This window comes from Harpia harpyja, chromosome 12 (assembly GCF_026419915.1).
Source record: "Harpia harpyja isolate bHarHar1 chromosome 12, bHarHar1 primary haplotype, whole genome shotgun sequence".
NCBI classification, from domain to species: domain Eukaryota; kingdom Metazoa; phylum Chordata; class Aves; order Accipitriformes; family Accipitridae; genus Harpia; species Harpia harpyja.
In genome coordinates this window covers 10,110,809-10,399,166 of record NC_068951.1, presented here as the reverse complement: position 1 = coordinate 10,399,166, position 288,358 = coordinate 10,110,809, and the positions used below count along the sequence as shown (strand labels likewise).

Below are 288,358 nucleotides of genomic sequence, written 5' to 3'. Positions count from 1 at the left end.
TTTTATCAATGCACAGCATTGTAGTGAGACACATCCCGACATGAAAAAGTAATTTGCATCTTTACTGATGCATTGTGGATATTTGTTCAAAGCCTTTAACATAAACTGTTAGTTATACAGCATTGATTCATTTAAGTTCTGATGATTTCTCAAAGTTTTAATTAGTTCTGAGAAAATGTTTTATGTAGAAGTCACCATGAAGTACACCTTCCCCTCCCTTCTTCCTGTGATTCAAAACCCCATGGGAAAAGTCCTGCATATGAGCCTTGGGCAGAGAATGATAACACTCCTTAAACAGAAAGCTGCAGCACTTCCCTGGCTGCCACACAGCACCCTGCATTTTTTAGTACCCAAAGTACATTACAAATACAGCACATTTATCCACATTTTACAGATGAACCCAAGCTGCAGAGAAATAAAGTCACTTACTATGGACCGATAGCCATGGTAGCATCAAGAAAAAAAAAAAACAAACGATTGGCAGCAAAAGTTTTCTGGATGTCAGAGCAGCATGGCTGTGGCAATACAGAGTTTGGCAAGGTGAGCAGGTGGGCTTGCAAGGCCCCTGCTCAAGCCTGCACCCTACGCTTCCATCAGAGCACAATTCCTCCCAGGCAGAAGCAAAGCAGCTCACATTCATCCACACATTGGTACTAACACCTCTAGCACAGCTGGTTTGCTGCCTGCCTCCATCTCTTTGTGCCTCCTGCTCAGAACACTGCATACTAATTCTGTGTTCAGTCCTGTGGGATGACTAAGAAAACCCCAGTCTATTAGAAGTGGACAATTTCTCTGAAGTGCTACAGTACAGAATCACAGCTTTAACTTCCTTTTTTTTTTTTTTTTTTGCCATCTCACTGCCTTCATTCCAGTGAAGTTCTATGGATTATGTTGAAAGCTGGCTTTGGCGTATGTGATTTGCTGAGAAGATGGACTTTCTGCAAGCTTCAGTGTGTTAGTTGTTTTCTTATTCTCTTATTTTACAAAATAAAGTAATGGGAGTGCATTCTTGTGGCAATTCAAGAATGACTTTTCTGAAAACTGCACGTACCAGATGAATTAAGTAGAGCATATCACTCTCAAATGTTTAAAAGCCTAATAAGTGCACTTCGTACATATGCTTTTATAATATCTCTGACATTTGACTAACATCTAATTCTTGTTTCTCCATTTGCTATTTTATTTCCAGTTTCCACTTCCAGACTGTGTCTAGGACTATAGCAGCAGAAGGGAGAAAAATAGCTCATGTCTTCTTGTCTGTAGGGTGGGGAGAGGGTGTGATGGGTTAACCCTGGCTGGATGCCAGGTGCCCACCAGAGCTGTTCTATCACTCCCCCTCCTTCTCAACTGGACAGGGGAGAGAAAAATATAACAAAGAGCTTGTGGGTCGAGATAAGGATAGGAGAGATCACTCACCAATTACCGTCACGGGCAAAACAGACTCAGTTTGGGGAAAAATTAACTTGATTTATTACAAATCAACCGGAGTAGGGTAATAAGAAATAAAACCAAATCTCAGAACACCTTCCCTCCACCCCTCCCTTCTTCCCGGGCACAACTTCACTCCCGGATTCTCTACCACCCCCCCCCCAGCGGCACAGGGGGACGGGGATGGGGTTTACGGTCAGTTCATCACACGTTATTTTCTGCCGCTTCATCCCCCTCAGGGGGAGGACTCATCACACTCTTCCCCTGCTCCAGCGTGGGGTCCCACCCATGGGAGACAGTCCTCCACGAACTTCTCCAATGTGGGTCCTTCCCACGGGCTGCAGTTCTTCACGAACTGCTCCAGCATGGGTCCTTTCCACGGTGTGCAGTCCTTCAGGCACAGACTGCTCCAGCGTGAGCCCCCCACGGGGTCACAAGTCCTGCCAGAAAACCTGCTCCGTGGGCTCCTCTCTCCACAGATCCACAGGTCCTGCCAGGAGCCTGCTCCAGCGCGGGGTTCCCACGGGGTCACAGCCTCCTTCGGGAACCCACCTGCTCCGGCGTGGGGTCCTCCACGGGCTGCAGGTGGATATCTGCTCCACCGTGGACCTCCATGGACTGCAGGGGGACAGCCTGCCTCACCATGGTCTTCACCACGGGCTGCAGGGGAATCTCTGCTCCGGCGCCTGGAGCATCTCCTCCCCCTCCTTCTTCACTGACCTTGGTGTCTGCAGGGTTGTTTCTCTTACATGTTCTCACTCCTCTCTCCGGCTGCCGAATACCGCCGTCCCAACTTTTTTTCCTTCTTAAAAATGTTATCACAGAGGCGTTACCACTATCGCTGATTGGCTCGGCCTTGGCCGGCGGCGGGTCTGTCTTAGAGCCGGCTGGTATGGGCTCTGTCGAACACAGGGGAAGCTTCCAGCAGCTTCTTACAGAAGCCACCCCTGTAACCCCACCCGCTACCAAAACCTTGCCACACAAAACCAAACACAGGATCATCTGGCAAAATGTTGCAATTCTGCAGTAATTCAATTTCTGCATCAAAACAACTAAAATACTGTAAATCTGAATAAGCAAGCACCCTCATTTTCAGATGCTTATCGAAGCTGAACTAAACCTCTGTGTTCTACCATTACTGTTAAAGATGACTATTCTAATAATTCATATATTTTCACAACTTGGATACTTAATGATGCTAGAAAGCTCTGAACAGAGGAAATAACAGACAAAGTGAATTAAAGGTTTCTTTAGTGTCTTTAAAACTTTTTTTTGTCTTAAAATGTGCATCTTATGTCAGTCACAGTAACAATTATTTACAAAGAATTTGCACACTAGGTACATCACTAAATGTATTAGCGACCTCAGTACACAGGATCAAGACAGAACTCCTCCTTCACCCTCTCTTTTCCCACCCCAATGAAAAGTTTCTTCAGTTTTTCTTGGATCTGTCCTGACATGTCTTATTGCCTGCTACTGTAAGATAGTTATTACCAATACAATTCTGGTTTTATTTAAACCACCTGCCCTGTAGCTTAATAGGTCATTCTTAGATGTTGCATTTCCAATCAAATACATATTAGACCAGGCATTTTTCTGGTCCCATTTATTGTTATTAACATATAATATACAATTTTCTTTATTTACCAATTCTTACACACCATAACGGTGGCGTACTTCTTTCACACAGTGATTTCAAGTATGCCATTTAAATGGTAAGTCTTTTTTTCCCCAGTAAGTGACATAAACTTAATTCAAATTGCAATGTGTAGAAAAGTCACAGTGTGAGCATAGGGTTTAGTCTATCACAACAGTTCAGTCTTTGTTTGTCACATTACCATTTAGGAACCTGGCATCCCTCTGTCTGCCTAGAACAAGACACTGAAGTGTTCATAGCCTGTTACATCCAAGCTATAAATCAGCATGACTACACAGACATCTTTTAGTAGGCATCAGCTATCGGTTCAAAAGTCTTCTGTGGGTTTTTACCTTAAACCAAATTCTCTTCTCACATTTCCATCAGCATGAAATCATTGCTATAACTTCCAGTATGGAATCACATAAAATATCTATACATTGGCAATAATAATAAAAGTACTACTATTACATTCCCTAAAGATGATGTTAAGCATTACTGGTTTATCCTTTAGGTCTATTCATATGATTGCCAACAGACTAATTATTGTACCTGTTATTCCTAGGGCTCCAGCAACCACAATGAACTCCAACTTTGAGGGATGTTTCAGCTTATATTTCTGAAACTTTTCCGATTTCCACAGAGATTCCACAGTCAATGTATGAACGTGGCAGAGCAGGCCCTCTACATGCTGGTACAGTGACACTTGTAAAATCATGCTCAGCAAATATTGTTTGACCTGCAGAACTTGCAATAGAATATATCTTTTTAATCTTTATTTAAGATCACTATTATAATCTGGACTCAATAATTCTTTACAGTCCTGCTACTTTTTGGCTGAATCTATGCAAACAGCCTGCCCTTGTGGTTGTGTTCACTAATTTGCATGTGCACTCTCAGTGCCATCCTATCTATCTGCTTTCAATAAGCCAAGCAACCAAAATAGCGAAAGTCCTAAATCAAAGTGAAAGAAAGCAAAGGTATGATAGCCCTCACCAGTTTGAAAGAAAACCAGAGAAAACTCCATGTGATGATTCTTTGTTACCATAAAACACCCAAAATTTCACACGGCTACTTTGTAACTGAGGAAAACCTACCTGAAGGAAGCATCTTTTGTCCAAGCCCTGAACTCATTAAGACTGATAACAAACACACTCTTAATAGCAAGGTTATTTGATGACCTGATAAACCAAGAAGCTAAGCATTCAACACTCATCCTCTTGGCAGCCTTTCCCCCAGCCATCAAAGGAAACCCAACTGGACAAAACCATTTGATGGCATACTTAACTGACTGTTACAGTGCTACTATGTCTCAATCAGAGAATAAACTTCATTCTGCAACAGTTAAACTATAGCCTTCTTAACAATACCCTGGGTACTACTTGATTCTTAACAGTCAACTTTGGTTGAGATTTTAAACAAGCACTGACTGCTCACAGATAAACCCCTAAAGACAGTTAAAGGAATTCAGTAGGGATACAAAAAGCTTAGCTGGGAAATTCAAGTTACCACTGAGATACCCAAGTACAGTATACGGGGAGATTGCAATATCCTTAATTATCTACATTCCTCTATCATTGCTCTGTACTTAAGAATGACAAAAAAAAAAAAAAATCTGTGAAAAAGCCACGTGTGTAACTGAGCCTCATCTGCCTGTATATATCAAGTAAAAACAATTATTTAGGACCTTTCTCTGCTTGTGCAGCTTTTCACATTGGTCTGCTAAAAGCAATATGCTGGCAATTACTGAGTGCCATCGCAGGGCTCACAAACCACTAAAGAAAATACTATCTACTACAATATAATGACACATGATGGTAGTTAAACCATTCACATTTACCAACTAGGAGCACACAGATGGTCAGTTGTTGAAGTTTGGCTGATGAGTTGCTTGCTAAGCCACTGTAACATAGTCACTCAGGATCTTAGGAATAAATGCTAAGAGCTCCCACTGAAAAAAATCCGGAAGGCTTGTGTTCCCAATTGCTTTGGATGCTTTTGATTACCAAGCATCACTAGGAACTGTGCTGTTCTGCGATGCTTCAAAGAAAAGGTACCATATATTTTCCTAATGCTTCTACACACACTCTTTGACATCATGTGTTGCTTCCCATTGCCATACCATGACCATTTTCTCATGGTTATTTGCTTCTGTGGTATTCAACATGTGATTTGGACACAATACACTGAGGTTTGTAGAGGTTAAAGGAAGAGTACCAAACTGTTTTACAGGACACTTTGCCTTTCCATATACTGGAGCTAATTGTATGTGTAAACCACAGTAGTACAGAGCACTCAAAAGGTTAAGACTATCCCAAATTCCCCCTAAGAACTGATGCTGCAGCATGAGCCATTCTTCACTGTGGGTCTCGCTCTGTGAAGCGGGAAGCCGTTTTCTTTCCACATCACTGCAAGTCATGGCCAGGAGTCCCAAGTGACACAGCACTGCAGGGCTAACATTGCTGATGTATCTAGCTAGAACGAAAGCTCAGTAATAGCCACGTCAAAAAATTTTGTTTACTACAGTGGGGAAAATTTTTGTGAAACCACAGCACCATCATCTGGTGAAATGCCTGCACTGCTTTTTACCCTTATCGCCAGATTTTTGAGCATAAACATTTTAATACCCATCTCAGCATCTCACAGGGTTTTACATTATAATATAACATATTTCATGTAATTATGTTTAGAATGAAAAAAAGTAATTTGCTCAGTATTCTTTTTACCATTTTACCACCGTTTTCCTCATCTTTCTAGTGCCAGTTCCATTAATTCTTCCTTTTCCCTAAGTCTCACAGGAGGGGATTTTCAAAAGCAATAGATCTTCAAGTGAGTTCTGGAAAAATCCCTCATCCAGAAAAACACAAATGAATGCCTAACCAGCTTTGCTAGTACAGTGAGAAAGATAAGCATAAATCCAACTATGGCTCAAATTCAGTCTTTTTACAACCTAAAATGTCTATTGGAAAGGCAGAGTTGCGGTTGCTTTACTGCATGTTACCCTGTACTATTATTTTTAAATATTTCTTAACAGTTAAATTAGAGAGACATTCCTGCCCAGTGAAGGTTTAACTCTGCTTCCTTTGCAATCAAGTAGGATGTGATGAGTCTGATCTACTAGCTCATTCTCTGAGGCACCCTATAAACCTGCTACAGAAGAACAGCAGAACAGAGCTCTTGCCAAAGAGGGAGTGAGCTGAAAGCAGACGTTGTTAGCTAGAAGCTGGGAAATCAGATGATAAAACCTGAGCATCCTGAGACAGGCAATGGCACTCTACTTCAAACTTCTACTGCGTGATCTTCCACCCCAGCTCCTCAGCCCTCCCTCCCCTTTTTCCCATTCAAACACACACTGTTCACATCCATATCATGGGACAGAGAAGCAATCAGGCAATTTTCTCATCCTGCACTAATAGAACTCAGAGGAACTACTACAACCCATCCTCCTGTCCTCAGCTTCAGCATACCACGTATGCACAACACCATGTTCACTGTACTCCTATGCTGGCATTGAAGCGCTAACCTAGACCAGCAGCTCATTGCACCAGGCATAGTGCACACAGTTACTGACAATCAGTCACTCCCCTTTACGGTTTAGAACCCAAATAGGCAAAACAGGGAAAGAGAGACACCCATGCAGCCAGCATGTCCCAGGTCTTCCACATGCAAAGGCTTCCTCCTGCTTCCATTCATAACACCTACCAGGTTGCTGAACTCTGGTCGTCTGAACCAGCTTCTTCCAGCACCAAAGCACATGATGTGCTAGATGGATTTAGTAGTCCAGGTCACCTCTAGCTTAACAACCTCCTTACAATGCTGTATTCAGTATACACTTACCCTGCAGGACCCTTACAATTCATGTATAGCACTAGGGCCCAAAACAAGCACATGTGAAATGGGACTACCAACAGCACAAAGTCCCCTCCACTGCCATCAAAGACAACCATTTAACACAACCCCTTGAAACTATGCAAACAAACTGAAACGCAGGGTTTTTAAAGTCATCCAAAGGACTTAGACATAAGTATCATTTAAGTTAAACTTACTAGCTACTAAACAGGTATTACTTTTAACAAGGCAAAATAAAATTTCAGTGGTGAACAATAGCTGGATTCAGACTTTAGAACATCCTTGTAAACACATTTTAAAAAAAACCAAACTATTCACATTTTCAAGAGTTTGGCAATAGTCTTCATTTTAAAATGCAAGTCCACCTGGATGCCTCCATTCTCTAAATAAACCACATGAACTAAACTATATGTCTTCTGTACTCATGACTTCTGTTGCCCCCCCCTCACCACTCACCCTAAAAAAAAGTTAGGTTAGCCAATACCTGAGCTTTGCATGCTACTGCTTGAAAGAGGGGGATACACAGAGCCAGCACTGTACAGAGCTGGAGACAACATGAAGGGAAGTAATTTTTATACACATGAGACAGGTCAGAAGTAGCCAGGCCATAAGCAATTGAAAGCAACACAACAAATCCAAACCATGCAGCAGGCTTTTGGTATCTGTCTGGGACACATTTGAAATATCATATCATCCTAGTTCATGTCTGCTTCTAAAGGCCTGATGAGGACTTTAAGCTGTTCAAACTTCCTTTGCTTTCCTTACTTGACATGCTACCAGAACTCCTGCAAAGTAGGGGACACAGCACAGTGCAGTATACCTTGCAGTACTGAATCACTGGAGAACTCAGCCCAGGCATCAGAGTTTGATGAACCTTAATCACAGAACACTTGGACCAATGAGCAGGGAAAGCATAGCTTTGAGTGGCTAATGAAGTTGCACTGGGGCTTTTACCAAGTGATTTTTAAACCAAACATCACTGATTTCCTTGCTGTGAAATGTAGCACCTAAATGACAAATTCAGAAGTGGCTCAGCTACGTAGTCCCTGGGGAGCAGGAAGGTGCCGAGGACAGTAACCTTGTCAGTCACTGCAAGCACTGTGGTCTCTGTTGTCCATTCAGCTGTTGCCTCCAGCTGGATTTAAGGACCATTTCCATGAAGCAAAGCAAGGACTTCAGGATGTCCATCTTCCATCCTGGGTGAGTGCTCCGACAACCAGGCTTTTGAAGTGTTACAGGGGTGCATCTCTCTCACATTCAGAAGATTCATACCAGGAACTCTCCTTAAAAGTTTTAACAAAGCCAATATGCTTCAAGAAAACATTTTTCTCATTTTGAGAAGCCAGCATTTTCTAATGTAAAAAAGAGTCACTGAAAAGTTCACAACCAGCTCGAATTATTATCCTAAATTATTATCCTATTCCTCCAGGCACCTCGGGGGAAAGTAATTTCACCGTGTTTCACAAACATGTTCAAACAAACTTGCTCTACCCTTTCCTTTACTTGGCTGCTCTGCTTTTGTGCAGTCACCTCAGTCGGCAGCTGCTCAGTTCTTCCATGGCAAAGGAATGAGAGAACTAGCTGTATTTGCTAACTGTGGGAGGTAACACACACTCCCCTGCCTTGGGAGACTGGGCTGCTCTTGGAAGCTGAAGACAGTTTGCAATTCCCCAGCCAGGGTAAGTTTTTGCAGCCATTTACAATCTCACTCCCTTTTCCCAAAGGAAATTAGCTACAGAACTGTTTTTCCCCACAACCACCGCATGGTTCTCATTCTCTTTTGAACCCTTGCACAAGCGGGCCACAAAGGCCAGTCTATGCAGCAGTTTTTCAGTATGGATTTCCATTATTTATTTCTGGGTCTCACCTGAAATTATGTCAAACTAGTCTCAACTGAATTATGTGAAACAGTCACAAATGGGGCTGATGGAAACAAACAATAGCCACATGGAAATCACACCCAAACCAGACCCAGATCACAGGCTAAGGTTACAAGAGACGAATTGCTGCAGACCATTAGCTTAAAAACTAGAAGTCGTAAAATAACAAAGTCAGTAAAGCCCATTGAGAGTAAACCCACTGATGGAGAAGACCACAAAAATACAATGCCAAAATATAACAGCTGCATGCGCAGGTATTTCAATAGATGAACAATCTCTAGTATCTCAAAGATTTGTTACTGCTAGTCAGTAACCAAAACACATTCAGTAATTGAACACAGTAATGCAGTTAGGAGCACACAAGCCAACTATGCTGGCACTGCACAGCTCATTGTTTTAGGTCACTATTGACAAGACTTCACTGATGCCGATTAAATGCAGCTGCAAGACCCAAATGGACAAGATGGACAAAGTGCTGCAGAAAAGAAACAGAAGAATGTGAAATTCAGCAGTCATATGTTATTCATGAAAGGCTATTTAGTGAACATTTCAACATGCGTCTTTGGTTATTAAAGGAAAAACAGAACATACATCTAAGATTTAAATAAAAATTCATGAAAAATAAAGTTGTGCAAAAGAGCTACTTATCTGCACTAATGGTTACTAAGAGATTGTCCATATCAAGCACTTGTATTAAGTCAGGATACTTCGACAATAAACGAAGGATCACTGAAAACTTAGAGTTGCAGTGCTTCTCCTCGACAGATTTTGGAGTCTGCAGGCATTTATCTCAACTCACTAAAGCAAGTACAACTGTCTTTTGCTATATCAAAAACTGAAAAGCTGCCAGCAATACTTATGCATACTACAGAAAACATTCTGCATGACTTCCATCTGGTATTCATCAATCTAACTGGATGTAAGGATGGCATATGTTAGTGTTCTCCCACAGCCTAGAGAAAGTAATCATCTTGCCCTCCTTGATGCAAACACCACACTTTTTTCATCAAACTGATATTTTTATTTAGTAGTTTTTAACATGCTACAAACACTTCTATCTAGGAGAAGGCCTTCTGGGCATTCCCAACAGAAGTACCAGACCACTGGATGGTGTTATGTCTAGTTTTTCCAAAGCAGAAGTCTATCTACAAGCAAATCAAAGAATCAGGCTACAGAGAAAGCACCATGTGGTTTGTACCACTGAAAGACATGTGGGGCTGTCACTTTGCCCACAGAGTAGAAGTCACCCTTTATCTGAACGAAAACCAAAATTCAAACACACTTTGTTTTCCGTCGTTAGTGATGTTACATTTGCTGCAAGTCTTAAAAGCACATGGACAAGCTAAATTTTTCCAAGATTAAGGCAATAAAATCCCAAGCAGATTTTTATTTCTCTTTATTAACCAATACTTTCTACCACTACTGATAGTGTAGACCTTCCAGCCAGCTTTGTTACAGAAGGAAAATAGCTGTGTCTATGTGAATTTAACTGCAGAGATGTATTTGCTCAAATAAGGACTGAAGGTTTAAAGAATTAATACAGTTGCATTTCTAAGTGCAAAGCAAATGGATGAACTCAAAAAAAAAAAAACAAAAAAAACCAAACACACCAACAAAAAAACCCCACCCAAACACCCACACCCACCCCCACCCCCCCCCCCCCGCAAAATCCCACAAGGGTTCAGATTTCTGACTGATAAACCACTGCTACAGAGACAGTGTGAAGTAAAGCCCAGTGAACTCATGGCAAGATTCTCTTCCACATAAATGGACACCAGATCAGGTTCCACGCTCAGAGTATGAACACAGAGCCAGCTCAAGTTTCAGTCAGCAGATGTGTAGCAGAGCTCTCTCTGCCAAGGACACACAAGCTTGGGGTTTTGGCTTTGTTTTTTCTCATTTTGTATTGATTTTGAAACTATGGCTATTAAATAAATTAAACAACAAGAAACCCCAGACAATGTTGGGGGAATAGGCAAAGGAATTCATCAACTATTAAAAACCAAAACCAGCAAAAAACTTCTCAGTATTTTAGATTCTATTGAACACAGTCTTTTTTTCCACTCACAACTATTTTCTTTGAATCTAATGTCCCAATCCTGCTCTCTGCATTCCATGGTATTAAACTCCTTGAAAATGAACGAGAAACACACAAACCCATATAGCAAGCTGGCAGCAAAATTGTACCAACTACAGGGAAACATAATAAAGCTTTCAACATCACCAGCCAAGAACAATCCAGTAAGGATTATTTCTAGTGCTTTGCATTTCACAAGGAAGAATAATTTTTTGCCAGCATGGCCAGAAAACGTGGTGTGGAGGGGGCAGCAGTGTGGAAAACCTGATCCAGATAGTCTTTGCTAGCCTTTCCTGCTTTCCCAGCGTTAGCGGTATATTTATCACTGTAAGATATGCTTCAGACATTTAAACCCAAATATTTGTTTTTGAGAAATATGGACTCTGCTGAGAGACTAGACTGGCAAGACAGAAAACAATTTATCTAAGAGTATGCTTGCAGAGCGCAAGGAAGTGCCATACAGCAGACACCTGAGCTAGCTCATTCTGTCTCCTGTTACAAGCTCTTCATTCCCCATATCACTCCTGTAGACCTTTTCCCCCCATCCCAGTGTGACCTCATCTTTCTTGAATGGCAGCTTATAGTTTTCAGACTACATTTTAGTTAAGGTCCTACCAACACAGGGGAAAATAGCTTTATTACGACTGATCTTTGTCCAAGTTCTAAATAACATAGGGGAAAAAAGTTAAGTATCAGTCTTTTCAATGGACAATACAATTGTTTAACAGAAAGTTCTCATAAAAACAAGAGGCAAGTTGCAGTCACTGCACTACCTCATTTGGACACAAGCCTGCTACTGGCTACACCACCTCCCAGGAAGAAAAAGCAGAGAAAATTACCTTCAGGATCCCACCCTCCAATCTACTCCTTGCTGAAAGCATTACTGTAACAGGAAAAAAAAAAAAAAAAGTAGATAGTCAGATTTTAAGGACATGAGAGAACATAAAGTCTTATCATTTAAAGTGTGACACACAGCTTCAGCAGTGTATTCCTGCAACAGGAGCATAACTTCTGGTTGAGCATGACTATTTCTTTCAGAAATAAAGTAACTTAAACTCATCAGCGAGGGTTGCCCCTTGTCTAGAGGGATGTCATTCTAAGGGTTAAGTACTTTCAGTGATAAAATTTTATATCAAATTCATAGTTTCAATACAGCAAGTTTCAGATTCCATGTCACTGAAAAACACAGGCCAATTATAACAAGATAACAGTGAAAGCCATTTTAGGAGCAGAACCATGGCCATATTAATTACTGGCACCCATATTTCCCTAGGAGGTTTTTTTTGTTTTTTCTTTTGTAGTAGTGTTTGTTGTTTTTTAAAACAGCAAAATCTTCAACCATGACAAGCATTTTCAAAAAGCAGTTATCAAACCACTGGTACAGCTCAAAGCAATGCCTCTGAGGGAAGAGCACAACCATCTGCAGAGAGGTGGGGTTGCACTGCTTGAGTACACCCATTCACCAGAACCCAGGTGATGCAGATCTTGCTCACCACCTCTCTCAGGTCCCCAAGAAGTCATCCTACACATTCTCCTTTTCTGCATTTTTAAAGGCTTACATGCATATGAACTTGAAAGAAGGGGTCAAAAGGTAATTTTAATACAAAGGTGGGAGTCTTTCATACATAGACATCTTCTATAACTGACTACTTCTCTCATGATTCTGAGTGGAAATCTATACTACCTATGTTTAGTTTTACCATATTAATGCTTTGGAACAGAAGAAACAATAGCTATTGATTTCAGTTATAACTGTCCATTATTCTGTATTCAGTAAAATGAATAGAAATAAAAGCAATGTTTTATAACAGTATCATATTAATGATTCGGAGACTAATCACATATTATCGGGCTGTGAGCACATCAGCAGGCCAAAAACATAAAAATGGAAGATATGTCCTCAAGCTGCAGATTTAGTCATTCTATTTAACATGTACTTTATTTTTACATCACAGTACTGTACATGTTCAGTTGTGTACTCTCTAGAAGCAATTAAGTCTTAATAACTTGACACCTCGCCATGACTCTCTCCTATTTTGCAATCTACATTTTACATCAAGCAAGTAGTATAAAAGTGAATAAAAATCTGTGAAGGTCCTTTTAACCTTGACAGTCTGTCGTATTGTGAAAATCAGAGTAGATCAAGAATTGCTCTTATTTTCCAATATTGCCTCTCATCCAAACACACGTATTTAAACATTTACATGCCTATTCATAATTTATTGGAGCATTTGCAGCTCATATCATAAATACAGGTCTAGCCTGCAGGAAAAACAATGACTAATAGTTGAAAGAAAGCATTCCAATTAGTCATCATGAAGTACACCCATGCTCACTGCTTGGTCCTCAGGTGCCAGTGAAGTCCAATAGGGAAGTCTGACATCAAATATGTCATCCAGAAAAAATATATCACTTTCAATTACAATAGCAGTTAGATCAGAGACTGTGATTTTCTCTCCTGGTACATAGCAGTAGGAAGACTTATCTTTAAAGAAGTTCCCAAAGATTTGAACCCCTTAAGGAGGCTGATGGGGAAAAGCTGTGCTCCGAGTTGTATTCCCACTGCTGGGACATGCTGCATTCTGCTTCAGAGGATCTGTGCCAGACTGTATTTTCTCTTTCCAATTTCAGTGTTAAGCATGGAGACAAACACCAAAGCCAGGAAATGCTGCCTTTCAGAGAAAAGCTGTTGCTTATCTACCGCCTCTTGCTTGTGTAAGATGGGGATCCCACTCTGGCCATGTTTGCAACTCAACAGGACATTGTAAAGAGAAGACCCTATTTCTCTCAGCTATTTCTCCTGTCACAACATGGCAGCCTTGCCAAATGCCATTCAAAATTTGCTTGGGTGCCATCTTTGGAATCCCTGCCACAGACTGTTGATCCTTAGATTAATGAGCTAGAAATCACAAGCATCTCCTCACTCAATGAGGAAGCATTTGCATGTCTCCAAATCAGGCTTACTGCAAAAGCCTTTTGCTCCAAGATTGTGTTCATCTCCATGGTCCTCCTTCCAAGACACTGTGTACCTCAAGCCTAAATCCAGACTTTGGAGATAAATAAAAGACTACACTTTGCTTATGCTCAGTAGACTTACAGCAACATAAAGCATTTTGCCAATAAAAAAATTCAAAGACAAATGAAAGTAGATGTAGATTTACCTGAGGGCTAAGGGAGCCATGACGTCTTTTCTTTCCATTTCCTCCCCCTTATTATTAATAGCTGGCTTAGTGTGTGCTACACCACATGCCACAGCCATGGTCGGAGGCTGTGTGATCATGCTGTTCAGATGAGGACTGTGCCTGCTTCAGTTTCCAGCTGCATATGGTCACGATTAACAGCTTGCTTTGGAAAGGCACAGGGACCCTGGAAACAGTGTGTCTGGAAGGGGTTCCTCATATTAAACCATCTTTATATTGCATTGAATGAGTTTCACGTTAAGAGTTTTCAGTGTACTCTAGTAGTCCAGATGACATTTTCCTAGGATTTTGGTACAGAATTTTTTTACCCTCTTTTGGAGGATCAGGAATTTATGGAATCTGTGATATGGCCTAGTCAGTTTTTAAGTCAAGTCCCTTCTGTCTGGGCAAGTGGCTAGGAACAAAGTAAGAGCAAACAGGTTTGACGAATACCAACAGCCACTGCCATTCAAATAAAAAACATGTTGTCTTCCTGAATACATTATGCTAAATCTGCATGTAAATGAGAAATGTATAAATAGAATTGGGCATTAACTGACATAAGATTTTTTTTTTTAATGGGGAGGAGGCGGGGGATGTTGTTATTAAAGGAGTTAAATTCTAACATCTGTTTTTAATTCTACCAGCTTATTTGTCTGTTTATACCTACAGGCTTTCAAGACATCATTCAACACCGCTAATTAAAGATGACAAGTTTTGTTCACTGCAATGCTTTCTCGTATCCCTGCAAGCCACTTACTCATGTCAGTGCTGTCATTGCAGGTGACACTGCTTCTTGATGGAGAGATGACAAGGGGCCAGAGTGCCCCCACAGGGATGAGAAGAGGTTCACCTTGTCCGCTGTCAGACAGGGGAAGGAAGAAGTGATGGATAGCAGTGACCATTGCTCTGTCCGCAAGCCTTTGTCTCATCTCCAGGCTGGGTCAGAATCCTCCAATTTTCTACCATGGCTGACTTAAAACACAAATCCACGGCAATATTCTCTAGCATATTTCTAAAATGCCACAGAAATGGGACTCCAATTTAATAATATGACACCAATTATATTTGGAGAAGACATGCCACGTTATAGACGCACACAAACACATATTCTGGTTTTCCTTAGTAGTAAGAACCCCATCTGCAGTCATGCCCTAAGGAGACTTGCTATTTGTGCTTCAGTAAAAACAGCACAATGCTGATTCAAGAGAGTAGCAGTGCATATGCAAGTAGTCCATGAAAGCATTTGCAGAAGCGGCTGATTTGCCTTAGATAAAATGATGCACCTTATGGAAGAAGCTACAAGGACAAACGCCAACAAGTTTATTCACTGCTTCATACTCTGGACTTCAGACTTCATAGATCCAAACATAGATATTATTAGTTAGCCATTTACATACATTATTCTTTAGAACAAACAAACAAACCCCATGCCACCCAGAGAATACTGGTGGAAGGTCAAGCAAGCAGGCTGGGGCAGCCCATTATAAAATCTCAGCCTCCGAACTCTTTGCATCATATATACTTTTGATTGTCCTAAGCACACTATCACTACCGCAACAGGCATATGGGTGATTGCTGTGATCCACATTGGGCTGAACAGACTGCGAGACATGCAAGGAGAAAATCCAGAGAGGTAGTGAGTCAATCAGAAGCTGTGCACATTGTGATTCATTCACTTTTTGCCACACAGAGATTTTTTCTTATTTTTCCCCACACAGGAGTTTCACAATCAGAATAGACCTTTTTTTTTTTCTTTTTGGAATGACCAATGTGCTTTCAAGTGTATTTTTAAAGCTGTTTCAGTCTGGAAGAGGCCTTTTGTTACATAGACATAGTGCTTAGTACCTGGGGGCCTGGCTCCCTGGGTGAGGTGTCTAGACATCTCTGCAGTGGAAATAACTGCACAGCCTAGCACTGTATTGAATTGTAGTTTTAGCATCAGGAGTAATTTCATGCCCCAGGTTGCCATAATCAAACACATCTGTTGCATGAAAATTATCCACTGCCAACTTGAGTGCAAAGCACAATATGCCCAAATTATCTGTGTTCTCAAGATCAACCTTACCTCCTAAAAGACTATATTAAATACCACACATCATATCACCACCAACACTGCTTCAGTCACTCAAAACTTACACGAAATTCAAACAGATCTAAAAATCCACTTTGAGAAGAGGTGGACTTAAATCAAGAACAGTAGCTTTGACAAGTAATATTCCAACAACTACTGCACTACATGCTAGGAATATAAAAATTACATATTCCAATGACTTTCACAAAAACAGATTAAAGCACTTCTCTCAATCCTCTAAGAAGCAAAAAACAGTCATAAAGAAAACAACTGTTAATTTAAGCCAGTTTTTAGCTTCATTTGTCTACAGCTACACTTTCATAGTTCAATACACAAAAACATTATGACAGATATGCAAATCTGATATTTTCAGGCAGGAAAGGTGAAATCCCTATATATGAAAGGTTGAAGTCTGATCTTTAAAGGAAGCCTGCAGCTGGTTTCTGTCATCTTTCTTTCTCTCCTTGATTCAATAAGCAGACCCACAGCTTAAGGAAAATGATGATTTTGTCCACACAAGGAAAAGAACAACAGAACTCCCCAGACTGAGCCACGAATTCACCTTTTCTTTGGGGGAAAACACCCTGGCACTTCTCAACGACAAAAAGGAGAGGGCAGAAGTAAAAATCAGACTCTTCAGGTTTTTAGATACAAAATTTTGCACATAAATAAGGAAAACAAAAAATAAAAAAATAAAAAAATAAAAAGAGTAATCACATACAAATATTTCCAGCTAATACAAACATTTCAACTTGTTTCCTGCTTTCTTTCCTCATCTAGTCTAGTATTGGTACTGCTTTCCCACAGTTACTGAAGTGGAAGATATTTTGACTACTGCCACTGTTGCTCTGCAGAATAAAAGTAAATATTCTTTCTTCTCACTTTCCCTCCTCACACTTACGATTGTTGTATGGTTTTCTCAGGCATCAGGTCTAAGAGATACCATCTACCTATTAATGCTACATTCCTCAGGTCCAACAGGCTAAAAGCACATGAATCTTCTTTTTAAAAAAACAAACAAACAAAAAAACCCAAACAACATATATATATTTTACTCTATTGATTTGCGATGCTGAGAGCCTCTGAATTACTCTTTCAAAGATAAAACTTTTGACATCACAGGGTGTCACACCCTTCATTTGTAGAGTTGTTAATCATCAGCACGTTTCTCTCACTGTGGCTCTGCTCTGTCACGTTCCCTCCTCCCAGCCAGTGCAGCTGGAGGGCTCTGACAAAATAACCTCTCCAAGCAACACTAACCAGCAGATCACCATCAGCAAGCAAAAGCATGGACAAGTGCATCCACTAGCTAAAATTAAGCTCTCCAGCCACCTTGGAAACTCAAGTTATGAGGCTTGCACCACAACAAACCCAAATGAACATGGCCCAGACAACGAAGTCCATAACACAAAACCTCAGGAGCATTGAGAGCTTGCACCTGTGAAGGTATACATCACAATCACACACAAACCTCAGAGCAGGTTGCTATGAGTATATCCATTAAAAAGAACTAACAGTTGCAGTAAAACTTCCTTAAAGAGATCTCCTTGCACATTTAAAATACATCAAAGTAAACGGTAACTAGAATTTTATCAAAAAATCCTCACAAACAAAACATTCAGTCTAGAGGAGGCAATCGTAAACCAGCAAAGTACTTCTTCATTTTAGCAATGCTTTGGGGATGTGAATGCTCTGCATTTTCTTTTTAAATGTTGAGTTGCCTAATTGAAATGCAGCTCATATAGCACCCAGGCTTACTTCTGGATCACTAAGAAATTGGTCCGATTTGAAAATGTCAGGATCTGGTTAGCAATTCAAATGACCACAGTGGTAATTACGGCTTTTCATGTTCCAGCATGTTGCACTGCATCAAAACTGACACAAATGCCCGGTTTTATAATATCACAGCATGGAAATAAATGTCCAAAACGATATGAAAATGTACTAGTAAGAGATTAATAACTGTTCTTCTAGGAAGAAAGATGACTCTTTTCTACCAGTATATTTAAAAAAAACCTTCTCTGATAGCGTCTCTCCTTGAGGGAAACTGAATTATATTATCACTCATAAGCTATAATCATTTCTGTCAGCACCAGTCAGAATATTTGAAGGAAAAGAGGAGGAGAAACAGGGAAGGGGTTGGGGGGAAAATAGTGCAATCTTATAAATAAGTCCAGAGAGATACTACTTAAAGGTTTCCCTCCAGCATTTTGTTCTCTCTCCCACCCAGCAGACTAGAATATATTTCAAGTGTTTTATTTTGATCATAAAGTGGAGGAACTATGTGGATAGGGAGCAATGCATCATGAGCGATGTGCTCAGCTCTACAATCTTTGGTACCAATGTGTCATTTTGAAATATGGGCCTACAGCAATATGCGTAAGGGAAACTTTTTCTTATTCAGGGAAGAAGGAGGAAGAAAGGTCTTTTGAAGTCTAACGTGCCCCCAGAAGTCTGTTTATGAAATAAAATAAATAAAGCAAGCAATGGCTTTAGTAGTTCTCTTGTGCAGCAGCCAAACCACATACCAGAGTCACTCAACTGCCTTCTAGCTATAGAATGGTTTAAACAGAGATTAATGGTTTAAACACTTGGTACTTCTGCCTTTTACAGAAAGTATATGGGGTGGAGATACCAGTCAGCATATCCCACGAGCAGCTTCAGTCCTATTTTGTCATCTGATAGATCACACAACACACTCTCTAATCACATGCATAACTGAGAGCACAACGAATAGACTGGTGCAATGTCCTCACAGGTCGACTTCAGCCTCAGAGGAAGGCCCATGTTTTCTCTACAGTCTCGTATTTTCTTTCCACCTGGCTAAGAGGTTGGGTGTCCATGTGTTTATCCATTAAATTAAGATGGAGAGATGTGTTGGACAACACCCTTCTCCTCCTCCCCCCCCAACAATGTTGCTGTTTCGTGGGGTTGGTCAGTTTGTTCTTAGCAGTATCTACAACATTCCCTTTAATTCAGCAAATAACTGAGAGTGCTGCTAGAGTTGCAGGTCCCTCAGCATGTTACCCCATTGTAACCTGCTCCTGATGCCAAAAGGAACAGTTTTACATTATCCATGCCTCTGGTGCCTCTGCCTCTCCACCCTCTTACACCAAGATAGATGTTCTTGAAATCACCTTGGGAAGCGGATCAGAGAGCTGACAGAGTTGAACCACCCTGATCAGATGAACCAAGAGGGGAGAGCAGACGAGACTGCTGGTTTGATCCACTTTATCCTGTGACTCACAGGGGCATAACATAGCTGGTGCAGGGAAAAGACGAAGTAGTCAGAAGCAGAATGTTTCCTCTGGTAACAGTGCTAGCTTAGGCCAGAGTAAAATGTAACAAAAGTGAAGCAGACAAACCAACAGTCAGTTACTAGTCTCAGGAGGTATCATGGCCACTTAGAAAAAACAGCCTCAAACACAGAAGTTCCTGCCTTGCAGAGGGAAGAAACACTCTGCCAGAGATAGTCACAAGCTCAATACCATATGAGACACAGAATCATACACTGATGTGCTAGCAGCCACAATAAGCATAGAAAAAATCCTTAAGGAAAGTGGGAATCTCTAGGTTCCCACCTTATCATATGAGGCCCTTTAAGTATTGGATTCAGCATCAGAGAGATGTCCTCATCTCTGCCAATGTCTTTTCCACACCCTGCCTCAATTTCGCCAATTCGAAAACAACTGTATGCATATTTTTCTGCCTTAATGAGGTACTCTAAGAGAAACAAGTGCCAAGTCTTCTCTTACAACAGAAGACTAAAGTATTTTCTCTGTTGATCATTTGTGAAGTATAGCTGCCACTGAGACAAAGAGTAGTAATAAAATTTAGTGAGGTTTCCCAATACACAGAAAAATCACAGCTAGAGAAGCCCATGACATGTCACTTCTACTGAGCAAACATGCCAAGAACTTGAATCCTTAGGTGAGGAGACGGTAGATGTGATTTTAAGACACTAAGTGAACAACACATAGCAATCTACCAGCCAGCCTATGCTAGGCTACTGAGTTAATCCTACAACAGTTCATTTCCCTGTCTCAAGTACAAGTGAAAGTCTTCAAGGAATGCAAATTCCACTAAGGAGTTCAAAACTGTATCCTTACAGAAATACAGCTTTTACTATTGGAGGTGCGATAATTATATACCCGTTCCTTAAGTAAAACAACGCAGCTTAAGAAAGATTTTGCAGAAACTAGCACTTCATCTAGCTCATTATCTGGTGAAATTTATTAGGCACATCTTCACTTTTAAACACGTGCATATTTTATCCGAATTTTCTGTAAAATTTCACTTGCACATGAGGTACAAACAATACGCTGATGCACACCAATGACCTGATCAAAACTTCCAAACCATCACTATGTGGTTTGACTGGACTATTGATTGGACTTCAAAGAGGTCTAAAGACATTAGGAAATGAAAGGTATTTGGATGGCAGGGGGAGACAGCAGCACATTGTAAGCAAGCCCAGATGCCAAAGACTTCCCTGAGCTTCAAGGCCTCTGTCACTCGACACTACATAAACTCAGCTGGCATCTTTTTTCCTCAAGCTTATTTACTGCAAATGCCACATCTTACAGTATTTTGAATCAACTTCTATGTCATTTTTAAAAATAACCAAATTCAAACCTCTCATTTACATTTAATGAGAACATTACAAGAAATAAGAAACAACACATACTGAAAGCATTCAAGACTAAGCGCCATACAAAGCATGAATCAATTCAGAGCAGCAGGAGAAATTGGCTGCCTACCTTAGTTCTACCCATCTAAAGAGGTGTTAATACTTACTAGCACCCCAATAATGTTTTCCAACATTTTCAGAAGGGAGGTAAATTTTGCAGAAAACTGTTAACTTTACAGCTCCTTCCAGACTTGGGAAGAAGATAACTACAGCCAAGACTGCAAACTAAAGATCCAGCCTAGCAAGGTACAGCGTTATTGCTACACTCAACCAGTCCTTCCATACCATCTCAGCAAGAAAATAACGTCTTACTATGTTACTACACAGACTGCCATGAAAACTTAACCTTCTCTGTTGCTCAAAAAAATTCATTAAAAATGTACTAACCAGTGACTACACAGGGGAATTAATGAACTACTATTCCACCAAAATAAAGATTAACCAGCCCCCCCCAAGATTTTCATCTAGGTAAAAATCACATCTTACACACTCTGTAAATATATTTCTTACTCTGCAAACAGGCTGCTTCTATCCAAAAATCAAGGCCTTATTCTACAGCTGGGATATCATAACATACTGGTTGAAGACAAAAACAAGGAACTCCGGTGAACCAATGGGACTACGCAGGAGGAGACATGCTCATGTGGCACAAGATTATTTAGAGCATTTCTTGTCTTTAGAGCATGGGAAGTAATAAAAAAATTGCAGAGTGATTTGGAATCCATTTCTGTTAGGAACATTTTGGTGAAGAAAGGAGCTCAAATTCATACTCGGACAACGAACCAGTGCACAGAAACGTAAAATAGATTATGAGATACCTACATGCTCTCTAATTATTCTTCTTCCACCATTATTTTTAGATGTTGAAGTAAAAATATTTAATCTAATTTTTAAAAAATTATTCTCAAAGCATTAAAAAGTAGAGATTCTCCACCAGGTTCACTTTTTTTCTAAATTTCCACAGTAATTTTCATGTATTTGTTTCTGTTATAGTTCACTCAATATGAGCAAACAGTGTGCTGCTGCAGCAAAGAAAGCCAACATGATGCTGGGTTGCATCAACAAGGGCATCACCAACGGAGGTAAAGAAATCATTATCCCACTCTACTCAGCACTTGTCAGTCCACGCCTGGAATACTGTGTTCAGTTTTGGTCCCCGCTATGCCAAAAAAGATGTGGACAGGCTGGAGATGGTCCAGAGAAAGGCCATGAAGATGATGAAAAGACTTGTAAACCTGCCATATGAGGAAAGGCTGAGAGAACTGGGTTTGTTCAGCCTTGAGAAAAGAAGGCTTAGGGGAGACTCATCACCATGTTCCAGTATTTAAAGGGTGGCTAAAAAGAAGATTGAGACTCCCTTTTTACAAGGAGTCACATGGAAAAGACAAGGTGTAATGGGTACAAGTTACTCCTGGGGAGATTCTGATTGGACACAAGAAGAAAATTGTTCACAATGAGAACAATCAGCCATTGGAATAATCTCCCCAGGGAGCTGGGGAATTCCCCAACATTGGACACTTTTAGGATTCAGCTGGACAGGGTGCTGGGCCATCTTGTCTAGACCGTGTTTTTTCCAAGAAAGGTTGGAACAGATCATCCTTGAGGTCCCTTCAACCTGCTATACTATGATTCCATGATTTAAACTGTCGCAGTCAGAATAATCAAATTATTCCTCCCAATTTCAGTTCTAGAAAAGAGTAAGCAGAATATATTGTTCAGTTACCTGGGAAGGCTGGTCACAGTTCAATGCCTGATGTCTTGGCAGTTTCTAAGACTTCTGCTTGGGAAAGGAGACTGAACAGGATAGAGGCAGAAAAACCTAAGCAACAGAAACTACCTCTGAGAACACAATATTAAAAGGGATGTCTTTGCATCAGTATTGTGATACAAATGCCTCGAAGATGTTCAAGCAGCCATGAGAGAAACAGGAGCATGAATTTATAAAAGGGAGGTGACCTGGTCACAAAGAGTCTTGTTCTGATCCCTCTTCCTCCTATTTTAAGCCCATCTAGGTGCACTAAACTCAGTGAACCGCTAAAGCTTTAAATAAAGGCCACTACTTCTATACAGACAAAATTCTCTTCAGTCCTTCCCTATTAAAAAAAAGCCTTGTCCCAGCCTAATAGTGACTTAAAAAATAACTACGGAGTTAGCAATGGATCCTTTCAGCTTTGTACGAACTTGAACATACACAATACTACATAGTATCATCACTTAGACCAACAAATATGATATTACACATTTAAGTACGGAAAAAGAAACACATTGCTTATGCGAGACATTCTCTTTCTATTGCAAAGTGCCAAAATCTGAGCTCCTTCATTCAAGCAAAATGCCATACTCAAGACAAGATTTCAAAGCTGACAGCTGTGTGCAGCAGATGACCCTAGTACTTCCATTCTAATTTGGAAGAATATACTCAGATGGCTATCACCATTATTTTGTCACCAGAACAGAAAAATAAAAACTGTAATTGGAAATAAAATATCTCCTTTAAAGAAGTTAGTCTTGCGTAAGACAAAACCAAGTGAGAAATTCTGAGGCTTAAACTATAAACCGTTGGAGCAGAGGCTTTTTCCTTAGAGGTCTCAGCATAAAAAGGGCCCACCACATGTCATAAGCTCCTAGGTGTGAGTTACAAACAATAATAGTAGAAGTAATTAAAAAAAAAAAAAAATCACCAGCAAATAGACAGATTGGATTCCCAGTAGATGAACGCACTCTAATAATTTACAATGAACACGTGTTTGAAGTCAACTTCCAGTAATATGCTAACAAGAATTATGTGCATCTGTTTCATGCTCCCTGAGAATAATGCCATCCAAACTGAATTCAAATGTTTCAAAGCTACAGAGAGCCTGAATGTGTCTTTGACTAATTAAAATTAACCACGTTACTGAGGTTACAAGCTTACCCCTTTGGACATTAGCAAATTCTGGCTAAGGTCACTTCATCAAGCAAAATAATGAATGTCTGTGTTCAAAAGACATGAACAATACATTTTTTTTAATTAACATATTACTGCATTGAGGGAGATTCATGGAGTTATTTGAATTTTGGAAGACTCACAATAACACTCTTCAGTCATAATACTACGGAGACATAACAATATGCAATAAAATTTAAAAAACAGGTCAACACTAGAACCTTAGTGAATTATTAATAAGGCTAAAATAGTGTTTGATACTTTTTAGTAAAAATACATTGGTTTTGTTTCAATTAGCTTTCATTTTCTTTAAAATTCAAATAAACAGAAAAAAATGTAGATTTAACTCTGGTTTGAATACATATTACTGAGGCTGTTGCATCTTCCAAGTTCCTTATGTAAATTATATATATTCTTTTCCTAGGTCTAATGTAAAAGGGGAGCAGAGAATCAGAACTGGTCTCTAAACAGAAAGTTTGAGATACTGCAACAAGTTACAAGTTTTTTCCAGTCTTCATTTTCTATAGTATAATATAAAATGGGAAAATTAAGATCATGATATAGAAAATAAAGATTAGGATTCTCAGACTGCACTATGCAAAAAACCAGATTAGCATAGTGATAATGGATTAGAATTCTGAATCTACCAGTAACGCTGCTGTAACAGACAGGAGGTGCTGGGAAAGCTTAGCCAAGGTGTGCAATTATCACCAATTGTCCCTGCACCAGCAGCTCCACTTCTCAGTCCAATCAGTTCCCTATTGGGAGGGGCCTCTGGGTATCACTGCAATATAAATAAATGTTTAGGTGAGAAACTGACAGTTTTAAAGACCATTATTTCCTTTGCAAAGCATGAAAATCCATGCTAAAGCATTCCCTGTGGGATCCGTTCCTGTCTGAACAGAGATTTACTCACTCTGTTCCAACTGTCCCACATGACTATAGGCAATTTTTTTTTTTTTTTTAGCATATTGGCAGTAACAAACTCTGAAACCTACCAAATGAAAATAATCTTCTTATGTCACAAAATTAAAAAAAACTCTGTTTACCAGACACTGATCTGATTATTGTATGAATAAAGGTAATCAGTGTAATTACACAGTTTAAAAGTGCATGTTGTGGAGCCACAGATCATCACAGACAATACTTCTCTAGGTGCCAGCTGTGTTTCAGATTTGCTAAACTAGGGTTTTCTGTAAAGTTGTCTTAAAAAAAAAAAATACATTGGTTTCAAATTATTCTTTCAAATTCAATTATATAAAAAGAATTAGAAGACGTTTCCTACCCTTTTCTTTCCAATCAGAACATTTCATCAAAAGCTTATAATTTTGAAGATGAAGCACAATAATTTCACACATTGTGGTGCTACATCAGCAAAGGGCTGGATTTAGAAACCCAAGTCCCATGCAATTGCCAGTCAGCAGTTTACTAGACTACTACAACATGGACATTATGTCTACCATGTAATATTTTAGCCTTAATATGTAAGGCTGACAAAAAATTCTAGCCACAGAAGTATTGTTCAGGTTTAGAAGAAACAAAAAGTAACCCATGAGGTACCCAGCAGCTTTATTTAATTAACCGGAAACAGATTCAGGATGTACTACTGTCACTTCTATAGAGCATTTTAAGAGAGAAAAATACAAGGGTCAGTGTGATAGCCTTTTCCCTTTTATGCCCTGTGGCAGGAAAAAAATTGACCTAAGACTTTCCAGGAGTTTATTGTCTATGATCTGGGAATTCCAGCTTTACCTTTACCCAGTTAACCCAGCTCTGAGCTGAAGTATCAATGACATTCTCTTGCACAGGTTCAGAAGCTCTGGGTTGAAAACCACTCTGACATTTCTAGCTTGGTATCCTGCCCTCAACAAATGCTTTTGATGCTCATGTATAGCCTCTTGGCTGCTTGCTTCCACAGCCATCTGTCAAGATGGCATAGTGCCTGCTTACTAGGTGGTGCGCCAGTTTTACTAGGGCAGAGATGCCAAGAATAGGTGGTTTTAGATGCACAGCCAGCACATTAATTCACTGCCATCTTGTCTTAATGCCCTTCCTCCACCATCTCCATGAAGGCAAGAGCAGCCATACAAGAAGAGGCCAGAAGTCCATCCAGAGTCCTCTCTGATTCCTGACACAGGTCATTAACACATGCCTTAAAATGAAACAAGAGCATCAAGAACTGAACAATTACAAAATATTCTGCTCATCAAAAGCCTGGAAACATTTCAGCTGAAAACATGCATATGGGCTTCTCTGTAGAAAGTGCTATAAACCCTGGAGCGAACCCTCTCATTTAAAAATGAAAATTCCACAACGCTGTTTAACATGTAAAGCAAATTAAAGCCAGTCCAGCTCTGACACAGTGCCTGTATAGAAAGGTTTAACACATTTAATTTAATACACAGTTGAAATTAATTTGAAATTACTTTTCTATGTTGTTCTCTGTGTCTTCTTACCTCCACAATGGAGACAAGCTTTAAACTGAACTATTTTATTGCCTGAATAGATTAATAGGGATAGAAATACAGCTAGTTCTTCTGTAGCTTCATTCCTGTGAAGGTTAAAATCCTGAAGAACGAACACCAGTGCTTAATTTTCATGCCTGTCCCTGTAAGTCTTTACATGTCTCCCTCATCCTAATACAAAACACTGAACAGAGAAACCATCTACAAGACTGAAGACTTCAGTGTATGTCATAGGTAGGGAACCTTTTGAATGGGGAGGTCACGCAGCCCATCGTGAGGCTAGTACATACTCCCACAACTCCCCCAGCCCATGACAGAAGCCAGTTCCATTTGGTAACAAGGTAGGTGAACTTTCATGGGATCAGAAAGGACTGTAAATCACTTCCCACTGATATTTAAGGAATCAGTGAGGAAAAGAGCAGTGAAGACGAGGTTGCAGACTGTAGGAATTGTAGTGAGAGGACTTGCCCTTGGGCAAAGTTTCATGCTACTGCTGTAGCTGAAGCAGTGAGCAACCAGGTAGAGCGTGTTATCCATTGTGCACCTGCCCAGCCTCAAAGCCATCTGACAGACAGGCTCTATATTGCTGGCACAGGCAGAGCACGTATTAAAAATTAGCCTCAAGGCTAACGGCAACAACACAGGACAGATCAAATCACACAACATTAAAAAGCAAAGCTGATGGAGTTCCAATACACACACGGGGTTCCTCTGAGGAGGTGAGATCCAGCCAGCGCATATAAATACAACTGACCCCTTTTGGCAGAGAAGATATTTTTGCAAATACGTTTGATTTCCCCAGTTATATGGCACACAAAAGTGCCAATACTGAAGCACATTTGAACACCATGTACAAAACAAATGCTTTCCAGCCCTGAATTAGGGGTTCTATCCTCTTTGGAAAAAAACCAAAAACAACTAAAAACCCCAAATACCTCATCCTTATTCTGCTCAGACACCAAAAGTGACTTACCTTCTCTCCACTTTTCTTTATGACTTCATCTTTGTTTCTCTCTCTCCAGATCTTTCCTCCACTCTTTCCACCCAAACTCCTGTCCAACTCTCAGATAATCTAAGGCCAGAATTCCAAAATAGTCACCTACATTTGTCAAGTCAGCTACAGCAAGCTCCCACACAGACCTCTGTCTGCTGCACCAGAAAGAAATGCTGATTTGAGCCCACAAAGTCAGAAACACCAGCTAGCGTAAGTTCACTGAACTCCATGAAACTCTAAGAGGATTTACCACAAGAAGAGAATAATGCTGGTTTCCACCAGCTGAGACCATCTGACAAGAGGGGCTGGCACTTCAACTCAGAGGATTCAGTGTTAAATAATATCAGACTACTTAGTGTTTGCATTATTAGGTACGTTAGCAAACTATATGCACAAGGCAGCTCTTGTTTGTTCCATGCAGTAGTTGCCATTATTTATGGATGCGTTTCAGCTCCTTGCTACATATAACTGAGCATTATTAACTAACACCATGCAAATGTTTCAATATAAATTGTGATAGGAAGTGCCATTCTTTGTGAAAGATACAAGACCTGTGAAGAATGCCTTTATATTTGTAGTTCTAGTCATGAAAAAAACATTAAAGTCTTGCCACAATTGTTTATGCTTTTGGCAGCAGGCCAAGTACACTAACTTACACCAGCCATTTTTAACACCCTCACACTTCCATAACATCACCTAGACTCTCCCCTTCACGCAGCCAGATGCAGGCCCTCCACAAGATCCCTTGGAAGTGGCAGAAAAGGGATGTACACGTGCCCTTCCTGCGCAACGATGTTCTGTAAGAGAGCAGGGGAAGGAAAGGTCCCCACAAGGCACAGCAGTAGCTCTCCACCTGCTTCTGACTAGTGCATTAGAGCAGATGGGAGAGGAAAGTCTCTGGGACGTTCCCAGACAGTTCAATAGCTAACCAGGGCCGTTAGTGGGTAGCTTAAAATCAGTGAAGCTCATTTAATGTGCAGCCAGTACTAAACTGTGCTCTTGAGGAAAAGGAAAGCAAAGCATGGCTTTCTCCCCAAGGCCTTCCTCTCAGCTCTGCTCTCGGTTCTTTAATGGGACAGAGTTGACCTCGACCCACCTCTGACAAGAAGTTAGTCGTGGGATCTTCACTCACCTCATAAAAAGGCCGCAAAACCCCGATGCATTCCTTCCAGTGCTGCCTGCTCAGGAAGAGGTCAGCATACACTCCAGGCCAGGATATGTTTTTCATTCAGTGTATGCGTTGCTCAATTTGTGCATAGTTTCCTGCAATATCTGTATTTATCTCCCATTTGAAAGCTCGCTGCACATTAAGCTAAATTCCTTCCATTCTTGCTATTTCTACACCATAATTACATTACAGATTTCATAAGCTAAAGCTGTGAAAAGCAACAATCGGCTCTATTTGAATGGGAGCAGATTACACTTGCTCAAAATTCTATAGAATTTGTTTATGTTTGCATGATTTGCAAACCGTTGTGGGGAAAGAGGATTACTGTAACCACCATGTTTGTTTGGTTTTTCAAGTGCTTGTTTTTCCATCATGTAGCAGATAACATCTGTAGTCATCATGCCTTAGTACACTGAGCCTCCAAGACAGATAATTATAGCAGAGACAGACAAGATAAGGCTTAGTTGGAATATCTCAGCTGATGCATTCCCCTACAAGCACAAGAGTCTCCAGTACTACTGCTTATTGGTACCCTGCTCAACTTAGTTTCTCAAGTCCCCAAAAGATGACCTCCCACCATTTTCATTTGAGAGCTTTTAAGTTTTCAGACAACTCCTCTCTCCACCCCTAACCCCCCACCCCCTCCCAAAAATAATTCAATGACATCTTCCTTCTTTTATGCCCTTATGAGAAGGAAGCATCCCTGTTCTGGGAAGCAATGGCAGAGTTCCAGGTCAGGCAGGGACTGAGCTATGTGTGCTCCCAAGTCAGAATTCCACTTTCCTGCTTGCTAAGGACTCCACAGTCTTCCTTCCACATAAAGGGAGATGCCTTTCCCCATCACCTGGGGCACACTGATCTTTAGGTGACCCTCTTACTTTTAAACAAAATCTTCAGAAACCCTGTCTAGCATTCTCCCTTCATGTAGCCATGCCCTGCTGCAGAGCTTGGCAAGACTGCAGCTTCAAGGCTCCCTCTGAAAAGGAAATTACATTCACGTACTTAGGATGGAAAGACATCTTAATTCACAGTAGCATAACCCCTGGCAAAGCACCTGTAATCACATTACCCAAACTAGAGATTTAAATGAATATCAACAAAAAAACCCACTGAGAACAAATTCCAGAATACTGGATCATTTCTAGACACCCATTTTCTTGTATGAAAATCAGACTCATTCTGTCAAGTGATGTCCTTCAAAAGGATTAGTATTGCGCACACAAAAAAAGCAAGCACATTTGACAAGCAATTACCAGAACAAAGTCATGTTGGTGCTACAAAGTACGCAGAGCTAAGTTACACAGAGCTCCGTATCTTAGCTTGATATAATAGCAATCAAAGTTACAGAGCGCAGAAGATGCTACCACACTATACAAAATCAGACATTAATCCAGGGTATCTATTAACCCTGAGGGGAAGAAAGTCAATCCAAAGGATATATAAAGTGTCTCTCTTCAAAAGCTTTAATAAAGCAATTATCAGAAGTATGAACTAAACCTACCAAGTATTAAGAAGGCAAGCCAGCCACTTTTAATTGAACACAAGCAATTTTTAAGAGCTCTGCAACACAGGTGCAGTGTGTAAGAAACTTATTATTGTATCTAGATAGCTCCCAATGTGACACCCAGCTAAACAATGGAACAATGGATTCCTGGTAGAGGCCGAAATGTGTGTTTTCTATCCCTCAAAAAAAAAAAAAAAAATAAAATCAGAGAAAAACTGTAAAAGTGAACAGCTCTGTTGCTGTTCAGAGCTGTTTGCAACGGTGTTGCAAGTAGGACTGTCAACGGGCAGCATTACGTAAGGCATTTTGCTGCAGATCTGTATTTTGAAGGACCAGAAAGGACCTCAAATGACTGCACTGTGGTGGCACATCGTAACACAGAGAGGGCAGTAGTTTCAGTATTACCCCCTGGAACACCTATAGGTCCATGACTGCAGCAGACTCATGCTAACAACAATATCTTTTCAGTCAGGTATGGGATTTCTCTCCTCTATGCTTTTAACCACCTTTGTTCTTTACTTGCATTCCTTTGAAATTAGAAACAATGATTTGCACCTTCCTGGATACAACTGACAACATAAAATATAATAAAAATACAATAAAATCTAAAATTTCCGCCTAGCGTTAATGGAAGCAACCAGGAGAAAGCTCCATTACTTAGCATGGTAACCTGCCACAGCTCCTACCTTTTATTCTGTTCATGTCTTATTACAACGATTTGGATTTTGCAGTCTTTCCTCCAAGGAAATTCTTAATATGAAGGGTGGAAAGCTAGTGAAAATAAAGATTAATGTATAACACACAGAGAAAATGTTCCTTCTAAGTAATATCTCCAAGGACTACATTTTCACTTAGACACCTCATTCTTTCCTGTAGAGAACCTGAAAACTTTGACTAAATATATCCAACCCCACTGGATACATTTGGGCTTGGAAATACCATTTCAGTAATCATAAAAGCATTAATATATGATAAGAACAGGTATTACTACAGTAATACCGTGCTGCCAGAAGTAATTGCACATTAGTTAGCATATAGCCTCTGTAAGAAATGTCCACATTACTAGACAAATTACCTTTTTAAAAATAAAAATTAAGCTTTTATTATTCCTTCTAATAGCAACAGTACAGGTCCTTGGTGCATTTAAACCAGTTTAAAAATCAACTCAAATTTCCCAGAGTTTTAAATGACTTCAAGCTTGACCCAGCAGCTGAGCAAGAAAGTTGAAATTTAGCAGCTATAATTACAAGCAACTTTGTTAAAACAAATGCATGTGCCTGGAACAATCTCATATCCATTTTAAGAAACATCAGCTTCAAGGAGGCATTAGTCCAGCTATCCCCAACACCTAGCAATGGTCAAAAATACCAGAATTGAGAGCAATTTATTGTCCTAAAGTATCTCCTAAAAATGAAATCCCAAACTCATTTTACATATAAAAACAGCAGCTGGGGGGGGAGGAACAAAACACACCACAACAAAACCATGAATGTACAGAATGCACAGGATGAAAACTAGCTTGTTTTCTAAAGAGAAATTAAAGAAGGTAGATGACCATTAGGATTGAAGGTAGAGTGAAAGTGTAACAATTATAACCACCTCTGAAAATTACCAAAGGCAGCATATTTTCAATTCATAGCTAAAGTTTAAGCTATTTTGTGGGCAAAACCAAATGATAAAGTACATATCTAGAACACATTTACTCCCAGACTGAGTGCTGCTACATTCAAGATAGTTGACTTCTGTCCAGCAGCAGCTATGAAAGTATTTTAATTTTTATCACTTCCATGTTCTCAACTCACTTCAAAACCACTTTTCTAAAACACCCAAATGTCAATCAGCACAAAAATAACAAGTCCTTCAGTCAACTCTGACAGACAGCCAGTTCTGCCATAAAAATCAGAACTTTTTCTTCTTTCTGTAGCAGTCACTATTTTCAAAATTAAAATCCTGTGAGAAGGTAATGACATCTCTGGTTAACAGAACAAACTAAGGGGACATAAGGTGGAAAAATCATTAACAAAACAGTGCAAGGTGAGATGGGAGGGAAAGAAAGCTGGCTGTGGGGTTGTTAGCACTGTTTTCTTGGTAAAACAAAATGCCAAAAAAAGCACCGCAATGTTAAGGTGAAAAAATAAATTTCAGGTGCTAGCTTACATTTTAAAACATATCTAATCTAAATCAGGGTGACATTCAAGATAGGAGAAAGTTTCAATTCTTTCATTCTTTCAGCTGAAACAATCCACGGAAGTTGGCACAAATTTTTCCAGACTTTGGTCTAAATTTATACTATTTTGGAAAATAAATCATCTTTGTTCTGCCACTGCTACACTTTCATAACTGCATAAATATCCCTCCTAATATTACCTCCATTTAAAATACATGCCTCTAACTGGCTTTGTTCCCCAAATGATGACCAAAAACTCATCAAGAATTCTGAATTAGTGTGACAGTGATTAACACCTACATATGATGAAAATTAATTTGTTTATTCTGAGAGACAGGGCACCAATTTGTTGCACATGATGACTTTCTATATTTAAAGGAAGTGTTCTAATTTATGTGACAGAAGTAGAAAAACCTATCCAAGCAGAAATTACGAGCTGAGTATCTTAAATAAACAAAATCCCTTACTGTTTCTGCCATGGCCTCTCTCCAAATGCCCACCTGATTAGTTTCTTCTTTTAACCAGTCCAGTCAGTTGGTTTTGGGTTGGTTTTTGGGTTGGGTGTTTGTTGCCCCCCCTCCATGTTTACCATAAGTAAACTTAATATATGCTACCATTAAATGACAGCAGCCTCCTCAAATGACAGTCTCATTTATCATTAGAACTCAGGGATCCTTGAATCAATCTAAACAGAATAAATCATTAACCTTTCCTATGCTAAAGAAGCTAAACAAAGCCATTCTCCGCTCAGGAGACACCATGAGGCATACTGTGGATATTCAGGATGTTGGCAGGAATGGCCCCAAAAGTTAGATCTACAGGTCTGCAGGGGCCACATCACTGGTTGTTCTGGGGAATGAAAGTCTGTGTCTCATCACAGGAAATGCTCAGTGAATCATCAGGCACTGGTCCCACACAGCCATAACCTTTTCTGCACACACAGCTCCATTCTTTATCTTCCTCATTTCTGCATCTCAGATTCTCTTCCTTCAAGGATGTTAAGCTCCTCCAAGCAGAACACGGTTTAGCTCTTTTAAAGCAGAGTGAGTATTTCATACCTATGTACCTGAACAGATTCCTTAATAATTCTGTACAGATGAAAGAAAGTAAAAATGCCAGAAGATATTCAGCATTTGCAGCAAACATTCTCAAGCTACATTCAGCCTAACCCATACTAGGGTACAGGCCAGCACATAAGTGGCTTTAATGTCTTTCAGTTATAAATCAAAGACTACAGCTATTGCAACTACCTTCTACCAAGTTTTCAGGGCTTCTGTGCTCAGGCTGCAAAAGTTGCAAAGGGGCAGATGATGTAAAACAATAAAGGCTTTTAATCCAGCTGAACAAACACCAAACCCCACAATCCCCATGGACTCTTCATACCTAGCATTTCACATTAAAATAGAAATTTAAATATAGAACAAGAACTTTCAACATTACAAAGGTGAGAAAAGTCATTCTTCAAGGAATAAAAAAAAACCCCACTAACTATAAGCAATTAGGGAAAGAAATGTACTTTATAGCTTATATTGTAAGGATAGCTGCACACTCTCACGTGAGCAGGCCCCAAATTTGCTCTGGCCATGCTCCAAAACTAGCTGGAAAGCACGTAACCATATCAAGCCTAGCACTGAGCAAAATCTAATAGTCCTTGTCTTTGAGCAAGGATTATCAGCTCAGTTTCAATGTGAGCTAACTCAGTAAGACAGTTTCCATCTCGCGAGATCATCCACCTATGGTTGGCCCAATCTCATCTGCCCCTAGACAGAGCTCTGATCCAGGTGAAGGGTAGGAATTCCCGGACAGAATCCTTTGACAGGATCCAAACTTGCTGCCGATGTACATATTGGTGATGGACAAAAAACATCTCACCATCTGTGTGTGCCCTGTGCCTACTGCTTGGATGCTGTCAGAATGTAGAAATACTGCACAAATGCATTGTAACAAGGGATACTCCTGAATGGCAACTCTCTCCTCAGCCTCTCCAGTAAAACTATGCCTGAAACATGTAGTCAGAGTAAAAGGCATTAGGAACTGGCCACAGGTCTAATTCTATGCTCATTCCTGTTCTCCTTTAAATCTGAACCCTCTATCTCAACTCATGCAACAAGATAAAATCATGAGCTCCAGGAAAGCACAGTTCCAGACTACTGGCTGCAGTACCAGGAAAGGTCATTCTGCACTTCAGAGTAAGGCCTTGGAGCATTTTGGTAGAGTCTCCCGCATCCTGCAGGGTGAATAGAAATGAAAGCTGCTCTCTTTTAGCAGTTATTTTTTTACTCTATTAGGATACCTTCTTAGCACCTTTTTTCTTTTCACATACAGTTTTCTTTTCAGGAAGAAACAAGTACCTGAAAGACCCACAAAGGCTGCTAAGTTTAAGATATCATTATTTTGTAACCACATTGCCACTAAGGCAAGCAGTTTCCTGTACCTTAAACTTCACACTATCAGGAAAGCAGTACCACCATAGATGTCAGTGCAAGGGAAGGCCAGCTGGTCTTCAAAGCCTGGATACAACGCAATACACTACCAGTTCAATAGTGTATCATAACTGTAGTTTAAAAGGCAGGCTCCCACACTGTGATTAAAAATCCTAGATAGCCAACCAACAGATTTAGAAAAAGAACATCGGATGGAACAACCCAAAAGGTTGAACTCTTCTTGCCATGGGTAGTGTAGGGCTTCCGTACAACAGCTGAGGATGGGAAAATATTACCTCTACAGACAGCAACTACTGAAGTTATTAACGCTCTATGGCGAGGAGGGCAGGGGGAAGCATTGTGCACTGCACAAGACTTCAAGAGAACAACATGGCAACGGAGACACCACCACGTCAGATTCAAAGATATGTCAAAGTGCCCTGCAGAAAACCTGGCAGTGCCTAAAAGACCCCAGCAGGAAACCTGCTGGGAGGCTGTACACTTAACTCCTTCCACAATGCAGATTTTGCAGCCCTAAGAAAAAACAGCAGGGCTTGCAAACTTAGTCCATTCATATAACTGACAGCAGTCATTTTTGGCATAACATCATTACTCAAACAACTGAAAGCACAAGCGTGCTAGATATTTCTTTCCTGAGCTATATGGAAACACGAGTCAAAACTTCTTTCTCCTAACTGCAGTCAGCTGTTATCTATGCTTAGTTATTTGTTTGCTCATTGGAATAAAAGCCATTTCTCAACCCTAGTTTCTAACAGTTACACTCCCTGTAAGCAATGGTTCCTATCTTCTTAACATCAGGATCAGATCTGAGATAGCCCTAGTCCACATACACAAATACAGGCAGACTATAAAGAAGCCACACTTACCACTAGCACATGGCAGAGCATGGAAATAATAAATGACACATCAAAGACAGTTTCCCAGCTGTAAAAGATTCTCCTTTTTAATTCATCAGCTCATTCAACTGCCACATTACTTCATTACAGTTCATATTCAATACAAAGTAATCACAAGTGTTTTACTGGACTAAATACAGAATAATTTTTAGCAATTTGGTCCAGAAGACAACAATAAAGGCCTTCATATCGCCTTTTCTGTTATTAGAAAGCACTTTTATGATAAAAACAAAGTTTCTTGACTTTCAGTAATTTACCATTTGGTCCTAATGTACTTAAATGGAAAAAATCCTTAGAGGTTTCAAAAAGCCTAAAATAGAGAAACATCTGCTAAAATTTAGGTGCAGCTGTTCAGTGAAGAGGTCCAACACTAGAAAAGCTAGTATTTAAAGCTCCCTCTGCTATCAATAAAAATTCTATTAAAAATATCATGGAACAGGGTGAAGTATTTGCCCGGGTTCAAAGTGATATTTTTTGTTTTGTTTTGTTTTAAAGCACTGACATCTTTTGGTCATCAAAACTTGGGAGGGTTTCTTTAATTTAGTGTCACACAGGTGTTTCAGCTGAAGTCCAACCAGGCCGAATTCCAACCAGGCCATAGCTTGCTGCTTTCCCAAAGCAGTCAGAGTTGTTTTAGTTATAAGAATAAAGATCCCCAAAAGCAGTTTAATTTTTGGTACAGGAGGCCTGCTGTGTTTCCTGCTTAGTAACTGCACTTCAGTGGTGAACAAAGTGACTCTACACTAAGCCTATTACCAGCTTCAGGCTCTTTTTAACAACTCTATACAGATTTGTGTGCAAAGCATCTTACATGGCATCACTACATTGTTTTCCTATTGAGGGAAAAACCTGAATGATATTTATGTAAAAAACTAACCCATATGACACTAGCATAATTCTGGGCCAGGGGAGTGTGAATGTAGACTATTACAATCCTTAGCCACGGCGATGGGGGTTGGTGTCCCTCCGAGTTGTTGATTTACTTTTTTAATTGAAATGAAAGGGACAGACAAATTCCAGTTTTTCGGCAATAGCATCAATCACTAAACCTGTACCAGGCAGGTAACATTCCTGTTGAAAAGGACATGGACTGTTAAAATGAGAAAGTTCTATTTGTTACTGTACCCCAGAGCAAACTGAGCATACCAAAAAAACAGCGAAAAGAAAATAGAAGACTCAAACATGAAGCTTACATCTGCCTGCCTAATGTTATCTAGCGCCTGTGAATACAACGCATACGATAAACTACCTTATATAAATTGGAGAATGGAGTTAAAGGGTTGATTTAACAAAGAAAAAGAAGAATAAGAGATATTAGACTCTTTGCCAGTTACCCAAATCAACAACTAAAGCAAAGTTATAGAGACTGTCATGTTTCAGACACTATAACCTCAATATTTCTTGTACAGTTTGTGCAGCTCCAAGCACTTCATCACCATAAATTAAATAATGACAACAGTGCAGTAGTTTTGTTTTTTAAGAACATAATAAAACTTGAATAGCCCTTTATGCTTCTGCTGGAAGAGAGAACAGGAAGGATTAGAAGTGTAGCTCACAACCATAATGTTGGTACTCAGAACCACAAGCTACCCAAAAGATTTAGGTGGTTCTTGATTCACGGTAACACTTGGGTTTGATATCGTGGTTGATTGCATCACATCACATCACCCCCCCCCCCCCCAAAAAAAAAAAAAACAAAACCAAAAAACAACCCACAACAAAAAAACCCAAAACCTGTGCTTTCATCCTTCTCGGTTAACAAACTACATTTGGGCACAAAAAGACTACTAAGAGTCTATAGCAGCAAGTAAAATAATGCATATCAAAACAAACTGTAAGCTAGCTATACAGAAACTGTTTCTGAGCTGACAGTGATTGCATGTTTTCTATCAGTCCCTAACAGAGCCACAGACACAGCCATGTCTTCCATCTTCTTTGGATATTGGTTAGAAGCACTTCATAATATTTAGAAATATTTATGTTGCCTTCCTGTATTTTAGGAAAATGTTGACCTAAAGTGTTAAGTGCATTTTGGGAACAGGGATATACTTTTTATTGATCCTTCGTAAAATATTTGTGCTTACTATCAGATCATCAAAGAAGCTGTTCAAGCATTGAAGAGAAAGAGCTAACTCAACTTTGAAACATGTTCCCTCCCACACAGAAGACCCAAACCCAAGAACAAATCCCACGCTCTGAGCTTTTATGGAACTTATTAGTGTCTTCGTCAGATCACAAGCAGTTCCTTCAATCAAAATACAATTTTTCAGAAGCTAAAGTGTTTCTCAGAGATGTATAGATATCAATATGTTTTGCTTTACATAATCATTTGAAATATAGACCTTTCTGGTTAATGCTGGGTATGGGGAAGACCAAGAGTTTTCTCATTTCAAGAGCTACATTTTCACGCCAGGGATGTTACAAAACTTAACTCCAGACAGCTCTCCCCCAAAACACCCATTTTCCTTTTACCACAAAAGCTTCATGAGCAGGTAGCTTAGATACATGTACAGAACAACTTCTGTATGAGGAACAACTTAAGTAGATGAGGACTTCCCTAGTGGGAAAGGAGACAGCAGGGGAGGGGGGCAGATTTGAAATCACATGAAGCGTAAAGGGAAAGGTCAGCTCCTGTGAATTGCACAGTGTAAAAACTAGGGAGCATCAAGTGAAACTTCAGGGGAAGCACTAAAGACCACACAGAAATGGTAATTCACTATGCAGGTGTAATTCACCTCTGGAACTTCTTGCTGCAAGGCCCTGTGGGTGATCGTAGCTTACATAAGTTCAAAAACCAAGTAGATAAATTCACGTGGCTCAGGAAGGCTCCGAGTCACAGACAGCTGATACAGATGACTGAAGAATGTCAGTATGTGCTTGCCCTGTTCCTATATTCACTCCAGGTATCTATCACTTGCCTGTGCTGGAGACAGAGCACAAGCTCAAGGGACCTTTCATCTCTTCTAGTACAGTCCCATGTTGACGGTTCTCCTTCAGGGAAAACCAGTGGAAAATGCAGAGAGCTAAAGGTATTCAAGATAAAATATGTATTTCTTTGCTGACTTTTCAGATTAACAGCAACGGACTGAGGCAACAATTTTTTTTTTTTTTTTAATTAGTTGGGTCAAAAGAAAATGGCTTGTCACAGTTAACCTTAACTGCTGCACAATGCATGTCTGAGCACAAACACTACCCAGAATATCCAAGTGACTTTTAAAAGACTTTTATGGATATTCCACTCTCAGAGGATGCTGGATGAGATCAATGGACGCCAACCGAGATCATTATGTATGACTTACCTTGCCCATTTCCTTCCCTTCCTGCCTTTGAGGCTCTTTTAGTGTACTGAATGTCTTTCTGGGGAATTTCATTTAATATCTTGGCAGCGTACTCAATTCCTCCTGTCAGATCCTTGAGGCAGTCCTATAAATAAAGGGCAGAATGCTTTATTACTAGACTCAGCAAAAGAATTGTGCACAATGATGTCCTTACTCATACCACAACGTTATTAAAATGTGCATACTCTTTCTGTGGTTCAGAGGCAAAGGGAGTCAAGCAATTGTAACTTAATAGCTTGAGTTCTCTCTTCCCCTAGATATATGCGCAAGACTTTGTATTTTGAATTCTGCTCCACATGAGCTACCATCTCTGCGTCCTCTACTTCTGTTCACTCACACAGACCCACACCTCGCTGCTCTTGCATGAACACATACTTCATTTGTGTTTGATACTGATACTGTAACTAGTAACAACTGCAAACTGTGCACTTCAAGTTTTAGCAAATGGCAGCCTGCTAGGACACACAGGGCTATGTTAAGGTTAGATCTCAGGACTCCTAATCAAGCTTTGTATTTCCAGCTGCCCCTAGCATGCAAGACACCTGGAGAGAAGTCACATAGGGTCCCCATTCTACATCCACTGAAACTTCTACAGCCTGTTGCTGCAGAACAGTGACCAAAAAACTTTGATCCAAAGTAAAATAGGAAGCAGGTCATTGCTAGACGTACTAATTTAAAACTAGCCTACTTCAAAAAGACTTCAAAGTACTTGGTAGTGTTACAGAACAATCCATTCAGGGATGAGTTACAAACACACATTGCAGCCAGACTCGTGATTTTATCATGATGCTCATCATATTTGTGTGCACTATACCCAGGGGCTTACATGATAAGGAAGAATTTTAGTATTTACTTTTTTAAAAAAAGAAGATATTTCCAACATGAGAAAGTACTAAAATAGGACCAAAACCTACCATTTCACCATTTGGGAATTGTAGTCCTACAAATACTAACATCAAAAACTTAACCAGTTTTGAAGTGAGCAAAGTTGCTTAATGCCAGCGTCATTCTCCCTGAGCATTAAAAGTACTTTCATTTTCCTATTTTAAGTGATCAAATAGCGTTTATTAAAAACTTAAAACTTGATGTCGTCTGGTAACAGATCTGCAAGAAAACAAAGTCCAAAAAGCATCAGCAGCATCTTACAGAGGTGCAGCAGTTTTAAGGTAAACACATTTACCCTATGAGCAGCTATTCACCTTTCTAAATAGACAGTATATATTCATCTACCTAAGGGGAAAAAAAAGCTGGAAACAAGAGTATCCTCCACACTTTTTTGGAGAGACATTACATTAAGAATTTAATTTCAAAATAGTTTGTATTTGTTTAAGCCTTATAAAACTTTACCGAAATATTATGTCCTGACAGTGATACCATGGAGCAAATGCTCCATATCAATCATTTAGCAGCCTCTTCTGGGACAGGGAGAAGGAAAGGAGACATGCTGCACTTGAATGAGATTTTTGCGAAGTTAATCCTTGTTACAGAGGAATGCACCAATCATCAAATTTGGTTCATTTTATGACAGAGCTACATACATTTCACCCAAAGTGCAACCTTCTAGAATGGGCAGAAATTCCACTAGGCCACATCCTTATGGAAAATACCCACAAAGGAATGAACTGTCACTATATACACAAAGACAGCCTGCACGCACCTCTCCTTTTCTCTCCCATTCCAGTTTCTGTTGCAAGTAAGCTGCACAGGGTTAAAAGAATTACTCTTACCCTTACTCCTGTCCTCTTGACCGTACCTCCTCACCAAAATTGTTAAACTACAGAATTTTATGGGAGAAAAACAAGATTCAACTGGCAATAAGTCCCACATCACTAACTAGAATATCTGTATTTCTGAATGTGGACTTAGAGAAGAACCATTTAATTAACTGCTGGGCTCATTTCTTGGCATGTGAGGGGGGCTGGATATCAATGCTTGCAACTGGTGTTCTGCAGTCACTACCTGTTCAGTTTCTGTTCACAGTGACTCTTAACCATGAAGCAGTGGGGAGATGTTATAAATGTTATTGCTAAGATGCCTGCTGGCACAGGGGGTGGGAGGGAATAAAAAATTAAAAAAAAAACCAAAAAAACAACACACCCCAACATGTTGCAAAAGATGGACCTTCCAAAAGTCCTACAAAACATGGTTTTTTAGAGCTACCCTGCATTACTGTAGCAGGCCTTCTACTCAAAAGGAAAATGAATAACCTATCCTCCATTTACACCTGGTATCCTTCTAGATTTTAGTATAGTTGCACTTATGCTGAGATGACTCAGTTCCACATACCCTGCACACAACGAGGCCATGAAAGACAGAACATTAGTATGACATTTACTTTGGTCCACTTCCAACAATACAGTTGCCAGTCATCTCTTATTGCAAATCTAACAAATAAAACTTATTTCTCAAATCCAATATTAATGTGGACTTCCTCTCTTATTAAAATGCCTACATAAGGGAGAACAAAGGTGTCAAATAGTAAAAATATTGCTGGTCTAGGGTCTTAGCTGATGCAGATCAGTATGACTACACTAGGCCTTATTCACTGTTTACTCAATAAAACTCATTCTGTTCAGATCAGTCATTGACTTTCTCAGTACACACCACAACATTCAAATCCTGAATTTTTAATAGGAGGTTTCCATGAGGACTTCAGTTTTAACAGAGTTTCATTAAAGAGTAGTAATAGAGTTCAAGTAGACTTCACTTACGCACATGGGCAGTTTTTGTCACACAGAGCCATGGGGAACAGTAACAGTAGTAAGCACTATGACCAGTAATATGATTTCATCCATACTAATGCCAGAATCAGAAGAATGTGTGATTATTTCAGTAATACAAATAGCAGCTGCCATCCATTAACACTAATCAAAATGTGGGAAAATAAAAAGCACCATTACACATGGTTTCTAATTATTACAAGCCACACAGTAAACCTGTGTAAAGTGACATCATTATTTGAACCGCATCCATATTAGTTTCATGTCTCTTATGTAGCTCTGTGGCAAAAAAGGAGTGAACTGTATACTTCAGAGCAAAAAGAAAGATCTTTTCACTGGACATCTATTGATGGCACATGGAAACTCTGTTTTCTGTTTATCTTGACAACAGCTACAGAAGAGTGTCTAAGGTATCAAGAAAAAAAAGTTTGTAAAATGACTTCTTTAATTTGTCTGAAAAGCCAAAAAATAACACAGAAGCATCAAAATAAATAATGCATCAGAAACAATTCAAAGATTCATTTAGCAAATGACAAATGCAAATATTAAACATGAAAAAGTAGGATGTTTGCACAGTTCTAATATATATTTTCCCTTATATGCACACACAATTCATATATATATATATGTTTTCATAGTCAAGAATTAAAACAGCAATGTGGGGTGGGCTGCCTTTCATACACATTAAGTAAAAAAGAAAACCCTTTAAAATCATAAGCATGTATTTTTAAACACAAGCATGCAATAATAAGCCTTTGGAACAGGTAGCAATGTCAAACTCGGGGCTGGAATGTCATTACTGCTGGCAGGGCACTACTGTGAGGACACTCATGTATGCAGCGGTCCCACTGACACCATCAGGTGTTGTTTATGCATGATCCAAGCCTAGATGTCAAGGCAAAACAGAAGGAGCCAGCAGGGAATATACCACCGAAGAAAGTGGCAAGAAGAGAAGGATTAGCTACATAGATACCAATAAAAATGAAACCATTTTTTCCCTTCTCTTCCAAAGAAGTTAAACACAAAACTAGATTCTACTGTAAACGGGAATGATCCTTCTATGAAAGAGTTGACATTTAGGCCTTAAACACACTTAAGAGAAACTTGGAATTAGACACACTTTCCTACAATATTCATATCTACAATCACAAAAAAAAAAAAATCTTAACTCCCATGTTTAAAACGAATTTTGCTATGCTCTGCTAAAACATGGGCCCTTTTTGCAAGAGAAAGCCAACAGAAAAAAATATACATTTAAATACTTCTCATTTTTTAAAATTAGCTTACCTGCACATTACTTTTACTTTCAAAATCTGTATCCACTTTTGATTTGAACCACAGAACAGTTTTAAGGAGAAAAGTAACTCATTAAAAAAAGACTAGATATCTCTGAAACCGTTCTCAGAAAGCATTTGAGCACTTTCCCAGAGGCTTATTCTTTCACTGCACAAAGCAGCTAAACCTGCGGTGCCGAAACACTCTCTGCTTTTTGGACTAGATGTATCAATGTGCAAAGTAGTTCCACTGCAGGGGAATCAGACCGCATTTTAGGAAATCTGACAAATGTATTTCTTTGCTTCCCCTCTGTACCTGCTGATTTGGATTTCAAGGTGTGCAGATTTTAAAACTACATTTGTGCAGCACTTTAGGATACCACTGATACATGCTAATAACAAAGTGTATTAAAAGCCCTACCAGTTAAAAGAAGACTGTGTTAGACACACATCTGGTTTTACACCTCTAACAGTATCAGCACTGTTTAGATGCAGATGCAAAACCAGGGAGCTTGGGCTAGTGAAAAATAGGATACTACAGCTACAGCAACAGACCATACTACAGACACAGCTTTCCTCTCCTGTGAATTTGTAGGATATGGAACAAGAAAGCAGAGTGCAAGACCTTTACGAAAAGCTTACAAAAGTGTTTAATCATAAGTTGTTCTACTAGATTACCCCAAACAATAAATATACATTCACTGATTTTGTGGAGTACACCTCATCAAACTTCCATGAAGAGTCAAGTCACAAGGTTGCTGTAAACATCCTTCACTCTTAGGTAAAACACCGCAACACATTAACTTGGCTAATTTCCCCTTACCAAGACCACATTAACCTTCCATAATTATGAGATATACATTGACAAACATAAGAGACGAAACTAGCTTCAGTGCAGCGCACACGTTCATTGGAATCAAACTAGATAAAGTACTATCAGCTGTTAAACCTGGCCGGAGAACAACTGGTTGAATTATTTGTGAAAAACCAGTGCCATCTTGGGACACTTTCAGTTCCCTCTTTGTTAAAATTCACAAGAGTCCTCATTAAAGAGATGAAGGTGCATTAAATGAAGGCAGAAATTAGAGCTAATTTTAAATATGCACCAGTTTAACAGAACCTTGTAATCTGCTCAGGTGCATTACACTTGTGATTTTCTTAATGTTTCTTTAATGATTTTGGAAGGTAATTCTCTGTTGCATTGCAAACCAGTTTTGTTCAGACACATTCAAGTTTTCCCACAGTGGAGTAAGCAAGTTATCAAGAGAACTAATTAGCTTGACCTTCTGCTTGCCCAGTAATGAGAAATGCATCAAACAGGTCTCTCTTTTCATGTCTGAGTCTGTCAATTAAAGCTCAGGCTTTCTATTCATTGCATTGTCCTCAGGAATATTTACCACAAGCACAGCCAATATAAGCAATGCCCTATCCACTCACCTCTTCACACTACCAGGTAATAGCTTTGAATTTTCTTCAGTGGAGGAAAACAACAGCCATAAATGAAACTTCCTTTGCAGAAGCCAGATAAAATCCTTCTGAATTCAGAGTTCCTTAGGCAAATTAAAAGCTACGGACTCAGACAATAATGGACCCTACAAGCAAGAACCACTCTCAAAAGACTAACCATATCCTGATTTATTAGGAAATTCAGGAATTGCTACATTTGAGTAAACTATAGATCCTGATTTCTCTAGCACTCGAATAGCACATTTTTGCAAATATAAGTCCTTAGCACATACATTCAACCTCCTTTTACAAATAAAGCAAGTCAGAGATAAACCATCAAACCTTCAAAAATCAAAGGCAAAGACCTGAGGACTAGCAGGAGCAGGGACTCTGATGTAAATTATCCCTCATGTTACTCAGACAAGCTCGTAACAGTCAAGGTTACAGGGGAATGACAGGGGAATGAATTGAGGAAGGTTATTTTGGAGAGCAAATAAGGTGTCATCTGCCTTTTTTCTACTTTAAGATAACCCAGAAGTCACATATGTGAAATTCCAGCAATTTTTGCAAGACCCCTATATGATCACAGAAAATGGATTTTCAGACCTAATATAAGGCCTAAGCTTTCCATTCCACAGCCTCAGATGTATACATTCATGACATCTTCCAGACATACTTTTACAAACAAACCCAACAACAGACCTCAACAGTTCCTCTGCTTAAGGCAACTTCTAGGTCTGCTGGATTCAAAATTCTCTACCCATTTCATACTGGCTATGCAAAACATTCCAGTTTTGCAGCCCTGATTACTCGTTTCATAAGTGCGCAACTGAACTTGCAGGGAAGCCAAGGACCAGCTCTCCAAAGAGACTTGTTTCTTACAATGAAGAGCACCAGATACCTAACCCATTTTGACCAGTGCCATCCATCACCGTGAATGAGGATCCTAAGCTAACCAAGTGCTCCATGGAGAAAGTCAGCACATCCAAGCGGTGTTCACAGCAACCCGCACACTGAGCTAAATGGAATCTAAATCACCTTTTTCAGATGGAGGTGTATCTTGTTCTCCTGCAGGAGTCCATCTTCCTCTTTTAGAGTTCACACACCTGATAACATCTTTGTGAGTTGTCCACTTGAAGATCTTTCTACTGAAAACCAGTCAGCTATCATTCTTCCCTCTGAAACATGGCCGACAGGGGATGTAGTGACATTCCTCTTTCACCCAATGCCCTAGTGATCAGAGCATGGGGCCAAGATGTAGGAAGTCCAATTTCAGTTTCCTCCTCTGCTTGGGGGAGTTTCAAACTTGCACCTTTCACTGCCCTACCAGCCAGGAAACCTCAGAGCCTTGGAACTCCCAGTCAGTCCTGGGCAGAAGACTATGTGGATTTAAGCTGGAGGCAGGCAGGTGGGGGAAATGAATTTTGAGTTTTCCATATGCGGGAGACTGCCCTAAATGCTAAACCACACATAAAAACATCACCATCTTTTCACCCCTCATTTTCTTCAGTTTTGAACTGACTTTTGATTGATCTTGTAGTATGCATTAATATGTTTAAAACATATCCCACAAGATGTCCCTTGGAAATAGAAAGGCTGCAAGCATCTTAGTAGAGGACTCATGAGGCAGAGACAAAAGGCACTGTGCTATTCCCTAGGCAGTCCAGAGGACATGCCCACGTGGGGCCTTGTGGCAACTCCCTGATGACAGCAGATGCCTGCAGGCTAACAGAGTGGGTTTATAAAGACTGTGCTTCCAGGCTTAGATACCTGAATTCTGCCTACATCCTAGTGTCAGCACCTTAAAGCTTTTGGGGACTGCTTCTCAAGCAATTCCTAACAGATATAAGAGGCCAAAACCCAGTGTTCTGAGTCCCAACCTCAATCCTATTCTACTTGTCAAGAACTAGCCCACTTCTGTAAATCTACACCTCTATTACTTCCTGAAAGAAAAAAGGTTTATCATAAATCACTTCAGTTTCCAGCAGCTTTTGGCAGCAGTCTTAGCTGATCAGATATTATTTGCTGTGCAGTAAGAATACACCAAAGTCTGGACAATAATATCAGGCATCAGAATTCAACTGCTGTTCAACCAGCTGAATTAGGACCGATGCCTTGTGGGTAAAGCACTGCCTGCAAACTGATTTTCTTTCCCAATTCTTCCTTAGAACATGCTTTTAAACCTCAGGGAGGCCATCAGTTCCTCTTTCTCAGACCATTTCTACAGCTGGTAAACGGAGATAAATATAATCTCTGTTACAGCGTGCTTTGAGAACTACATAATAGTAAGATTATGTCAGTACTAAGGGGTAATCAGCACCTCATAGTAGATGACGCTCCTTCAAAGCATTGGCAAAGAACCACTGCACTTCAATTTTAAAACAAAACCAAACCAGGTAATTCGCAAAGAGAGTAGCTGCCAGCCAAGCATCTTGTTTTCTCAGTCACAGTTTTATGTAACCATCATGAAATCTGTTGGTCCAAATTCCCTGTTCTCTTAATTTTCAATCAGTTTGCTCTCTTGGGCATCATGCCACCAAAGAGCTGATGCTGACTACTCAGGATCCACAGCAGAACATACTACAAAGTCAGAAGCAACCCTGAGCCCTTAAACTTTTTTTTTTTTTTTTTTTGCTCATGTCAAAATATGAAAACCAAAAGTCCTTTACCTTACAAAAGAAAAAACTCACTAGATGGGGAAAACACAACACAGAAGAATGTTCTTGGTTTATAATTAGAAGGTAGTATCTTAGAGAAACATGTTACAGGGGCACCTGTCAACATAATGCAGCCTTCTCCCTCATGGACATTATCCACATCATCTAATGAGAACAGACAACCAGGACAGCTAGGTCAGCATGCTGGTAGCCAACGTGTTTGATAGGCAACTGCTTTCACATGGCATTGTGCAAGTTAACATGAGGAGACTAAGGGGAAGTTTTCCTTTCACAGTTCTCACCCATTTTGAACTAGAAACTACTTGGCAGTATTTATATGATGTGGGAAGGAAACAAAATAGAAACTGGAAACAACTTTAAGATTATAGTTCCCATAACGTTAGCTGCATAATCGAATGGCAAAACTAACTCATTTATTACATCAGTATTTCTTTCTTAGTACCATAAATTAAGCATATTTTTTGGCAGTTCTCCCTCGCCAGGAACAATTCTTTTATTCATGAACCCACTCATTTTAAGGGCTGAGTCTTTAGAGCCCATTAGAAAAACATCATCAACACATTTTGGTTTTTTAATGCAAGGAAAGAAACATTAAGCAAGCTGCCATTCCCATTTTTCAAAATAAATCTGTTCTTTTCTCCCACAGTTATATACTAGTACATAAAACATTGATTTCAGCAGAGTTACTTCTGATTTGCATAGCTGTGGAAGCAGAGTCACAAACCCATAGCATACGTAAAGATATTTCTGTAGTGTCTCCTTTTGTTGCTGAGTCGGCATGCATCTAACCTAGGACAGCCAAGGAATTTAAAGTGCTATTATGCTGCAAAGGGAAAACGTGCCTTCTTTCCTAGGCTAAGGATTATTATTCATATTGCCACAGTGCCCTCAGAGCAAGACCCTATGTGCTAGTCACTGTACATATCTCAAGACAGAACACTTTCTGAATATTTACCACCTAAACAGATAACAGCAAAACTAAAGCAAGGAAGCTGAGACAGAAACCTCCATGAGGGCTTCCTCAAGGTCTCCCAGAGCACCTGTGACAGGTGTAAGTGCAGCTCAGGGCCACAGCACCGTATTTCCTCCCCACTTGAACTCCCTCTGAACAGGACAGTCCTTTCTGGTACAACTTGGTATTGTTCTTCTGAACTACAACACAGATACAGCCTTAATTTTTTAGCATGATACATTAAAACATCTCATACTTTAATCTCTTAACATATTTGTGGGGAAATGGCCTTAATGGAAAAAAAAAACCCAGTAATTCTTTACGTCGCAAGTGCATAGATATCAATACTTGCTGGTATTGTAGCGCTCTCCTTTTAATGACAAATGGGGAAGGGTGGTGGAAATCAAAAGACACACAACCTGTCATTCAAAGGTCTAGGTCAAAACAAACAAACAAACAAACAAAAAAGGCGGGTTTCTCCATGGTGATTTCACAATCTTTGTATATGTAGGCAGCTTTCCTGTAGACAGGAAGTATTCTTCCGCAAGTCCTTGGGTCAAACAGAATCAATGAGCCATTACAATTTATCAAGTACCTTTAAAAAGCAATTTTCTAGGTATTCATAGAGCTCCTGCCTAAAAACACAGACACTCCAGCTGGTTAGGCACATTATTAAAACATCTAGCTCCAGTACTTCAGTCAGTTATTGACTTTACACCAACCAAAATTTATCATCACTATTTGTTCATGACTTGCATGTTTTTACCAAAAAAAAAATACAAGTATGAATAATTCAGTTCTCATTTCATGCTAACAGTACATTAATTTATTCATCAATTAGTCACAGACGAAAAGCAGAAGAAAAATATTCCTTAGCACTCCCAGGGCCAGATTTCAACCTGAAATAAAACAGTTCTCAGACATCTCAGAGGCTACATATTTTAACAGATGCCATTATTTTTGCCAGCAGCCTTAGCTTCAAAGGTGGCACTTGCATTCATACTATCCTCCAACGTACCAGCACAAACCAAATTCCGTACTTGCAGCTCCAATAGTATGATAAAGATATATACTCCCACCTCCTCCTCTTTCCCTCTTTATCGTGCAGGCAGTCTGGTTCGTCTTGCATAAAGCTGGGAGCAAAGTGAGTGTGGAAATGCCAGCTGGCTTAGTACTTGCACCAAGAACACAGGTTGTTCAAAACCAGACCTTCCCTTCAAGTCTAGCAAATATGTAGCATCAGGACACTGGCAACCTATCTTCTATTGCATTCTTTTTGTATGACAGATTTTTCATGGATCAATGGCTGTATTAAACAAATATTTTAATTAGGAGGTAATGCACTCCACTCCATGAGATGTTAGACTTGGAGGTCTGTGTTCAGCTGGACATCTGACCAGCTGTAGGCTCCAGTCCTTTGCTTATCTTGGACATTGGACTGCAGTTCTTTAATGGCAGAGAGGTTTCCCTGGATATATTCTGTGCAGTGCCCAGAGTAACGAATATCCAAGTTCCACTGGAATCTCAAAGTATCAGTGTCACACAAATAACAAACTAGAGTTTAAACTGGAAAGAGTCTAATAAACCATGAATTTTACATAGCAGTTTGTAGCTTAGAGACTGCCTTTCCTAATAAAGTTAGCTGACACAAAATAATTTAGCTTTGTGTTCTACAACTTTTATTCTTTAAAAAAAAAAAAAAAAGTCAAACATGAAGAGTTTGCAGCCAGTTCACTGATATTCCCCTACCACAAAGCAGGTATGTCATATGAACTTAGTTAAACCGAACTGACACACAGTTCTCAAAGCTGGATGACTGCAACCTCTCCTTCCACGTGTGTAGTAGTGACATAGCTAGTATCACCACTGCATTTTTCCCCTCTAAAAGGGAAGGGTAACCAAAATGAAATTTCTGCTAGAACTGACCCTTACAAGCACTACCTGAACAGACACAGGAGAGAGGAGAGTCTAATTCGCATCTCTGTCTACCTCCTGATTCAGGTCACAGGAGGCAGGTCTGACTTTTTCCACGTCTGATGGAAGAAGCTCAACAGACAAATGTGCCATAGCTCCCAAGGAGGAGACACCTAGCAAAGTTAGTGCAAAAGTTCAGCAAAGTCATCGCTGCCTAGTTCTTTTTTCTGTTTTGCTGCCCAACTTGGACAAAGAATATTTTTTCATTATCTCCTGCCTGATTTATGTTTACATATATGTACAACAGAAACCCATGTTACCCTTTTGTAATTAGGCACTGTGCAGCCACCTGCCAGACTGTCTGTGCTCCAACAACTCAGCATGTGTTTGTATAACCGAGGTACAGAAATCACTGGAATGCTGCATGGGGTGACAAACTGCAGTAAATATCTTATAGGGAGGCAGTCTGTTTACTTACATCTTGGATATAAAACTCTACATGAAAATCAAAAAACAATACCTAGTGGCAGACAAAAGGAGATGAACAGGCAGGTAATGTTCTTCTTCCCTGGTATTTTCTAGACTTGTTTTCTACCTTATTTTACCTAGGATATAACAGTTTGTTTTAGGGTGGTTTCAAGGATTTCCAAGAAGGTAAACACACATACACTGACTATAAGGGAAAAAGTAAGTGTTTTATTAACTATAGTCATGTATTATACTAAGGGTATCTTACAAAGCAAAAAAACCCAATTAATATATCGACCTAAGGACTGTGAAGAAGATGAATCATCCGTATATTCCGTATATTCTTGTGTTGTCTTGCGCTGCAAGTCCAGGTGTCAGCTTTACATGGGTGTCCCCACAGAGGTAACGGTGACTTTGCTGCATACTAGTCTACTGTTCTTTGGAAAACCCTAGTATTTTATACATTTGTGGAGGAACGGGTGTCGACACTTGTGGTCAATGAGTGTCGAAACATGCCTCAATTGTAACATAGAGAGCCTATGGCACATGCGCCCGCTGGCCAGGCACGCTGCACATGCCATAGCCATCCCTTCTATTTGTTCATGGGTTCTGTGTACATGGTAAATTACTATAATTCATCAGTCATGTCTAATATGCTCTAACCAATAGTAGGACTTCTGCAAGGTAAGTAAAATTGTGTGGTGTCTTGTATTCCTCCATTATTGTACATACTATCTCCCTTAACATTGCTCTTCCTTCTTATCCCCATGGTCAGCATTTCAAACAATAGACAATAAACTATCTGTTTTCTGTGCTGTGTTTTTTAGTTATCTATTTCTTACTCAGTATTCATCCACAGACCAAAATTCCATCTTTTAACCCTTCTGTACACATGCTACCGTATGGTCTGTGGTTGGAACACAATGGTATTCTATCATTCGTACGCCATGTTGTTGTAGCAAAATATCAATCATTTGTCATATCAATTGGATAATACAGGGGGCAAAATACATAATGCATAAGAACACAAGACATACTAAAATCAAACTTAAAATAAGTTGTTGTAGTCATGGCCACTCCCATGTCCACCCTGCAAAGGGGTTCTAACCTGTTTGTTTGACAAGTTGGTGATTCAGTCTTTGTAGCTCCTGTATTTGTGCGTGAATAGATGTGGAGTGGTCACTCAGGTTCATGTAAGAGAGTCTATCAGTCTTGGTAGTCATGTCCATGAGCAAGTAATAAGAAGTTAATTGCAGCTCTATTTTGTAATGTGGCATGTCTAACATTATTTACATCTAATAGTAAATCCGATAACGTTAAACTAGTGGAGTTACTATATTTGGCTAGCAAACATACCAGTTTCTTTAGCTGAGATAGGGTTGCAGCACTTGTTACCCCAGGTGTAAACACAGATTCTGTGATAGTCCATGGGGCATTCCAAAACTCCATATTATCCTTATAGTTGGGATCAAATGTATGTATTTCCTGTGTTTTTCGAGTATGATTTCTCTGTTTCCAGATAGCAAGAGTGACATTCGGGGTTAACAAGGTGAGTCAGCCCAGGGTATATGGCCCACCTTTGATTGCTCATGGTACTTCTAGCCAGGCTCAGTTACTATATATCAAAAACAGCCCCGGTGGTAAAGACATATGTGTGGAAAAACTCTTCGTAACACCCTTGGAGACGGTGTTACGCCAGAGTGACATGTTGGAATATCTTGGAAAAGTGGCATTAACCTACCATGATACACTCTATTGGTGTAATTAAAATGGGTACACCAGTCTGTATTCAGGGACTCCAGAGTCTGCAGTTCCTGGGGTGGCAATGAAAGTGGATGTCCAATTTGTGGAAACCAAGCATTCCAGTTCATTGGATTTATAACTGGTCATATGGTAGCTGTTGACAGATCTTCAAACTCCATTGATGACAGTAGAATCCCTATTAGACATGTGAGAAAGGCATTATTTGATGATGTTGTACTGAGACACAAGGAATTTTGTCTGGTTACATTAGCCAGGATCACCCAGACGTTTTCCTTGGGTTGCGGCAGTATCCATGACTGCGTCCATCTGTGAACACAAGAGGGGAGGGGAAACATAGTCCATATCCTACTCCCGCCACGTTAAGTATTGTGTTGGCACACGCCGCCACAGATTCTCCCTGCACCACGATAGTTACAGTTTGTGAGTCATCAGCCGCTGTAACTTCAGCTGTGACTGGTTGTCCTAACGGGGGCTGATACCATACCCACGCCCCAGCGAACCACCACATGGTCTCTGTAGTCGGTGGTGTTTTTAGAAGATCATATACCAATACCCATGGGGGAGCAGCTAGAATTACTGTCCACGAGGAAGTATTTTTAATTTCAAGTATGAGTGGGTTTTTTTCCAGATTCCTGAGTCAGATTCAGTAACACTAGGCCCCGGGCTAAGAGCTCTGGGGTCGAGCACAATAAACATAGATAGTTGCCAGAGGCTGGACACAGCGCGACATCAGTACGGAACTACTGTGTCTCTTGGCCAGCCATGGTTATATCTGTAGTACTTTGCACAGCGTATTTACTGTCCGGGGGTGTAGCCATGAAGGTCGTCCCTTGTAGAACGGATATTCCTGGATTTGCAACCTTTGTGGTTCTGATCTGCCCTTGCTTCATGTGTAGGATGGGGATTGAGCTCTGGTTAATGATATGGTTATTTAAGATGCGTATTGCTTCAGTTAGATGGTCTACTCACCCAGTGAACGTATCACCTTCCAAGTGTTTCAGCTGCTCTTTCAATAATCCATTAGTGTGCTCTATTAATCCTGCCCCCTGGGGGTGGTAAGGAAGATGCCATGTCGATGCAATTCCTTGGTCACTGGTCCACTCTGTTACTCTGGTGCTTTTGAAATGCATCCCATTGTCAGATTGGATCTCTACAGGGGTACCATAATAGAGCTCTATCAGCTCTAAGCATTTAATCGTGGTAGGTGTATTGTTATAGCAGTTAGGAACTGCTATTACTAGTCTCAAATATATGTCTACAGCTACACAGATATAGCATTGTCGCTTGTGTTCTCGCAAAGGTCCAACATAGTTAATCTGCCATACTTCACCCCCAGATGTGCTTCGCTGTATGCGTCCCACTGGCTGGTCTAAATAAGGATGTCTTTTTAGCAGTTGGCAGGTTTCACACTGAGTAATATGTTTGGATATCTTTTACTGAAAGTTGTACTCCCTGGGTCTTGGCCCATGGTATGGTGGCGTCCCTTCCCCCATGACCGGTCTTTTCATGGGTCCACTGTGCCAATGTGGCGTTACTCTGCTCCTCTGGTTTTACGGACTGGATCTTTGTGAGAGCACCAGCTTGTGCATTTCCTAAATGTGTTTCAGATTGTTCTTTTGTGGGTGCGTCCACATGAAATACGCGGACATCCCTGTCCTGGAGGAGAGCCTAAATACGCTCTCAGCAACTTTTTTTTTTTTTTCCCTTCTTAAATATGTTATCACAGAGGCACTACCACTATCGTTGATTGGCTCAGCCTTGGCCAGCAGCAGGCCTGTCTTAGAGTTGGTTGGTATTGGCTCTGTTGGAAACAGGGGGAGCTTCTAGCAGCTTCTCACAGAAGCCTTTCTGTAACTGCCTCCCCCCCCAAAAAAAAACCTTGCTACACAAAACCAATACATGGTTTTAAAAAAAAAAAAAGTGTATTTTTCAGTCTGTGGACACTGTGAACATATCATGACTCTGTGAGGGTGTTTACATCCATATTTTATAAATAATAAACAGTGAAACCAAATACAATTTTCCAAACTGATCCTTGATATGGAAGTGCTCAACTTGAGGAGCATTAGAGAGGTCTTATTTTCAGCATACTCAGGGAAGGGAGGAGGAACCAGGCCCTCTCATAAGCATGTTCAATAAGCCCCAGAAATCGCTGTCTGTCCTGAAAGCGGGCTTGCATATTATGTCCACTCAGACATTACTGAAACATCAGAGAGACCACTTGTGTGCTTAACTAGGCATTTTCTGATCTGGAGCAAAAGCCAGAACTGCTGAAACGACTTTAATCGCACTGAAATCAGTGAATCCCTAAGAAATCAAGAGGATTTGAGCACCTGAACAACATTAAAGCTTTGGCCTCAATTCCACAATTTTGCACAGAGGTAAGGTGACAGCCTGTGCAAGTGTTTCATAATCAGATTACCCTTATAACCAATTTTTTTAAAAAACCATATTGGGTATTTTCATCATATATGCAAGCACATATCCATTTTCTATTTGGGGACAGCAAACAGGAGCTGAACTCACAGATTTCCAGTCTCCAACATGACACTTATATTTTCCCAGCATGTTGCATATTTGTTCCTACTAACTCCCTAGGCTAAACGCACAGCAATTTCATTGGAAATCGGATCAGACCCTTAATACCAAAAGCCGCCTTCAGTGAAGGGTGCATATTGCTACTGGTTGGCAACATCTGGTCCTAAACAGCATCATTTACAAAAAATTAGAGAGATTAATTCTGTAAGAAAGGACATTTGATTTCACTCTGCATCAGAACAAAAGCTAAAAACACACGAAAAAGCAGAATAGAAGCCTGAATTCTCCTGGATAAAACACTGACCTGGAACATGGGAAATCCAATTTCACTTGCTGCTTTCACCCACCTGAAGTAGGGTTTTGAACCAGCTTTCCCCAGCATTTCAGCAAGAACACTGGCCTAGCAGCTATTGCTCTAGGTTGGACAATTTTTTTCAACAGGGGGGAAAAAAAAAAGAAACAAAAACAACAAAAAAACCAACCAAACAAAAAAAACCCACAAAAAGCAAAAACCCAAGCCACACCACTCTAAAGCTTAACACACACACACCCATCCCCCAAATCTCTCATCAGACTGGAGACCATTTAGCTTTAAAATTACCACCATGTTCAAGTAACAGTTACACCCCATATGCAAACATATCCACTACACCCCTCCAAGTACTGCACTTCCACATGAGGGATTTTATCAGCCCTGTAGCAAAAAGTGCATTGTCCTTTGTCACTTCCATTTTCATTATGCATCTGTCTATCGATCTATTCAAAGACTGAGTTCCTTTATAGATGAAAATAGCCTCTCTTTTCTGGCTGAAGAGCAAATAGCCTATCTAGGACACTAACAAAAAAAACTTCAAATCATCTATTATATGCAAGTGGTTTGTCTTCATAAAACAGTCCTAGTGCAATAGATTGCCCCAACATTCATTTTCTCTATACTGCTTCTAACTAGTCAAGTCAGAGAGTGCAAAGCATATCTGAATGTGGCAAGTAACAACAAACAATGCCCAGAGAGGAGAGGAGGCTAAGATAGATTGCATACTTGTAAGAAAAATAAAGAACAAACAGCTGTTTACAATCTCTCCTGTACAATAACTGCACCTACAGTGCATCTGACTAAAAAAAAAAGGGAACCTGCAACAACTGCCAGTCACATACATATTCCCATAAGTGCTGTTTCCCAAAGCAGCTTCAACAACTTTGAGTATTAGCTTACAAACTCCTAGCATCTGCTTCCCTACTGAATGCAAACCATAACCCAAATAGCACTTCAACTTTTCCATGTGGATCCAATGATCTCCCCTCACCACCAGTATTTCGATATTCTTTAGCACAAAAAAACGTGGATAAATATTGAATTGGAAAAGAAAAGTTTGTTACAGAGAAGTCACAGGCCTGTATATAACCTGGCAAGTGCTTGCATCATGCACGATTTCTAAATGATGTGCCACTCCAAGACAGTCTTTGTAATAAAATACATGCATGACAAAAGCAAGAGCTCTCTCCTGTGACAAGGGTCATGAAGATTCTCACCCACCCCTTTGAAAAAAACAACTAAACAAGCATGGAAGAAGGTGATCAGCACCTCATCCAGCACATGTGAAGACTCTGCTTCAGTTTGCTTACATAAACCCTAAAGGACTGCAAGTACTTGTAGTGTCATCACAGACAACGGAAAGTTCACAGGGTTTTAAAAGACAACCATGCAGGCAGGACATCAGTTACGGGATAGCTAAAACTTGAGTAATAAGCTCCAGGAAGATGACGAGCTCAAAGGTATTAAGATGACAGTTTTAGACACAACCATTATTCAAGTAGCTTTCTCCCACTGAGGGAAATTTATTAGAACTTCCAGTGTGATGGTAGCAATATGTAAATTGGACTGTTCAAATGAGAATATATGGTGACGATGTGTGGTATGAGTCACCAACTAAGAATTGGAAGTAGGGATGAAAATGATGCGATTACTGTGGTCAGGCATTCTGAAGGCCTTGTTTTAACAGACTGAGCAAGATGTAGTACTTAAAAAAACCCTCTAGAATATAGTTGCTCAATAATAATAATAAAGCATCTGTCTTAAATACTGATACAGTATATCAAAACCAGGTTATTATAGAGAGACAGACACACAAAAAGACAGGAAAAATAGATCAGTCTTATGGTCAACAAAATACAGATTCTGCAACCAGTACAATTTAAAAGAACTAACAGATTCATGTTCCTAAATGGTCACTGTTTCATCTGTATTGCTGTTCAGATGTGAAGAGCCATTTAAAAAGAGCAAGTGATTATACATTTGAGAAAAACAGACGGGCAACATTAGCCAGTGCTACACTACCAGACAGATCATTGGGCTCCATTTATTTACTCTTTTAAAACACACTCTTTTTTTTTCTTTTTTTTTAAATCTTCTATGAGGGAAAAGAGGAGAGTTATCTTACAAAGCAAGTCCACTTTCACATTACTAAGAGTTAACATACACAGCATGAGAAAGCATGTTTAACATCCTTCAAATTTTAATGGGGATGAAATATAGGGAAGTCATAACCGTGCGGGGACTATCAGATGCTCTCCTGTTACTTAACAAATCTCTATTGTCATAAAGTGCCAACTATTCTTGACTTCAGAACAGCCTCACAATCACCTCTGATACCTTGTCCCTGTATCAGTATCTGACCTTACACACAAGACCAAGTGCTGATCACCACTGTTGTACCTGTATATGAACAGGAATCACATTGAACACAAGCTGCCACAAAGCTACTGCTGAACTGGACAGATACTTAACTGTATAGATACTTACAGACACCCAACAGCCAGGCAATTGTAACCACAAGGAAAATGCATTGCAAAAATAGGAGTTGCAAAACAGATACTGTACAGATCACAAAACACAGTTTATATCTTGCAGAAACGCTCACTTTACAGGCAAGAACAAATATCTTTAAAAAGTGGAAGAGGCATGCTAGAGTACTATCAAGCCACCTCAGTCCACAAAAGAACCACCGGATTTTAAGTTACAGTGAGAAAATACAGACACATCTCACCAGTTACTCCATGACTATCACCATTTCTGCTGGATGCATCCCTCATCATCTAGGTCACATTTCAGCTGGCCACTTTTGACCCATATGTGTGTGTCAACAACACATGGATCAAGCAAAACAAATCAAGTGGAGTTTTACAGCATCCAAATACACTGTTGTTCAGATCCCTTCATAGCTTTGAACAACAGGGATGCCAACATGGGTTTCTATCCCACCACAGGAGAGTTAATCCTCAAGGCAGATAAGCAATCACACAGAAACTTTCAAGTTCTCAGAGGATGAAAACCAGACACACTTAAGGGCATCTAACCTATCCTTGCCAGGGTCCAACAGACATATCACTTTCCCGTCACCGGCACCAAGATCAAGCCTGCAGGCTGAGAATCAGCATTGATTGGTCTGTGTCCACAACAGACAAGGGTACGTACACCACAAACCTCTCTGGCAAGCTTAGCATCCACCTGGATCCACTACAGGAAGGGAGGAGCTCAAATAATCCACCTGCAGTCCTCCTGCAGTGGCTCACTGAACAGCTATTCACAATAACTGGAAGTGACAATGACAGTTGTGCAGTAAATAACATATCTTTCCTTAAGATGAGAGGGACTAGATATCTTTTGGAGTAAAGCTGGCACTGCACTTACTTAAAAATCTGTATCTAAACACAGAAAGCTATTGAGACTTTTGAATGATTGTGCCATAAAAAAATCCTAGGTAACAGGAAAGTATTCATTTCAGTCTAACATTTTAAGCTGGAAAATAGGGGGGTATAGTTATAGTATCTGTGTATTCTTTGAACTGCAACTAGCAAATTCTGAAATCTGGTATCCAGTTATCTGGTTTCTAGTTCCACCTTCCAGTAAGAGCAGAGGGTTTATTCTGGATATGTACCAGATTCAGTCTTCAATGGCTTTACACTCACAGAAGCATGAAAGAGCAGAAATAATATGGAAGGGCTCCCAAGAAAGATCAGGCAGGATCTAGTATGGCCCAGAAAGAGAAAAACTGCTGCCTTGGAAGAAAAAAAAAAATTATCAACCACAGCATCTGTTGGTATCCCTACAAAAAGATAAAGATTTCAAGATGTAAATAACTACACTTTTGCAAACGGCTTGCAACCCTGTTTTTCCTGCCTTAACAAAAAGAGTCCTTCTAAGGTACCTCACGCAAAGCTCACTAAAATAAACAAAACTTTGCAGTACCTACTACTGAAAACTGAAAGTAGACTATATGCCCTGGTGACTGGCATAAGTCAAAATAAATCAATTACAGTAGTGAACTACCCTCCAGGTCTTCTTCAGACAGACACAAGAGAATTTAACCCAGACTAGGATATTGTGATATAAGAGAGCTATTCCTGGATTTGGTATTTTATAGCGACATTTGCCATAACTAACCTCAGCATGATGCAGGTTGAGAAAGTAACTTGTGCTATGAACAGGTTCCTCTGAGGGCCATATTCACACAGCCTTAATTACACTCAAGTCCCTGTACTTTGTATTTTCTAAAAGTGGACTGTGGATTAATAACATATTTCAGTCCCACGAGTTGTTTTTTTTCAGTGGCTGCTCCATCAGTGGCTCTGTCACTACTGACAAAAGAGAAGGAACTTAGGTGATTTTAATCCATCTCTTAATGAAGTTACATGATGGGACTTGTGGGATCATCTTCTAAACATGACAGGCAATGACTGCTACTGCACTACTGCCTACCCGCCTTTCTACAGCCTTCAACAAATGCCCCTTTTTTTTTTTTTAATTATTTCTCCGAATCCCTGTCATCAAAAAGAAAGATGCATAAATGCATATTCCCTTTAGAACACAATTAAGCAGAGCCTGTACCCTCTCGATGCTGAGATCTCAGCAGTGAATCTCCAGAAATATTACAGCAGAGTTATTTGTTGCATCCTAGGGCTGAATGGGGGAAAAAATAATAATAAGCAGCACCTTCAGCTTCAATCAGCAGCACATTCCAAGATCGCAATTTGCTACTGTGTATGAAGAAGGATCTGAAATGCAAATGATCTAGAGGCCATTAGAGACATTAAAGATTTAGCAGACGTATGTTCATCCTGTTTTTATTGGGGGGGGGGATAGAGACATTAATTCCAAATAGATAATGAAATACAGTTACCATATTCATCCTTTCACAGAATAGTTATGTCTCTCATTAAAAGCATACTTACTGTCCAATCTTTAATGTTCCATGTGGGCAAAAAAATATTAGAAATAAATATTCCCCATTCAGCTCTAACTTTAATGACTGTTATTTACATCAATAATTTTGCTTATAGGATGGAAACCTACCCCAGAGTTGCCTCACTACAGACTAACCTTCAGATGACTTTCCATTCAACTTGGACTGGCCATACACTCTCCTGAGATGGAAAAAGCCTCCAAGATTCTTTTGCTGCCTACGCTAGCATAGGATCAGGACTAAACAGGGTGATCTTGCAATACAGATTTTGCAATTTGAATTCTCCAAAGCAAAAAAGATCTAAACCTATCCCTCTTCAAAGGGCATTCCTGACATTTACCGCTGCAAAGACATAAAAATAATCCTTATTCATAAAGTCATCCAACAAATACCTACACATACGTGCAAACAACTGGAAGAACTTTCTTGGGATTCCTTTAATTTCCACATGTAGTCATCTTTATGATCAGTGTCATAAAGGTTAAAAACCCTACTTTTCAACTAAAATTGGACCTAGAAGCTTCTATATTCAGTCTGCAGACTTTGGGACTGTATTATTGCCACAGTCACTTCATGTTATTTCCACCAAAACAGCTGGAGGTTTCCAGTGTAGGAAGCAATTATTATGAAAAGTGTCAATGTGTCATTCTCCCCAAGTCAAATGTTTAACTTCACGTTATAGCATTTGACAAGCATCCAGCTCTTAGTTTCCACCAAGAAAAAGGAAAAAAGAGAGAGAGCACACATGCGAGTCACAAGAGAAATGAACAGTTTACCCACTGCTATGCAAGCAGATTTTGACATTGCTGAATGATGCCACAGTTGTGGTACATTTCTAGAGTTTAATTGCTTTGGCAGAAGGCAGGGTTAGGTCTGTATGCATGAATGAACACACTGTTTGCCTTCACCCGACAATACATATACAAAAGGTGTCAGTCTAAAACAACATGCTAAATAATTACATGTTCAATAAGTGGTACAAGCATTTTAGGAGGCAATAGTCACAATTCATGGCAGGGACAAGAGAAAATGTCCTGCCTGTCAAATGCACAACAAAGAAACAGTTATTCTGTGATACCTTTCAGGCCTAAAAGGCTCAATTTAATGACAGTGCTAGATACAAAGGACCACACACATGCCTGAAGCTTCCTGGCAGAGTGTCTTCCCAGGGTACATCCACATAGAGAAACAAAGGTGTGGTTGTAACCTCAAGCAGGTATATCTATTAGCATGTGGTATATCTATTAGCATGTGGTATATCTACTAGCTTAACCCATGTAGTCTGAACAGTGACATTAGAAAACAATAAAGCACAAAACTAGACAATAACAAGCCAGCAACCTGGCTATACATTCCCAAGAGCAAGCAGAAGTGCCCTCCTCTACATCCTCCCTACATTGCTGGCTAGTAGCCACATTCAGTTCCCTCCAGCATGCCAGAGCATGCTGCAGTCTGACCCTCCTTCAAAGGCACAGACATAACCTTGATGCCTCTTCCTCCAGAGAAAGTGGGCCAGCCAGTTCTGTGTGACCAGGGAAGCCTTGGCTCATGCCAAAGTCAGTACATCCCAATGAACAGTTCTCTAGTTCACAGTCTCAAACTATTGACTCAGACTGCCTTCACAGGTCCTGGCCCAAAATACAAAGCTCTGTGGATGACCTTCCTTTCAGAAACCTGCACAAGTCAGACTGCATACCAAAGAACGAAGCCCACAGATAGCAAAAACCACTCCAACAGCTTGGAGTGTCAACATCTCATTCTCCCATTACACTTTGGCACCACAAGGACCATGTTATTAATTTTGAAGCTAACAATTTGTGAAAGTATTTGGAGGGGAGGCAAAAAAAAGGGGGGAGGGGGAGACAGGGGACAATGCTTTACCAAAAAGCAGTTCAATACTTTTAAGCTGGAGTCAAGACAAGGAAGTGATACAAAACATATGAGATCCCAAATGCCAATTCTGCTTAGAGGGGGAATTTCCTATTCATACAGTATATTCTCCAGCTATGCATGGTATATTAAATTAATGGAAACTCTGAGCTTTAGCATATGTTTAATAGCTACAGTCTGCTTTTTTGAGCAATGATATGACTTTCTTACCGTATACAAAAAACCCCACATATGGACGCGTTTATATTTGTCAAAAATACCCATGCAGGCTTTGATATTACTCAACAACACATATTGTCCATGGTCAAACAGTGCTTTAAGCTGTACTAAGCAACACAGAAGTAAGCTGGTAAAAACTGTCCCAGTTCCTCAGAGCCTAGCAAAATATTAAAAAAAAAAAAAAAAAAAAAAATCAATCATCAGGAGAAAGATGTTCTTCCACAATCGGCCTGAGTCCAATAAGCCTTTGCTCCTCCCACAGTAGGGCCAAAACATCATCCTATAACCCAGACCTCTCACATACTCACACAGCTGTAAAAGGCTGTGGGACACAGCAGCACAAGGGGCAATTTTTCAGCTGTGTTTCAGTCTACAAACCGAGTCTCACTAACTAGACCAGGCACATTTGGCTAACCCTTGGTGACAAGTTTCAAGGCAAGAAACCCAAGATCTAATCCTCAATATGTGCTACCCAGAAGGATGAGGGTGACATCATTTGCACATTTGGAAGGTGCTACATATTGAAATACATCAAGAATTAAATGTTGTTGCCAGTGCACCAAAATAACTGTGGAAATGTAATTGCTTACTCAGAAAGTTAATCAGACAGATACAGGGAAATCACAGATGCTTTTTAAGTCACGGCATGTTGTCGCACAGACACTGTGTGGATGCCTCAGAAATAGCTATCTCTGTAAACCGTACTAAATTTGTGTTCCCAAAACCCAGTAACATCGGGCAGTTAGACGTCGCACACTCAGCCACAGGAACACCATCCTGTACTCCTCCCACTATACACGCAGCTGAAGCAAAACACCGTAGCAGAACACACGACAACCGCACCAAGATAGTGTCACAGCAGCGTGCCAAGGCCAAAGCAGTTCTGCAGCCAGAACCGGGGATTGCTCGCCCCAGCGCTGTCTCCCGCGATCCAAGAGTGACACCTGCCGGGACTCGGGCTGCTGCGCCCGGGGCCGCCTTCGCTAAAGGAGCGAGGGACTGCACTGACTGCCAACACCAAAGGCTTCGACATGGACACACCTTTGTGCAAACACACACAAACTACCAACACTTCAGAGGGATCCCCACACACTCAGGAGGCTTCTAGACAAACTGTTGGCACACACCATATCAAAACTGTGCCGCTGAAAAGCGGCAATTATCCTTGTGTCAGGAAGAAAGGGTAACTGCGTCCACTTCAGAGTGGTGAAGGAGACAAAAAGCAGGGATGTGAAAGGGCAAAATCATTCACTGTAATCCTTTCCAACTCTGTCCCACAAGACTTACAGGGTCAGTGATACCACTCTAGAAGTAGAACAGAGAACATGGCCACAAGGAAAAAAAAAAAAAAAAAAAAAACACAAACTCAAACCATAATACCTTCAAACATTGCTATCTTAGCAATACAAAGAAAGATGCCTCATATCTGGGCTTTAGACCCAATATTGGATTGCAGCTTGGAAGGAAAACAATAGGCAATGTTATTGCAATCAGATGTATGCCACCTACCTGCCCAAATTTGCCAAGAGGATATGAAATTGTCCCAAGACAAGGGCTTGTACCACAGTGTCTAATGACTGACTGAACAAGTTTCATCCTCTAGTACTTCCTTCCCCTTCTGCATATAATATGCAGATATTTTTAAAGTACTCCCAGATCTACTGCAAATACTATCTTTGAATGAATGAAAGCCTATTTTCTGTGAAATTATAATTTGGAATAGACATTTTACAGTACTGACAAATTCAGGAAGGGAGCCATAACGGAAATATTGAGTCGTTAGCAGAAAAGGCCAACAAAAGGCATCAAGGCCGGAGAGCAACTCCACAAAGACACAGACCTGGCATTCATGCACTAAGACTAAACTTCTGCACAACAGCTGAAAACAATGGTGTTTATGGCCAACATGGTGCCACTCCTGAGCAAAGGCTACAAGAGGTCAATATCCAGATGTGTTCTGAAGAAGATATCTAGAAAGCTCAGCAGAGAAAAACATCCCTTTGTGCAGTAAGTAAGAGACAATTAGATCTACATGGTAGCGTGACTGAGTATTCATTACACTTAGATCTCAGTCTGTGCTATCTTTATGGTGTCCCTCCTGTGCAGCTCTATGGGCCCTGTAGGTATGACAGATATTGCTGTGACAGTAGGGTTGGTGAGTACATTTTAATTAGTCCTCAGAACTCACTCCCAGCCATTTTCCTACAGCACCAACCTCAAATGGATTCAGTTCTCTGTGTTTTTGAGGTAGGCAGCTTCAGACAGAGACTCAGGTCACAGGCATTTCCCATTGTGTCCCACTCCACCCACCCCCAGACCTCAAGAAAAAATAGAAAGAATGAGTGGGGGGCCAAGGGGGAGAGGAAGTAATCTCAAAGGAAAAGAAAAAAAAAAATCTCAGCTTTGCATTCTGCAGCTCTAACTTCATGTCTGTTCAACTGCAGCAGGGTGAATGCAAAATAATAGAGCATTACTGCCACCTTGTGCTACATGAAATCTTTACAATCAAGGGGTTACTTTTTGCCTTTTTTTTTTTTTTTTTTTTTTTTAAACCACAAAACCAGAACCAATACTTGTATTAGCATGCCCAGAACAGAGGGTAAGCAAAACGTTCTTGTCTCACCCAGCAAAGCACCTGCCATTGCCTTTCAGCTGAGTGCCCAGACCAGAGCTGGCTCTACTCTCTCCCAAGGCCTGGGGCACAGCCCCCCCATGGCCTCCCAGCCACAGCAGAGGGGCCCAATGCTCCCAGGGCCTCTTCAGCCAAGCACAGCCACAGACACAACATCTCAAGGTACCAGCTCTCCCCACTCCCCTTTAACCAAAAGGCACCAATGATTTGGCACCTTTATCATCACTATTCTGTGGTGTAAATAGCCCATGCCTTCTATTTATGAAATGAAGCTCATCACAAATACTTAAAATGTGTTGTGGCTTTCATTGTCCTGCCCGATGGGAGGCAAACAGCCTGTATAATCGCTTTTCATTGACAGTAATCAGAGGTTTTGATTCCAGCTGAAACTAAACTGAATAGACACCAGAGCTTACTTTACAAGGACTGCTGGTCTGGCAAGGTTTGTGTTTGTTTCCATGCTCAAGCACAATTTGAATAAAGTCATATTCTTATAGAGGGATTTTTGCTATACTGATTTCCCAGAAAGCTGTTTAAAGGGGACTGCATGATACTCCAGATCTTTGGCAGTCACATATAGATCCTTTACTGAGCAGACCCATACAATTTATTACAGATGAAATTGAATAGTTTCTTCATAAACAACATATAAAAGCCTACAATATGATAATAGAAAATAATAGATATTCTACAGCATGTTTGAACAATCCCTGAAAGCTTAATAAAGGAAGATCAGAAAATTCTAAAGGAGAGAACAGTTTTTCACAAGAACACACTCCTGAAGAAAGGATATGTGAACACAACATTAATGCATTTTAACTGAACCATTTGTCTCATTGATATTTTTGACACGTTTTTTTAAATCGCTTTAAACACTTGTTATCTACTTTTATCCCTTGTTTAAGATTAATTTCAACTAAAAACTAATTTAAAAATACATAATTGTGATTGTTCTCCTACAGCAACTTAGCATTAACACAAAAAATTATACCCTCATCCAAAAATGCCAAAATGTTTTCACATATTTTAAATCTTAAACAAACGCTATCACAGAGATAGCAAGAAAGGCAACTGGTGAACCAGAAAATAAAGGAAACTTTCTCAGAGAGAGATGGGCCTTCATTTCTGAACCACCCTAGAGGCCTGCCACAGAAGGGTCTACAGGTTTTCTTGACTCCAAGCAGGTATTGGAAAGCACCATCAAAAGCTAGCTTTATGGCTATCCTCTATGGTTCTTGCATCAGAAAATCTTCTACTATCAGAGGAGAAACCCTGAAGGCTCCTCTGCCCATTGCCATAGGAAGCTTCACAGAATTGGCAATCTCCTCATGTAAAATACTGTTTGTCTTATCTGACCAAAGAATTGGCTCTAGCCAGATTTGTTCCGTATCCAAAACAGATCCTGGGCTGCTCTGCCACTTCTTGTTTCATTACACTATGGAAAAACCCCTAAACCTAGAAACAGCTACAGAATTAATTGTTTGATGTTTTCCTTCCCTCTATTCCCCTTCCTTGTTCTGTGCTAGACACTGACATTCAGCAAGACTTCATGTATATAACAAAAATGTGTACAAAACAGAAGTTTTATTTCAGTTTTGTTACTTCTTTTTACCTGTTCTGCTAATTCACCATTATTTTTTCTATCCTTATCCCTTCTCCCCCCCCCCCAAATCAACATCGTTTTTTCTCTTTTCCTCCCCCATATGCCAACTCTATACTTCAGAAAAAACAGCATTTAGGCATGTGAAGTTGGGCAAAATGAATTGGGGTGTACTGACCAGTGAGATTCTCATTCTAGTCCCTGCTCAGCCTCATTTGACATGATGCAGGATAAAAAAACTCCAGTCTGAATCAGTGAGAACAGAAACTAAACATGAAGCATCGCACACCCCAGTCAGTCATGCCATGGCTACAAACTACAACCAAAGGGACACACATGTGCATGCCTCTCCCCAGTGCAAATACATTTTCACAAATACATTCTTCGAAGCAGCATGAAAAACGTGAAGCTTCCTTCTGCTCCAGCAAGACTTTGTCTCAAATTACCAAGGTGCCCAAAGGCTGTTAAAATGTTTCCAGTCATAGAAAACCTTTAATACTTTGTTAACAAATATAATTTTTTTTTTATTCCTAATTGAGACTACCAATAGGATAAGGTTAGAGTTCAGGCAAGCAAGTTATGGAAGGTAAGTGCATAGCTGTCATGCCTTTCTTTTCTCTGTACAATGCCACAGCTCTGCTGTAGAGACAGGCAGCCATTTTGCATTCACTTCAATTAAAGGCAGTCACCAGCATGACTCTTCCACAGCATGCTCGCTGACAAAGATCCCATGATTGTTTCCAATCCAGAAGAAGTAATTCTGACAGAGCCTACAGACAGCCTTTGTGTATGGAGAAAAACACAGCATTACTGTTCATGTCCATCCTCTAGTGAACACGCAAAGCATATGTGTTTTGACAGCCACCCACGACAGGAGCTTGGCTCTTTAGCTGAAGCTGTTGGCACTCATTGTTTTAGCTCTGGAGTCCTCCAGTTCAGTCCTGGAGCGTGAGCCAAAACTGTGGCTGCAACACAGACATTGTGGAAATACCAGCAGACAGTCAATGGTCTGAAAAACTAATGCCTAACTCAGACATATCCAGGGAAGACACAGTGGTTGGACCTCTCCAACATACACCACATTGCATTTTAAAAAAAGGAATTACAATTTTATCCTTGCCAGCTGCAGAGGAGCAACTCTCTGACAAAGTGGTGACACCTCTGACACAGCTGCTTCCTATCTGACACATAAATTTGCTGTATTACAAGCTCCAACTAATCTTTCTCATTATGGACTTCAATTTAATAATATAACTACATAAGTCCTATTCAGAAAGGTCATTCTCAGCTTAAGTAAAACATTTGTCTCCTAAAACAGGATAGGAGTAATGAATATTATTTTAGTTATGGATTAAGTGTGTTAATAGAATACTTCACCCTAATCCTGTTTTCTGAGCAGCATGGCTACTTACAATCTCAAAATGAAATGTGTAATGACAGCAATTTCATACAGTGTCAGGCTCCTACGGGTTTTATGCCAACGTCCCAGATGTTGCAGTTAACATCCACAACTGATGATCTGATTAAACCTGCGCTGAATGGTACTGGAACATACTATGAATTAATTACCATCAAAAGGGTGAAGGGTTGAAGGTGGTTAGAATTTAAATTTGTCATGTTTATACAAATAAATCAGAGATAAACAAATACACTGAAATACTTTAGTGTTTAAAAATTTATTTTTTGCTGCAGAAAGGAAATCAAATTCTGGATATAAAACAGTAAGCTCTAAAATACATGACACAGATTTTCATTGCAAGAAAGACAACTTACACTTTCCAGTTTCAGTTATTGCCATAAATTCATGAGCAACTACTTGAATACAATCCTTAACTCCTACTCAGTGGTACGATGGGATACAGGAGCACACACTGTACCAGTTGGTGTTACTAGGTTCAACTGGGGAAAGGTGCTCAAGTCTGCACAGCCTTCCTTTATATGAATTGCCCCCAAATGACACGGGTCATACTGGGATCCTTGTAACTGTAATGTACCACTTCAACCATTTCTGTCACATAGAAATAGTGAAAAATTGTCCATCCCAAAGCATGCAGAGAGAGATAGGAATAAACTGTAACTACTTGAGTGATACCAGTTGACATAGAGATTACAGGGTAGTCACATTTGCTCCTGTCAAGCTGGATTCCCTTGAGTTTTAGCCAGTAACATAGAGTTAAAGCCACCTTCACGTACTGAAGGTGGGCAGGCAGTTTAGTCTGAGGACTTGTCTTAGCCCCAGGCACTGGAAACCCTCCTATGAGGAACCAAGTCCAGATTTTCTAACAGAAGTGCCTTGAACTAAGAGGCCACCATGCTTTTCTAGCAAATCTACTTCCTCCCATCAAACTTGGAAGTGAAAATACCATGAAGAAACTATGGTTTTCTGGACCATGGTCTTGCACATTGTAGTTTGGGCAGAGGGTCCACCAAGATCCCAATAACTTATACCTGCCAGGCTGCCACTCTCTACACAGAATAAAACGTATGAATGAAACTGGTCAGGGCACCTGAGGTGGCTACACTTCTAACATTATTTCATCAGCTGCTATAAAATCTGATGGTCTTCTGGTATGGTCCATCCTCAGCAGAGGAGGAAACTGCTAAACTCTGGGATATAGGAGAACCCCAAAGGCATATTCAAACATAAACCATTTTTAAAGCTCCGATTCCTGGCAGTCTAGGATTGGCTTAGCTCAGCTTTGTTGTTTAAAGGTGCTGAGGTTAGCCTACATTATGCACTGCAATGCTGCCTGGAAACCCTAGAGCTAGAACAGGTACTCAGGTCAGGGCAGTCCCACTCAGATACCAGCTCTGCTAAAGCCATTACAATGTGATGCAGCACACACACTAAGGAGCTCTGCTTCCTGCCCTGGGACCAGTGTAGATACCACCAAGGAATAGCTCTGCACTGGCTAGGCACAGTGTGGTTGTTGAGAATAATGCAATCATGCAAGAGCTTTTTAGGCAAATTTTTTTAAGGCACTGCTCGACACCAGCCTTCCATCATCTGTGCTGTACTTCACTGCAAGTCCCCTGCCATTTAATTTAGAGCAAAGAGAACCAGCTGCAGACAGATAACAACAAGGAATGATTTACTGTTCACATTTTATATTTGGCCTAAGTTAACAGCAAATACACAAACGCAGCAGGATCATGCACTCAGGTGCCATTCTTCCATGGGCAACCTCTTCATTTCATAACTAGATTAATGTCCCACTGACCTCATCTAAACACGCAGAAACAGCCAGCAAGAGAGCTACAGTTTCAATGCAGTCTCCTACTCCTACGCTGAGGCTATCAAACAATCTGCTAGAAGAGGATAGAACCTGCAGAAAAATAAACTACATTCCAAAAGGAGAAAAACAAATACAACACACTCTGGAGCTGCTCCTTGTAGCACCAGCATATATTTGCTTCAGCCAGAGCTTAAAAGCCTCACCTCAAAAGCAATTTTCATCTTTCAGAAAATACATTTAAAAAAACCAAAACAACACTAATAAAGCCTACATAGCATTGCCCAGCCCTTCATTCCACAACCCAACAACTCTACTCATAGGCTTAAACCCCTGCTCCCAATACCACACACTGTCCCACAGCCTGTTTTCCTTTAAGCCCCACACTCATGGTACTCGCCAGGCAGCTTTCTGTCAGCACTTCCACTGGGGTGATAACCCTAGGAAGAGCCAAGCTTACTAAAGCTGTTCCTAAACACAAGCTGCAAACCACTATTGAAGTACCAGGACACTAAGGGGCTGTCTGCCTGTCACCATATAAGTTCCTCCCAGTTTTGACTCCTGCAACAAGCACAGCTGCTCCACATGAAAACCCCCGTCCCTGCCCAACCTGCATCACTTGTGGTCACACAGGTGGCATCCACAAACAAAAGCTCAAAAACTTTCATTTCTGACCTACCCTAAAGTCAGACATATACAGCAAGAGAATTTCACTTAAAGTTTTCCTCCAGCTGCAGCTATCTGAAGAGCAAAGTAGAACATTGATCTAGCAAGTCCAGACCTGCTTTCAAACACATTTTCCTTCACACTTCAGTCCTTACAGCCTTGGCTAATAACACTCCTACACCAGCAATTTTCATCCTGCGGTTCACACTCCTCTGGGGGGCAGGGAGGGGGACGACAAACTATTCAGGAGAGATCCACAAAAGGCATCTAAGAAAATCAGGTTTGTGCACACCATACAGCAACCTGCATATGGACCCATAAAAAATTTCACACAAGTCCCTTGAAATTTGGAGGGGAGGCTCCAAGAGCCAAGACTGAAAATTACTGTCCACCATGACATTCTGATGTCATTAGAGAAATCACTGATTTAAGACTCAAAAAATCCAAGTTATTTTACCAGCTCTGTGCCTCCAGCATAGTGATAGACAGGACTTGTCACTGTTCTGTGCCTCAGTTTCTCCACCTGTAAAATAAGGGGGAAGTTACTGCACCTGTTTTTTAAGATCTAAGACCTACCTGGGAATAAATGTTATTTAAATGTCTGTGTTGCTACTGTTCTGCCTCTTAAGTTCACCTCCATAAACCTCTGCTGAGTACATCAGGTAGTCACCTTGAATTCCTGAGTCTCCTGTAACTAAACTCGGGGATTCAGCACTGGATGCTACAGATCTATAAACCACCCTGTTTGACTACATATAAATAATGGTTGTTAAGTTGCTTTGGTGTTTACACATGGGGGGAACACCACAATGTACTGTAAATATTAATGTAGCTGGTGACAAGTTACACATTTGGAGTCATATGTTTGCAAACAATTGACACACAAATCCCAGCAAACAGGGTCACATAAAAACAGAGCAGGAACAGAATGCAAAAGCATTGGTCAAAGAAGCAGGATAAGCCATGCTACCATTATAACACCATTAAGACAAAAATCTCCTAGCAGAACTACCCAGTAAACATAGGGACAGAAAGGGAAGATTTCACATAACCCACATGTTAACAGAAGGATTTCTCTTGCTCCCAGCTATTAGGCAGAGCTTGGTAATGATTTAAACCCTGCACATCTTCAAGGATGCCCAGTTAGTTCAAACCTTGAAGGATGTTGTTTCTTCAAGTAAATTTGCTAATTTGTTATTAATCATGCATAAGATCTTGTGTAAGGACCAACAAGCCTTTGTGCTAGCTATTGTTCGAACACAAATTTGTTAACATGACCCCTGTTTGAGCAAGTATAAAACCACTGGTTTAATAATTATACATGGGTTTGAGATCTCATATGCAATTCTCCCAGGTTACGTGACCTGGCCTTCACATGGCTTTGTTTTAAAAGCTTCACCTGTATTCCTACTACTTCCTGGAGGAATCCCATGGAAAAGCTTTTGTATATGCTTATCACTTTTAAAAATGCATGTCATCAGAAACATCTCAGTTCTGCTCTGTAGAAGCATGACCCAAAATCAGTTAAAAATCAGTGGGAGCTTCCCATTAGGTAGCCCGGGCCTTGAAAAGCCCTTGTACCTCCCTGATGAGTCATCTAACCTTCATTATGCACTAATTTGTACAGCAAATGAATCCCTCTGCCACTCTCCATCCCTTGTATTATGTTTCTTCATGTTCTACCTTCCTGGAAGCTTCTGTTGCTTTTAAAATAAAAATGTAAAAATCTGCTTTGACCTCATTCTCCCTTACTAACATCACAGAAATCAAGGAAACTGGATAGGCTATCAGCACCGATCAGGACTATGTCCTTCCTCTACCCATTGCCTCAGCTGCTACTTCCCACAGTGCAAGCAGTTCATTCCCAGGCTTTCTCAAACGTGTGTGGTTTCAACATAGAAAGCTCTAGCTGAGCCTCTCAGAGGAAACAGGACACAGATCACAAGTTGCCTCAGCTACGAAGAACCCAACTCACAGGTATCACTCACTCTGCAGAGACTGTCTGCCCAAGTTTGCTGGGTGTATCTCTACACAGAGACAAACCCAGGAGGATTCTTTCAGACAGAAATATGCATCCTTAGCAAAACACTGAACAATGGAGGAGAAAGAGGAAGTGTACCAGGAAAAAAAACTTTTAGAACAGTGAGACTACAACTCTCATCCTAAACATCTAGATTATTTTTGGCATAACGAGCTGCTAAGCAAGGTCTACAGTGGTACAGTGTCCTAGCTTTAGAAATAAGACAACACAGCTGTGCCACACCTCACAGCTGTGAACCAGGCTGCGGAGGTGCTTATGCTCTTCTAACTAGTCTCTAAGGGAAACAAATAGGAAAAGTTTTACTATTTGAAAAACAGCAGGCCTGTTATACTGTTCTCAGGGAATGTTTGCACTTAAGTCTCACATTTGTTTTCATCCTGCATCAAAATGAGTACTTAAAGTTTCAAACACTTCATTCAGCACAGAAATTAGAAGCCAACTTCTTTCAAATGCATAATAGTCTTCACCGGGCCACAGCATTGCTAAACCTACCACATTATGCGAAACCCACTAGCTTTAGGCAAAACAGGTTAGTGCCTGGGCAGCATGCTGTTACCGCTGAACATCATTTCCCCCACAAGTGATGTAGGTAGGTTTTCAGAGTCAGCATATGTGAAACAGAAGGCATTAACATCACACTAGGAAAACACCATTCTGATCATGGTGTCCCCTCTGCCTGAACCAGACCCTTGGAAAGCTATATTGATTAAAGTCAGGAGTTGACCTGCACATCTCCCTTCTCCTCAGAATACCACCTTTCTAGGAATTCTGTATGTATACTTTACCAACAAATACAAACACCAAGCTAAGCTATGGCTCTGTCAACCAGATAGGCGGTCTTGCTGTTAATGAGAATTGCTTTCACATACAAATGCCTTGAGGATGAAATCCTAATGGTAACTTGTGGGTGAAGTAACTACTATAGACTGCTTAGAACCATATGTAAAACTTCAATTTAAAAAACAAATTACTGAAGTGCACAATGTTATCTTTTTGCCTCTGGACAAAGGAAAGAGAAGCAAGAAAGAAGGCGGCAAAATTGCTCCATACTTGCATTTTACTCATTTTGATCATTTGCACTTCATGGTAAATCAATCTGTGCTGCTCCCGTGAGAGTTTAGGAGTTCACATTTCCTTTAATTTAGCAACCAAATTCTTATCTAATTGTCCTGTACTGCCATCTCTCTGAAGCAGTGTTCCTCCAGGACAGCTTCAGGATTCTCAGACTGTAACTATCTAGCACAAGAGGTTTGGTTTTGGTTGTGGTTTTTTTGGTTTTTTTTTTAATGTCTCTGCAGGATTAAAGCAGAATGTTTCATACACACCACCAATATGAATTCTATCTTTAAAATAACCCCAAGGAGTTAAACTTGGGCAGCCAAACATTCAGCAAGCTTTCCCCATGGGTTGGTAGGATGCCAGAAACAGGGAATGGATATCTGTGTTAGTAGCAAAACAACTGACCTCGCTAAATCAACATGAGTTCTACACAGCAATTAGCAGGATCAGCAACACCACAGTGCTACTAACATTTACAAAACTGCCAACAGAAAACTTGAGATGGATTAAAAAAATACAGAAACTGAAAAGTGCTTTTAAATATGACATTGTCCTAACTTAATACCAAAAAATGCAAGAAAGTGATACTGCTTTGATTTTGAATTACATCACAAAGGTCACAAAATAAATATTATGGTAACCTAAGGCTAATGAGGTACTGCCCATACACAGTGCTCCTACCACACTGATCTTACAAAATATTGCTTGATTCCATACATTTGCTGATTTTGCTAGTGGAAGAGGTTGGGGTTTTTTTATTAGAGGTGTCTCTATTGCTCCCTATTCACTTGCTGTATAGCGTATGCTATTCCATTTATAGATACAAGAACATACTGCTTCATTAATGCAGAAAAATCCTTGATCAGGGAAAAGACTTGTGAAGAAAAAAAATAAATTCCAAGCAGGAAAGCCTAATAAAGCACTGGAAATCTGTCAGATTGGCAGAGAAATAAAGGTGAGCTTGGCCTTAAAAGGAACATAACATGCTACAAAATTCAGCACTACTAACTCATGCTGTGTGGCAAAGAAATAGCTGTATTTGGGATTTATTTTCCAAACCTTTTTTTTTTTTTTAAGTCCCACTCTCCTGCCAAAGATGATTTTTTTTTTCCAATGTGTATTTTAAACATCCACTCTCATTTACCTCAGGTTGAAACCTTTCTTACTTTGATTGGTACAACAGATCGCAAGGAAATTTCTTAAAACACAGCAAGAAGTCAGTAAAGAGGGTCCCACAGAGAGACTCCAGAACCAAATTCTCTGAAGAGGCAGCTGGCAACATCCCTTAGGTAAAACGGGCCCCAAGCCCCAACCCTCACTACCTACCTTCTCACAGCCTGAGTAGAGCACCAACGCTGGTACGCATCTGGAGGCATTGGCACTTCTGACACAGTTGTAAGCACACTGGACTGACCAAAAGGTTTTCTGACTTAAGAAACAGCAACAAGTATAACATAATGGAGCTGAAAGCACTCAGGCCCCCACTGCACAACACCCTAGAGACTTGTCTCCTTTACCAGCCATTCCAGCAATGGCATCTAGCACCGCCCTTGCCACAGGAGTGACCTGTAACTCCCAGTACTCAGGCCTTTATGAGGTAATTTAATAAGAACTCACTGCAAACCCATCTTCCTGGTGTCACTTTAAGTATCTCAGTCAGGCAGGTGGGAACTACAAGCCATTCCTGGTGACACCACCCTGCTTAGGGTGCAGAAAGGGTGAGGAGGAAAAACAAAATGGTGTGTTGGGGTAGGGCCATCAGCCTCATTCCCTGAGGGGAAAGGGAGGGGGGAGAGGAATGGCCTCAGCTGAGGGATCTGCCCCTTCCTCTCCCTGCTAATTAAAGCACCAAATCCTTAAAATGAGTGTTTCTGTCACTATGTCCCTTAAAGAAGTGGGTTGTATTAGTCGTCTTGTGTCTTGCCAATAGAGGCATAGCAGTAGATGTTGGAATGGCAGGCTTAGCCTGCTTCAGCAGGTGAGTCAGCTTTTAGTACCAACACAGAAATGCGAATCCCTAGTTAGGAAATCATTGTTAGCCCAACATGATGCTAGTTATATAGATAAGTGTGTTGGTTTGGGGTTTTTTTTAACGCTGTGGGTGGCTTTGTCTTAATAAACTCTTAAGTAATCCTGCCTCAATAACCCTAATAAAACAAAATGGCTGTCAGGGGAGGGAAAAAGTATAAGGCTGCCATTGTTAGGCAGGAGTTTGCAAACATTCAGAGATTAAAGCCTCACTCCAGTAAGAAGCCTAAGGCAAACAAATTCCCTTGGCTTTACTCTGCCTGTACATAGGCCTGGCTTGTAGGAGTGGGGCCCTGGGAGCTGTAGATAGTAGCGGATGCTGAGCTCGCTGGTTGTGATCAGAAATGTTCTGTCCCCAAATCAAAGGGTTCATGGATAAAGCTAATTTGTGATTGTTTCAGGCCAAATTCATCTAGCCCAAGGGACTTTTAATTTTCTTTTAGTAATCTTATTCAATGAAATAGCACAGGCAGTTTCTAAAATAAACAGCTCAGTTGCTTGATACTGCTTAGATGCAAATAAGGAAGAAATGAACTGGGGCTGATACTATTACTGGTTTTTTCCTCTCTAATTTTGTTTACTTGAAATCCAATTATGTGTAAAATTCTCAGATTGGGGATTTTTAAAAAAAAATCCAGTATTACAGGCAGTGTATGAAACCAATCAGCACTGCTGTTTTTAGTGCAACCAATTTTTTTCGTGTGTTACTGCTTCTAGCCCTGATACAACTCAGAAGCTGTACAGTGAGCACTAGTCTGAGGCCTACAGCTTGCAGAGAAATCCTTCAGCACCAATGACTGGTTTTCCTGAGGCTAGAAGCTGAAGGTCAGCTGTTCCTTTCACGATGGCCAGTAGTGGAAGTATTCTAAATAGTGATGGTATTTTCCTGGCATTTTTTCATGGTAAGTACTAGGGAGAAGCAAAACTGAGCACAGCACCCAAAATTACTCCACACCTCTGGTGTGATTTCTTTAAGTGTATTTTTTTTTGATCTTCCTGTGCTGCTGTCTCCTGTGCCAATCACCTGATCTGATTCTATAGAGAAAATTACCTATCATCTGTTTCTATAACCTTTATTGCCATTTGCACAGCCCTTGAAGGGATTTTTTCATTGGTCCTTAGCTATTGTCATATCACCAGACATTAAACTTATTTTTCTGTTATAAAATGCAAAATTAAAGTTAAAATAAATGGCCGGTTTACACTAGTAGACACCACCAAAAAATTGTTTGTTTAGTATTTCAGTTATTTTAAGACCACTTACGTAATAGGGAAGGAGGTGCTGTGAAAATTACTTATTTCTCCAGTTGAGAATTCTGCTCCCACAAAATCTCTCTAATGTGCTGATTTTTTCCATGCCTAACATGACTCCTACAGTCTCTAGGCAGAAAATACTGAACTGTGAATGACTTTCCGCCCCTTTAGGGATTCTGGCAAGTCTGAGTAATGATCACTTCCATTCTGAAAACAGCTGCAGCAAGGAATGTATTGGATTGCTAAAGCTTTTCCTGACTAATAATCCCTCTGCATTTCTTCTGTCTATGGCAGAGGGATGTTGTCATTTGTATAGTATAAAATGTTCTAGAGCTTGATAGCCCAGCGAAGATATAAAACAGGGTAGATTTTTATTGTCTGCATATGAAACACCTGTATTTAACTTACAGTATTTAAAAGATAGTCTTGGGATTTCATACCAGCTATTAAAATAATAACTTTCAGTGGGGAAGCAACGTAAATCAATGCTGCTTGCATTGGTTGGCAACTTGCTAATTTGTTCTAAACCAAGCACTAATATTTCACTCTACTTGTGAAGCTCCATGAAAATATCTTTTTAGAGCTGGGAGAAGACACTTTATCAGGAGTAGGCCAATTCCCAGTGTGCTTGCCTCCGTAATTAACTGTCTGTAAACCAGTTAAGCTGTGCAGCTGTTTCATGAGGGTGTTGGGAAAGGCTTGTGCATTACTTGCTCAACCTAGGAGCAGGGTGTTTAACTCCATTTTCAGGCATGCTTTAGAAAGAAGTTTCATAGTACTTCTTATTAATATGACACACACTTCAACACACAGCATGAGAACAATTTTCTCATCAAGAAAAATGGTAAAAATTCTTTAGTTTAGAATTAAACCTAGAAAAATGTAATGCATAAGGAAATCTTCTTGTTGTTCTTCTATATCAGTTGAGAACATTGTTCATCTCGTCCAATAAATTCCGCCAAATAAAACTGTCAGCATAATTCACCTACTTGAGAATAATTCATCTTTCTCTCATGGATGTAGTATGAACTACTGAGCTAAGATTTTATGAGCTAAGACATTATATAGCTCTGATGCTACCTAGGTAATCTTCATGTGCCTAAGAGCAGCTAACATGTTTTAAATTGTTAGACTGAAACTCCCATCCCTAAAGCCAGACAACTGAATATGGCAAATTTTTTTGCTGGCCTAGTACAAAGTGTTGGTCACTTTAGCATAATACACCTTTAAAATATTTCTGAATGTCTGCTTGATGTCATTTCCAGGGAACATTAATTCATTTCACTGATTTGATGCTTGCTTTTTCCTTCATCAGTTAGCAAGGCATTCTAGGTCCTTGCCTCCATAGACATAGCAGGGCCAGTCAAGAAGCTTTAAACTTGCTCTCCTTTATTAAAAGGATTTTGCATTGTATTATTTTGTTTTTCAGAGTGCAAGTGATACTTGTATAAAGTTGCCAGGAGTCATGTTTTGTGATCCTTAGACAGGCTAGGGTGATACTCTTCTCCAGGAACAGTCCTGGTGGTGTTGCTAACATAAGTGAAATGCTGATTATCTTGATTATCAGTAATCTGAACTTTTGTGAGTTCAGTGTTCTACTTCATCCATGTTGAGTAGTAAAACTTTAGCCCTCCTTTCCATGCATTATGTAGCTTTTGAAAATTAGAAGTAGCATATATCGAGCCATACAAAGGCTAGGAAAGAGCTTGCAGGGTCATCTGATCTGTCATCATCTTCCAGAGAAGAATCATTGCTATTCCAGAGAAGAATCATTGCTATTCTAATCGCAAAACATGGAACATGATCCAGGGTCTGCAAATATCTTCTACAGTCTGAAGAAGGGTATCTGAGACAATTCTCTGAGATGCTTGTGGTATTTCTAGTTATGAATTCTCTGCCTGTTTTGCCCCAGTTTACTGTCACATATACTGTGGCAATCACTTTGTGTTTCTTAAGATAAAGCTATCCCTGCTATTCTGAGGCGAAGCCGTGAATCCTCTGGCAAGCAGTTACCCACTGACTCAGTGAACTAGAAGTAAGGAGACTGCTTACTAGTATGAGTAGAGGGTTTGCAGTCTGGACATTTTACAAGTTGCACTGTTTGACCTTCAGTTTGGGTGGTCTGACCAATCTGCCTGACTCCTATTTAGTGTGTGGGAGTTGTGCGGTGCAGGATTGTGCATATGTTTATCCCTGAAACTGAGGGAGTACATTAGTGAAACTGCATGCACAGCATTGGCTAATAATGCCACTTCTGCTGGTGATGGAGTCAATGACTCGGAAGGGATTATGTTTGTTGACAGAGACCACATCTGGCTGCCATACAGCCATGCACTCCTGAGGTCTAATTCTGTCCTGATTTACTCCCCATCCGGTTCACGGCTGTAATTCTTCCAGATGTGCCACATGTTGATAAACATAATTCTTTTATCAGTGACTAAATCCAGACAGAACTTGGTCTTCTGCTTGTGCCTGTAGATTTTAATTTAATTTTAGTGATACATTTGGATTTAGTAGGCTGAATGTAAGCGCTTGCTGTATGCATAGATCTGTAATGTCAGTGCTTCTTGACCATACTACATAACTATTGGAATAAAGTTCTCCAAGTCCCTTGCTTTATTTAAAGGAGTGTTTTTCTCTTTAAAAAGTTTGATTTCTATGATAGAACAGTTGCACTGTAAAAATATATATATATGTACGTGTGTGCACATAGGTGTAAGTCTATATAAAGCATTATAGTAATGATAACCTTTTGGCCACCCAAAAACTTCATGCTTTTCCCCAGTGTCAAATGTCAGGATTGCTCAGTGTTGCAGCAAGAACAGAACCAGAGTCTGGAAGTTTCTCTCTTTTGTAGATAGGGCTTTTTGAAAGGTTTTCCAGTATCTGTACTTGTTCTAAGAAGTGATGCTACCCATTTGAGACTTGCTTATGCATATGATAGAGGGCAGCAGCATAAACTGTACTTTTAAAAAAAAAAAAAAGTCACAGGGTGAGAGCTCTTATAAACATGCATAAAATCCCTTTTTCCACCCTCAGATGGCTCACATAAGTATGGGCAGTTCTTGTACTAAATTTCTAATTAAATATATAATTAATCTGTGTCATCATTTGTTCTAGTTTTATTTTTTACAATTACTTATATTATTTCTTCTTTTTATGGGTGCTTGTCCAAGATAAAGAAGGAAATGTATCTAGCACATATTAAAGGAGCTACAATTAAAGTTGCATATCTACTTATAACCATATTATGACTGATTTCTCTGTGCTTTCTTAATCAATTTAGCATATTTATTCTCAAGAAAGTTTTTGTTATGTTTTGTTCTTCATGTATGAATTCACAGCTTCTATCCCACCACTGTTAGGCCAGGAAGTCAGGTGAAAATCTGATGCACTTCTTCCAGGACAGTGAGAGTGCTTTCAGCTAGGTGCAGAAAATCTAGTGGCTTTTGAATTTAGGAAAAATATTTTGGTAAATGTATTCTACTTATATGTTTTCTATGGCAGCGTTACTTTTGCACCCCTTTTTGGCCCTCTGGTGAAGTAGAGAAGTGTAGCTGTCCTTTTTACAGATGGGGAAGGTATTTTTAACAAACTGGTGAATTTAGTTAATTGAGTTTCAGGCTTTCATGCTCATTGATGTACTTTTAATCTTTCATATTGTATTTTGATAGAATTCCTATTCACTTTAGTAACCATAGGATGCTTTCACAGAGTTAAGTATCTTGCATGCTCACTGCCCTTCTGTGTGTGTGTGATGAATGTAGAATAAATTTAATGGAACTGATCTAGTAAGCATGATCCAAAGGAATGAGAATGAAACTTGGAGTCATATACTTCTGAGTTTATATTTAGGTGATGACAATGATTAACTTTCTTACTCCTTTCCCGTCTAAAACAAGGATGGTTATGTTTATACCTTTCTAACAAAAGCTTTGAGTCACTTAATTACTACATTGAACATGACAGCTGCTAATATGGCTGTTGCATCATTAATTCTCTAATTGCAGCTGTCTTTAAAATTTCATAGGGATCCCAAATTTGATAAATCACCTTTTTATTTCTCATGGGGAATATTCCAGTGAGCCTGCAATGTTTGCTTTCTGTTTCTTTTTTTGTTTGTTGGGTTGGTTTTTTTTTAAATGTCAGCAATTACAAGTATGTTGTAACTAATTTCTCCACTGTAATTTCCTTATGCTGAACAGACTCATTCTTCAAATACCAGGCTCAGCAAGCTCATGTAGTTTGAAATACATAGTTTGCTACTTTGAATGAAACACAGTTTCCTGGTATCTTAAGAGAAGTAATAAGGACACATTGGAAGACTTGGAGCTTGTTCTCTTACCTACTCACTTTTTCCAGTGGCACTTTGCTGCCCTTTGTTGGTTTTCTCTCTTTAACCATCTTGTCATGCACACTTCCTACTTTCTGAAGTTGTGTAGGGAGGAAAATGATGTTGACACATGCTATATCAACTTTGACCAACCAAGGAGCCTGCAAACCAAGTTCTGTGCAGAAAATGCAAGGACATTCATTGACAGTACTTTAGATCATCCGCTTTTTGCTCAGCCACACAGGCAAACTCTCTGTTTAAAGAAAGCATAGCATAAAGATCTTGATTCAAATGAGAACCTAATGCCTTCAAAGATCTTTCTCATCAGTTCAGTAAGTTGTAAAGGTATGAGCTATAGATGAGTGCTCAGATGGCCGTTCAAAATTACAAATTTCCTTTCCACTACTCAGAGTTCAGTTGTTCTAACTCCCCTGACCTTACTGGAGGTAACTGTCTGTGAAGTACTGTAATGCAGTAGAGAATCCGGTCTACACAAATTCTGCAGAGGTCTAAGTGATGCTTAATTAAATGATAGCTGTGGGCTTCCCCAATAAGTGTATTGGATATAGAGTAATACCACTCATTTTAATGCAGGTAATTAGAAATCTAACCAACCTTGTTTATTTGCAGAGTCATAATTCTGGTCATAATAACTGAAACTCTTTCCATGCACACTGTGCTGAGCTTCCTTCAGCTGCCACCATTTCAAGTTCTGCCTTTGCTTCTCCACATACTTAACCAATACTTTGCTCCCTATCCAATTCTTAGACATCCACTTCACTCAAAATTTTTTTAACAATCTGTCCTCTGACATAAGCCATGATGCATTTTACAAGAGTAGATATACTCAGGGTTACCAGAAAGGATGTATCCTCTTTTAGCTTTGAGATTAATATCTCCTTAAGAAATAGGGCTGTTTCCTACAGCTACCTGTTGTGATAGGCCACAGCTGTATCTCATCAAGGACAGAGGAGACTAAAGAGGTTCCTTTCCTATTCTGCTCTGACCTGCTTGTTTCCTGCTAGTGGTTAATACTTTTTTAATTCTGAGAACTCCTTTAGAGAATCAAAGTGAAACAGGCAAATAGTTTAAATACTTGATTTCTAATGTCTTGGTTCATTTTAATCAAAAGTGCAGCCCAACCCAATACTTACTTGCTAATACATATTGTATGCTTTTTTGCAAAATGGCAGTTAAATATACATATGATTATCTCTGTATTTGTATTACTTATTGTATTGTCCTGAAATAACATAGACAAATACACCTAATAAAAATTGATTTGTAAAAATTTGGTTGATGGCACTCATACTGTTCAAACAAATGATTGTTTGGGCTTCTCTGTGTTTACAATGAGGATGAGCTAGCTTTCATGGATGCTGTTTTGATGTGATCATTTTAATCTTTGTAAGCAGCAGTGAACTGTGCTACTTTAGTTTGTGCAGGCCAAACTTGCAGCCAAATTCTGGTTGCTGGATACTTTTTATCATTTTCAATAGACAAAAAGACCATTCTACTTAGGGTAAGTGCATGCTCCCTGTAATGCATCTTTTGCCTGGGAATAATATGTTTTCACGTGTCTTGTGTAATGAAAGTGACAGGTTGCTTTCAAGTAAGGCAGTTGGTAGGTGCTCATCAGCTCAGGGCAGTGCAGAAGGTGGTGTATTTTCTGCACAGATAACTAGAAGGGAAAATTGGCTGGGTGCACTGCAGTATGGATCTTTGCTTCCCTGCATAGAGCAAAGATAAGTCTCCTGGCCTCTGCTGTGCCCAAATAAGCTGACAAACCTGATGAATGGAAAAGCCTCGTATCTCAGAGTCACGAAAAGCACAGAGGTGAACCCGGCAAATGTTCTGTACTGAATGCACTTCAATTATCAGCTGTAGCCTAACAGCAGCTGAGCAAATGGCTCACCCTTCAGAATGCAGCCTTCTGAATCAAAGGCAATGATGTAGCTGTGGATCTGTCAGTCAGATGGGTTATCTTGCCTTAGAAAAGGGATGTCAGTGGCAGGATGTATTTGTGATACTTTGGGTTTGCATCTGTTTTTTAAGGAGGAGTGTAGCAAATGTCTGGCTCTAGCCCTGTTCTTATGTAAAGAATTAAACAGCACTGATTCTCCTCAAAGTAACTATACACTCCAGAAAAGCAACCTTGCTGAGTGTCAGTGTTCCTGCCAGCATTCATGTTCTTGGGAGCACCTCTGGCTACTGCTCATGCAGAAGGAGTAGTTTGGTGAGCAGATATTAATGGAAGAAGAACTTAGATTTGCAAATGCATCCCCCCACCTGCTCCACAGGATACTCCAACAAGAAGCAGGAGAGAGAAGCTTGTGATGAGGAGTCAGAGTTACAGAGCTGATCATCAGAGATACAAATAAGGCCTCAAGATTAAATACCTTTGTGTGTGCAGTGTTACAGGTCATATCCATGACTCTTTTTGAGAAAGAGTAGGGGAAGGAACTATAAAAGTAATTCCTCAGCTTTGCTGTATGTTTGGGGTTGTAACATGGTGTAACTCTGGAATTTTTTCAACGTGAAAACTAAAGAGGATGGAGGGGGTTGGCTGATTTAATAATACCATTAAGGATAAGAAATTAATAGCTGAGCTAAAGACCTTCATAACTTTTATTTTGGGGTCTGTGTGTGGTAAAGTAGACCAAGGCCTTTCATGAAGACCTGAAAGAAGGAGCCTTATGTGAGTTTTGCAAAGGCTGCAGAAGAGAGGAGAGACTGTGCACATTCAGCTCTGAGGCTCACTGCACTGTTACTTCAGAGGAATTGTATCCATGAAAACAGGGTATTTTTCTTATCCAGGTCATCGGTATGTTGCATAGAATCTCTTGCCTGCCTGGGTCTGTCCGTAAGTCTTATCTTCTGAACATATGTGAGTTACCCTTAAAAATATTTTGAGTCACATTAGCGTTCCCTTTGTGGCCTTCTCATCCCTTTTTTCTGTCTTGAGTTTGGTGTATCCTGCTTAAACACTTCCCTGTTCACATCTCACTGAAGTGTATGCTGCACTGTTCCATGTTTCACTTACTTCGCACAACCTTCTGCCTGTTGCCCCTGCATTGGTCCTTGTTACTCCTTGCAGTGATGATAGTGTGAGTTATTACTCCAAGTGTGGAAGTAGGAGGATAAAACTGGGAGCTAGAGTTCTGCTTTGTATTTCTGCCTATGCTGCTAGCTGATGGGCAGACTTCAATGTAATCATTTAACTCATAAGAATACTGGAGCAGAGGGGTAACTTCTTAAGAGGCTTCACCTCTCTGCTTCATTGTTGCAGTCTTTTAAAGGGAGGTGATTATTTTGTAGTTGTTCAGCCTTGTTCAAACAAACTGGAGAATACTGGAGGTCAGTTCATTTGGACTAATTAAAACTTACAGGTGGGAGAGGTCAAGCTGTTCTCTGAGAGGGAGAGACAGAGATATGCTTTTTTTGACCTTGATTTCAGCTGCATTTGGCGAGAGAAGCTGGCTGATAATACAGGTGTCCAAGAGCATGTGTCTCAAAACGAGGATCTTCCTCTTGGTGAGATTGTCTTCATTTACTAAAAACCTACCATCCACAACCTAGGGCATGGGAGGAGATGGCCTCTTCTGTTAATGATTTTGTTGCTTACAAGAACTTGTATTTAATTGCAATGTGCATGACTGGTATGTTCCAGGCAAACAGTGTGTCATCAGAGAAATTGGGGAAAGTGAGTCGTTTGTTCTGCCAATAGGTCAGGCATTTTTTCCTCATTCCTCCCTGTGATCTGTTTTGTGTGTTCTATATATGCATGCACATTAAGCAATGTAGATAGTCTTTAATTATAGGCAAATGGTACTTACTGCTTCCCAAATCAATGTGTCTTTTGAAGTAGGTGCCTGCATACAAGAAAACTTCTATAAGCAAAATTGAAAAGCTCTGCTTTGCACTTGAAGTCATCTAAACTACCTGGCAAAGTCTCGCCTGATTTTTCAAGCAAGTAGCCTTCAAAGGAAAGAAAAAATATTTTCCTAACTCTGTAAAACACAGAACTGATTTACAGTCATATGCTTTTTTTTTTTTTTTTGGTTGGAGGAGACAAGAACCAAACATATCTGTGAAGTGTCTTTCAGAGGAGTGTGTTCAATACATGTGTTCAGTGAATGCAATTAACTGTATTGCACTTTGGCCAAATTCCTTTGGCACTGCATGTATGTCTGTACAGAGGATCTGTAAGTGGAGGCTTGCAAAATGGGGGTTCATGACTCTTAGTTTCACTGGTGTGCTTTTGGCTGCCCTGCAGCAGCTGAGTGTGGTCATCTAATAGTGTTAGTCTGGTGCAGTTCTCCCAGTTCTAGACAAAGCTTGCTGTGCTGGGGGGTATGGAAGTTAAAGTTGTATGTGCATGCATCCTGTGTGTTTTAAATGGAAAATTACACCCTAATCACCCTGAAGGAATTAACTTGTTTGGGCTGTAACAATGTCAGCAAGCAACGTGTAGATAATGTGTGTTAAGTAATATACAGCCTGCTATTTACAAATAGAAAGGAGTGGGGGGGGTGTTACTCATGATGTTATGGACACTCTTTCTAAGTTCTTATTCCCTGGAAATCCTTTCCCATGAGATGATAACTATTTTAAAATTCAGAGACGGCTTTCAGTGGTTGAGATGTTTACTTTAGGTGAATGTTTCCTGCATAAACTGAAGGAGTATAAGCCTTAACAAATGAAATGCTCATTCTGAAAGCACAAATGCTTTTCAGTCTAGGTTTCCCACAGTGCTGTGTACAGGATGCTCTGCAATATCAAGATAAACACAATAATTTTGAATATACATCAAAATGCATCTAAGCTTGCCTAATATTTTTCTCTTAAAAACTGGCATAGTTCAGTATGGAAGTTTTTGGCAAAGAAGTGGAAGGAAAAATGTCTTATCAGCATGTCTGGTTTTAAAAATTCTGAAACATGAAAAAGAAATGAAACCAGCTTATTTAAACTCTGTATTCTTTATTTTGTATGTTAGATGATTTTTAAAACATGACTTCTGAATAAAACCCAGCTAGGTATAAAAAACAAAAAAAAAAGGGGGGGAGAAGGGTGGCAGCAAATAAAACCACTATCTGTTTTAGCTTTAAATTTCTCATTCTGCTTTCAACGATATCCAAAAATCACTGAATTGAAACCTAGTTGGTGTCCCATGTTTAGGGTCTGTGCAGCATACGGATGGTTTGTACTTAAAATCCGTAGTCCAGTTTTCTGTTCCTTTGCATTTTGGGCACTAACTTTTACCTAAAAAATCATAGGTAAGATCTTGCCTTACCAGGTCAATAGTGTCAGATCCCTTTATTGTGTTTCCCCTTGCACTGGGGAACTGAATATAGGCAAAGGTAAAGGGGTTTGTTTGTCTTTTGGTGATACCCAATAGTATGGCTGTATTATCTTCATTGTGCATGGTTCTACAGTGTTTTCTTGTCCTATATGAGCTTCTCCAAAACAACTCCAGTTTCAAAGTATAATGTGATATTGCCTAGATTAATGAGGGGCACAGTGCGTGGACATAAATGCATAACCCCTTTCCAAAAATTAATTTATCTCTGTATTTTTCCTGACCAGCACTTGTTAGAGCATAGAGTGGCATTTGCATGTGAGGCTTTGTCTCCTCCAAGATACTCAGGGCAGTTGCAAATAGTTAAATTACATTATAAAATACATACTTAATTGTGTGTGTGTATGTGTGCATATATATGCATGCATATAAACAAAATGAAGGCATGGAAAAAAAGGAAGAAAGTGCTGATGGTTTTTGACCAAGACATGAGGAAGGTATTAACTGTTCTCAGTTGTCCTTGCTGGCTGTAACATCCTCCCACTTTGCACTGCGCACATATTACACGTGGTGAAGGGGTATCAGATATAGGTCTACACCTTCTTCCCTGTTTATCATGTCTGAATCTAGCCCTGAGACTTCACTCAACAATTCTCTTCCTCCAGAGTTAAAGCTACTAAAATGGTTTACCTGGCAAAGCATATAGCTATAGTGCTGCCATCAAAATGATGGTAAGCAAGCAGTTAAGGTAACTTGCAGTGATGTTTTGCTACACCGACAGCTGATATGACAATCTGATGCATTATAAATGCACATTTTAGAAGTGTACTTAATCCTAGCATAGAAGTATGTAGGAGCAGCTCAGCTCAAACATTACAAATGAGTACATGTTGTCGATTGTAGTAGTGATGTGATTTAAGGCTAGTGGTATGATTTTAAGGTGAGTAGTAAGACCTTATAGACAGACTTAATGTATGCAAGGAATTTGGCAAGAGGGCAAAAGGTAGAGAAGTGATTAAGTTCTCCTCACTAATTAAGCTGACCCCACTAATTGGATCCCAGATACGGATTGACACAGCTAGCTGTAAACATTAGAGATTTCAGGAAAATCTTTGTCAGGTATAAATGAGAGTTGAGCATTTCTCCAAGTCAGTTGTTAAATCATTTGATGCACAACCCAGGGAGTTTGAGTCAGACCTTTGAAATATGTGACCCTATTCTGGACTGACCTACCAGACAACATTTTAGGCACCAAAACTGCAGGACTTGTCACTGAATAGACCTTTGTCTAGGTGCTGAACTTCCTCTTGCTGCTCTAGAACACTGTAGAGGGATTGGGATCTCTGGTCAAGCAGTTGTTTGCAACCATTTGTTCCTGTTACATTGTGTTTTAGCTCACTAGTAGTTCATGATTCATATTACTGTGAAATACATGCCTGCTAATGTAAGTCAACTAACTTCTACCAAACCTGGGGTCAATACAATGACCATTATCACTAATGCTATGAGGGGAAATGTTGTTAATGTGAATAATCTTACAATGAATAGTCTTTTTAATAGCCTCTGGTTCTGTATCTCATCCAAAAGGCAAGTACATATTCTGATAAATTAAAGGACTACTTAGCTCTTGTGAAGGACATATCACAGAAGCTTGTAAATTGCATACCCAACATTAAGCAAGCTTCCTTAAAAAATTTAGGGTAGTAACCTTTGCTTTTGCATCCTCTGGCCCTTATCTGACTGCACAGGGCATTCTTTCCTGCTGCACCACTCATCTGTGATGCAGTGGTCATGATCTTTGTCACGGAAAGATCTGTAGAATTAAGAGCAAGAACCTTTATAGTTTAAAATGAAATAACGTGTTCCCTAGCTGGAAGCTAACATGCATTCACATCATCTGTGAATCAAGCACAGAGGGAAGAAGTAGTGCATATTGAATAGTGGGTTACATCACTGCCCTCTTTTTAAAGCATTGAGAAAGTAGAAATTTAGGCTGAAGAAAGCATTATGTGCCTTATTGCAAATTTTCTAGGTAATGCTGTGTTTGTATTTGATGAATCTGCTTATTAGCTTGCTTACAAAACTCCTATACATTGATTATTCTGAGAAAGTCCCTCCAGATAAACTGAGAATTAATCTGCTACATATAATACTTAGGCCATTGCTGTCTTATGGTAATTTGCATCTAAAAGATACTAAAAATGTTTTTAATGATTCCCATACTAATAAAAATAATTGTCTCCTGGCTGGGGAACAGAAGTGAATTTGAGGTTTGAGGCTGGAATATAGCTATTCTTTGGCATTTGCTGGGATTGGCATGACCTCCTCATTTGAAGGTTGTAGGGAAGAGAAAAAAAGATGATCAATGGCAGGAAGAGACTCATGAGTGAGACTGGCAATTTAAATAGGAGAGCTTCAGGTCCATTTGTCTACCTTTATGAACCAACATTTTGCTTCATTAGTACCACTGGACTTCATCCTCCCCCCTCTACAGAGAGAGTCGACCAGGTTTGGTTCTGGAATTCATGACAAATATCAGTGCATCATCCTCTGGCAGAGAGAAGATCTTCTCCAGGTTCCAGGAAGAAGTGAACAAAAACTTTACAAAACAAATTATTTACAGGAATTGTTCCTCAACAGGAAATTGGGCAAGTTCTGCTCTGAATTTAAGTCTAACTTAATAAACCTTAAAGCAAGCAGCCAGAATGTTGTGGACAGAAGAACACTTACATGGCTTACCAAGAAAAACTTACTGAGAAAAACTAATCAAGAGTTATTCAATATGAGGAACCATTGTTGGTTTAGGAAGTTCCCTCAGCTGCAGGTCCCTGGAGGCTGGAAAGGTACTGGGAAAGTTATGTTTCCCCTCTTCCTATATTTCCCAGGCTAGTCATACAGGTTTTCAGAAGAGGCATGATAGGTAGATGTAAAACCTCTACTCAAAATATTGTCTGACTTATATTGCCTAGCTTTACCTCGACCTATGCAAACTTGTGTCTTTCCCTTGTTGTTACAACATGCCAGTATGTTTTCTGAGTTGGGTAACTTCTTGTCTGGGTGAATATTTTTTTTCAGTTCTTTCAGAATCTGTAAAAGATAGCCAAAGGAAACTTCAGAGCTTGCTGTCTGCCCCAGTAGATCTGTTGTTATGTTAGTTAGAAATGAGACTAATTGAAATCTCTGTCAATTTAATTCTTAATGGGATGCCCTGTGTGACTGATTATTTTTAATAGTTGCTTTAAGATCCTCTGGGGAAATTTAATTTCTTAACTACATTTATAGGAAAAGGTGTTCATGGGAACACCAAGAATTTGTAGGATTTGGGTCTTAGATATGAAAATTAATTTTTTTGAGCTAAAGTAATTTTATTATGATGGTGATCTCATAGTTAATCTTAGTGGCTGTTTTCTGAACCCACAACAGTGTTTTTCTAAGATTCTGAGGTGGGTCTTGCTAAACACTAATGATTACACAGCCTCTTTCCTTTTCGTTAGTGCCAACCAAAACCTAGCTCTAAGCTGTAGAGACTCACAGAATCAGCAGTGCTTGGGCAGAGAGGCAATAGGTTTTTATCTTCTGCTCTGTATATTTCTTAATATCTGTACAAGCTTTGGCAAGCAAATTTGCCATGGGAGTTTTCATCTGAATTTACCTGAGGATCTAACTGAAGTGGAACCGAAGTAGTAGGAACCAGGTGTAGGTGTCCAGGGGAGAAGTGCTAACAAATACACAGCAGCTCAATGCAGCAAACTGCCCCAGTCAACCAATGCTATTAGAAAACAATTTTCCCCTCACCCATGAGATTATGCATGTACCCCATATCAAAATGGTAGCAGAGGCTGCCATAGCAATCTTAATATAAAATCAGATGGGATGTAGAACAATATCCAACTTTTTTCCACTCAGTTAGGAAGGATTATGGACTAGGTTTGAATATTTTTCAGATCCCTTGAACTCTACCTTACTTTGTCAAGAATCTCATTGATTTGAAGGCAAAGAGATTATTCCACTTAATCCCTGCGAAAAATGTTCTTTCACCCAAACAGCACATTTCTAGAGAAAGTTCAAGTTTCAGGCTAGTTTGCATGACACACAGGAAATGCATAGGTGTGTTTAATGAATCACGATTTTTTGCATGTCAGCAGTAAAATAGTGGATAATACACATAATCTTTGCACATCATCAGAACCTCAGTGTCAGGACTCTAGGATGCCAATCCAGGATTTCTTCCTGCCTGCCATGGTAGTATGGCAGTAATTTACACATTCTTGCATAATTGATTTAGAAGCACTTACCTTCTCTATCCACCCATCTCTTCCACACAGCCTTGCAGCTTGAGACAGTGCAAAAACCCTCACTAACACGTGGATGTGGCGTGAGTGCACCGTCTGGTACGCTATGGGTAGTGGCTGTATGCTTTGTAGGGCTCCTCTCTGCACATGCTGTTTTGTAAGATCTATCCTCAATTTCAAGGCTTGATACAGGCTTTAGTGCTTAGAAAAGACATACAAGAAAATACTTGCTTGATTGGCAAATGTGCAAGGATTGGGATCAGCTTCCAATGGAAACTCTGTTATATGAAGAAAACCTATGCCTACCTCTTTTTTTTCATGCAAGTTAGGCAAAAAATATTTGCATCTACAGCAAGTGTCTGTGCATTCAAGACACATAGCTAAGGTAGATTTTTTTTCACTGTTATCATGCATGTGGGTCGATCTTGATCTAGATTCCACTTTACCTCATCAACAGAAAATTCATTTTCTCTACAAAGAAGCATGTTTATATGAAACTATTTTTTGCGCACTCCTATCTTTCTGCAGATATGACTTTTTTATTGTTGTTTTGCCTAATCAGTCATGTCTGAGGTTTTTAAGTAAAAAAAAAAATCTAAATTTGGTGCAAAACTTGAGTGGTCAGCTGTTCAGTAACTGGTCTGTATTTGTAAATTGTGTTGACATAGCATCTATTGATCCATTGTGCTTGGACACATGATGTCTATGTTCCTGATTAAATTAAGAATGTGAATGACTGAAGGATGACTTCAGCTCTTCTACAAGGAAAAAGCCTGATTTTTAGTTTATATTTGTTAGTGCACTGGCATGCCATAAAATCATATACTTTGTGTGACAGATTTCGGGGGGGGGGGGGGGAAGTGGAAAAGAAAATGGGGTGGGGGTGGTGTGGTTTCCTGCAATCCCTTGCTAGCCAGGACCATGAGATCCCTGTGAAGTTTTGTACATCATGTGTCTCGGAAATTTATTTCCCTTCCAGAGTTAGAGCTTAAATGCAGTTGACTTTCTGTGCATGTTGTTTTCTGAGATTTTAAGTGGTCACAGTTTGAATGTGGTCAATGTTGCATGTGCAGATTGTGTTTTTTCAATAACGACCACTGTGGCAACCTTTGTCGCTTTCCAAGTGATGTGTGAGCTCTTTTATGACAAGCATGTTATACAAATTGGAGAAAGGGAAGCACCATCTTGGGGTTGAATATTGTTCAAAGTATTTTTATAGCCTGTCCTTTTCATTAAGTGAAAAGGTATTGAAGGACTGTATTGCCCTTTTTGAAGTGGAAGTTAATCAAATTTCCTGTATGTGTGTGTTCTGGCAGGAGAACAATTTAAATGTGAAAGTTTAGGCAAGTGTACTCTCAACTGATTCTTGATTTGTTGGCCTTGTACAAGCAGGTGGGAAACTGGAGCTTGGCTTGGTTGAGTTGCATCTTTGTATACATCTGTGCTGCTTTTTGCTTTCTGATGCAGCACAAGCAGCAGCTTCCCTATCATCCTATTGCTGTCTGTAAGCACCTGATAAGGAGGAGGAAGCACTAGCAGATAAGAAGATGGAAGCTGCCACGGTTTTCAGCCTTGAGCATTTGAAGGGGCAGCTGAGTCTTACACTGAAAATTGAGTGCTATTTTCTTGTAATACCCTTTTGGAGAGGGAGAGCCTTGGGAACATGATACTTCTCTCTTTACTCTTTAGTACAAAATACTAAAGTTAAAATCTTGAGCCTTATTATATTGTGCTTAGGCCTCTTATGACCCAGTTTATGGACTGAAAACAATATAGTGTCATATAATTTACTAAGATATGAGGTTGTCTGAGTATTTAGCTTGTTAAAATTATTTTTTAGAATAAGAGAGTACTTGGCCAAGTGGAGAGCAAATGGGCAGTTTCCCAGTAAAGTATTGCTGTGTACCATCAGGAAGAGCAGATCTTAGCTATGAAGTCCCAGTGTCTGCTTTGCTGTTAGCATTTCCTGATGACCAGAGGGAGGGTGTTGGGGCAGTCCCTGGTTAAACAAGGTACAGTGCAATGGGACACACACACTATGCTCCTGTGTTTTGAAAGACAAAGGGCAAAGGAGAGTCAATAAGCAATCTGTCCTCTCACTCAATGTTTGGCATGTAACAGGATAAATTAACTGTTTGTTTTCCTTTTTAATTCAGTTTATTAAGGGATATCCAGTTAAACTTGGTGGAGGCTACATGGCCCAAGTTCAGTGTAACAAAATATTAAAATATCAGTGAGGCCTATGACACTTTTCAGAAATGTCTGCTGATGTTGTTATTTGTAAGCTTCGAAAAAAATTGTTAGGTCAGCAGACCTTGGTTAAATAGCCTGGGTTTTTTACTGCCAGCAGTTACTATCAGTCTATCAATATAGATACGATCTACTCAGAGGCGTGAAAACCTGTACTAGCTCAGGGGTAATTATTTTCCACGTGCCTGAGACGGACCACCAAACAGCCTGTTATACTGCATAGCACAAACACAATGATACCGAATATTCTTAGTTCTTCCTTCTGTTTCCTCTGTACTGTCTCCAAACCTCCAGTGGAGAAAGTAGAAGTGCAGGCATTTCTCAGCCTGGGCCAAGCATTGCCAGTGTAAAAGACAAGCATTGCAGATGGCAAAAATAGTCTCAGGCTTCTGGAACTACGCCTGAGTTCTGATAGGGGTGGACAGACAGTGATGTGTCTGGCTGATACTTCTGGGATAGTCCCTGAGCTGAATAAATTTTCATCGATACACTGATTTCTTTACTCATGTCATGAAGAGAACATCTATCTGAGGTTCCACTGCAGCTTGCTTAAAACAGAACAAACGCCCATTCTCTGTTTTTAAATTAAACAAATGGGAAAAAAATTGGGGACAGGCCCATCAGAGGATATGGCTATCCTATTTGTGTCTAGAAGCTGAGATAGTAGTGTTCCATTTCTTTAATACATTTAGGTGTGAGAACAGGACTTCTCCTTTCCCTGATTTCAGAGAGAAAACACAGTTTCTGCCTCTTTAACAATATGTTGACCAGTTTATTGGAGAATGTTGATGAAAACTGTCTCTAAAGTAGTTAACTGCCATGAAGGAGATTTCTTCACCTATTCTGAATCTTTGATATGCGTTTCTATTGCATGTTGGGGAAAAAATCAAAGACAAAAAGTATACATGAGTACCAATTAAGAGGTGCCATGAATCATCTTTGCAGAGTGATGGGAATGCTGTAATCACATTATTTTTAAAAGTAAGTCTGCCATTTTGCTTCATGGCCCTGCTCTATAAGTGCCTTACGCTCTCTGAGTTTACTTGGGGAAGAAGGGGCAACACTAATGTCACAGATAAATAGTTATATCTATTAAAACGTATAGAAAGCAATAAAGGAAAGAAGTTATCACTGTTTTGTCTCCAAAGCCAAGAGTAGTTTGGCAAATTCAAGGTCAGGCATGAGTGCTGGCTAGAAGATGAGTGACTCGGTCGGTTGAGAGAGGATGTTTGCTGCAGTGCCCAAGTTCAGACCTTGTAGTTGGAGTCATCTGTCTTTTGGAGGCCTCCTGAACAACAATAGTGAGGCCAAGGTCACTGAAAACTGCTTGGACAATAGAAGTTTTCTCCATAGTAAACAGCAGGGAATTGCTGAATAGGACAATTAATAGACACTATTTGGGAGCAGGAAGATGAGAGGGAAGGGTCAGGTGAGCTTTTCTCAATAGGAAGTTTAGCAATGTCCTTTCAAAGCAAAGGTACTTTCAATGCTGAATGGTACAAGGCACAAAAAAGGGAAAAAAGTGTTTCCAACTAAATCAGCTGCATCAGATTAGGTGCAAGTCTTCTGTTACGTTGGCTGTGTGTGCCCTATTAACATGCTACATTTTCTTAGCTAGGCAGACTTGGAAACGACAAGTTCCATTGAAGCTGACACATGCTAGATGTATCTGATAAATTTTGAAAATCAAGCCAACGCCTCCAAAAATAATACAACTACTAACTTACCTTCTGTACAATGGGAAACAAACAATTAGGGTAGTTTCTGTGCATACTTGTAATTACTGCTATCTTTAACTTTTAATTTATTCCATTTTTAGAATGTGTTATCTTGAACGTCTGCTATAAAGAAATTTGGGATTTCCAAATAACAGAAACCAATGAGATCAAAGGATGAAAAACTCATTTAAAAAAGAAATGCTCACTACTGCACTATCTTACGAAGTCTAATTTCTAAGGATTACTAATACACTCAAATGAAACTGAGAATCCCAAATTTTCTGGGCATTGTGGAAAATACTATGGTTACTGTTTTGCTGAAGCCTGATTCTTCAGTCCCGATATACATCTGAAGGTTCATGCAATGAAATCTGTGGAAGAGAAAGAGTGTAAAATACATTCTTGCTCTTCCCTAACATTGATTTTTGTGGCCATTTCACAACTGTTCCTTTAAAAAGTAGAGTTACTGAAATAGGCATACTTTTATGCCAGGGAAAACTCTTTGTGGCTTAGCTGCTGCAGAATTAACTGTTCTAGCATAGCTATCCCGTTTTCACTCCCTAATCTAAAATTAAAGTGACTTTTATTTCACAGAAGTATGTCTGGAGCTGCTGTGAATAACTAAATGGCATTGAAAGGAGTGTTGTGAAACAGTTATTCTGTAGTAACTATGTAGCTCAGTTTCCCCTACCTACATAAAGGCCTTAGTGCCTTCAGCATCCAAGCAGCTCTTTAAATAAATCAACATATTTCATTCTTGAAATTCTGCAAAACTGAATTTTAAACTCCAGCTGGGTTATGTATGTAAGACGTATTTTCCATCTTTAAGAAACTTATATTAAATTAGGAAAAAGGCATGTTAAAAAACATTAAAGTAGGGGAAATTATTTATAAGCCCACTTTAAACAAAAATAAAAAGCAAAAACTGTGGTAAACATACAATCTAGAAATATTTTGTACTAGATACCAGAAAATATTCTTTAAGTTCTACAAACTCCTTTGCCATCTTTCCTTCCCAGCATATGCACACTGATTTCTATTGAAATATGATCCCAGTAAATCCTGGGTTTATGGCGCGTTGAGAGTGACCCCAAGCATCCCATTTTTGAGGGTTTTATGTTAAGCCTTCTGGAAGATATTTGTTGTCTTTCATTGCTGCCTTCAAAAATAACTTTTCAATCTATTGAGACTGCAGTTCATCTGACCGCTTTTAAGCACATGCTTCAGTTCATGTGTTCAATAGAGCCTTCAAGCACATGCTAAGTCCCTTTAATAACAGGAAGACTTTAAGAAGGGGTTAATGGTGAGCATATGCCCAAGCACTCTGGTAGATGAGTACAGATGACTGTTACTCTCACAGTTTTGGACATCACCTCTCTTAGTTGTATGTACCACTTCTTGGCCAGATGCTTCTGCTAATCCATTGGAACAGCAAGAGAACCACTTATATGCCAAGTGCTGAGCCATAGCTAGGAACTAAGCAGTTTGTAATACCAGTTCAAGCTAAGATGCTAAGTGGTGATGTGCAGCTGTTCTGGAGCCAGCACAGGGGTAATACCCCTGGCAAAGCTCCAGGGAGGGCAGCAGGGACAGTCACATCTTCCCTGGCCTTGGGCTAAGGGGAAGTGCTCACCTTCCACAGCTCTTTGCACTTCTTGGCTTGTGCCTCCTTTCTATTGCCAGCAAGAGAGCACATGATTAAGTTTGATGCCTGTGGTGTTGGTTTTGCTAGTTTTGGGGAAGCTTATCCTACATGGAAGAAAAGCTATTTGTTTAAAAGGGTCTGTAATGAAAGACGACTGCAATAATTGCAGGCTGTTAAATTTGCACATTTGAAGGTTAATTTATGTACTGCACTCAGACACAGCCAAATATCCAGGACAGATGATTCTGTTTTTAAAAATAGACTGGTTACAAAACAAACAAGTGAATAGAGATGAAACAGCAAAAGTCCACCTGATTCCAGTACTATAAAAATGTCAGTGACATATACAGTAGGGAGCCTCATGCCAATTTAACTATTGCTCTTCTCGTAGAAAGTGACAGAAACAAGTCTGCACAGCATAAGGCTTAGGCACTAACAGCATGCTGACACTCAAACAGGGGTCCAAATAAGCTCCCTATGTCTGAGCCCCCTTTTTTTTCCTGGATATGAAACTTGCGTGTCAAAGCTTGATAAAGTAGAATATGAACAAGTCAAAAAACTACATGCATGTCCAGGATGGTTGTTCCAACAGTACTTCCTCAAGGCTTGCAATCGGAAAACAGAGGGCTGCATGTGCAAAACAACATGTAGCACAGCAGGAGGAGAAAACAAATTTCTTGCAAATGTATACACACGTGTCTATATGCAGAACATATCTGTGAAATGCTGACCTTTTCATTCCCCCTACAAAGTACTGGCAGTACTAGCTTCTTCATTTCCTTTTTCTGCTGTTGGCTGCGTGAACTGCAGCAGTGTGGCCTGGCTGCTACTTCCTAGTTTATGTTCTGAGAGCCAAATATTGGTCCCAGTGAAATTAAGTGAGTTCTGCACTGCAAAGGAGGGGTAACCTCTCTGAGGAAGATTACAACTTTGCCTTGATAGTACCCAGTAGATTTAGCCAGCAACATAAATATAATGCCAGAGCTCTGTATTTCCTTCTAAACGCGGCTCTCATGAGGATTACTTGGTGGGACATAAATTTGGGTTTATGTTTGTTAGATTATGTAATCTTGACAGAGATTGCATTTACAGAGGTCTTGTGTACATCACTTGTAAAGATAGTATTACCCTTTGCAGCCAGCTGAAGTTGAATGCAGAGATAGGGATATGACCGGGCTGGCTGTTCACTGAGCAGAGTATTTTCCTGTGAACATTGGCTGTGGTCAACATTGGTTTTCTGTTGATAGGACTATGTGGGGGGGCATATGCTTTCTGCAGCAAGGAAAAGGAAGGGTATTTGCTCTTCAGCTTTCCAATTAATTGTGTTTCTTTGGGGTTTTTTTGTTTTGGTTTTTTTGGGGGGAGGGGGGTGGTGTGTGTTACCCCCATGGTCTTTTTAACAGTAGAATTCACTCCATTTGTCTTGATCTAGATTATTGCCCTTCAGTGTTTGATGAAAGGAGCCTCAGGCCCCAGGCAAATGAGAGGAGAGGCAAGATTGGAAGCAATGGAATGAGTGATTAGTAAATGGTCTTGGATTTATTGGGCTCCAATCCTGCCTTATCTTTCTGTGGACTGCTTGCAAGTATTCAGCAGCTCCTGCTGGGCTTGGAGAAAACTGCAGTGACCTTCTGCAGGCAAATGCTGTCATCTGTCTTGGAAGAGAGGTGCTTATGCATAACTATTAATACCAAAAAGACACAAAACCTGTGGTTCTTAATCTCACCAAAGTCCTCCAATGTTGCTAACATCTATTAGAACAAGGCTGAGTGTTTGACTTGCGCGGCATCTCTGCTGACCCTTCTATGTTCTACTCACATCTTTTCAAAATGGATCTACTTCATGGAGTGTTATATTTGGACCCACAATAGTGATTTGCATTAGCAGAAAAAAACCTGCACGGTTATGCAGGAAAACACATGCTTTTAATTTTTATCAGTATGTTGTAATGTGAGTTTGTAGCAGTAATCACCACAAAATTGGGTTTTGTTTGGGCTTTTTGTTGTCTTTTGCCCAACAAAATTTTTTAAGGGGAAAAAAAAAAAATCTGACCTGGTCCAATTTGAGTGGCATTAGAAACAGTAATTTCTTTTACTGTGGTTGAAGAAATTAACTAATGCATTTTCCATTGCTTCTTTATAGAAATTATATTGTCTTCAAGACCTGACCCTAAGAAATACTAAACGTATATATATGAGTATATACATGAGTAGGCATGTGACATTTTCTTAATAGTGTATTCCTAATGTGTTTTCTAAGACAAAAGCAGATCGTGGAAGCAAATGTATTCCTGTTGTTGTCTGTGGCCTTAGGTGTCTAATCTGTCCATTTCATGCACTTGTGCATACTTTCTTTTCGCCCCTTATGTTTTTAATGAACAGTAACACAGCAGAATACAACATGTAGCCCCTTGTCCGCTCTGAGGTATGGAGCTGAAAAGAATCTTGTTTGCAAGGTATGCTAGCTGTGGAAAAGAGGAGAAAGATGTCTCTTCAGAGATGAATGAAGGTTATAAACACAAGGTATGAAAGGTACCCTTGATGATACCTTTTATGTTAAATACATAGCTGCATCTTTTAAATATGTTCAACTCATTGTCATCTGACTGTACAAACTTCTGTTCAACAATGAACTGCAGAAGTGACCCTTTGGAACCTATATTAATGTTTATCTGGCAAAGTTCTGGAATTTCATAATCATGTAGTTGTTACTAACATGTTTTTCTTTCCCGTCTACTCATCTATTAATGTCATCTGTACTCTGTGAATATTTTTCAATATTATTTGCTGCTGCATAATAAGAAATGATAAAAGTCAGCAGCCTGTATTGAGAGAGAGAGTTTAAGTCATGTAGAGAGACTTCTATCCACCTGCTTGGAGAAGGAACGTATGTGTGCAGGGGTAAGTAATAAGTCCGACATTTGGGTGCTGGTTGCAGCATTATTTCTTGTGGATTTGAAACTTGCAGGGGTGGGAAGGGAAGAAACTAACTGCAGTGCTAACACTTGGAGGTTGCAATTAGGTCTGGCTTATTCTCTTGTACAAAATTTTACAATTTTACAATTTTCCAAGTCATTGGCATAAGCATGGAAAATAGACAGTATAATGTATTGTTAAATCAGCTTTAGTGGAAACTTCTCATCATGAAAATGTAATTGAAGCTATCGTTTTCATGGAAGCTTAGTGTTATAATGGCAGCATACTCCACTGATGAGTGGAATCTCAAGATTCAGAACATGCTTCCTGCTCACATCCTTGGGAAGAGAACATAACTTCAGATACAGCCATGCTCTAAAGAATGAATTTAACTTGCTCAGCACATATCATCAATACAGATGCAGAACAGGATAATGTAGAATGGGTAAAGCCACTTAATGCACTACTCTTGTCTTCCTTGTTGAAGAGCATGCAAAAGGATATTGGAGTGACAAGTGAAAATAAAGCAACCTACTTTGTTCTGGCCTGATTCATCAAGGGCATGGGGACTGCATTGTTCTGTTGTCATTTTGAGAGGAACACTCTCTGTGCTTCCTTTGAGGTTACCAGAGTGAGTCAAGAAGGAGAAGTACCCAGGTGGCTTTGAGCACATACCAGTCTCTAGCACTCTTCAGCACACTTGCACAGTAATTCCAGGCTTACAGATAGTAAAAGGGTATTCCTTCTTGAGACGTTATTGAAGGAATTAATCAAGAATTTCTTACTGAATTGTCTGTGTTGTAAAATGATAATTCATTAAAATCAAACCTTTTTTCAGGAAAGGGCTTGTTCTGAAACTATCCTATCAAATTTTGTCTTTTAAAATCATTTTTATAGGAAAGGTTTTGACATTGTTGAAACATCTGCTTTGAAGAATTTCTTTTATAAACTGTACTATTTGAAACACATAAATGGAAGCTTAAATTGAAAAAGATAAGACAAAATGAATAGTTGCAATGAAAAAGATGAAGTTGAATTTTTCATTCTAATTTAAATGAGGAAAATATTTTTAAAATATCACATTCATATTGGCTGGAAGAGTGTTTCTCATTCTATTCTAAAAAATAAAGGGATGGGGAAATATGTGGTTGAAAATAAGTAAACAGAGCAAAATAACAGTTAATTTCTGCTCTTTGTAGAAGGACTTTTAACTCCTGTTATCCTTACATTAGTATATGATGTTATAGTTTACCATTCTGAGGACCATGAGAGTCCCTACTACTGTTTGCCTTCACTGTGTTTCTGTTCATGTACAACCTTTAAAAGTGAATTCTGCACACCTCAATCAAAATCCCACGGGAATTCCAACTTTGTAAAGATTGCAGGTTCAGTACTAAGGATTGCTTGCTGCTACTCTGCAATAAATCTGTATTTCTCATCCAATTTCAGATGCAGCTGGTGCACAAAGTGATAGATTGGCATAGCAGGAACCAGCCCCTAGATTAGTTATGATACCATGAGGGCAAACTGGGTTAATAAGCAAGTCATCTGTAAATTGGCAAAACATGGTACGAGAAAGCATGGGATAACAACAGAAAGACATAATTCTTTTTCTTATATCTCTTATGATAGTTTCCACACATCATACTGGTAGTTAGACAACAAGCCTGAAAATCAGAGCTGGTGTAAACTAGTGCTATCCCAGGAAAGTCTGGTGGAGTTGTACTATTTCATACTAGCTTCCAAAGAGGGACTTGCACAAAAATGACCGTAATATGGAAGTAACAACAATGTTATCCTGACTACCTAAATTTGTTCCACCTGCTGCTGGAGCAGATAAATCCAGATGTAATATATGGACTATGCTATGTCTGGGAGGCAGCCTGCATTTTGTTTTTTTCGACACTTTAGCAATGTCATTCTCTCAAGAAAGATTCCCTTTAAAGAAGAAAAGGAAAAAAAAAGGGGGGGGGGTGTTGTACGACAAACTTTTAATAATTTCTTATAATTTACAGCAACGGCACTTGACCAGAAGTTCCTTTTTTCTTTTTTGAGTGACAGAAAGAAAAAATAAAACCACTCTGGTTCTGCAGTAGTGGTCTAAACATGGTGTTTCTCTTCATTATCAAGCCATTTGTGTTCAGAGGATTTGAGTCTCTGGCAAGCCCACATTACTAGCAAGATACCTTTCTGATAAAGAATCTTTGTCTCTGTGTTGGACAACAGATAGGAATATTAATAAAATTAATATAGTAATAGTAATATTCTTCTTGCCCATCAGATGAGGCCTTCTGTGATCAGCTGGTTGATGCATATCTTCTAATTTGTCATGGATATTTCTGTGTTTTCAAGGAAATGTTTAGACTGTAAATTGGGAAGAAACAGACTTAAAAGGCTGTAAATATGTGTCAATGATTCTAAATACAGAGATGACAAGTGTGCCAAAATCTGATTTTGAAGTGTGACTGAATCAAGCCTTACCAGGATTATATTATGCATCTTTCTCCTTACGTTAGTCAAAAAGCTATGGCCAAGCCATAACTTCCTACAAAGCTTGTGAGTATTTAGACTGGATTATCTAAGTAAGTGGGACACTTACATTTGCAGGAAAAAATCTTGTGAAGCAAAAGGAAAAAAATATAAATCAGTGATTGGCATCAAACAGACATTCAACACCTGCATTTTAGGAACATAATCTTTTTATGGTATTTGCGTGATAGATTTGTTATTCCTTTTCTAGATGTACATTTTTATGTCCACAATAGTATTAAGGGTGGGTGTGTACAGATTGCTAATTGAATCATGGCCACCTTGCCGGTCAGATGCAGCCATGTGGATGCTGGAAGTCAATATCCTAATAGCTGTGACATGGGGGCAATTTTTGGTCACAACAGATTTCCATTGACCCATGCTTTGGCAAATAGCCCTTCCCTCTCACCAAGCAGCTCTTGAATTTTCTTGGCCTTTTCTAGTCTTTGAGTTTTACAGCTCAAAAACCTGATGGGCAAACACAGTCTGGGACCAAAGTGTCTCTGCTAACCTTTCTTTTGATAATTGCTTGGGAAAGTTTGATGGTACAGCAGCATGCTTTAACTCTTCTCGACCCTCTGTATATGGCTAAGGGTCATTGTTGCTTTCTCCCTGGGCAGTTCCCTCTGGAGTGGCTTATAGATCAGCAAACCTAAAGTGCAAAGCATTATCACTTGTTGCCACAACAGTGGCTGCATATAGCAAATGAGGGACATAAAAATGTCAGTCGTGTGATACCAATCCACAAATAAATCTTATTTTTGACCAACAAAAGGACTTAAGATGAGATAATGCCATGTTTTTTGAAATGGCTGTGGTTCAGCTTTTAATCCTAACTGCAGAATTGTGACAAGGTGGCTGTGGGGTCACAGCTTGTTTGTGGACTGGTCTTCATTGTTGCTTGGAACCTCAATTAATTTACACTCAACTGTATTCCAGCAAGCAATGTCTGCAAGACCTTGTCTTCATCCTGTTTTCATAGCTTGCGGCTTCCAAAAAAAAAATCAACCAAAAATATTTTTAAATGACGTATTTTATAGCTAGACATATAATATATCCAGAAGGTAATTCTTTCGTTTGTTTTTGTCCAAGTTTGATAGTGACTTGAAGCTAGTTGATGATGCTGCCTTGGAAACAGAATCAGGATGAGTTACAGTTCTCTTTGGACTCAGGACAACTACAGTGAAACATGCATCACCTGCTTTTAGCAGAGACACCACAGAGCAGCACACCAAGCTCCTCAACCCTGAGCACATGCAGCAACAGCCCCCCATACAACTGTTAGCATGGGCAAACGCACACTCAGGTTGAGCTAACTAAGAATCTGCCAAGTGGCTGAGATGTTTTAAAAGCCCTTGGCATATATGGGGCCTGAGGTGTTTGGGAAGGGGGTTAAACAATGCAGTTGCTCACAGTAGCATAGAATGAGATTCAAGAAGCAGAAAAAGCCTGTTTTCCATCTAGGCTAAAAAAAACCCCAACTTCCTGCAGTTAGATTCTTTCAAACAAAATCTTACTGCAGCCACATCATTTAAACAGAGGATCTGGCATTTTTAGGCAGATTTTTAGGACTCTTAAACATCATCAGAAAATGCTCTTCCCCTAGTCAAGGGGCCCAGCTTGCACCTTGTTCCACTGATTTAGTGAAATGGTGCTGGCAACAAGTACGGAAGTGTGCATGCAAGGAGAGTCAGCCTCAGGCTGAAGGGTAGAGAGCAAGGCAGGATTTCTTTCATTTTAAGTCTTATGCTTAATCTTTCTAAATGAAGTGCTATCACACAGAGTTACAAGGTTTTGTTCTTGTTTGTTTAGTTTTCTTTAGCCAAAATAATTATCAAGTCCCTAGTGTGAGTGAAATGATATCATTTGTGTTAAAACTAGAGAGTGGGAACAGAGTGCTGTTTCATGAAAAGTTTAATGCTTTTGTCTTTCTGTTTGTTCTCTTCTTGAAAAAGTAAACCAAAGCGCCTAGGCCTATCTTTTGAAGAAAGATACTGAGACAGGAACCAGCCCCCTTCCGATATGGTAGTAGCCCAGTGGGAAAGGCCAGGTTCAAACACCTCTTCTAAATCTGGCCTTCCACACTGAAGAGGTTGCCCTTTCTGGTTTGTGTTTGTATGTCTGTGCTCATCTGTCCGACCCTGCAGTATATGGACAGTGCAGAAAAAACCCAGAAGGAATGCTGTATCTGCCTGCTCTTGCACTGTGAGCACAAGAACCTCTTCCCAGCTAATATTTCATTGAAACTGACATTTTTCCACAGAAAGCTTTGGTTTCAACAAATCAGCACTTTCCGACAGAGAAGTCTTTCGCCAAAGAAATTCCCCAAATATTTAGTTGTGGTTGTGGTAGCTCCTCAGTAGGGGGAGTTCTGGTATGCTTAGTTATAGGTTCATGTCCAAGAATTTGGAGAACAACATAAAGTGCTTCCATGAGTGTGGCTGGTATATGAGGAAGGAATAAAAGCCTCTAGGACTTCTGCTCTTCCTTAGGCTTCATTATCTCCTGCTCTTCTGTCTTTTCGCATGTTCCTAAGTTAAACAGATACTGTGTACTAGTTTATTTCATTATCATTTCCCCTTGGGACAAATTATTCCAGTGTGGATACCTACTGGAGCAAAAGCAGTGAAATATTCTGGTGAATATATTGCCTTACCTTCAACTCATCTATTTGTTCTGCAAACATGTGGACCCATTTAGTGTTATCTCTGCCTCAGAAGTTCATCCCGTTTCTAGTTCTGCCCAAGAACAAAATCACAAAAGCACTGCCTACTTACTCCACTTAAAGAGTAAGAAATGAATTTGAGTTACATGGGAAGAGAGGTAAGGAAGACTCTAGTTAATGCCAAGAACTGAGAAGGCTTAGTCTTCAGGTAATGAGTAGATTAGGAAGGAGGTAACTGTCTGGAGTCTCTGTTCTTGGTGCAACTTTCTTTTTTTTTCCTTTTCTGCTTTCTGCTAGTCATGAACAGCAATGCAAAAAAACCTAAGAGCAATTTATTGCAGGGTTCTTTCTCTAGGGCTACATTTCCCCCCTTGTGAATACAGGCCACTACAAAAAAATCAGCTGCCAGTTCAGAAAATAGCTTTCACTGTCCATCCACCTGATTGCCCGATCTTGCTCTCCCCTCTCAGCCAGAGCTGTCCTGTTTGTTTGTCAGGCCTCGTGTATAGTAAGAAGCACTGGTTTTCTGTGTGTGGTATTTATTGCATCTCCACTTCTCCCCACCCATCCCCCTCTGCACTCTCTACCCTCCCTCCTTGTTAGACATGATTACATGTTGTTTGGCCTCATTCCATTTAGGTTACTTTGCTGTATCATCCTGAATTTGTGCATAGCATAACATCTCCAAAGATCTCCTAGTCTGAACCAAATGACAGAGTAGGCAGAGTTCATTAAAATAAATAACAGCATAGCATGAAACACAGCCCTAAAGTAATCAAAACTGAAATTTGAAAAAGTGACTCTGAGTGTAAAGAAGTCTGTTACATGCTGTCTGATACAGGCAGAAATGGGGTCTTGAAAACAGCCAGTTTTATATGCTCTATTTAAACCTGTCAGCTCTCCAGACGAAGACATAGGTGGTTATAGCAGGAAGAGAGAAAGCAGTTAGGAGGGGGATATGTGTGACCATATTATAGAACCTCATGCCTGAATGTCTCCCTTGATCCCCAAAGCTGGAACGTTATTCATGTTGTTGTTGCTGTTGTTTTTTATTGGGGCCAGTGGCAGAGGAAAGCCATGATTTAAGCCTAGAAGTGGAAATGTTTTATATAAAGCAAACTTTCTATGCAGTTAAATGCAGTTGACTCTGCCTCCTTCCACTTGCTCCCCTGTGTGTCTTGCTGTCCCATTTCTTTAGTCTGCTTGTTTTCAGTGTTTGTAATGTTCCATTTTAAAATATCTGTGTTTTTTCCCCTGCTGTCTTAAAGACTCTTTGTTCCTCAATTCAGCTTTAGTTCCTCAGGGCACTCAGATCATTACTACTAAAATTTTGCTCTTAAAATAAAGGCTCAAGGTTTACAGAGTGGTTTAGAAGAATGTGAGGTTTTGTACCTGTTAGTAGACAGGGTGCAGCAGAAGAGGCTACAAAAATGTCTTACTCTTGCATTCTGCCATCAGCATTTGCTACTCTCTAGAAACAGGATTCAAGGCAAGATGGTCCAGTTCTGCAGCTCGTTATGTTCATTGCTGAATTTGTTTCAGCAGCTCCTCGCTTGCAACATCTATGAATCTACAAATATGGTGTATAAACCAAGTAAAAAGTATTCCGTGGTCACCATGGTGGAACACACAATCTGAAGATGTGAAAACATACTTCTAGTTCTCTGCAGAGGTACCTCATTGATAGATACGACATTTCCATGATTTTTGCACTTGGAAAATGGAGCCTGAAGCAATTATACGTGACTCCCAAGTGTTATAGAAGCAGGCCTTGTGTAGGCAAATGTGTGTACATTCCCTAATTGTGCAGTTATTTTTATGTCTCTTTAGTGCATCCTTCATTTTGGTTTTTGTCTATCTCTAGTATTAAACTCCATGGAGTGCATGAGAGTAGCTGTGCATGCTGCTGTATCCTGTTTTCAAGGGGTAACAATGGATTAAAACTCTTACTCTGGTGTGAGAGGCAAGACAAGGAGAGTATTTTCAAGTATTTGTTGGAATGTGCTGTCCAGAATCAAAAGGGTTGAGATATTTGAAGGAAGGTCCCATGTTAGAGACTATGGGAACAACTGGGCTTTATCTTCTAAATCACTCCAGGAGGGCTCATTTGAATCAAAGTAATCATGTAAAAAAAGACCCTTCTGAAGAAAATAAACAGGAGGGAATGGATGCTGATAATGTCCTGGAGGAAATGGAGGCTGTTAGAGAGATCAGGCTGCTTCCCTGTTGGAACTCCTGCCAAGAGAGACCTGGACATGCTGGCTCAGGCCCTCCACCTCTTACAAACAAATGACCAACAGGCCCTGCTTTGTCTCAGCAAAGCTGCCTTGCCTAACTGAGATTCCTGCCAGCTTGCTTCAGCTTCTTTTAAAGAGGGCAGGCATTAGAGTGGATTTAAAATATTCACTGTTTCCTCTTTGAATCTCTGACACAGGAGCTCCCTGTCGGTCTTGTAGCCAGACAAAACCTTTGACTAGCACAGCAGATGTGTAGGAATTAGTCCCTTAGGGCAGGTTGCAACTTCTAAAGCCAGCTTCAACAGCAGTAAATGCATTGCCACAGCCAAAACTCCCTAGCGAGGAAAAAGCATGGTGTTCACAGGCCCACAAAGTCAAAAAAGCCCCAGGACTTATCCAGAGGTTATACTGACCGAGAGATTCAAGGGGTCCTCAAGTGGAAATGGCAAAACCATGTGAGCCCAACTTAGCTATACCAGTTACAAGAGAAGCATAGTACGGTCAGAAGTGTACTGCCTTCTGTCCACATAGGGTGCATACTCTATAAATACATGGATAAGGCCTTCTCACCGTTGAGATATATGGGATGTAATTTATTGCGAATGTGAGAGACAATGTGCAGGGTATTTTTCCAAGTGGCATTTCATCCAGAATTAAATCTTGTGAGTACCTGAATCCTGTGGTCCAGCAAAGCATACAGGATTTCGTCCTGTACAATCAGAACCTTCCAGAGTGTAGAAAACTGTTCTGGAAAATGTTAATAGCTTATACATTGACCTGGTCTTTAGGAGTCCCCACATTGCTGTGTAGTTCTACCTAGTCTACCATATGACTAGGCAGGACTATGTGAGAGATGTGTTATATTCTTCAGTTGGAGGTACAACAAAGGACATTCAACAACATACTGATCTATGCTTTCTCATGAAATCTTGTCCCCAGCAACAGGTGCTTTCTTGCAGAAAATGCACTGTCCACTGCCTCTTGCACTGCCAGGTACTGGCCTTGTTGCCGAAATCCGGAATAAAACTCCTTAACAGCAATGAGAAGTTAAGAAGCAGGCACTCCTTTATTGCAGCGCTGGGCACACGGGGGATCGCTCCACCTATCGTGTGCACCTGTCTTGTCTAATGATACAGTTAAATACACACCTGTTATACATATTCATTAAGTTTCTGGGAAATATTATACATAATCATCAACTTTCCAGTAAATCATTAGCATATGTATATGTCTCTTCACGCAGGCGCAGCAAAGGTCTCTGGTGGTCTTCAGAAGCCCTCTGGTGGTCTTTCATAGTCTTCCTCACTTGTCCGCTTCTTGACCTCCTTTAGCTGATTCTGCGCAGTATGATTCTCATCACTATCTATATTAGTTTGCATAAAAATGTATACTATGTTCTCTTTTGAAATCCAACCTTTTCAATGATTGGTCTTTCAGTTTGTTATCAAAAATGGGAAAGGTAGGGAGTTTTCAAGAAGCGAATCTTCTTGGCTTCTTAAAAGAAAATACAAGCCAACGATAATCAGCTAAAAGTACAGTACTGCACATTCTTTAAGTTCTTTATCTACTATGGTTACACCCCACAACTCTATATTCCTAATATTTCAGTTATAATCAGATTTGATTTCTTTTAAAATGTAACAGCCTCTTTAATTGCACTAGGTTTCTATAGAGCAGTGACAGCGTTTGTTCAATTCAGTGCAAAACAGTGAGGTTAAGGGGGAGCTGTGGATAGATTTCACACAAATTTTAATCCTTAATTTGTGGATCATTAACTTTGCACTGTAACCCTTGGGAGACAAGGTCACCTGCTTCATGGGCTGGGAAGGTGCTTTTGCAAATAAGGGTGTTTGTTCAACATTGCTGATCCCTGCTGATGCGTTATGAAAGCCACATTAGTTATTGTATCCCCACGTTATGTACAGTCATGTGATACTTGAGGCCTGAAATACATTTAGCAAGTCAGAAGAGATAAGGCAGGCTGCAATCTGGCTTTCTTCCCTTAGGTTTGCAGAATGTGTTTGCAGATGTGTTGATCTTTAGGAGGCAGGGGGGTGGGAGGGGTATGGTATTTTCTTCAATTGCCTATTTCAGTATCAGAAGTAAATGAGAAGATGAGGTTATCTTTAACACCTCCTAGTAGCTGTGAAGACATCCTTCCCACATCCTGAGCCATGCTGTCTCAGTTTTGCGTCAACAATGTTTTTCAGCCTTCATGACGTGGAGCTGACTTCAGTCATTTCATCTGGTTTTGCGTAGAGCTAATGGGCTGAACTGGGTCTGTTTCAATAATGCTTATTGTAGCAAAGAGGTTTAAGTAGCTCACCTGATCAGTAAACCAGTGTGATCAGCATCTTGGGTAGGAAACTTTCAGCTTCTCTCTCATGTGATGTTTTGGTTCAGCAACATGTGCACTACTTTTCCTTTTTTTGTTAATAATCATTTTACCTCTCAGACTTTGAATGTTTCCAGTAAAGTCATAGGTGCAACTTAATGCATCTAGGTGTTCCTGAGAATGAGGAATTCATAGGAGTGGCTATAGCCATTGAATCTCCAAGGATGTGGACAAGCTTTGCCAGCCACTAGCTATGAGAACAGGAAATTGGAGCAAAATACCAAGACCAAATATTTATGCTTGGATCCTCACAGGCCAAAGTTGAGCAAATTTTGCTTGCCTTAGATGGGGACAGTACTAGCCTGCCACTTTGGGGTGTACTGAGTTTTGGCAAGTTACTTGCAGTTGGTTAGTACTGCAGTTGGTAATTGCTGTGTCCAGCTACACGTGACAGGTACATGCAATTTCATCTCTTCTATCCAGAAGCTATGTAACATTGATTACAAGTGCCAGAGCTTCCTTTCCCCAGCCCAGTACTGGTAGTCCCATTGGTTTCTGTTCTTCTAGAACAGTAGCTGTTAGGTGTCACCAAAGCATAGAACATAGGTGGGGGAACCAAGATGTGAGGTTTTGTCCTTCCTGACCAAGGTATTTAATTGTACAATCTCCATTTGCAAGCTGGCTTGTGAATGTTTAATTGGAGTTCTTTGCTGTCATTCAGGTTAGGGGTAATGTGGCTTGTACACAGAGTAGGAGCTGCCTCTGCACATCCTTTTACTGGTTTGGCCTCCCACAGCTCTCTTGCAGGACTTCTGGGCCTATCTGAGGAGCTGAGGCAACAGCAGAGTCTCATCTGCACCTCTGCTGCCTTGGGAGCATGAAATGTCTGACCTGCTCAGCCCACTTTGTACTTCAACAGTAAATTAAAGGTCTTCATTAGCTTATTTGATAGTTGAATAAAATGCTTTGAAACACTGGCACATTAACTGCAATCAAGTTTTGAAAGGTCTCTGGTTGCTAGAAGGAAATTAGCCTGATAAATCACTTTCTTCAATTAAACAAATGGGTAATTTTTCACAAGCAAGCCCAGAAGCTATCATTTGGGAAGCTTTTTTTTCCTTTTTTTTTTTTTTATATTTTACACATGATTGTTCTTAAAGAACTGATTATTTATTTTTTTTAGGAGAGACTAATTGTCACTGAAGTGTAAGATAGCAGCTTGTAAACCCATCCTGTCTGTCTGCCTCATACAACCTCGTAGAGGTCTCATGATCAAGCAGTGGCCTATGAATTGTACTTCCAGAACGATAATAACTAATAGTGTGACCTTGGTTCATTGCCTGCCTTTCTGTGCCTTTGTTTATGTGTTTGTCTAAAGAAGCATTACTCTCTCTGAGTCAAAAAGGCCTGTTTAACTTAAGCGAAGAGTTCCAGGATAATTATAGTTACTTAGTAACTTTCATCTCAGAGTAAACTGGTTAACACTGTTAAGAAATGTGATGGCTTCCCTTTTGGTCAAAACCAGTGACTGACCTAAAAATACCTCCAGTCCTCAAAACTTTAAACACAGTCTGCATTCAAAAAGTACTCTCTGAGCTTAGAAGCTGGAACAGATTGCTGTATCCCTTATGTACTGAGTCTGAAAGGGACCCCAGAAATGCACACTGACCCTGGTTTCACACCAGAGCTATAGACGTGCTAAGAACTTCATATGCTCCGTCTACTGCAGAAAAGAAAATGCTAGTACAAACAACAGCGACACTGGATTCATCTTGCCTTGGGCATATTTATCCAGGGTATTGCCATTACATCATTCATATTAGGACTTGTATTATCTGCTATTTTAGATCTTGGAAGCTGCTACAAGCCGTAGTCAAAGGTCAAGATGCTGTTGAACTTCAGATGGTTCTGAAAGAGCATAATTCTGCTAAAAGCAGAGCAATGTTAGATTTGCAATATGCAATGTCATACAAATCACGTGAGATAATTTAAACTAAATTATTTTTTTTTTAAATGAGGTTTTATTGCCAAAAATTTAGATACTGCATGTTCAAATCCATCTTAAAAGGCTACCACAGCTTCATCTTTGAGAACTAAATAGGGTAATTTGGGGCTTTTTTATGGTATCAGAAGAGACCACAAATGATTTAAGAACTTCCTTTCACCATCTAAATAAAATAATACTGAAATATCCTGCTGTAGTTTGGAGTAACTGCATAAAACATGATGACTCACGTGATTAGAAATTCTCCTTTATTTTTCCTCTGTGTACTGTGCTGATCTTCATGAACTGTTCGTCACAATGGATAATTACATTCCTTTCACCTAAACTGTTTCTACATTTTTTAAAATTTCTATTTCCTGAAACACTGATTGTTGTTGAGTGTTTGGTTTGGAAGCAATCTGCATGCAGAGACTTGGGTGTTAGACTGCAGCAGTGTGCTTTCTGAGATATCTCGCATTCAGACAAAATTGAAGATTCACAAGAGCTAGAGTCTCCCAAAGGACTGCCAATGACCTGTACCTGGCTGTACCTTGGTTGCTGCCGAGATAAATGTTCAAGGCAAAAATACATACCATCTTCCTGAACTCAAGTTTTTCATAAAATGCTGCATTCCTTCTGAGGACCTCACTTCCAGACAAGCAGTGCCCCAGAGGAAACAGGAGATGGCTTTTGTCCTGCTCACCAGTAAGAAGGTCCTTGTGATCATGAGCAGAAGCTGAGATATCTGAAAAGTTCCCATCAGTCCAAGTACAGTCTTCATTATTCTACCAGGAAAACCCCCCCACCTCTAGAGTCAAGGCTTCAAAACCCAAGTTTTGCTTAGTGTTATGAGGGGTATCTGACCTAGAGCACTTAGAAATCTCATCTACTTATGATGGTTTGTAAGTGCTCTGCTCTCCATCCAGGCAGGAGATGACTCATGGTGCCTAGTCCTCATACTGAGATTTGTTTTGCTGCTATCTCATCTTCCTGTTTTCTTGTCCATTCTCCCCGTTTCTTTGTTCTGTCTGCCCAGTATGTGCTGCGGTAACTGACATTGGAAGCTGTGTGGGCAGGGAATGGGTTTTGGTTTTAATAAAAAAGTGTGGTTACATCATCTTGCACAACAGGTCCCTGCTCTGTGGCTGGGCCAAGTGAGTCCTTTTGAGCTGCAAAAATATGGAGGACTTGGAATTGCAATAATCAAAAGATATTATAGCATGTTATATATAATACCAACATATTCTAGGCTGCTCCCTGCATGGAATCTCCCAGGTATACCTGGCAACAAGGGAGGGAGAGATCTGAATACTAATGACAGCTGGAGGAGGGGGCATTTAATAGTATTTTGGCTAATTGCCAGGTTGCCTGCTCTTGAAAAATTTGCCTGTGCTGAGCTAGGCATATTTTTCATGTGTAGAAAATTAGGTTGGGTGTTGGTAGGGCTTTATATTTTCCTAATACTTCCTACAGTCAATTATGTGAAGGTTCATGTAGCCATGAGGTCTGTGTTTCCAGCTCAAAGAGGCCTTCAGGCCTTCTTTGAAAGACTTGGAAAACCATAGCAGCTGAACAGACCCAGGAAAGAAATTGCAATTTTGGAGAGCACCAGATGTAAACTTACAAAATGAAGAAGTATTTTGTGTTTTGTGGGTTTGGGGGGATTTTTTTTTGCTTGTTTGCTTGATTCTTCTTTTTTTAGTAAATCCAGATGACTAACTCAGGGCTTCTTTTCTCCTTCCCTGCAGGCAGAACAAAGTCTCTGATGATTTGCTTGCTTCAAAAGGTCCCCACTGAGTTTACCTTTGGGTCTGTTCTACCATCTCTCATTGTTTCATGTAAGCGTTTTCTGTGGTAATTAGACTGGTAATAGCATAATCCCTGGTGGCCTTCCTGGAGTATCTGGCCTCTCTGGGTTGAGAAAGCTCTGCTTGGGGGCAGCATATTTTTTCTCTAAGTGGGAAGGGGAAGAGTTGATGTTGTGAATGTTGTCCTGATTATGATGGAAAATCTTTTAAAAGAGGAAAGTTTTGCAGCATTTCATAGAAGTGATTCAGGCTACATTTGTCTGATTTCCTCTAGAAGTTCACAGCAACCTTGACGGTGCGTGTTTTGTCCCTGGCTGCCTCCTCCTGGAGTCTGTGGTCTGCATTGTCCCAGAGGAACACAGATATCTCTGTGATTTGTAGATGCAGGTGCAGGCACTTTTTGTAGCTGGGCACAGGTACATTCAGAGCTTTGAAGACCAAGACCTTGAACTGGCAGTGGAAGCAGATTAAAAATCCTCTTCAGCTTCCTAAAATGCAACGCCTACAGTCATTTCAACTTCTGTGTGAGGCAGTGAAGGAAAACAACTCCTCAGTTTTTAAAGGCTTTTAAAAAATGAAGTAGCGATTTGATATTTTATCTTTGTTGCCTTTCCTCTGAATGATTTTGACTAACTATTGATATGAATGCCTCTAATTTCAAGTTTTTCCTTTTGGGATATAACAAAATTAAGACAGCCTTTCAGAAGTATGGCCACAGGCAGAGGAAGAACAGACATGTCCAGGGGAGAAATACAGCCATCCAGTGGGAACTAACAGAATAGAGTTTGGAAATCCTAGTTTCAGAAGCTTGTCTCCAGAGCTGGATTCAAGGGATTTCTGCCAGAAGAACACAGGCCCTAAAAGCTTAATTTACAACTGCAGAAGCTCTTCCTTCTGTATAGGGAAGAGGAATGGCCTGGAGTGGGGCTTGGCTAACTGAGCTCTGATCTTGCGCTCTTGGACGCATCCTGTGCCTCAGTTTTCCCATGTATAGAGCAGAAGGGCTGCTGCTGGTGGTCTTTATAAAGCCTATTTGAGATCTACTAATGAAAAGTGCTATAGTGATCTAGGTGGTATTACTGTTGTTTTTGTGTTCATGGCAGAATCAGTGTGATCTGAAGTCAGAGGGAGCCCTGCACAGAAGCTAAAATCATGTTTATGGCCCAAGTCCTGTTTTAAGAATACCCCAAGCCTGAATTTAATTCCTGTTTCAGTCTGTGTGGCATCAGTGGGGCTCTGTGCAGAGGACCTGGTGCTCACAAACAGCATGGCTGGGGTCGCTGTTTTGGTGCCAGCCCTGTGGCACTCCGGGGGAGAAGAGCAGCCCCCATTTCTGGGGTGCTGGTTTGAAGGTCCATCCATTCCTACCTTCCTTCAGCCTCCTTGTTGAGGAGTGAGTGGGGTGAGGACTGAGGCAAACAGGCCATTCGCCCTTCCAACATTACCAACTGTCATACACACAAGGTTGTTTTTACGTTCTTAACTGCGATTTTACCTCTATAATACTTTGATGCAAATTGAGCGTTTTTTCCACTTTATTTTTGCTGCACAGGGAAATAGACAAGGACTCCCTATCTGCCACATCAAAGAATAAATAGGGTAAGATTTGAGTATTTCCCTATTGTTACTGAAAACTTCTGAAGTTCTCATTTCTGCTGGGTTTTGGGTTGTGAAAGATTTTCCAGATGCCCTGTGTGCCTCCGCTGCCCGAGTCGCATGATAGGTGCAATGAAAATTAAACAAAACAAGCAAAAAAAGACGGGCCGCTTACAAGTATTTCTAATAAATTTCCTTTTTTTTTTTTTTTTTTTTTTTTTTAAACGACCGGTCAAAATCGCCTGGGAAGGCAGAGGGGGTGCGTTGCGGGGGGGACTGTCCGGGCCCGCTCCCCAAGGCAGGGCAGGGCAGGGCGAGGCGGACCGTCCCGTCCCGTCCCGTCCCGTCCCGTCCCGTCCGGCAGCGGCGGCGGCGGCGCGGACTCCAAGCCCCGGCATGCGGCGGGGCAGCGCGCAGGCGCGCTGGGCCGGGGTTGAGTGGCAAGTTGTTTGTTCCAGCGAGCACCAGCTGCTCGGCACTCCGGGCTCCGCTGCCTCCCTGCCCGGCTCCGCTCCGCGCCCCGCCGGCCTCCCCCGCCGGTCCAACTTTTGCACCCTCTGCTCCCTCATCCCCCACCCCCCCGCCCCCGGAGCCGGGAAGGGGGAGAAGGAGCCGGGGGGAGGGAAAAAAAAAAAAAAAAAAAAGGCACCGACAATAACAGCCCCCCTCCCCCTCCCCATTCAAAAACACAAAATAAACCCCAGGGATAGATGAACTACAAATGAGAAAGAGGAAAAGATGGAACTGCACATCCTAGAGCACAGGCTCAGAGTGGCCAGCATAGCCAAGGAGAGCATCCAGTTGTTTACCTATGGATTAATCAAACTTGCTTTCCTGTCCTCCAAGACGAGGTAGGTGCTGGGGCTGGGGCAGCGCGGGGCTGGGGGCACTTTCCTTGTAAGGGGGGCGGGCGCCCTCCTTGCGAGGGGACCGGGTGTTGGGGGGGCGGGGGGGTCCTCCTTGCGAGGGGGCAGGGTGTTGGGGGGGTATCCCCCTTGCTACAAGGGGGCCGGGGGCTGGGAGGGCACCCTCCTTCCTGCAGAGGGGCAGGGTGCTGGAGTGGGGGGCACCCTCCGTCCCTGCGAAGGGGCTGGGGTGGGGGGTACCTTCCTTGCAAGGGGGCAGGGTAGCCTCCTTCTTGCGAGGCGGTGGGTTGATGGAGTGGGTGCTGCCCTCCTTGAAAAAAAGCAGGGTCCTGCGACGGAGGACACCCCTCCTTGCCAGGGGGTAGAGTCCTGGGGTGAGGGGGACTCTTCTTGCAAGGGGGCAGGGCGTTGGGGTGGGGGGCACCCTCCTTGCAAGGGAGCAGGGTGCCCTCGTTCCTGCAAGGGGGCAGGGTCCTGGAGTGGGGGGGCATACCCTCCTTGTAGAACGGCAGGGTGCTGGGGTGGGTGAGGGCACCCTGCCTGCAAGAAGTCAGGGTGCTGAGGTGAGGGGGGACACCCTCCTCGCCAGAGGGCAGGGGTTTTTGGGGGTGAGGGGGGACACCTGGGTCTTCCCTACACTCCCCCACCCCAAGCCTGGGAGATGATGATGGGGGTCCGCGCTGGAGTTTGGGGTCCCCCCGTAACGTTTCAGGGCAGCCCCCAGTGAGGCTCCTGCCTCCTGCTGCCCTTCCCGGGCCACCTCGCCCGGGAGCCCTGCTCTGCGATGAGCGGATGAATGAAAACAGGTGGGGGCCGGGGGGGCCGGCCGGGGCAGGCTGCAGGCACGGGGCGACCGCCGGACAACAAAGGCAACAACAGCAATGAGAGGAGGAGGAGTGGTTTTTTTTTTGCTCTCGCTCTTTTTTCTTTTTTTTTTTTTTTTCCTGGTTGTTGTTCTTTGCAGCACTTACTGAAAGAGCAAATCGTCCACACGCGTGTTTGTTTTAAAAGGTGCTTTTTCAGTGCTGCCAAATTGGAGGAGGACGATGGGCAATGCCTGCCTTGCTCTTGGTTCTCTTTAAAAATTGTGGTATTGAGTAATATGGATTGTCATAGCTTTCGGGGAAAAAAAAAGAAAAACGTAGTGGAAGGCACTGTGAGAATTTTTATTTATTTTTTTTTTAGGGGGAGAAAAAAAAAATACTCTGGCCGGTTTATTGAATGCATATAAGCTGCCTAGGCCTTTCACAGCAAAACAACTTGAATTGCAAATGCATATTCTTGTGTCTTCTCTTAGCTTGTTGACTTTATTCAGAAAGAGGAATGGGAATGTAAATAACACAACTCAAACTCTTCTTGTTTTTCCAGCCTGATAATTAGTATTTCAGTTTTCTCCCCAGGTTCATCTTGGATAGCATTCTTGTATGAAGGTGGGACATTTTCTTTGGCAGTAGGAAAATAACAAATAGATAATAAATTTGCTTTTTATTTCTTAAATTGTTTTATTCCCAGCTGTAATTCAATCCTCTCTCTGCGATAATGCTTACAGATGAATAGATCTATTTGTGGTGTAATTTGATTACAGTCCCTTATCTTACAGTTAAACTTCATGCATTGAAATTTCACTCTGATTTGGGGCTCATCCCATTTGGCTCACCACTAACATTGTTTGCAGTGTAAAGTATATCAGCACCTTGTTTACTGCTGTCCCTGAATACTCAACAGGGCATTAAAGGCTCTTCAGTCTTAAATTTCTATTTTTAATGTGTTGTTTCATCATAATTGAAAGCGGTTACTGGTTTTTTGGAGGGGTTGTTGTTCCCTTTCCCGTGCTTAAAATGTCACTGTCAATGTGAACAGTAAAACCTTTAAATCTGTCACTCCTAATGCGTAGACTGGGTTTTGGGGGGGGGGGGGGTGATGCCTTATTATTATTTTAAGTTCAGAGATGGTCCTGTCGTCTCTTTGTTTCACGCTGCATTTCAGATCCTCAACATTAGAGAGCTGTGAAAAGGTTAGGACAGTAAGATAAGCGCTTTGGGGTGTGATACCTTGTCCTGCATTTGGGTACAGCACTTGACAGTTTGGTATTGCTTCTGGTTGCTGTGGTGTCTGGCCCCTTCCATGCACAGTGAGCATCAATAATCTTTCCCTAGCTTTCATGGAATCTCACTGGTCAGGAACAAAAAACTGTTTGTGGAAAGGTTTGTTGACATGGGAAACTTCTATTTATTTCCCTTTTGTTTGTTTTTTTGTTTTTTGCAGACAGTAGAGATGCAGGGGAGAGAAGGGGAAGCTTGTTTGTGTCATTCTTAAGACAACTGACAGTACTGAAATACTGCTTTCTCCTGTGTGCTTTTTACATGCCCTGAGGCAAACAAGGTCCCAGCCCCACAGACCTTCTGCTCTGATGAACACTGTATATGAAGAAGGTGAGGGTCTCTGGGAGATGTAACTCCATACATTTATGATCCCACTGTTTCTTTTTCCTTCTCCTTTAAGAAGTGAATGTGCCCAGGAGACAACAACTTTTTGTGTGGGTGCAAGACAAATCTCCCTTCCCAACCACCCCATCTGAAAAGGACCACTTGGGGGATGAAAGGTGAAGGTGGCCTACATCCCTGCTAATCTTTTCTGATAAGATAGCAAAGATGCCAGTTACTTATACCACCTACGTTTCTCCCCGTGGGACTTTAAACAGAGTTTGTACCTGTGCTGCAAGGCTGCCAGTAAGAAATATAATGATTTGTGGGACAGATGTGATCCAAAGAAGTGGCAATGACATCATCAGTATCTTTATGATAGTCATGCAAGAAGCTACAATTTTTACATAGGCTCTTCTGAGAAGTGATCTGGAGGGAGTATTGGAGTCTCTTTCATGTTCTCATACACCAGGGAAAAGGGCTGGAACAATTTTTAAAATCTTATACGTTTTTCTTAATCCTCTTGGGAAGGAAAAGTAACAAATCTCCCTCTTTTTATTTGGCCTTTTGCCACTTTCAGTCTGCCCTTGTTCATGACATGAGTCTTTTAATTTAGCTTCTGTTACAATAGCAGTATTTTTTTGAAGAAAGAACAGCAATTTTGGAACTGTTCCGATGGCCAGAAGCAAGAAAGCAGTTAACGAGGTGAAGAGGTGAGACCAGGAGTGAATAAAATGGTGGGCTGAACTGAGCTGAAAGAAAAACACTATTAATCATAACTTTAAGTTAGGCATCAGGTATTTTATGCAAAGTTGCATTAAGACAGGTAGTCCAGAAATAAATAATAGTGAAACTCCGAAGCAGTTACACTGAGCAATGTGCTCTTGATGCTCTGCTTGTGTAGGTTAAGTGCAGACCTATTGATTTCAGCTGAGCTCTGCCAGGCACCCTAGTGGAGGATCAGATCTGTGTAATTTTCAGTTGCATGCGGAAGATTTGCGTGTGTCTAATGTTTTTGCTGTTGCTGTCATCATCATCCTAGTGTTTTACTGCTTGTGTTGTGTCTGTGTTTGGCTTGAGAGTTCCTTGGTGCCAAGGATCTTCACCTATTCAGAAGGCGTGCTGCATGTTTATATATGTAAATATAACAACTGTGCCTGGTTTTAACATTGTGTCCTTTTTCTTTTGTATGTGCATCTGTAAATGTTAGTTCTCTGGGGCAGAGAACTGTGCTTATCTGTAAACTCCCACCTTCAGCTCCCTGAGTGCTGCAAAAAGAACAGCTTTCCTCCCACCAAAATTAAGTGTCTCTGCTTCCTTGGTCAGAGTTAAACCATCACATGCTATTGGGTGATGTGCCACAAGTAACCTGCTTGAGGACTTGATAGACATACTAATGTGCTGCTACATTCCTGTCTTGGTTTTTTTTTTCCTAATTGCAAAATATTTTTAACTGCATCTCCTTTTACTGCATAGGAATTAAATCTGAATGGAGGGGGGAGGAAGGACAGTCTTGGATAATGCTTGCACTGAGCCACCAGTGCATGCAGTAGGGAGAAGGAAGGTGAGCCTGACCTTGTCTTTTGAGTGTATATAAAAATATGTGGAGAGTTTAAGTCCTGGAGAATAAAGTGGGGTCAGGGTTCTTCCAAGCACTGTATCTGTATAATGTAATTAGCCTGATTTCTGGGTAATGCTTTGGTAGACCCTTGAACATCTGGAGTCAATGAGTTAACAAGTAGCCTTTCCTCTCTCTGTTCTGGTACCTAATATAGAGATTTGGTGGTAAACAGTGAAAAAAAGTAGCTGAGGGAAAAAGGTATTATTTAAATTATAGTGCTATTAAGTTGTAACCAGGATGTAGTTGGGATATTAGTTTGTTCACAGGGCTGGGTGGTTAAAACAATTGTAGGTCGTGTGTCTAGCATCACAAATTTTAAGATCTCCGAGAGTTTTCTGATACTGTTTAGTTTGAGATGTTCCTTCTCTTCACCACACTGAAATAATGACCTACAAGTTCTGCATGTGTAAAGGATGAAACCTTGGTCACAGAAGTTTAAGGGCAGCCATTTCAAAAGCATCTGTCAGTCTGGTTTGTTTTCCAAGATGCTCAGGTCTTTTTCTAGAGGTGCAGTTTGTGTATATTGGTGACTTGAAGCAGAATTACAGGCACTTTGCAAGCTTGCAGATGTGGCACTAAATGCAGAAGGCTGGCCCTGCGTGTGAGATGCTTCCCAGAGAAGCTGGATGGGGTGGAAGAGCCAGGCTGGGCTCTGCCCCATGTTCAACGCTGCTTATCATGCAGCCTCTACCATGGGATGCTCAGAGGCAGGAGGTATTCTTAGATTGGAGAGGTGCTTAAAAATACTCATTCTAACAAAAACGTAGCAAGAAGTAAACAATGATAAACTGTACAAAATAAGCTGGATTTTCTTTGGTCTTTGAACAAAAAATGAAACTAGGTTTGTTATCTTTGCTAAGTTTGTGGTGGTATTTTTGGTAATCTATCCATTTTGCTTAGTAATAATTGACACCTCTACTTATGAACAGTGTGTTGTTGCTATTAATATAAGTGTTTCTCATTCCCTGATCACTTGTTTACTGCCTAGGTGTCCTGAAATTGGAGATACTGTAATAAAAGGTCTATTTTAGATTTCAGAGCATAATAGGAGAAACAAGTGCTTAAAATGTACCTGTGCATCATTTGAGGACATTCAAGAGATCAGTAGTCTGTTTACTTTAGTATGAACTCAGACAAACAAATGTCATTTATGTCCTTGTATGAAATACAGATTGGTCTGCAACATTGGGTGATCATCTGGCAAAGGCAAGTTACTCCTGTTGTTAAAACCTCCCCCGCCCCGAGCTTCTGCCATCCTGTATGTCCTAGGAAGACCACTGAAAAAAGGCTTTTGCAAGTTATAAGACAGTGTTTACTCATGTAAAACAGGTTGCTTGTGTTTTCTTTTGGTGTGGCAAAGACTCCCAAATGTCTTGATTTCTTTTCTTTTTTTTTTTTTTTTTTTTTTTTTTTCCCCTGGGGTTGTATTTGTGTGTGATATCTAAGGTTTGGGGACTTCTTTTTTCGTCTGACTTGGTGACCATCTGTTACAGAAGGACTGAGCCCTGATGTCCAGACACCACAGGAGGCTGGAGTGATGGGAAGCCTCATGGCTAAAGCCGCCTGCCTGCCCTTCCCCAGAGCACTTTGCCGCCTTGTTTGCATCACTGTGTGCATGTATGGTGCTGAACTTGCTGGTGGATATTCAGCATGAGTGAGAGCTAGTGAGAATCAGATAAATGAGAAGGAGAGAGAATAGAAGTTACTTGTTTGGGTAACGAAGAACATAAGCTCTTTAATTGTGAATGTCATCAATTTGTGTTCAGGGCTGCTGCATGTTTCAGCTGACGCTGGGCTGTGAGAACATTCTGCAGTGTTTTAATACATTAAACCTTGGAAAGAGCAGGTTTCCTTCCTGATGGTCTCTTATTGTTTATCTACAAATGTTGTTATTATTTCCCTTTCTTTTCTGCTTCTGGCACATGGGCTGACCAGTGGGGCACTGCCTTATTTTATGTCTTTCTTTGCCTGGCAGTCTTGTCATGCAGTCCTCAACCTACCATGTGGTCCCATCAGGCTAAGGCTGATGCCAAGTCAGAAGCTGACAGGAGTGCTTAGAAAGTAAACGAGATTCAAAAGGTGGAACAGAAGTACTGGATCAAACCCACAGTGTAATGCTGGGGAGCACTATGTGCTGGAGAAATGGTTTACATATTGGATGTTTTAACAGGGCTGTTCATTTTTTAAGATTTTTTTTTTTTTTCTCCTTATCTGAACTTGGACATTTGCCTTTTAAATAAATAAATACCTGGCTGTAGTTTGTAGTGGGCTGGTTGTTTTTCCTTATTTCCCATGCTAAACTGTTTCTATCCATTGGCAGAGCTGTTGCATAGTTGTAATACATCATCTGGGGATAATGTACAATATCAGTGATGTAAAGGAAACAACACTGCTGCCCACTGATGTTGAGCTGAGAAATAAAAAAGAGGAAAAAGTATTTATCTTTTTCCATGTAACTCATTAAAGATCCCTTCAGCTGGATATTTATTACTTTCAGATGTAAGTCAATATTTAAATGAAAAACACGGCTTTTCATAGTTCCTAGATGGCTTCTCCTGCAAGCTGGGTGCTCTTATGCTTCAGCAGTAGAGCAAATGTATCACAGGTCTGCTAAGGAAAAGTATGACTATTGTGCATTCGTCATCAAGAAGTAACAGCTGAGTTGTTCACTAACACAATAGTCTGAGTCCACAGGCTGCTCCTTCCACTGGGTTATAACTTAAATTAGGCTCCGTTTGATGGCTGGAACTATTTGACAACGCCTTGTTTGTGCTCTATAAATATGTAAATCTTTCCACTTAATTCTTCTCTTTTTTTTTTTAATCTGTTGAGCACACTACCTCATTTATCTAATACACAACTCCTTAATCGTCCTGCATGTTTCAATGTTTTAATGTATTTGGACAAGGGCTACAATTTCTTTTTTCAGAGGAAACAGTGCAGATTTGTTCTTTTGTTTACTGCCAACTCCAGAGTAAACTCCAGCTCTGATCTGCTGATAGCTGAAGGCTGGTAAAGGAAGAATTATACAACAGGAATGTGAGGAAATAACTCCATTCATCGCAGTTCAGAATCAACAGAGCAAAGCCTGTAAGTTGCAGTTATCATTTCAAAGTAAAAAAGATCTCTCCTCCCCCCAAGCTCAGCTTGGTTTTGTGTAGCCAACTATAAGATATATTTGTTAAGAGAGAAGACAAGAGACAAAAATGTTTTATTATGGCACAAAAGAAATAAAGATTGATTAAGGCTGTTTCATGACTATACAATCCCTTGTTAGTTTCAGACATACTGCACAAAGTTTTACTGTGCTGACCATGGAAACAGAGAATCTGATCTCATTTTTGTGGTCTGGTGTATAATAAACATTTTGTACTGGTTGATAAAGTTTTATTTTCACATCCAAAGAAAAGCAGTGAATGCCTAAGCTTCCTCACCAGCCAGAACTGACTTCCTTACTTTGGTCTGTTAAATGTGCTTTACTAGAGATTAAAATAAAAAGCCTCCTTCTGAACTGCAACCTGCTTTAGAAGGCTCACAGCAGTAATGCTAAGATATCAGAGTTGCTATTTAGCACAAAGTTGGCACATGGAAAAGAGAAGTGGTGAGTTTGCTTGGTGGCAGCAAACCATTTGTTAATCTTTTGGGGCACTTCTGAGGTACGCTTTTGTGGGGACATCTCAGTAGGCAAAATGATTTTTTTCAGACCTTTGCAGTCCAATTAAGTTTCGTTAATGTGGTGGAGTACATGTTTTTAAGATATTTGTGCTACATATTGGCCAGTAATTGTAGGGAGATGTAGGCTGTTATTGGTGGTAGGCTGTCCTTGACCCAAATTCTTTAAATACAAATTGTTTATAAAGTAGGAACCCAACCCTCTTGTAATTGTGAATGTGTGTTTGATCAAGATGTAACTTTAAAGGAAAAGTTTATTTTCTTTGTCTGCAAAGTTTTAGTGTCCTCATTGCAAAGGATACCAGGGATGTCATAAGGTGTTGCAAGCTATACCACTTGAGTTTAGAGTAAAATACAACCTTTAAGTCTTATATAAAAGTATTCAAATAGGTAAATTAAAAAAATTGTGACACTGGGGGAATCTCTAAAGCTGGGAGGGGAAAATTTACAAGTTTTGACATGGATAGAACAGGTAAAACAGGTATGATTCTCCCTGTCTTTTTCTGTTCACACTTTTTGGAAATGGCGTTTGTCAGAGAATCTGGGTAATGATATGCACTGGTTTTAGTGATACCTGAATATTTATCCTAGTTCTGTGGTTAAAAGATCAGTATTCAACTCTTTATTATGCCACACATGTATCCTGTTTTACAGGGTGAGTTGGTTGTAGTAGACAAGTCAGAGACCTTGATTGAAATGGCCCATGTTAATCTTGTTTAACATTTGTAGCTTTTATTTCTTCTCCTAAAGAAAGATTGACTCTTCTCTTTTGATAACCTCCAAGGCACTCTCTTGCAAATAAATGTAATCTTGGCAAAAAGTAAAAAACGTTGTTCTTAATAATGTGAAGGATATACTCTGTATGCATCTAAGCAACTGTATACATTTACATAGATTTACTTATTCTTTATTTTCATGCTTTTTTGAAAATGATGGATGGCTTATTACATGATTAATCTTTCAGTTGTGATCTTTTTCAAGCTGCTTTTGGGTGGAAATTGGAGTTTGATTGTAACATGGAAAACAAACATTTTCATTTGCTGTTTTTAAACTAATAAGCAATATTAAATGTGCTGAGTATTTAGGAAAAAAAATCCCAGCCTATTTTGTGTTTATAACTAAGCAGTGTAATGTGACCTGTGCTAAACGAAAGTGATGGTGACTTGAGACTATGCTTGTCAAGGCATTAGAGCTAGTAGATCTCAGCCTCCCACACCTACTTCTTGTTTGCATACTGGCAGAAAAAAAACAAGTTTACTTGCTTTTTCAGTTCCTAGTTTGTTTCTCAACCTAGTATGAACTAGTGATTGTTCTGAACTAAACCGAGTAATTTGAAATGAGGAAAATATTCTTCCTTCTTGCAGAAGATGCTGTTGCTGTCAAAATCTGGCTTATTGCGTAAATGGACTGGTTCCAGTTGCTTTGCCACCAATTTCTCCTCAGTTGAGTTATTTAATTTGCTTTGGAGTTTCAGCAGCAAACACACTTCTTTTGATAATTGTTGTTTAAATTATCTTATTTACACCTAAGATGCCATCACTCCAAAAATGATTTCAGGTATCTTTAAATCAGATTAGCTAACGTTAAAATAAAATTATGCTTTTAATTGTTTTCACGTTGGAACTACATGGTTGCAGAAGGGAAATGTTGGAATTAACCTGTGTTTCACCGCTCTGGGGATAAATTTAGGACAGTTTATGATATACTGAGATGATGTGTTTTGAGTCACATGTTATTACCCATTTGGCATTTTCATAAGCCAAGCAGAGCTTTAATGTGCGTGGCTTGTTTGCATCTGCTGAGCTAGCAAGGTGTGAAACCATACGCATGTGGCTCGTTCTCCCCTGAGCTTACCTCAGGTTTTAGACTAGTTAGTGAATGGTTTTCTGCGGTGAGTGGTGGGACTGTGTGTTTTGCAATATTTCCGTTTTATGGACTAAGGAAACACAAATTGGATAGATTATTGTTTTGTTAAGAGGTCTTTTTTTCAGGCAAAACTCAGCAGTGTAGACAGTCTATAGCAATTTCTGTGGAAATGAAATTAATACATTATTCTGAAAATTAAATAGATTTGAGTTACCTGCATTGCAGGCAAGGTAATGGTAGGTACAAATGTACAGAACAACTGGAATCCTAAAGAACAGAGCATCATTTTTGACCCAGAATTGTTTTTTAAATGGTTACTTTCTTTTCAGTATTTCTGGTATACAGGTGTAACAGTATTTTGATGACTGCCAGGAACCACTTTGCTAGACAAGTATAATTTTGGCTAAGCACAGAAGAAGATAGCAAGAATTCAGTTTGACCAAAGCAGGGTTTATGGTTTTCTGGAGTGGAGCGATGGGGGCGGGGGGGGGTGGGGGTGGGGAGAGGATCAGAAAATGGCAAAGCACAGAGTTGGCTTGGTGAATGAGCACGGATGTCTCATAACGACCTGGGAGCATCACACAGGACTTGGACAGTTAATGCCATAGTGGAGCCTTAACCTTTTTGTGTTGTTTTCAGTCTAAGCCTGGTACCGTGCTGTTGTCACAAAATTAGAAAGTAGCAAATTTTCACAGAATGGTTGAGGTTGAGAAGGATCTCTGAAGATCATCTAGCCCAACCCCCCAGCTCAAGGCAGAGTCAACTAGAGCAGGTTGCTCAGGATTTTGTCCAGTTGGATCTTGTACTTAAAGCTGTGCATGCAGGTTTGCTCTCTTCTGTGTTAACATGTTGTTGACCTTGTTGACATTGTAACGCTTTGCTCCATTTGGTGTTACTTTCTGCATAGCATTATAATGTGTGATTTAATATCTCATTTAAACAGGACAAAGTGTTTTTTGAACTTGAGTGAGATTGTACAACCTCTCAGTGTTGGAGAAAACTGTTGGTCTGGAGGAGAAACTGTCTACTGCAGTAATTTTTTGGTCCTTTATGTTTCTTTGTGAGCGTTTCATGTGAAACTGCTTATTGGCTGTAAACTGTGAAAAACTAGCTGAAGTTAGAGCAGCCTCAAGGCTGCTCTCACTTAAACAAACTAGAAGCCAAAAAATTCAATAGCTGGGTAAGAGCAAAGCTTGCCTTGGGAAAGGGCATGTACTCACTTCTGTACCAGTGCAGAGAGCTGAATTACAATTTGTAATGGTCTTAGATGGATGTACAAGGCTAATGAAGCTGCTTCTACCCAAGTCCTCTACACAGGAGTTTTATTTATGTCCCTGACGTAAGTAAGGGAAAGTATTAGAATGGCATGAAGTCCAAATGTTAACTTGGTTTGACTTTAACGTACAGTATTGTGTGGTGGATGCCCTGCGGTAAAAGTTGTGCTTTGGTTATTGTACAGTCTCTGAAATCCTACTGTAACAGTGGTCATGCGATGAAACCACACTATATGAAAGAGTTTTCTCTGTAGTCTTCATATTGGTATCAAGTTACTCCAAGGCCCTGCATTTCTGAGTGGTTCTCATAATTCCTGTATGTACAGTCATTTTGTTGGCTTCATGCCTTGTCACATTACCCATTGCGGCACTGTAATCCGTGGGCTGCTGAGGCCTGACCCCAGGACAAGCGCTCTGTGTTTGTATGTAGGGAAAGCCTTGTCTTGAAGGAAGGATAAAAGTCTCTAAGGGAAGGGTTTGCGCCGAATCACTGAGCTATCCCCTGGTAGCTCTTATGCTGTGACAGGCCAGAAATACTTTTCATTTGCACAGGAGTGTGAAATCAGCCTGGAATGACTAATGTAAAAGGACTTTGTGTGTCCTGTAGCCATTTGAATGGCTTTGTTCATTCAGATGGTAGTTGAATTGTAATCTTAGGCAATGATTTAAATATGAAACAGTCCCAAAACAATATGGTTATCTATTAGCTTTTAATGATGTTGTGAAGCAGTGTATTTTGAATGGATATCTCATTGTAAAGGTGATAATGACCTAATTATTGGTGGAAAAAAAACAGGAAAAAAGTCAGCAATTATAAATAGTATGTGCATGTATGTGTAAAATGCTTCATGTAAGATTTGTGTCCTTTTGAAATGTACATGATCATATGCTTTAAATTCATTTTCTTCTATGTTTATAGTATATCACTGAGGCTTTAAACTGATGCATCCTTGGCTGTTAATCCGTGTTTGATAGCCTTCCATGGCATGTTATTGCTGTTTATCTCCTTTTGAGTTCCCACTGACTGGAACGTAACCATGCATTTTTCTTACGGATTTGTAGATGGCCACAGTACTTAGAGCAGTTAATGGCCCTATCTTTAGGTGCAGTCTCTGTTGGCTGGATAACTGAGGGTGTAGTTGGAGGATCATAGCAAAGCAGTTGATTAAATTCCTGGCCCCCAGACAATAGTTCCTACCTCCAGTGTAAGTTGCTGTTAACTTGCTGAGTGTGATCCAAGTTCAGGGGGGAAAAAAACCCAAACAACAAAACAAAAACAAACAAACAAACAAAACCCCCCAAACCCCACACCTCTGAAGCCAAATCATTTGGGTTATGTTTATGGCACAGGCTCACAGACAGTTGCAGTATTGCAGCTATGGGATGGTTAATTTCAGAGCTGGAGTAGAGATGATTGACTTCTTAACCTTTATTTACTGCCCAGGAGAATGGTCAGATGATTAGATCTTGTTGTAGGGATAGAAATAATTCATTTGTAAAGGTACAAGGTGTGTGAATAGCGATGGTGTTAAGCTTTTTTCAAAACTATAGGGCACACTTATCCTATATGTATTACTAGTATCACGTTTTGAATATTACATTTGCTTATTTTGTGTTTTTAATTCCAACAGAAATGTTTTTTTCCCTTTTACTTGGGTTTGAAAAAAGTCAGTGACAGGAATAGAATAGCTCCTGGATTCAAAGTAGTGGTACTTCTTCCTTGGCTTGTTTAAACATATTACTGATTATATATTCCTCGCAGGATCAGCACAAAGAAAAGGACAATGAAAGAATTTCATGGTGCTCCTTAAATGAGTCTTACATAAAACAAAGTTTAAAATGAATTAGGACCTACCTTTTAAGCACTTGTCAAATGTTCTCAGTGTCAGGTTTTCTTCCCACTTAATGTTCACTTTATATCAAATCTAATGTGAGGTACATGATAATATTTTCAGAATCACCTAAGTCCCATTTTAAAAAAAACGACTTAAGCACTTGGCACCCCAAGGCTCATTGGAAGCCAATGGGGCTTACACGCTGAAATGTCTGTTGCTGTTGGAGTGGAAGACACTTAGGGCTTTTAAAAATTTTGCCTCCGGGACAGACTAGCTGACAACATTCAGGACAAGAGCGTGGTAAAAATGCACCAAAGGGAGAGGAGGCTTAGTGTGACTCTTCATGCAGGCAAGAGTGAAGATACATTTCTGAGAATTATTTTAGGGAATCAAAATGGGGGTCTCTGTTCTTCTCTCTCCACATAACGACGTGGGTTAGGGACTTGCTTTACTCCGTTTCTCCAGCAGTGCAGCATCAGGCCCCTGCACTGTCCCACTGTGCAGCAGTAATCCCTGCAGTCATCTTCCCACCAGAGGAAGAAACTGAGGCACATGGGAGGGCAAGTGGCTTATCCAGCTCACAAAGCAGGTCCGCAGTAGGACCTGACTGTGTTTTTTCCAGGTCCTGCATCTTCTCCACCACTAGAATTGCCTCTTTTTGGTAGGACAGATGAAGGGCATGTTTCCAGTCCATGTTTGTATGAGCCACTTGAAATCCTTGTCATCCAGCTGCTGCCTTTTTTTTTCTTTTGCTTTTTCTGTTTGCAGTTTTTGTAGGTTCGTTCGTGGAGGTGTGCTCTGTCGTCTTTTCTTACACCTTGAGAGAGAAATGTGAGTTGAAAGATGTCCATTTGAGCTTCCAGTAATAACAGCAGCCTTCCTGAGACTCATAAAGAAAACAACCAGGAATGTACTTGTATGTATGTGTGGCTTTTTAATACACATAAATGCACATATGTATATATGTGTATAATATACATGTAGGTATATATGTGTCGTTCCAAAGTTAGAGCACTGTTGAAATGGAAGTTGCCTCTGCTAGAAATGAGAGGTAGCTTGTGCTGACAAACAAAACCACATGTTTTTAGGGGCTCTAATAGCTGTGCTTCAGGACAGACAATGTGTCTCTTCCCAGTATCCTTCAGATGACAGCTGCCACAATGAAGGCTGAGTATGAAGAATACGTTTTCACGCGGCTGTATCCTGGGCACTGGGAAGACTCTAGAGCTCAGAACAATAGCAGAGTTCGGAGCTGCCAGCAGGGAGTCTGAGTGGACAAGTATAATCATGCACCACTCAGCTTTCAAGGAAATTACAGTTAGTGCGCTGACTCGCTCATAATAGTGATGCATTGTTTAGCTTAATAACTTATCAGCTCTCCAGGAACCAGCTAGTGATCACTGTCATCATACACTGCTAATCATTCTGTTCTCAAATTGTCCCAAGATGAACTAAGGACCTGTCACATCACCTATTAAACTGGCAAAATGAGTGCACTGTAATTTTTTTTTTTTTTAAGCTAGAAGGAACAATATTGCCCACCTTCTTTGTTCTCTTGTCATTATCATGTGTACATGTGCATGTAGTTTTTTTAAATGTCAGGTTGAAAGGACATTGTCAAATTGTGTTGGGATTTTTTTTACATTTGTAGAGTTTTTGTTAAATTGCTGCTCTTTGTGATAACTACTAGGGAACTGAATCTGAAACCTGTTTTTTAAGGAACATTTGTTTTTCATAAAGCATTTGGGGCAGAGGGGTGATTTTTTTGTGGTGCTTGTCTGTAGTACCTAGGCTTCTGTCAATCACTAGTAAATGTAGCCTGACAATGGCCCTCTGTAGTAGTGAAGAGTTATTATCCCTCCTATACAAATGTGGAATTTAGGCACAGGAAGATTGAGTGATTTACCCACAGGCATGCAGGGAGCTGTGGAAGAACAAGAAGGAGAAGCAAGCTGGTTTGAGTCCTGATCCTGGTAGGCCGTATATCCTTGCTGAATGCACACTGGCTTCTGGTCAAAGGGTTATTTGTGAACTCTGAGCTGCTAGAACTGAAGGAGCCTTGGAGCATTTCTTCTAAAGGAAAAGTGGCCACTGGTACACAAATAGATTTTACTAGATAATATGTCTGAATCTGTTCTTTAAGAGAACTCTTCTGACTCTTACTGCTGCCACTGCTTGATTTTTCTTACTAGCTGGAGAACCTGGGGACCAGGCATTGGGATCTTATTTTGCACTCTGTAGGTGCCTAATCTTGTGGCTGTGGATGGAAAGCTAAAACTTCTTACCTCAAGACCAATCCACACAGCAGTAACATATCTATAGCTTTAAACTAGGTAGCTTGGATAAATCTGGTGCTGTAACCAGTAAAACACAGAACTTGGCATGGACTAAGTGACCAAGTGTTTACTCTGGGTTTAGATGGATTTTTTTGTAGTTCATGCTGGTCTGTGCTGCTACATACATGAAAGCCCTTTCTTCATGCCCTGACAGCGGCAATGGTCAGATGCCAGATAAAAACCATTATTGTGGAGTGCTGCAAAGCAGCTTTGTTTGCTAACATTTAGATGAAAGATCCTAGAATAGAGCAGAGTACCAAAGCTGTGGGGACACCTTTTCATGGTCAGTAGTGCACAGATATGTGAGTCACAGTGGGGTAGATCTCCAACCTGTTCCATACCTGGGGCTGAAATGATGCATCTATTAAAAGGGGAGGGGGAGACAGATGGATATGCCCAACTGAAACAAGCCTCCTTGCTGTTCTGAATAGTGCAGGCAGCTGCAGGATAGGATCCACTGATCTCAGGAATTGTGCAAACAGTGGGGTGGGCTATTTTTGTTAGACCAGGACAAGTACACCACGTTTTAAATGAAACCCTGAGCATTTCTGTGTTTTTTCAGTTACTTGAGGTGTTTGCTTTGGTTTCACCTCTCCTGTGTCTGTCTTGAGAAAGACAATTGTATCTCTCGATCGGTGACGAGTAGAATTAAAATAGGAAGGAGCCTTCTGCTGCAGGATTTATTGCCTGGCACATCTACGTTGTCTGATGAAGTGTCATCTTTCGTTATGTTTTGAGAAGATGCTGCCTGACTGTGATATCTCTGAACTGCATGAGAATACATTTGGCCGCACCTATTCTTGTCAATTATGGCAGTATTCTTCTAGCTCAAATTATATAGGTCTGTGTATATAGTATTGAAAAATTTAGGTCCAGCCTTTGCTAATAAACAGAAAAGATCAGATTGTTGCGAAATGGTGGTCTCGACAGAGACTTAACTTTGCGTATGCTTCAAATACATCACCTATTTCTGGCAGCAAGTGAGAAAAATGCTGAGTAAGTATGTCTTGTGTCCCCAAGATCAAGTTTCATAATAAGGAAATACCTGAAGCTTACAGGTGTGGCTTTCTCTTTTCTGTGGGATTGTTTCCCACTTCTCCAGGAGTTTACCATCTTCCTTTGAGAACAATTGTTCAGGTAGTTTCCTGCTGCAAATAAGCCCTGTTTTATTGGCTCCAGTTGCTGTAGGGCCAACAAATGGCATTCAGCCCAAACCCCAAGGTTGTACCAGTTCACTGTATTTTGCATTGTACTAAGTTGAAAAGCATTACCAGGTAAAAAAAAAAATAGAATTGAATAGAATTGGAAAGCCTAAAACCTGGTATGAAATAATGCCAATGTGTACTTTAATACAATATAACCACTGCATAATGATTTACCTTACTGTTTGTATTGAAACATAGCTGACTTGGTAGTTATGCTTGACCAGAGCTTTTTCTTGCAAGAAGTATTTCTTTCTTTACCATGCCTACAGATAGAAGAGTGGAAATGTCAATATTCAAGCCAATGATTTTGTTACAAATCTGCCTGGGATGCCCTGATAACCCAGTTCTACGCCTGGCAAAGTCAACAAGTTTTTCTCCATTGATGTCAGCAAGTTGGAGCCCAGGCTGAAAAATTCATGTGAGAAGGAATGTTTCTGCAAAATCCTGTTCATGCAAATTGGAAATCAGTATGCTTGAGGTTTCTGCGAAAATGACCCTTTTTGCTGGATGTAGCATGCATTAGGATCCTTGGATTAATTAATGTTATATTAAAGCCTGCTCTTGATTATCTCTGGATGAATTGTGTAAACGGTGAAGCTTCTGTACGAAGGGGACAAAACATCCCGTCTGAATCTAGATGAGCACACTGAAAGCAGCGTGGCATTTTGTTGTTGATTTTCCAGCTCGGGAAACTCAGCAGGTGACAGGATTGCTGACGGTTCTTTCCCCAACATCCCATTCCAGACTCATTTGTATGATTTCTGCTACTTAAAGTTTTATTTTGCCAAGGCTCTCCCATCCCTTTGTTCTCCTGGATGACTGATGTTTACAGTGCTCCCATCCGGTTGCTCAGCTGCTCCACCGTGGTTTGAAGCCATTGTGTGTTGTGGTGAGTGTGAGGACGCTGATACTATGTGTGATGGTTGCCTAAGCTTTTACCTCTTCCCCTTTTACTGCTGCCTTTTTGGCTGTGAGATTCTGTTCAGTGCTAGTTTGTTGAGGGGAAAAAAACCCATGGTGGCTCTGTGCCATCATTTCGAAGAACGTCTATTTACCAGGCTCTCGATGGAGAGGTTTAAGAAGAAATTATTTTGCTCCTTGGGCATGAAAATGCTGGTGAAGAGTGTAACTGGCGCAGGACTACCTTTGCCTGGGAGTCTGGCCAGATAGAAATTTTTTTATTTCCATTTAAGACATGGGTCTGCACCCTCAGTAGTCTTTTTCATAGATGTTTTGTTTACAGCTGTCAGTGCTGCTCAGAAGCAAGATTTGATGCCTCAGAACATCTCTTAAACTGCTAGGCAATAGTGGGCTGCCATGCTGGGAGAGGGAGTTAAACTTAATCAGGGGTCTAGGAAAATGTGCATGTAAATTTTGGGGTTTTGTGTTGAGCTTTGTTTTTGAAATTGAGGGCAACATCTTCTCTACACATCTGTTGTGTAAGCTTAGGCAGAGAGATTAGTCTGTTGGGTACAGGTCACAGTAGTGCTAACCTCTTTACACCACCTTTGTTTAGAGCAGGAAAGATTGAAGTTTGCTAGTGCTCAAATAATGGCAGTAAAAACATCCATTTTATCTTCGCCAAGTCTTTGTCTTTATAATTTTGGAGCCTCATTTTGTCCTTTTTTCAGGTACCTTGTATGGTTGTGTTACAGCTGGCAGCAATACATGCTCATTTCAATCAGAGCAATACTCTCATTCGAGGAAGAAGTTAGCAGGAGCATAGCTCAACATTGAATGGGTTTTGGTAGACAATGAGCAAGCTAAGCCTGTGTAACGGGAGAAATCTTTACTCAGTCGAAAGTAGTGGCCGTATTGACATTCATGTGGTTGGGACAGACTTTGTCCCTATCTGTTGATAGATTCAAGTGTTTCTTTTTCCAGCACACTTACATTCAGTTCTTTATGTTTCTTTAAGTAGGAGATGCTGCCCACTGCTCACACAGCTCTAGAATGAAGCGTTATGCACCAACTAAAACTCCACAGCAGTTGTAGCTTTGCAGCCTCAGATGAAACTGAAGCTTATTTCACAGAAATCCAGTAAATTACGCTTCAGCTGTTCTTTGGACAGGTCAGCGGTGGCTAACTTGGAAACCTTGCTATGCTGTTGGATTTCTGTTGTGGAGAAAGCTTGTCTGTGATTTAATCCAAAAGATTCCTCCGCCCTCCCCCCCCCCATTTATTCATCTGAGCACAAAATTACTACTTTGACATTGTGTGAGCTGATTTCCATGAAGATAGCTCCCTTCCCTGCAGAGAGAGTGGCCTGGCATGTAGCTTCCCAGGAAATCTATCATAACTGCTTCACCTTGGCCTGTGTACCTTCACTACATGTAACATTGCTATTAAACTAGTAGTAGACTTCAGTACAGGCCACCATACTGACAGATTTGAAGCAACAAGCTCTGTAAAGCCATTTTTAGTTTTTTTACCCATGCATTTGTATGGCCACATGGAGCCTCCTTCTGAAATGTTTGCATCTGTGGAGCAGCCTTCCCATTCTGCAGATGACAGGCTGTGAGCATGTTTCCTTCTTGATGCCATGTAGAAAATCAGTGTCGTATAATGCATCACCAAACTAGTGAATGTCATGGCTGCATCCAGAATTGGGAAGTATTATTGTGGGAGACTGGCTTCAGTGGAATTATCTCTTGTTCTGGTTAGCTGATTCATTGCTGGCTTTCTCAAAACCCCATTATGTCCCCTGGTCGTTTTCTTCCATAATTCACCTGTTTTTCTTGGTCTGGATTGTTGGTCCTTAAATAATGACATCCTTCATGAAAACAGTTTCTTTAGCTTAGAAAAGATGCACAGACTCTTGTTCTCTGTGGGCTCGTATCAGGATTTGTTCTCTTGGATTGTGCTTGTGTCTTAATAAGAGTCCAGAGTGCTTGGGGATTCAGGGATTGTATTTATTCATTTTTCAGAAAAAGATTTTGGTCCCTTCACTGACAGTTTGTCTTCAGCTTGCTGCCTTTTGAAATCGTCTGCAAGTTCTGCACTGACAATCCGTCAATCTGTTGTACAAGACAAAGAATGAGTGACAATACTTGTTTCAACATATCATAACTGTTATGCTTGCTCCCTCAAGCCCTGTAAAGTCTTGTTATGTCAGGGTGTATGGGAGAGGGTTGTATATATTTTCATTGTTGGGGGATCTCCTTTTGAGTCCTTTATCTTTTACATCTCAGGACTTGGAGGTATTTGGTTCTTCCCAAAATGTGCTGTTTCAAAGAAATGCCACTTGTGCTCAGCTGGCTAAAGCCTTTGCTGCTGAAGCAGTGGGATTTGTCTGATGCAGCTAAGCAAGCTTCTTGGGGCAGAGACTGTATGTGCGAGAGGCCTGAATGCAGGCTGGAAGCCGTTGCAATACAGATGGTAGAATAGTGGGCAGGATGAATGCCATACAGAAGACTTGGACAGAAGTTATAGGCTTGACACAGGAATTAGTAAATCATTTTTTTCAGCCTATGTTTTGCAGAAGGTTAAACTATATAATTGCAAAGCCTTTCATCTTCTCTCTGTCTTTCTTTCTCCATCTCTCATACACACACGCGCGCACACACAAAATCATCTCTTCCCTTCTATCTTTTTCATTCTTCTTTCTCTTTAGTCTGCAGAAGGCAAATTCCTGCGGAATTCCTGGCGTAAAGATGGAGACTGATAATACTAGCTTGTAATACTGAAGTAGGAGTTGAAGCTACAGCTATTTCATAGTTTCCCGCACAGGGCTCTTGCAATATAGCTGATGGAAGATTCCCGAGTGAAGCCTCGCAAGGGCAACGTGTCCTCTTGCTACATGAAAGTCCGATTGTGTGCCTGAGTGCCCAGTATGGGAGAAGGCAGTGGTTATTGAGGCTGAGCAGGCAGCACTTGTGTGGTGAGTACAGAACTAGCAACCAGGATTCCCGACTCCTATTCTTAGCTCAGTAACCAATTCATTGCAAAGCCTTTTGCAAATCATTCACGCCTAATCCTGCACTTATAGCAAGCCCAAATAAGGTCCTTTCAGTTTTTCATTGGAGACGTAGGATCAGCTTCTTAACTGCTGTTTTTTCTCTCACACAGTGGGGCTGGGGGAATGAAAATCAACATCTTTATGCATAAAGTGTGATAATTTATTAATGTTTTTGAAACAGTAATGTGGGCATCACTGTGACATGTGCGACCTGGCATCCATAAAGGGGGATTGATGGATTGCTGTTATCAGCTGGATCTTTGGAGCATGGGATTTTTGGACTCTCTCATCAGAATACAATTTTACATGATTATAGAGGATAATGCTGGAAATGCCTCTGCACTGGGCTTGCCACGTGTCCAGATGGCAAGGTCAATGTAGCGTGGACCTTGCTCAATTGCTCTGTATGCCAGGGTAAGTGCTGGTGCTTCTTTCTCTCTTTATGCTACTGACTCAGCTAGAAATTGAGGAGTTCTATGGCTGTCAATAAATTCAGAGAGTTGGAAATTAATACCTACAGTGAACTCTGCTTTAGTTGGCCTTCTATTAATTTCCTACCCTTTTGCAAAGGTGAATGGGAATGCTTGGTTTTGTATGGTGCTTTTGCTTTAAGATAATCTGAACTGCAATCTTAAAATGAAATGGAGTTAAAAACATTCTGGGCTAGGCATTAATTTCTGGAGTATCTTGTAAAATAAAAGGGCACAACAAAAAGGATACTGTAATGTGCAAACCCCTTACCTTTACGTATGGCTGTGCTGTATTTTTTAGCATGTGGAGTTCTGGTATCTGCCAAGTGCAGCATCTTCCTCTCCTGGTTTGTGTGAGGCTTTATTTTCCTGGTGCAGGGACAGAGGTGGATTAATCTACAGAGCTGTTGGCAAAAATCTGTTAGCAGCCTTTTCAGTGGGAGATCAGCTTGAAAAAAACACAGCTTGATTTTTGTGTCAGTTGAGTTTTTGACAAGTATTAGAGAAAGTATGGTCTCTTTGTAAACTTAGTTCTGAAAACACAGAGCCTGGTAGCGTGGGGTGTTGTTTTTTTCTTTTATGAAATGTTTGTGAGTGTAGTGGCACTTCATGCTCTCGCCTTTGAAGGGGCAAGTCTGTCCCAGTGCTTACATATATTTGACTAACAGGGCTTTAAAGTGGGCAGGCCTTGCTGAGTAAATTATTTCGGTAAAGTAAGAGGCAGAGGAGTAGAATTATTACCTCCCGTGCCCCTCAGACTGGGACAGCACTCTCCCTTCCTCTCTCCCCAGTGAATGAAAACATCGTCCTGACTTGTAAAGCAAGCCATTTCTGGGAGCCTGGTGGGGGGGCAATGATGCAAAGAGCACTGATAGCCCATAGTCAGAAGCTTGAAGATGACTTTTAGTTTGTCGGGAGCTACATGCCTGTACCTTTAAATACACATATAAATATATTGGTGTCTCTCCAGCTTTATAGTTTATCTAATTGTGTCTGACTGCATATAAAACAACAGACTGGAGCTGCCACCAGTGCTGGTGACTCCTGGTCCTCATGGTGCATGCCTGAGTGGAGCTCTTGCTACTGCCCGTGTCCCATTTCAGTGCTGGGAAAGCAGTCCATATCCACAGAGAGCCTCTGCGATTGATGTACTAGGGCTGGGTCTGTCCCACCATCATCATCATAATAATAATAATACATGTCATTCTGCTCCTGGCAGTCACCTTGTGTTTGTGCTTTGGAGCCCTTGTGTGTGCAGCAGGCTCCTGTTCTTTAATGAGGTTCCCCTTCCCCTCATTTTGTTCTAATGCTTATCCAAACATATTTTCTCATCCTCAAGGTATAGGAGTCTCCTGCTTTCCTGTCTGCTCTCTCTCCATCAGTTGCTAGATCCCTCCTGCCTTGAAGGGGAAGGCTCTCAGAAGGAGCCTGTTTGCTGCTGTTCTGCCTGAGGGCACCAGTAGCCCTTGCAGGTAAAGCATGGCACATTTTGGGGTAAGTTGGCTGGTTTGCTTGTCTCCAGGACTTGGAAATACATGTGAACTTCCAGTTTTCTTCCCCCCTCCTTTGTAGAGAGGGTGGCAGCCCTGAGTGCTTCTCACCCCAGAAGAGCAGGAGGGCTCGTCCCCAACAAGATGGGCATCAGAAAAAGGGCCAGGAAAAAAAGCCTTTGCTCTGCTTCTCCGAGTGCTGCACTAGACAAGCACCTTAAGTTGCACTTAAGTGTAGCCCAGTGTTGACTAAGTTGTGCACTTGATGCTTTTAGTATTTTAACTAAAGCCTGCCTGAAAACTAACAGAGGCTCTTGGGCTCCTTTGTGCACTGGTAATTTTTTTCCATGATTTTTACTGTGTTTTCAGCCATGAAGCAATTTTTTTTTTTTTTATTTATGTTCATTTCCTTTTGCTGACACTAGAGCGTCATATGATTTAGGGCTTTGTTTGCAAGCTTGATATGAAGGCTAATTACTTCCTTCTTGCATCCTCTCAATAAGAAAACATGGGACTTAATCTTTCACAAAAGAGAAAAGCGAGGAAAAAATTTTAAGTGCATGGAAGTCTTTGGTAAGTCCCTAGATTTGAATTGGTTTTTCATAGTGTAATGAAAACAAAACATCAGGAGCTAAGCTCCAAACTCTATAGCTCTATGTGGACCCAGTTTTCTCTTTGGTTGTTTGTCCTCACTGAGTCTAATTATGCAGTTACAATTCAGCCTGTGGCTGAGTACTTTTTAGTAATAGGGGTATGCTGTGGATATTTATTGTTTATATAGAAGTCAGTATGTATTTGTCCTGTTTCAGCCCTGTGACTTACTTTGATTATCCATAGTCTTCTAGGTAATTAAGCTGTATATTTTGTCCCTGTCTCTTTCTTCATATTTTCTCTTGCCTTAACTTGATAAGAGAGGGAGAAACTACATCAGGAAGCTTGGGAGCATTAGTAAATTGTTTCAGTGGGAAAGTGTGACTGTTTTACAGAGATGCCAACATAAGTACAGCCTGCTGTCTGGGCAGTTTGGGAAGAAAAAAGGTTATTGCTTCCTCATCAAGTGTTACTGTAATACAACCAAAGAAACATCAACTCTTGGGATTGCTCATGTAACACGAGACTGACAAAGCTGAAAGGAATTGTTTTTCACTTCTGATCAAAGTAGTTCTTGTTAAACTTTTATCTAAAATTTCTGTTAATGGGCTAGTCAGTAATGATTGAAGGCATGCATTAGAAAATGCAGTATTCCACAGTACAGCATAAATACCAGATAGTTTGGGGATGTCTCTCTGAGAGCAATGGCTTTTAATAGGAAGGTGTGCTTTTATAAAAACTTGGTTTATATTAGATGGGTTGTTTTTTCTCCAGGGTCAGCATGCATGATTCCCAATATCCCTGGTTCATCAGGCTGCCTTAGGGCATGTCTAACTTCAAGTTCATGAGTCACTCCTTTTAAAATTTATTAGCTAGGTATGTGATTAAGTAACTTGATAGATTGGGAATGCAAGTTTTAAGCAGGGTTTGGGGGACTGTTCCCCAACTCTCTCGTCTGGCCATAACGCCTTCTGTGGTGGTGTAATTACAAGACTTGTTTGCTTCCAAGATTTACTAATGAACTTTTTCAAAGTTTGGCAGAAGAAAAGTTAAGTGATTCTTTTGAAGACAGGCTTGTGGGATTCCAGGGTGATACAACCAGAAAACTTATTTTAAAAGCAACTAAGTTCTGTAGAGTATCCTTAAGAATAACTTTTTGTCCATGGCTGTCTGAACCATTTTAAGCATTTGATACAGAGGGATTACAATTGCTTAAATGCTTTACAGAGATATTAACTGTCTGTAAGTGCTTATGATATTCCTCATGACATTTTCAACAAGATACATAAAGGATATATTCAAAAATAATAAAATCAGTAATACTGTCTGCCTACAAGCTTTGTAGCAAGGGAGTTTTTACAACTTGCTCGTGCCTGTGGCTATTTTCATTGTTGGATTCTAGAGCTTAAAAAAATGCAAGATAGATGGTTTTAAACATTTTTCACTCAGATCAAGTATACATGCGTCGTCAAAACAATGGAATTAGTTTTAAAATCTTGATTTATTTTTTTTAATAAAAATAGAGCTATTCTTATTTATGTTCCAGTCTGAGCCTCTTTAGTTACACATGCATCATGTTTACCTTTCTTTTTCTGTTCAGGTGCCTAAAATACATATCCTTGAGCTTCATATGATTTATTTTTATAAGGTGGAGTTTTAAGAAAAGCTCGTATCATGGAATCAGTAACATTAAAACAGATGCGCAATGCTGAATTCTATTCCAAGTGGAATCCCAAATAGTGTCATATATGCTTGATAGTTGAAAGTTGGAAAGCTAAAGAAAAGATACAGAAATTACTTTTCTTTTGTTAAAGCTTGTTGAGTGTCTAACTGTATCTTCAGCTGAAGAATAGGCTCAGATATGACTTAGTGATTGAGCCTGTTTTGAGCCTGTGTAGGGCTTCTCAGATGACTCTCAGCCAAGGTTTTGGGTTTGGGTTGTACTTCGGAAGAGCAAGTCTGTACACACATTACCGGTAAAGGGCAACTTTGTTCAACATCACCTCCTAGCACTGTTCTTTCTAACAGCTGATACTGACTTCACAAATATAATTGTATAGTGTCAGTTGTGTTGGAGACAACATTTAAATGTAGACTTGTGCTTAGGGATCTGGATGGGAAACTGTTCTGGTTTAACATTTAGCCATCTTTTGCCATCAGGTGAACATTCAGGTTGTAAAAGCCGGTTTGTTCTTTTAAGCAGAAGGGTGGAGTAAGTAGAAAAAACAAGCACAGCACAACGTGGACAAGTGCTGATGGCATCTGTTCAAACAGGCAGAGACTTGCCAGAGGCCAAATGGAAAGAATGTGATGTAGTGGGCTTGTTGGAGTTGATTCTCCAGGTTGCTACGGTAAAGGATCTTTTTTTGATTATTGGTGTGTGAAATATGAGCATAAAAGATGTGCAGAAAGCTAACTCTGCTGGCTGGGCTCTGCTGGCTTCTGCTTGGTCGCTTCTAGCTTGGGTGTGCAAGGTGAGTGCTGCACAGTAGCCAGACAGAATCAGAGAAAACACTGCTTGGAGATGTCTCGTAGCTGGCCAGCTATTTTAGGAGTGGTGTTACCACAAACTCTGAATAGAAATAGCTGTCAAAGGACCAGCAGCATTTCATTAAGAGTGGTTAAGCTGCAGAACACCAGCGTGAGGTAGGTGTGGGCCGGACATTCCATTTTCAGCATCGACATACCCAGATATCCAAAAACCCCAGGAGGTCGGGCCCCAAGTAGGAAGACTGGCTTTAAAAGGTGAGTTTTAAATAAAAGTATTCAATGTGTGTTTCTTTCTCTGATTAGTATCCAGGCTTTCAGTTTAGATTTGTCTGCAAACGAGCCTGAACCTATTTATTTGTCTTTTTTATATTTAGTCTTGCATAATCATGTTATTCTAGGTAGAGATTTGGAGAAAAGATACCTGCTTTTTTAAAAAATGTTGCAATGAATGATGGCCCAGTATTATGCAGGAGGCTAAAAGAGGGAAGTGGTTTGCTCCAAAGCTGCAGTACCTCAGCAGTTCCTGATCTCTCTAGGTTTATGGAGATCATTCATCAGAATGTAATCCCATGCCTTTGCAGAAGACAGTTTTCCTTTGTCTCAAGCTGCATCCTACCGCCTTCCCCATTGCCCAGAAGACCTTGATGTAAACTCTGGGTGTGAATATGTTTTTAAAGAAAATTGACATGGAGGCTTTGGTTGCCAGATGAGGATTGATTAATTGACTTTGAGATAGGAATAATGAACCTGTGGCTCTCACGTGATAGAGGTTTAAACTAAATACTCATGGCTGTATAAATGATAGTGCTCAGAAGACTTATGTGACATCTGAACATGAAGAGCTTTTATTTCTTGTCTCAGGCCAAGTTTTGATAAAGCCTAGAATTTCCTGCATGGGAGACGGCAGGGATGTGGCTTCTTGGTATGGGATCAACATGTCAAGCAATAATTAGATTCAGTAATGAAGGGCATCAGCCAGTGCCAGACCCTTGTTGATGAGCAGAAGGAACTAAAACAATGAAGTAAATGACGGAGAAAGGAGGTTCCTTTTTCTTCTTTTGCCTTTGAAATAGCCATCTTTGCAAGTTTTGAGCCTGTGCAGTTGAAGGATAATAACTGCTCCTGTTGTATTGGCTGGTGCTTGAATGGGTAAATGGCTGTGCACCTTTGGATTATGAAAGATCAACAGTGCTCTCAGCAAGTAACTTCCGTGAAATCGCTGTTTGAAGAGCTCCCAACTGAGCCTTGCAAATAAACTTGTAAGCGCGGTGGACGGGGCTGCCCAGTGCTCAGCTTCTGAAGTGCCATGTGCTGGGTTGGCTCCTCTGCTCTTTTAACCAACACCAGGATCTTGGCCAGCCACTGGGCACATGCATGTGTGATAAATGTGCGGTTTTTTTCAGGGGGCCTTTGGAGCTGCTGGGGGAACCTTCTGCCTTCTGTTACACTTACTTTCTTCTTCCTGACCTTGATCTTCACATTTCTTTCTTCCAGGACATTTCGTACTGCAGTCACAGGAGGCTTGTCCTGCTTCAGCATAGGGAGAGTCATAATTTGCATCTCTTTGTAGCAGAGTGACTGATCTTTTCACCATGTCTTCCTCTGAGCTGTGGTGCTGCTGTGTTACAGCGCTACAACGCTTGTGTTCACTCACTGTTTGCCAGGCGGTGTGTGAGGAAATAGTGAACAGGGGAAAAAATAGAACCGGAGAGCTGCAGGAGTCAGGGTAGTACTGAGATAAAATAAGCCATGTTATCTAACTTAATACTTGGGGGGGGGTGGGGAGAGGGGGAATGTGGGCCATGGTTGTGTGCCCGTAGTGTTTGATCATTCATGAGGCTTTACTTCATGGCCAAGTATTACTTGAACGGACCCCCTGTGGCCGGCTAAAGCACAGAGTGTATCGCAGCATGAAGGCAGCTGATGGATGGCTGCGTGGCCAGGGCAGGCAGGATGGTTGGTTGATGAAGGCATTTTGTTTTGCAGTTGTTTTCCTTGTGACAGGCATTTATTTTAAAGTTACACTCAATCCTTCTGGCAGCTTCTGCGTCACATCACAGACTTGTTGGGTGGCCAGAGCATAGGACTCGAGTCCTCTCCCTTGTACCTCGGGCTTGCTTGGTTCCTGCTACAGGTGGGAAGCTCAAGACCCTGACCCAGTATGAGTATAGGTCCCACGCTTTCCTTGTGAGACACCTAGCAGAAACACAGTTTAGATATCAGAATGGCTCCCTGCCACAATTTCATACCCTGTAGGAGAGATTTAAAATGCATTTGAATTTTTATTATGTTATTTGTGAGCATATAAGCCAAATATTTCTTCTTTCCCACATCCTGCAGTATACAAACTTCTTGTTGGCCTGTCTGAGGCAGCTTTGTGGTGATGCCAGGGACTGAAAGTCCTTGTTTTCTGACATCAGATATTTTAAAAATTCTACATAGGTACAGAGAGCAGCTCCCTTTTCTCAAAAATGGACTGTAGTGTATATGCCCTCTTAGCAGTCAAACCCTACGCAGTGAAGCGGTAGCCCTGTAGCAAAGAACCAGGCTGTTTACCGAATTGTTACAGTGTTTAATCAGCTTTCTATTTTGATGATTATCTCATTGGCTCATAAGATATCTTCTTTCCAGACACTTGCACTTGTGGGTTTTTTTGTTGTACTGCCCTCAAATGTGATAAGGAACTTCACAGACCTGCATTGGGAGAGATGGTCCCAGCCCTAAGACGCTTACACAGATCACAGAGACCTGTCTTACCATGCAATTTTGACAAGGAGATAAATGTAATTTGGAAAGGCAGTTTCCAAGAAAGTCGTATTGCCCAGAAAATGTATTTGGAATACTTTTATGACATGGTGTGCTGGTTTTGACTGGGATAGAGTTAATTTTCTTCATAGTAGCTAGTATGGGGCTATGTTTTGGATTTGTGCTGAAAACAGTGCTGATAGCACAGGGATGTTTTCATTATTGCTGAGCAGCGCTTACACAGAGTCAAGGCCTTTTCTGCTCCTCACCCCACCCCACCAGCGAGGAGGTGGGGGAGGGCACAAGAATTTGGGAGGGGACACAGCTGATACAGCTGACCCCAACTGACCAAAGTGATATTCCAGACGATATGGCATCATGCTCATATGCTTCAAAGCTGGGGGAAGAAGGAGGAGGAAGGGGGGGACGCTTAGAGTGATGGTGTTTGTCTTCCCAAGTCACCATTAGGCATGATGTAGCCCTGCTTTCCTGGAGATGGCTGAACACTTGACTGCCCATGGGAAGTGCTGAATGAATGCCTTGTTTTGCTGTGCTTGCATGCGGCTTTTGCTTTACCTATTAAACTGTCTTTATCTCAAGCCACGAGTTTTCTCACTTTTACTCTTCTTATTCTCTCCCCCATCTCACCCGGGTGGGCAGTGAGTGAGTGGCTGTGTGGGGCTTAGTTGACGGTGGGGGGTTGAACCATGGCACGTGGGCAGATTTTGAGGAAAAATTGTTATTCCTCAAGCTTGTTCTGAGTTTTCACTTGTTAGCTTATGTAAACAGGCCAGTTCGGACAGAGGAATAAAATCATCATTGCCCTTTACCTTGCTGAACTGAGCTACAAAAAGGAGCTTAAAGAGCATTTTCATGTGCAATAATTTTCTTGCTGTTAATGTCTTGGGTACATTAAGCCCTCAGTTCCTGACACAGGCACTTTTGACTTCCTGGGTTTGTTTGAAAGGCTCCGCTTTGGGCCCAGGCACTGCTGTGGGTGCAGGCAGGTACATGCACCCGGTGAGTCAGGGCAGCAGAGCTGCATTCTGCTCTTCGGTGGCTTCCCAGGGGCTGTCTCTGCTCCTTCAGCAGCACAAATTTGCAGTTGGAGGAAAAAAAAAATGCAGATAAACAGCTAGCAGTGGTTAAATCCAGCAAAACTGCAGGAAATACACTGGCAAGTGAGCTTAAACAGAGCCTACCTTCTGTTTTGTTCTTGCCGCAAAAGCTACACAGTTTCCTACCAAAGCACTTCCCAGGGCATGTTGCATATGCAGATGCATCGAGCAAATCCCCTAAGTTTTCTGCATTTTCAGAGTCATGGAAGTCTGTTTTCAGCTTTCAGCAAGCTTTCTTACAGCAGGATAGTGGCTTGGTTGAGGAGTGAGGTTAACACAGGAACGTCCTTCCCCAGCCTGCGGCCCTGTGGTGATCACTCTGTACTTGCAGCATGCTCCTCTGCTGCCTGGCTCCATCCCAAGTTGGGGGTGTTACTCTCATGAGCTTATACTTGGGAACGAGGATGGACTTTACAAGCAGAAGGCCCTGAGAAGTTCCCTCAAGCATCACTGCAGCAGAAGAGGGCTGGGGAAGGGTGGCTGGCCCCCATCCCTGCCTTGAGTGGGTCTGGTCTCTGCTGCCAGGTGATCTGGCCTGAGGCTCTACCGCTGGGTCTGGGAATCTGCCTGTTCAGCCTTTACTGCGATGCCTGTGCTGGTTTTTGGGGGGTGGGGTGGGAAATTTGTCAGTTCTTTTCTTTTTTTCCACATTGTCAAATCAGAAGAGCTTTGACACCTGCAAACCTTTCACAAAAGGATGGTTTTTAATCAATAAACTTAACCATCTCTCCTCTCCAAAATACTTCTTGGCCAAGGAGTTTCCTGCCTACCGTAGTTTCATTGAAAGGGCTTTAAAAGGCCTGATGTCAGTGTGAGCCCTTACTTGTCGAGTCTGCAGTCAGGCAGCCTGTCTTCCCTGTCCTCTGAAACTGGAGAACCAGGCGGGAAACTCTCGATTACCCAGTAGAGCTAATCGATTAATTAGCAGGGGACGAAGTGCACCAAACAATCTGTTATGCCAGATGGATGCTTCACTGTTAATTTATGTTCTCAAAATAACTGGACATAGATGTGCTCGGCACTGTGGCCTAGATCCTGCTTTCATTGCATTCAGCAGTGAAAATGATGTTGGCTTTAGTGATCCAACTGCATAGTTCTTCAGAAAAAATGTATTTTGGTATCAAATGGTAACAGTAAAAATGAAATGAATAAAAGCTGTCCAGAGTAATGGACTTTGCCTTCTTAAACAGGCATATATTAGTGCAAAACCTGAAGTTTTGCTTTTATCTCCTTAGAGCATTCCTATTATCTGAATGCCAAGAAATGAGTAATTGGGGTTTTTTTTCTTTTTTGTTCTTAAAAATAACTTTTGATGTATTTTCCTAAGGAAGTCTGAACTAAAGCATAGTGCTGGAAAAGTTAAGATGTACGTTGCTTTCTCTTTGAAGGCACCATGAAGGAGACTGAAAGAAAAAAGCAATTAAGTTAAAAAAGTCATGGTGGTGGCTATTCTACCACACTTAATTTTAAATGAACGAGGCTTTCTGCAAATTTCCTTCTGTATTTTTCTTCCATTCTCTCTTTGGTTTGTTTGGTTTTTTTTTTTCCTCCAGCTTTTCATAGCCAAAAGTTGGTGTGCCAGACAGAGATCCATTTCTTATGAACTGCCTGTTGGAGAACCACAGAAATCACTGACAATCTGCGGTCAGACTTCAGGGGGAAACTGAAGGCTGTTACTGCTCGCTGGAGGGAAAACGTGGCCTACCACCTCTGTGACACTGGGGGAGGTTGCAAGTTAGAGTTTAGGGGAGCTCTGTGTCATATCAGTAGTTCATCCATGTTTTGTAAAAGGCAGGGGATTTGTTCTTCCATGCTTATGCAAGGAGCCAGGTATCTACTTAGGGTATTATTTGTAAAGCTGGAGAAAAGACAGGCCCTAGAGGATGGAAGAAGTTTGAATTTTTCTGGTTTTGATTTTTTCATTGAAATTCAAAATATTGATGATGTCTTACCAGTTTTTAACACTGCATAAAAAAATCTTTCTATACTGGCCTTTACCTGTGTCCAGATGCTTTTTGATAGTTATTTACAGGATAAACTGTAATGTGTGATTAAAACTGTGTGATTAAAAAGCCGATTCAAATCACTTTTCATTTTGCTCCATTTGTGTGCTTTAAAAATAAAACACTATTTGGTATGCACAGAGTCATCTCACAGACTTCGGTTGTGTTTTCAGTGTTTAACCAAAACATTGAATTACTTTTACCTTTGTGATACTGTTAGGATTATTTTTAATTAAGTGAAGTGTTTTAACATGCTCTAATTTGTTTTTCAGCAAATGTGTCTAACACTTGATAGAGAGGGGCTGGTTCTGGGAACAAGACATGCTCTGTCTTGCCTCATTTACCTGAGAGTTGGGTAAATACTCCTTGAGGACTTAGGAAGGAGAGGTTATTGATGAATTACCTGCTATTATAGCCATGTACAGATCCCAGAATACTTGTGTGTGGACTGCAGGGAGGAGACGACGTGTACAGGTTAAATGCTCTGATACTGAGTTGTGCTGTAGGAGCAGCTTATTCCCTCAATAAACAGTGCAGAAAGCAGAGGCTGAATCTGAGCAAGTCATTAGCTCAACTCATTCTTACTCCCTGATGTACTCTCAGCCTACTTTTAAGGTTATACTCAAACCTGAATATGTATTTCCCTGATAAAACATGCCATAAATAATAAACTATTTCTTCACCAAAACAACATTGCACAAGAAGTTCTGTACTTTTTGAAACAAGGCAACGGATGAACTTGTCAGGGGTCAAACCCACTGCAGAACAACCTGTACCTGGCTCTTTCTGCCACGCTTGTAAGGTCTGGCATGGCGCGGAAGACTAGCATGGGCCATACGGTGACTGAGTACCCTAAATGGGGTGATGTTCCAACGTGAGGATATCGGACCAGAGAAACAGTAGTTGGCCCTTTCATTACCAATCATTTTATGAAGAATGCATGTGACCCCATAGTGCGGTGAGGAGTCATAAGTTTTCTTAGCAAAATGCAGCTTTAGGGAACTTCAAGAGAAGATCCATGGCTCTTTACATGGTCTTGGCCTGAGTCTAGAAGATGGGGTAGAACTGTCTGCAGAGAGGCTTAATCCAAGGAGGTTTGAAGGTGCTGGAAAAAAGAGGCTACGCAGCAATGGGCAAAAGTGTGACAAAATCCAGGAAACTGCAACTGGACAGGTTAACCTAATCTGTGCGGTTGCAATGGGATTTCCTTCCCCTTCACAGTGAGTGTTAAGATTTGCAGAGAGCATGAAGGTCTGGGGCAGAGCTGAGCCATAGCAAGGCACTTTGGTACTGAGACTTTACTCCTTCATTACTCCCCAAAATCAGAGTTGACTTTAGGTTAATCCTACCCCCTCTCTCCTGCTTGCTGCAGGGTTTTCCTTTTCTTCTCTCCTTGTTCCTGTTGGCTTTTAATCTGTCTCCCTGTCTGACAGCAGTAAGGTATAGGGCTGAGATGTGCCTACCATTCTTGCATCCCATGCGTCACTACAGACCAACTGAGAATTGCTAAAATGGAGGCAGTGTGTGATGATGGGGTTTCTAAAATGGATGCCCTCAATTGTCTAGTTGACAACATTTCAGGGTAGGGGGAAAAGGGGTAGGGATCTGTCTGTGAACAAGAATTTGCCATGTTGATCTGCTCCCATTTTGGTTGCAAGTAGGAAGCTTATCCTTATTTACTTAAGCTGCAGGTATGCCTGAATATGACTCCTCTCCCTCCATGTCAGCCAAAGGTATTTAAGCAGAGTACACAACTAGGTGGTATCTTAATTTTATGCTTGATAGCTTCCAAAAACTCAAAAGGGGCTAAAGAAAGTTTGTGTTTGTTGTTTGTTTTGGAGGGCAGGGTGAAGGGTAGGTGAGAGATGTTGACCTTGTAAGTAATATTTAGAGAGGTAGGGTTAGAATTCATGTTTATAGCTACTCAATGCCAACTTGCTCAATAAAAACCCTGTTAGGTTTCCAAGAGTATCAGGAAACCCAAGGTAGTGTTGGGAGAGGGAAGGGAAGCCAGCTGCTTTTTATAGATCAGGTTGCAAGAAAACTTGGGTTACTGTGCAGTTGTATTTATTACCGAGGGGCAGTGGGGTGGTGTTAAGTGTAAGCAGACAGATGCATCGTAGATGATAGCTGGAAGTCTCTTTTAGTATGTGGAATAAATGAATGAGTGGCAGCTAGATCATTTTAAGAAATGATCGCTTCCCTTTGCTATGGTATTATGTTCTCCATCTTCCAGCCCAAGCAGTCTATGGCAGCAGGCGCTTACCTCTAGTAATGCTTAATGCGCAAACCTTCAAAACAGCGCATAGCCATATGATCTGTTACAATGCAAGACCTGCGGGCTGTTCAGGGAGGAAAGCTGTCTGTGTCCAAAGGATCACACAATAGTTCATGGTGTCCCCATCAGGGTATATTAGAGTGCAGCTTTTAGAAGTGCACCAATAAATACAAACACTGTATTTGAGCCATAATCACTGCACTGTAGCAACACTGCTTAAATGTGTAACAACACATCTGTGGGGGGGATTGTAGAATTACACAGTTCATTCACTACACAGGTAGGAAAAATTGCTCTCCTTGTGTGTCTCCTCTATGGCTCAGCTGGGATTTATTGTCATAACTAAATAATTTTGTACCAACAAATAGCCATTTTCTCCCACTGTAACTTTAAATACTGATTTAGAGGTGGAAAGGCAGCCCTGAGATCCCTGCGGCTGTGTCTTGCCTGTGTTTCCTTCCAGCACAGCAGGCAGAGTCCCCAGCATAGTCTGGAGTGCTGCATCCCCTCTGCTCCCAGCAGCAGCCCGGGGGGTGGTGGCAGCCTCCATGGCTGCTCTCCAAGACCTGTCCACCAGCAGAAAGTGAGAAACTTCTAGTTTTCCCTGGGATGGGAACTTTGTCTCCTGCTTTCTCCGTGTTTTCTTCATTTTTCCTTCCACAATAGTAGGTGTCCTTAGTGGAAACAGATCTATCAGGGATTGGAGGTATCTCTGCAGCCTTCCTGGAGGGAGCAGCCTTCTTGGCCCAAGGAGCATGTCAGACCTGAATGGAGACATAGTTGGTGCTGCAGGAGCTGGACTTTGTCCTTGGGCTACAAACAGGGACTTGCAAGTAGTTCTGTAGGCTGTAAAGGGAGGGCTTGGTTAGTCTTTGAGCTGGGGCTTGGGCTGTGCTGTTCAGTTTCGGTACTGCCACTGCAGCTGCTTCACAGGTTTCAAGAGCAACAGCCTGTCTTTGGGCAGCAAAAACCTTCTTGAAGCCAAGTATTGGCAATTCTGGCCTTAATTTCTCTGTCTCCTTTCTGTATCTGCAAAGCAGGATAAATGTCTTTCTGCCTTCACCTTTTCCTGCTGTGTCTGTCTAGATAAGGAGATTGCTAGTGGTACAGTTATAGCTTTGTATAGGGAACATGTGGGACACATCTCCCATTTTGCCAGGTTGTGATCCTCCAGTGCAGCCTTAGGGCATTGACAGCAAGCCAAGAATGTAGCTGACTTCAGGATGGGGTTCTCGCAGTGCTGCTGGTGTTGCCTGGTTGGTTAGATTTGTTTGTGTGTTTTCCCCTTCTTTGTAATTATGCTGATACTTACTACTCAACAGCTGTAGTCTGGGAAGGAAAGTGGTGAGCGACGGCTCTGCAGCTGACAACCGCCTTGTGCCTTGGCTGCTTGTCAGCAAAGGGCCGTTGCCGGCTGGGGTAGAGCTGCATAGCCATTGCCTTCAGTTGGCCAAAAGGTTGTTTGGAGTTACCCACTAGGTAGCCCCCTAAAAGTACTCCTGAAAAAAAAAAAAAAAAAAAAAAAAAATTCCTGGTTTCTGCGGCAGGAACTACTTGGCAAATGACTTGGGAATTTGTGAGAAGGGCTTATCTGAGGAATGGGATCTGCCATAGTGAAAAGCTCCCCCAAAATGAACGCTTGGGCAGTTTTGGGGTAGGTGATAGTATCCTGACTCCTGGTCCTGGATTGCCTGTTGTGTGTCAGTCTTGTGTGTTTCATTGTTTTCCCACATCTGTTTCTGAGGATTTCTGGATGTGCTGGTTTCACAGCACCCTTCCTGCTATGTGCCCAGTCTCGGAGAGCATCAGAAGATGGTCCTGGAAGCTCTTCTTGTCTGGAGTCCTTCATCCTCTGTCCCCTGAAGCCCAGCTCCAGTGTGAATTCACTAAAAGGGGCCTGGGTTGAGTGATGAAATGGTCTTTTGGGCCTTAAACTATAAATTTCAGAGCTTGCTTAATGATTTGCCACTCTTCTGATTCTGCAGTAAAGCCTGTTTTATCTTTTAAAGCAGATTCATGCTCTCATGATTCTGTTTTCAGGGGTCACTGTCCTAATTCAGGAGCTCTTAAACTTGCTTGATAGCTGATTCCGATTTCCATTTCCGGTAGTGGGAGAGCAGAGGCATGACAGGAGCATTAGAGTCTCTGTGGAGCAGATATGGGAGTGGAGGGGTGGGATGTCTGAGCTGAGCTCAGATGTGGCATCTAGATTAATGTTAAACTTGGCTCTGATCTGGGCTCTGGAAGTTGGTTTTACCCCTGCCTCCATGTGTGAAGATGAAAGGGATGAAGTTAATGACAATATACACCTGTTTGCTTCAGGGAGATGTGAAGATCTATTTGTAAAATACGTTTGCAGACGATGCATGTCCTGAATTGCTAAGTATCGGGCAGTAATGTGAAATAGGCTGTTGAAAAGCCTGGTGAGTGATGCTGGATGCTGCATTGCTCCTGGGTGGGTGTTTGAGGTGTCGGCCTTCAGAGCCTCATTTTTCCCTGGCAGCATTAGACACAAATTATTCCCTGCTCTGGTGATTGCAGGCTATTTGCCAGCATAGAGCTTTGTACCGAAATCTTTGGGCCAGCATACAGTAATTGGTTGGTTTTTAATTTCTTCCCTTTCTTTAAACAGGACTTCAAATGCTACAGCTTTGTCACAGTGGTATAATTACATAAGCCATAGAAACGTACTTCAGTCACCAAACAACTTTGGTTTTGTCAGTAGTTTAAGCTTGCCATTTATTAAGCTGTTGAAGGAATATAATTGAAATTCATTGGGGAATTTAATTTTATCAATCCCTCTATAACTGCATGCTTTTGCTGTGTGTGTGTATGCATTTGGGTTGCCTATAAATGGCTTGTTTGCTTTCATAAAGGATTTAGCACAAAAGTGCAGCTGCGTAAGGAGCCAACTGCTGATCCCTGGCCCATGCTGGTTAGGGTGCAAAAGTATTGACATAAACATGTGCAGAAGTGGCCTCTAAGTATTTCAGTTGGTCGAAAAGTTTTATATTTTTATTAATTTTGCTGGAGTCCTTTGCCTTACTCTATTTTTAAGCATAAAAAGACACCACACGTCTAATATAGTCAAGAAGGTTTTAATGGCTACTCTGAGGATGCTCCTGCAGCACTGGCTGCTGCTGGGAGGTGTCTGCTGCCCTGCAGTGCTGTGCTACAGCCGTCAGGCCTTACGGTCAACAAGAAGCTCTCTTGCTTTGTCTCCCTTTAGGGCTTTTGAGCTCTGTGTTGCACAGTTCCCAAATGGGGAGCTTGCCTGCTGGCCATGCAGGTGTCAGCTTGATCTGGGGTCTGCCCACAGCTTGGTGCATGGGGCTCAGCAGAAAAACAGTGCTTTGTGCTGCAGGGAGTCCTCTGGAAACAGTGCTTCGTCCCCTGCTATATCCCACTTTCCTGCACCATCCTGTGTGTTTGTCTGTGTCTGCCACAAGACCCTACGCTGTGTGTCCCCAGTCAGCCCCTGTGTTTTGCTTGTTCTTCCCCCATGTAAGTTGTGAGGTCTGATGATGCTCTCCGGCACTCCAAAATTGGGAGGGAGGAGTTGTGGGACTTGCACTTCTTTAGATGTGGCAGGCCTCCTCCACTGGGATTTCTATAACAAGCAAATCCGGGGAGGAGTTAAGGCATCACTTGTCTGATCTCAAGACATGAAATAGCAGGAACCTTCTTCACTAGCTCCTGCTTTGCGGAAAATACTGCCTCGACATTAAAGCCTGAATGGAAATCTGCCGTCTGTCATTTTGTGGCTGTCCCGGCTTTTAGGTGTTGCGGCTGTTCTGCTGTCCAGGAAATTGGTGTGCTGATCATGCATGCTGCCTTATCTTACCGCTGCTAAATATGTAATCACTGCTATCCCCATGGAAACGCATGAACTTTTTTTTTCTGTGCATGTTAGTGCCTGGTCTGGATTTTGATGCCTTGGCAGTGTTATTCCTTAAACCAGTGACTTTAGCTGTGAAAGGTGAGCATGTGTGCAAGTGCCTTGTTACAGAGATCTGGGCAGTAGCTCTTGCTTTGGATTCTTTCGCTAATGGGGTTCAGGTATTCAGTTTTCACTCTGTTCCCTTGCAAGCGGGGAGGGCAGAAAGATGATTACTGTGGATGGGGTTCAGTTCCGCTCCACAGTCTGAGTCGCAGGCTGGGGGAAGGGCTGCTGTATTGCCATGCTAGGTTTTTGCTTAAGTTGGACTTTTGAGCGATTATAAAGATTTTTCTCTGGTCTGACTGAATTGGTTCTTGCTGCTGTCCTCGTTTGTCTGGCTCTCCTGCAATTCTTCACTTTAAAAAAACAGGCTGACAGGGGCTGTTAACATGGGCTGAGCCCAGCAGTACATATCTGCTTCTCTGTAGTGTGGTTTCCCTGCCTTTTCTTTTAATCAAACTTCAGTGTCTTCTAATTGCTTTCTAATGATTGTGCTCCACTCTGACTCCATCCTTGAAAGGGCTCAGCCTATTCCATTTGCACCAGGGCTTCTGGGCTCTTTGGCAAAGTGTCGTAATGCCAGTCCTTCTCAAACTTTTTTTCTGAGGTAGATGTGAAAGGCAGTTCACAGATCAGAAACTGGCCTAAGATCACACAAGAAACCTAGAATGATAGTGCAGGCAGCTTTGAATTCTCAAATTTGATCCGTAAAACATGGGGGGGGGGGGGAATTGCCTTCCTTCAGTCTTCTAAGTGCATCAAGGACTGTTCAGAAAATAAGATATTAGGGTTCTGATGACCATATAAATACATTGTATTTCAGGCTTGGGGTTGCTACTGTAATACTGACAGACTCCCTGGATTCTTGTCACCTCAAAAGATCCAAATGTTGTGTGTCGACTGTAGCTGCAGTTACAGAGAATAAAATTGGTTTTTATGAATGCATTTTGTTTGAGGATACTGCCGTAAGCACACTAACAAAACTGTCTTCTGAGTCTGTGCAGAGCAGAGAGAAAATTTGGGGGGAATTATGCTATACCTTGAAGTTTTCTGCTTACTTTGTAAGTATAGCTTGATTTCCATATCTGAGATGTTGAAAAAGACTGAATGAAATACTCGGGGGTAATTGGGGGTGGAGGGAAGGGCTTGTTAAGCAGCCTTTTTCTCTGTAAAGTAAGAGCATCAGTTATGGGGCACCTATTGCACTGTTTAGAACAGTGCTACAACTAAATCATGCTTACAATGAGCCTTGGGAGGCCAGGAGCGTGAACACAGTGAAATTGTTAATCTGTTCTGTTCTATGTACAGGGTTATTTGGGAACATTGATAACCAAGGGGATCCCTGGCCACCCATGGTTCATTTTACAATGGCTGGGTGCTGTTGACCTTTACTTACTGGAATGTTTAAAATCAGGAACAAAATTTTCACGTGGAAGTGTTCAAATCGCCACATCTGCACTGAAACACTGAGTAGGTTGTTCCCTACAGACGTGCTGAGCCACTGCAGCTCCAACTGATGGCAACAGGAATTATCAGTAGCTCAGCACTTCGGAAGCTGCTGAAGGACTTGCAAGCAGGTGTAGGTGCCTGCCTCTAGGCAGTGAAGTTGAAAACGCTGGCCTGAGTTTGCGGGCAGAGGAATGTGAATAAATAGCAAGAAATTAAGCAGGGCACAGAGAGGAAGAAGGTCCTGTTAGCTTCCTGATAGACATAAATATTATGGGAAGTTAACTCTTTCTCCATAGCTGTTCTTAGGGTAGCAAGTCAGCAGGTGTGAACTTCAGTGGCATTAAACCAGTAATGGTGATTTGGTGCTTGGGAGTTAAGAGTGTGGCTGGCTCGTAGCTGGGTATTGCATTGATCTTATTTGATAGAATTGTTCTAGCCCAGTGAATCACAAGCTTTTGTTTCCAATTTACCCCCACTTCCACAATGGCCTAATCTTCCTCTCGTTAAAGTTGGTGTCGAAATTCTTGGTTCTCCATGTGCACAATAAAGTTACTAAAAATGTACCCTTTCCTACCATTGTGTTATTCTGTCAGAACTGTTCTGATTGAGTTTGCGATAGAGGACAGGTAGAGACTCCAACTTTTGGTCCCTTGTGTCAGACAGGACTGTCCCTGTTGAATTCACCTGGAGCACAAATCTGCAGGAAAACTGTTGTTAATCAGAAATGGGGCAGTTATGGTCTTGCAGGAGAGTGAACCTTTCTCACTGTTGCATCAAACAAAATGTATGCGTAAAAAGGAGCAAAGCTCCTTATACTGAGACTGCCTTGATATTGCCCTGCTGGAACTGTCATGTGTGCCAGCACAATATCAAATACTAGCAAGATGGGGCTACCAGGAAACTTTGAGTTTTAGAGCGTGCTGTCTGCACGTAGCATGTCTGTCTTATCTGATAGCAGGAGGGAGCTCTGAGAGAGAAAGCGTATAGGTGAGCACTTGATAGTATAATAGGCTTTGTACTGAACCAGCAGTATCCTCGGAAATGCCCTAGTATATGCCTTAATTATTTTTCTCCTCCTTTGTAAGTGAAGAGGTGAACAGTTGGATGTATTGGGAGCTCAAGTCATTGATGCGTAGTGTGGAGGGTAAGTCTGGCATGACACTGAAGTGTGATAGAGCATTATTTTTTCTATGCAAAAATATGCAATAGTGAAATTTTAAAGCCATAACTGAATGTACTTGGAAACCCTTATCCTGTCTATTGCCTCTTTCTCTTCTCCCCTTCTTGTTTGTTTTTTGTCAGTTGCTCTCCTTTATGCACACAAGTGCTTAATTCTCTCTGCAGGCTTTTTTTCAGTAGATGCAGCTGTGTGTCAGTCTGGACATCAAACTTCTCTTACCTAGAGAAATACTTTGTCTCATGTAGATCTGTTGCTTCCATCAACATAGTCTCCCTCTTCAAAGAACTTTAGATCGTTTAAAAGGAAGAGATATCTTCAAGCACTTTTCCAAATCTCCACTGCTAATTGAATGCTCACTCAAGGAATTATTTGGTAAACGATAAAAGCAGCGCTGTGGACATGGCAGTGTTCATGGGTCGTCAGGTGCAGGGAATGGGTTAGTTGTTCTGTGGGGACATGTTAGTGTTTGCTTTCTCCCCTCCTTGCTCTTCGGTGTGAGATGAGAATTAGGGCTGTTCAGCTACAGACTTGATTCTTGTTGGAAGATAAACAAGAAGCAATTTCTGACAGAAGACGAGCATTTCAGGGATACCAATGATTGTTCCTCTGTAGCTGACCTCTAACTCCAGTTTGTAGTTTTGGATGTTCCCTGGATATTGGTCCAGTTACATGCCATTTTATTAAAAAAAAAAAATAAAAAATTGTGGGGGTTTGGGGTGGTTTTTATTTTTTTTTTTTGCTGGCTGATACCTGATTTCTACATGGGAATCTGTGAATTTATGCTAATGTCAACCTGCAGCACTCAAGGTACATCAAATCTCCACATACGCACATAATTTGGCATCCTGTTTTTTAGTTGTGGGTTAATGCTTCAGGAACTTTCTCCGTACCTGTGAAGTCTAGCATAGTTGCTTCATTTAAAAAGGGCTTTGTTTTTAAATGTCATGTGATTACATGAAAACTTCATCTGTTTCTAGATATATCAGCAACAAGCCAGTCATAAGCTTTGACAATCAATATACCATGCAAATTTGGTAGCATGGTGCAACAACAAATTGCTGCAGTTTGGTAAAAGTGTTGTGGGGAGCATTGCTTTCTCTGATACTACCTCATTTTTATGCCAGCATGTCAGCAATTTCTGAGTTGTTGGTACAAGATGGAGACTGTCTGGACACACAGGGACAATAAGGTGCCAGCAGTCTCTGTGATTAACTGGATTTCTTTGTACTTGGTTCTCGTTTAATAATACACCAAGGCTTTGCTTCTCTTGCCTCCATGCTTGTTGAAATTGTCTGATGCCTAAAATATGACCCTTTATGTGTAATCTTGCCTTTGGTTTTGTAACAAAAGGAGTTAACTTGGTGACAGTACTTGGTTCAAACTCTGGGCTTCTGACCTGTGTCTCACCTTTTATTTCTTTTTCTAGCAGCAAAGGCAGCTGATATTATTTAAGTTGGTAATAATATCTGAAGCATGCCTGGAAATATCTGATAAGTTGCTTCATTCTTTTGATAAGGGAGCGAGGCAGAGAAAAACAGAGCTTAGTGTAAAGTTTATTAAATGGCAGAGCACGTTTAATCTTCCCACCCCACACATTCAAGCCAGAATTCAGCATTTGTCATCAACAGTGTCTCCAGCAGCATTACTAAAAACCGATTTGTCTTCGCCACAGCAGGTTGGTTTTTTTCTTTCTCAGATGGACACAATGGGTTGTTTGTTCTTTCTCCTTGGGCAGCTGAATAATATGTGCACAAACCCACCTACCTCTGTGCTTCAAAATCATGAAAATCAGCAAGTTGCACAGCTACCCATTTTGACAGTATGGTAGCATGCTGTCAGCGCTAATATTCATTAATACACATTGGCAACTGCTTGTGTTTTGAAATGAAGTGTTCTACAATTCCCAATAAAATGACAGATGAATGGAAAGAAGTTGCATCTTGAGGGACAGGTATATGAACACTTAGAGCATGTACATAAGTTCGTATATGCCCACTGTTGAATACTTCTCTCCTTATCTCTTCTCCATGTCTTGGCACTTCAGTGCACTTCATTTTAATGAATTTTAAGGATGATTGCAAACTTCATGAGAGCTGAATTAAAGTCCTGAATAGATAGGTTGTCATAAACCACTACCCAAGTTGTAGCAGTAGTAGCAGAAGCCATAATGTGTTACCCCCCAATTGCATACATTTTATATTCTCTGGCTTTTCTCCATTATTTTAGTGTTTTACCACATCTACTCAACTATCACATGAAAAATAAACTAAACTGGCTCCTTTACTGATGCTGGGTGACAAGACTTGCCTATGAGCTATAGTGCTTCACGACAGCTGGTAAGTTCAGAGGATACCTGAGACATTGATGTGCTCTTTTTCTACTCTGATTTTCACTGGAAAAAATACGTGGAAGAGGATTTTCAGCAGCCAGCCCAAAATACTGCAGTGAATTCATGTTGAAGCCATGAGCTGCACCTAAGAGCCCCGAGTCCCAGTGCTGCCACTTCCATTAGATTTCTTCTCTGTTACTTGCAGGTAAAGATCCAGGCTCGTCCTGGCAGTTCTAACAACCATGTGCACTCCCATACACATTTCTACACATGTGGCTGTTTCAGTTTTCATTCTAGCTTTCTTGGACATGTTCTTTTTATCTAGGCAGAAATCGAAGGTAGTAATTTGCCCGCTCCTGCTTGAGAGAAAAAAAGCCTTTTCAATCATAGACATAAAGCCAGGGAAGAATGCAGGAGCGAGCGCTGCATTCTTATTTTGCAGGGACGTTTTCTTAGGGTAGAGGAGCTGGCCTTTTCCCAAGGGAATGGGGCTGCCATTCGGACTCGCCTCTTGAGAACAAGAGCTCTCACACACACTAAAGCATCTTAAAATGGAAAAGTATCTTTTCTGACTTTCTTTTCTTCACTAAAACCACAGGACTTTGTTCCAGAGAACTCAGCACCTGTATGTGCAGTTGTTTTCCCACACTTGATGTTCTGCTTTATATGCCAGTTTTGGACTTGATATCAAAATCTGTGATGTGTGTTAGGACGAAGATGAGTCAAGACAGTGTCTCCTTTTGGCCCTCAAACCCCATCTGTGGAGAGCTGGCATTCGTGAAACTGTGTTGTGAGACTGTTTTTGTCTTTGAGGTACATAGCTTGAAAGATAAAGCCACTCTAAGTGAAACCCAAAATAAATCTGCTTCATTGTATCAGGTAGCAGAAGTAGATGCTGGACTGTGTTGACAAAGCAGATTAGTCTTGTCGCACCTGTGTGATACATGGGGTGAAGCATGTCCCTTACTAAGCGAAAATATTTTCTGTTGTTCCTTTGAGTTTCCTTGTCTCTGGTCAGCACTCCTTTTATTGTGGTGTTTTTCTATAAAAATGGCTTAGAAAGGCGTCTTTGTATGCCATTAGCTGAGTTAGTTCTGTCTTCCCCGAATCCAGTGGAGTGACAAGATAAACTAGCAAGACTGATTTGGCTGATTCCTCATGACCAATTGCACAAGTAATTCCTATAGGCTCGAATTTGCAATACTGCCTGTGAGTGGTTCAGAGGAAAGCGCACTTTCTTGGGAATGGGGTTTTCTGGGTTTTACTAAAGGGCTGATTGGATACAAAGATTGTTAGACTAGTAAAAACACAGGAAGATTATAAATTGTTTCTATATGCATTAGTATGACTGGTATATTTGTGTGTAGTGATGGAGATGTGAATGTATATAGGAGGATGTAAACGGTGTTTATCTAAGATAGAAGTAACTTCTTGTTGTAGGAAGATGGGTGAAATTTCCGTTACCTCTCTTACCTGCTATGGAATGGAATTTCTCATGACGAACATGAGTGCTGAGAGAAAACTAGCAATACTAGATTCAGTCATGTCTTTAAATAAGAGACAAAAATAAAACTGTCATTCAGCTCCATAGCTTATATTTAGCATGTCCATTTAAAGATCTGCAGCTTGAGTATATCTGAAACCAATGCAGAGGAATGAATAAGAAACCATAGGACAAATTAGTGCAGGATGACATTCTGTTCCATGTGTAGCATGAAAGCATTTGGCACCATGAGCTCATTTTGATCTCACTTGTTGTGTCTTCTGCCTCCTACCAGCCTGGAAGAGAGCTGGAGCTGTGCCTTAGCCAGATTAACTCAACATGAATGATCTCTGGTTTACTGAGAGTTTATCTAACTTACTTAACTTTTGTGACAGCAAGGATTGCTTAGATGGGGTTTCCCCCAGCCTACTGCCAGTGCTCAGTGATTCGCTGGGTCTAGAAATGATAAGAGCTCCTAGTGAAGTCCCTTCTCACCTGACTGGGAAAGAGACCCTATGGTACAGCAGCACCTTGGGTGGGAAGCAGAAGTTCCCCACACTTACAGGGTGAGACTAGGCACAGCATGTGCGAAGGGATTTAGTTCATTTTGAGATGTGCTTACTCGTGGCTTTTCAGAGGTATTGAAGTGCCTGACTCCTTTTCCATTTCTCTTGAAGGGGCAGATGCTTTGGAAACCTCACAGTCTGCACTGTTAGCAATCCTGCCTACCGTTGAAAGTCTGGCTGCTGGGTTTTAGTTTGGAGGTTGGCTGGCTGGCAAGTAACTCTGGAAAAGTGCTGCTGTCAGTGAGGCAGAAGCAGCTCTAAGTTGATTTTCCCCTTATATCAATGACTAAACCCTACCTTTCCCCAGTCTAATTTCTGGGAGGTTCACCTCAAAGCCTTGTTTGCTCGGTGGCTTATAGCTAACATGCAATGCTGAAATCTGAAATTAACTCAACCATGTCAGGGTAAACAGATGGCCATTTCCAAGGAGAAGATACTAAGCACTCTGTACAGGTTTTGCAGCGTGGTGAAAATCCAGGTAACGGAAACAGCCAAAAGTAAAGGCTGAATTATATTGGATTCCTGACTCATCAGCTATTGATGCAGAAGATCCTGCTACCTACGCTTTTGTGGTGATGCTGCTAAGTAGCACTTCCAGCCCTCTGGGCAATGACATCAAAGGATAGCGAAGATAAAAACAGACCACTGTTGACTTTGAGAGAAATGTTATATTTTTACAGGCAGATGTTGAGGTAACTGAAAACTTTAGGACTGCTTTAATGAAAGTTTGCCAGTCCTCAACCTTCAAACTCATACTCAGACTTGCCTTCTCTCCTCCAAAATCACAGAGCTGGCTTTGGGTGCCCCTGCTTCTTAGCAGAGGAGACCTTCTTCCAGAATGAACGAAGAGCTCCAGGAGGGAAGCAAGGCCTGCTGTGACCTGGCAGGTCAGGAAGGTTGGCTGAGCCCTGTCCTTTGCCAGAGATGCCCCTCAGTCATGACAATCTTCCCTGAGCAAGCACAGGGACAGACAGACCCTGTTTCTTATGTGGACATCTGGGTGCCTGTGTATAGGCTGCTGGGTTTGGGTCAGGTCTGGTTCCTATCTGGGGTGGTGGCATTAATGTATTTCTGTCCCCAGCTCAGGCACTGGAACAGCTCTCTCCCACCAGCACAGCAGTCCATGTGCTCCTCCCTCGGCTGGAGACAGTCACTATTGGCTTTTCCAGCCCCTTCAGGCATTTGATATAAAGAAACACCACAGCTTTCCGTGGGCTTTCTGAAACAGCTAGGACTCTGCCTTGCAAAGCACGCCTGGGCTGCACTTCTCTGATGAAAACGAGCAGCCAAACTAGTAAAGCTGGTTTCCTCTCGCTTTCTCTTGCAGTGAGACTCTCTGGAGTCTAGCATGGTGTGAGCGCTGAGGTTTCCTGTGGTCGGGACATGTCCCTTGTGGATTCTTTGCTGTCTAATAAGGTTTGTGCTTGCATTATGGCCTTGCCCTCAGCGCTGCTGCAGACAGGCTTTCCTCTTCTACCTAGCACCCATTTTAATGAACCTTGTATGAACTTAGTACCTTTGAAATCTCCAACTCTGACATTTACCAGAAATTAGCCAATAGGTCAAAAACTTATATGGAGGGGACAAGTGGCATAGTGTGTTTGCATTAAAACTGCTTTTCTCTTTAAAACTAGGCCCAAAATAGGGGATCTATCAGTACTTCTTTCCCAAATCTTCCCTGCCCTGTCTTTGGGAAGACAGTGATCATCTCTTCCATGCTCCACTTGTTGCTGAGCAACTGAGCAGCAAGAAAAAAAAGCAGGACTCCTCATCTTAATAAGATCTTAGTTCCTTTAGTAGGTCACAGCTCCTTTTCCATGCCAAGCAGCTTCAGTGACTCATGGCTTGGCCCCATCTACCTGCAAGGCAGCTCCCTGGCTCACAGCCAGTTCACTGCTCTCGGCGGCTACCACGTAACTGGAGGAACATCTAGGTGTGACCCTGGATCATGCTTCATCAGCTAGAACACATGCACAATTTCTCCAAATGCCTCCTGGGCATCTCAACCCTCTATCGAGGTTAAACAGTGAAATGTAGTTACAGGGAAGACAGCAATTAAAAATTCGCATTCCCAAAACATTCATGTTGCTGTGCCAGATCTGCAGGAGGCAGTGCATAGGCATTCCCACCAGCCTTCTCGCAGCTCTGTCACGGACCAAACTCTTGATCCCACACTCACAGTGAATAGCACCTAAATCCATGGGTGAAATTGCTGTTTATGGTACAAACATGATAGGAATTGACTGCTTTGTATGTCAGAGGATCATTCTGCAATTCAAGTACTCATTTTAGCAGAGGAGCAAAAGGCAAAATGGCAAAGAACTTACTGGCAAATAAATGAATGGTAACTTCCCTCTGTTGGATTTATCCAGTTCTTTGAGATATAAATGTATTCTTGATGGCCAGAGAAATCAGTCATTCTGCATTAGGAAGCTTGATTGATGTCTTCAGCAGGCCTTTATGGAGGGCTGTGTAAGTGGATCTGGAAATAACCTATAGGGAAGAATACAATGTGGTCTAATTCATTTAATATACAAGTACTCAATTATGTTTTTGTTTTGCTTTTGTTGCTACTTAAGGAAATCTTAATGGTACAGGTATACGAAAATAAGTTACTTCATCCCTCCAAAACACCCCTTGTGTGACATTCATTACCCCTAGACTACTGTGATTTGCACCACATCTGACTTTTAATCATTGTATTGTTATGTTTCAAGTTGCTATCTCTCTTACTGTGACAAGATCAGATGCGTTTAATTATGGAACAGGATCCTGCTGAGGTTTCCAGATAGTGCTTGCCCCAAGGACGTTGCATCTGAAGTGTGTGGTTGCTCATCTTCCTTAGCAGCCTCCATAGTCTGTGCAACTTCCCATCCCCACAGTGAAGGTGGTGGGGAAGGAAGGGCTGCTTGGCAGAGCTTAAGCAGTGGGAGAAAGTATGTCCGGGTGGGGCAGAATAGACCAGAATTGTGTATTGAGATATTCTGGATTGAGAATAATAGCAAATGCTCTAGATTTGGACTAGGATGGACATAGTGGAGTCCAAGGTCTTGTCTATGATAATGCAGGTACATTAATGCAGTATCTTGAACTGTCTTGAACTGGAATAACAAAGATGACTCTCGGCTCTGCAACTGGGCACGCTGTCATAGCTGTGGAGAAGGCTGTTTTGTTCCTAACCTTCCAGTGGGATTTGAATCTTGGCACTGAGTGAAGAAAAGCTTGTGCAATAACCAGTGGGTTTCCTAGCACCTTCTCTGTTGCTCCCCCTCTTGATTTATAACAGTCTCTAAGATCAGAGGTTCATTTATGATTGTTTTCTGTTCTTTGAGCGGCTTCCACCCCCTCACTCTTTGTCTGATCAAAAACCCCATGTTGTTTACTTACTGACAAAGGTCAACGACAGCAGAAAAAAAATGGTGACTAAGCCAATTAATTGCTGCCAGAACAAAGCCTGCAGACTGTATCTCAACATGTGAGCTTGACAGTAAAGCCTTGGGCTCAGCAAAACAGAAGTTGTCCATATCGAAAGAGAGATCTACCTTTTCCAGACTGTCCTGCACCCTCTGTTCCCCCCAGCAGTGAAGTCCTGGTTCCAGACAGTTTTCTTATAAATCGTCCAAGTGCTCTGTGGGATGGGAGCACAGGCAGTGTGTGTTCTCGGAAACCTCCTGAAACTGCTGCTGGAGACATCTGGTTGCTGGAGGCCAGATCCTGCTGGAGGCCTGTGCTCCATGTCAGACCAAATTAAGTGTAGATCCCTAGCCATGCTTAAAAAGTCTTATTCATATTCATCCTTTGTACGGGACTGAATTTTATTTTTCAGGTTACTACTTCCTTTTCCAGCTTTTATGCTATTGCTTGGATTGATCTGTGCATGAGGATGTCAGGGTGCTGGTGGTTTGGGTCAGACCCTGCTGTCCTGTGGGACCATGCTGTTTTCTCATCTCCTCACTGCTTGCTTACTGTGTAGAGCGTGCAGACACCAATACCTGGCGGGTTTATTCCTGTTTCTTTCTGCTGTGCAAAAAGCAAAGTCTTGGCTTGAAAGCAAAGTCTTGTATATTGCCAAAGGCTGTGCTCCCTTTATCCTCAAGATGGGTTAAAAATATTCTTTAACTATTACGAACTGTTTATTCTACTAGAGGACTTGCTGGAAGAGCACTAAATGTTCAGACCTGTCTGGGCTGTGTGAGCCCAGAGAGAATTACTACTTTTGTGCTTTGTCCTGTGAAGCTGAGATGCAATAAAACCTGATATTGATACTGACTTTCTTTAGAAAGTGCTTTGAGGTCTACTTGTGAAAAGCAACAAATAGGAGCCAGGTGGAATTGTGTCTTTCAAAGAGTCTCTTCTTTTGTTCCTCGACAACAGTAATTCAGCAATTCCCTATCAGGTCCACTCACAGCCTAGTAGGAACTTGTGTTCTCTAGTTCTTATTCCAGTTGTGATTGTCTTAGTTCAACATTGTACTTAGTTTTATATCTTCTTCGAGGATATTCAAGTGTTTTCCGTGACCTAAATATATTTTTAAGAGAGAGCTTTCTGATGATGCTAATCACAGGTATTTGCTGGCTCTGGAGAAGGGAGAATTGTATTATGTGAGTCAGGCTATAAGCTTTCATTGATATCTTTGCATCTTGCGTTATACTACCCAAAGTCCAGGGCTGCATCTTGCCTGAAGTTTTTGTCATTTATCCTGATTGTGATTCCTCAGTAAAACGGACTTTTCATTGGAGTCTTCAGGAAGCATTAAGCAAAATTTAGGTTATTCACTCAGATGAACCAATAAGCTTCTGTCTTATGATCATGTTTGGAACCGTTTTGAAATACCATTGGCAGGAAGGACTCGTGCAGGCAGTGAATGAAAATCCTCATCTTTATCTGTAAAGTGTGTTTTTAAAATCTGATTCGAGTGGAAACAGATTGTTAACATACCTCAAGTACATCCCTCAGTTCACAGGACTGTGCTTTCCCTTAGATCTATAGATACGTACGTTCTACACAGGTCTGTTATCCTGGAATCTTATATTGCTGAAGCACTTAAGTTAAAAAGTAAGTACAGAACTGAGGTGACAGAAGAGCCTTTTATATTAAAGGCTCAGCTTACTGAGATTTTGACTTGTTTCCTTTCCGAGTTGGACACTGTTGATGTTGCAGACCTGAGCTCTTGGGCACCTGAGCTGGTTGCATTTTTCCACAGCAGGGGAACTTTCCCTTTGGAGCTATTCAGCCCAACCAGTGTGGTGTGAGCACACAGGTGTCACAGGTGCTTGAGGTGTCTCAGGACCTCTCTGGAGGTGTCTCATGTTCCCTTTTTAAGTCATCTGATGGTTTAAACTTCTTTACTGATGAAAATTAAAAGCAACATCTGACAGCTTACTTTCTGTTGTGTCCACTTGACCACTTACTGGTTGGAAGGAAGGATGAAGTCAGGAGTACTCCCAGGCAGCTGCCTAGGATGGAGGGGATATTGATATTGCCCAGCCTTACCCTTGTTTATTTTTGGTGGGCCTCAACACAACCGCACACAGAGGAAGATCCAAGACTACTACTCATTAAGTTCTCAGACTTTGGAGGTGTCTTTTGATGATGCAGCCTTGTATTGTTCTGAGAGTATTTGTTCTTCCCCAAACCCTTACAAGGGGAAGATTGTGTAGTTCTGTTATTTTTTTTTTAATCCCAGCTAGTGATTTCACAATTTTAATTTTCTGTAAATCTTTGACAGCTGTTATTTTGTTGCTTTAATTTTTTCAATCTATTTTAACACTTATCCTGCATAGCACTTGGTGAGGACAGGACACAAATAGATGATTCCAGCCTGTTGGGTCTTCATAAGGCCTGGCCATTTTGCAGTCTTTGGCTGTTTCCAGAGAACACGTTTATGGACTCTATCGTTACTGAAACATATCCTTTTCCCTTTTCTCTTCCTCTCCTTCTCTGTGGGGAAGCAGAGAATGAACAATGCAGTAAAACATAAACTGAAATGGTGATTAGAATTTCATGCAAATTGGTATTTTAAATGGTTCTGCACTTGATTCATCTACATTTGAAAGCAAAGAGGGTAGGGCACGGGAAACTCTGTTAGTTGAAGTATTAAACCTGCCAGGGGCACAGCATTTCCTTTCACTTCCAAAGTGCCTATCCAGTCCGAGACAATTGGAAATGGAAAGATGTTGTCTGTGCCCTCAGGCTCTCACTTAGAACTACCTTAACTTCTTGCTACCTCTGCTTGTGGAAAGGTTTTCCCAACATGTTAAATGCATTGTATTTGTTCCCATAGACTTTAAATGCCTCTTTAAAACACAGACAGACCACTGCCATTAAGATACTTTTTAATTTGACTAAGATGACAGCTAACATTGATCTCTGGTAGCTGAAACTAAACAATTACTGAAACGCTGACTTTTTTCCTGATACAGTTCTGTCCTATCCCCCTTCCCCAGCACAGTTCATCTTGTCTAAAAAAAACTTTACAAATTTAGTAACCATGAGAGCTATGCCAGAAGAGGACACGTCCTGATAACAGATTTTACCTGGCTTTTGGCTCACACTCCCCTTTCACCCAGCCTGACACAGGGGCTCAGAAGTATGAATTCGAGAATCAGGATTTGAAACATGGAATTCTCTGTGATTGTATCTGAGGCAGTGGGCTCTGATTTACCGTAGCCAGACAACCAACTCCTCTTCCTCACCCTGGGAAAGGGCTGATAAATTTCTCCCAAAGTGGCAACTCAGCATGAAGAGTCCCTCCAGGATACACACCTAGAAGGACCAAGAGGGTGCAATGACACAGAGAGGGCATTCCTCTGCGACTATGTGTGTTTGGGGCTGTTTGACCCTCAGGCCAATTACCTGAAGGGTGGTAGGTGTCAGAGATTGCCAGAATTGCACAAGTACTTCCTACAGCAAAAAAAAAAAAAAAAAAAGGAGGGGGGGATTGAGACCCACAGGTTTTTATTTCATGCTATATCTTCCTGTCTTACCCTTGCTTTGAGCCGTGCTATCCTTTGGAATACAAGGTTGGTCAAAGCAAAGAGCCATCTCACCCAGTGCTGTGTCTTCCATAGCACTGATTGTGCTGCTCAGGGAAGTGAAATGGGGCCTGTGTGTGTACCCTGGCGCATCCTCCCAGAGCCAGAAGTGCAAGACATGTCTTAAAGGGAAGATCATCAGGGGCACCATGTTCACCAGTGAACTCTTCTTCCTTTAACCCATCTCTTCCCTGCTCATATTGGCTTTTGTGTTATTATCTGGCCATCCCTTTCTCATTCATATATGTACACAGTCATGCAGGTTTTTAAATGGAAAACTCTGTGCTATCAGATCAATTCATTGCATGCCCCACTTTCACACATTGTGAGACAGTGAATTATTCTTCTTTAATTACCTTGGGAATAATAACTTCTTCCATAATCCCACACTGAGCCATTGCTTCTTACAGTTGGACGGTTCTCATCTGTTCAGTTTTCCACACCTTGGATCACCTTTGGCCCCTTCTCTGTGTTTCTTCCAACTGAATTCCAACCCATTTGGTAGCCTTGGGATGGTTTGATCATGAAGTACTTGGCAGCTGGGTATGTGCTGGATTTGTGCTTTGGGGTAATGGGATGTTCTCGCCTCTCTGCCTGGTTATTCCTGTTCTCTCAGCTTCTTTGAAAGCCTTGACCCTTTCAGAGAACAGCCCGTGGTGACTCCAGAATCTCTTTCCTGAGTGGTAATAGCTCATTTAGAGCCTGTCATTCTTCATTCAGTATTTAAATTTTTTTCCCCCAGTATGCATTAATTTCCATTTATTGACTTTGTATTTCACCTGCCATCTTATTACTAGGTCACCAGGCATTATAAGATGTTTAGGTGGAAATTGAGTTTATGAATCCTTGGCTCTAAGCAGCTGTCTTCTCATCACCCAGCAAACTGAACAGCCTTACAAAACAGTATTTGTAATGCACAGTTTTGTGTCACTCTCTAGAAATGTCTGAGCCTCATTGTGCTAGGTGCTGTACAGAGAGCACAAGAGAGTTCTTGTACTGAAACTTTGAAAGGATCAAAAGCCAAATACGAAGGCACTGCAGGTACAGTGCAGCCAGTTAAAGTAGCCAGCAAACATATCCGAAGCCCCAGAACACAGCGAGGGAATAAGTAACCCCATTAATTTCTGGAGACTTTTGGAGCATTGATTTGAGGCCCTGAATTGAGCTGTTTTTGAGCTTGTTTGACACCTTTCACACTGGTGGCCCCGCAGGGATCTGAGACAGACCCAGCGAGGCTAAGCCCTGTGGAGTGGCTGTAATGTTCCTTCAGAGTGACCAAGCATCAAGAAATGTCTATGGGGTGGTGCTGACCATGATGCTGGTTTTGACCCAAACAGTGACCCACTCTGCATTATCAGTGGACTTGACTTCTCCAGGAGCTCTGGCTTTTGTTTTGGGTGTTGATCTGGCAGCTGGATTTCAGGAGCAATATTCAGAAACTACACAATTCAATCTGAGCTATGTAATGCTCACTTGCTGAATAATTTCTCATGTTTTTCTTGGGTCTGGTAGGCCTGGGAAGAAGTTTGACGCTTCTACCTTTACTGTGGGCTCTTCCTTTGCAGCCTGAAGAGACTGATTTAGAAAGAACGTTTTGGAAGAGCGTTGTTAAAAATAATACTGGCTGGCATTTTCAAGGCTGAAACTTTGTGGGTTGTCAGTATTGACGTACTTTAAGAAAAATAAAATTCTTGAAATGCATTTTCCCCTTCGCTTATGTGTATAGGGAACTTTATCCAAAAAACTAGACAGAATTGGCACAAGAGCAGCTTCCTTTTGCTTCATTAGCAAAGGAAGCAAATGAAGCTTCCTTTCAGTCCAAGTCTGGTAGATTTGGTAAACACCTTAACTACAGGTTTATGGAAAGCTGGCTACAGGCACATCTACAACGCTACTTTGCACATAATGTCAGCTAGAGTATGCAGAAATACTGCTTTTCTTGTTCATCGCTGGGCTAGTTAATACCCATGTTGGGTAGGACCCAAAAGCAGAGCCTGGGGGAATGAGAGGAGTCAAGGGTAGCTTTTCCTGTAAATGTGTCCTTAATTCATACAAGAAACTAAACCCACTCTCTGTGCTTAAGGGAAAGTTGATGAAACTATTTTATTTTTTATTCAGGCTCAACAAACTGTTAATGTACATTAAATTTGGGTTTGATGTGCAGACTCACAGACAGCATTCCCCCTCGGATGGAGTTATAACACGGGGTTTTGGACCCAGTTGCAAATGGAAGGTCTTTGAAACTGATGAGGACTGAAATGTCTTTCTCCCGCTGCTCAGTTTCGATGGAGTATGGCTTGCTCTCTCTCCTCCTCCCCCTTCAATCCCCCTGCCACACATGTTCTCAATTACTGCCTGCATTGAAGCTGCAAACATTTCTTGTGCATCTAGCTTTCTATATTGAGCGCTGGAAATATTTTAGTAATTTGTGGGAGAACTATTATGTCCCATGCTGGGAAAATTGTGTTTATGGTTCCTGCAGGGAAACAAGTTCATCAGTTCCAGTCCACAACAGTTTTGCTGTTTCTTCCTCCTCCTTTTCTATCTTGGAGCAATATCGTAAGAACCTCTTGCCCCCATTCGGCTGAGCCTGGGTTTCTCCCATCTTTGAAATAAAAAGCATATGCTCTGCAGTCTGTGTTTTTCATTGCTGTCCACAAAATAATCATTGGGTTTTGGCTGAACACAGTCATAGCTACTACGTACCCCAAATATTTGGGTTTGGATATGCAGCAGCACTGCACTTACGAAAACTCAATTGTATTTTATTGTTGGTAGGATTTCAAAGTCAATATTCTGCAGCAGAGGGCATTAAAGGAGTAATAGAGAATCAAACTTGCCAGTGCTGATGTTTAGTGCCTGATGTGGAAGGGGGACGGAAACAGGGCTTACTCTTTTTCTCAGCATTTGCATTGTCCTAATAGGATAATCCTTCTGGGTCCAGTTGGTAAAATGTATTCACAAGCCTTTGTTGTACATTAAATCATGCTTTGTTTTCAACTGTAAGCCTTAGGTCCCACACCCACATCTGTAATGTGTTTCTCAGTTCAGTTTCTGATTTGTAGAAGATAATTTTGTGGTTAAGGAAAATTCTGTGTTGTACTCCACCTCTCTTTCTTGTGCTGAAAGTAAGTTCAGCTCTGACAGTGATCAGGGGATACTGTTACTGCTGTAAAGAAAAAGTTTTTAAAGCATAGTTACCTTCTGCTTAAATAAATGATGAGCTATTTCAAATGGAAAGAATTGCTTTTGCATCTCTTGTGTGGATAAGTTGGCTCGCAATAGATGGGCTTTTAAGAGTGCTGGCAGGCTGGGATAGCAAAGAGAGAAGAGGAAAAGGTGTGTCTGGATCAATTAGTTAATTGTTAGATAATAAATGAATCCTTTTCCAATACACACAAACTAAGCTTCCTTTTCATTTACTGCTCCAACTTCCCCTTCAGAGATTTGATTACAGCATTCTCTCCCAAAGCAAAGAGCTCTTGCCATTTTGATGTAAACATTCACTGACCCTCTATGGAGATTTGAAAAATTACTTTCCTGTCATTAACAATGATAAAACTGTAAACAATATTGTTAAAAATGCTGGGGGGGGGGGGGGCTGGGGAGCATCAAACCAAAAGGAACAAATTAAAGGATTTGAATAAGAAGTGATGTGCACTTTTACCATAGTCCTTGGAGAAGGAAATTAGTACAGGGAGCACTGCACTATGCATCAGTAGTTTCATCTTTGCAAATAATTTTATGATTTTTGCAAGTTTGGGGATTCAAACGTTTTTGCTATTGCTCTATTGCTTTGTTTCTGATATGTTGGTTCAAAAAAACCCCAACTGGAGTAAGAACAGCAATAAAACATGAGCAAAGTGATGCCCAAGATGGTCATTTAGTTCCCATTAGCACAATAAATGAGAATATGATGAGGTTTGGTTTTATATCCCCATACTTCTCAACAGGGGTAGTTTTAGACCTGTATCACAAATGGAAGCCGAGTCATAGGCCCATAGGACCAGTATGGAGCAAGGTGTTAGATTAGATTCTCTGGAGCTAATAACATAACTATGGCAGTTTTGGTGTGGGTTGGTTTTTGTTGTTTGGTTGTTTTTTTTTTTAAGTGGATAAAAGTCTTGTCTCATTTTCCTATTTGTAAATCTAAAGACATTGCAATCTAAATTAGCAGATTAAAATAATTCCTGATGTAATTCATGGGTTTGCCTAAAGGGAAGAGAGCTTTCCTTGCTGCTGTGTAGGCTTAGGTCAGTAGCAATGGCCACAACCTCCCCTGCTCACCTCCTCACAGATGGAAATGCACCTGCAGCCTTTGGGACTGGATCCTGTAACCCAGGAGGTGTGTTACCACCTGCCTTAACAGTGGGAAAGAGCTTCTCCCATCCCACCAGGCACAGAGGCTGGAAATGTAACCAGTCTCGGGGTGCTTTCACTTCTAAAACAGAATCTGGCTTAGTGATTACAGCCTGTTTTGTGACTGTCCTCACGTAGTTGGCTGTAATGACTAGAGGAACGTGTTATCTAAGGCTACATTATCTTTTGAATATTTCTGTTATCGGCTGCTGTCATGTCTCTTGGCTCTGAGGACCGTGACACCATTCACGCTGCTAGGGTCTCGGTCCCTTCTTGCAGTTGTTCCTGATCAAATTTTTTGGGAGGGGCAGAAGGGGGGAAAATCTGTTTAAATACAGGTTTTAGGTTAACAGAGGAGAATGTGCAAGAGGCCCTGCGGGCAGTTTTCTGTTCTCCCTAAAGTGCTCTGGGCTGAGAGGAGGTGTCCTTGCTCTTCCTGCATGTTAATGGTTATTCTGATTCCTGCTAATGGTTATAGGAGGTCAGCATAGCACAGACAGCACCTCAACGGTGCTTAGTACGGCCATGGCCGGTCCATAATCAGGGCTTTCGATATCACTGATGCCGGCAGTGCTGTGCTACTTTGGCTCCTGGAGAGACCTGCTTCCTGCTGCGGACAGAGGTGTAGGTCTGGCGTTTTCACTTGTGCTATGGCTCACCTTCTGCCTTAGCTTGACTTTCATTCATTTTATTTAGTGCCAAGCCTCCAAGTATTTCACTTTGATGTGAAGAGTGGCAAGTAATTTTTTTTTACGAGTCTTCTGGCTTTGTGGGACTGCACAACTCCCCGGTAGTTCTCTGCGGCTATGCACCACCCTGGCAGGAGCCACAGAAACATGCCCAGAGCCCACAGCGAAAAGCTGAATAAAGACAGAGTGAGACAATCCTAATTGGAGTCTTGTGTGATATAGAGACACACTACTGCTGTTCTTTCAGGTACTAGTGTTAAAGGCAGATTTCTATAAAGAAAAATATTCTCTGCTTTTGCCCTTTGCCCGTTTTGTATTGAGTGAAGCTAGTGTTGGGTTTGATGAAAGTCAGAAGAGTTGGGAAGAGAGTCAGTGCAAACCACTAACTGGGTTAAGTTCAGTGAATTGCATGGACAAAAAAGATGTTTCTATAGCTTCTTTTTAACTCAGAAAACCATGCTAATAAATCCTGGGCTCTTTTTGGTTATATTTCTGTGAACATTGCACATTTGTTGTTGGGTTTTTGTTTTGTTTTGTTTTCCTCCCAAATTCAAATTTGTATTAGATGGCGCTCCCTGAAAGTGCACTCTTTCAAGCTGAGGTTCTATAATATGATACAGGTCAATCAACAGTGACGGCTGGAGGAAGAAGATTTACTCATCCATGTTTTCAGTGTTCAGAACAAAAATCTGCTTTCTTGACGCACTTTGCCTTTTGGGAAATGTAGAGTCTTTAGTAACCCAAAACCAAATCTATGCAAGACCCATTCCTACAACTGGGTTTTGCGTGTATATCCCAATAACCAGAAAGCCACGAACTCATGAAGACAGGATTCGCTAAACTTCTTGGCTTAAATTCACTTAATTTCCTCTTATATTGCAAGTAGAACTCCTTAAGTTGCAAGCAGGGCTGTAGTCAATCCGAGGGAGGCTCCTAGTGAAAGCTTAGCATCAGCCCTGACTTGCATTTTAACAGCTGGGGGGGGAAAGCAGATCCTGGGAGCACTTCTGAGCTGGCAGGATAGCTTGCTAGATCAGGGATAGCACTGACGCATTGTACCTGCCTCTGTTGCAAACATGCTTCAGTGCTTCTCCTTGTAATGCAAACAGATTGTCACCCTATCAGTGTTTACTCAGAGCTATGTAAGACCACCTAAATCAGTAGAAATTTATGCACCATTTGGTAAAAAGGGGCAGCACAGGATGAATGCTGACTTGGGAAGAGTTGAGTATCTGAGCTTGTCTCACACCTTGTGACTCTTGCAATGTGCGCTTGGTATGCATGGCATTGCTCCATGCCTGGCCCATGTCGTGGGGCTCCTCAGCCAGGGTAGCTCTCTGGGCATGTCGGCTCCAATGACTCTGCAAGGCCTGTTTCTTAAATACTCCTCAGAGGCTTGATGGCAAGCCCCTTAAAGCTGGTTTTAATGTCAAGAAATAGAGCTGTGCTCAGTTTGCCTTGAGCTCCGTAGAACCAGAGCTGCAAAAAGACTTTTGCCATAATAACCCATACTGACCCCAGGCAGGTGTCCAGTGCTCATCACCCAGATGCCCAACAGCTCTGAATGCACACCGGGATGTTCCTGGGGTGAATAGCAGGCATCCCACCGAAGACCTTGCAAAGTTACTGACTACAGTTGTAGCTGCGCACCCAGTTGCCACTGCCTTGTGCTGTGCACTGAGAAATCCCAAGGTGCAAGGGAAGCTGTGGCTTTAACTTTGCCAGCTGCCTGCCCTTATCAGAGCAGCCTAGTGATTTTGACTTCTAAACAGGTAGGCAAAATCAGCTAATAATTATTATTCTTGCAGAACTTGAAGTTGCCAAATCTGTATTATAAGAAAAATAGGAAATCATTTTGAGTGAGAAGGAGTGCCTGTTATTGACTTTATGGCTGTGTTTCCCTACAAACAAGCATGCTGATATTTTCCATACAGGCAAGGGACAAAGATACATAGTCCACTCTGTTCATGTTCATCCATATGTTGATGAATTTGGGTTCAGAATTACTGTGTGATGACAGGAAAGAAAACTAGTACCTCTCGGGCAGTATTAAGCAACAGCTCTCAAAGTTTGTGAGAGTTACTCGGTCGTTCATCTTCTGTTATTCTCCTCTGTTTTCTGTCTCCAAAGGTTAGAGCATGGAGACATGTCTGCCTTCAAGCAGAAGAGCAGCTAGTTCCATCAGCAGTCTGACACCTGAATTTTTTGCCCATAATGAATCTAGAAATTCAAATAGTATTTCGGAAAGTAAAACCTAACCAAACGTATTTCTTTCCTCTTATTTCTCCCCTCCTCCAGCCTCCTCTCCTGCCTTACTGTGTTGCCTACTTAAGCAGATGATAAAAATGAGTTTTCCAAGATGGAAAAAGGCCAGCACTGTGCTGTGCAACTCATCTGTGGCTGCAGAAGAGGAAGGTGGGGTCTGTTGTGGCTCACTTCATGCGATGGGATTGTTAAACCTGCTCCAATGGCAGCATTTGTAGTGCATGCAACATGTGCAAGCCAGAGAGATAACCCTGTGGTTCCAGGGTAAGCCTAAGTGAGGTTTATGTGGCAGTCATATGTGCTGTGAAACACAGTACACTTTCAAAGGCCCAAGAAGAGAGTGTAGGAGTGGAAGCATGAGCATATGCCTATCTAAATGCTGTTTTGTTCCAATATTTTTTTACCTTTAAGATTAGTGGAGGATCTTGTTCCTGTCTGCAACTCTGAATCATGACTGCTGGATTCTTCCATCCCCCTTGTCATTTGCTGCACCAAGATAAACAAAAATTTCCCAAGCAGAAGGTATTAACCAGTGAAGATTCTTTATGGAATTAAGATTTGAGGGGCTCAGTTATGTCAAAATGGAATAGTGTCTTCCATGAAATGTTTGTTGCTGGCCTGAAATTTTTTATTAAAACTAAAAGAAAGTGTTTCAACTTGAAACTACAAGAAGTGATTTCCTAGTTTTGATTTATCAAGAACTTGTTCCCTCAACTTCTGATGCCCCATTTTGGGAAGTAAGATGGCAGAGAAGAGAAAAGGAAATGATGAATGAGACATAGAGGTGAGGTAATTCCTTTTACATTTAAAAAAAAAATTTTTTTTTTTTTAGGTTACTTGAGGAAAATTGAAATTATGTTGCTATAACTGATGTTTTTTTAGACCAAGAGCTGCTGTTTCTCTGAGCACCAGATAGGCTTTCAGATGCATTGTATCCACCAAACCCTTATGAGAACCAGTATCTAGTACCACTAAATATGCAGTACGAATGCTAAAACCTGAAGAATGTCACCCTGTGGTTGTGCGAAGTGAGGTGCAGCATGGGTGCAGATCTGCTGCAGCCTCCTGTCCTTGTGCTTTGCACCCTTGAGCACCCTTATCATTGAGGATGCTTACATGTGCCTTGCATACTGGAGTCCCAAAGTGCAAGTCAGCCATTTGGAGGTAACTGGGTGACTTTTCTCGGTGTGTGGATGGAAGGACTCCTGCCAAGCACCTGGCACTTGCATCATCTGGGCACCGGCCAGAGCAGTAAAGTTCAGATCCAGGTTTTTGGTTCAGCTCCATTCACTAATATAGGTGGTGAGTGGTGACGTTCCAAGTAAAAATTGCACAGCAGGGCTCACTTGAAATAATTTATCACCCGGGAAGAAAAATCTGTGCTAAGAATAACTTTTTAATTACATCAGGTCAGTAAATTATTCTACAGATTCATGCTCGGGACAAGTCTTGGGTATAGAAGATGTGTTAGCTTCAGTATATCCACACCTAAAGTCATTAGTTTGTGTATTGTTCTCACTGGGTTCACAAAAAAAATCTCTGTATTTAGCTCCTTCAATGGACAAATAACAGATGAGCGCAGTAACACTTGCGTGGTCTTAAGCTGCATTTATATTTCCTGCAGTACATCTCTACTAAGCACCACAGACTCTTTGTCGGTTGGCAGTTGTGCTAGGATTGGGAAACCAGTGTTGTTCACATTGATCAGATGGAGTGGCTTAAGGAGGGGGCTGCACTTGGGTGGACTCGGACCTTTTCATCTCCCTTATGTAGTTTCCTTCAGTAAGCTGAGCCTTCCACTCCATTCCAGCATGTAGCATGCCTTAGTTTCTTCATGTGGTATATTTTCTTACTACTACTTCAGTGTAGTTTTGGCTTCTCTCTTCACATTTGGCAAGAATTTATTTCTACACATAAATCAAGATAAAACAGATTTTCTTACAGCATCTTCCTAAATATGCTGGTGGAAGTCTGTTGAAGGGGGAAAAATAAACCAGCCAAGTTGCATGTTGCTTTCTAATTGTTTTTTTAGGAAGTATTAAAAAAATGCTGTCATGACAAATGAAGGAAAGATATGTTTTAGTATCCCAAGTACAGTTTTAGAAAGAATACTGCAACCGCTGTGCTTTGACTAGTGAAAGCATCGTGACTTGGGCTTTGCTAGTCATAAAAAATAAACTCCCAAGTGTGTGTTTATAGAACCAAAAAAATATCTCTTGTGGTTATGTTGCAGGATAACTCTTGAATATTGTAGATTTGTTTAATCTGCAGTTTGGGAAGTCTGGACTGACGAAGTCTGACTCCAGAAAAATAGAAATCATATCAGAATTACTAGTTGGTATTGTTTCAAGCTACTGCTAATCTTTCATTTGCAACAGTAATTTGATTTGCATGGGCTCTTGTAGTCCAGACCACATGGAATTGTTCTGATAAAGACATGAACCACGGTTTGATATCGGTTTAATGAAGGCCAATAGGGTAGACACCCAGTTGACTTTTTTTTTTAATAATCCTTGTTTATTTTTGCCATGTGTCCTGGCTTTATCCAGTAAGCTGTATTTAAGATCAGTATCGTCTTCAGCACATCCACATTTATTTGTTTGTTTGTTTGTTTGTTTGTTTTCTGTATTGCAGGTCATGCTTTTTGTGTTTTGTCTTGATTTCATTTCCTTCAGTGTGCCTATCATTTTTCTATTATTCTGCTCCCAGTTGTCTCAAAGTCTAAATAAAGGCTTAGATAACTTCCCCAGCTACGCAAAAGTAGCAAGGAGAGGGGTTGACTGAAGGTCCCCCCTTTTAACTTTACACAATGTAATCTGTAGCTTGAACTGGCATTATTATTATTATTATTATGGATTAGACAAGACCATCATGGTTATCATGTTGGAAGTTTTAGCATAGCACAGGCTGTAGGACTTCCCTGAATTTATGTCTGTTCATGAGTACTTGCTTTCCTTGGCCACAAATCTGTTAGTTTTGTTCTGTGTTGTTTTTGAAAATGATTAACCTTCTGTAATGAACCGAACTCTGCTATCACAGTGACTCTGTAGGCAGTCCCTGATTGTATTTGCTAATGTCTCCATCCCAGATCTGAGCACAGCTAATGACTGGAAGGAATGTTGCTGTTGTCCTTTGACCGTTTCTAACAGTGCTGCGACATCTTTAGTGTTTCCCTTGGTAGGGACGGTAGTGCGGAGTTTGTTTAAACATCTCATACGAACAATAATGCTCCTTTTAATGGGGTAGCAGTCTTCTAGTATCAGGCTGCAGAATTAAGTTACTGTAAGAAAGTTGAACAACCTGCTTTCTGATCTGAGCGTTGAGTGGAAAGTCAACTGACACCTATTGCAAGGGGCTTTTTTTTGTCTTTGGAGTTCAGCTAAGCTGTGTTTTATCAGTCTCACCAAAAAGATGGCAAAGTGTTTTGGCTAACAAACAAATATGCTGTTTAGAAAACACCAACCATTTCACTGTTTGTAATTTTCAGCATCATTTGACTGTATAGTCTTGTAATTAGATGGTGTAAAGTACATAACATGTTACACAAATATGTCAAAACGCATTAACAGCACAAGTGTTCTTTACTGCTTTCCTAAATACATTTCACAATATGTCGTACTAGAATCCACCTCTTGTCATTATTTATAAACTGCAAAGAAGTTAAGATCACCAAGAATTAGATTATTAGCATGAGACTGTCTTTCTGTACTAAGAATATAGATTATCATGATAATGTACAGAGTGAAGCATACAAATCTCTTCTCATCTAAAATGAGAAGACAGCCTGGAATAAAACCCAACAAATTATGTTTTCCATATTCACTCAGATCAACTTGCTGCTGCTGCTTAATTCCTATTCAGTTCAACTGCTTCTTTGCAAACTTTTGGGTTACCTCCAGACTTTGCATTTGAATGCCTTTTAGGCATTATGTTGCTTTTGAATGGCATTTGGCCATGGTTTCTGACATGTGGGGAGGCCAGCTGCCCACCTGCTTCTGGGAAAGATCTTTTCCATAGAACAAACAGCTCTGCAACACTACCCTGCCGAGGCAACAATTAACTAAGTAGTTTCCTTATAAATGAGAAGATAGGACTTGTGGCTTCCTTAAAGGCCATCGTCTGTGCTGAACTTTCAAATGACCCATAGCAGTATTCCCACAAACGTGTGCTTTGTGTGTGACCCAGAACCAATGGAAGTGCCATTCATTCCAGTATTATCGCCCTTGTGATCTAGGCAGGCCTGGGGACCACATGTCTTAAGGAGACACTTCTGGTGCGGACCTGTAAGTGAGGCCAACCAGTATGCTTTCCTGCCCGCTTGCTTCTCCCGTGGAGACTTCAGTGCTGTTTGCAAACTGAAGTGATGCTGTTGCTGCATCCTACACACGCTTTCCTGCTCTGTGCAAGCTTGGGTATTACTTCCATACACAGTGTAAGCTTTGCAGTTTCAAAGATCTAATCTAATAATAGATTGGTCTACATTTGCTGCGTTGCCAGAAAAAGACATATGTTGTCAGGCAGTCGAAGTCAGCAACAGTGCTGAAGTGGAAATGTGCTGAAACATGAAGGCGGCAGAAATCCAGAAGAATCTATCCAAGGCTTGGCTATTAGAAAAACTAAAAATATTGTCTTCTTACGTATATGCTTTCCACATGTACTTAGAGAAATACTGTTTGCCTGATGTCTCAAAGTGATTAAAGGGTAATTCTTTTCCTTTCTTGGCTTTGGTGTGATAATAGAAGACACTGTTGGCATTCAGCTTATCGAGAACTGGTGTAAGAGGAAAGAAATTATTGGAATAACTTGAATGGAAGAGGCATGTGTAGTATAGTGCAGGAGAGAAATATGACATTGGGTTCCTTCTGTCATTGATGATTCAAGACACAATTTTTGAGTTGCACTCACAGTGGAAGTAGATCTTTACATATCTATGCTGAGGCACAGGTTTTAGGGTGAGGACTTGAGTTTTGGCAGCATGCGGTGGTACGAAAATTTTCCATGCTGTATTTTATCACAAAATGTTTGCAATTCCAATTTTTCACTTTTAGATTTTCCTTGGGAAAAAGGATGCACCACTGGCCTAAACAAAGTGAATGTATACCACAAGAACCACTGGTTGTCTCTGTGCTGGTGAAAAGACTTTGCTTTTAAATTCAGACAGCTCTATGCTGCTGACCTTTTACAGAATTGCAGTGAGGTGGGAATTAGGCTTTGAGATGGTATATGAAGATGTGAGGTTTTGACATGCGTTCTGAGCCAGCAATTACGGGATTTCATCTGTACATATCCCTTAAATATCATCACTTTTAGATGTGTGCTAAGAAAATGGCATCTGTCACACTCACTTTTTCTGCTGGGGTCAGTGTGTGCGCACAGATGTGTATTACTGTTCTGGAACAAAATTCCTCCATAAATGCCATTGCAGATCAGGAAAGATTTTTTTTTTTTTTATATTAACGTTTCCTCCTTTAAGACCACTAGCTTCTCCCTAGTCAGCATGCATGTGGCTCGGTCGGGTAGTAGTAGCAAAGAATTTTATTTCAGTAACTTCTCCAGGGAATTCATCCACTAAAAAATAAGTACTTATACCTCCTGGGACCCACCTGGAGCAGCATCCCAGCAGTCCTTTTTACCCAGTTTGGATCATCCCTCGCACAGGTAGCATCCTTGTGCGGTTAAGAAGTGAGTGAAAAATTTGGGCTGCTACTGTTTTCTGCTTCTTTGGCACTATTCCTGGAAAGAGTCGAGTTAGCTACTGTGACAGCCACATTTACTATTACCAATGACACAAAATAATTAAGTTGTGGTTTCTGTTGTGGTGGGGCCACTTCCGTATTTTATAGTGATATGTCTGTGCTAGGAGGGAGAGTGTCATGCTTGATTGTCGTGACGGATGCTTCCAGGAAAACAGGACGAGCCTCTAAAGGCAGGTTGTCTAATACTTTCCATTTGCATGAAATCCTGTTGGTTACATGGCAGATCACTAACAGAGCTGCATGTTGTTTCTTCTAGTTTTTCTGATGAGGTGAGGGGGAGGGCAGCAGCCATCTCATTTTTCTCCCTGTTGTTTTTGGAGGGGATAGCTGCAATCTTTGTTCTTTTCAGTCAGTCAAAAGAATGCTCAAGCCAGTTTTTAGTCTGATTCTCTAATCAAGAGAATGCTTCCATTTTTTGATGTCTTGAGCCACCAGCGTGGGGTTCCTGGCTTTCAGAAGTCCTGAAGACTTTGGGACACAGATGCGCAGCAGTGCTGAGAAGCCCTGGTAGTCCCTGGTTGCCAAGTCCTGCTGAACTGTGCTCCGTGCAGGAATTATATTGTGAACACGCTGTGAAATTTGGGGGCCTTAAGAACAATCTTTCTTTTTCCAGTATTTAAAATATTTTCTGTAGGTTGCCTCAGATAAATCTGATAGTATTACAGTGTAACTGCGAAATCCTGCTCTTTGGTCCTTATAGACACAGGCTCTTCCTGTTGCACCCAATTTAGTTTCCTAGAGGGAAAAATTTCTCTTGTGGCTTGGGCAGCAAACACAGTCCATGTGCTCTGGCACGCTCCTGGAAAGGCTGGCAGCCCTCGTGGGTCAGGGATACCAGCCAGCACTGTGCTGATGCTCGACAAGTGCCTGCTCTGCTGAAGGTGAACATGAGCTTGCAAAATGTTGTGCAAACCTTTCTGCCATTGCTGGGGGACCAACTGGATAGAAGCTGGAGATAGTTTATGGGGTTGTTTGTGGGGTTTTTTAGTAGAAGTTACTGTACATACATTGGTGTGTTGGGAAAAAAATTTCCAGCTGTATGCGGTGTTAAACCTTAAGGCTGAGGCTTTTTTTTGTTTGTGTGTCTAAAGTGGTAGAATCCCATGTCACATTTGGTTTGTATCTCATGCTAGAGGTGACATTGTGCTCAGTGCTGAATGAGATGGCGAGGCTGTGCCGCATGTGGCCTGCGGTGTCAAAAGAGAGCACAGAGCAGAACAGAGGCAATAGGAGACTGAGGAGGAGGGAGGCTCGACCTTGTGTTCATGTGCTCGATGGCCACTACCACTTGTCTCTTCACCTGGAGCTCCCCAGGGAAGGGAGGCATCTACTGCGGGAAGGGGCAAGGACCAGCAAAGGGAACTGGGATGCTGTCTGCTGGTGGGAAAAGGGTCTGAAGCAGCAAGAAGAGATACTGGGGCTTGGTTGAGAGATTAGATGTCAAACCTTGACAAGGCAAGAAACTTCAGTGGGCAAGTAGGGAAGATGGGTGCATGTGTGAACCATGGGAGGCTTTTGCAGGGCACGGCAGTGACCAGTTGGTGAGCAAAGCCTTTTGCTCTGTGTCAGTGCAATACAACAGGTCCTGGGCTGTGACGGGAAGCCTTAAGGTATATGGTAATTAAGAAAAGTAACTAAGAACTAAGTCATAAAAATAATAAGTGTTTTACCAGCTCCGTTGTGCACAGGCAGGCAGCAGGGAATGTGGGTCACGTAGTGTGAGTGGCTGAGCCAGGGATAAAATCCAGGTCTGTTAATGCCTCAGGCCTTTCCATAAACACCAGACCGTGCCTCTCCTCCACCACAGCTTGGGTGGGAAAGGACCTCCGTTTTAGGTGGAAGACCAGGCTTTGCTCAGTCCCGTGGCTAATCATGTTCTCCTGCTGTTTGCCTTTCCCAGGTGCAAGTTCTTCAGCCTCACTGAAACCCCAGAGGACTACACCATCATTGTGGATGAAGAGGGCTTCCTAGGTAAGTGTCAACGTGTGCCACTTCAGTATCCAACCTGGGGGTGGAGGAGGAAAACGTGTCATCTCTCGCTGAGATTACAAACCAACGTGTTTGTAAAACAGGTGTGTTTGTCAGTGCTAGTAGTACAGCTATGAAAGGTGCTTTGATCACTTGAGCACGCTGTCTCTGCTGCTGAGCTGTACAAGGCGTTTAACACATGGAATATGAATATATTTTAATGCTGGGAAAAGAGCACACACAAGTCTTAAAGAGCAGCTTAAGTGTATTTGAAAAAGCAAAACCATCTGCATATCGTTGTATTAAAATGAGCTGGCCTTTGTCCCCAAGCCTCCACAAGCACACCACATCTTGCGTCTCCAGCTGGTTCATCCAACCTCTCTCTTTAAAAGGAGCACTTGAAGATGAGTAGTTTGTATCATCCCCACAACCATCACAATTCTGTGGAGTTGTGAATCAGCTCCTTTGGCTCATCACTGAAAGCTGTGATTTATCCCCCTTTCTTACACCCAGCTCTCTCCATACTAAATGTGCCATCTTTGCACGTAGTGGCCGAAGGTCTCTCTCAGCCCGTGTCAAAGGTGGAGTCGGCTGCATGTCAAAGAAGGTGGTTGGCACGTGCTTGGGAGCTGCAGGCACTTGGTGTTGGGCGAGTGCTGATGGAGAGAATGGTTTGGCTTTGCGGATGGAAATAGTTTGTAATAACATTTATCATGTGGGGAGGTTTTGTTTGTAGCAGTGTTATTGAGGTAGTAGAATGAGGAAGTGTTGTGCAGCTATTATTATTTTTGTTCAGTCACTGCTTTCTGTGGTTGGAATTAAAAGTCTACACATTTTACCGATTTGGAGAAAATTCATTAAAATATGAAAAAAAGAGGATTTCATTCCTGAATAGGAATTAACTGTCAAGTAACTACCTGTGACACTGTAATATTAAATGGGTTTGTAATATCCAAACCTTAAGGAGAAAATTAGAAACTATACCATCTTTATTTAGTACAAAGTCAAAGTTTTATAATCAGTAGCATTGCTGAATTATTCCCCTTTCTGTTTCAGGAGTACTCGTAAACATATAATAGAATAAATTATTACATTTTAGAACACTACAATGGTGGCTAAACATTTTCATAAAATAATTACTAGGTTGAGAATAGGTGAATGAATCTTTACAGCTGTTTGTAATTTGGGAGTTGTAGGGTTTGATTGAAAGTGTATGTCATGTGTTCTGCTTTGGCTCCTAAAAGAGGAGGTGACATAACAGTTCTGCTGCCAGAATGTCCCTTGTTGCATTTGTTCAGGGGGAGTATGCACAAAAATTTCATTACTACTATCAGTAGTATCAGCCTTTTTATTATTGGTGGCAGCTGGGGGAAATCGATTCAAATTTGGTTTCGTTGTAATAGTAGGATGCAAAGCCTCCCTCTAAGAGCTTCATTTTAAGAGAGAAGTCACCAAAGGAGGAGAAAGGGGTTGGTTTTTTTTTCCCAAGGGCCACAGCACGTGGCAGAGCAAGAAACCTGGAGAGTCCCATTCTCAGGAGGGAGTCTTCATCACTGAACCATGCTGTCCCTGCAGATTTGCCATGCTAGGGGCATGCTCATCTCCAGCATCACATCTGTGTCTGTGACATCCATGGCACTCATTTCTCTGCCCAGCTGGCACAAGGCATATTCCTCAATTCAGTCACTGGTGGCAAGTTTGGATTGCAACTACCGCCGTACAGCCTCTAGCAGCCACGCTATTTGTCTCTCTGGAAATTATTCCAGCTTGAAACAAAGGTAAGCTCAAGCAGTGGTTTTGCTCATCAGTAGCGGGGGATTGTGTTGCACTGTGTGCGCCACCGGTTGTACTTGGAGCAAATCCCACGTGTAGCCAGACCAGTGTCCTCAAGGAGCTGCATGTCCCACTGCTGCCCCAGGTTATCTCTGTGAACCAGACAGTACCGCCGCACTTCAAAGCGGCAGACCTCTCTGCTTGGACCGTTTTGACTTTGTTACCTTGGCTCTCATAGGCACATGAATTTACTGCTGATAGTTACAGTACCCATGTAGCTTCCGTTGGGCTATGGTATTGGCAGCATATAACATCCCTTTTTTTCAAATACGCCGCGTGCAGTTGGGGCGTTAAAGCAGGGCTTTGCAGGAGAAAAGATCACCTTCCAGACAACACAGGGGAAGGAAGGAGCATGCTAAGGCCATCCTCTACTATGGTATGGTGTGGAAGCCAGGCGCATAACCCAGCATGAGTAGTAGTGTCACAGAGCTGGCAGCTTCATCACCTTTTCTTTGCTTTTTGCTAGTAAGTGATGATCTGCTGGCAAGACTTGTATACTCTGCATCCTGCTAATTCTCCTAACACAACGCCCATGCCCTTTGGGGTGGTGTCCAGCCCATGCTCTTCTTTCTGAATTGTCACCACCACATCCAAAGCTTCCTCTCAGGGTTAACCCTGACCACAGTCTCCACTGTTGCTCCATCCCTGTTCCTCATTTCCATATGCCATAAGGTTTTCACGATCTGAAGGAATTCAGGATCTAGGATGCCTTGTAACAGCAAAAGGGCTCTGCTTCACTCCTTGCTTCCCCTCACAGTCTGGCTATAAATATCTCAGGAGGAGGAGTCTCACTTGGCCTTTTTATAGCGTGTAATCAGCCCAGGGGCTTGAACAGGATCAAAATCTATAAGAATTGCAGCATCCCACCTTCTTGCAAAACAGCACCAATCACGTCTCCCTCAAGTGCATCTTGACCTGACTAGCAAAGTGCCAGGTTCAGCTCAAGAATTACAGGGTAAATCTTCACCTTTGGTGAGCAGTTTAGGTAGCAAGTCCAGCAGCAAGTGACTTTTTTTTTTTTTCCCCTCTCCAGGTAACTTTTGTTCTTGCAGTGCTTAACAAACTCGATGTAAGTCTCTGAAGGGCAGGCTTTTGTGTGTGGAAAATTAAGACCTTTCTTGCTCAGGCACCTGTATGAATTTTTGCTGCTGCAGCAGTGAGAAGATTGTCCTGTTAGCTGGCATCTCTCATGTTAGCAAGGCCCCTTCTCCTGCATATCACAAACAGCACTGAAGGGAAAAGAACAAGCTGGAGAAATACTTTTCAGCAGTTCTTGGGGTTAACACTTCAAACATACTGACACGCAGTAATCATTCTTAACTGTTTTGTCAAAAAATAATCCTCAGGCTTGTTTCCCTGAGAGTAGCAAGTGAGTTGGGATGGTAAAGAAGTCATTATTTCTTCTCCCCAGAAAACGTCTGCAGTGCAAAGCCATAACCTGCTTAAGCATTCATCGTGCTGGAAGGGAACGGCTACAGCCTAATTCTTTGCTTTAATTCCCCAGCGGTGAGGTGGGGATTATATCTGCACAGAACCTTGTTTGTTCCAGTGGCTGTTTCTTGGGCTTTGGCCTGTTAATGAGGAAGAATTTTATTCAGCAAATAACACAGGGGGACAGTGCACAGAAAGCTCTTTTCCTGGCTGATACTGAGATGAATTAGCAGAAGGGTTTGGCCATGGGCCCTCCTGTGTGAAGACAAGTGTCTCAGCTACTGGGGTGCTTGGACAGCCATGTAAAATCCTTGCATTTATCACCTGCTGTGCAGCCAGCGCGTGGCAGAAAAGTCAAGTGGCTGCTGCTCCCTGAAATATAGGAATACTTGTTTGAGTTTGGTTTGCTTTTTTCCCAAGGTTTGGCTGAAAGCAGGAGCTGCCTGTGCGTGGAAGCAGTTGCTGACATTGCAGTCCTGTCCTGGAGATGCCATCTGAATAAAATAATGGGTTTTGGGGGTAGCAACGTTCCTCCAGTGGCACTCCCAACAGCTGTCGCATCGCAGTTTCTGTACCATATATCCAGAGAGCCTTTTATTGGAGGTAAATGGGCAGTTTGGGTGTTTGTCTTGTTTTGATTGTCCCTTTTCTGTTCCTGGTTTCTTCAGCTGGTTTGTCTGCAGTCCTATTCATCCTTTTTTCTCTTGGAAGTCCACTACTAGGTTTAGTGATAGCTCTGCTTGGGTAACTTTCAATGAAATGCCATCCATCTAGCCTCCCATTTTATAGCACTTCTCTAACTGAACAGCACAGTGTGAAATGGAGAACTAACGCCCTCCCTCAACCACCTTTATTCTCTACAAGCTTAATGAAGGAAGAGCCCATCCAGTGTCATCTATATAAGTTGGTCCAATTGTAGGGAGGTGAGAGATGGCTACAGTTTACCCTCAGGTGTTTCTTTGTTTCAGTATCTCTTGCATCCATTTGTAATGACGCCAAACTGTTTGATAAGGACCTTCCCAGAATCACCACCACTGGGACCTGGCTATGTGCTAAGGGAAGAGGAGCTCCTCTGTACTATCTTCCCTATGGCAAGGTAGTCTCTTTGCACCTAGAAGGCAACAAGTTCTACTTTTTGAGTTTCTGCCCTATTTAGGATGGAAAGAGGAGTCTCCCTTTTTGAGACCTCTTACAGGGCAGTGGAGTTTGAAGGCTTCTTTCTCCATTGGGGAGAAAACCCCTAGCCTGTTGCTGCCCCGACCTAGCTGCCTCTGTGACCTTGGCAGCTGTTGAGTTGCTCCATGAACATCTGCATAAATAGGGACTGTGACAGTCTGTCACCCAGGTGAATCCATCCTGAAGATGGGAGATTGTAAAGCAACGTGTTGCTACCATTTTCAAGGTGAGATCACTGCCTTCCCAGCCTTGGCACTTGGTTGGTGTCCCTTGCATGTAATCTTTCTCTGTAGGCAATGAACTTCAAAGATATCAGAAAAGGGGGAAAGAAATCAAATGCTGGGGTCAAGTGAGGAGTGAATCCTTGCGATTTCCAAGTTGGTAAACATGCATATTGTAGTTTCAGGGAAATTGGGGGTTGGTAAGGGGAATACATCACATTCCTGTACTCTGGTCTTCTTTCTCCTAGAACCGGCAAGCCCGTTTCATGTAGGCCCCTGCAGTCAGCAGACCTTAGGTCCTGACTGATCTCTTCTGGATTGGAAACAGAGTGGAAAGGCAATTTGATTTCAGTACTGAAGCAGTGGTGGGAAACATCTCCTTCTCTGGTGCAGATCCCCTGTGTGAACATAGAGCAAGACTCTGTCTCCCCACACTGAGGTTCATCTGCAAGATGGAGGTGACAGTCCACCTTTTAACCTTCTTTGGCTGCTTAATATGGCTAGTAACTTCTCTAAGGCCAGAAATCCATGCATTTACAGTTTCCAGAATGAGGCAGCTCCTAATCTTAGTTCATACCTTACAATAAATTGCCCAGTACATTAAGAATAATGGAACTATTTGAAAAATCTCAACTAGGCAGAGAGATTTTGTCAGAATTCATAAAATGTTGACCTCATTCTAATAAAAAGAAGGGATAGAAAGAAAAAAAGCCCTCTTGCTGGCAGTGCTTTGTTTTGATAACCATCATTCTCAGACAACCTGTTCCCTATCTGACCTTGGATTCGGGACCATCATATGCTTTAGTACCACATTGAGTCCCTTTTTCAATAACATCAAAATGGTAAATTGCTTTCAGTGTCCTCTCTCTCATCCTGTATATAAAATGGGCAAGAAATCAGCTTATAAATAAGTGCAAGCACAGAACCCATCTAGCTGGGAGCAATCTGTAACTTTAAAGATACAGAGGGAAGCAAGCTAATAGATGCATCTGGGTTTTTTGAATATTTCTTCTATAACTATTTCTCCTTTAATTTTTTATTGCCCAGTGACTAGGCCTTTGTATCTCAGGCACAGTGGCTTAATTTGCTTGCTGACATTTATAGCGCTGAATTCCTTCCCCGGGACCGCCAGGAGAGCCTGCTGGTTGCTAGGCAGAAGATGTTTTTCTCTATTAAACACGTGCACAATCGCTCTCTTTTGGATCTGTGTATTGGCCAGACTACACTGTGTCTGTGGTTTTCAGGTTTTTTAAGTAATGTGGTATTAATGACCTAAATTCAAATTAAAAACACGGGGATTTGACTACTGGCTAATTAGAAATATGTGCTTTGTTGGGAAGGTTTTTGCTGCAATGCATATATGCCGATATAGATCAATAAACATGTTGGGGGGCTGTGATTACATGGCCTCTCTCAAGAGGCAGTAGGGTTTGGCGGTTAAAGCTTTTGGGGGAAGGGAGGGAAGGATTCCAAGGTCTGGTTTGTGTCACCTGGGGAAGGGAGCGCTTCAGCTTCTCCTTAGAGCTCATGTGTGAGTGGATTTGCAAATCTTGATAGCACATATTATTCCTTATGTTTGTAACCTGCCACGTAAAGTCTTTTGGTCCAGTTTCTCTGTTTGCTCCTATTTAAAGAAATACTGCATAAATAGTACATATTTTTCACTGTTTCCTCCAGCAGATGGGTGTGTATCGATAACCTATTTTTGTTTCACAGCCTGTGATGAGAAAGCCCAGACATTTCTTCCTGAACCATTTGACTGGCCATGATTTCCTCCTTTAAATTTATTACGTCTTGGCCGCTTCCTAGTGCTTTCCAACGTCTGAGATAGATGAGCAGATAGATACCATGGCTCACTCTTATCAACCCGCTCTCATAAATGCAGGACCTAAAAAAGCTTTTCTGGCTGATGGAACGATTCACTGAAATTTTAGGTTGGTCTCTAAAAGCAAGATGCAGCTCTACAGAGAAGTAGCAGCCCTGCTTATTTGTTTCACTGGAGAGCATTTGACCATCTGCCTGCTGTTCCACCGGTGCATTTCTGTTTGTTTTTTTTAAGGCAGGGCTTAAGGGGAGTTGGTGGCTTTCATTGTTTGCCTGTATCTGGAGCTAACCACAGTCTGCCAGGTTGGTGGAGGCACGCCAGGGTAGCTCACTGGTCCCTTCCTTGCCATGGGGTGCAAAGGCTGAATATGCGCTGTAAGACCTTTTGAAGTATTTGTATACTGTAAGTGCTGGTAGGACTGTAATTTGTGATCTTTCCCTGCTTTTTAAGTGAATTTTATATGGAGCACCCTGTGAGAGATGAGGAAGTGCTGTTACCCCCATCACAGGCTGAGAACTAAAGCTCAGGGAGACCTGAGGGATCAGTGATAGAGCAGAGACATGAACCCCCTTTTCCAGGGCTGAAAGCATTCAACCCTCAGTTCCCAAACTTTGCTAGTTGTGAACCTACTTTTAGGTTTCAAGCCATACTTTTCTCAAGTTCATGACCTGATGAGGAAGTGGATTTCCTCCACCTTGGCATTTCATAAATGCTGTGACTATAGTCTAAAACTGGTGAGACTACAATAACCTTCCAAAAAACCAGTCTTTCATCACCTGCAGTCAGAGAAAACATTTCTTTTGTGGTAATCCCTTGTAAAATGCCAGCACCGGCACTCCCCAGGGTTGGTCTCCGAGCAGATTTGCCAGATTTTCTCTTCGGTGCAGGAGATGGAGGCCTCCATGCCTCAGGTTTCCCAGGGATCAGCAGTCATTCGTCAAGGTGAGAAAATTTCTGTCCCTGGCAGCCTTGGAGGATCCTCCTGGTCAAGTGAGGAGGGAAAGCCAAACAACCTTACATCCTGTCTGTGCCTAGAAAGAGGCTCTCAGGCAGAGGTGGCAAGTTTTGTGCCCCGAAATGTCACCAACTTTATTTTCTCCTGGTGCAGTGAGATCAGTCTTTTCCAGCTTTCTGCCAGTCTTGGTACAAAGTCTCCAGAGGTAATGATGGATCATGGGTAGCTCTCATAATCCCAGTGCAACGTGTCTAGTTGTTTGGTTTTCACTAGAATCAGTTGAATTCCTTGTATCTAACTCTGGAAACGCAGAGTGATGCATGTGCTTGACTCCAAGCTAACAGTTCTCTCTTGAGGGGAATGAGGAGAGGCTTGATGCTTTGAGCTAATTCTTGTGTAGTTAAAACAAAGAGAGGATGTTCTTTCCTTTGCATGAAGTGTTAAGCTGATGGTGACACGCTGGCCAACCATCATCTTCAGGCTTTTGGCCTGACAGTCACAGAAGGTCTCTTTTGGGTTTGTGGAAGGGCTGCCTGTTGGGCAGACGAGCCTTTCCCAAGTGAGCTCCTGCAATCGCAAGGTGAAGGGACAGGGAGTCAGAGCGGCATGAAGAAGTTCCCAGGTCTGCTGCAGGCTTTTCTGGTTGACCTTGGACAAGTCTCTCATTGTGTCTCAGTTTCCTCATCTGAAAAATAAGGATAATCCTATTAAATCACCTCGTAACAGGCCTTATAAAGATTAATTAGTAAACATGTGGAAATGCTTTCATAATGTAACAGGCAAGGGCCACGATAAATAATAATTGAGGTAGCTTCTGTCCCACAGGATTCTTGCAGACTTGGGTATACTTGCAGACCTACTGGATAAATCATCTCTGCAGTAGAACAGATTGGAGATTATGGTGGAAAAAAATAACCTTTTGTGAAAAAAGTTGCATAATCTTTTTAAAATCTTGTATCATAGTATTTAGTCTTGCACCAGATTAAGTCTCACAGCCTCAAGGTTACAGTCATAAAATGGTTAGGAATTTAGTGGCTCCATCTTCAAGTCTTGTTTGAAATGTAATTATTTGCTCCGCTCTGTCAGTCCAGTGAAATATTGTCTGAAATGGGATTTTCAAAAAAGGAAGAAGGAAAGAAGGATTCCTTGTGCTATTTTGTCTGAAAATAGAGAAGGAATTGGAAATGTGAGTCCAACTGCATCAGGGTTTTTTTTCATCTTCTTTTATTTCGGTGTTTTTCGTTTTTCGGTGAAACACGTTGCCTGCATCCCCTTGCCAGCAGTAATCTGAGCCATCAGCGTTGCCTTCCACTGTCTGGGCTAGGTCCTCCCCACCCCCCGGCTTGCAGATTCTGCAAGCAAAGCCTTTGCCAAGAGTTTTTGAAACACAGGGAAAGTTTTGTCAGGAAGTGGGAAATCTGCTGATTTCTGCAGTTCCTGTCCCCTGATTACCAGAGACAAAATCCTCAGTTCTTTCAGACTGTGGAGCCCATTCGCTCATGAAGCAGCAAGTAGGCGAGGAGAGGCTGGCCGTGAGCAATAATGCTTTCCTGGCTGGGAGCAAAAAGCTGTGGCTGACAAGTTGGGAAGGACCCAGCTCTTGATCATGGCACAGAGAGGGCATCAAAGTCAGTGCACTCAGGAGGCAATCCTGTGCAGGACAGATACGCCCATATCCATGCTCTGAACACATCTTGAGCCAAACTTTTAATCTTCATTGCTTATCACTAAAAAAAGAAAAAGCCAATTTCTGCTCCCTTCTTCCTTCTCGTGAGCAAACACCAGCTTTTGGAGCTTGGATCTGGTTTTGATTTTCCAGGTTTGCTCATTATTAGTGGCGCATTATCCCATGAAGAGGAAGGAAGAGAGCAGACTGATTTCCTGAAAGCAGACTGGAGCCTAACCTGGATTTGTCTTCCTAACACAGTTCTCCAGTGAGAGTGGACATAATGATTATTTTTGGAATCTACCTTACCATGTTCCACATTTTTAGCCAAACATAATAATGATGCTTTGTTTTTGGAGTGCATTCATACTTCCTGTCTTATGATACATACCCCTGTGAGGTAAGAATTTTTTTCTCCCACTTATGAGGAAACTGATAAAAAGGAGACTGAATGACTTGTTTTAAGTCACATACATGCTTTGCGGGATGCATCAGGTTTTGCCTTAGCTACAAGCCCAAATTGCCATCTACTTGTCTGCACTTCAAAATCAGACTTTATTTACCACTGTATTCCAAAGACTTGAATATCTGTTATAAGACACTACTGTAAAACCAGTTTTCTAGCGATCCTTCCAATAGTCTGTAGCGAGTCACTTATCTCTCTGTCCTCATAGCCAGGTGGGAAGTGTGCTATCGCATTATAACAACTTCTACATTATGACTTGAGTTTCTTGTGCAATGCCATTTATTGCTATATCAGCGTCTGGCCTGGCAAGAACTTGCCTCTTTGTTCTTAGACTCAGACTATTGCTATTAGCCTGAGTTTTGTTTCTCACAGCAGAAATCACAAGTAGGAAGCTAAGAAAGGAGGCCACCATAAATATATTTTCTAAATGGACATTTTTGTGCATTTCATATGACTGCGCCAATCTCATTGGAAATGCACTCCTCCTTTTTGTTTAATTTTTAAAAAGTCACTGTAAAAATATAACCAGCTTAGTTTTTAGATGGCTGTCAAAGTTTAAAGTTACAAGGATTGCAAGAGAAGTAATTGATTGAAACTGAGACAAAAGCAGGGGTTTCTGCATAAGCATTTCCTTTTATCAGTCTTTGATTGCTCTCTTAGCGGACACTTGTACTGAAGGTCTTTCCTCAGGAGGTGCTGATTATTTAAGTGGAGAGAAGCCAGTGCCTGTGCATACATACGGATTAGCAAGTTCCCAGTCTCTAAAGGACTACCACATCAGCCGCTCCAGAAGGACCAGTATTGTGTTATCCTATGGCTTGATCGAAAAGGATAGTTGTGTGCCCTAGTTAGGCGTTTAGTCCCTTGGAAAGCAGAGGAGCTACTTGTCAAGAGTCAGGATTTCAGAGCTGGGCTATGTGTTTGTACAGCTTCATTTAATTCCAAGTTACCCTTGGGTTATTTAATTTCCTGACAGCTGCAAAAACAGTGTTCTCAGATAACAATGGCCTCTAATTAGGCAATGTGCCTAAAATGGTAGAATGTTTTATTTGACCATGGCACTAATATTTTCTATGCAGCTTACAGATGAGAAAGTCGAGTGAGTTGCATTTCCAGCTTCCCTTGGCAGAGACGTGTCTATCTTGTGATACTCGGTGCATAATGCTAAAGGCATGCCCGCTCTTCTGCCCCTGTGGTTAAAACGCTTCTCATCTTTTTGGACTGTGTCATCAGTAAATCTGTCTTTCAGCTGTAACCACCTTCCAGAAATATGTTTTATCAGCACAGCAAGACTAACAGGCCTTGCACAGCTGAGGCTGCAGAGCATTTGAGAGGCACGCAGGCAACAAGAAGGCATGTGAGATTTACCTGTAGTTCAGGATTGTAGCTTCTTGGGGCTTATATTACACTGCGGAGTTGCCCATATGTTGGTTTTATGGCTCATGCATTTAGTACACAATCAGGCAGTGATAGAAATAAACACGCAAGTCAACTATTCATCCAAATCATTTATTCAACTTGGAAAGAGTGTTAGCGTCAGGTTATGTTAATTAGATCCTGACTCATGATTTGTGCTTATGGAAGCTTTATGCATTGGGCTGTACAAACTGACGATTTCTGAATTCCCTCCTGTGACAGCAGGAAGTGGTTGTTCGGGAGTCCTTCCCCTCCTTTAATTCTTAGACTTCCCTCGAAGTCTTGAATCTAAAAGAAAATAGATTATTTTTTCTTCTTTTACTGTTTTACTCCCTATTTTAATGCCTTCCCAGAGTTCACGATTCTGACAGTTCCCATACCAAGTCCTCATCATTGCAGAGCTTTAAGCTCTTTCTTTAAGTTCCTGTTTATATAACCATGATGCAAAATCGCAGTTCTGATATATCGGATGCCTACTTAAAAGTCTTGCAACCTTAATTAGATGTTTGCTAATCTGCAGTCAGAGTTTACCACTGTGTTTCAATTGAGCAGTCTTTATATGCACATCCTGTACCACAGACCAGAGGGCTCTTTTGAAGGTTTCTGGTATGGATTCTGCATTTGCTTTTAGGTGACTGATATCCTGCTCAGAGACGGTTAATACGATGAAAGAGAGATTATTGCATCAATTGCAGTGTATAGTTAACAGTGTAAACTTATTGTCTGCTTTAATCTGGACTTAGCCAGTTCTGTTGAGATGCTGATCTGTTTGAAAAAACTGGGGATGTCAGCTCAGATTGGCTTGTGGCTACATGAGCAATGCCCATGGCTTGTCCTCTGTGTAAGATATGCAAGGATAGGAGGTGAGCAAGAAAGTTTGTATCCTTCCTTCCCCACTACAGTTCCCCACCAGGTAACAACCAAATGATTCCTAAATTACAGGTTGAATCCACATTACCATATTTAATAGCTATCAGTATACCAATCCACCGCAAAGTTGTCTAAAATCCTTTTGAAGCCTCTTCATTCTTTCAGTCTCCATGACATCCTCTGTCAGCATGTACAGCAGTGTGTGCACTGTATGGATTTGTACTTCAGATCCTCTAAACCTGCTCCTGGATAATTTCATCGGGTTTCAGGTATTGTTTGTTTGCATTTAAGCATAACAATGCCTATTGTCTTACTCGCAGTTCTCCTCCCAACAGTTCTTAAAGATCTTTGAACATTGACTTTATGTTTCTCAAAGAACTATCCAGTGTCTTCAAGACTCTTAGGAAGGGGGATGAACAGAGCCTTAATAAAAATGTAAAATAACATAGATCCTGCCAGGGGCCCCTACTGGTTTATGCTGCAGAAGTCCCTCCATTGAGAACCGACTAATATTGCTCTTTCTCTTAAAAGTCCATCAGAGGATCTTCGCTTTCATTCCGTTCTACTAGGGAAGTATTGAGAAAGTTTATAAGACAAATTCTGCCTTTTGAGAAGCTGTTTCACAATATATCTTCCCTTAAAATCCTATCTCTGAGAACTATATTATAGCCATAGTACTTTTTTTTTTAACAGAAAAAATCTAGTTGATTTTCTCATGATAGAGAAGAATAACATTCTAAAATATGAACATGTCATCCCCAGAAGACAAACTGAAAGAATCACAATATATTTGGGTTCATACCTCCCTCTCTCCCCCTCCCACACCCCCCCACCAAATATACATACCAGTTTGAATCACATAATTTTTTAATCCTAAATCCTGACTCTAGGAACCTAGTTTAGGTGTAAGATATGATTTACAGCAGTTAACTTCCTTCAGAGTAGCATAAAACCTCAAGTTTATTTTCTTCCATAATCCCTGTCCAAGCTTTCTGCATACCATCTAGGCAAAAAGTGGTAAACACATCCCCAGTTTTGCTTTGCATGAGTTTTGTCCATTTTCTTTCAGGTTTGCTCTTTCTGGGATTTCCATCAGCATGTTCTACCGAAACATTCTCATGTTTATTTTACAAGACTTACTGATCCCTCTTCAGTTCCAACTTCCCTACTTCCACATTTATTGAATTTTTGAAGTTGGAATAAACCGTTTCTCTGCAGTCACAGTCTGCATTTATTGTTTCAGTTGGTTTTGGAGTACATGAAATTGAAGAGTTTCATAAGATGTGAGAGGCAACTTCTCAAGGGCTGGAGGTGTCAGTAGCACTGGACTTGGGGCTGGCGCATGCCCTTGGAGGGTCCCAAACAGCCTGGTTTCTTTATCTTTGTGTCTTGCACATTGCTGAGCAGATTGTAAGCGCTAAATAAATGGTAATCTCTGGAGTCCTGCTGAAGTAACTGCGTCTGTGAGGTATTTATTTCACAGTTGTTTTTCTCTTCTGCTTCCCTGGGCTTGGGTAAGATGTTTATTTACTGAAACACTTTTAGCTGAACTTGCGTAATTAACAGTTGCCAATTTTTATATATATATATATATATATATAATGCCTGTGTACGTATGTGTATATACCTATATTTGTATATGTATATATTTATTCAGGGATGTAGAAGGGGATTAAGTGAAAGCATATTTAGCTGTTCTTTTTCAGAAACTTGTCCTTAAACTCAAGCTTAAAACTGAAAAGTATATTGGATTTTCAAGCTTTAATATATCTGGCAAGAGCATCTGCCAGGACTCAGCGGTCCAGGACCAAACCAAGGTTTTCCTTAATTGGTGAATTAAATCGGCAGCTCATGCACAGATACAAACATCCGTAACTGAGGGCTGGTCTAACAGAGGAGGGTATCCTCAGGAGCTAGATGGCAGGTTGTGTCCTGATCTCTGAGTACTGCTGCCATAGAGCTGAAATCCTCAGCGATACCAGGTTTTAGGTTTGGTGAATTAGTTTGTTGGGTTTTTTAAAGAAAACAGTTAGAATTGAGCCTTTGGAGATGTGGGATGAGGATTTATGTGGGTCATCATGTGCATGAGCCTCTGGTGGATGTCTGTTTTGGCATTTCAACCAGTGAACAAAAGATAAAACAGCCTCTTGAACAAGCTCTCTGCTGTTTGCAGCAGACAGGAGTGCCTGCTCTGATGGATGTTTACCATGTCTCTTCATGCTCTAAACAGAGAAGAGATCATTTTCACCCCAGATTCATTTGTAGAATTTGTATAAACAAATTCTTGACATAGGTGAATACTCCAACATGACACAATGTGCCTGGGTTTAGTGGCTTCTATGTACCTTTACAAGGAAATGTATTTATGTGTCCAAGAATCAAGGACAATCCATGCCAGCTTCTCAGATTGCCTCCTAGTTGTATGAAAGGAAACCACAAACTGAAACCAGTTTGCTTTCAAAAGCACAATTTGTGTCTCGTAAACATGAAGTTCAAAGGGACTGCAGAGTACACTTTGCCAACTCCAAAGAAAAACACTCTTGAGAACAGGTTTAATAGCAATGCTCTTTGTGGAGCAATGGCTGCACCTTTAAGGTGTATGTACCTGCCTGATTTTAAGCATATCAAGCTGGGGCTTAGCGAACCACTCGTGTGCTGAACATGGCTTAAGTATCCAAAAGATCAGGACCCCTTCACGTACCGCCCCATAGAAGAAGCAGGGGAAGGCGAGGCAGTTGGAGGGAGCCCAGCTCTTTACAGTGGGAAGGAGGAGGGCATCAGCAGAGGTTTTACTGGCATAAAAGCCTTGTTATGTGGATATATCTGACTTGGGTTATGTGACAAGGGGAGTTGATGGTCTGTTGGCAGTGCAAAACATTGGATTTTGAGCAGGGCTCTTTAGTACAGCAGACGAGGCGCATGCTGGAGTGCTTGCTGCAGGGCAGCTCTAATGGGCACCGCAATATTTCAGATTGTGTTTGTCACCGATTGTCAGTCCTTCCCCAGCTGCTTTAAAAATTCTTTCAGTTGAAAAGTTTCTGGAGGGAAATTTAGTATGAAAAAAAGAGCCTATTCTACAGAGATTCCTGTGGTTGAGTTTGGTATGTTTTTGATGGGTTGTTCTAGGTGGGGACACTTTTGTTGTCGGTTTTGATTAGTTGGGCTACTGACGTGGGGTGCAGCCTGCTTCCTTGTTTGCAAATGGAAAGATGATGCTCAAAAAGCACTCGGTGGAAAATTGGGAAAAGGAAAAGAATTAGGTATTGCTTTTCATCTACTGCTTTTCATGCTTTTGAATTTTTCTGATCCCCACCCCCCTCCAGTGAGCTTGAGGCAGCTGGGCTCTGGTTTATGACCAGATCTCCTAGCCTCTGCTACAGCATAAATAATAATAATAGTAATGTGGTCCAGGAAGCAAAAAACTGAAAGACTCTTGTGTGTTTGGCAAGTACTTTTTTCCAAGCAGCCATTGCAGCTAGAAGGTTCTAGGTGGCAAGAAAGGTTTTAAATAAAGTGCAGAAGGTACTTATTTCCGAGGTGAACAGAAGGCAAAGAGGCTTAATGTGAACAATTTCCCATATAGAAAATGGCTGCCTTAATGAACTGTGTATTAGTAAGTGGACAGAGTGTCTGTTGCTGGATGGTGACAATACATGTAATTTCTACAGTGTGGAGATGTTCAATAATCTATCGTTGTTTTTCTCCCAGCTTCTTTCTTCTATTCTTTAACAATTTGGCTACCAAGAGGGACTCATGGATTAGAGAGTAAGATTGATTTGGCCTTTTTCCATTGAGGTGAGAGAAACAAGGCAGCCCCTTGTCAATATAAGTCTAATTTGACCTGATCTTCTCCGGTTTGGTGAAGCAGTGGAATAAGAGCTGGAGTTGCTGATGCACGTTGGGTGGGTGGCTGGCGTGACTACCGAAAATGCATAGTGCTTAGCGGGGTGGGGAGCACTTGATAAAGAGAAGGCCCTTGTACTCAGAAATGCCAGAGAGAAATTGTGTGGAAAATTCTTTCAACTAATGGTCTGAAAAATATTCTGCAAAGGCTATTTTCTACCCTTACTTCTAATTACATCTTAAACATTAATAGCCTGAGCAACTGGAGAATCACACACACTAATGTCACAGTTCACTTGGAGCAATTTGTTTTGTAAGATAATGAACTGTGTCAGCAGAAGTTTAAAACTTGTTATAGGTAGGGCTCATAGTACAGCCTTCTGTTAACTTTGCCCAGTGTTTCCCATTAAAATGCCCTAGGCCTTTGCCTGATTCTTTGCTAGATCTGGTAACCTAGCGTGAGATTCTCTATGCCTGGGGACCTGCCTTTTTCAATTTTTTTTTCTTATTTTATTTAAGCCATTATCAGGAGCACCTTGGAAGGAAATACTGCAAAATATTGACAACTTTGAAGAGCTCTAGTCCTCTCATGCTTTGGCAGGGGAGGCGTCTTTGCATGAGAAGGTACCTTTGCCTTATTAAAACCATTCAGCCCAGGTGTAGGTTTGTTGCACCCTGGAGTTTTTCTGCCCAAGTGTCAGAAGTGACATCGAGTCTGTTGTGGTTCTTTGCAGTCCGTAGCACAGCTCATGCTGGCAGAGCATGCTGTTCCCCCAGATTGCAGGTAAGGCATGAGAAAAACCAGCTTTATAACAACTGCCTCAGTGCTGCGGTGGCGAGCAGGGACCCTCAGGGGTGTGCAGGAGCAAGGGAGGTTTCTGGCCCTGCTGTTACCAACATAATGCAGAGGAAAAAACAGAATAAAGGTATAAATAGTGAGTCTGAGGTTGGATGGGAGAAGTCTTTGAGTGAGAGCAGCAGTGATGGAGCTGAGGACAGGCTGGTGGGGGTGGACCTAGCGTCAAGGGGAAGGCGTTGTGGGGAAGATAGGGCACAGGACCAGTGGGGAGGACAAAAGGAGACAAAAAAGAGTAAAGCTGGATGAATGAACAAGGAGAATGGGAGGAGACGATGAGGATTGAGTGCTGTTGGTGAGAGTGACTGGGGTGGGGAGGTGGGAGGAGGGAAGAGACGAACGACAAACAGGTTGGTGGGTGTTGGGTTTGTGGATGAGCAGAAATTGGCCACCCAGAGCACTCTCTCCTCCCACTGCCCACAAGGACATCCATGGCAGAAGGTGCCTGTCCCGCTCACCAGCAAAGGGTGTCTTTCATTCCACACCAGCTCTGGGCAGTGGAAAAGGCCAGCTACAATTGCAGTGCATACGGCAGCAGGTCTGAATGGGTTGGCTCTAAAACAGGAGCATGTGCAGAACACGATGAAGCTCTGATGCAATTGCAGTTTTTCAGCAGTTTTTCATGCCCAAGCTGGTAGCTGTACTGGTTCTGTTTCTGAGCATTTTGTTTCAACTATTACTAAAAGTGCTTGGGGTTATTAGAAAGGCTGATGCCAAAACTCAGTTTGCCTGTGATAATTTACCTCCTCTTGTGTCTGCTCCGCGATGCAGGCATTCAGTTGCATCATTACAGGCTACTGCTTTGAGAATCATTACCTGAGTGCCCAAAGCTCCCGCATTGGGGTAGCATCTGGCTCGTGGTGAATGCGGCTGGGGGCTTCAGACAGCTGCATCCTTCCCGCTGCTGGAAGCTGGAGACTAACTAAAGCAAATGGCAGGAAAAGAAAGATTGGTTTCACAGTAAATAGGATTGTGTCCTTGTCTGTGACAACCTCAGTCTGGCAGCCTCCTGCCTTCAGAGCACTCACTATTGCACCACTTTAAACAACATTTTTATGTGTAAGATAAATCCTCAGTAACTGTGCTGGAGTGGTTGGTGTAAAGCAGGGTCCAGGATGATGGTTTGTGAGAAGTTGTCTGCAAGGAACCGCTGTTTCCAGCTCCGTATGCTAAATGGGTGTTTAACCTCCACTGAGATCACTGGGACTTGGGCACATGCATTAGTGCTTTACTTGATTTGCAGCGTTGTTGCAGGATGAACTGTCCCACTGGGGACTGACTGGTGCTGTGGAGCATGATCCCTGACCATTGATGAATTTATTGCTTTCCATGCATAGGTAACAGCCCCCAAATTCCAGGCCATCATAGGATCTGGAGTCAATTGTCCCTGTGAAGAAACTCTGAAGATAATGTCCAGCTATATTGAGAAGAAGGATCACCCTTTTCATTAAGGGCACATGTACAGGGAAGTTTTAAAAGAAAAATGATAAATAAGTAGTTAATCGATGATTAACTCGAGTCCAGCAGGTCAGGAGATTGCTTTTACCAGTTTGAAGGGCCATCCGTGCTACACATGGGGGAGATGGGGCTGCAACAACCCCGCGTTTAGGGTTTTCTTGCGCTCTTTCATCTTCAGGATCAGCTGCGAGTCCTGGGAGTGGAGAGTCATCTCCGACTGTGTCTGGTTCAGAAGAAGTCCAGATTTGTTTACCCTAAGGAAGAGGTCATGCGAGTCCAACACAGACACAACGGCTTTGTTCTGTAGGACGCTTCGCTTCTATGCTTTCTTTCATACCATGCTGTCCCATGGCGTTTCACAACAACAACAGGGTACAGTAGAGCTGAAAAAGTTAGCTGTCCTTTTATTTATATTCTTAGGACGCAAGATTGGTAGGTCCAATTCTAATTCTTAGAAATTAGAGTTTAGCTGTGTCAGGGTAGCACTTTGGAAATAGAGTTGGGGAGGATCACCTGAAGGCAAGAGGCTAAGCCGAAGAGCATGCTGAGCAGTGAGGTTGCTGGTAGGCTTGTGTGCCCATCTCCCCACAGATTGACCAGCTCAGGAGGAGACGGTAAAGCTGTGGAGCAGTGTTTCAGTCTGCATCACTTTGTATGACTCTTTCTCTGGGTCATCCATCATCTCTCTCAATCAGTTCTTTCAGAACTTGTGTTTATATGAAGATGTCTGTTTTATTTCTTTGCTCAAGAGCTTGTGCTGAGCTTCTGCTAAGCCCTGTCATGGGACTTTCTTTTGCTTTTGATTCCCTGCAATGCACAGAGAAGTTCCACTTTGCACTTCTCAGATTATGTTGGCAGAAATGAATTTGAACTATTCTTGTCTATACTTACCTTCTTCACTCTCCTAACGTTTCTCACGCTGTGAAAGCAGCCAGAATGCATTTTTGCTTACGTCTGTTGTCTCTCTCTATTAGGTTGAAATGTAAACTCATGGGGGCAAGAAACATCTTTTTGAAACAAGTGCAGGGCCCTTCGGAGTACTGCTGTCTCTGATCTGTTTGTTGCAAGTGAAGTGATCAGTAAAAACTTATATTAAAAACTTACGTGGTACAAGCATTTAAAACAAAACTGCATGTTAAATCAAATCAGTCCCAGCTGGTGAGGCACGCTGAAGGTACTGATGTCTGCTTTTATGCTTGCTCTGTTCTTTTTTTTAACTAGCACCTCACCTTCCTAGGCAGGGTTTCCCTTTCCCCCAGCTGTTGTGTCCTGCAGGGTTAGCAGGTAGAAGCCAAGCCGCAGTGGTGCTGCCTGCTCAGGAGTCTGCCCTCATAGCCACCCTTTGGGTCTGTACCTTGTTTTGCTTGAGGATCTTCAGAAGCTACAAAAGTGACTGTGAGTTTGAACCCCCACCATCGCTTTCAGAGAGGGAAGCAGTGGCTCTGACCAGAACACAAGAGTGAACTTGCTCACTGCTTCCAGCCGAGCGGTGGTTCGCTGTGCTACAGCTGGAGCCAGATACGACGGTGGGACTAACGCTGGGCAGCCTGCTTGCCCAGGGCCTCTGTGCTGACCACCGCTCTGCAGGTCTTTTGCACCCTTTAAATAGTTATTGCTTTGGCAGAGTTTAGATGAGCACTGCTTACCCGTTTTCTTTCTTGCAGACCAATCTGAAAACCTTTTAACTGGCATTATTTTCCAAACTCTTACGTTTTTCTCTCTCTTTTTAAACATTTGCTTTTCTGTTGATGAGGATTTGCAGTAATGAAATATCTCTTGCTGCATCTCGGGAGAGAGTAAACACTCTGTGGGTGAAGTTCTTTTTTTTGTAAGTAATCTTTTTTTTTTCCCCCTAATTTGAATGGAAAGCAACACTTTACTAATCTTTTAAACCGTCAGCTTAATTCTGTGTTTGTTACCAGTGTAACCTCTTGTCTCTGTAGCATTCTGGGCAATTTGCAAACTGAGAGAAGTTAATAGATATTTTGCTCAGCAGAAGTCGGCAGGGGCCACTAGCTTGACGAAACGTCAGCTCTCCTGACCCAGCCCAGGCAGGTTTTGGCATACCTGGAATTGCAGGGGATGTTAATGCAGTCCGAGAGATGCTTCTAGTAGTTTGTGTCAACGGACTGTGGCAATACATTTAATCAATAGGCTATTAAAGAGGCAGCAGGCTCTCTATCGCTGGGTGGTTTCAAATAATGCATTAAATAGAATTGGGAATGATCTAGGGCTAACTGGCCCTGCCATAGACTGGCTGTGTTATGCCCGAAGACGTTTCAGCCCTGGTTTCTTTATTGTCTCCATGGTGTATATTACAGATGTACACAGCTGTCATCACCAAACAGGGACAGAGTTGCATTGCATACTACATTAATGTAGGAAGAGGTGGTCTATGTCCTGCAGATTTAGTTGTAAAAACTAGGCAGGAATTAGGAGCAGGGCATATTATCCCAGTCTTAGAGATGGAGAACTGAGATACTCTCTGTATCTGCAAGATAGTCTGTGGCGGGGACTGGTCCCAGCCCCCAAAGTTGGTATCCTGTGCTCCAAATGGCCTCCTCTTTGCTGGAGCTAGTTTAAAAATACATGTCAGTGAAACAGAGCTTGCAGGCCTCTTTGGCTGAGTGCCCATAGCTAATCACTAGAGATTTCACAGTGAAGTCTTTCAGAGTGTCTGTTTGATTAATGGTTCATATTTTGCAGATCTGAGGCTTTTTATTTTATTCTTAAATTTATTACATATCACTTACACAAGTTAATTATGGTTTAATTCCATCTTAAATACAGTGGAAGAATCTTTACAGTGAAGGTGGCTTTTTTTTACCCAGCAGCAGCACATTTGCAGATGCTCACCCTTGGACATGCAGCTGGTTGGTTAGGATTCTTCGCAGTCCTGTTGCATGCACTTCCCCAGAAGTCTTGTAAAAGTAAGAAACCAAGGAGCTCTGAAACGCCATCGAACTGAACCTCGGTGCATTACGCCTCAGGGTTATGAGGGATAACTGTGCTGCTTTCACAGGAGAGAGGTCTGATAACGTCAGGCTGTTGCAAAGGCATGTGCAGAAAGCCTGGGTGGGAGTGGGAATGGTAATGCACATTTGGGTCCACTGAGATGTGGAGATGAAGTGGGACAAGAGAAGGAGTGAGCTACTTGCCTGTGTCACCTCCTGGGCACTGGTCGGGTAGGGTAAGTGGTTTGGGCTCAGATGTGAGCACACACCAGTGGAAGAGCAGGGGTAAAATCCAGGGGTCCCTTCTGCAGCATATGCTGCTCTCCCTCCTGCCAGGCCGTTTGCAGTGTCCCAAGCACATCACAGAAGGGCCGCTTTGGGCTTTGCCCCAGCCTGGTCCTTGAGCACAGGAGGTGCATATGGAGCTCTTTTTTAGCAGCTCTTCCCCCTCCCTGCTGGCTGGGACTAATGGAGAGCTGGACAAAGGAAGCTCCTGATGGAGAAGGGCTATGCTGTTCTGTCCTCGTAGAGCTCAGCTGGTTTTCTTTGGCCAAACTTGGAGTATGTCAGAGTGAAACCTGATTTTTAAAAGTTCACACAGTCTGTACGCTGCTCCCTTCCTTTTAAATTAAACATCCTTTTCTTTCCTCCAGGCAGGAAGACCCCCAAGCGCGCTCCCATTGTGGCTGCGCTGTTTGCGGACAGGCTGTTTGCTGCCGACTCCAACAGAAGTGCTGCAACAGCAACTGCAATCATCTGTTTGATAAATAGTGCCTGACCGTACGTTTAGCTGTTGATTCCTGAGGATGTCTTTCCACACCCCCCCATTTGCATACATGCATGAACAAACTACCAATATATATGTACAGCCATGTAGAAGGGTTCATTAACAAGGGATTTAGCAGTTGTGCCGTGTTTGCCTGCAGAGCTTTGATCTTGAGAAGGGCACTCAACATCAGAAACAGCACTGCGTCCGAAGCCGTATCAAATGCCTTTATCCGAGCACCTGGGGCTGGAGGATCAGCAGGGCAGAGTAGCTTTGAAATGAATTAGGAGCATTTCTCCTGAGAACCATGAACGTTTGTCTTAGTTAAGCTTGTTTTTGCTATTTCCCAGTGCTGCAAGTGATCAGTTATTGTAAAATCCCTTAATGGCTTGCATAGAGGAGAAAACCATGACAAATGCAAGTAAACTTACTGCTTTTGCTTGTTTTGACACTTGTTTCTCTAATATTTTCAGTCCTGAATGACAAATGGCTGTATTCTTTGTGGTTAGCACGGACCACTTGCAGAGCACAGCGGAGCAGGAGTCTCACACGTTCGCATCGTCACAGCTCAAACAACTTCTCAAGCCAGCTTTTCCAGCAAATTACTTTTTTCTCAAGTTAATTATTGAAGATCATAATAGCTAGGTGTCAGAAGCCCACAAAACAGAGCAAGGCAGTATTCCCCATGTAATAATATACCTTAGTACATTTGATAAGTTTTTGTATGCTATTCCTTCTCCCCGCAACTGCACTGCTTTAGCCCAAACCTAGCACTGTCACACGAGCTAACTCGTTTTTATTCCTTCTGCTCCCGCTTTGTCCTGGTTTTTGGGGTGTTTTGCTCATGTTGACATGACCAGCCCTGCCAGGCTGTCCTTCTGCACTGGGCTGCAATCGCTGCCTTCAGAGCTGTTATCAGTAGTGGGGTCTGCCGTGTGCCACGACAACTTTTAAAGCCAAAAAGCCTCTCTCTGAATTGACTTAGTGCTTTCCAAGCAGCTGCATTTGTATTTTTTCCTTCTTCACTCTCTCAGGGTTGTTTTCGTTCCTGTGTGTGACACCCAGCAACGCACTCAGTACGATGCCTTCCCATCTAGGTAGCCCAGGGTTTGGTTTATTTATAAACGTAGCGCGAGTCAGTAGAGCATCAGTGGCATTACCGGGTTTGGGGAGGTGGGAGAGTGAAACAGCAGAAGGGAGCAGCTTGCTACCAAAGAAGTGATTATTTGTCAGATGAGGTCTTTTGCTCTTTCTGGAATAGGCTCATTTGTTTTAGAGGACCAGCCTGAAAAAGGCAGAATTACTGAGTGCTGTGTTTGTCAGAGAGGCTCTGTGCTGGGATAACAAAAGCAAAGCAAGCCCTTGCCTAAGTCCGTAGGGCGGCTTGATGTGGGAGCTTGTGGTGTGCCACTGAACTGATTTTTATTTTTGCATTCAGAGGCAGAGCGCCTGCTTCGCCTCTCTTTAGGTTCAGAGATAAGAAATAAAGGAAAGGAAATATTTCTAGCTTTTGGAAACTTTCTTCTTTTTTTCATGTAGCACCTAGTTTGGAAGCAAGAGTCTCTGTTGCTCTGCCAGTATGGCTGTTAGGAAGAAAAGATAAAAAATATGCCAGGGGAGGATTTTAAAGGAGCACTAACGGGCAATGATCTTGCTGGCAGATAAAGAAAATCTCCTTCAGTTTTTCCTCAGCATCGCTTACATAGTGCTCCCCCCCCCCTTTCTTTTTGTCTTCTGAGCTATCATCACTATGAGATAAAAACCCCTCCAGTATTGAGAAATTCAGTGTCTGCACAGAATCACAGCCTGTCCCTTTAAACTACAGATAAGCCTTAGTGGAATTTCTATTCTGGGAATAGTTAATTCTGTTTGAGGTTGGGCAAGAGAGAAGTGCTCACAGGCTTAGTAACAATATTTTTACTCCGTTTGATTTTTCTCCTAAGGATTTGCCTCCCTCATTTGATGGAAAGTGCAATTATTGATCAATCCCCCACTAAGGAGAAGATTTGGGGAAAAAAAAAAAAAGAGAGAGAAAAAGAAAAAAACAAACAAAAAGCCCAAAAGAGAGTATTTGTAGCTGTAGTGCTGTTATATAATAGCCATTATGTAATGCCTGTTGGTGCCAACTAAAAATATACTGGAAGATAACTTCCAATTCATTGAAGCATTTAACTAGCGTTGTCCCAGGGTTTCTGGTTCTGGATTTAAACCTTTCTGCAGATGTTGAGAAGAGCTTACAAGTCCCCTAGCCCACACAGCAACCTGTTCTGTCTCTTACCCCTCTTTTTCTCCAATCTTGTTTTTCTTTTCTACCTGGAGTTTTAGAAATGGTAAATGCCTCTTCAGGTCGCCTCTTTGCACACCCCACTGACCATGCCGTTGGTCCACGCGGCCCCTTTTCTATTGCTTTGTTCAGCTGAGCTTTAAGTGTCCATGGTAGACACTGGGTTTTCAGGAGGAGATGAGTGTAAAGCGTAGCAGGGCATAGATTTTGCAATTGCTCATGCAGCAGCCATCAAAAACTCGACAGCTTCATAGGCAGTGTTTTATAGGGAGCTCTTCTCCTGTAACTGAGCTGCAGCTAAAAGTATGTTGCCTTTTCCATCCTTAAGCCCCCCCCTTGAACTGCCAGCAGGACCTGACATCCATGCCCAAATGCTCAGTCCAGCTGCAACTGCAAAAATGGAGTAAACCCCCAAGGTGCTCTTACCCAGCATTGGAGAGGTGCGATGCGGACTATGTTTTGCCCTTATTTTCTGTAGCAAAATGTTGATGTTGGCTGTGCAGGGCCTGGAGCACCGCTCCCAGAGGCAGGGCGGGCAGCCCAGGCTGAGCAGTGCTGCGAGACGAAGTGCCTTGGCCGGGGCTTGAGGGCAGTGGCAGCCTCTCTGGGGCAGGGGAGTGAACCACCAGCTGTGGTCCCCTGGGCAGGGTAGGGGGACAAGGGGACGTGACAGGCTGCTGGAGGTGACCCACGGAGGAGCTGCAGGGAGGTGACACAGGCAGCAGCAGTGAGCTGCACCACTGATGGGGACCCTGCAAGGTTTATTATTTTGACAAGAAAAGCTCAAATAGTTCTGGCTGAAAAAGCCATGAGCAAAAACTTCCTTACATCCACATATCCAGGATTACAGTCCTCACAGCGACTTACAACACTGTAAATAACACTATGTATCACAGAATTATATGAATGCTTTCATTAAAGCCTCATACTAGTACCGAGAGCACGTAACTAGACCTATTATCACCAGTGGTGAAACTGAGCCGTGGTTGAAGCAACTTCAGTTGGATCACATATTCACACATAGAGATTCAGAAAGTGGGGTTTGGACTCCCATCTTTTGCTGTAACGTGTATGGCATTGCCATTTCTGTTCCTAATGATTGAAAAGAATCATTGTGCTGTTCTATACCCAAGCGCTAAGACCAGAATGTCAACATCAATGGCATAAATCTATATTCAGGTTTCTTACTACAGTAGATGCATCCTGTTAATGAGCTATGGCATCTCTGTGGTCAAGAAGACTAATGCTTCCATTGCAGGAGTCACAGGTGCTGTGTTAGGTGACCAGAGATTGTTTCTAACTGTCCAAGCCCTCCAGGATCACTGGTTCGGTCCCCAGTGGGATCGCCAAGGGGTTTTGTTTTTCAAAAAAAGCAAAGGTTGAGTCTATCTTCAAGAGTTGCAAAGCCTTTGTTTTGCATGAATTTACCCAAGAAGCATCTTGATTGCATCCAAGCAAACATTACGTACATCGTGTGGCGCATTTTGCTCTTGAAGGTGCAGTAGAAGTCATTAGTACCCATAGTAATTATTGTTGTTGCTATTGCTTTATTACAGCAATATAATGAAGTATGAGTGCAGATAACTCCTGGTTAAACTCAATTTCCTCTGCAGGAACAGCTGACAAACTAATGAAGGGAACCAGCAGTGCTTTGCACTCGAGTTGGTTCTGTGTCAGTCACAATGGCAAGTGCAGTTATGTCGCATCCAGTTTTAAAGAGGGGGAAATCCTGATAAGTAAGTAGAACTAGAATTTTACCAAACAAGTATTTTTTGTCTGCTTGTTTTTAACTAAAGCTGCCTACTTTCTGCCACATGAATGTGCCTCATGTCCCAGCTCCTGGTCAGATGAAAGAAGTCTTTCTCCTGGAAGGTGCCTGTGTAGGAAGGGCAGTGGGTTAAGGCAGTGGATCAGGACATGGAAATCATATCACTGTGTGATCAAACGGCTTAACCTGGTTGTGTGTTGATGCTTATCTCTGGTAGTTGCTGAGTAAAGTGATGTTGAATGCTTACTCAAAACCAAAACTAATCAGGTGAGCGATAATTGTTTAGCACTATCGGATAAAGATTTAGGACTCTACAGCCTTAGGCCAGCATGATTTGCTTTCTGTGGGGTAAGATACTGTCTACAGTGCTCATTGCTTTATTTGTATAAAGAGGGAGGGAGAGAGAGCCTATGCAAAGGGGGTTTTGCTGATGTGTGTTAGCAGAAGCCACTCTCCGTTTCCTTGTGCCTATGCGTGTTAAATGCCAGGTGGCAGACAGTTGGAGAGGAGAAATGCAAAAGCTTGGGGAAAAAGAGCCAATGGCTTTAACGCTGCCTTGTTGGTCCAGCCAAGCACAGTTATAGCAATATACTTACTTTGGCGCTCTTCCCTTGGTGACGTCATCAGCATATTAACTGAAGATGTAGCCATGAATTTTTTAGTGCCAGCAAAGAGCTAAAAGTCTGAAACGTTGAATAGGTAATGAAAGCTGCTGTCCTGTGCGAGCTCCCCCGTGGGAGATTTACAGGCAGGTGGCATGGGGCAGACGCTCAGCCCATCAGCCATCCTGGTGAAGCTGGAAACCATTGCACTGGAAGGTCCTCAGTCTGCATCCTCTGTGTGCCTTTAATGGGGCCAGTTTGGGGAATTGGCTGTGCTGCACCATAGTTTTGCACACTCATGGGCAAGATGTGTTCAGAAGAGCATTCATTACATTCTGAATAGGCACAAATAAACCAGGCAATACTGTATCAGCGATATTGTTGTGTGGGATTGTTATTTAAAACAGCATTTCATCTGGAAGCTTTGACCAGCTCTTTGACTGGAAATCAGCTGGGTTTGTTATTGTGCCTATGTTTAAATTGTGCTTTCCTTTTAATCTCTTTAGTCTACATCTTGCATTAAAAATCCACTTAATTTTATGACCAGAAGATGCCCTGGCTGCTCCTCCTGTAACAACTGCTTCACTACCAGATATGCCATAGCCATTAAATCGACCCCTGCGGTGACCTGCGTATCTTTAAGCATTTAAATGAGTTCTACAAATTAGGCTTTTAGGATTAGTCATCGTAGATTTGCAGCATCATTGGTGTGTTGCCAAGGACCCCAGTTTTGTCACCATGACTACTACCGCAGGGTTACCGAGAAACACAAACTGCAGGAAAGTTTATTAAACAGAAAATTCACGTGCCGGAACGTGAGTGGGTGAATGGTGACGATGCACCCGCCACGGCCAGGGAAGTGCCTGGTTGCTGATACCCAATGCAGCCCGGAGGTGGGCCTCCAGAGGAGAGAAGAAGCTATTATCCACGCAGGAAAATTCACCATCGTATGTATTTCTTGTATCGTCGCTTATGCCTGTTCAATAGTGTGTTTTGAGAAGGCAGGGAGGCAGTGGGAGTGTGTGCTTAGTCCACGAAATGCTCTAATCCTGTGGGGATTGTCACTTCCCAGGAAAGGCTCTCCCCACCATGGGATGTGAAGCTGCAGGAGGGGTGGTCCTGTGATGAAGCCATTGTAACGATAAAATCCCCTGGTCCTGTCTTGTAAGATCAGTGGGCATGAACTGTCAAGTTTGGGGGATTTTTTTAAACCTGAGCACTGAAAAACAGGATGCTGTGGTTTGTCTCCAGCAGGGAATATACAACCCAACCCTTCTCTGCTGTTGCTTCTTTATATATATGCCTTCCTTGTGCAAGGGGAATTTCCTGGCCCCTGTATTCGTCTTCTTTTCTAGACCTTCTTCAGACATGTGGGAAATAGGGCTTTAGAAATAGGACTGCTGGAAACTCCTAAGTGCCATCCCTTCAAGATTTGTGCTCTTCTATCATTTGAAAACCCAGCCCCATAGCTTCCCCCGCCCCGATGTCTTCACCTAGGACATCTAACATGTATACACATGAGTTTGCTTGGGAACTCATGAAGAGAACGTGTATTTGGTAGCCTCACGCTGGTGTGTTTTTCCCCACCCTGCTGATATATATGGCTCTTTCTCATGTAGTTGTCTCCTGTTCTTCAGCCTCACCTGACTGTTTCACAGGGGCTCAGGACCAAAGTCATCCTCCTGGCTGAACCTCCTGACACATGTCCTGGACTTTCTTACTGAATCCTTCAACAAGACAGTGCCAGAAATCATCAGGGGATGTTCAGTGGCACCTAATGGAAGTAGGGTCTAAGTTATGAAATGTCTTTTGTAGTCCTTGGAGGGAGAAGGAAGTCCAGGGAGTGGTTCTTAGCTCCCCATTTTGCTTTGCAGACACTTTCTCCTGCCCTAGGCAATGCTGATAAACCGGCTGCCCAACAGCATGCTTAGTGCTGGGCAGGAGTAGAGCCTGTTCTGAGAGGGTGTTTCTACTCCTGCATGAATCTGCGTTTCCCATCTCACCCCATCCCTTCCCTCTCCCCAGGACCTTCTTGCAGGTCTCGTGGCCGAGCATTTCTGTGGGGTTAGCTGCCCTGTCTGAACATGGGATGCTCCCTGTGCTATTCCACCAGCTCTGGGCAGCCAGCTTACCATCTTGGCGTGGAGGCCTGAGTGGGTTTTTTGTTTTTGAAAGAGATTCTTTGAATTCAAAACACAGCAAATTCCTGGCGGAGGCAGCTGATGGATCATGCTCTGCAAGGGCTCCGTGCCTGGGACTTGCTCTTCTGTGGTCCTTCCCTGACCTTCCAGCAACAGTGCCAAAAACCTCTGTTGTGGGTTACAGATCAAAAATACATAAATAGAATGAACCAACACGCTGGGGTCAAAGAGGGGCCAAATGCTCCTGATGCCAGCTCACATGTGTGGCGTGAAGACAAATTGCCTGTCCTACAAGCCTGCTACTCACTGAAAATGGGGCTGGTCGGGAGGGGAGGGCATTGCTGTGTGTACAGAAGCTGGCGTGCTTATGTGTTATATATAGGAGCATGTATATAGATGCACACAAGCACATTATATATTTATGTGCTAGCAGGCCACCACAGCCCAACTGCTTCCTCAGTTTGGAGGTTTCCCACTTAAACCATTCTGGTTTCCCTCGTATGTTTTGTTTTTACCTCTAATTTCCCACAAATGAGCAGTCAGGGAGTTCTCCTACTACTCTCCTAAAGGTTTCCTTCCCCTGAACTAAACTGCTTTTGCAGGGGATTTTCACTTATGCAGGAAAGTGCTTGTTAGAGGTCTGTGTGGGTGACTAAATGCTATTTGCTTTCCAGTGTCAGTCCTGTTCCATATTTGTATTTGTCTTGAATGTTCTGGAGAAATAGAGGAAAAATACATTTTAACTTCAGACCCATCTCAGCGTAAGTGAATTTTGTGCCTATTTCTTCGGAGGCTGGCTGCATTGATCTCATGGTTAAGGGGGTGGAAATAAAGAAGTAAAATCCTGAGCTATTGTAATCCTGTTTGGGTGAACTGGCTGCCTCCAAAGTATACAGCCTGGTGTGGAAAGCGTCTCATTTTTAATTACCACTAATGCTGCTGTTTCGGTGGCACTTAGCGCTGGATTACCCGAAAGCCTGGCTGTCTCAGGAACACCAATGTTCTCCATAGGAAAGTGAGATTTGCACACGTGCAGAGAATGAGTCTTTCTGCTTGGCTGGTTTCAACCAAATTTGCTGGAGGCAGAGGAAAAGCTCTCAAGGATCTCAGATTCTTGCAATTAATTGTGCAAATGGATGAGTGGGAAATGGGGAAGGTATTGTGTCCCTGTTCACCCTTTCCTGCTCCAGGGGAAAGGTCCCATATTACGCATCAAGGGGACCAGGCTTCCTCATGTGCTTTGCTCCCATTGCATCATGCTCCAGACAGCAGATGCCAAGGAAAAGGGAGCCAGCGGTGGGAGAGCGGCTGTTCCTGCCTCATCCCGTCAGTGTGAGCACCTCCTGGAGCCTGTCTTCCCCTTCTCACCCCATTAATCTTTTTTTTCGCACTGGCAATTACCATAATAATAATAGAATCAAATGATGAAGAGGTGAAAATGCCATAGCATCTCTCACAACATACAGTATTGGACCTGGTCCCTTGAGCAGGAATTGCTGGGAGATTTTGGGTGCTCCCTTGTAGCATGATGTTGTAATCTATCAGTGTGTACTCTTGAACTGTCTTGTTCTTTGTCGCTCAGGGTAATAATTACCCAGACCATTTAACCTTCCAAATGCTTTGCAGCTATTAATCACTCAGAGCATTCCTGAAACGACAGGGTTCGTATCCCCATTATATAAATAAGGAAAGCGAGACAAAGAAGGTAGCAACAAAACTTCATAGGAAGTGTCTTCTGCTCTGGGGTGGGTCTGTTTTGGGGGTTTGATTTGCAGCCTGATATTTCCGAGGTGCTGAGTCCCAGAGCAGTGCCAGTGCCACCGGGCTGAGAGCAGCACTTGCGCAAAGTCAGGCTCTGCATGTCCCAGGGTGGGGAGAGGCTTTTGAAGAATTGCCCCTAAATTAGAAAGTTGATTTAGGAGTTAGGACTTCAACTGCTTTCCTCCAGCTGTGAGGCTTGTTTTTGTGGAGGACGCTGCAGGGAGACAGGAGGCGAGTTCCCAACGAAGCCAGCATGGCAGGAGGGCAGGCAACAGTTTGGAGCCTTCCTGCATCATTTTCACAAAGCACGAAGCCAAAGTGTTACCAGCAACCTGGAATGCAGAGAGGACTCGGGTTTTGCCAAACACCAACCAACGATGCAGAGGCAAGGAAAAAATCCTGCTGTCTCCTATTTGCTTCGTTTGCAGCTAGCCCTTAGATCCTGTCCCATTTTTATTCGTGGTTTCTAGCTTGTCCTCCTCCTGCATTTCTCCGTATCCTGGCGAAGGAAGTGCTGTGATCAAATGTTAATGCTCAGGAAAATCTAGCTGTGAGCAGCAACGCTCACATTCTGCTGTTTAACTTTCCTTGTCATGGGCTACAGCAATCAGTGGTTGGGGCAGGCTGACACTGCGTGGGCCCTGCCACGGCTTCTCCCGCACGGGGCTGTGCTAGCCATTGCTGCCTCCCTCCCTCCGAGCGCTAAATATGTGGTGTGCCCTATCTCTAATACTCCTTATCAGGGCCCGGCTTTGTTTACTTGTATAATTCCCTCAGTGCCTTATCAGATTAGCATGATTTCAAGTGTTAAGAGCATCAGTGCCTGAAAGAGTTTTGCACTCGGCTTTTCTTGGCCTCCCTGTGTTCAGATTAGCTGCAAACACATTCGTGATAATAGGAAACTGTTTGGACAGAGGCGGTTTTCTTTTCATACTAGATTAATAATAGAAGCATGGAGACCTGTTAGAAAGCAGCAAGGCTTTCTCATGTAGTTGCTTTAATCCTTGTTACGTCTTTGGTATCTGGCTTTTTTGTGCGTTGGTGTTGAGGAATGGTGGAGAAAGCCCCCATGGCCCGCAGCCAAGGCCACGTGTGCTTCCCGGGGTCAGAGGGAAAGGGAATGATTCCTCTTGGTTCCGGCGGGCTGGGCAACAAGGCCCCTCTGAGCAAATGTCTCTTTTCTCCTGGGTGAGTTTGGAGATTTGATTGTTTAAACAAAGGCTATGAAGGAGGTTACACTGGAGCCGGCCACAGTCGTCCCTTCTTCCCTCCCTCCTCCTTCTCTGATGGTAACAGTAAAGCATGTTACATATATGTAAGCATTATGTTAGCACATATGAAATAATGAGGTTTTCCTGTTCCTAACAGCAGCAGGGATAATCAGACCAATGTCTTCATAACATCCAGAACAATGAAGGGTTTTGGTGTGTGTGCTGCCGAGGAGCATGGTTGGAGAGGGCCACCCAGCCCCTGTGAGGGTGCTCGCTCCTCTGAAAGGGGCTGGTCCTGACCCTCATCGCAGACCTGGGCAGAGCCCTAACTGAGCTGTCACTTGCCTGCTTGAAGTGTTTGCCTTGTGCCCAGCTTGCACCTCATGCCATCTACTTACCTAGCACAGCTAGGATCTGTTTACAGAGTAGTTTTGCCTTGCTTGGAGTGCTAGGTACAGTGAAAAACAGGCTTGTGGTATAACTGGGCAGATACCTTTAGTCTCAGCCAGAAAAAATTTGCTCTGCTTTCCACGTTCATACCATGTACTCATTCCCAGGATGCAGTGTCAGCAGCCCCCCTAGCTCCCTCCTGTCCCCCTTTTGCCTGGTTGCAAAAGCATCCGACAGCCACGTTCTTTTCTTAGCTTGGGCTCAGCCAGAGCCAAGCGTTGACTTTTGTATCCCGAAAGATCTGTTGTTATTCCTGCTTGCTCTCACCCTTCCCTCACCACCCTCTCCTAAAATTCCAACCCCTCAGCTTGCTGAATAATTTCAAGGTGCTAATTGCCTGGCACTGCAGCTGATCCATTGATCTGGAACACAAACAGTCTCGAGGTAATTTTCTGTCTGAGCCAGTCTGGGGCTTACGCAAGCGCTGGTGTTTGTTTCCTTGTTTTTAATTTCCTGCAAAGAAAAGCTTTTGTGTTGCTCTCGACAAGATGCCTGTGCCTCTGTCTCAGCCGGCGGCTGCTCCGTCAGGCCACGTGGGTCTCAGGGAAAATCGACGCTAACAATACCCGTTTCTTGCATAATTGAAGTCTGCGGGTGGGAATCCAAAGTCCTGCTCAGTCATGTCCCTCTATCAAAACTGTTGGGCTGTTCCTTGAGGTATCAGGTGGCTTCTCTTGCCCATCTCTAGTCCTACGTGTGGGACAGACTGGGAGCAACTCAGACTCTTTGTCCTGTTAGAAAAATACCTGTTCTGTTAGATGAATACTTGGAGCCAGAGGTTGCTGGGGTTGCTCATCTCCGAGGATTCAGACATCCCTTTCTGTAAGAGCTAACCACAAACCCCCCAAGTGCTGGCTAACTCCTGCTCGCTGGAGAGTGCCGCAGGCGTCCTGCACAGCAGAGAGTTAATTTTCCTGTGGCTCTTGCTTCCCGCAGCCGTCAGCAGAAGCGTTGTGCCTTTGCAGGGTTGGATGTGTCGAGGGGCGGGGGTGTGCGGGTGATGTAATGGTAGCAACTCCCCGCGCTCGGGGGGTAGGAGGCTGTGCAAAAATAAACTCATCTGCATTCGTTTCTCTCCCCAGCTTGCATGCGCAGGTTGGGTTTACCTGGAGGACTTGCTCGCGTACCTTTTAGCAAAAATCAGCGGTTGTTTTGCTCACCGGGGAGGAGGGCAAGGTCGGTGCGGCGGCTCGGGGCAGGGGGGCAAAGGGGGGCACACAGCCCCGTGAATGCAGGGACCTGCACCCCTCCGGTGAAGAAAGCGCAGAAGGAGCTTTGCATCCCATTTCTGGGAGCAGTCTGGTCTCCAGGTGCTGTGTGCGTGTGTGTAAGTAGAAATGAGTAGCAGTTGTCTAGCCCCGAATCATAAGCGGATTTTGAAAAGTGAAATAAACACCTATGTCCCTCTAGAAAACAGCCCCTTCTCTGCGGGGTCAGGTAAGGCGCCCGTGGCTCAGACCTCGTTTTTTGAAATGCTGCAGCCTGGCTGGCTCAGAGGTGGAGGACAGCCAGGTAGGAGGGAGGGACGCGTTCGCACCATTTGCAGTCCCAGCCTCGTTCCAGGCAGATCTGTCACTTTGGCAGGAGGGGAACGTTCGCTCCCCACCGGTACCTCGCACCGTGCCTTTGGAGGGATGCTGGCTCATGCGCACTAAGCCACAGCTTTAAGGACTTCATCTATAGAAAAGGTAGCATTTCTTCTGCTGCTGATTCAAAAGGATCTGCCTGAGTGAGTGTGTGCAGCCCTTGCACCTGCGTACTTGGCTTTCCAGAAATGGCAAAGATTGATGACATCTCTGGAATAATTCAGCACCTCCCAGCCAAGGAAAGATTTTCCCAGTTCAAACAAAGTACTGAAATATCCCCTCTGTCTATCCACAAGTTCACAGATAGAGTAGGAAAGGGGAGGTAGAAAGAAAGAAACATCTCACAAACTGGAAACTGAGCTGCTGTGAATCCTTTTCCCAGCAGCACCCTCTGTCACCTGTCCGCCTAGCACTGGCAGGAGATGGGGATGGAGCAGAGCTCAGCTGGCAGCTCTGCATGGCTGGCAGCCAGGAAGGGTCTTTGGTTTTTTTGATGATGGGCTCAGATGACAAGCAGCAAACGGGTATCATCCTCACGATGATGGGTTGGGTAGCCAGCGCTCGCAGGTTTCTCTCTGGCTTGCCTGCAGACATGCAGATATGTCTGCACTGCCCTAAAAAAAGGTCCTTTTAAACTGATGTAGTTTTGGGGGTGGTGCTTTAGAGCCATTCTGTAGCCTCAGAGTGTGATGGGAACACCCAAAATGGACCTGTGTGTTCATCTGTCATTGGGCACTATTGAAACTGCCTCTGGTCTGACTCAGTGTGGTCATTGGTGTGTATCCAGAACATCTCCAAGAGAGATGTCTTCTCCTCCATATCTTTTAACTGGAACAAGGGGAGGGGGGCATTTAGAAAAACAGCTTCAAAAGTTGGAGAGTTTGACATTTTCACGTAAAGGTATTTGCCTTGCAGAGCCCCGCTCTAGCACTGTACATCAGAGACGCACTTGAATGTTAAAAATGGCCTTTCTCGTTCATTTCACTGCCTTAGCTATGTCTGTGGCTCTGGACATGACCCAGGATGCACACAAGTCTCTTGCTGTGGCAGAACACAGGACCACAGCAGCACTTCCAGGAACAGTGATCTCATGTACGCACCGGGGGCACAGCTTCACCAGGCTCTTCTTGCCATAACCTTATTTCAGGCTCAGGTGAAGGACCACAGTCAGTCTGCGGGCTTCCGCAAGGCCAGGGAAAAATGATTGTAGCAGCAAAATCCCTGCAAAGCCCAGGGCGTACGCTCATCAGGTACTAAAGACTGAGGCAGGGAAGGGAGAGGGACAGGCACATGAGCTCACGTGGGGCTTCAGAAATTTGTGCTGGGTGCCTCTGGTGAAGCAGCTTGGGCTGCAGCAGGTCTGGTAGATATGCAGCAGAACATGTCACTGCTTGGGTATGTGGTTAGTGTGGGACAAGCAGAGACTCCAGGTAGTACTGCTGGCCTCTGCCTGCAGGACCTGGAAGGCTGCAGTACAGCACTTAGCAGTTGTCGAGTTCAGCTCTCTGTCAAGTCAACCCAGGGATGCTAATTCTTTGCTTGAAGATGGGGAAGCTGAGATCAGGAGGGATATTTGCTGATTTTAAAGGAAATATATTGTGCTTCACGTGGCTGAAGATCTCTCTCCTGCAAAAGGAACTTGCATTGCAAACACATTCTTTTCCCCCTGGGAGATCCTGGCCCTTCATTAATGCAAGGGGATCCAGCTGCTCTCCAGATGCAGACCAAAGGATTCACTTGTTTTGGTTGTAGGTTGGAGCCTAATGGAGGGAGAAAAAAGCAACTGCTTGGATTTCTGCAGCTGTTGCTGGTTTTCCTACTTCAGAGGGAAAGAGGAGGCATGGAGACCCCTCACCTTAGTGGCAAAGGCACTGCTGGGGATGGCTTCGAGTGCCACGGCACTACAGACAGAGGTGGCTTTGGGAAAAGTGCATGAAATGAAAATACCAGGAGACAAATAAAGGGGAGCTGCTTCCTTTAAGTGCACCAGGACGGGTGGCCAAGTCCCATCTCCTGAGCTTAGTTTTGGTGCTATTCCTGTAACGCCCAGGAACGACAGTGCTCTGTGGTGGCAATATTTTACATATGTATTGGAAGAGAGGAGGACCTTAGCAACCAAATACTTAATGTGGAAGGAAAACACAGGTAAGGGAGAGGACGTGATGTGCTCAAGGTCACCTTACAAGCTAGTGGCAGAGTAAGGCAGGTCAGCCATGTCCGCTGGGGCCAGACCACTGTGATGGACTCACAGCATCCATCTGCAACGCTGCAACCCTTGCCACGGTCCCAACATCCCTGCATGCAGTCTGTCTCTGTCTGGCAGGGATGGGGTACCTGTGAAACAGCCTGCAGCTCTACTTACCCCTAAGCCAGCAGCCAGCTGGGCAAGGAGTATAAAAAAGTCTGGAAGAAAGAGAGATGCTGTTGCTGCAGCCAGAAGAGTATTCATCTTGAGAACTAGCTGCTCCAGGAAACACCAGTGCTAAAATGCTGTGGGAGATCAGCGAACAGTTTCATGTTTTCCAACATGTAATTGGTATGTACTCTAATTGCCCCATATTTAAAAGAGAAATAAGCAGTGGGAATAGGAACATATTTCACTTATTTTTCTGAATATCGATGAAAGCTAGCGTTATGTGGGCTCCTCAGCATGTATTTTCCATTACAAAAATCTTCTTACCTGCAGCATACCGTATTCGTCTTTTAAATATCATTGCTCCTTTCTTCCATGAAAAGCTTCCGTGAACTTGTGCAAATATTTGCTTGCTGTTCAGTGGCAATTTGGACAGTCACCAAATCCAGGAGCACGATTGTACAAGCGAGCTGTGTTCTGCGGGAGGGACCCCTGCCATAGGCAGCTCCAGCTGTAACTGAGTGCAAACACCTCATCCACAGGCCTGGAGCGCTGCAGGGAGGAAGGGACCCACATCTCCAACGTGGAAGGGCATCTGTCAACATCTAGGTCTTTTAGGTCAAAACCAGCAAGGCAGAGTGCAGCGGCAGAGCTTCATCCCCTGCGCTGCTTCTTCACCGCCTCAAAGGTCAGCTGCTCTTTAATTCTGGCTCTTCTTTCTAGATCTGTATGCCGAGCACGTGGCAGAAATGTAGCCCATGCTGACAGAGGCCTGGGGTGTAGAGACACAGCCTGATCGCTGCAAGAAAAGAGCAAAGTGTTAAAATCACTCTTGCAGCCACTGGTGTTTCAGTGACCAGGACCAGCTGGGGAGCCAGCAAAAGCCCCAAGGTGGTGATAGCAAAGGCGCATCTTTTAGAAGCTTTCTTTTCCTTGTCTGCAGTGCCATGATTATCTTTGAGTTAGACCACTCACGAGCTCTCAGCCATGCCTTCTCTTTTAACAGGTACAGGAGACATCTTTGCAAATATAATGGTACCATCGTTATGGTGGGGGGACAGGGGCTCGCAGCTGGCTGGGGCTATGCGGAGCTGGTGAGCATTGCCGGGTTGTGTTCTGGCCAAGCCGGAATTAAGCAGCAGTGCTGGGTTGGACCTGATGTGTGCTCAGGTGCACGTGCGTCGTGGGCTGTCCACCCTGTTCCTTCCAGGAACATGTAACATGCCCGGGCCAGAGACCCAGAGACTACACAGGAACGGGTGCATTTCTGAACGCAGCATGCTTCTTGCCTTTGCTTCTTAAAGTTAGAAAAAGCAGCAGACAGTTTTAACCTAGCTTTTGCTGGCTTTTTGCACCCACAACAGGCTCCAGCAACAATATTCACTTTATTTTAGCTTTTCCCTGGGAATGGGGTTTTCAGGTCCCTCTGCTTGCCTGTTTTCAGGCAGCAGAGAGATCCTGAACAGCTTATGTTGGGTAAAAGTCACTGGTTTGTCTGTTCAGTCCCAGTGGTGTGCCAAGCGTATTTGATTGCTGGAACTAGCCCAAATTCCTGTCTGCACCCTTAATTGGGAAACAGGGATGGGGATGAGCAGGGGACTCCAGAGGTGTAAATAGATCAGTCAGCCGCATGGCGTCATCTCTGCTCTGTACAAATGCAGTTGAGGACGTGCTGAGCAGAAAGAATAATTTTAATTAGCACGTACTCCTTCCCAAGCTCTGGAACTAGTGTAAGTACATTGCCACTTCTGCTGATTTTAATGGACTAGGTAGTAAACTTTCCAGGAAGGGGCCACTCCTCAGCATCTACCTCATTCCTCAAAATCTATGTAGGCTGTGTCCATGTCAGCAGAGGTGAGGATCCCTTTGGCATCTGCTGAGAAAGGGATGCATGTGTTTCTGGACAGGCAAAGAGAAGCAGCAACAAACTGTCCTCCTCTATCGTCCTGGGGCGTGGACATTGTGCCTGGGATGTCTTTGTGTAACTGTACCGTCAAGGATAAAAATACGCTGACTTCTCCATCTTTGAGTATGACATCTCCAGTGCTGTCAGAAAGACTTTCCTACTTCGTGCAGATATGTGGGCAGACATATGACAGTGGAGAAGCTGCATAGCACTGTACCCTCCCTTCCCTACAAACTTTTTATAAAGGCCTTGCTAGAGAGCTGCTTGATTGTAGCACCTCCAGAAATGGTTGTGTTGTATGGGATAGAGGATGGGGCTGGTTAGAAAAAGTAGGTACTTTACGTAAAAACTTCCCAACTGTTTTAAAAATTCAGAATACTCACATGACCCTGCAAATTGTTTATGGGGCCAGTGAAGCTTTGGTGGAGACGGCTGAACTGACACAGTCTCTCTGGTATCTCCTGAGGTGACTGGAAATACTCAGTATTAAATCACTTGATGCCTCTGGTTAGGAGCTATTTGTCTCTCCTTGAGAACAGGGCCTGAAGAAATGTCCCAGGTGACCTCAGTGCTCTTGGAAGCAGGTTTTCGAGTCTCCTAATTTTTATTAAAATAAAGGTGGGATGAATGTGTTTATAATTTCCCTCCAGTAAAGGGCTTGGAGAACTCCCTTGCTTGTGAGTAATAACAGTAGTTTCCGTCAGATGGACATGGAACCTGGGGTCACCATGTGTAATACCCTGTGTATATAATTTGTCTTATTCACGTTAATAGTTTGAAATTCGAACTGGTTATTACAGTGGGTAGAGTTTGAATTGAATTGTCGGGAAAACATAAGAAAATTGCACCGGGTATGTTTGCCCATTCTAATGTAAACCCATAAAGAACCTTTAGATTTAGTTAATCTGTAATTGAAAGAAAATCTGTAACAGCAGATGAGGACCAGTTTAGGATAAATTTCATGTGACAAATGAGGGAAGATGGCTGCATCACTCAAGGTCACTTTGGGAGCACTCCTAGGAGGTGTGGATTTGGGGAAAGCTGATCCATACTGGGTGCTCTACGGGTGCCGGCTGCTCACGAATGAGACTTTAACAGGCTCCGGGTGCTTGTTTTTCCCTAGAGTGCTTTCTTGTTTGCTTCCGTCTTGTTTTCCTTTTCTTTCTTTCCCTCTGTCTTATCTGTCTGTCTTTTATGGTCTCGATAGTGGAAAGCGAGAGACCTTTGCCTTTCAAACCTATCTTAATATCCCTAGAATAGCACTACCACCAACAGCTTCCTCCCTCAATGGTGCAGGAAAGATGGTCAAAGAGGCCAGAGCAAAACTTTCCAGTTCCTTCCATTCCCACCCTGTTTTCAAACACTTAAATCTTTGCCACACTCCCTCTTTGGGCAGAAATTTTCCATGCTGCTTGCCTGCCTAGTGCTGATTTTTGCATTAACTGTGAAATCCTTCAATTTTGAGATGTATATAAACCTCAGCTAAATCACAGATATTTAAGAATTTTCGCCATTCTTCAGCCTTCTCTCCTGACATAGAATCGTAGAATGGTTTGGGTTGGAGGGGACTTTAAAGACCATCTCATTCCAACCCCCCCCGCCATGGGCAGGGACACCTTCCACTAGACCAGGTTGCTCAAAGCCCCATCCAACCTGGCCTTGAACACTTCCAGGGATGGGGCATCCACAACTTCTCTGGGCAACCTGTTTCCATGCCTCAGCACCCTCATATCTAATCTAATTCTGCCCTCTTTCAGTTTAAAGCCATTACCGCTTGTCCTATCACTACATGCCCTTGGAAAAAGTCCCTCTCTGGCTTTCCTGTAGGTGCCCTTTAGGTACTGGAAGGCTGCTCTAAGGTCTCCCTGGAGCTGCCTCTTCTCCAGGCTGAACGACCCCAACTCTCTCAGCCTGTCTTCATAGGAGAGGTGCTGCAGCCCTCTGATCATCTTGGTGGCCCTTCTCTGGACCCACTTGAGCAGGTCCATGTCTGTCCTACGCTGGGGGCCCTAGAGCTGGACGCAGGACTCCAGGTGGGGTCTCACCAGAGCGGAGTAGAGGGGGAGAATCACCTCCCTCAATCTGCTGGCCATGCTTCTTGTGATGCAGCCGAGGATACGGTTGGCACACATTGCTGGGTCATGTTTCAGGACGTGGTTTAGTGGCATGGTGGTGTTGGGTTGACGGTTTGACTTGATGATCTTAGAGGTCTTTTCCAAACTTAATGATTCTATTTCTATTTCTTAAATGTTGAGCTTCTTGTCAACCAACACCCACAAGTCCTTCTCCTCAGGGCTGCTCCCAATCCGTTCTCCACCCAGCTTGTATTTGTGCTTGGGATTGCCCTGACCCATGTGCAGGACCTTGCACTTGGCCCTGTTGAACTTGATGAGGTTTGCACAGGCCCACCTCTCAAGCCTGTCAAGGTCCCTCTGGATGGCATCCCTTCCCTCCAGCATGTCGAGCGCACCACACAGCTTGGTGTCATTGGCAAACTTGCTGAGGGTGCACTCAATCCCACTGTCCATGTCACCACCAAATATGTGAAACAGCGCCGGTCCCAATACCGGCCCCTGAGGAGTGCCCCTTGTTGAGGTCAGCTGTTTCTTGAGGGCAAAGATTTAGAAGAAATAGGGGGGTTTGTACCCACTTTATAGATAGGAAACTGAGGCACAGAAACGTTGACGTTAAATATATAAAATGTCAAGCTGTCATTTCTTCACTGCAGAGTGTTTGAGTTTATGAACCTAACAATGTTCTTTTGACAGTTTTGTGAGTGGGATAATACCTAAATAGGAAAATGAGATGACAGGTTTCACAGCTTCCCTGTTGAGGGAGTTTGGAATAAAAAAACCTCAGTTTTGGATGCTCTGTTAGGAGAAAATGTCAACAACAGAGGCACATGGTTAGAGATGGCGAGGTTCCCCGGCTGTGGATCCAGCCCTGCAGAGGTGCCTGGGCATCCCATCAGGAGCAAATTTGGGATGCACAAAGAAAAGCAATAAAAGAGACAAAACCTGAAGTTTGATGGTCCACTGTGATCCTGGAGAAACCTGCCATCCTATTTGCTGGTAGCGCTTAGTATCTAATGAATATTTGGAGCTATCAGCACTTTAAAAATTCCTGATGTGCCCCTGGATGAAATGCCTTGCTGCCGGCTCATGCCTCTGAGACTGAGCCAGAGCGCATGCTGCAGGGCAGAGATGCAATGCTGGAGGCATTGCGCTCCTCGTGTCGTGACTCGTGCTCGCAGGGCTGTCTTCTGTGCCTGCCTCTGGCACCCATCACTGGCACAGGTTGCCCAGAGAGGTGGTAGATGCCCCATCCCTGGAAACATTCAAAGTCAGGTTGGACGGGGCTCTGAGCAAACTGATCTAGTTGAAGATGTCCCTGCTCATTGCAGGGGGGGTGGACTAGATGACCTTTAAAGGTCCCTTCCAACCCAAAGTATTCTGTGATCACCTCCGGTATTGCCCTCTAAAGAGGGTGGCAGCTGACCAAACTGTTAGCATAAATGGAAAAAAATTGCAAAAGCTGCTTGGTTGTGAGCGCACCGCCCTCCTCCCAGGACGAGCTCGAGCTTGTTGGCATGTGAGATGATTTCAGCTGAATCAGAGCTGTGGGATTTTCTTCCTTCTCTTGTGCATAAAAGCATTAACTTTTTGGACCTAATCATCATGTTTCCCAATGCAAAGCCAAGCGGTGTGCTTTCATCTTGCCTGGCTATTGTGCTTAGATAAGTCCCTTGGTGTGGGAGTGTTCTGTGGCACTCGAATCAAACCGACACCAAGGACTTTCTGCCTGGCAGCCATCTCACACCATGCTGCAAACTGCCTGTGGGGCTTGTTTAGAATTTGTGTGGCAGCAAGTCTTTGCTCCCAGTTATTAAGTGTGAAGCTGGCAGCGTATGTGTTTTGAGGTGAAAAGAAAGGATATTTGCATCCTCTGAAAGGTTATGATTTGCATTGTAACATCCTCAAGACATTTTTGCTGCCCTGGTGGGGTCCCTGTGGGGGAAGCGCAGCGTTGGATCACTTTGGCTTGTCCTTGCGGCAGAGCAAAGCAAGAAACAGGGCATCCTGCAGGAATAACCCTCGTGCGTAGTGCATAGTGAGGACTGGGGCACGCAGAGCTGGGCATTGGACCAGCTTCAGAGCTCTTTCTGGATTGTAGCACATACAGAAACTGATAAATGGCATCTTTACCCTGCTTTATCCCCTTTTGCGTGGCTTTCTGGAAGTGAGAGAAGCAGAGTACTCCATTTCCTACCATTAAAGGAACGTTTACTTAGCCTAATTTCTCAAAAGAAATGAGGCTCAGGCGGTTATCTTCCTCCCACTCTCCCCTCAAGATTTTGAGCTCTGTTTTGAGCCAGTTTCCACAGTGCCCTCAAGGATAAAAAGTTCCTAAAACGTTTTCTGAGCAGAGACATCCAGTTCAAACACATGCGCTTTAGTAGATGTCAGGGAAACCACACCAGTGGGTGCTGGAAACCTGCCTTGGGCATGCCAGCTCCCCATGGGCCCGTTGATGCTTGGGCCATCACACCCTCTTCTCGGCAGCACCCAGCTGCAGCACCCGGTGGCCTCTCCAGCCCCTCCTCAGTGGCTGTGTGATAAAGCTGACAGAGAAGTCAGAAAGACGCCCAAGCTTTGGATCAGGCTTTATGACCTGAGATAATCCCTCACTTCATTATAAGAGGGGATTTTAAAACTGCAGAGCAATGAAAAACTTCCACTGGGCAGTGGGAATAAACATAAAAATCCTATTAAAAATATATATACATAAACTGTGCTGCCACACAGAGGCACTGGCAACAGCTCTCCCAATTTATCATGAATTTTGCAGTTGGCAGCGCTTTTATTTTTAATGCCTGACCATTGGAGTCCTGCTATTGCAGGAGCTTTTTTCTCTATCTTTTTAATACAAGCAAGAGTCTAGCTGTCATTTTTGCAGAGGAAGGCTATAAAAGGTGAAATAAGTACAGTGTAAGGGATCTAAAGCCAGAAGGCTGGTCAAAAAATGCACAGTATTTCTTAATTTCATTATTTTTTTAACATTTGGAGTTAGCCGTGGCTGCAAACATAAGTCATATAATGATGAATAGAATGAGCAATTGGTTCATTCAGAGTACCAGAACAAATCAAGGAGTAGCACATCACCTAGAGTACTTTGCTATAATGCAAAAATTTGTGTACTGAGTGAAGATAAGCACTTAGGAGATAATCCAACATACCACACCAAAGAAACAAACCAGGTGAAGAGAAGTGGAAGGCACCTTCATTTCTCTCCAAGCACTACAATAAATCCATCATATATCTACAGTTTCACTTGAAAGCTAATAGGTGTCCTCTAGTGGGTATGTGATTGCTGTTAAGTTGGAATGAGGTCCACAGAAAACAACTCACAGGGTATCCTTTTGGAGGAAGGGAATAAGTCCCTGGTTGGCAGTGCTTTCCACAGCACTGATCCAGATATCAACGTGGGTAGGTGAGATGTGTTTCTGCTATGCAGCTGTGCATTTTCCAGTTATTCCCCCCTTAACTATAACCCTTTTATGAGAAATTTTAACCCGTTTAAATTAGGTGCAGAAAGGGGAAAAAAGTTCTGGTGGTGTTGCACTTTCTTAGAGCATTTTGCACATTTTCCAATGCTCTTCCGGAGGGGGAGGACTCTCTCCCAGTGCTTTGCCTCCTGCTGTACAGGGTGCATGAGACTGAGGGGTCCCCAGGGTGGAAAACAGAGGCAGAAAATTGTTGCTGTTTTCCCACCGTTGTACACACCCCCACCGTCGGGCTGACTCTTTGGTCAGAGCTGTAAACCAGGAGATTTTCCTCCCCTGCTTTGTGTGACCACCTTGGCTACTTGCAAAGACCCATGAGCTGGAAGCTCATCATCTGGCCGGCATCCTCCCAAAGGTATTTTAAGACTGCCGCGTGGAGCACCAGCTCACAGTACTTACAGTATTTCGTAGTGCTCCAGCGGCAGCAATTCAATCCTTATTTGGGTTTCGGCCAACGTTTGTTGTCCTCACTGGAAATGGTATTGATTATTTGAGTTCAGGAGCCAATTATGGCTGATATGATATTCACCACTTCGTGTCCCAGGATGACATGTGCATGGAGGCTGCTTTGCTGCAGTTGTACCTGCCAAATGGGCCAGCGAGGCTCTGGACAGACCTCTGACCTTTTAAATCACCCATGGTGCAAATAAGCAGTTTAACTTATGCCCTAAACCTTATTTGACACGTGTTTGTTGGGTTTGGTTTGAGCAGGGGTTGGCATTTGTTTGATATCTCCTTCGGTGGGTGCTGTGTCCCGTGCCGTGTCCCACATGGCACCTGTCTGTCTGCTTGGTGGCACTGCAAATTTCATGCAGCGGGGAGAATTTTGGATGAGAGAAGACTGCTGTGCCAACAGAGAGAGCCGTACCATGGGCTACTGGAGGCCACCAGCGATTGGTACCTAGCGTTACGCTGCCAGGCAAAATCATAGGCAAGATGAATGCTGTGTGATGATGGGCGGCAAACGATGGTTACGGAGCCTGCGGGCAGCTGAACCACTCCTGGGTGCCAGCTCCTGGCAGCAGGTCTGCAAAGTGTTACACAGCAAAAACACAAAAGTCTAAAGGCTTCACCGCAATGCAAATTCAAGACAAAGACCCTGATTATAATCAACAATACCCAAGTCTCTGACTTCTTAGAGATCCTTCTCAGCCAGAGGTGACATGTCCCCTGTGATCAGAAGCGGGAATGACCTGCACTCTGATAAACTAGTTGCAAGAGGATCTTGAGAGCCCAGTCGAGAGATTTCTGCGCCGATCTCGCAGTGCGAGGACGGGGGATGCTGCGGTGCTGAAGCTGTGGGGTGTCAGGAGCTCTGCTGTCCTGCAGGATAAGAATGATGCATTTTGATATAATTATTGCTGGTGTACTATTACTGGTTTACAGTAGGTACCAGTGGGTGTGTTGTTTCCAGAAGCAATAAGTGGCATGGTATCTTGCATCTATTTTAGAGTGATCATAAAGCATTTCCTGGAGTAGAACTGCATGAGATTTAGTAGTAGGAGAAGTGGTGGAGAGTGGTGGAGCTTTGGCGGGTTGCTGCTGAAACAGGGGCGATTCCTCATTTTGCTCTTTATTTATTACCTTATTCTGCCTCACTGAGTCTGCGTTAATGTTACGTCTGGTGTTCTCAGCTCTCCTTGGGTTTACTGCATTTAACAGCTTCCTGGGCAAAGCACCTTCCCACGTGGCTTATTTGATGCTATTTAGATGAATTTGTTGAGCCTCTAGCCTGGGTTTGTTTCAGTCACTTTCTATATATTTTTTGCAAAGTTAATTGAATTATGAGAAGCAGGTTACTTAAGCAAATGCAATGGCCCCTGTCACACTTCATAGGGCCTGTTAAACACATAAAACCCAAACACGATTAACGCTTTCCAGTAATTACAAATGCAACGGGCAAATCAGCCTTCCTGCCCCCTGAGTAAGAGGTTGACGAGGTCTTCTTGGGGCAGCTCCTCCAGCACCGCTGCTGCTATAGTGAAATGTGATAATGCCTCCGTTCACCGTGAAATACTGCATCTTCCATCACATCCCTGACCCAAAATAGTTTTTAAACTGGTATTTAATGACCTGCAGCCAGGCCCATGTCACCCATACAAAGCAGGAATATCATCTACTCCGTTTATAGAGAGGGAAACGAGTTGTGATCTCTTCTCGCTGCTGGTAATGAGTCATTAGCGGACTTGGGCACACGGGTGGGACAGGCCGACGAGCACAGGGCCCCGGAGCACGCGGAGCTGCCCGTGCATCCTGTGCAGCTGGCGCAGTTACTGGGGCAGCCACGCTGCCAGAGGCTTTTGGGGACGAGTTTGCAGAGAGGAAAGGTGTCACTTGACCTTTCTGTGATTCAGTTGCCTGGCTGCTTTAATGGCTTTGGGATGTGGGAAATGGAAGTGTAAATACCAATGACGTGCAGGTGGCCTCGCCTGCGCCTGCCTGCTCCGTGCTGCCAGGGAGCAAATACATGTCCAAAGAAGGAACGCGTCTTTTTTTTTTTTTTTTTTCCCCTTCTTATTTATTTCACAGGCAAGGAGCAGAGGTGGGAATAAAGGAAAAAAAGACGTCAGCTGCTTATTAGATCAGCAGCAGTTGTTTTGAGCCCTAGCTTCTCCATGCCAATTGATGTAGTAAGCTTTGTTTTGGGGGTGCTTTTCTCATGCAAAGGACTGTCTGATCAGAAAATGGTATTTTGCTGCAATAATTTTCTGCAAGCAACTTGCAGTGGTCTCTCTGAGGTAACATGCTGTTGATTAATGCACAAACTTACCCCCTCTCCCCAGTGTCTAGTTTTCATTCTGTGTAAGCTCTGATTGTTCAGTAAAAAAGAAACATTGGCCTATGAAGCTAAACATCAAAATGCAGAAGCAGAACCCTCAGTGTCCCCACTGTTTGCAGTGTGTTTGCTCAGGGTTATTTTCATGCCACACACAATTGAGGTTATTGAGGAGAGCAAAATGAACAGTATTTGTTATTCAGTTCATTTTGGGTTTTCAGCGCTGCTGTTGTCTCACAGCAGTGGTGCCTGGCGATTCAGGGGGTGTGAGGTTATGAATTTATTACATGGTGTCTGGAGCTGTACAGAAACAGCTCCCAAAGGTCTCACTGAAGGAGAAGGAAAGGATACTGTATGGAGGAGCCAGGAGTGGGTGGACAGAGTAGGAAACGTAGGTATGGAGACATGAAGTGGCTTGCCTGTGGTGCCAGGGCACTGACTGCAAGAGCAGCAATACTGGGATTGATGCTTTCAGACTGCTGGGCTGCATCTAACCTCTAAGCAAAGTGTGTAGGTTTCCGCTGGGACCTCCGCTGTGTCTTTGCTGGCTGGATCTGCATCTGAGGTCAGGTTCCTTACGCCACGTAGATTTAACTGGGATTATGCATTTGTAAGTCTGGATCTGAACTGTTTGTTTCTATAATTTGCCAAACCAAAATCCAAAGTCCAGAGAATCTTAGAGAAGTTTATGCCTTCATTGCAGGGTCTGCATCTGGGCTGTTAATACATTAAGGTTTCCTTACAACAGTAATTTGTATTAAATGGTTTAGCTGTAGATTTTTAACTACTGAGTGATAATAGACTAGAAGCAAATGGAATGGAACCAGCTTATTCTTAAAAAGATTTCCATTATCATAGTATGTGATCACCTTGTAATTTCTAGTGTATATGTTATACCATCCATCCCTTACAGAGCTGTGTGGCTCTTGTCTTCTGCTTTAGAGATAGAGGCAGCAGCCTGCAGATGCATAGGGTACCTGCTCTGCATCACCAAAGTCTTGGGCTAGTGCCCAGGCTGCTTTGTCAAACTCCATCTCAAGTCCAGGAGAACAAGATTTGGTTTTACAGCAGGAAAAAGGAAACAAAAGAGACCAGAAAAGCTTGAGTAAAGTATTTGGAGAAATTGTGCGATAGAAGAGATTCGAGTTAAGTCAAAGACCTCGGGCTGTTTCCACATGGGGAAGTCAGCAGTGCTGGTCACTGGCATCCGAGCGAATCACTGAGGCTCATGTAGTTCCCTGTGTTGTCCTTGAAAATCTGTATGAATCCCGCAGTGGAAGTTGATGCAATCAGTGTATCTGAAAAGAGGCACGGTACCAACCCGTGAAGCAGCGCGGGAAGCCTGGGAGGTTGGCTGGATAAGCGGGCTCATCTCCTTCCTTGCACTGAGGTCTGTGCTAACCACATACGGACCAGATGGTGGACCTGGCTCTCTCTGCCTCTAAAACAAACCTCTGTCCTCCCCCTCTGTCTCTTTGCAGAGCTCCCTTCCTCGGAACACTTGAGCGTGGCCGATGCAACATGGCTTGCCCTCAATGTGGTGTCTGGTGGAGGTGGCTTCTCCGGCTCCCAACCCATCGGAGTGACCAAAATTGCCAAGTCAGTAATAGCACCACTAGCTGACCAAAACATCTCAGTGTTCATGCTCTCCACCTATCAGACGGACTTCATCCTGGTAAGAGGACATGAGAGGTCCAGGCAGAGTTACCTGCCACCAAATGAAAGTTCATTTGGACAGTTTTAATGACATTTCTGGGAACAAGTTGTTTGAGGAACAGCAGAAGCACCAAAGTCTGCTTTCCCCAGAGCTCCGTGCCTTGTAGTTAGGCTCTCTGACATCTCAGGAGCTTTTCCCATGGGATGAGGCATTTGTTGGTATGGGTTATCTGGTGTCTAATGAGAGTGCTGAGCCCACACTGCAGTCTCTCCCTTAATGGAGGCACTGGCAGCATTTCCCACCATCACTCAGACGTTGGTTTTCTGAGAGTTAGAGGAAGATTGTGTCTGCTGTCAGATTGGCTGATGATGACCAAGAGGCTCCAAAGTTGTTTTGGGGATAGACAGACAGTCTTTCTGTCTCACACACACACACGTGTGCACGCACACAAGGCACGACCACATAAGCTTTATTTCCTCAGGAAACAAGGCTGAAGAACAAGCCGTGCTGAGTTCTTGAAGGGATGCTGGAAAAGAGGTGAAACGTCTCCCTCTTAGAAGCCTCCACACTCTTTCCACAGTCTTAAAAGCACTGTGGTGCTTAATCCTACTGATATTTGCAGTTGTATCAGCAAATGTGCTTCTCTGGATGCACATCCAGATGGTAATTATCCTTACACGCCTGCTGGCTCAAGCAGGAGTGATGCGTCCACTTTTCTGTGCCCTGGGAATACGTAACCTCCACTGCAGTGTATTCTGACTTCTGGTGCATACTGTCACGAGCTAATCCTGTTGTCAACTTCAGGTACGTGAACGAGACCTGCCCTTTGTGATGCACACGCTGGCTGCTGAGTTCACCATCCTCAGAGTAGTGAATGGGGAGACAGTGGCTGCCGACGACCTTGGGATAACAAATGGATTTGTCAAACCAAAACTAGGTAAGGACCAGCATGGGCTCGGCTTGCCAGGGAGCCGGTCTCCATGACACATGGGGGTGAGTGTCTGCCTCCCACCTTCCTTCAACATTTTGGTGAATGTTTATCCTGTTGTAAGATAATAAACTATCTTAACACATGCCTGAGCCTATCCCAGTTCAAACAAGGATTTGAGTAAGTGCTTAACTTTCTGAGCAGTGCTGATGAGCTTTGCTGAATTTGAGCCTTTTAATGCTAGTTTCACATCTCCAGAGGAGACATGCCTTTTGTAGGACGGAAGGTTAAAGTACAGTTCATTTCAGTTGCAAAAATAACATTGTCTGTAGCCCGTATTTCCATGTTCCAACATTTCAAAGGAAAATGGCTTATATAAAAGCTTGTTTAAGTATTACAGTGATTGATGCACAGAGAATAGTGTTATTCAACTTTCACACTTCGCTACCAGTCAGGATCAAGACCACAGTGAGCCCAGGGCTGTACAGAACCTTAGGATGTTTCCAGTCTAGAGAAACAAGCATCAAGCAAAGGGCACAATCAGGAAAAGGAACTGCTTAAATACATATGTTTACCTACACACCTGTGTGTAAATTTTCTGCCCTTAACCAAACAAAGCAGGGATCAGTATTATGAAGTGCCACTCAGCCTCGTCACTTGAATAGCTATAAATAATCTCACTTAAGAAAACGAGCCTTAAACAAAAAGCATAAAGGAGGGCACAGTGAAATGCTCGCTGCTTATGCACAGGTATGCAATTTGCTGTGTTGCTCTGTTTAATAGTTGAATGCCTAAACACTGGCTGCTTCACAGCCACTGGCTGCAACATGTTTGCCAAGCTGCTGCATGGCAGCTGGTTTTTAATTTTTGTGGATATTACGGCAAAATAGGCCCCCAGAAAGGAGGGAAAAGAGCGTACACTGCCAGCAACCACAGCTGGAGAAATGCCTTCCATAGCCCTGCCTTTTAAATGGTGGAAGCCTGAATTTATTTCTACTTTTCAGTTTGTGTTGGCACCTCCTTTAGCTTGCCCCTTGTCTCATGTGGATGCATGCAATGGCCTGAGAGCCCCTATGAGCAGAGAGCTGTCCTGTGCCCTCGTGCAGGGCAGGGTTCTCGGGATGATCTCACCCTATCCCCCAGGGAGAACACGGCAAGAGCAGGTTGTCGTCAGGCTCCTTCGTCCCTGTCTGAGAGCCAGCAGGGCTTCAGCAATGAGGAGCTTCCTTCCCAAACACTGCCGGTTTTCTCTGTGGCCGCTGCCAGTGCATGGATAACACGTCTGGTGGGACGTGAACCTGCTGCAGACGTGGCTTCATAGTTGTGTGTGTCTCTGTGTCTCTTTCAGTTCAGAGGCCTGTCATTCATCCCCTTTCAAGTCCGAGTAATATGTTCTGCGTCACCAGCCTGGATCCAGATACCCTTCCCACTGTTGCTACGCTCCTAATGGATGTCATGTTTTACTCCAATGGGTAGGTCCCGGCAGGGAGGCAAGCTCCCGGGGAGGAGTGGCTGGCATCTGGAGGCACACATTCACGTTGCTTCTCCAGGATGCCAGGGATCTGCTGTGGCCTTATGCTGCTGAGGTGCTCTGCACGCAGGGAGGGAGGTTTCACAGGCTCAAGAGGGTCGTCCTGGCAGGTGGAAGCCAAAGAGAAGATTGAGGGTGTCCAAAGACACCTCCTGGCTTTGGAAAGCTGAGCCTTTTCAGATTTAAGCTAAGAGTAGCAATGTGATCAACGTGCTGGGTTTCCACGTATGACCGGAGGACGTACAGCTGGCTGTGCTGCTACCCATTGGTGCCTGTGGCTCCTGGCCCACAGCGTCCTGCAAGAGCACCTTGGGGCAGGGATGGGAGAGTTTTCTCAATTGTGGGGCCTGGCGTTTTTTTGCCCTGCAAAATCAAAAAAAATGAAAAGCAGTATAATGTGACAGGACTCAATGTCACTTCCCTAAGTCAGTGTAGGAACATTTCTGGTTTCACTGGCTGTATCTGCTTTAAAAGCCCTCCTTTGCTCTTCTAGCCACAGTCAATGCTGTTCTGTTCTGTTTCTTCAGAGTAAAAGACTCGGTGGTGGGCAACGAAGACTCGGGACATATTCGCTTTTTCTCCTTTTCTCTCATTGAGGGTTACATCTCCTTGGTCATGGATGTCCAGACACAGCAGAGGTGAGCTTTGGTCTTAGGGTCTCCTGGACCCCAAAAAAGCACCTGGGATGTTCTCAAAGGAGCAGGAAGCAGCTTAAGCTCCTCCATGTTAATTCTTGGGAGCCTCATTGCATGGGTGTCATGTGCCTGTACACCCTGTCACTTTTCTGAGTGAAGTCTGGCATGTTAGTTCCAGCTCCTGAATTTTGGGCTCGTCTGTCCAAGCCCTCAGTGAAATCACAAGCCAACGTAATGTGAGGTTGTCTCACTTTTGAAAGAGGAACACTGGAGCAAAGTGATTTTGACATTTTTATTCCATTGTTCATTAGTTGTGCTTTTAAGAGCAAAACCCCCAAAAATCTGGTGTACGATTTGGTGTATGTGGTTGAAGTTTTACTGCTAAAGGCCAAAAGTAGGGTGGGGACTCCAGCGATGCTGTCCTCCCGCTTTGCTTTTACACATGGCTGGGCTTCGTGCGGGAGTCTCCTTGTGATGATAATGTATTGAGTCATCCCTGTGCAGTGGGAGCCCATGACTTGTTTGTCTGGCAAGGAGAAAGTTAGCTAGGGAGCAAATATCAGCCTGTTTGTGTGTGTGTATGTGTACTTCTGCAGCTTCACATCACAGAAGTCTCTGAGGTCTGGAGGCTAGACTGGATGCTGCGCTGAGATGCAGTGCATAGATTTGCTTTTGACACGCAGCGCAGTGTTTGGTTTTGATTCTTGCCTGCCCTAGGGACTTGTTTTGCAAACTATTAATTGCCCTCTTGAAAGTTTCTTCGACCTTAATTGGAGTAAACCTCTGTCTGCCTTCAGGAGAGGCTAGAGGGTTGGCACGGCAGCCTGGTACTTGGGGAACCTGGGCAGCCAATTCCTCCTCTGTCACAGATTGCCTTCTTGACCTTGGGCAAGTCTCTCAGCCACCGGTCTTCTTTCCCCTGCTAAGAAATGGGGATCTCTGCAGGGATCCCAGGGACCTCCCAGGGATGGTATGGAAGGAAGTACTGGAGATGCTCAGACACAAAACCAGTGGTCACCGTTCACATTTCTAAGAGAGTAGGTGTGGAGACATACTCTGTCCCTAGGTGTTTCTAAAGGCAGCTCAAATCAAGCCTTCAGATTAACAGTCTCGACATTTATAAAGCTGGGGCATGGCCTGTTTCTTAGAAATCTTTTTCTGTGCCTCTCTGGGTGCCTATGCACACTTCCAGCATCAGATGCTGATTTACCATAGGACACCTGGAGAGGCAGGCAGGGGCAGCTCTCCCACTTGCCTTGAGTTTTCTCAGTTTCACCGAGCTGCTGCCGCTGCTATTGTTGGCTTCAAGCAGCACAGGGGTACAGGAACAGCAGCATCCCCACAGGCAGAATCTGACACACTGCTGTGTTTTAATTGCCATGTTTGGTGTTCCTTTTCTTTTACAGATTTCCTAATAATTTGTTGTTTACAAGTGCATCTGGCGAACTCTGGAAGATGGTGCGGATTGGTGGGCAGCCTCTTGGCTTTGGTAGGTAAACATTTGGGGGATCAGTTGGTGCGCAGGTAGTCAGTTGCCTCAGGGCCTTCAAGGATGATGGAAAAATCCATCTGAGGCTGAGGCTTTTTAAGAGCCAGCAGCTTAACATGACTTTGCAAGCTGAGATTTTCAAACAGGAGGAGTCTGACTCCTACCTAGTAAGTCAGACTTCTAAATATACTTTTGAAAGTGCTACATGCTTGACAGCTCCATCTAAATTGCAGTCATCTGCTGGACTTTGGAGGTAGCTACAGCTGGGTCTCTGTACAAAGAGAAAAAGTGGACAAAAAGATGGCATGGGAGTGCGTTGTAGATTACTGAAATTTGTGGTGAGAAGGCATTGTCGTACTCCAGTGCCGTCCTCGGGCAACTCTGTGGCTGTAGTCGATTTAGTATGGATTTATAGCAGTCCAAGTGGGAGTCCTGTTCATAGACCTGTTTCACATCCAGTGCTGCAAACGTTTTCTCTACTCAAAAGAATATTGGAGCAAGTGCTTCATGTCTGCCGAAGTGTACTTATTATTTTTATGTCCCCTGTAATTTTAAGGCATCTGATCTGAATACTGCAACAAAGGCCTGATCTTCAGAAAACATTGGGGCTCCTTCCCATGGTCTCTGAAACAGTTACAAAATACAGGCTTCAAGAACATTTCTGAAAAATATTTGGCCGATTTTTATATTTAATTGCAACTTCTACACCAGACAACCAAAAGTAGCAAGAAGGAAATTTTCACACACCTTCTCTTCATGCATCTTAGACACAAAATATGTAGAAATGGCCTGGTATATGTTATTGATGGGACATCAGGACACCTGCCAGTCCCCTGAATATGTGATGTTTGAATATGTTAGCTTATAATCAATTTGAAATGTTCAGTTTGCATCAGTCAAACTCAGATTTCACCTGGAAACAATGTACCGTTGATCTGCAATGAACAGGACAGATGAACCATTTAAATTGGCGTGAAATCCTGTCTCAGGGGCTGTGGTGGTCTGTGGTCTAGGAACCATGTGTCCAGGCCGACCAGCAAGTCAGCATCTCCTCTCTCAGAGATGCAGGGCAAAGTGTTTAACAGCAACAACTAAAGAGAAAAATGGAGTTTAAGGGTACATGAGACCTTTTTTGGTGCTTCCTTCCTGAATGTCATTAATTGCCTTTCTTTAGACCTCTGAAAATCATTCCAGTTCTAATGTTTTGTGCCTTTGGGGGATTTATATTCTCTGTAACAAAAAGAATGCAATAAAATCAAATGTGCAGTCTATTGTGGTGGCCCAAAGAGCCCGATTCTGTGAGAGACAGAGCTGGCAAGACTCAGGAGTTTTGTGAGACTGACAGGTGCCATTCAGACAATAACCGAATTTTTATCTTCCCCACAGATGAATGTGGAATTGTCGCTCAGATTTCTGAGCCTTTGGCTGCAGCCGACATCCCAGCCTACTACATCAGTACTTTTAAGTTTGATCACGCATTGGTGAGTATCAAGACAGCTTCTTTGGAATAGGGGAGATCTTTTCCCTGGGAGAAAACTCATGATGAGAACATCATTTCCCATCTGGAGAGCTTGTTGGAGTGCCTTTGCTCTGACATAGCCCAGCAGATACCTCTCGCCAGCCTCCTGGCTGTCACTGCCCTGGGTCAGAGGCTCCTGAACCAAGCCCAGGCCTACGCCACAGCAAAGCCGTGTTAGGGAGCGTCATTCTTGCAAAAGGCTGGTCTCAGTCCTTACTGACCTGCAGCGATGGAGGCTGCATGACCTCCCCAGGCAGTCTCTTCCACCGCGTCGCTACCTTTTATTAGAAATGGCCACAAACCCTCTCTGTTATCCTGCAAACATAGTCGGAGGCTCCAGACTTACACGAGGGTGCCTTTGTGTGGGGGGAACTTTTTGGAGAGTCTCCCAATAGCAGACCCCTGCCTTCTTCATCTCTTCGTACCTGCAGGGCCCTAAGCTTTGCGTTTTGAGACCCATCTGTGAGTCCTGATCGGCTCTGCTGTCCCTGCATTGTCCTTCTCATGGTGTAGGCCTTTGATAAAATAGCATGAATTGGCAGCACAGCAAGGGAAGGTGATTTTGAAGCAGAGAAGGCTGTTGCCATGTTCGTTCCCGTGAGTGCCCATACGCAGATGCAGCACAGTCATCAGCATGAGCGTCTTGCCATTCATGCAGGGTTCTCTTCTCTTTTATACTGGCGGGTATTTTACCTTCTAGGCCTACCTCTGCTCTTCCTTTGGCTTTATAGGACACCCTCAAAAATGAGGAATTTCCCTGAAAAGGGAAAATTGCTATGCCTGTAGCCACACACATGATGGCATTTGACTTGGAGCCCATTCCCCAAGTCCTCAGGGAGGGAGTCAGTAGCCCATGTGCTAATAAAACTCAGCTGCTTTGTGCTTTTGGGTTTTTTTCCTTAAATGTGCCCTTTATTGCATTATAATTCTCCTTTCATCACTGTAAATTCACTGCACAGGCCCTACTTTTAACCTGTAAAAGCTCCAGTGAGTTCAAGGCAGGCTTTTTTCAGCTAATTACTTTGGTTTTTCACAGTTGGTATGAACCATTTGCAGCCTATAGGTCATGTGTGTAAAGAGTAAAAGTAAATATTATTCCAGATAGCAAAGGTCAAAGTGTAATATATGTTTGTCTTATTTTCTTGAATATTAACTGTGCTGATAAGATAAGCTAATAAAACACCATTTTAAAATCAATACTGTTAGCTTTGCCTCACAATCCTACCTGTTGTTGTAGCCCCAGGTGCATGCTTTCTGTGCAGAGCACAAGGTGCAGAGTGCTTCTAGTTGTCAAGCAATTTCTGGACAGCTAAGCCCTGACAGGTAAAATAGATATTTCACTTAAAAATTGCGCCATACAATTGTGATGACTCTGCAGGCAGCTCCGCCTTTTAAAAGTGTCTCATCCTGCTGCATCTGAGCCCAGCAGAGCCCTGCCTCCACGCAGCTGGCAGGGTATTATTTGGGCCATGCGCTAAGGTCTGCAGATCTTCCTTACTCAAATCAGTATTTTAGCATTTTCCTTGCTACTTGCTGTTCTCTTTTTGTATGGTTTTAAAAGCCTTTTCATCTGGACTGTGCTATTCTAGCTGTCAAATCCTTCCACCGTGTGGAAGGTGCATTTCAAGCCCTCCTTTGCTTGACTTTGCTCTGGGCGTGGAGGCTGGGCTGTGTGCTTGCTGGCTCTAGGTTGGTTTTGTTGGTCAAGACCCTGACCTAGATTTTGTTATGTTTTCCCTAACTGTGCTACCCAGACACCTTGACTTCTAGTGACATTTCTCAAGGTCTAAGTGCATCTTGAATCCATTCTCTACAGCCTCCCTTTTTTTAAGGTTGTTCGGTACTTGTTGTGAACAATTTAGAGTGCTTTATAAAAGCTTGTTGTTCCCTTTGACCTGATCTTTTTTCTCCTGTGCATCTTTTTGTTGCTTAATTTTTTATTTGACCTGGGTGTTAATAGTCAGGTCTTCCTGCAATGCTGTAGCTGTAGAAGTTTTCCCTGGAAATCAGGACCCGTGCTTGAGAAGAAATCCCTTTGGGAGGCAACGCTGAGATGGGAACCTCCAGGTCTCTGCTGTGTCCCCTGGGTGACATAAGGTCGGGCTGGAGAGAGCTACGGTTTCCAGCTCCCTCTAGAGAAAACAAGTGAGAAGAGTCCCTTTTCCACGTGCTTTGCTCTTGCTGCCTCATGCTTAGATATCTTGCTCTTCTTCACCAGCATTTGCATCTAATGAGGCCGAAGCTATGTCTGGGATGTAGCTGGGAGCTTTACTTTTCCCTTCATGGTAGATGCTTTGATCTACCCTCTAGCTGGCAAGTGAACGTGTTGCACCAGCTGCCCTGGGATAGGGATCTTTTCTAAGGGGCAGAGAAGGGTAGGGCTTCTTCACTGGTGGTGAACTAGGATGTGTCCTACAAAGCAAAACTGTTCGCACATCTGTCCTGGAGAAAATCTGGCCCAAACGTTTGCAGTATGATTGATACCATTTCCTTGACATGAAGGAAGTCAAGCATTTTGCCGTGAATGAAGGATCAGCCCATTGTATTTAAGTGAGGAGGTGGGTCTGTGGAGGTCAAAGCCAGTTGGCCAGAACTGGCTGGTTCTGCTTCCTCCTGCTTCTGTACTGCACTGAAGGAGCATATGGAGAGACCCACTGATCATCCGCTGGGGCTAGGAAAGAAAATGTGTTTTGCAGAATTGATTCCTATGTCTTTTCTCATTATCTTCTGGAGAGGCAAAGAGTCATATAGCTTCCTCCACTGCAGTGTTCAGTGTACTGGGAAAAATGATGGAGGGGAGGCAGTGGAGAGTCCTGTCTCAAAGTCCTATTCCCTGCAGTGGAGGTTTGCTGGGGTTTTCTTCCTAACCCAGAAGAATTTGCTGTGTGGTTGTTTTAAAATTATTTTCTTCCTTTCCCAGCTGACTTTTGTTCACACATCATCAGAGTTAGCTGCTCCTATTCCATCTTCCCATTGGAAAATTGAACGTTTTTCTTGTTATTACTCGTGGGGTTTTTCCTCAGTTTTGTTAAAAGCCTTGCAGGAAATCGCAGTCCAGTTGTATTTCCACTGTCTGAGCTCTGGAGGGTGTCCAGTGAATCCAGGTATTGTACTCCTGGCCAAGGACTCAAATACCTCGCAGAGGAGACAGTCCCTTCTTCAACTTACTTAACGTGAATTATCTTGGCTTCTTGCAGCAGCTCACAGATAATTTATTTTTCCCTCAGTCCCCTCTCCACTTTGCAAGAGCTGTTAGCTGCCTGTCCCCTGCGTGTTGTCTTTGAGTTTATGTAACGGTCAGACGCCTCTTTTCTGTCTGATGTAACTTTACTTGTGATATTCTTTTCTACCAATGACAGCCGCTCTGAGATATTTTGCATTTTCTGTTACAAGGGTTTTTTCTTGCAGTAAGTGTGAAAAGACACCCACCAATAATTTTGTATATGGACTTCTATGGTTAAGTTTCATCACAAGACTGGATAAGAAAGCTCAGGTGCTACGCTGCACCATCTGGGACCCCCCACCACAAGCAGACTGGCAGTTCTCTTCTTCTTTTGATGGACATGTTCCCCTGTCACCTGACGTGGTCTCCCCACCCACACTTATGGGTCCTAAACTGGAGAGCCTTGTGGAGCCCTTAGGCAGCCACATAAATCCATCAGCACAGGCAGCTTGCATGAGCGAGCTCCTGGCGTACAAATGCTTTACCAACAAAAGGAAGGGAAAGGAAGGGAGAGGAAGAGGAGAAGGAAAGAAAACCCCCCAAACAGTTGCCTCCCCAGCAGCACCCACCATACAGACAGCAAACCAGCCAGATCTCACTTACAGTGTTTGCTTCTACCGTGGGTTAACGCTTTTGAACCGGAGGGTGTCTCATGTAGATGGAGTCCTTTCTCAGTGGAGTTCAGGTGTCCAACAGCAAAGTACCTGGCTGCTTGGGACTGTTCTGGCTTCATCTCCTCCCTCTCCTTTCCTCGTCGTCCCTGCCTGGCTTTTGCTAGAGCATGACCTTTCTTTTTGTTTTTTTGCAGGTACCTGAAGAAAATATAAACGGTGTGGTCAACGCACTCCAAGTCAGTCAAGCTGAAAAGCATTAGAAATCTTCTGAGCTGGTTCCAGATGCTTTTTATTATTATAATTATTATTATTATTATTATAATTATTATTATTATTATTCTTTTTTTCTCACAGTATTTCTTGAAAAATCTGATTCCAGAGAGTGACATGAAAAGAGACTGTGGAAAGTTGAGCAGAAACAGCTCCAATAAGCCTTTGTTTTAATTATTATTATTATTGTTATTTTATTAAATTTATGAATGAGGGGCAGGAGGAAAGGGAGTTCAGGTGGTTTCCTAACGTTCAGCTCCAAGGTGAAGTGTAACCTGCCTGCGTTCTCGGTGTGGAAGGAGCTGCCAGGGGACACCCATCTCTCCCCAAAGCGCGGCAGCGTGTATGGCCGCATGCACAGGCGCTCTGCCGAGAGCTTCGCAGCGCGGCTGGGATGGATGGGCCGCTTGCTCAGAGAGAACCCGGAAAACCGTAAACGAAATGAAACGTGGAATTAAACAGAAAAGACGTCGCGTGCTGGCTTGTCTCCTCGCATCAGACTTTCTGAGGACTGTCCGTCATTGCCTATGTTGAGATAGGATGAGAATTGGGTTCTGTTTCCCCTGACAAAACTGTTTGGCGTTGGAAAAGGGGCAAATATCCAGTTGTTTGAATTTTCCCCTTTTCCCTTTCTCCCTGCAGTCAAAGCCTGGCTGCTCCGAGAAAGCCTGGGCAGAGGGAGCATTGCTCTGGCCCACCTTCTGGCAGGCGGCGTCACCAAGACTTCTGTCTGCATTGAAACTTGGCCGGTTTAGCTCAGTTTTCTCCAGTCAGCCTCCCACTGCCCCCAGTGTCCTCCTGCCATGTCCCCAGCTCCAGGCAGCTGCTGTCCCCTCACCCCCACACCAGAGCCATCCCCAAGCCCTTGTCATCCAGGGCCAGCAAGAGGAGGGAGGCATCTTTCCTCCTGTCCCCTCGGGCTTTGTCCCATCCACTTTGTACACATTCACGGGGACACGAAGGATTGCCCGGGGTCCCTGGGTAGCTGCTCCTGGGCATCCTGGGCCACCTCGGCCAGGAGCCGCTGGGGGTTGTCCCCACCAGGGCCAGGAGGTGCCCAAGCCCTGCTGGGACCCTCCTGCAGTTTTTCAACAGCTCCTTCGTCACCAGGGTGGAAATCGTTGCCAGCTGGGGTCTTGACTCCCAGGGGTTTTCCATTGGGTTCAGCGGGCAGCCCTTTTGAAAGCAGAACGCTGCTGAAAATGCATAAAACTGGAGGTGTTTCCTTCTGGTCCTGTTGCGGGAAGGTGATGTGGGCTCTTCCCGTGGGGCAGCAGGAGAGTGTTCGCTCCTGGCTTGCACCAAAGCTGCAGGCCAGCGGGAGCCCTGCGTCGGGGCCCGTGGTGGCACCTGCCTCCGAATCGCGCCCGCGGCCGCTCCCAGCACCGTGGAGGACGGCGGGGACTGGTGCTGGGAGAGCAAGCATCACCCAAGATGTAGGTACCAGCAGTTCTGCACCGTGCTGTGACCGTGCAGTGAGGGGTGGTGAAAAGGAGAAGCCGTCTGCAGGGGACTCTGCTTTTACAGTTAGGAGCCCGAGTATACCTTGCATTTGTAGACTTCTTCCCATTTCATTTTTTACATGAAGAAATTACAGGTCTTACAGTTTTCATGAGGGCTTTCCAGCTTTGCTTAAGAGACAGCCTCTAGCATGATTTTCCTGAGGCTGTGTCTTGCAGGTTTAAGCCAGGGTTTTGCATTAATCTGGAGACAGTAAGCAAGCACCTGAGATCACGCCACAGGCATGGTTTATACTGGTGGGTAGGACTTGCAAACACACGCACTGACTTACAGCTCGCTGTTTAGTTCTCCATTCACAGTGCTAGATGGCTGAGCTTAACATTTGTGGTTTCTGGTGCTGCTGGACCCAGACACTGAGTTTCAAATCTTTCTGATTTTTCATCAGTGGGTTGTTGTATGGCAGCTAGACAGGGAATCAGAGCATCCACAGGAAAAAACATGGGTAACTTTCCTTTGTAGGACCTAACTGAGTTAAAGCATCCCTGCTGAGAAACACTTAGGCACATGTTTAATACTTTACCAAACAGTATGTTTTGCTGTTCATTTACATGGGTTTTCAGAATTGCCCCATGATATGTTATATTTGCTCCAGATTTCTGGAGTGAAGGTTTATTCCAGGTGTGGCACCATGCGTCTCTGGATGTTTGCTTGGAAAGATGCTTTGGTCTCCTGCCACATGCCGTAAGGATGCAAGCACAGGCTGTGTGGTGCAATATTTAAAAGCACTCGGAGATGTTCTGTGTGAATCTGCACAACGTCGTTCGCAGTGGGCTGAGCTGATGGATGCAGCAGGGTGGTCAGTAGCTTTTTCCCACGTAAATTGTTGAAGGGTTTCTCCTTGGGATGGCAGATTGGGGTGTTTGTAGGACTGTGCAGGATTGTTTTGGAGAGGGATACCAGCACATTCATTGGTGTACAGCTACTGAGTTGCCAGCCAGGCTTTCTGGTCGGCTGAGTTGAGCCTGAGCTTTCCCTGTGTGCGTGGACAGGGTCTTCTCTGTGCTCCTGGGTTTTGTCAGCCATTGGAAAATTACTATTTAGCCACTTTCTGCATCAGAGAGCAACATGCACTGCTCTCCATGTGTGCTAGTGCTGCTTTCTAAGGACCGCGATATGTATGGTAAGGAATTACTTGAAACAAGCAACAACTTTACTGAGCCTTAAGAGAAAGCGAAAAAAACAGGTTTGTTGTTTTTTTTTTTTTTAACTTTGCACTCAGGCTATTTTAGAGGCTGATTTTTTAATTTAAATTTTTCACTTTTTTCCCCAAGGGAGTCAGCCTTAAATTTCTGAAATCTGTAGAAGTCTTTGGGGTGTTTCAAAACTTCACAAAGCAGGTTGATGTCCTGGCACGAGAAAGTTAGCCTGAAAAATTCACAAGGTGTAAAATGCCATTGAGGGACTCTCTGTCTCTCCCATCATCCTCAGCTTCACCTTTTTATTTCCTCTCTCGTTTTGCCCTGAGAACCAAGAACATTGTTTCAGACAACTTGGGATAGTTTGATGCTTTCCCTTGAGTGTTCCCTGCATTGCTTTGCTGGTGAGAACTGAGATACTCTGAATTTAGCCAGAATTGGTTGAACCTTGAACCCAAACCCTGGGGAAGGGCACTCCAGCATGCGGTGGGGATCAGTGCAAACTTGCACAGTGGTGTTGCTTGTGAGACATTCACTGCATAAGGCAGGAAGGGGTCTGTAGGGGCTTTGTTAAAAAAAATTAATAGTAATAATAATAATATAACACCACAGCGCTTAATGAGCCCAAAGCAGTGGCTCTTAAAGCTGCTCAACAGCTCCCACTCTTCTGGCACCTGGCCTTTGGGGTGGGGAAAAATTGAAGGGTCTTTTATTTTTTTTTAAATGCCTTATGATAATAATGTCTCTGAGCATCCCTGGCATTGTGCTGTTTAACACTGTGTGTATAAAAGGAGGAACATGTCTTAGTGGGATGCCCTTCGGCTGGGCATCTGCATCACTGAAAGCCCGGGTTACCTGTCAGCCACCCGCGCTGCCCCGAGCGTCCCTGCTCGGCTGGCTGGAGAGTTTCACCTGGTCGTGGCTGCTGCTAATCAGGGATCACCTTAACGCTGCAGGACCCTCCCCGTGCCCTCTCGGTTCCTCTCGTTGCACAAAAATTCACCAAACGGCGAAATGCAAAAAGCGTTTCCAGCCCTGCAAGGAGGGGTGGGCAGGGAAGGAGAACGTAGCCCTCCCACCCCCCCCTTGTTTCTCTGAGGCCTTTGTTTTCTTAGGAATTTCAACCTTTCTTATGTTGTGTGTGTTACTACGTAGGTTTTTGTCTTTTTTCCCCCATCCCAATTAGATTTTGGCTACAAATTCCCTTCTACTGTGCAAGTGTGTGCATATGTTCATATAATTGTATAGTGTTTACATAGAAATACTTAGTATGTCTCTATTGTACACATATATAAATACCTGTGTTTTACGTTTGTATGGCTATATGCTGTACATAGCATATATACTTGAGCAATATAGGTTAATATATACTGTGTGAGTACATGTGTGTATACTCTAGGCACACACTCTGTGTGCGTATATATATGTAGTAAGTGCTATATACACACATTTATTCACCATATATTTTTAATTCAAGTATATAGGCAATATGAATACTTAGTTACGCTCTTGGGATTTCTCTACGCATTTTTAGCGAAGAGCGGCAGTGAAGCTGACCTGGAGCAAAGCTGTGGCTCCTCTGCTTGCTGTGAGTAGGCAGAGACCCACGCTGATTCACAGCATCGGGTTTTCCTGCCTGCTTCCGAAACACCCTGTTCCTCTTCAGTTTGGTGCCTCCAGCACAGAGACTGTAGGGAAGTTGTTTCTTTTTCTTTATATATATTTTAGTTGCTGCTCTGAATTGCTTCAGCCTGTAAGTAGTGAGGGTTCATTTGCAAAGTGCCTGCCCAGAGCCTGGCTGGGGGGTTTGCAATGGGGCTTCCAGTTCCCGCAAGCACCGAGCCGGTGCCTGTGCCGCCTGCCTTTCCCCAGCCAAGGCTGGCTCTGGGCACCGGCCGTGGGGAGCATCTCCTGAACCTCCTGCCTGTGAGGTCTTCGAGGTGGCCTGGGCATGTCACTGCATTTCCTCCAGAGCCGGTTCGTGGTGGTCTTGCCCAGCATCTCCGCACGAGGCTGTGGGTGCTTGCTGCGGCTGCGTGATTTCCCAGTAGATGTGTCTGCTGGTGGCTCGGTGGCCAGAAGGCAACCCATGGCTGACGCAGAGCTCTGGTATTTATTGGGAAACTCGCATTTGTTGGTCTGTGAGGAGCTTAAATTGGGGGGTTATTTTTAAAGAGATGGACGTGTTGGAGTGTCTTTTCCTGTTAAGAGTAGGAGAGGCTGTTTGAACCCGGCCATTGGAAGTGTGTGGTTTTTGCATCTCGTCATCAGAGTTTCCTGCTGACCAGCAGTGCTGTTAGGGTCCAGGTGGGGAAAGGTTTTTACCCAAATCATCCTCTGTTTTGATACTTTGGTTATGCTTCACCAAATGCAGTGGGAGTGCTGCCTTGCAGCTGACCTTTCGGCACTTTCAGGTTGCTGATTTTCAGTCTGGCCCATAAATGCCTCCTGGCACAGGTTTGTGCAGCTTTCCGTTTCTTTTCAGACGTTGAAGTCAGTTTGGTTTGCAGTTGATAGAATTTCTGAAATACTGTGCTTTAAGTGACATGTATTAATCTGTCTTGCGTAGGGAGGCCTTAATGGAAGTATTTGGGTTTGCTGGAGCACAGAGATCGTGGCACCTGCAGTCGGTGACATTAGTGTTAAGACTTACTTAATGGCAGTGCCATTTATAAAGAGCATTCATCATATAAACATCATGCTGCTGCTTCAAAATGTATTTTTAACTCCAAGCTCAGTGTTACCATTCCCAGGGGCACAGGTAGGGAATGCTGTTGGTCAGAGATGAGTCAACCCTCGTCTGTAAGAAAAAACTTGTTGGTGTCAGACCCTGCTTGTGGGGTTGCAAATGGCACCGAGCAGTGATTTGCTCTTTTAAGACATGCCATGCAGAGCAGGCGTGGGGATTTTCAGGACTGACACTTGAAGGAAAATGTTACTGGAAGGTCATGATTGCTTTAGCCAAGAAAAGCATCCAATAGAAGTTTATCAGGTTTAATTTTTCTGAAGCGTGATGTTTTGTCCTGCAGGTGCTGGGAGGGAAACAAGGCAGCGCGATGCAGGGGGCACGTAGCAGAGGAGGTTGCTCGGTGAGCACTCAGTTGTTTTCCTGATGCTCTTGATGCTCTCAGCAGCGTGCAAACACCTGAGAGACGCAAGGCAGAAAGCAGCTCTGCTTGGAGACTACAGTGGTGCGTGCGATGCACTTGCAGGGGCTGGATTTGCCATCCTCAGGCGTGAGCTCCCAACACATTCCCCCACCAGCTGCCCTGCGTGGGGACCTGTTGTCTCACAGTGTATCCGGGGGACAACGGTTTAATAGCGTGACTCTGACATCCCGTGAAGGTAGGGAAGCTCTTTGGGACGTTAAAGCCTAAATCATGTATGCTTGATCAGAGTCTGGCTCTGAAAGAAGCCATTTCCCGTCTGTCTTAGCTTTGCTGTACAATGCTTGAATTTGCTTCTGTTAGAAAGGGGGCAACCTCCCTGGTGGAAGCTAATGCAGCCGTTACGGCCCCAGCTGCAGAAGGGCCATGGCTTCAGTCCGTGCTGACTTGCAGCAGCTGTGGTGTCGGCCCCAGCTTCTCTATTCCTGTGAGCATCCCTCTTTCTGTCTCGACTGTTTCCCGCGCATCTCTGTGGTATGGCAGTAAGGGGTCTGCAGAGGTCCCTGTTAGTGGACAGGCGTGGAAAGGCAGGGAGAGCTGGAGTACCAAGTGATGCAAAGTAATTATTTTTTTCTTTTGTAGTTGTGCAAATATGAATGTACGTGGTTTTGCTCGTTGTTGTTGTTGTGAGCACAAAAGCATTTTCATTCTTCTTTTTCCTCTTTGAATCAAAGAGGCCTCCTCTCCCTGCCCAGCTTCCCCACTCAGCCCAGTGACCCCCTGGGGATGCATTTGTCGCAGTAGCACCATCCCAGCAAGGGTGGCACGAGCCCTCCCAAACCCCCAGTAGTCAGAAGATCTTCCGATGCTCAACCTCGCCTTGGGGGAAAGCCTCCAAGCATCACTATGTGATTTGAGGTAGCGGTGGTGTCGGGCACTGTGGCCGGAGGGTTTAGTCACATCCTTGTGGTTTTTCCCGTCCATGTACCCACACGGACTGTTTGAGAGCACCGGGGCATTCAAACTCCCTAGTTTAGAGGTCAGTGACTTGAGTAGAAGGTGCCAGGTCCTGCGTTGGCGCAGTCAGTGCTCAATAAGAGCAAATGTTCCTGTCTTGCCACTGGATAATTGGTATTTTCTGACAATGACAAGGGAGAAATTCTTCGTTCAGCCCAAGCCTGAGCGTCGGCTGCTAGCTCCCGAGTGAAGGTGTCTCACAGCAGTATTCGGTGATGGACAAGAAATCATTCTCTCATGAGGATTTCTTTTCTCTCTGTTACTATGACTATTGTGGACATTTCCAGTAAGCAGCTTAAGGCATCTCACTTACCTGTTCCAGTCCTGCCTGCAAACGTTGGATTGGATTAAACTTTTATTACCTGCTAGAGAGTAAAACCCAGTAATCCTTTGCCAAATAGTATTTACATTCTATAGCATGTGCTGGGGTGTGTTTACATTGGCCGAGATCTGCAGATCTGCCTCCAGATTTAGATACCTTCTCCCCATGAGTGCATCTGTCTGTCTGTCTGTACCCTGCGTGGGCCATATGTGTCAGGGACCAGCAATATCCCTCAGGCATCCTGGCAGCACTGAGCCGGTACAGAAATGCTCCGTGCACATCCCCAGCGAGGGCTGTGGGATCTTCCAAGGGCACCTGGGAGGGAAATGCTCGACTGTGAATCTTGAGTTATTCTGCTGTCTTCAGTCCCTGTTTGCCATCCCTCGGCCTTCTTCTTTATTTAATCTTCACGAAGCACAGCTCGGTTGAAATACGAGCTCCAGTTAGCGCAGGGGAAGAACAGGGGATGTGTACTGGAGGCTGATCAGCAAAGCCTGGCTGCAGCAGCAACAGCCCCTGCAGAAGCTCTGGTAAGTGTGGAGCAATGCACAGGCCCTGTTTTAAGCAGGGGAAATAAATGAAGTATGTATCAAAGTATATTCTAATTTTAGGGTGTGAATGTGCAGAGAAACATACCTCTTTGGAACATATCTAGCCAAGATGTCCCTTTCTTGGTCTCTCTAGACAGCACCAGCCATTTCTCCGTCAGGTTGGGAAGATAATTTGTATACCGAAGCCTAAGACTGAATGTTACCTTGTAATTGCAGATTACATGTAATAGCTTCTCCCTGCTGTGTAATTCCCCTGCGGAGCTTACCTGTGCCGCTGCCTGCCCCGGGTTTGGTGAGGGCCCGACCATGAGGGAACACAAACCCCAGACAGCTCATCCCAGCTGAAAGCCCCTAAGTTTTGCAGCCGAGGCGCAGGCAGCAGCGGAGGGATGGCAGCCGCACATCTCCTGCCCCGGCTGCGCGGCTCAAGCGTGGCCATGGCCATGGCCAGCTCAGCACCGCCACGGGCTGCGCGAGTGGTGGTGTGGTGGCAAACCAGCTGCTTAAATCCCTGGGCTCCCTTGGTTTTGTTTTCATCCTTTTTTAGCTTTCTGTAGAATTTTGTAAATGAATTGTGGGTGGATTTTGGATCGGAGACGGAACAGAGTTGCCCAGCAGGAATCTGGCAGGATTGAAGTTTGAAAAGTCTGCAAGCAGAGCGGGAGCACTTTGCTCCCCTCTGTCTTGGCTCTGTCCTCTGCCTGTAGCATAGGAGAGCTCATCAGCTCCCGAGTGTCCCTCTCTAGGCAGACCCAGTGGTTTTACCAATCTCATCCCAACCCTAAAAGATGATGCCAGAAAAAGGGCTCTTTTCATCCTTTGTTTTGGGGGGGCTGGTTGCTTTTTTCCTCCCTGTGTGGATGTGGCAGAGGCAGTGTCTCTCTTGCATGGCGCATTTGGGAAGATGCTGTCAGAGGCTGGCTGTAGTTTGGGGTCCCCCTGCTCTGCCCAGCTTTCTGCTGCTATCTCAGCATCTTGAGGATTTGAAACCAGCTTTCTGCAATTATAGTAGTAAGCTTTTTCTTTTTTCCAAAGGATTCCTACCAGCTCATTTGTAACTTGAAAAACAGTTTTCTAGGTACCCGATTCCCTTGTGGGAATGCCACTGGAAGCATCCCGCTTGCCGGGATGGCTGCTGTGAGCATTTAATGCTCCTTCAGGCTCTAAAAGAGGAGTTCAGCCCCCTTTGCCTGCTGAAACATGCTGAAGCAGCCACCAGGCTCAGGCTGGCGGGAGGCTGCTCTGGGGAACAGGTCACACGGGAGATACAGCCCTGGCAAATGGAGCCGCTTCGCCCTCTGTGTCCTCACTGCCCGCGCAGAGTCATTCCCATCAGCTGGAAGGAGATGTGGAGGGAATTTCCCTTTTGCTGAAGAAAACCAGTGGTCTCCTGTTTGGGTCTGTGGTCAGTGGGAAGAGCGAAAGAGCATTTGCCATGTGGGAAGCTGAAGGAAGGGGCGAGGGGGTTGTATGCACAGGGCAAAGGAGAAAAAAACCCACAACCTTTTGTTGCATTTGTTTCTTGTAATTATTTTTAAGGCCAGCCTTGTGATTTTTTTGAATTTTTGAGGTCACTGAAATTACCTAAAGAGCTGGCTCTGCTGCTACAACTGTGGGAACTGCAAACCTTCCTAGGATGGCATTGCCTCCAGGTAGGGGGGTGCAGGGACCCTTCCCACCGCAGCTCAGCCCTGAGGCATGGGTGTTCAGGGTTCTCCCAGCCAGCCATGTCATTCGCGTAGGCAGGCTATTTAACTAGTCCTGTTCTTGAAGAAATCACTGAATTTTGAATGCCTCCTTTCTGGGAGCACACGTCTGTTTTCCCTCGCAGTGTGTTTGTGGGTTGGTGCTGTTTAGCAGGGGTCAGTGCTGGGGCTGGGAGGTTCAGTGTACGAAAAGGACGGCGCTGCAATAGGAGCACACAGTTTTTTCCTTTGACCGTTAGGAACAGACGCTGTCTGCTCCAGCTCAATGACCTTGGCCTTGTTTTAGTTTTATGGTAGAAATAAAACATGAATCGTGCCCTCACTCTCTTCCAAACCCTGCCTGCCAGTGTCCCCTCTCCCAGCCCCACGTGGCCCAAGCCACACTGTCTCAGTTCTTCCTTCCTCCAGGTTTTTATTTGCTCTGTATTTGTGAACTGCTCTGATAGCCTGGGGGAACGGAGGAGCACATCATGTTCCTGGGGCAGGGGTGCTTTTGCAGCTCCTCAGAGGCACTGGAAAAGTCTTTTCCCGGTGTTGCTGGTTGTGCTGGAGCCAGGGCTGCCCTTGCCTCTCACCCGACAACGTCGCTTCTACTGCTGCGAAAAATAATCATGCTAGTCCGATGGCCATTGATAGTAGGGGTGCGAGAACTGTGTTTGAGTGCTGTTAGTGCCGGGATGAGGGGCCTGGCAATGCAGAGGGTGGTGGCACTCGCCTGCCCCTCGCCAGCCCAGGGCTGTGCTCAGTGTCACAGCCAGCGTGGTCCCGTCCCCTGTCCCCGCTGCCTGTGGCTGGGTCACTCCTCCTGTCGTCCCTCCCCTGTGCGTGGGCTGCAGGCTTGGATTTGGGGTTCGTGAGACACGAAGTTGAGGTGTGGGCCATTTGTTTGAGCACCTTGGCAGCCATCCTCCTCCTCCTCTGCGCTGCCTCTGCGGCAGCTGGGGACAGCAGTGACAGCAAGGGGACGCTCATCCTGCCGACCCAAGCGGTTGGACAGCCATGGCTCTTGGGACAGGCAGGGGAGAAGGAGGCTGCCGGGCAGTGATTCACGGCAGGATCCGGCTTTGGATGCTCCGATTCAGCCTTTGGAAGAGCCTGTCTCCCTCCCTCTCCATTAACTCCTCAGGTAGCCTGCTGTCCCCTTGTTTTCACTAAAATTAGGGGGGGTAATGACCTCAGTTTGGTGAACAGACTTACCTGCTCCCACCACCGAGCCATGCCAGCAGGTCCTGGTGGTGCTGGGATTTGGGGTCTCCTCAGTGCCGCAGTGCCCGGGGAACTCACTCTGGATCTGCAGCCCTCCCTCACAAACGTGTCCGGCTGCGGCCCCGTGGCACGGCGCTGGCTCACGTCGCTTGTCTCCTGCTCTTTGGGCACCGTAAGGCACCCGGAGGGTTCATTTGGAGGGAGCCTCGTTGTCCTCATCAGTGCTTAGGGACAGATTTTTAGTTCCGTTCCTCTGGGCTAAAATGTAGCGAGCTGTTGCCCTGTGGGGTCACGGTGCAGGTTTACGGTGTAATTCCACTGTTGCGCACCTTCAGAGCTGGGTGGGTGGGGGTCAGCCCTTCCATGGCTGTAGTGCATCGCCACTTTATTAGTGTCTCAACTGGCTTGAACAAGACTAAGCTTTTCTCTCTTTCTCCCCTTTTCTTGGACTTAAGAAGGAGCCCAACCTTTCCCCAGATGCCCAGGATGGCCATAGCATTAACCAAATTTCTAGAACTGCCAAGAGAGCAGAAAGGCTCCTGGTGCAGCAGCTGCCCAGCTCAGAGCAGGGTCTGCCCCTCTGCTCCCTGCTTGCCTGGAACGGCCATGCTGGGCAGCCCGGGGAGGAAACACAAATCTTTAGGACCTTCTTAAAAAAAGTTATTTATGTATCATTTTCTCTGTAAGTAAAATACCACTTCTGGCCTCAGACACCCACCAAACTGGCTGAAGTCGGGCTGGGGACACGGGCAGCCCTGGGCACCCCCACCTCCTGCAGCCCCTCCTCCCTGCTCACCTCTCTCAGAAACCCCACGGGAGCCTTTCCTTTGGGGGTGGAGCAAAAAAAATGTGTATTTTTTCCCTTTAATTACCAAACTAATGCAAACTGATGGGGGGTGGGGTCACCCTGTGCAGGGGCCCGTGGTGTACCCCCTGCTCCGAGCTGCCGTCGTGGGAAGGCTGCTCGTGCCGGCTGGCCGTGCGGGCAATGCCGGCTACGCTCGGTGGGGCCAGGCAGCGGCTGCTGAGAGGTCAGCAGCCCAAGGCATAGGGGAGACCAAAAACATCAGCGGCCCTTGTGCCGGCCTCTGCGCAAGGGGGAATATTGTGCCATGGGGCAGAGGGAGTGGTGGCAGCAGCTGAGGCTCGTGCTCTGGGCACGAAGTGTGGAGCTGAGAAGTGGATGCTTTGCTTTCCCAGCGAGTGCACACGCTTCTTTTCTTTGCTGGTCTTATGCTGAAAAGCTGAGATTTATGTACTGTATGGAAAAAAAAAAAAAAAAAACAAAACAGAAAAAAAGAAAAAAATCCTAATGTTCCAAAATAAATGACAGTATATTTTGTACTTTGTAAAGTGTTAATTAAAATGAAAAAGAATAAAAAGTGAAACATACGCTGTCTGCTTTTGTACTGATCAAACTGATGAAAATAAAGCAGAGCTTGGCATTGTCTATAAGATGTAGCTCTTTTTTTTTGTCAACCTATGGCAATGCTGGGCCTTACTCCCACCAGTGCCCTTTGCCTACATACACCCATTTCAGAAGGTCAGCAGATGTCCCCAGGGCTCTCTGGTGTCCTGGACCTGTTACCGGGTGTATTTTACCCCCTGGGGATGGTACCCGCCACTATCTTTTCCATCCTGCAGCTGTTCTCTGGGAGCCACCCAACCTGCCCCATCCTCTTCCCTTAAAATAAGAAGTCAGTGGGATACTGCTGGTGTGTTTGCAAGACTGACTTAATTTTTACCTGCTCATGGAAGAGTATGAGACACCCGGGAGCCTGGAGAGCCCCAGCAGCACCCACACAGGGGCAGGGGAGAAATGTCATCCCCTCGCAGACTGTTCTAGGGCAGTTGCTGCTGGGTGGTGTCTGAGTCTTGGTAAGCAATGCAGCTGCACAGTGCCATTGCCACACGCTTCTCAGCAAGGAGGAGCTGAAGAACGTGGCTGAAATGTGCAAGAAAAAAACCCCAGCGAAATTAGATGTATCATCAACCCATCACAATTATAACAATTTACACTGGATGTTTAAAGGGAAGCAGCTCAGCTACATAAACTGTGGTCAAGAAAAGTATCTTCTTTTTAGCATAAGCCATTTTTGACTCTTCTGGTCAAGTGTAAGAGCATGCACATAAGAATTTAGTGTAGGATTGCTAATCTGGAATGCAGCCTTAATGCAGAGTGTTCCCTCAAGGGGTTCAAAAAAATAAAAATCAACACATGCACTGCCATACAACCTCAGCACTGCCTGCAGCTACCTGCAAAAGCAACTGGCATCTTAGGGTCAATACACAGGATTTAGGCTAACTGGCGCCTAGACCCCCCCTAAGACACTGCACACACTAAGAGTTTTTTAGCATTAGTATTTTTGTTTACCTGGCCAGGCTTAGCAGGAGGTGCTGGGGGGCGGGGGGAGGGGCTCCGGCCCCTTGCAAAAAATGCTACAAAAATAGATTCTGATGAGTCATAACAAAGTAATATTATTTCAGGCGTATTTAGAATGTTTCAGGCTAATTATTAGTTCTGAGTCATTTGTTTTTGAAGGATGCTGTAGAGAAAAAGAGTTTGCTGTAATGTAGCAGGTGCCTAAAATAATCTTTGTCTTATGGGCTTTCATGTGTTTTATTCCCAGTTAGGCAGTTTGCCGATAGAGAAGCCCAGCCTCGCCATGGGGGGGTCTCATGGGGCAGCCGAGGGGCTGCGGGAGCCATGTCAGGGCCAGCTCTCCTGCAGGGAATTGCCAGCAGCCCCTTGGCATGGTGGGGTGCAGACAGAGCATTTGGGCAGGAATATTTCACCCCTTCCCTACTGCAACCCCCCAAAGCCGCTAATACGTATGGCAGCCCTGCTCCACCACCAACATGCTTGGAGCTTCACATGTACACAGCTCTATGCGAGTGTCTTGTCCCGAAGTGCTTTCAGGCTATTTTAAGCCAAACCTGACAGCGCGGTGATGTTTGGAGGGCGAATTACGCTTGCTAATCAATGCGAAATCAAGTAGGTTATTTTAGTTCTAATTTAAGCTGCTCCCCGTGTGCATCCCTGGCCTGTACCCATCCCCCTCGCTGCAGGTATATTTACGGATGCAGGTATATTTTGGGCTGGCTAATTTGCCATACTTTGAAGGACAAAATAATGCAAAGTTGCCTTCCAGTGCATACCTGTAATGACCTCAGGTCATTACACCACAGCATGGCCCTGGCCCAGTGGTCATGGGGGTGGCAGCATAAAAAGCTCAGCTTTTGGTTGCCTTTGATATGTAAGGGGTGGCAGGGCAGGGGGAGAGTGTATTTATTTTTCTATTATTTTTCTGAGCCTTTTTTTTTCTTAAAAAATAAAACATTTGCCTTAGTTATTATTTCCTAGCAGTACAGGGAAGGGCACTGCTACAGGAATGCTGTTCATTAGCATCTGGCATGGACATTTTTCATCCACAGTCTCAGATTTTCTTATGGCCAAAAGCCCCACCACCAATCTCCAAATACATTTGGACCCAGCTCATCTCCGTCTCTGTGGTCCCGAATTTGCAACCTGCTGTTGGAGACCATCCGGACCTGGGATGGACCCAGAGGGAGCAGCAGGGGCTGCCCAGTGGGGTGGGAAGGGTCTGCAGTGGGGGGGGAGTGTGACTCCCTTCAAAACATGGGGATAAAATAGGCTGAGCTGCTCTCAGCACACAAACCAGAGAAGTGCAGCCCCCAAGGACAGCTGACAAGGCCAAGGGATCTAGGATAGGAAATTAAAAATAAACTCTGCTCTTTTTTCAGTGTGTTTTCCTCCTGGTGGTCATGTGGACCAGAGCCTTTGGTTGAAGGCACATCTGGCTCCTCTTCGAGGCCAGTGAACCCATTTTGTAACTGTAAGACTTTAGGCAGGGTAGGAGCCTTCCTCTTAGTGCCAGACGTCACCAGTGTCCAGCCTTCACCTGCTTCAGAGGTTGCACTCACCTGGAAGACACTGCCTGCTTCTCTACTGCAGCCGGGGACTCTCCAAGATGCTGCATCTCAGAGATGCTCCTGTCTATCTCCCATTCATTGTCACTGATGCTGCACAGCCTGCACACAACCTCTCGATCATGCAGAAGGCAGCTGGGCCTACGAACGTCCACCTTTTTCCACCTGCATGTCAACATTTGCAGTATGATGCTGGCAATTAGAAAACATGGCGTTACAGACGGTCTTCCCTCTGTTAGCACTCCGAGGAACCTTCTACCACTCAGACTTCTTCCCCAGCAACCAGAGGAAAGTGGGCTCAGCTTTAGCGGCACAGCTTCCAGGATCCTGCCGGTATAAGAGCAGAGCTGGGAACTGCAGCTCCAGCCCAGGTAACCACGAGCTCAGCGCATCCCACCAGCACTTCAGCTGCAACACAAGACTTGCTGGAGGCAGGGCAGGAGAGCAGCAAACCCACCCACAGGTCACATCGTTGCTACTTTGGCCACAGCCTATAGCTGCATGACAAGTGCACGGGTAGTCCCTGTTTGTGGTCCAGGAGGACAATGGGGTTGGTTTGGGCTATGTAGGAAGAGAAAGTACAGCCTGTTTCTTACCTGAGGAGAGTACAAACAGCTGATAGATGGGGAACATCATAGGGTTGGGTTTTGACAGTAAAGGAGGTAGCAATGGTTGGGAGTGAGGGTTACAGAGAGCACTTTTTGTTAGCTAGGGTCTGCTGCATTGGGTTTCTGCACAGTCTGGCCTCAGCTCTGCCCCAGCAGGGATGGCGGGGACAAAAACACCCAGTCCCAGAAGTTTTCCTCATCAGGCCCTATGTTTAGGCTGATTAAAAAAAAAAGTGAAAGATAATATATTTGACATCCAACTCTGGCCTCTGCTGCCTGTTCAGGCTTTTGCTGACCCATCCTACCCACACAGCCACCCCACAGGCAGGACAATCTCTGCCGCCCACCCAGCAGCCTGCTTGGAGGCAGGTCTCTGCCCAGCCAAGGACAGGCAGCGCAGCGTCCTACTACATTTGTCACCACCCTGGAAGCTCTTGCCGTCCACTTCACACGCTGACCCCTAAATGCTGTACATAACTGTTGAGCATATGCAAATACACTGGGAGTTGGTGTTGGGCCTGGGGGTCTCAGGCCATATCTAACTTTTTAAGTAAGTAAAAGTAGGGCAAGACACTATGAATAATGAAATGACTGCTGCCATGGCCTCGCTAATGGCTCTGGACACGCTCTAGTCTGATCTTGTGAATCAAATAATTTCAGCAATGCCTGCTTGTATTGAATGGCAAGGTTTTGGTTAGCAGGGTGGGCTACAGAGGTGGCTTCTGTGAGAAGCTTCCCCTATGTCCAACAGAGCCAATGCCAGCCGGCTCCAAGACAGACCCTCTGCTGGCCAAGGCCGAGCCCATAAGCAATGGAGGTAGCGTCTCTGGGATAATGTATTTAAGAAGGGGGAAAAGTTACTGTGCAACAGCAGCTGGAAGAAAGAAACAACCATGCAAACACCAAGGTCAGTGAACAAGGAGAGGGAGGAAGTAGAAAAGTCAGGAGTAAGGTTGAGACAGGGAAGAAGGGAAGAGTGGGGGGAAGGTGGTTTTAGATTTGTTCTTATTCCTCATTATCCTGCTCTGTTTCATTGGAAATAAATTAATTTCCCCAAGTTGAGTCTGTTTTGCCCATGATGGTAACTAACTGGTAAGTAAGTGACCTCCCTGTCCTTATCTCAACCCACAAGCTTTCCATCATATTTTCTCCCCCTGCCCTGTTGACAGAGGGGGAGCAACAGAGCAGCTTGGTGGGCACCTGGCCAAAGCCAACCTCCCACACCACCTTAACCAAAACATGGGTCAGCGCTGGTGTTTGCCAGACCATAGGCTCTCTGCCACTAACCTTGCTCCCATCAAGCAGCGTGCTCAAGAACGCCCACAGCCACTGTAACGAAAGTGCAAACGCTCCCACTGCATTAAGCCACACAACACTTCTATTTAGGGCTAAAGACCTTGCTGGCATCTATCTGATTAACACACAGATTTTGCAATTTATTGCACAGCAAGACTGCAACACAACCGGGTACAACGGCATTAATTCTCATCCCAGCTCTCCAAAAGGCCCAGCCCCAAGTGGCATCAGGAAACAGTTCTGAACACAAGCAGCTAAAATCCTGCAGCGCTCCCAAGCACTAACCAGCCATCCCATGCAGCCTTCCTCAAACAGCAACATCCACGAAGGGAATTGTTTGTAACACCTTTCCTACCATAGTTTTTTATATTTGTTTTCAATGCTTTAATAAGCTTCCTCATGTTAAAAGGGCATAGCTACTCACGTGAGGCCAACAAGACATGTTTGGGCAGCTCAAGTTGCCCAAGTCACATGTAGAATAAGGTATAAATTAAAGCTAACTTAATGGGAATTCACAGCAGTGGTCTGCCACAATTTAACGGTAGCTTTCTGCTTGTTCTGCCTTAACCCACCACAGCAATACCAGTTACACAGCAACGTTAATAACTCATATATCTGTCTCTATTTCTGTGTACTTTGTTTCACCTTTCCTATATTTTAAGCAAAGCCCTTCAAGCCTTATTTCATCAAAGGCAGAGTTTACCCCGAGTTTTGGTAATTACACAACAGATTTGATACAGAATTTCAGCTAATGGAGCCAAAATGTGAGTATGCGGTGTCCCCTGGGACCATGGATACAGTGCCTAGCCCACAACGGTATCATCCCTGCAGGTGCGGAGGTGTCTCAGCTGACAGAAGAGGTTTCCTGTCAGATCAGTGTGAACCAAAATGCTTAAGTTTAAATGCAGAGTGCAAGACAGAGCAGCTCACGTGTGAAGTCAAGCTCAAGAATATTCCCATTACTACTGATGAAGAGTTTATAATCACTTTATTAAAAACATATCAGGTTAGATTTTGCCAAAATAATTTACACAGTAAAAGTATCCCACACAGAGAGAAATGATACAACTCTGCCTCATGTTTATAGAGTATTTCACAGGAGACAGTTTCCCACACTTCAGTGTGAGATTTGATAAGTGCCTGCTACAGGTACATACAGCTGTTGCACCCCCTCTCCATCAGCTTACTGGGTCCTAAACGCACTCACCACAACTTCTCTGCTAAGGTACCAAGAAACAAGGCTCTGCTTCTTGCCCATTAAGACTCCTCCCCCTGCTAGGCACTACAGAAAAGCCTGGCTAATTTAAAAGGGCTCTTTGCAACCGAGAGCCACCATACCCCTGAAGACAGAAAGAGTGCAGGGACTCCCCAGAAAATCAAAGGCAGTGGTTTGTGATCAGCGCATGAAGACAAAAGTACTTGATAAGCAGGGAGCACTGCTCATGTCCACTGCCTAAGCACCAACCCTGCAGGTAGCCAAGAGGGAGCTTTGTTTCCAGCCTACCTCCATAAATAGGCTAGGCTGCTACTGGCACTATAAATCTGTCCTTCCACAGCAACAGCAGCATAGACAGCCTATGATTTATCTTTCCATGCTGTCTTATTTAACAGTACTTTCCCCCTGCAAACAAGTTCTCACTCTTCCAGTTTAACGAATGTGTTCCTTGGGTGTTCAGTCTTTAGAGTCCACGTGGAAAGCCTGCAACAGCCAGGGTTTAGGAGCACACTGCTGCCTCCAGGCCACTGGCTGCGCATCCGGCTTCCGCACAGAACAGCAGCCTGGGCAGAGTGCAGCTGGTGGTGAACACCGAGGACAGCTGTGCTGGACTCCAACAGGCAGCATGACTTTTCTGCCACATGAAAAATAGTTATAAAAAGAACCCCTTTCCCTTGAGAAATAGTTTGCCTCAGCCCAATGCTGACACCCCAGAGCTGGTGACAGGGAAAGTGTCCATAAATGACTGTCCTGTGCTACAGATTTCATCTCATGACAGTCTTCCTTGATGGAGATGCTCTTCATCCTTAGGCACAGCGGGACTCACCAGCTGTGGGCTGGGCCTCAGACTCTTTGGGAGCTCATCATGAACCAGCCAGACCACTCCTTGCCTTTCCACTCTCCTCAGGGAACGTACTTCCTTCCTGCAGCCAGGCTGGACCATTCCAATGATGCAGAGATGACAACACACCCAGGCACTGCTGTGGCTGGCTCTGCTCACAGTCACTTCTTGCTTAGCTCCATGGAATGAGTCTTCCTTTCCAAGAAGCTCATCACCAAGTCCCCCCATCTTCTTAGCACAGCGCCGAGGCCCAGCAATATTACTAGGTAAAAGACTTAACCATGCTTACCATATGATCAACTCCACACGCAACATCCACCACCTCGCCGGGTACAGTCACCTGGATCAGACACACAAGAGTGGATTATTTCTCAAGCTGGTACTTTGCACCTGATATTTCCTATTTCTCATCCTCCTTCTGCTTAACATGCCACTTGGTTTCACAGGGACTTGTACCAATGAAAGTACCGTCTTGAAAATGCAGAGAAAGCAAGATTCAGCACCAGACATGCTTGTGCATTGAGCTGTGAAATATTCCCCTTCTCCCTTCACAGAAGCACATAAACCTTTGGAAGGACAGAAAGAGAGGGCTCACTAGCAGACAGTGAGGAGACTGTAGCCTGAGCCCATCTGTTCAGCAGCAAAAACAGCATGACCAAACAGTGCATAATCCAGACAGCGGGAAGAGGATCTGCCCAAGCACCACAAGGATTTGCCTCTTCTCTCATCAGCAAGGACTGAAACAAGGCAAAAGCTCAACTCAGCCTAAGGCAGTTTTTGCTTTGATGCTAAGCAGACCCAGCTCACTGACTAGTGTAGTTATAGCTCTTTCACTTAAAGCTGACTTGAAACTCAAGGAAAGCAGAGACTACAAACACAAGTTTTTCCTTAGAGCTACAGGAGAGGAGAGATGGCTAGTTCTAGGGCAGGAGGTCACAGACAAGTATCCTGGTAACTGCCCTGGCTTTGGTACATTGCCATAGTAGTGTCAGGCAGGAGCTGGCTATTTGAGGGAGCATAACCCTCAATGTCCACGCTTAGGGAAACCAGGACGTGCCATGCTTGGTGAATTCAGAAACTCCACTCAGCCGCAGCAGTGTGATTTTAGGCAAACACATTCACTGCAAGTTCAGACACTCGGAAAGGGACTCCAGGGTGGTCCAACTGACTACCTCCCTCCTCTCCTACTTGGCCTTCATGGAGCCTGGGAACATCTGTTAGGCTGAGTGCTGAACTCCAGAGCCAAAGACTCTTCTACACCCACAGAGTCTGGCTCTCAGAGCCATGTGAGAGAAGGGAGTGGAACTGTAAGCATTGCGAAACAGCTATGAAAACAGTTCAGTGGCTAAGGATCTCCTACTGTAACTACACAGTCAGTCCAGTGACCCACCACCATAGCTGCTTGACTTGGAAGAGGAGCAGGGGAAGGAAGCCCACTCCTATGTGGACCTGCTGCCACTATAGTCTGACCACCATGACCAAAATGTTCACCTAATTTAGATGTGTAATGCAAATCTTTCCGGTCAGATGACCAATACCAGTGGTTTTCTTTGCAGCACGTGCAAAAGCAAGTGCAGGTTAGAAGGTGAGGGAAGAGGCAGCAAGGGGTAGCAGGTAGAAGACTGTGGACAGGAGCAAGGTAAGAACTGTTCAGATGTGATGGCACAGCACCAGATGTTGCTTTGGGATCTGAAATCGATACTGAAATAGCAGACTAAAAGTTTTACTGAATACCTCCATCGCTACGCGGGCTACGCAAGGACCTCTGGAAAACAAAGCAGTTCCACAGTCCTCTTAGGCTTCCACTTCTTTCAAAATTACTCAACAAAACTACAGAGCAAATGATGTTTCTTGCCCTCAGGATAACAAAGCCTAGCTAAAGAATATAGTCTTGGCCTTAATACTACCATCCTTACCCTCCATGGGAAATACTGGTCTTCCATTCTTCCAGTTCCCAGGCACCCTCTTAGATTCTTGCCCCATACAAACAGTTCTCCTCTGTCTGTACAGGGAAAAAAAAGAATAAAAGGAATAAAAGAGGGCAGAGTCATTAAAAAGGAAGAATTCTATTTGTCATGCTGGCAAGTGTGGCTACAGTGCTTCTGGGAGTATAAAGGGTTATACATGCAGTATGAAAGCCATCGAGTTTAGTTCCAAGTACAATAAATGTACTTGTGCTTGGGGAAAATGATGCCTAATGAGCAGGACAAGCAGCAAGTTCTGGGCACAAGTCTTTGTTTCCCCCTCTTACAGCTCTTGCTTTGGAATTTTATTTGAAGAAAGAGTGCAGCAGAAGAGATTCCAGGGAATCATTTGTGGTGAAGTGAATAATTTGTGCTGGAAGTTAGACAATTACAGCTGACCCACATCAGCTATCACCACAGCAAATCGGGTAAGCAGTGCAGTTAAAATCTGTCCCAAGCCATCACCTGGGGACTGGTTATTCAGCTGCCTGACAGAAGTGACCTTCTAATGACAACTGGGGAAAAGAAAAAACTTGTGTTCAACAGAATTGGAGAGTTTTAAGCTCCTCAGCAAAACATGTAGATTTCAGAAGTGTTCAGATCAGCCCCACAGCAGAGACAATCAAAACACGATCTATAACATAAGTACAACTAATCAGAATGCAGTTTCTAACGCTTCCTGAGTACCAGGGGGAGACCAGTTACAAGCACCCTGTAACCAGGCTAGTAGTGTCATGCATACCACTTCCCCAAGAAGGACCAAGCACGTTGGCACCTGGCACTTTTCATTAGTAAACTATTATTTTAGCTATCAAGTGCACTGGTTTTCTGTGCTGCTGCCCTCTGCTGCCCATTTTTAAATGACTTTGAAATTCAAAACTTCCTTTAAAGGCTGGTATCTAGTACAGGGTCTACATACCAGTGTAAATGTGTAGGTCTTCCCACCTCAGATTGCTAACTCAGTTGGTCAGAAGAGCCAAGAAGCCCTGACATCGAGCTCCAATTTAGACTCAGTTTTAGTTTGTTCATTTATCACATAAATTCCTGCTGCTTCTTAAGTGCAACTGCCTGACTTATTCTGTACAAGGAAATGAAGAAACCTACCCAGGTTTCCTGTTTGAGAGAAATTTTTTGTTTGTTTTAGAAGAATAACACGTTCTTAATTAAAGCATAAGTTAGCGCAGTACCTATGTTAGAAACCATGCTGACACTTGTAAACGTGCTGCCCGCCCCTCCTGTTGCTTTCCAGTGTGCTCTAAGTTTAAAAAGAGATGGGCACTTTTTTTTATTTCTGCTTGCCAATAATACAGCAATGTGACCTCTCCACAACAGTAGGACTAGAAACTTACTTGTAAGTGCCGCAAACTGGCTGAGTCCACAGCGAACGTGAGCAACACGGATGTCCAGATTGAAGTCTGACCAGCCAAAAAGACTGGGTGGGATCATCTCTGGCACTGCTGTCTCTATTAGGTTTGGTCCTTTCCCAAGAATTCCATATCCCCAGACGAAAACATTTCCTTCTTCTGTATTACAATAAGAATACATTCTGTAAGAAAGTCTGCGCTTGTGAAATTCATGCCATGTCCAAGAGTTAATCAGATCCAAAGGGATATTTTCCTTTCTCCCAGAGCAGTCTAGCACCTTTTGATTATTTAAAATTTGCAAACAATGCATTCCCATCCAAATGCCTTAATTTTTTCCTAAGCTGTGCAAGCAGATCAAGCTTCACAGGCAAAACTTTCATGGGGAAATAATGCCAACACAGTGTGGGCTGGATAAAATACTTCAGCTTACTGACTGATGGGACAGAGCTTGAGTGTTTTATTATCACCGCTTTTTCCTTTGAGGCATGGCCAAACCCGCAGTAGGCTAGTCACTTGGCCTGGCATTCTGCCTTAAACTAGGTGCCTGGGAAAGGCAGCAGTTGGACAGCATAAGACAGAGTAAGTTGCTGCGTCTGCTAGCTCCGCTCCCTTCACACTAGAAGCTCAAAAGTCTTGTCATCACAACCACCACATCACATATATATGAACGTCTTCCCTGAGATGATCCTTCATAAAAGTAGTACAATCCCCTCCCTCATTCCTTTACTCAGTGACTTTCAAACTGTGCTCCCCTGGCCACTGGCAATCCAAAGCAGCATTTGCTAAGAAGCCTGCTGCAGAGTTTCACTGCTCTCAGAACTCTCTACTTTCCGGCCTAGTTTATCAAGATTTATTTACATGTCAGATTTATATTGAGTCTGAAGGGCTCTTCTTTCTCTCAAGTGTTGCCTTACTTCCTCCCTATATCCATCTTCATTATAGGCCACACATGGCAAGTGTGATCAGCAAACGAGATCAGAACCGCAAGCAGCAACCATGCTCTTGTTCTAGTTTGTGTAAGTGCTCACAACAGCACATACTGGAAGCAATGCTCTGCAGCTAGTGAAAACAACTTCCCTAGTACATTCTTAAATCACAGGTTTCTCGGTCTCCCAGCTTTCCTCGTAACAGACAGTACTTTCCTGTTTCCAGTAAACAAGATGCTTGCTCCATGATGTTACAATCCACCTACTGCATGGCCTTGCACTGAAGAGGACGATTATAAAAGCAAACTCACCCGTTAGCACAATATTGGCAGTCCCTCCACACGCAGCCTCCTTTATCTTTCCAATCTTGAATGGCAAATGTCTGGGAACATTCACCTGTATGAGGTTGCAAGAGAGTTAGTTGTTAGACACAGTAAACTGCAAACTAGACACACATTTTTAACTTGTTCTCTAGCTCTGGTTAGAGCTTACACACACTGAATTCCTAATATAGACAACCTTTATTGCCTGAATAACAGAATGAATGCAATTCCCAAGATTAAAAAAACAACACGAAATTCATTTAAGGCTGAGAGTATGGACAAAGTGGAAAAAGTTACCCACTGGAAAGCTTACATGCATGGCAATAAAGCTGGGAATGCTTAACGTCTGCTTATATCCCTTGCTCCCCAAGTCAGACACAATGGGAAAGTCAAGAGGTAAGCATATTTGCAAGTTTTCACAATGGACAAGATCATTAAAATTTGGTCTGCGGTGGCATTTTTCAACATACTAGGGAAAAATCACTTCAAGAAAATCACTCTTATTTGGTACAGTTCAACACAACAGAAACCCGCACAGCTGGACACATGTAAACAGTGGCCTCTGATTTCACAAATAATATCCAGCTCTGCTATTCCACAGTTGGACTCCATCTATATTGTACCTAAAACTCCTGCTTTGGCAAACATGCCATTCATCCATTTCAAACCCCTCTGACCTCCATCAAGCACCCAGCCAGGAAACTACTACGTTACTTAACCTGGTCGTTGTATTCAGGCCTTACGGGTCTCAGTAATTAGCCCTACATTAAGGATACATCAGGAGAGCCATGGGAAACAAAGGTACATATTTTACTGAAGCCACACTAATGAAACTGTCTGCTCTTAGCCTTCTGCCAAGAATAGCTTCAGTATTAATTAATTCCCTGACTCCATTTCCTACACTAACTGTAAGAGGAGACCATCTGCCTAATTACCTCAGTACTACAATGCTTAGTGTCAAGTCAGCACTATATTTTTGCCCCACATAAGTTTGTTCCAAAAAACTTTTATCTGTGAGACACTGGCATTTGTTTAGGACTCAGCTATAAACCTACTAAGGTTGTTCATGAAAAATTCACCAACGCACATGTTGATTGGAAGGGACTTCCAAGGGTCATCCGCACCAGCACCATGCTCAAAGCAGGACCACTCAAAATTCTAGATTAGCCAGCCAAAAGACTAATTCCTGTCCTGAAACCAGCAGAAGCACTTGAGCTGGATCTCAGTTTGATGCAAAGTCCATGGGATGGGGAAAGAAGAACATGGGGTGTACTCTTCCTTTATAACAGACTAACAAACTGGGGTGAGGTGACACAAGCCTTTGCCTATCAATAGCTAGGAAACATACTGCCCTAAAGCTATACAAACATTTCAGACAGATTGGTTTTGTAAGCATAGGTAAAACAGGCCTGCTAGTGGTGTTAGTTTATATTGATTTATACTGCTGTCAAAAGAACCCAGAGCAGGGAGAATTGTGTAATTTTTAACTCTGTGCACAGCAGCTGAACTGAAACATGTAAAAACACGCCCCCAGGCCAACTGACCTGTGTGGTTTCTGTGACAGACGCCAACTGCAAGTATTCTGAATTTCCCCAACCAAAGACGTCTCCTTCATCTGAAACAGCCAGACAACAGTCCCCATAGGAAGAGACCTGGATAATGTTTACGCCAGCAATGTCACCACGTAGCTTAGTAGGAACACTGGTGATGTTGTAGTGTCCAAGACCTGAAAGGAAAAAAGTAAAGAGATGATAAAGAATTTTTTTCCAGACATACTTTTAACACCTACATAGGACCATTTTGTCATGTTCTAACCCAGTCGCCCTTCTTCCAAAAGAAATCTTTCTGTCCATATCTCTTAACTACCAGCTTCAATGGACAAGCAGCCACAAACACCAGTTCTACTAGCCAAAGCTACCTCTCTAGAGTACAAAACAACTTTATACAATCACACCTGGAAAACACTCATCTCTCTTGTCTGCATGGACCAAAGTGTTTGAGAGATCAGTAAGCAAGCCAGGCAGACAACCCAACAGAGGTGAAGTTTCACAAACCGGCTGCACCCTGTCTTCTGCAAGGAGAGCCATGAGTGACAGCACACTGCAATCAGTTTAGACAACAGCAAGTGAAGTGACAAAAGAGGCTGGGAAGCAAACACTTTACATGACAAAGAGCTGCCTGGAAAAGAGGCCAGAATGTAGATGAGAGAAACAAGATGGGCTACAGTAGGTCCCAGCCTCAGGAGCAGAAGGACTAAACAGTAGGAAGGACTGTGAGGAAGTTCTTTGACAGCAGAAGCCACCAGAAGAAGGGCCTGGCCAAAGATCTCATGCTAAGACAGCAGTAGCTGCCAAAGGTCTCTGCCAGTTCAAAAGGAGCAAGAAGCAAAACAGACCCTGAAATGAGAATCGGGAAGGCAAAGCCTGCACAGAACCAGGGAGCTAACCTTCCCATGCCACTTCCACATCCCCTCACAAGCTTTAAACAATAGACACGTTCTCCTCAAACTGCATGCTTGGATTGCCAGCGTGGCATCCTAAAGCTCCTCTAAAAATGAACTCACTTGTCTCAGTTTGGTTACACAGGAGTATTGAGAATATCTGCACACAGCTGGAAACATACTACCCCCTTTCTGTCCACACATGCACGACAAATATACATCACAAGCTCTGGATTAGGACAGCTTGCTATATTCATCAATTCACTGATGTGGCAGTACGCTCCCCCCCTCCCCCCCATCCCGCCAGCAGGAAACAAAACTCCTCCAGGCAGGGAGAAGGGGAAGGAAACCCTGGAGGCTGCAGGCTGAAATTTGAACTGGCCAATCAAGATGCACCAGGTACACTGAGGTGACCCTCCTGGCCAACAGGACTAAATGACCACAGGTCAGATTCGACAGGGGTATAAACGGGGTCCCGCCAGAGGACATGGTGGAATCAGTCCTCCTGGGAGCAGCGGGTCTGCAGTCGGGGACTCCCCCTCGGGTCGGAGCACCGCCCGAGGTAACTCCTCGAGGGAGAGAGCCCTCAGCTTTTAGGTGAGCGATACGCACGTTTTGGAGCCATCACTTTAAATCTTGGGGATTCTTAAGTCAGCTGTGTAGTATTAATTCTCTTTACATCATTGAGCCTGTGGTTTTATAAAATGTTACCGGACTTCTAACTAACTTTTTACTGAAGAATAAATCTCAGTTTTAACACCTGTTGGATTTGGTTACGCATGCATCCGTAACAACTGAAATGCACGCTGAGCTGAGCTCCTACCTGTTTGTCCATCAGCTCCCCATCCACATGCATAGACCGCACCTTTCTTGGTTCTAAACAGACTGTGGTCCTGCCCACACACAACCTGCACACAAACAAAAAGTCAGAGCTGGTCAGGAAAAGTCACGTGTTCAGAATCGATTTAACAAAGCATTACTGGCAGACAAATTGAGCAATGAACCTCTACAATGCCCATCAGCTCAGCTTTTGACCTTTTTCTCCTGATCAAACGGCTCTACAGACAGGGAAGGCTAAGAATAGCATGATACAGCACAAGAAAACAGCAGAAGTTTCTCTGTGGAAAGTGATGCTGCAGTTGGTTTGTTCTGAGATCCAAAACAAGGCCTAGTTAACAGAAAGCTCGACTCAGCAGTACAACACAATAAAACAGCAAAGAGTAGATAAGAGATCTCCCTTCCCAGAGTGCTACCACATGGCTCTCAACGCCAGCTACAAACTGCTATTGATTCCTTGCCATGTAAGCGCTCTAGGAACACATCTGTTCTCAAAATGACATTTATGTTGAACTAGCAATCGTGTCTGCCACAGGCTTGGCATGAATTAAAGCCAAGATCTTCAAAAGCAGACATTAAAAATTAGCCAAAGATTAAAGGGATTTAATACACAAATTAAGAGAGCGACTACCAAGAATATTAAGCACATAACTGCTGTCATCGAAGTACAAACAGGTACCAATTATTCAACCCCCTTGAAAAAAATAAAATAATGAAAAATCCAAACGGAACTTTACAAGCCTAGTTCAAAACATCATTAGGATGTACCATGGCGCACACTCATCACGTGGATCTAAATGAATGACCCTTGCTTTCTAGGATGCTGCATGGAAAAGGAGCAATGTTTGCTCGCAGAGTACTGCTACAGTGGCATAGACACACTAGCAAACGGCTTCTGTGCCTGGAAATATTGCAGCCATGTACAGACTCAGTGGCATTTATGCTGTTCTGCAGTCCCTTGCTCTCCTAGAAACCTGCCCTACAGAAATGCTGGCTAGTCTAAGTGGACGGTCTCACAGCTCACTTTTGAAATGGGGAAGACAAAACTCAAAATAAAACAGTTCCCAAGTGATATAAAAATGACAAAGAGGAACAAGAGCAAGAAATCAGGACAGGAAGAGACGAGGCATCAGAACAACCTCCCTACCATGCAGGTGTTACCTATGCATTGAGCAAACAAATGCTGCATTGGTATTCCCATCAAATTCTTCAGTAAGTTCAGACCCTGCATTGCCAGTTACAACTGCTCTGCAGAGCCATGGAGCAAAATCCCACCTTGTGCTTTTTATAAGCAACCATATAGTAGATCACCTCGTCATTTCAAAGAGCTTCAACTGAATGATCTGCATACTGATTTTTTTTTTTTTTTTTCATTACAGAATCATTGCAGACTGGGTGAGTTTGGAAGATGACTCTGAAAGTCACCTGGTCCAATCCCCCTGCTCAAGCAGGACCACCTGCAGCTGGTTGTCCAGGACCATGTCCAGATGGCTTTTGAGTATCTCCAAGGAGGGAGGTTCCACAACCTCTCTGGGCAACCTGTGTCAGTGCTCAGTCACAGTAAAAAAGTGTTTCCTGATGTTCAGAGGGAACATCCTGCGTCTCAGTTTGCGCCTACTGCCTCTTGTCCTGTCACTGGATACCACTGAAAAGAGCCTGGCTCCGTCCTCTTTGCACCCTCCCTTCAGGTATTTATACACATTGCCAAGACGCACCCCCCAGTCTTCTCTTTTCCAGGCTAAACAGTCCCAGCTCGCTCAGCATTTCCTCACGGGAGAGATGCTCCAGTCCCTTCACCACCTTAATGGCCCTTCGTTGGACTCTCTCCAGTATGTCCATGTTTCTCTTGTACTGGGGAGCCTAGAAATGGACACAGTACTCTGAGCGTGGCCTCACTAGTGCTGAGTAGAAGGGAAGGACCATCTCCCTTGACGTGCGGGCAACTCTCCTCCTAATGCAGCCCAGGATTCCATTTGCCTCCTCTACAGCAAAGGCATGCTGCTGGCTCACGGTCACCTTGGGGTCCACCAGGACCCCCAGGGCTTTTTCTGCAGAGCTGCTTCCCAGCCCATCAGCACCCAGCATATAGTGGTGTCTGGAGCTGTTCCTCCCCAGGTGCAGGACTTTGCCCTACCCCTTGCTCAACTTCATGAAGTTCAAGTCAGCACATTTCTCCAGCCTCTGGATGGCAGCACCACCCTCTGGTGGATCAACCACTCCTCCCAGTTTTATGTCATCTGCAAACTTGCTGAGGGTACACTCTGTCCCATCATCCAGATCATTAGTGAAAATGTTAAACAGGATCAGACCGAGTATTGACCTCTGGTATACAGCACTAGTTACTGGCATTCATCTAGTCTCCGTGCCAATGATTACCACCCTCTGAGCTCAGCTGTTCAGCCAGTTTTCAATCCACCTTCAGAATTCAGTTCAGATGATCCTCTTACCTGGACAACTCTGCTGTCAAACTCCTTCAGCTGATGAATTAGATGGCTTTCACTGGACACCACCAACCAACCACCGAGAAGAGAAAAGGCAACACAGAGGATTTCAGAGGACTGCAACTGAAAAACGTGAAGGTAGACCTGCCTTTACTGAAAGCCACTTTGCTAATTAGAAGAAGAGAGCTTCTTTCACATGTTCTCTTATATAGTCAGAGAGCATGGTTCCACTGTAAAATTACTGCACAAAGAAGGAAAGTAATTTTGCATACTCTTATTTAAGAAGTTAAGAACTGTCACTTTTTAAATATAACCTCTCATGGGAATTAGGGGTGGGAGCAATCCTCAAACACGTTCCCTAGTCTAGAATGAGCACAGATACTAGATAATATTGCAGCACCTATATAAACACTTCACTTAACTAGAGATTAACCAGATACCCCAGAGCACAGCGTAGTGTTAACATCCATGTCATTCTTTCACAAAAACAGGAATTCTGAACAATCTAATGACTAACTTCCAGTATCAAGGCAAAAAAAAAGCTAGCTAAATTACAGCTATTTTCTTAAACCCTACAGGCCAAGTCTTGTGGATCACAGAGAGAGCAATGAGCAAGATCTCTTCTAGGGCCTGCCAGGGAATCAGTAACTTTCAACATATTCCCACTATCCACTTACATCACTACTATCTTACAGAGCATTTTGAGAATATGCTTTGGTGTGGCCCACAAAAACCGTGTACAGGAAAAGCACTGCAGATTCAAAGGCAGTTACAGCAAAGAGATTCAACAAAAGGATGCCTCTTTCATCATTAAATCCTTTTCTAACACCCTCAGAAATGGCACTTGCACTCTGAGAGGCTAAAGGGAGAAAGACTGACTACTAACACCAATTACCTCAAGCAATTTATGAAGGTTGGGTTTTCTCACTATGCACTGTGAAAACTGTCACATGCTGACATCTTTCTGTCTTTTGTGAATGTGGTCAGAAAAGTGCCAGTGCCCAGCCTGGGTTTAAAGCCAGGACATTTATAAGACGCCTGCAGCATAAAAGCCTGTTCTCTGACTCCTTAATCTTAAATGGCATCCTTATACTACCAGATTTTTCCCACCTCCAGGCTTTTCTGTAGTGTCGTTTTCATGCAATTATGTTTTTAACATCAAGGAAGCTCAGGATCTTTGGATTCTCACCTGTAAGTTTCATCTTCAACAACCTTCCGGCCACACTGCCCATAAGAATTGTTCCCCATTGTGAAAACTGAAAAACAATGATAAAATGCACTAGTTTTATTACTGTCCAATCCCCTGAAAACCTCTTTTCAGGTACACAAAATATTTTCATGTGGTCCTCAGTATGAAAGGTGGAACACAGTACTGTAAAAATTGGCATAAGCTTTCTTCAAACCAAGTCCACTTAAATTGAAGTGACTGAATCCATTTTCGTCAACAATAACCCACCAATACTGTTGCAAGCACAGTAGCAGTACCTGAAGCCCATTGGCTGTTTTTCAGTAATTGCCTAGTTCATCCTGCCGTTGCCAAGGAGACTCAGAAATAGATCAGCGCTCCCACAGGAGCATTAAATCAACCAACCAACCAGCTCACCCACTGATAAGCAGCACTGGATCACTCAGCGCAGCACTGAAGCCACTGCACCAGAGAATTCCCAGAGACCTAGAGAGCCAATTCATGAACAGGATCTTCTGTATAAAGGCCTATTAATTAATCACTTTTATTAATGGGGGGGCTTCAATGGGAAAGTAACACAATAGTATTGGCATAGCCATCCAAAACTGAATTCAAAAACATGTCTGACAGAACAAGACAAATAGGCTACACTTAAACAAGGCCTGGAGCTAGATAAACAAACCATATTTTGCAACATTTGTGAAAAAGCTTCCAACACATTTACAGCTTGAGCCAAGCAGAGCTCAATGCATGGTTATCAGCTCAGAGCTCTCCCTCCTGAGAGCAATCCCAAAAAGGCCAACAGCTACCTGCATCACATTTAGAGTGCAGACAGCCCATCTGGGGTCTAGTGCTAAAGGACAGAAGACAATCTTTTTTGGAGCTTTTACTAAAAGCATAGTCAGGCATCCCTTGTCACCAGCAGAAGTGATACTGTACCTCCTTCACTGTCTGTCAGGATCAGGGAATGGGCTCTCCCACAGGACACCTGCAAGACTCGAGTCTCCTGTGGCTTCTCCAGTGGTAATGGAATTGGAGATGGTTCCAAGACATATTCATAGCCCTTAGCTTAAGGAAGAGAGAGAAATTTAAAAAGTCAGTAGCTTCCACAAAGCAAATTAATCATATATTTGCTGATCCTATTGTACACACACACACTTACTTGTATTTTGTTACAAAAGCAGATATATTTTAGAAAGCCAAGATACTAACCAAAGTAAAGGCTGACTGGGATTCATTGAGGGGGGGAAGAAGTTAAAAGCCATAGGGATGGTTGAAGCCAATAATTACTGCCTAATCAAAAATCCACCATATCCAGAGGCTGAATGTTATTAAGGTTTCAGGTGGCCAGAACTGAGAAACTGAGGCTTTCAGCCATATGTTCAACCACTTTGGTGAATGAGGCTGGTTTACCAGAGAGCTTAACACCAAGCACAAACTAAGTACTCTGTGCAACTGGAGATATTGCAAACAAGGTACAACAGCAGCAGTCACGAAAAGACAGCCTGAAAGGTGAAAAAAAAAAAAAAATCTTAGGGCTTCATATTTAACGAACAGTAGATTAAAGGCCCCTTCAGAAAAAAGGAATGCAAGAAACATTAGCTGGCCTGGCTCCATAGGGGATAAGAGATCTAATGTTTATGAAAGAAAATGACAGGCTGTACTAGAAAAAGAAGATTTAGTAATTTGAAGAATATGTAATCAGTTACAGCCAACTGGGAAAAAAAAAAAAAACTGGGGAAGAAAAAAGAACAGCAAAACATAAATCAGTACTAGGGAAAAGGTTAAGGGGAGATAAAAAGCTTTGATATCAAAGAAAGCCACTGTAACAAGTGAAATCAAATCCCAGAGGACTCAAAGCAGTATTCTGCTCACACATAACAGTGCTTTAACTAGTTCTCACTGCTTTCACATCAAAAAAAACAGAAAAACTACATATACGCTTTTAACAGTAAGGCACTACTTGATGCAAGCACAGGCATCACAACTGGCTGTTTGCAAATGGTGAGAGCCTGCCATGCAATACAGCACGAACTGAAAGGCAGCAAAGTTTGTATCTGCCTAAAGAGATGTGGAAGTCACAAAGCAAGAAACCTTTTCTTCTCTCTCTGTTCCTTCCAGCAGAGTGACACAAGCTACTGGGATCTGCAGTAATCATCACTGATATCTGAGGGATTTTGGAGAAAAGAGGCAATGAGGTGGCTAAGGAAGAGGAGGGGGAGAGTAAAGTATTAGTAGTTTAGCTTAGAAACAGCTGAAGTTAGAGCATGAAATACAACCATCTAAAAGTCAGAAGGTTGCAAATTCCCCTGGAAACGAAGCATCTACAGGGACACGGTGTTGGGACTAGCAGGTACCAAAATAAGTTTGTAAAACCAAGTAATGAGCAGCACATCCAACAGGAAGCTTGTCATTGTAGGAAATTAAATATAGAGCAGTAGCAATCCCACTGATATGCATGTCACTTTCAACAGATCCTACCAAACACTGAACACTCTCTCACTTAGAAGGGCTCTAACTGCAAAACTATTTAACCTATTTCTGGGTTCTCTGGCCAAAATAATCTGCAGGTCAGATGAAAAACAAGAAAATGACAAGACACTCCTGAGCCATGAGCACATACTGAACCAAGACAGCATAAGAGCTGAAACCTTTAAAAGCAGAAGTGAGTGAACTGGGTTTCTGTGGACCCTTCATTTTGCAGCTGCTGTTTAAGCACACTCGCTGCGTGCAAAGTGTGCTAGCAGCAATGCACAACAGCAGCACCACTGTAAACTTCAGCATTCTGCACAGTAGCTGCAATTTTCTTCTGCTTCTCCACAAAGTTTAATCTTTTGCCCATATCAGATGCACCATACCTTAATGGATTACTCTCTTATACACTACAAAGAGAAAAACTGCGTTTAACGTGGTTTTCCCCAATTGTTTATGAAGGAATGTTTTCAAGCAGTTAGAGACAGCCATGCTATAAGGGAATTAAGTTTGTGTTTTCCTATCTGTCTTAGGTGGAAGGTGGCAATGTTCTGCACAGAAATCATCATCTTAAACACGTTTGAGAGCCCGGTATAAGGCAGAATGACGGAATAACATGTTTTTCCTTCAAAATGCAATTCGGTATTAAAATAAAAAACCCTTACAGCTTCACAAAAAATTTAACTGACTGGATAAAAAAAAAAATCTCTGTGGGAAAGGAAGTTAGTTTATAGGTGCAAAGGCAACAGAAGTGAGAGAACCACCTTGCCAAAATTGTTTTATTAACTAGTCCACTACATTGTCTACCATCAAACTCTAGAGATTCAAAGCAACACCTTAATCAACACACACACACACACTTCTGCAGAATAAGTAGTTACTTAGGCTTTAGTTATATCCAGGTAAGAATGTAAGTGCAGTGCACAGAACAGATCCATACCTTGACCAATTACAAAGCACACAAACACACAGCTAAGTTCCAAAAAAAGACCTCTTTAAAGAAAAAAAAAAAAAGCATAGCCCAACACTCTGCATCAAAGCCTCCTGGACATCCTTCATGCCTTCTAACACGGAGTTTCCCACATCACATGTATCCTGTAGTGCCGCCCTGCAAGTCTTTAACACACTTCAATCCTCACTTCGATCTCTTATGCTTCTCTGGAATCCAAGCTGGGAATCCTTGTTCAGCCCCATGCCCCACACTTTGGTGATGTCTGCAGTCTTAGAGGACAGCAGTGTGAATCCATAACCGCAGGCAGCAGAGGATATCTTTGAAGACAAACAAAAACCAAAACATTCACTTATAAACTATGGCTTAGAAAAACAAGTTTCACCTCATGCTATTTGTTCACCAGCATTCATCCTTCATTAAGCTACTGTCCCAGTTTTGGCTGGGATAGAGTTAATTTTCTTTCTAGTAGCTGGTATAGTGTTGTTTTGGATTTAATATGAGACGAATGTTGACAACACACTGATGTTTTCAGTTGTTGCTAAGTAGTGTTTATATACTAAATCGAGGATTTTTCAGCTTCTCATGCCCAGCCAGCAAGAAGGCTGGAGGGGCACAAGAAGTTGGGAGGGGACACAGCCAGGACAGCTGACCCAAACTGGCCAAAGGGGTATTCCATACCATGGGACGTCATGCCCAGTATATATATAAACTGGGGGACAGTTGGCTGGGGGCAAAGTGAGTGATCGGCTGCGTGGTGCTTAGTTGCTGGCTGGGGTTAAACCACGACAGCTATATCCAAATACGGCCCAAATTCATGGTATGTATGGTCTTTGCAAAAATGATCAGAAACACTCTTCAGTGATAAGCACAATGGTATGAACTCAAGTCCAACACGACTGCCCTAGAGTTTTGTTATCGCGTGCACACATCTTTATTTTTGCATTATTTTGGACCCATTCAAACACAACAGGAAGACCTATCTGCTGACCTGCATCAGCAATAGACAATAAAAAACCAAACACAAGGAGACATTAAGAAAATAACATTCCCCCGTTTTACTTCTTTTGCCAAAAAAAGCCCAGTATAAAAGCTCGGACCTTCTTTGAATTGGACAGCAGAGCATGATGCCTGAAACATGCAGACAAAAGAATAACATGATTTTCGACACAAGGTTCCAATTTCGTCAAGGTGAGAGTAGCCATGAAAGCCACTGAAAACGAGCCCCATTTTCTCCGACAGATGTTGTTCACACTCTTGCTCTCTTACGCCTCTGACAAAGGAATATATATTTCCCAAATCGCATGCCACTCTACTTGTACCAAACCACACCCTGCTTAATACCACTACGTCAATAAAAAAAAAAAAAAAAGAATCACGGCGAAGTCTTTAACTCAGATTACTTAACGCCTTTCAAAGCCGAGAAAAGAAACCTGCCCAGATTAATGGGCACGGACAGAGGCGGTGCACCCTTGCTCAAGAAGCAATGATAACGCCGCCCTGTCGCGACATAACAGAGCCGCCACCCGCGCCCCGAGCCCACCTTCTCCTCCGTTTCCAGCCGGTAGGGCGTGGGTTGGATCCGCCGCGGCTTCTTCCAGCCCACGTCCGGCTTCACGAAGCTGGGGACGCCCAGGGCGCCCGAGTAGCAGAAGCCCCACACGAAGACGCGGTCCTTCCGCTTGGCCGCCTTCCCCGCGTACTGGAAGATCGGGGCGGCCTCCTCGGCCTCCCTCAGCTGGCGGATGCTCCGCGGGCCCGCCGGTTTGGCCAGGCCCCTGCGGAGGGCCGGCGGCGGCCGCCGCACTCCCCTCAACGCCCACCACATCGCCGCCGCCTCCCCGCGCCCCTCAGGCCTCCGCCGCCGCCATCTTGCCGACCTCTCACCCGCGACCCCGCGCGGGCGGGCGGGCGGCGCGCGCCGTCTCACGCCGTCTCACCAACCCCTGCGCGCATGCGCCCGGCCGCGCCGCCGCGGTCACGTGCGGCGCGAGAGGCGGGGGGCTGGGGCGCGCGAAGGTCTTGTCTTAAAGGGGCTATGCCGCCCTGTGCAAGGGAAGGGTCCCAACGCTCCACAGACCCTGGACAGTGACCCAGACCTAGATCTAAATCTAAACCTAGACCCAGACCTACACCGAGACCCAGACGCAGACCTACACCCACACCAAAGTCCAAACCCAGACCCAAACCTAGTCCCAGACCCGGAACTAGACCCGAACCCAGACCCTAACCTGGACACATCCCAAACCTAGTCCCAGTGCCAAACCCAGACCCTAACGTGGACCCGGACTTAGACCCAGACTGGAACCCACACCCAAACCCAGACCCAAGCCTATGCCTAGAGCCAGACCCAGACTCCATCCCAAACCCTGAGCCAGACCCAAACCCAAATCCAAACCCAGACCCTAACCTGGGCTCAGATCCAGACCCAGCCTACACCTAGACCCAAATCCAAACCCAGACCCTAACCTGGGCTCAGACCCAGACCCAGCCTACACCTAGACCCAAATCCAAACCCAGACCCTAACCTGGGCTCAGACCCAGACCCAGCCTACACCTAGACCCAAATCCAAACCCAGACCCTAACCTGGGCTCAGACCCAGACCCAGCCTACACCTAGACCCAAATCCAAACCCAGACCCTAACCTGGGCTCAGACCCAGACCCAGCCTACACCTAGACCCAAACCCAGACCCAGACCCAAACCCGAACCCACCCGGCGTGGCGGTGGCAGGGCTGGCTGTGGTGGCATCTCGCACCACACTCCCTGTTGCAAAACAGCCCTGTCCCCGAGGCACTGGCCATGCTGCGACGGCTGCTGGCCTCCCAACATGGCAGCCCTCCATGAGGTGGCAGGAGGGACCAGCGTCCGCAGCCTTGGGAAGTCGCTCGCCCCTCACGCCCTGGCAGCCCCACGGGCCCTGGGCCACCCGCCCTGCGCAGCCCTCACACCTTGCTGCCATGCGAGGTGGCTACCTTGCCTCATGGCTCCTTCCCCACCCCAGCAAACACCATATACCCACACCCCAGCCTTCGCTTTCTATTAGAGGGAGTGAAGCAGCTGCCTTCCAGGAGGAAGCTGCTGTCCATTTGCCCCCTCCACCAAATTTCCTTCCTGCCAGCATCTTTCGCAAGACTCCCTTGCCCAATAACCCGCTGGACGTGCCGGGGAGAAATGCCTTTCCTGCTGCCGGCCACCAGGCTGCTCCCCGGACATTGAAATACATCTACAAAGTGTCTCTCCTTTATTGGTGAAAGATGCAAAATCATTCAAAATAGAAATAGATGATAAAAGGGGGTCTAGTGGCGAGGGGTCCCCAGTGGCCTCAGCCCTCCAGGAGCCGGTGGAGCGAGGCTGGAGCTCTCCTCGCAGCGTCATTAGGACATCTTGGGCTTGCCATACCAGTGGATGAAGATGGGCGCTGGGCTGCGCCGATCTGGCCGGCAGCGACCCGGGGCCTGTGGCAGCTGCCAGAGCCACCTGGATCCCCCAGTCTGGCTCTGAGCCCCGGTTGCGCAGGAGCTGGTGGAGATAAAGCATCGGCTGGCTGGTGTGGGGGGCTGAGGGCTCACAGGATCTTCCTCCGGGTGCTCTCGGTACAGCGGTTCAGGATGAGGTCTTTGCTGGGACGGGGAGGAACAGCAGGCTGAGCCTTGGGCTTGTTCTCCTCTTGCTCATTTTTCTCAACTGCAGGTAAAGTGGACATACAGATGGGTCAGAGCTCTCCACCACCCCACACCTTCATGTGAACGTTCATGTAATGGTCACCAAAGTTCCTGTCTCTCCTCCTGTCTCAGCCGTGTGTGATGGTCTTCCCTGGAGGTCACGGTGGTGGGATGAGCCCATCGGTTCCTGGCTGGGAGCTCTGCTTGGGTGGGAGCCCAGCTCTAGGTCTGTGCAAGGAGCTGTTCTCCCTTGGGAAGGTCATGGACCCTGCACAGGGATTACCAGATCTAAAGCATCTACCTCAACAGCAGCCTCCTTCTTTATGCACCACCTCCCTCTATGTGCTTTGCTGACAGCTAACATACATGGTAATGGTAATGGTAAGAGCAGCACGGGTGAGGTTAGGTGCCCAGAGGAAAGCATAGGTCCTAAATGTGGGCTTACCTTCACCAGGACCTACTGAGGGCAGAAATGCCACCATGTGCTGCTCCTTCTCTGTCAGACCAGAGGTAAGAAACCTCACTGAAAAGAAACACCTCCCTGCACATGCTTTCCCCACAGGAGAAGGGTGGACAGGCAACGTGTGACTTACATGTGTTGTCCTACTGCATCACCTCCCACCTGTGATGGGGCAGAGCCAGAGGCCGTGCCGCCCTGTAGGGACAGCCCAACCTTGGGGCATGAAGTGCAGAGGGTTTGGAGAAAAGAAGACTCGTTTCCTCCTCCCCACCCAGATCTTTCAGCGTGGCACAGGGATTCCCAGGCTTGTTTGCTCGTGCCACAGCTCCAGCAACAGGCATTGGAGGGCATGAGCTGTGCCTGCAGGACTTCAGCCCACATCCAGGGCAAAGGCCCTATCGAGACTTACTGAGGACTTTGGCCTTGTTCTGCAAGTTTTCCTTCATGTTCCTCTGGCTCTGGATGTACTTCTTGCTGTTCCTTCTGTAGGTCTCCTGGGTGATCAGCTTCCGGCTCTGCTTGTGGATGCTCTTTGCATTTCGGATGGTGGATCTGCAGTGAGTGAGAAACAAAACTTTCAGTTTCCATGCCGGCAGCTCTCACATCATGCACTTTCTCACTGAGGATTTCCCCCCTGTGCTTCCTCTTCTGCCTCACCCAAACCCCAATATCTGCTTTTTGGTTTCGCCTGGTGGAAAGCAGCAGGGGGATGCCACCCCTCGAGGGAAGGCATAGGTGAGACATGATGTACAGCGTGTTAGGAGGCAGCTGGAGTGGTGCTTTGGAAGCAAATACTGAACGGTAAAGCCCGAGCACAAGCCTGGAAAGTAATGATGGGGATGGCAAGGTAGATCAGATGAGATGGGCGTGAGGTTTTCCCCAGAGCTCGAGAAAGCCCTGGAAGTGATCTATAGCTTTGCTTTTGGATGGATGGACATACATATATGGCATCTATACTGGCTGCAACACTAAGATGCTGGTGTGGGGTTTGGCATGGCTCCCCGACGCCCAAGGCTCAGTCCCTGGGCCAGGGGAACAGAGCGTGGGGTATGTGTCAGCGTGCACCTGTATGTGCAGTGTTGAACCCACAGCAGAGAAACTACTGAGAGAAGTGAAAGGCTGAGCAGCCTGGGGTTGTGCGGTGGCATGTTGCCACAGGGGAACCCCCAGCGTCAGGGACCGTCCCCAGGCAGGCAGATGGAAGCCACCGCTTTGTATTCACTACCAGGGCATGAGCAAGGTGGCTCCTGATGTCCACCCCATGGCATCGTCCTCCTGCTCTGCTCAAGGCAACATGCCCATCTACCTTCAGCCCCTCCCTGGTCTGAGCACCCCATTTCATAGCAAAGCTCTTGCCCACAATGGCAGGTCTCCACCTTTGCAACAGGGCTCAGCCTGGCTGCCATCACCAGCACCACAGGGACAGCATTCACCATGGGGGGCAAGTCACTGTCCTTGAAACAGGCCACCTCACCTCCTCCAAGGGTATCAGTAAGCATCACTGTGCTCAAATACGTGGATTTGGGCCATTTTACGCTGTCTCACACGTAATACGTGCTCCAGCAGAGCTGGATTTTGAGAGATTTTATAGCAAGGCTGCCGTGTTTTCTTGTAGGGAAGAAAAGATAGAGGCAAGCTCTGCCCTTCCTAGCAGTTTTCTTTGCATCGGAATTAATGAGTTATTATTGCTTTTTATCTTTTTAATCAAAATAAAATCCTTTCCATTAGCTCAAATCCTCCCATCAGATCAGGCCATTTGGCAACTCTGATTAGTCAAATCTCTCCTCGCTTCTCAAAGATTCAGTGGATGCACTTAGGAATTAAGAAAAAGGCCAATGTGAAAATTAAACAAGATTAGCCCAGAAAAGAAACTTTGCAGAAGGACAAGGAGAAATATGCCTGGCTAGAGGACCTGCCAGAGCAAGGATCATGCAGCCCTGCATCAGAAATGCTGGGGTGCCTCTCCACCCATGGAAGTCGGGGAGCACTGAGCTATTTTTGCTGCAGCCCTGCAAGATCTGCCTCCTGCTCTGTCTTTGCCCTGCTCACGTCTCTCCTGGGAAGTTCCTCATTGCCAGGGTGAGCAAGGGACACCACAAATCACTGTCTGGTTTCATTTCACCCCCTCGAAGAAGAGCTTTAGTCCTCCTCGCCCCCACCCAGGGCTTCTCCTACCTCCGTGGAGGAGCAATCCGGTTCCTCAGCTCACTCTTCATGGAGGTGTTCGCCTCCCCAGCTTTCTGCAGGTACATGGAGGGGTAATAACCTGTGGTTTCATCCTTCCTGCAGTGCAACACAAAGCAACATCGCTTGCAGCCGTGGCTCTGCAACCACCAGCTCCTCATGCCTGTCCCCAGCTGGTGCTGGCTGGGTTATTTCTCATGTCCTTTGCAGTGAGGGGGGCTTTGACTGTCCTCCCACCCTGTGTGCCTGTGGCTCTCCCTGAAAGTGTGGCTTGAGTCCCAAAAGCAAGTAAGTAGCAGAGAGAGCAATGGCTCACAGCTTTCAGGGTCTTACCAGCTCGTATTATCTCCCCTCGGGGTTTCGCTGGGCTCCTGAAGCATTGCTCAGAGCCTCCTGCCAGACACCCTGCCGCTGTGTGCTCAAGAACACTCCCTGGTCCCTGGCCCGTCTCCCCCTCCAGCCCAGCACACCTGCAAACACCAGGAGATCCTCCTGGTGCCACTCGCCTGGGCACAGGCTGCAGCAGGAGGATCCCCAGGGTTTGCAGCCATGCCGTGTCCTGCTGTGAATGCGCAATCTGTGACTCTCCAGAACACAGATGCAGCTGGGGTTCCCCTTGGGAAAGCCCGAGTTTGCAGGGCAGGCCAGGGCTGGGATGAAAGCTGAGGTTTGGCAAAGCACAATGTGTCAGAATACTTAAAGGCAAAATATCAGATACATTTTTTTTTTCCATCTGCCTCCTTCTTGGATATTTCTGAAGCCCCCAGCAGAGGAAGCCCCAGCTGCAACATTTAACATTTGGCAAAGCCACAGGCTACAAGAAGCAGCCCTGCAAAAAGGAAGTGCTGGGCAGCAGCACAAAACGGTCGGTGGCTTTCCCAGCCCCGACGTGCAGAACGGCTGGTTCATCCCTTCCCTCCGCCCAAATCCCGCTTGCCTGATTTGTTCTTGGCATCTCTCACCTGATGACCCACCAGCCATCAAGCAGCTTGTGGATGACTTCAATGGTATCACCCTCCTTGAGGGTCAGCTCGTCCTCCTCCACGGCTGTGTAGCTTTTCTGGACAATGTACTGCTCACCTGTGCACAAAATCAGGACAGTGGGTTGTGTGCTACCACCCCAGGGATGGGGCTCAGCCTCTCCAGCCACTGAGGAGAGGACGCACCAGGGCATCTACCCTACATTTTAGGCAAGACTCGGGGTGCTTCAGGTCTCCAAGTTTGGATTCAGACTTTCCTCAGCCTTGTCAGTGCCTGTGGCTCATCCCAGCCCCTCCAGCACCTCTCCAGGAGAAAGCTGGTGAATGCAAGCAGTGGAAGCACACCTATCTCTGCTGAAGACCATGTTTATAATTCAGATGATTAAATGAGGAAGAAGTGTTGTGCTAATAGTCTGTTGCAGTGTTTTGAAAACCGCAAAGACAAAGCCTGGAGAGCAATCAGCATGAGTCTGCAGGATCCTCCCTCTGCTCCTGTGCGATAAGGCCCCGCTGTCACAGTGGGGTGATGCGGAGGGGTGATAAGGACAGCACGGAAGCCAAGCGCTAGGGAAAGCCTGTGCCTCAGTTCGGATGCTGCACCATACTCCTTAGCTAACCCAGCAACTTGGTGTTCACCCAGCTAGCTCAGCATGGCCACTGGATGAAGATGTGCCTGTGTAATCAGCCAAAACAAGCATCTACTGCTGAGCTGCAGGTCATGGGAAGCTCCTGAGGTTGACACTGAGGTACCTAACCATGAGATTTATCCCTCCTGGCAGCTCCTACAGCAACATCTCCCTGCCCAGCAGTCCTGCTCAGTGCGGACTGCCCGACTGGGGCCTTGCAATGAACTACCCCAGCAGGGAGGTGCGGCACACTGGTACTCTGGTGCACACCCCAGTTACCCCAACACTTTACCTGCGTAGTTGGGCTCCTGCTCTTCAGACTCATCAGGACCATCCATTGGTTCCAGATAGGCAGCTGGCACCCAGCCCCGTTTATTCTTCATCTGGCAAAACCACCATCCTGCAAGGAAAGCAGCCGTGGGCAAGAGCAGAGGGTCTTGCGGGGACACTGTGGGGGCACCAGCACCGGGTCTGTCCCTGGCTGGGGCAGGCGCAGGCATCCATGTGGCCTGGATGGAAGGGATGGTACCGGGGCCGGTCTCTGTTTACATGGTGGAACCAGGGAGCTTGGCCAGTTCATCCTGTTTCCTCCTGGGCAGGAAACCTCATAGGCTGAGGCATGCAAAGAGGTTGCACGGTTTTCTAGGATTGCCCCACACCCTCCCCAGCCAAAACCAACTGTCATGTGGCTCCATGTGAATGTGAAACATGTCCCAAGAGGGCAGGAAGCACCAAGAGGTTCGGTCCTGCCAGTTGCATTTGCTCTGAGCCTCTCCTCTCCGACAGGAGACCCTGATACAACCGCCTACCCTTTAACCCATGCACTGACGTAACTAACTCGCATGCTGCGTTTGGACATGAGATGCAAGGGCAGTCCCTGTCCCTGCTGAATGGTAGCTAGGAGGGGGCTGGCCCTCAGGGGCTCTTCGGAGAGATGGACACGTACCGCTTTCGCTCTTCTCCACGACATCTACCATGTCCCCAGCTTTTAGAGCCATCTCGGATGTGGAGCTCTTCTCGTAGTCAGCGATGGCTCGGTACGTTTGCAGGACAATGGGGCCCGTGATGTCTGCATGGGAGAAGTGAGAAACGTTCCCTCTCCCAGTCCCCAGCACAGAAATACCCTATTTCAGGCAAGCCAAAAGCAGCCCCAGGACAGCCCAAAGCACTCTCCCAGCCTTTTCTGGTCCCAAACCAGCTGGATCCCAGGACAAGGGCTCATTCCCCCCAAGGCTGTGGTTTCCTCCCAGCTGCAGTTCTGGCACAGAGACCGTGCTCTCAGTCCGGGCATCTGCCATGGGATGGCTGCCCCTCTCCCTGCCAGGCTTTGCTGCTGCCGAGGCAGCTGCTTGCACCCCTGTGAGGCCTCTTACCGGTGGGGTTTTTCTTGGCATCCTTTGGCAGGAGGAAGACCTCGGGCTTCTTGGTTCTAGGCAGGTCAGAGCAAAGGCAGCTCAATACCAGCCACCCCTCACCACTGGCAGTGGTGCCCTCCCTGCGGGCTGCTGCCAGCACCCGGGGCCGGGGATGCAGGATTTCCCCCAAAATGGCAGGCAGCTGGACTCACTGGCTGTCTGTGACAGGGTTCATGTCGTCGTGACGGACCTTGAAGAAGTTGACCACGTGCAGGCATCGAGAGATCTTGTGGGGCAGGTTGACCAGTGTGTAGCAGTACTCAGTCAGCGTGCCCTGCCTGTTCTGCGTCGAGCGCTGCCCATCAAACCACTTCGGTGCTGGGGGAGAGGGGAAAGCACTCAGAAAAAGCAGAGTGCCCTGTTTTTACGACTTTCCCAAGCAGGCTGCTCTGAATCATTAATTTTGCCCTGAAAACAAGTGGATTTGGCCCCAGGGTGCTGCATGGCTGCATGGTGCCCATAAGGTGAAGCTCTGTGGGAGCATGGCCCCGTGTCCTCCTTCGCTGCTCTGGCCCTGGCATGCACACGGAGGGCGATGCATGGTGCTGAAAAAGCTGGGGAGAAGCTGACTGCAGGGCCACGGCTGCTTTGCAGAAGAGCTACAGCTGCGGGTTCCTTGTTTTGGCAGTGCAGCTTGAGAGGTGAGCACGGTGCAGCGCGCAGCCTGGGTGCCATGGGCAGTGCAGAGCAGAGCTCTGTGCAGCTGGACTCATCCCCTGCAGCCCATGGACCCTTACACAGCTCGTGCAAGCCCAGAAAAGACCCCGTTTGACCCCATTTCACTTACAGGACAACTCCCACATCCATGCTCAGACTAAGCCCAGCCGCTGGGCTACAAATACAGCAGCTGCACCAGGGCCCAAGGAGGGGCTCGGGACCAGCTTGCGGCTGGGGGAGACACACACGTCCCTCTGTCCCACTGGCCATGGTGCATGTCCTGCAGCAGCCGGTCTTGACCCCAGGGCTCCAAAATGCTGCTGGCAGCCCTGACCCACAGCAGTGTTGAACCCCATGTCGGGCTGCATGTGTGCAGCCCGTGACACCCCCACACCCCCCGCAGCAGTCTGACGCCTGCCTCATCCCCCAGTGCTTTCAGTTCCCCAAACAGGACAAGGACACTCTGAAGAGTCCCAGCATGGCAGCGGCAGCACGTGGGAAGGGTCCCGGCACAGCCGTGTTAGTCCAGCCGACCCCGAGGGGAGCTCCCCCAAGATGTGGCACCCACACTGCTGGGTGGTGCAGGTTTATTCCTCCTCAAGAGGTGTCGACCAGAACCCGCAGCTATTTCTCATGCTCCTTCCTGCCTCCTCTAAAGCAGGAAATTAAATAAAAGGGGGAATTTTGCTGACCTGGACCTTGCTTGGGGACAAACCGTCAGCTCTTTGGATCAGGAATTCATTCCCTGTCATTGAAGACACATTGCATCACTTCCTCTTACAAAATATCTGTGTTGCCATAAGGTCACTAAAACCAATCCCAGTGATGGTGTCACCAAAGGAGGGCTCAGCCTCCCCAAAGACCCTCTTTGCACCAGCCGGGGGGGCGCAGCCAATGCTGCAGGACATGTCTACGGGCTGCCCAGCCTTCAGGGAGGAAGGATGGGGTCTGTGGGGCTGGTGAGTATTGGGAGAAACCACCACCGCTGCTCAGAACATTCTGGGGTTTTGATTTCAAACCCGGTGGGGAACAGAAATCGCACTAAGCACCTGCGCAGGAGGCAGCCCACAGAGCTCGGCCCGCTGGGGAATTTCCCAACAAGCTGCAATTTCTATTTCACTCCGCAGGCCCAGCACCTGCTGCTCACCTGGCAAGTGTGGGATGATCCGGTTCTCCATGTTGATGTCCCCAGATTCAATGGGAAACATCTCCTTCAGCGCTTTCTGTGGAGCAGAGCCAGGCACGGCCGTGAGGATGGCACCGGGATATGCCCCTGTAGCACCCGCACCCCTGCCTGCAGCTTGCCCCACTTCCCAGCGCTCGCCCCGCTGCCACTGGCATGTGCTGGCTGGACCCTGTGCCTCAGCACTGGGAGAAATCTGCCAGGGGAGCACAGAGCCGATGGCTCCCCATTTCAAGGGGTGAAGGAGATTGAAGCATTGGGACCCAGGAGCCTCTTTTGAGCCAGGTTTGTTTTGAGGCAATTCCACCCGGAATTTGCCCTCTTCTTTTTCCCCACCCAGAGCCCTGGCGTGCTGGGCTGGGGGCCAGCTCTTGCCCCGGGGTGACTCACGTGGAACTCGTATATCTCGGTAAACCGGCGGTAGACGACCTTTTCGGAGAGGTCGTTCCACTTCACCAGGAACATGTAGACCTGAGGGGCAAAGCAAAGGCACTGCAGCTCTGCGGGTGAGCGGGACCCTGCACCCCGCTGTGACTGAAGCCCCCAGGGAGCCCCGCAGGTGTTTGAGTTTTAGATACGCTGCGTGTTTTCCTTCCACCACCCCAAAGCGAATAGCTCTGCCCAGGCAGCGAGCGAGTTGGGCGCTAGGGCAGCTCAGCAGGGATGGAGTGGGGACAGAAACGTGCAGACAGGTGGGAATCAAAGAGGGAAAAGCCCTTTCCAAGCCTGCAAAGTAACTGATGGCTTGCAAAGGAGGTGCCCAAAATATTGTGCGTTCAGGACATTTTAGCCTCTGGCTGCCTCCAGCTCATGCCATCAGCCACCACCCCACCCTCCCCCCCCCAAAAAGGATGCTCTTAGGCCCTCGGTCACATTTATCTAAAAAAATTTGCTGGCCAGGTTTTCTACCCTGGCCAGTCTTCGCTACTCAGCTTGTTGGAAGGTCGCTGCATACTCACATAGTGCTGGCTGGGGAAAAACCTTTTCTCGTAGCCAAGCAGCTCGATGTGCCGGATGAAGATATCCCCCATAGCTGCTCCTAGCCACGGCGTCCCACTCCAGCCCCTGCTCCTGCCTCTGCAGGCGTCTCGGTGTCCTCCCCTCTCCTCTGCCTTCACACAGCTCTGCTCCGCTGTTAAAGCCCGCGGGAAAGCGGAAGCCCTGCTGCAATCACACCCATAATTGTTCACCCGCTGTGGTTTGTATTGAGTCGGTGTTTCCCGTGGGGAGTCTCCAGCCCAGCCCCTCCAGCGGCTCCAGGGCTGGGAAGGAGGAGGGCAGCAGGGAGGCCTCGGGAGTGCCGTGGAGGCACCTCTCAAATCAGAGGACAGTAAAGGGCTAGGCCCAGGGCCAGGGCAGCTGCCCCGTTAGCCAAGTGGCCCCTCTGACTGCTGGTGCTGCCCTGTGATGGCACAGGGTGCTGCAGCACCCGTTTTGCAGAGGGTTGAGGACGGACAAGTGCCTTGGCAACGGCAACCAGAGGAGTCTTTACCCTCTCGAGCAGAGCTAGATGGGCTGAATGAAGTATGTAATGTGCTCCCTGAGCCCAGGGACAGCAGCACCGTCATCTGTACGGCTGGGAGACTGTCCTGTGCTCCCAGGGCAGGCAGGGAAGCTGGGGGCACAGCGCAGGCAGGATGGGGCAGCCACAGGCTGCGCACACAAGAGGTCCTGCCCTTGCATCATCATTTCCTGACAGTCACCTGTGGCTTCCCCAAAATCTGCCACCAAAAGGCTCCCTTGAGCAGCCCCCGAGGACGTAAGCCAGCCCCAGCACCGCAGCTCCGCTCGCTGCCTTACCCAGGCGCAGGGCTGTGTGGGAGCATTGGCCACGGGGGACCCCAGGCATGGGGAAACCCCAGGGTGGGCTGGAGATGGACCTCTGCCTCCCACTGGGAGAGCATGAGGGTCCCTTGCAAAGCCCCTCTGAAATGGCAGTGCACCGGCAGCATCCTCCTCCTCCGCGCCCAGCTCTGAGCAGAAAGGCCTGGAGGGACATAAGGGCTGCAGGTTATCAATCTCACACTGCTTGCAGGCAAAGGTGCACCCCGGAGTACTTTTTTCCCCAGCAAGGGCACCCTCAATTACAATGGGTGCCAGTGCTGGGCCGTCCCAACAGAGCCGGGACCCGCTCTCCACGGGATGCTCGGGAGGAGCCCAGCTCCAGCTGGCCGCCCAGATGCGAGCCCTCGGCCCCATCCCTGACTCCCTCCGCTACCTCTCCTCTGGCAGCCTGTGCTTGGGTGCAGCTCATGTCCCCAGCAGGCCAACACCTTACCGCAAGCTGGTCGTCAAAGCAAGCCCAGACCCACACTCAACTGGGAGTGGAGATGTCTTGGTCAGCGAGGCAGCACCTGTGTCCCTGTTCCTGGCAGGCAGTAGCCCCAAACCATGAGTGGAGCTAACACGGGCTCTCCCCACTGATCATCAGCAGCAAACTGTGGCACAGGGAAAGCCCCTGATGCCCTTATTAGCTGTAAAGACAAAAGCTTGCTCTGGCTGCATTAAAAAAATCAAATACTAAGCTTAGCTTTCCCCTGAATCTCAAGTATGGTACTTTGCAGCTGTTGAGATCAGAAACATGGTCATTTAAATTTGGTTTCGTATTATTTTAACATGGGGACTTCCCTGTATGCAAGGCAAAATTATACAACCACTAATATTAAAAAAGATACCTCCAGGACTGTCTGGATTTTGCTCTGTTAATAGTCAGATTGCTGCTTCTTGTGCAGAATCACCACAAACTTTGTCATGAAAGCTGATTTCATAATTATAATTGTTTATACCAAGTTTAAAACTGCTTTACAGACAGTACATTACTGGAAACCACTTTCTTCCTGTTTCCTCACTCTGTATCTTGTGATGTGAGAAATGAAATGGACCTTGTAGATCTCACTGCTGGCGATGGGTTAGTTCACAGTGGGATGCAACCTGTAACTCAGTATATACACCGCTTAGTGCTTCCACCAACTGCCCCAGAGTTACTAGGTGTCAAGAAGCATAATTTTAGAAGAAAATTCTTGGAGGAGTAATGACCCACCTGACAAACAAGCTGCGTTTATGGAGTTTATGAGCTGATTCATGCTTTGGGAAACAAGGCTGGCATCTGAATGCAGGACCTGATCTTTGAGAGAGATGGAGAACTCCCACTGGCCTCCAGACCGAGTTGGTAGCAATGCTTTGCAGCAATGCACCACTGCTTTGGAGTGGGAACAGCAGATACAGGACTTAAGGTGACAATTCAATCAGGGTTATTGAAGAGAAAGCGCTGGAGGTTGAGAGTTTCTTAGGCGAATGGACTATTCTCTTTTCTGTAGTGCTCCAGCCAAAACTAGTACCAAAGCCTCCTAGAAATTGAAAGCTGAAGAAAGGAATGCCACCCTGATTCTGTTCAAAATGTAGTTCTTAATTTTTTTTAAGTTTAAATTTAATTCAATCCAGAGCCAAGGGAGGCCTTGCTTATGTCACTGATGGCAAACTGCTGTGTGTGAACAGTACTATGTGCTCTAACAGCTGTTACAAAATCACAAAAATGAAAGTCTGCCATCTTTCTTAGCAGTCTGTTGCTGATAGGACAGATACGAAAAGAAACAAAAGAGAAAGGCTTCAAGTTTTGTATGTGGAAAACTTCAAATCCCAAGGGAAAAACAGTGGCCAGCAGCTGCACCACAGAGGTGCTGGACCTCATCTGACATCTAGTGGTTACAGCTGCAGGAAAAGCTGGGGTGCTGCACCCGAGGAACACCAGGCTCCATGACGGACACCCTGGATCCTACACTACCTGGATCCAAAAATCCCTATTTTAGAGACCCGAGCCAGCCCAAGGCACAGGATGGGCTTTTAAAGTTCAGTAAAACATGGGGAATAAATACTTGCCTGCTACTTCATCACCACAAAACTTCTCTGCTGGAACAAAAAATATTCAGAGCTCTGGTAAGTTGTTGCAATTTTATTTATTTACTTGTTTATTAGTACAGCCAAGGCTTTTTAGGGCATTATCACTCAATACCCAAAGAGTGACACACCTCATGTAGTATTAGCTTGGAAATGAGTGAGATTTTCACACATGGTCAACATCTTAAAAGTCTGCTACCTGTTAGGACTATTGTATATAGAGAGATAGATACTTCTTTAATATAAAATGGATATTTAAAAGGTATAAATATTGGTGCAATTATTTTGTCAGTCTAATATCTCTCTACTGGATATAACTCAAAATGTCTGAGACCAAAAAGACACTTCAGTGTTGAATGCTGATGCACCCAGCAGCATTACTGCAAGCCCAGCAGCGGGACGGAACCAAGGCACACCACCCCCCTGACTCCCAGCATCATGTAAGGACTCCAGTCCTTCCAGTAGAACCACTGCAGCAGTTTTCACTTCTTTTTTTTTTTCAGCTCCTGCACGTGAAGTTGCAGGATGTCCACACTCTGCTGTTATATACTTGACAAGGCAGTAGGCTGGAATTACTTATTTTCACAGTTCCTTTGCTATGATGCCTTGCCCTCATTTTGAGGGAGCACTAACAATTCCATCAGCAATATATAGCCTTGCTGGGCAGGCAGCTGTGCAGTAAGTGCCTCCTAAAGATAGCTCCGAGTGAAGAAGG

The 288,358-nt window shown here is 43.4% G+C and overlaps 3 protein-coding genes and 2 long non-coding RNA genes across 8 annotated transcripts; 3 read left to right on the top strand and 2 right to left on the bottom strand.

The window, feature by feature from the left end:
• The first annotated feature begins 114,377 nt into the window (after positions 1–114,377).
• On the top strand, positions 114,378–245,661 carry CASTOR2 (cytosolic arginine sensor for mTORC1 subunit 2). 2 transcript variants are annotated; one of them, XM_052804969.1, is made up of 10 exons: positions 114,378–114,788; positions 181,129–181,199; positions 184,881–185,063; positions 228,815–229,008; positions 229,795–229,927; positions 231,267–231,390; positions 231,977–232,087; positions 233,491–233,573; positions 234,960–235,054; positions 239,124–245,661. In XM_052804969.1, exons 1-10 carry the CDS (start codon positions 114,676–114,678, stop codon positions 239,187–239,189), a joined length of 1,173 nt encoding a protein of 390 aa, XP_052660929.1. In that variant the 5' UTR covers positions 114,378–114,675; the 3' UTR covers positions 239,190–245,661. The 2 variants fall into 2 exon arrangements, with proteins under 2 accessions (XP_052660929.1, XP_052660930.1); XM_052804970.1 differs by lacking the exon at positions 184,881–185,063 and having other exon boundaries at positions 114,381–114,788.
• On the top strand, positions 115,615–145,865 carry LOC128149598 (uncharacterized). The gene is made up of 3 exons (XR_008237689.1): positions 115,615–116,233; positions 117,069–117,235; positions 145,451–145,865. It is a non-coding gene; the product is annotated as an uncharacterized LOC128149598 (long non-coding RNA).
• On the top strand, positions 192,383–194,510 carry LOC128149599 (uncharacterized). The gene is made up of 2 exons (XR_008237690.1): positions 192,383–193,324; positions 194,125–194,510. It is a non-coding gene; the product is annotated as an uncharacterized LOC128149599 (long non-coding RNA).
• Positions 245,662–251,567: 5,906 nt separating the features above from the next.
• Positions 251,568–274,478, bottom strand: RCC1L (RCC1 like). Its single transcript, XM_052804968.1, is given in 14 exon segments — positions 251,568–251,710; positions 253,711–253,878; positions 253,880–253,908; positions 257,967–258,017; positions 259,594–259,679; positions 260,991–261,164; positions 262,243–262,327; positions 263,799–263,980; positions 265,518–265,602; positions 267,979–268,030; positions 269,162–269,228; positions 270,098–270,226; positions 272,770–272,899; positions 274,123–274,478. Coding segments are annotated over 14 exon segments (1,626 nt in total). The 5' UTR covers positions 274,408–274,478; the 3' UTR covers positions 251,568–251,607.
• Positions 274,479–275,809: 1,331 nt separating this feature from the next.
• On the bottom strand, positions 275,810–285,479 carry NCF1 (neutrophil cytosolic factor 1). Of its 3 annotated transcripts, none has more exons than XM_052802736.1 (11): positions 284,709–285,472; positions 284,140–284,220; positions 283,714–283,789; positions 282,062–282,227; positions 281,868–281,923; positions 281,441–281,563; positions 280,787–280,894; positions 279,851–279,968; positions 278,880–278,987; positions 277,114–277,256; positions 275,810–276,266 (listed from the first exon to the last, which is right to left on the bottom strand). In XM_052802736.1, exons 1-11 carry the CDS (start codon positions 284,778–284,780, stop codon positions 276,148–276,150), a joined length of 1,170 nt encoding a protein of 389 aa, XP_052658696.1. In that variant the 5' UTR covers positions 284,781–285,472; the 3' UTR covers positions 275,810–276,147. The 3 variants fall into 3 exon arrangements, with proteins under 3 accessions (XP_052658696.1, XP_052658698.1, XP_052658697.1); XM_052802737.1 differs by lacking the exon at positions 275,810–276,266 and adding an exon at positions 276,274–276,512 and having other exon boundaries at positions 284,709–285,479; XM_052802738.1 differs by lacking the exon at positions 278,880–278,987 and having other exon boundaries at positions 284,709–285,478.
• Between the last annotated feature and the right edge of the window lie 2,879 nt (positions 285,480–288,358).

Bases quoted from the DNA above. Each gene is read 5' to 3' on its own strand.
- CASTOR2 (XM_052804969.1), top strand. From the start codon at position 114,676: ATGGAACTGCACATCCTAGAGCACAGGCTCAGAGTGGCCAGCATAGCC. The intron at 229,928-231,266 runs GTAAGGACCAGC...TGTCTCTTTCAG, and splicing joins ATTTGTCAAACCAAAACTAG to TTCAGAGGCCTGTCATTCAT. The intron at 235,055-239,123 runs GTGAGTATCAAG...GTTTTTTTGCAG, and splicing joins TTAAGTTTGATCACGCATTG to GTACCTGAAGAAAATATAAA.
- NCF1 (XM_052802736.1), bottom strand. From the start codon at position 284,780: ATGGGGGATATCTTCATCCGGCACATCGAGCTGCTTGGCTACGAGAAA. The intron at 281,564-281,867 runs GTAAGAGGCCTC...TCTCCCATGCAG, and splicing joins TGCCAAGAAAAACCCCACCG to ACATCACGGGCCCCATTGTC. The intron at 280,895-281,440 runs GTACGTGTCCAT...CTTTCCTTGCAG, and splicing joins CGTGGAGAAGAGCGAAAGCG to GATGGTGGTTTTGCCAGATG.